The 288358-nt window shown below is 45.7% G+C and overlaps 2 protein-coding genes across 6 annotated transcripts; one reads left to right on the forward strand and one right to left on the reverse strand.

Moving 5' to 3' along the window:
• Positions 1-5356: 5356 nt before the first annotated feature.
• DRC11 (dynein regulatory complex subunit 11) lies at positions 5357-174110 on the reverse strand. Of its 2 annotated transcripts, XM_081241824.1 has the most exons (19): positions 174069-174110; positions 165212-165533; positions 161483-161602; positions 157489-157680; positions 154972-155043; positions 136138-136343; positions 109078-109162; positions 99958-100080; positions 87853-87928; positions 80445-80551; positions 80179-80280; positions 62139-62206; positions 58618-58700; positions 50751-50858; positions 46646-46845; positions 32696-32782; positions 22428-22605; positions 14852-15090; positions 5357-5593 (listed from the first exon to the last, which is right to left on the reverse strand). In XM_081241824.1, exons 1-19 carry the CDS (start codon positions 174077-174079, stop codon positions 5459-5461), a joined length of 2514 nt encoding a protein of 837 aa, XP_081097950.1. In that variant the 5' UTR covers positions 174080-174110; the 3' UTR covers positions 5357-5458. The 2 variants fall into 2 exon arrangements, with proteins under 2 accessions (XP_081097950.1, XP_081097951.1); XM_081241825.1 differs by lacking the exons at positions 157489-157680; positions 174069-174110 and having other exon boundaries at positions 165212-165335.
• Positions 174111-231250: 57140 nt separating this feature from the next.
• Positions 231251-243740, forward strand: ACKR3 (atypical chemokine receptor 3). 4 transcript variants are annotated; one of them, XM_081242240.1, is made up of 3 exons: positions 231251-231342; positions 232448-232543; positions 241609-243740. In XM_081242240.1, exon 3 carries the CDS (start codon positions 241635-241637, stop codon positions 242721-242723), a length of 1089 nt encoding a protein of 362 aa, XP_081098366.1. In that variant the 5' UTR covers positions 231251-231342; positions 232448-232543; positions 241609-241634; the 3' UTR covers positions 242724-243740. The 4 variants fall into 4 exon arrangements, with proteins under 4 accessions (XP_081098366.1, XP_081098365.1, XP_081098364.1 ...); XM_081242239.1 differs by having other exon boundaries at positions 232448-232490; XM_081242238.1 differs by lacking the exon at positions 232448-232543.
• The last annotated feature ends 44618 nt before the right edge of the window (positions 243741-288358 follow it).

Here is a 288358-nt window from a genome sequence, read left to right on the forward strand (position 1 = left end):
GGATGCAGGGCCAGGAAGGGCGAGAGCTGGGCAGCCTGAGCTTGGGTCAGTCAAGGCCTTTGCTCTAAACCACCAGAACTGACTGCAGAGACCAAATTGCTAAGATGCTTAATCCCTAGGCCAAAAGGAAGAGCGAGGCACTGTGTCTGTCTGCCACGTGGAGGAACTGGGTGAGCTGGGGAGAAGAGAGAGTCATCCCAGTACAGTCCAGTGCGTGGGGTAGGGGAGCGGGGGCTAGAGGCCAAAACTCCTGGAGGCCGACTCCTGGGCTCCCGTTTGCCTCCCAAAGCCCCATATGAAAAGTGCACTGCAGAATGTCTATGAGGCAATAAACCCATACTGAGTACATCCCATGTGCCGGGGGCCCGAAATACACCGTCTTAGGTAGTTATATGGGTGCTAAGTGTGGCCGTTTTGAAGAGGAAAGGAATCAGACCTGCCAGGTACTCGTGGAGTCTCAGCTTCTCCATCCGGAAAACGTTCCTGCAGGGATGAGGCCAGGCGGCCGCAAGCCGGATCCCTTAGACAAGGTCCTAGGTCGGGTGCCCAGTGCCCACACCCCTTGTGCAGATCTGGACACACACATTCATTGCACAACCATTTCATTGATGTCCCTTCCCCCACTAGACTGCAAAGCAGCTCCCCTGGGCATCTCAGTGTCTGGCACGTAGAAGGCGCTCAATAAAAGACTTGGAGAGTGAACCCCACACCACTGCGATGCTGCAACCGTGACTTCTAGTGACCTGGGATGGTTAAGGGGACCATGCATTGGCGAATGAGTGATTCTAATGGTGGGGATCTTAGGTGCTTGGAGACACATATTTTGGGTCAAGCTCCCTTTGATTTTCCAAACCTCACTGTTGAGGTAGCTGCCAGCTTGGTTTCAAGCCCACTGGTCTTTCCTGGTTCCTCTGCTTTCGTTAGCATCATCCATGCCTCTCTTAAATTAAAATCTTCAGACCTGCGAGGACATCACAAGCCACTTCTCTCAGTTGTTTGGGTCCCACAATGTCTTTAGTGGCTGAAAATAGTTTCGCTCTTTGAAACAGCCCTGTGACACCGACCACGACGACTGTCCTCGTATCACACATGGATGGAGGGTTAGGAAGAGCCTCAAAAGTAGCTTCCTCAGGGCTTCCCTGGTGGCGCAGTGGTTGAGAGTCTGCCTGCTGATGCAGGGGACAAGGGTTCGTGCCCCGGTCCAGGCAGATCCCACATGCCGTGGAGCAGCTGGGCCCGTGAGCCATGGCCGCTGAGCCTGCGCGTCCAGAACCTGTGCTCCGCAACGGGAGAGGCCACAACAGGGAGAGGCCCACGTACCACAAAAAAAAAAAAAAAAAAAAAGTAGCTTCCTCAGCGTTAGGGGTCTTAAACTTGCTAGTTCTGGATGGAGGTGTTTGTTTAAGCCCGGATGGTCTCAAGAACATCTTTGAAGGAATGCCGTGTTAGCCCGCAGTGGTTCTGGACGCGGAACCTGCTGGTTCCTCAGGGCAAGCAGAGGGCAGAGCCACCGAGAGCTTTAATTCCACTTTAATCAGATTGCATTCCATAGATGCTCCCTTAATGAGGGCTAATGACATTAATTACTGTCCCCTTCATTTCAGAACACACTCCAGAGGAGCTAATTGTCACATAATGACCCCGGAACAGCTCAGGCCCCAGCAGAACTCCCAGGAAGGGTCTGTTTCCCTTTCTTTCTCCCAGTCCCTCTGCCCTTCCACCCCACACACTCTCTTATTTGCTTTCCTCCCGTCAGGGCTGTCATGTCTCCTGTCTCTGCGTCAGATAAGAATGGGAGTTGTAGCACATGGCTGCATCGCTTTCCCAGGGGGACCTTGGATTTTAAACATGGATTGCTGACAGGCTCATAGTTTGATGAGCTGCCCAGTGGATGATGACGTCATGAGCATCCTCCTGCAGGACGGGTGGGTGAGCGCCTGGTATCCTGGCAAGAGTGACCCAAATTAAAAATGCACGGCTAGGGACTTCCCTGGTGGCGCAGTGGATAAGACTCCGCGCTCCCAATGCAGGGGGCTCAGGTTCCATCCCTGGTCAGGGAACTAGATCACACATGCATGCCGCAACTAAGAGTTCACATGCCACAACTAAGGAGCCCATGAGCAGCAACTAAGGAGCCCGGCTGCCACAACTAAGACCCAGCACAACCAAATAAATAAATAAATAAATATTAAATAAAATAAATAAAGGGACTTGTCCCAACAGGATTAAAATCTTAAAAAAACTAAAAAATAAAAGTGCATGGCCAATCTAACCCAATAACTTCTTCTATTTTTATTGAAGTATAGTTGATTTACAATGTTGTGTTAATTTTTGCTGTACAGCAAAGTGATTTATCACAGGATATTGAGTATAGTTCCCTGTGCTATACAGTAGGACCTTGTTGTCTATCCATCCTATATATAATAGTTTGCATCTGCTAACCCCAGCCTCCCACCCCATCCCTCTCCCCTCCTCCCCCTTGGCAACCACAAGTCTGTTCTCTATGTCTGTGAGTCTGTTTCTGTTTCATAGATAAGTTCATTTGAGTCATATTTTAGATTCCACATGTAAGTGATAACGTGATATTTGTCTTTCTGACTTACTTCACTTAGTATGATAATCTGTAGTTAATAATCCATGTTGCTGTAAATGGCATTATTTCATCCTTTTTAATGACTGCATAGCATTCCGTTGCCATAACTTCTTTTTTAGGGATTTATCCTGCAGATCTTTCTCCTGTACATGTCCACACAGAAGAATGTATAAAGGTATTCATTGTAGCACTGATGGAATAGCAAAGGGTGGACACAATCTAAATGTCTGACCAAGAGTGGACTGGTCAGATGAATTATGCTATATCCACCAAGTGGGTATTACATAGCTAATATAAAATGAGGCCAATCTGTGTGTGCTGATATGAAACAATACCCAAGGTATATTATTAAGTGTAAAGAGCAAGGGGGTGGAACAATATATATGCTATGTTACCGCTTGTATAAAAAAAGTGAAATATATTTTTGTGAGTATATGTGCAGGAATCTACCCATCTCCTGGCACACACACAGAGCAGGAGGCCATGGTACAACTACCGTAAAGTGCTGGGCTATAGCTTGTCAGGCTCCTGTGCAGTTTGCAGTGACCTACAAGGGGGCCCACTCTGTGCAGAGTTGAGGGCACCTGTGAGCTGGGCAAAGCCGGCTGGGGTGGGAGGACATAGTGGTTCTTGGTAACCAGGTGGGGCTGGCTGATGGGAGCCACGTGGAACAGAGTGAAAACCTAGCACTGGAAAGGGCAGGGAGTCACAGTTTGGGAGAAAACAGAGGGGCCAGTGGAGATCACGTCTCAGTGTGAATGTGCCATGAGAGAGTGAGCCCATAGGGACGATATTTAGATGATCTTTACCAATTTTTAAGACTCAAAATTACTCCAAACTGCACTGTTCAGTATGCTAGGCACTCTAGCCACATGTGGCCATTTAAATTCTTTTATTTTTTAATTTTCTATTGAAGTATACTTGATTTACAATGTTGTGTTAGTTTCAGGTGAACCGTGAAGTGATTCAGATATATATATATATATATATATATATATATATATATATATTCTTTTTCATATTCTTTTCCATTATGGGTCATTACAAGATGTTGAATACAGTTAGTTCCCTGTGCTACAGATACAGTAGTGTGTATCTGTTAATCCCAAACTCCTAACATCCTCCCACCTCCCCCTTTGGTAACCATAAGTTTGTTTTCTATGTTTGTGGGTCTGTTTCATTTTTTATAAATTAATTAGTAATTGTTTAGTAAGCTTTACCTACACAGGTTTGTATGATTTCTGAAAAGTGTGCTTGTTCCCACAGTCAGACCAAGTTAAAAGGTGTTGTCCACCATTAACATTTTCATAACGCTTATTCCTTTACAATCATGATTTTCATTGCTTTACAATCCAGATCCTATTATTTCGCAATGAACACCAAACCCTAGAGCCTTGGAGCTCTCATCTTGGGTCAAAACCAAGAGTCTGCTCCCATGACATGTGAAAGAAAGGGTCTCCGTGGACCACCCTGGAGAGACGAACATTTCACTGCTCTCTGAGCTTAGGATGGGGAGTCTGCCCACCTCTCAGGCCACTTTGAGCCTTGGCCAGACACAGTCTGGGGTGAGTAAGGGGAGGGCAGGCAGACAGTCTGCAGAAATTGGGGTTCCTTTGGTATGAGAAGCAAATCTACGGCGGGGCACCGGGAAGCTGGAGTTTGTTCAAGAGGACAGACTCTGAGGGATGGCTTTCCAGTTTGTACAGAGCACATGCAGAGCGCGGGAGCCTGGGCTGTCTCTTTCTGTCTAATTTGTGTTTATGTCCTGTACAGACACAGGCTGAGGGGGATGTGCTGGTGGCCAGAAGACAGCTGGGAACCCCTGGTAGTTTTGGGCATTAAAGATCTAACCCACTGAAAATCCCAGGAAAGCCAGGAGATCTAGCTTGGTCTACGGAGTAGGAGATTGTAGAACTTTCTGTGGTGTAACCAAAAACTGCACAATAGTTAATCTGAATTAAATTCCAGTAAATTTATTGCACCTCAGTTTGTCTCCTTCCTTTGATTGTGTTCTCACCACAATTTAGAAGCGGGTTACTTACAATATGCCACCAAGTAACCTTTCATATTCCTACAAAATTGAAATTTATCTTTTGACCCTCACCTTTCTATTCTTTAATCTTTTTCTTTCTTAGAATTTCTTACTTCTTTATTTAGAGTTTCTCTTCTCCTCTTTTTACCCCATTTTTGGGTGGTAGTTTTCATCTAGCCATTGGCCTGCCAGTGCTCCAGTGCTTCTCAAGAGCAGGAACCCAGGAATTAAGAGGCAATGACTTAGTCCCAATGTTCAAATATTAGCTGTGTGACCCTGGGCCTTAGTTTCCCCATCTTCAAAGTCAGAAGATTGAAAGCGTTAATTTAAGAGATCTTTTTTAGCTCCAGCAACCAAATTATTGAGTCAGTCCAAGAAAAAGTTTTTATTCCATTATATAGAAGATATGAATAGAGCAAATAATTAATTTATTAAAATATGTGCAAGATAATATACAGATTATTAATAAAAAGTTAGTAGTACCGATGACTGACTGAATTTACTAGTTGTCAGATTAGAGTATTTTCTAACTATCAAAATTTAAATTTAGCAACTAGTACCGATGAGATGACGTGTCCAACTGGGATAGATTGTGGAGTGTGTGAAGAGTGAGTTTTGCTTATATACAAACTTTATATAGATTAAGAAATAATTACAAGCTCTAGAAATGCTTTTTATGCACAACTAACTTGGTAGTCAGCTTACAAAGATCTAACTGAGCGAGGGCAGGGCTGGTGGACGTAGGGCATCAGTGTGGGTCTTCAGACAGGCAATGGTCAATCTCCTCCCTGGAGAGTCGGGCCCACCTCCATCCCTGGCTCCTCAGAGAGGCATTACTTTTTCTTTTTCTTTTTCTCCTTTATCCCTTTCTTCTCCTTCTCTTTTCCTTTGTTCTTTTCATTTTCTTTGTTATCTCCTGTTAATGCCAAGGCTCGCTTTTTACCCATAGGGGTCTTGGCGTACCAGTCCTGAAATCAAACAGACATTCAGGAAAATATCAAAATGTTGTGAATTCACTAGTATGCCCTTAAAAATAAAGAAAAGCTCACTGAATGGAAGGGGGCAGGCAGCCATTAAACGCTGGGCATTTAATGTATGTTCAATACAAATTCTTTCTACGTGGGTTTACCAACCTGTATTTCTATACAATTTGAAACTTCTATCTCAAGGAGTTAACAGTTAAGGAGGATCACTGGCCAGATCTAACCAACGACCCTTCCCAACTAAGTCACCTGACTTCCTGGGAAGCTTGCTCTATCCCGAAGGTGTGGGTTTTCTTGGTAATATGAATGGCTCCCTATGGTTCAGACAAGGCCACCAGCAGCTGGACTGAGGGATACTGTTAAAAACATGGCAGAAATACTGGAGCCAAAATACCCCAAAGCACTTAAGGATTGCAACTGGCCCTGTGATGACATTTTTCTCAACTTTCACATTTATTTGAAATCTGAGAAACACTTTGGTTTATAAGCTCTGTGGTTATATTATTTCATTAAATGACTATGCTACAACTTATTTATCAATTCTCCCATTAACGGACATATAGGTCATTTCCAATATTTTGTTATTATGAACAATGTTGAAATTCACAACTTTTATATCTCCTTATACACAAATGAGAAAACTTCTCTGGGGCATATACACAGAAATAGAATTCCTGGTTGTAGGTCATGAGCATCTTCAATTTTATTTGATATTTCCAAACTGCACTCTGAAGTGTGTGAGTAGGACACTATCTCAGTCTTTGTGTGTCTTAAAGTATCTTTATTTTTTCCAATCTCTTGGATGTTAGTTTAGCTGGATACAAATTTTAGGTAGACAGTTATTTTTCCTCAGCACTTTGCAGATATACTCTCACTTTCTTCTGGTGTCTATTTTTGCCAAGCAGATGTCTGATCTCCCAATTGCTTCTTTGCAGGTAATCTGGTATCTTAAGACTGGCTTGTTGCCTTGTTCTTAGGTTCACAATAATGCATGTAGCTGTAGATTTGCTTCATGTGTTCTGCTGGTCATGTGGAGTTTGTTTTTAACCTAAGAAGTCACATCTTTAATTAAGGAAAATTCTCAGCAAGTATTTCTTCAAATAATTGTTGCTCTGACATTTCTTCTCTTCTTCTAGGACTGCTATTAGCTGGGTGTCAGTGTCTTCAAAGGTTCTTACTTTCAGTTTATAGGTTTTATGTTTTTATTTTTCTATGTTGCCTTCTGGGGGGAGCTGTGAAAGAGTTGTGAAAAGAGTTCACACCTCTTTTATTTTTTGGCTTTTTATGTTAGTTACCTTATTTTTCGTTTCAAAGCTTTCTTTTTGTGATTTTTTTTCATTATCTGTTTTTATTCCATTTCTGCCTGTCTTTGTTTCAAAACTTCGTGTGCATCCCTAATGGAAGTTATGCCTTCATTTATTTTCTTGAACATCTTAATCATATTAATCTAAATGTTTTTGTTTAAACTACTATCTTTTAATCATTTTTGTTTGAAGATTGCATGTAACACTAGATTTCCTAAAATGTTTTGGAATTTTGATTTTCAGATTTGTTTTGGTCTCTCTCTCTCTCTCATTATACCTACCTCCCTAGCAGTACTGCACTTGCTTCCACGTGGTTCTCTAAACCCATATCCAGAACCAGGACTTATAGGGAGTTTAGAAGCTAATGTTCCTTGGTGATATTGGGATATCAAAGATCCAGTCATAGAAGCAGCAGATTTGTCATTTTATCTGCTACAACTCCTAATCTTTGTTTTCTATCATTTATTTCTCTCTATGCTACATGTCAGGCATCTGGTTGTCCCTGTGTTTGAGATTTATCTTTGTTTCTGGCACTTGGGGATTTTCTCATTACTCTTTTAGCATTGACTCACCTTTCAACGTAAGGTGAGGTGGCCAAGTACTTAAGGTGATGGAATCCTAATTTACTGTGGCACAGTATGGAATATGGTCAATAAAATTGGCTTTGGAGTGAGATTTGAATCTTAGTTCTACTCCTTTTAAGCTGTGTGACCTGGAACAAGTCTTTTTGCCTCTTGTGGTTTTTGTTTGTTTGTTTGTTTTGTTTTGGCTGCTGCAGCAAATTACCACATGGCTTAAAAAAACACTTATTATCTTATAGTTCTGTAGATCAGAAGTCCAAAATGGGTCTCATGGGGCTAAAATTAAGGTATCTGCAGGCTGTGTTCCTTTCTGGAGCTCCAGGGGAGAATCTGTCCCCTTGTCTTTTGTAGTTTCCAGAGGCCAGCAGCTATCCTGGCTTGTGGCCCCATCTCTAGCTTCAAGCTAGCAGTCTTGTGCTACCTGGAGTCTCAATGATTCCTCACACTGCCATCGCTCTGGTTTCTCTTCTTGTGCCCTCTTCTAACTTTTATGATTACACTGGACTCACAAGGATAATTCAGGGTAATCTGTTTTAAGGTTAGCTCATTAGCAAACTTATTCCATCTGAAACCTTAATTCCCCATTGCCATGTAACCTAACATAGGCCCAGGTTCCAGGGACCCAGATGTAGACCTCTTTGGGGAGCCAATATTCTGCCTACTACACCTCATTATAACTCAGTTTCCCCACCTGCAAAATAGGGTAAATGGTGTGGTCTAACTGAGTTAATAGGGTGTCTGGCACATAAGTAGTCATAAATATTAGCTAACACTATTAAAACTATTACATCATTATCATTCAATATTTTCTCCATCATGTCCATTGTGCAGGTACATGTGTTTGGAGAATCCGCAAGACCCTAGTCTGACATGTTGTCAGAAACACAGTTGGGTGAAATTTCTCAGGGTGAAAATGATAGACCTGATTACCAGCAACTACAGCCATGGAATCACATTACTCAGCAGAGTGACAGTTTCATTCCTTCTATCCATCTGCTCAATCCATTTGCTGCTAAACAAGTTAACTGAACATCTAGGTGGGACCAGGCACTGTGCCAAGTCCTGGAGATATGACAGGAAGCAGAAATGGATGTGGGGTCAGCAGAAATTCTGCAAGCCAGAAGGGAGTGGCAGGACATATTTAAAGTGATGAAAGGGAAAATCCTACAACCAAGATTACTCTACCCAGCAAGGATCTCATTCAGATTCGATGGAGAAATTAAAACATTTACAGACAAGCAAAAGCTAAGAGAATTCAGCACCACAAAATTCAGCTGTACAACAAATGCTAAAGGAACTTCTCTTGGCAGGAAACACAAGAGAAGAAGATCTACAATAACAAACCAAAAACAATTAAGAAAATGGTAATAGGAATATACATATTGCTAACTACCTTAAATGTAAATGGATTAAATGCTCCAACCAAAAGACACAGACTGGCTGAATGGATACAGAAACAAGACCCATACACATGTTGTCAACAAGAGACCCACTTCAGACCTAGGGACACATACAGACTGAAAGTGAGGGGATGGAAAATGATACTCCATGCAAATGGAAATCAAAAGAAAGCTGGAGTGGCAATTCTCATATCAGACAAAATAGACATTCAAATAAAGACTATTACAAGAGACAAAGAAGGACACTACATAATGATCAGGGGATCTATCAAGAAGAATATATAACAATTGTAAATATTTATGCACCCAACATAGGAGCACCTCAATACATAAGGCAAATGCTAACAGACATAAAAGGGGAAATGAACAGTAACACAATCATATTAGGGGACTTTAACACCCCACTTTCACCAATGGACAGATCATCCAAAATGAAAATAAATAAGGAAACACAAGCTTTAAATGATACATTAAACAAGATGGACTTAATTGATATTTATAGGTCATTCCATCCAAAAACAACAGGATACACTTTCTTCTCAAGCGCTCATGGAACATTATCCAGGACAGATCATATCTTGGGTCACAAATCAAGCCTTGGTAAATTTAAGAAAATTGAAATCATATCAAGTATCTTTTCTGACCACAATGCTATGAGGCTAGACATCAATTACAGGAAGAATACTGTAAAAAGTACAAACACATGGAGGCTAAACAATACACTACTAAGTAAGCAAGAGATCACTGAAGAAATCAAAGAGGAAATCAAAAAACACCTAGAAACAAATGACAGTGAAAACACGACGACCCAAAACCTATGGGATGCAGCAAAAGCAGTTCTAAGAGGGAAGTTTATAGCAATACAATCCTACCTCAAGAAACAAAAAACATCTCAAATAAACATCCGAACCTTACACCTAAAGTAATTAGAGAAAGAAGAACAAAAAACCTGCAAAGTTAGCAGAAGGAAAGAAATCATAAAGATCAGATCAGAAATAAATGAAAAAGAAATGAAGGAAACAATAGCAAAGATCAATAAAACTAAAAGCTGGTTCTTTGAAAAGATAAACAGAATTGATAAACCATTAGCCAGACTCATCAAGAAAAAAAGGGAGAAGACTCAAATTAGTAGAATTAGAGATGAAGAAGGAGAAGCAACAACAGACACTGCAGAAATACACAGGATCATGAGAGATTACTACAAGCAACTCTATGCCAATAAAATGGACAACCTGGAAGAAATGGACAAATTCTTAGAAAAGCACAACCTTCCGAGCCTGAACCAGAAAGAAATAGAAAATATAAAAAGACCAATCACAAGCACTGAAATTGAGACTGTGATAAATAATCTTCCAACAAACAAAAAGCCCAGGACCACATGGCTTCACAGGTGAATTCTATCAAACATTTAGAGAAGAGCTAACACCTACCCTTCTCAAACTCTTCCAAAATGTAGCAGGGGGAGGAACACTCCCAAACTTATTCTATGAGGCCACCATCTCCCTGATACCAAAACCAGACAAAGATGTCACAAACAAAGAAAACTACAGGCCAATATCACTGAAGAACATAGAGGCAAAAATCCTCAACAAAATACTAGCAAACAGAATCCAACAGCACATTAAAAGGATCATACACCATGATCAAGTGGAGTTTAACCCAGAAATGCAAGGATTCTTCAATATATGCAAATCAATCCATGTGATACACCATATTAAGAGACTGAAGGAGGAAAACCATATGATCATCTCAATAGATGCAGAAAAAGCTTTCGACAAAATTCAACACCCATTTATAATAAAAACCCTCCAGAAAGTAGGCATAGAGGGAACTTACCTCAACATAATAAAGGCCATATATGACAAACCCACAGCCAACATCGTTCTCAATGGTGAAAAATTGAAACCATTTCCTTGAAGATCAGGAACAAGACAAGGTTGTCCACTCTCACCACTCTTATTCAACATAGTTTTGGAAGTTTTTAGCCACAGCAATCAGAGAAGAAAAAGAAATAAAAGGAATCCAAATCATAAAAGAAGAAGTAAAGCTGTCACTGTTTGCAGATGACATGATACTATACATAGAGAATCCTAAAGATGCTACCAGAAAACTACTAGAGCTAATCATGAATTTGTTAGAGTAGCAGGAAACAAAATTAATCCACAGAAATCTCTTGCATTCCTATAAACTAATGATGAAAAATCTGAAAGAGAAATTAAGGAAACACTCCCATTTACCACTTCAAGATAAAGAATAAAATACCTAGGGATAAATCTACCTAGAATAAATAAATCTAAGGAGACAAAAGACCTGTATGCAGAAAACTATAAGACACTGATGAAAGAAATTAAAGCTTATACAAACACATGCAGAGATATAATATGTTCTTGGATTGGAAGAATCAACACTGTGAAAATGACTATACTACCCAAAGGAATTTACCGATTCAATGCATCCCTATCAAAATAAACCATTAGCCAGACTCATCAAGACAAAAAGGGAGAAGACTCAAATTAGTAGAATTAGAAATGAAGAAGGAGAAGCCTTCTTCTAGTTCTGTGAAAATACCAATTTTCACAGAACTAGAACAAAAAATTTCACAATTTGTATGGAAACACAAAAGACCCTGAATAGCCAAAGCTATCTTGAGAAAGAAAAACAGAGCTGGAGGAATCAGGCTCCCTGACTTCAGACTATACTACAAAGCTACAGTAATCAAGACAGTATGGTACTGGCACAAAAACAGAAATATAGATCACTGGAACAGGATAGAAAGCCCAGAGATAAACCCATGCACATATGGTTACCTTATTTTTGATAAAGGAGGCAAGAATATACAATGGAGAAAAGACACCCCTTCAATAAGTGGTTCTGAGAAAAATGGACAATTATATGTAAAAGAATGAAATTAGAACACTCCCTAACACCATACACAAAAATAAACTCAAAGTGGATTAAAAACCTAAATGTAAGGCCAGACACTATAAAACCCTTAGAGGAAAACATAGGCAGAACACTCTATGACATAAATCACAGCAAGATCCTTTCTGACCCACCTCCTAGAGAAATGGAAATAAAGACAAAAACAAACACATGGGACCTAATGAAACTTAAAAGCTTTTGCATAGCAAAGGAAACCATAAGCAAGACGAAAAGACAACCTGCAGAATGGGAGAAAATATTTGCAAATGAGGCAACTGACAAAGGATTAATCTCCAAAATTTACAAGCAGCTCATGTATCTCAATATCAAAAAAACAAACAACCCAATCCAAAAATGGGCAGAAGACCTAAATGGACATTTCTCCAAAGAAGATATACAGATTGCCAACAAACACATGAAATGATGCTCAACATCACTAATCATTAGAGAATTGCAAATCAAAACTACAATGAGGTATCATCTCACACCAGTCAGAATGGCCATCATCAAAAAATCTACAAACAATAAATGCTGGAGAGGGTGTGGAGAAAAGGGAACCCTCTTGCACTGTTGGTGGGAATGTAAATTGATACAGCTACTATGGAGAACAGTATGGAGGTCCCTTAAAAAACTAAAAATAGAAGTACTAAAGGACCCAGCAATCTGACTACTGGGCATATACCCTGAGAAAACCATAATTCAAAAAGAGTTATGTACCACAATGTTCATTGCAGCTCTATCTACAATAACCAGGATGTGGAAGCAACCTAAGTGTCCATCGACAGATGAATGGATAAAGAAGACGTGGCACATACATACAATGGAATATTACTCAGCCATAAAAAGAAACAAAATTGAGTTATTTGTAGTGAGGTGGGTGGACCTAGAGTCTGTCATACAGAGTGAAGTAAGTCAGAAAGAGAAAAACAAATACCGTACGCTAACACATATATATGGAATCTAAAAAAATAAAATGGTTCTGAAGAACCTAGGGGCAGGACAGGAATAAAGACGCAGATATAGAGAATGGACTTGAGGACACGGGGAGGGGGGACAGTAAGCTGGGACGAAGTGAGAGAGTGGCATGGACATATATATACTACCAAATGTAAAATAGATAGCTAGTGGGAAATAGCCACATAGCACAGGGAGGTCAGCTCGGTGCTTTGTGACCACATAGAGGTGTGGGACAGAGAGGGTGGGAGGGAGACACAAGAGGGAGGAGATATGGGGATATATGTATATGTATAGCTGATTCACTTTGCTATAAAGCAGAAACTAACATACCGTTATAAAGCAATTATACTCCAATGAAGATGTTAAAAAAAAAAAAAGAAATGGATGGGGGGGATGGAGTTAGTGGTGATGGTGGTAAAATGATTTCATTTCCCTGAAAAATGAAAAAAGTGATCAAATGTGCCAAGAATGGATGTGAGAAGCATATGCTTTCTCATCTCAGGTTATAAAATGGTAGCATTTCCTTCTTTTGATTAGTATGATCAGTTCCAGTTATTGGACCTCAAGCACTTGTAACATAGAAAAACTTCTAGAGATCATTTCGGAAAGTTAAAAACCCAGCTAAGAGAAAGCATAGATTTTAACACCTAAGCTTACCTCCTCAAAGTAAGGAGAAACATTATTTTAGAAAGAAGAAACAACCTAGGGATTTCTGAAAAGGATATATTGCTTGAAGAGGATGAATATTTGCAACTAATACTAACAAGGTTTAAATAGTTAACAAGTATATCAGACACTTGGCAAAAGCTCCAGCTTGGAGCTGGAAATATTTCTTTTGAGTTTTTCTAGAGCAGGGGTCAGGAAACTATGGCTGATGGGCCAAATCTGGTCTGCTGCTTGTTTTTGCAAATAAAGTTTTATTGGAAGTCAGTCATACTTAGTCATTTATATTCTCTGGATGCTTTTGTGCCATGATGCAGAGTTTACTAGTTGTGACAGAGATTGCATAGCTCTCAAAGCCTAAGATAATTGTTATCTGGCCCTTTTTGGAAAAAGTTTATCAACCCTTGTGCAGATCATTATTTGGGGGATCAGTATGGAGACTGTTTTCAACCTTCATTGAAGCATCAGCAGCCAAGCAGAGGGGAAACAGTTTCTAGAGTTGGTGGAAAAGTGACACGTCGTAGAGGGAATTCTCCTAATCCCAAGCAGGCTTTCAGAGACAAGAGGCTTGAACGGGAATTCCAGCTCTCTTTCTGGTGACTGCATGGCCAAGATGGTGGTGGATATAATTGCATGGATACAGTTTTCCTCCCTTTTTTTCCAGTTGGCCAAGAAAACTACCTTTAGGTTCAGAAAGAGAACACAACTGTACTCATTCTTATTAAAAGGATTTGGAGGGGTTGCCTGCTGGCCTGGGCCTTGGGGACGAAGGCTCTAAAACTGATTGTGCCTGGAAAAGGCACATCACTCTTGGCTAGTTCTTTTCCTCCCATATCGAGGGATATGGAAGAGTTAATTCTCAAAGTTTCCTCCAGATCTAAAAAGTTCTGTGAATATATCAGAGTGTGTTCAAAAATATGAAAACTAAACATTGGCGAATTTTCTTGTGATTTCCTATCGCAAGTGTACTGGAAGATGAAGTGTACCAGGGCAAATATGGAGCAAAAGCAGTATTGGCTGGAAGTATACTATTTAGGGAATGTTTTTTCCATGCAAAACTTGTTCCATTATGTGAATTATGAAGTAAGAACCAGTGAGAACAAAGGGAAGGGGTGTGTGTGTGTGTGTGTGTGTGTGTGTGTATGTGTGCAAATCCAATGGTTTTGAAGCTGCTACTCAATTCTGTAATTTGGCTGTTCATTTATTTATAAGGTCATGGATCACAATTTTCCTAAAATTTTGAAGACATGTGCTTTACTGCTAAGGCCAGAAAAATATGTGGTCCCAAAATTTCGAGTTTCTAAATTTTACTGGCTATGGTAGAGTCCAAATGCATGAAACCCAGGAGACTGGAGGGAGGAGGTGATGTGACAAGTGTTTGCTGCTAGGACCTGGCGAGATAGGCGTTGCGTTTACCTTAAAGCTCTCTTCTTCCTCTTGGTAGACGGGACTCATGCTGGAGAGGGACGCGATGAACTCGAGGGCGGTGAGCGGCTTTTGAGGTTGCTGCTGGATTCTCCGCTCTGTGAGCACCTCCTTCACCACTTGGACGATGGTACCCTGGGTGAAGCCGTCGGTGATCTTTGCCAGGCAACTGACGCTCAAGGCACCAGTGATGACTCCGCCGTTGCGCTGAATGATCTCTTTCCACAAAACTGTTGTATCCAAAATGATGGAAAAGACAGAGAACAGGAGTCACCACAGAGAAAGCAGCATTAACCCAGTTCCCAGGACAAAGCTGTGGCTCACCAAGAAAGGAGAGCACAGGAGGTCTGCTCCAATTTGTAATTCAAATGAGCAGGAAGCCACATAACCAAATGCTCTTCCCCGAGTGATTTTCAACCATAAGGGATGCACATCAATGGCCCCGAGGTCTACAGACTACGAGCCCCTTGAATTGACAAGGGAAAATTAAACTAGGGTCAGTGTAGTTTTAGGGTGTTACCTTCAAAGATGTTCAAAATCTTCTAAAATTGGAAATTTCCGTGGGTGTCTATGGCATTTGGCTAAGTAGGAGTCTGACTTGTTTGAGCTACAAAGTTCACTTCTTACATGATTTTTATGTGTGGAATTGGAATGCAGAGTCCAATTTCTATCAGCCACGGCAGGGCTCGTTTCCCGTTGGGTGTAAGACACTGTCCCACACGTCCCATTAGACAGAGCAACTGGACCCTCTATTCTCTGCCCCCGACAATGGAGAAACATGCACAGATGAACAGATCTACCAGATGGGTGTCCTGTTGGTGTGTGGGTCAGCGGGACCTGGGGTAACCGGGAGATTTCACTTAGAACACAGGGATGCTGTGGAGATGCATTATGAAATTATCCCTGATGTTTACTTAACCTTAGAGAGAGGATGGTCTCCCATACAACAGTCGAGACGAGATTACACTTTGAGAACTATGTCTAGTCTGTCAAGAGAGGCTCCAGGGAAATAAATGAGACTTGCTGTGGTGTGTTTAGTTCTATCCAGACAGTGAGGAAGGATGCAGGCAGGGTAAGGCCTTCCATATCAGAATGAGCCGCGGTACTGAGAAGATTTGGCCAGATGTCTCTAGAGCATTCTGACCTTCTTTGAGGAATATTTGAAACAGTTTTTAAGAAACTGAAGATCACTGCATGATCTGAGCAGTGTCAGGTGTGTGACATGGCTGCATCATCCAAATACATTGATCCAAACACACCTGATGGACTGAAAAGGTCCAGTGACTGTCAAGGGATAGAAGGACTCGGAACGTAACTAGGACCCACATCAGAGCCTAGCTTCTGGGGCCACGAGTTATTCCAACAATGCGCCTCCACTGTCCTCCTTGGCGGGGGATCCTTGGCCCCAAGGTGAGCTGAGTTGCTGGGAAGGGGTGCATGTTATTGTGGGGCCTGTGGTGTCTTCCAATGGTGGAAGGTTAGCTATCAAGGGATGAAAGCTGCAGTGAGACCAGCAAGGGCCACGGGGGCACCCAAATTTGCCTAAAGCAACATCTTCCTCCTGCGTCTACACTGCTACTTCCTTGGTGGGTTTATTTGAACCTGAACCCATCTAAGGTAAAAGTGGGAGTAGAAAGATTTACTTCTCAAGCTGCTATGAGAAATAAGGACAAGAATGTGTACAAATCACTTGGAAGAAACTGTTCTGGCCTATGGTGGACACTCTCTCTTCTGTAGCTTTGTTACTGTTATTTCTGCAATTTTATTAGTATCAAGTCATTCCACTTTGTACCAAAGTTTCCTAACGCTCAGTAAAACACCAATTATAAAAGCTAACACAAAATAAACTACAGAGTATTTCTAAGCATATCTGTGTAAAAGACAGATTGGAGCAGGGGAGGATTACCCTTATCTAAATACAACTGTTGTAGAGTTAGACATCAGGAGACACGACCCATGGTAAAAACACAGAGCAACAACCACCACCAGATGACACCATCCCTTGGGATCTCATCTGTCTCCTGTCTTCATTCATTACATCTAGAAGCCGTGCAAATAGGTCTGAGTGGTGACTCTGGGTGCTGAGAAGGCAACATGTTTTATGGGACAGTCACTGGTGAGAACCCTCAAACCTGAGGACCTGGTAGATACCCCAGGCTGGGAACCCAGAGCAGCTTCAGACTTGGGCACCCGTGGGTGAAATTCCTACCTGCAGCGTGGAGGGGACAAAGAGTGAGGGCCAAGGGCTTCCCAGCGACAAATATCAGCTCTCCCGTGCCTCCCTGTTAAGCTATGAAAGTCACAGCCTCCCTGTATTTTAACACAAAAATCCCTGCAAGTAAAGATTCAGTAATAGTGATGCAGATGTTGGGATTAACAGATACACACTACTATATATAAAGCAGATAACCAACAAGGACTTACTGTATAGCACAGGGACCCCTACTCAGTATTTTGTAATAACATATAAGGGAAAAGAATCTGGAAAAGAATATACATATATATATACAACTGAATCACTGTGCTGTATACCTGAAACGAACACGATATTGTAGATCAACTATACTCCAATAAAAAAATAGTGATGCAAAAAACGACAATTACTCTGGTCTAGTGTGGACATGTAAACACCCTATTGACAATGAACATGTATGATATTCGTGTAAAGTCTTGGTCAAGCTTCGTCAAAATACCTAAAACATTGATGACTTCCCCAAGCTCATCATTTTTTAATGGTGGTGCAGTCACAGTTGTGGTACGACTTGCCCACTTGCCCCCAGCCATCTCCAGATCCATAGAAGGGGAGAGAGAATCAGGCTTGACTTCCTTCTCATGTTTGATGAACTAGACTTACTAGCCTTTAAAAGAACACCTTCTACTGCTTTTACAAAGTCACTGGATCATGGGTTCTTGGCCCTTAAATAGCTGCTCTGGGGCAAAGAGGGGATTCAGGCATGGAGGGAGCTCTAGCCTGGTGGCTCATTGCAGTGGGAGCCCCACAGCCTGTACTGGAGCCACGAGCAGGCTGCCAAGCCTTTGGTCCAGCGGGGGAGCAGGGGTGGTGGTGGGCACAAAAGCACAACAGGCTTGGGGACTGGCAGTGGGTGTGGCCGTGAGGACCAGAGGCCAGGGCTACAGAACAGTTCAAGGCAGCTGAGGGCTCTCTGGACCTGCTGCCGTGTTTAACCTTCCTTTCTCGGATGTGGAGGGCTCTTCAGTTCTTCAGACTAATCTACATCCCCTTCCCCTTCTTTAGGCTGAAAGGAATCTGGTCTTTGGGGCCCCTTCTCTGCTTTTGGCATCCCCAATTGATTCTATCCTGGCTAGTGCTTGAGATGACATAGTCTCTTAAAATTCATTTTTATTTGGGATTTTGCAAAAGCACAAGAGGGTGAATAATGTGATTTGGATGAGCTTCTGGCTTCCGCCGTCTAGAATTCCAGAAAAATTGGAAGACATGGGCTGATAAAAAGAAACGAAATTGAGTTATTTGTAGTGAGGTGGATGGACCTAGAGTCTGTCATACAGAGTGAAGTAAGTCAGAAAGAGAAGAACAAATACCATATGCCAACACATATATATGGAATCTAAAAAAAAAAAAAAGATTCTGAAGAACCTAGGGGCAGGACAGGAATAAAGCCGCAGATGTAGAGAATGGACTTGAGGACACAGGGACGGGGGAAGGTTAAGCTGGGACGAAGTGAGAGAGTGGCATGGACATATATACACTACCAAATGTAAAATACATAGCTAGTGGGAAGCAGCTGCATAGCACAGGGAGAACAGCTGGGTGCATTGTGACCACCTAAAGGGGTGGGATAGGGAGGGTGGGAGGGAGATGCAAGAGGGAGGAGATATGGGGATATATGTATATGCACAGCTGATTCACCTTGTTATACAGCAGAAACTAACACAGCATTGTAAAGCAGTTATACCCCAATGAAGATGTTAAAAAAAAAAAAAGAAAGACATGGGCTGGACCCCTCCGAGCAGACACAGGGTCTAAGGTGGGGGGCCTGTGATGAATCGGGTTATTAGCGGAACAGACCCCGGGGAAGAGAGACGGGAGGAGCCATGAGGAACGTGGAGAGAAGGAAGCCCAAAGGGATTTCTGGGGACTAGACATGGCATTAATCAACCTGGGGGTGGATTTTCTTTGCAGAGACATTTTGAAGGAAACCGCTTGATTTGGGGAAAGGAGGTAGATATTGAATTATATTTGGTAAACCTTAAGGACCGTGTTTCCTCTGGCTGATCTACCCTTCTCTTCTCAGCCCTGTCACTCCCCCGCACCGCCTGGAGAATCTGAGAAGTTGGATCTTGAGTGTTCCATGCACCTTTGGCCCTCTGCTGCCAGCAGATAGATGGACAAGCAAGGGCCCAAGTTATGGATTTGCAGCCCAGGCTTTACAGGATGCAAGAGACCGTTTTTGATCATTGCAAAGACAGGAATAGTCTTTCTTTAAGATAGATGTCCCAGCCACTGTGGCTATGGTAACTTCAAGGTCACTGGAGGAAATGCTGGGCAGCATTTATGATGTTGGCGAGAATGGCAGGCTGAACAAATCACCCACCGAGAAAGAAATATGTGAGACACATGTGGTTGAGTGGACAGGGCCCTGGGCCCAAGATGACCACTGCTGCAGGTTTATCATCCGCCCACAGGTGAAGGGATGCTTCCTCCTTCCTCTCCCACGATGCTGCCGTGAGCGGATTCAAGTTGGAATCTGTCTTGTGATCTGAGTCCCTAGAGAGGCCTGGCACTTTATCAAAAGAACACAACTGTCCTTGTTATACATCAATAGCTTCATTTCGAAAGGGCCTATGGTTTTGTCAAACAATCAAAACTGTTCAAAGTCAAGAATAATGTTCTAGCCCCTGAAAATTAATAATACTCTACCTTATTCCATTAAGATAGCTTAAAATATATATACAATACAGAGAGAGAGAGAGAGACAGAGAGACACAGAGAATCTAACCAAGGGGCACGAGAGTGGGGAAGCTCTGATGAAGCCAGGAGCGTGGACTCCTCTGTAGTGGGCAGAGAACGCTGGTGCTCACCCATCTCTGTGTTGACTCCTTCCTTGGCTAAACTACACATCCCTGCCCCCTTGAACCTTGGTGGGGCCTCGTGAGTCATTCTGGCCAATGTGGCTAGAAGAACTGTTGGCCCCTCCTCAGTCTGGTCCCTAAATCTCCTGAGAGATCATTTATACTATTTTTCTTTCTTTTCCTTTGATCCTGGCTGGTTGCAAAGGATCCAGTGGAGGGCTTGTAGGCCCCAGAAGATGGAGAAGTCCCTGGATGGGTGGAGAAATAACTGGGCCCAAAGTCTTCCTGTGCTTTGCATATAACACTGTGATTATGATCACACTTTATCAAGACAGAAATGAATGCATATTGCAAACGGAGTGGCTAATAAGCTAAGAGTTTATAATGTATGGGGAGTAAAGGGTTGTTCTAGCAAATCACACTGACCAGGAACTTAAGATCAACCAGAAAGGACCATATATCCTCTCTGTGTTGGTGGTGCTATTGTGACTAATGAAGGATTAATAGAAACCAAGTCTGACCTAATAGTTTTTATTATTATCAGCAATGCACCATGGCTACCATATCATCACTACCGCCATCTCCTCTACCATGACCGCCACCATGACCACCATCATCTCCATCACCAACAGGCTGTGGTCATGAGCACCATCATCTCCATCACCACCAGGCTGTAGTCATGACCACCATCATCTCCATCACCACCATGCTGTAGTCATGACCACCATCATCTCCATCACCACCAGGCTGTAGTCATGACCACCATCATCTCCATCACCCCCAGGCTGCGGTCATGACCACCATCATCTCCATCACCACCAGGCTGTAGTCATGACCACCATCATCTCCATCACCACCATGCTGTAGTCATGACCACCATCATCTCCATCACCAGTATGCTGTGGTCATGACCACCGCCATCTCCATCACCACCAGGCTGCCGTCATGACCACCGCCATCTCCATCACCAGCAGGCTGCGGTCATGACCACCATCATCTCCATCACTTCCAGGCTGCGGTCACCATCACTGCCATTTCCAACAGCACCATCATCATCTCTAAACCAAAGCTACCACCACCACCACTACCATGGGCGGCCAAGACGACCTCTCAATGAGTCGCACCTTTGGTATTCACACACTGTGTAGTCCACTGTCCTTGAACTTGGGCTGGCCCTGTGACTTTCTCTTGACCAGTAGAGTGTGGTGAAAGTGACTCTGTGTGACTTCTGCAGCTGGGTCACAAGGATCCTTTCAGCTTTCGCCTGAACCTCTTGAAACGTTTCCCCTTAGGATGATCCCCCTGGGGACCTAGCTGCCGTGCTGTGGAAGGCCACGGGGAGGGGCCAGGCATAGGAGGTCTGATCACCAGCCCTAGCTGAGCTCCCGGCTGACAGCCAGCAACAACACAGTCATGGAGGGAATGGTCTTGGACGTCCAGCCCTGTCCAGTCTTCAGATGACTGGAGTCCCAGCCGCCATTTACTGCACCATCATGAAACACCTTGGGGAGAACTCCCCCGCTGAGCCCAGTGGCCCCTCAGAATCATGAGAGGCGTACTTTGTTTTTTCAAGCCACTGGGGAGGTCTGTCACACAGCAATCGATAATGGAAACCACCACCAGCACCACTGCCGGCTCCCTGGGCCATTTACCAACCTGCCATTTAAATATTCCTCCTCCACACCCACCATCACCGCCTTCTCCCCCTCCACCCGTGCTCTCCGGGAGCTGAGACGGTGCTGGGCATTCTAGCCATCTCAGATAAGGGTCACCACAGCCCTGTGAACTGAACAGTTCTCCTTCTTTAGAGTTGAGAAAATGGAGGCTCAGAATGTCAGCCTACTTCTCAAGGTCATCAGCTATTCCGGGGGAGAGACAGGATCAGAACCAGGGCTCGTCAGAACCCACGTGCCACGGCTCTTCCCAATTTCATTGCACTGCCTCCCAGGGTCACTTTTTTGTATTGTTCCCATTTAAAAATAGGTTTCAAAAGAAGTGATTTTGAATCTGTCTATCCAAGGGAAAAAAACGGAGAAAAAGTAAGCTCTGGTTGTATTTAGTGTTTAAGTAAATCAACATTCTCTTGGACTAGTATTTTGAGCCTGGAAAAAAAAATTGACCAGGTGAAAAGAAATGCTGTTGCACGGGAAAGACATCACCACCACGGGGACAAGCTGAGTGACCCTAATCTACCTGTCAAAAGAAAAATTCTCACCCACAGGGGCTTTTGTCTCCTTCAGGGCTCAAAATAATAATCCCTGTCCAGTTTCCTTTTGTCTTGGGTAAAAAGAATTACGTTAACAACAGAACAGAGATCTGTTGCTCTTGGGACCTGGTGTTTATGTATATGGCTTGAAGTTCGGCTGATGTCCTGGGGCACTGAGACTTACATCACCTTCTGATGGTCACTGGGTGACGAAGGCCACCCTCCTGGCTCAAGCCCACATGCCTGCAAACACACACCGGACGGCCCAGCCTCGGTTACTGCATACTGGAAGGGGTGAGGGGTACTTGCCATATCTGGAAGCATAGTCTGGTCTGGGAACCAAAATAATTTTTTGATAAACTTTGCAAAAAGGTTGAAGTTCAGCATCAAAAGGTCGCTGTGTTGTCCCCACAATCAGAATCCTGTCATTTGGTTTCAGGAGCTTCAGGATTTTGGGAAGCTGTTTTTTCAGGCGCTTAGGTTCCATCTGGGAGGAAGAGAGAGGGGAAAACAATGAGCCCACACATAGAAAAAATTAAGAACAGAAGAACATAGAGCCTTGGATGCACTGTGGCGTACATTTCTTAAAACGTGATGCCCAAACACACTTCCTTCGAGTTTGTTCTGGGTCGGGTCTCAGGACATGGTTCCTGGTTTGCGTGGTCTGAATTGCCGGCACTTCCTCTCCTTAAACCTGGTATTCAGATTGGGAAAGGGGGAAGGAAGGAAGCACCTGACCGAACGTTCTAGCATCTTAACCCTAAGAATGGGAAACAGGGCGGATTTCCAAGTGGAAGGAAACTGGCTGGGATTGAGAATTGGTTTCCAGTGTGTTCCTCTGAGCTGTTTTGAAGGTGAACTCAAGATTTCCTTTGCTGACGGCTGTGACAATGAGGACCAAGGCCTTGGATCTCAGATCTGAAAACAGCTGGTTACATAAGAGTGTGAAACTTCTCTCTGAAGCAGTTTGGGTGTAGTTTGAACCTGTATCATTTCAGTATAATCTCAGCACTAATGAGGGACAGGAGCAAGACTTGAGGTACCTGAGGGAGGATAACTTCCGGCCTCTGGGCGGGGTGGGGGGGCATGTCAGATTTGGCCACGTTGCCATGGCAACGCATGGGCTTTAAATCAACCACAACTCGTGCAGCAAGAGAAGAGGAGGCGGCTAGGGGTGATGGGGGGACCTCCACAGAGACACCCAAGAACAATCTGGGCCTTTTTTGCTCCCATTTGGCTCAGGGGCAATTGAGCCAGAGAGTTAAAGATCCCACCTATCTTGGGGCTTTCCTGGAACCGCTCCAGCACATGTGAGCTACTCTATAGAGATGAGGTCGCCTGTTGCTTGGCCCTGTGTGTCCTGCACACCTGGCAGGAAGACAGCCCCGCACGTCTGCCTGCAGGAAGGGGTTGGAAACATCTAGGGAAGGGAGTGGGCGTGGGATAAAGTCCACGCTCGAGAATAAAAGCGAATGGCAGGAAACTGGAGACACGGGGGTGACAGCTGTGCACGGCTGCAGGGCCTTTGGGACAAGGACACTCGTGTGCTGGGGAGTCTGTTCCCTGCGAGGCCCTGTGGCTGCCCCGTGGAATTGGGAGTCAGACCTGGGACGGCAGCCTGCTGGGCAGAGGGAGGGAGGGTGGTGTTAGGAGTGTGGTCCGCAGGGCGGGTGTGAGCTGGGTGGGTGATGCCGGGGAGGGAAGTGGGAGGGAATGGGCTGTGGCCATGCAGGGGGCCCAGTGGTGTGCCCCTTTCTCCTTCCGTTTGACCGACAGAAAGGCCCAGTTCCATGTCTGGACTGACAGGGTGCAGGGAAAATACTGGATGAGAAAGAGCAAGACCCCGGGCCAAGGGGCCGTTCGGAGGAAAGCCCAGTGGGAAGTTGCAGAAAGTTTTGGCTCCAATGAGGCAAGAGGTTGGGGGCTTGCCTTGACCTTCCAGGACAGGGCAGTTTCTTACTTCCCGGCCCGTCAGCCTTGCTCATTACTTCTTACGCCCAGGCTGCTTCCACAGTACTGGTCGCACCTACCGCGTGCTTCCTGTGCTCCAGGGGTCTCGTTCAGCGCCTGACAGGAACCTTCTCACCTTATCCTCGCAGCCACCCTGGGAGAGGGACCCGTTCTCACCCTCACTCCAGAGATGCTGGCCCGAGGTACAAGGAGACCAAGGGACGTCCGAGACCCAGAGTCCATGAGCCGGTCCCCAGCTGCCAGCACAGAGTTAGTGACCCCACAACCTTGCTCCTCCCCCTGCTCTGGGGACCCCGCCTTTCAGAGGGGATGTGCAGGGGGCCTTGCTTGCCCCACCCCCAATTCCCTTCCTGTTTAGGGGCCTATAGCTATTGAGGGCTGCAAAGGACACTTAAAATATCTATTATTATTATATTATCTATTATTATGTTTATATCATTATTATGGTATAGATCAGCTTTATTGAGATGTAATTCACATACCATATAATTCACCTATTTAAAACGTATGATTCACCCATAAAATTAAAATATTAAAAAAAGGAAATGTATGATTCAGTGGTTTTTAGTATATTCACAGAGTTGTGCAACCATCACCACAATTAATTTTAGAACGCTTTCATGTTCGTTGCCCCCAAAAGACCCCACCCATTAGCAGTCACTGCCCATTTTCCCCCAACCTCCTTCTGCAATCCTAGGCAATCACTTATCTACTTTCTGTCTCTACAGATTTGTATATTCTGGATATTTCATAAATAGACTCATTTAATATGTGTCTGTATGTGTGTGTGTGGCTTCTTTCATTTAGGATAACATTTTTGAGGTTCACCCATGTTGTGGCGTGTTTTAGTACTTCACTTTAATTGCCAAATGGTATCCATTGTATGGTTATGCCACATTTTATTTATCTACTCATCAGTCGATGGACATTTGTTTTTCTTACGCTTTTTGGCTGTTGTGAATAACGCTGCTATGAACATTTGTGTATAAGATTTGTATGGACTAATGTTTTCATATCTCTTGGGTATGTACAGGGGAATTGAATTGCTAGGTCTTACGGTTACTCTAAGTTTAAGCTTTTAAAGAAATGCCAGAATGTTTTCTAAAGTGTCTGCACCATTTTACAATCCTAGCAGAGAGAAGATTTAAGTTTCTCTGGACCCTTACCAACAGTTGTTACTGTTTTTCTTATTTTTTCCTTTTATTTAGCCAACCTAGTGGGTGTGAAGTGGTATCGGATTGTGGTTTTGACTTTTACTTCCCTGGAGGCTAAAGATGTTAGCATCTTTTCACGTGCTTAATGGCCATATGTATACCTTCTTTGGAAAGATGTGTATTCAGATCCTTTGCCCATTTTTTAAGTTGGGTTACTTGTCTTTTTAATATTGAGTTGTAAGAGTCATTTATATGTTCTAGATACAGGTCCCTTGTCAGATTAACGACTTGCAAATATTTTCTCCCATTCTGAGTTGTCTTTTCACTTTCTTGTTGATGTCTTTTACAGCAAAAAGTTTTCAGTTTTGATGAGTTCAGTTTAAGTCTTCTTCTGTTGCTTGTGCTCCTGATATTGTAGCCAAGACACCATTGCTTAATCCAAGGTCACAGAGATTTATGTCTCTATTTTCTTCTAAGGGTTTTATAGTTTTAGCTCTTGCTTTTAGGTCTGTGGTTTATTGTTGGTTAACTGTGTGAGGTAGGGGTCCAACTTCATTCTTTTGCAGATGGCAATCCAATTGTCCTAGGAGCATTTGTTGAAAAGACTATTCTTTCTCCATTGAATTGTCTTGGCACTTCTGTCAAAAAAGTCAATTTTTTTGTAAATGTGAGGGTGTATTTCTGGACCAGTTCTATTCCATTGGCCCATATGTCTCCCCTTAGGCCAGTATCACACTGTCCTGATTGCTGCAGCTTTATGGTAAGTTTTGAAACTGGGAAGTGTGAGTTCTCCAACTCCGTTCTTTTTCAAGATTGTTTTGGCTATTCTGGGTCCTTTGAATTTCCATATGGATTTTAGGATCAGCTTGTCAATTTCTGCAACTAAGGTCGCTGGAATTTTGATGGGGATTGTGTTGAATCTGTAGATCAATTTGGGGATTCTTGCCATCTTAACAATAAGTTTTTCAATCCATGAATATGATGTATCTTTCTATTTATCGAGGTCTTCATTAACTTCTTTCAACAATGTTTTTGTAGTCTTCAGAGTAGAAGTCTTGCACTTCTTTTGTTAAGTTTATTCCTATTTTTTGGATGTTATTATAAATGGAATTGTTTTCTTAATTCTAATTTTAATTTTTTCATTGCCAGTGTATAGAAATGTTGCTTTTTGTATATTGATCTTGTATCCTATCCTGCAACCTTGCTGAACTAGTTTATTAGTTCTAATACTGCTTTAGTGAATTCCTTAGGATTTTCTGTATACAAGATCATGTCATCTGCAAATATAGTTTTATTTCTTCCTTTTCAATATGGATGCCTTACTTAATTTTCTTCCCTGATTGCCCCGGTGAGAACCTCCAGTATAATGTTGGATAGAAGAGGTGCTCTTAAGGGGAAAACATCCAGTCTTTTACCATTAAGCATGATGTCAGCCGTGGATTTTTTTGTAGCTGCCTTTTATTAGGCTTAGGAAGTTTCCTTTTCTTTCTGTTTTTTTAATCATGAAGAGGTGTTGTATTTTGTCAAATGCTTTTTCTGCATCTGTTGAGAGGATGGTGTGGTTTCTGTCCTTTATTTTTAATGATACAGTATATTACATTAATTGATTTTTGGATGTTAAGCCTGGGATAAATCCCAGTTGGTCATGGTGTATAATCCTTTTTGTGTTGTTGGATTCAGTTTAAAGGGACGTTTTGTAATGTAACTCACAGCAGAGAAAGAGATGGGATTTGTACAGCAAAATAAATCTCACAGGCTGGGCCTGAAGCCAGATCACCGGGCAGCTTCCGATCATTTCCTCCTGCCCTCACAGAAGTCCAGAGGCTGCTTGGCTCCATCAGGAGGGAACAGTGGCCCTGCAGGACTCCACCCAGGAAGCATGAATGGGGGTTGGGGACAACAGAGGAGCTTAAAAGAGGGCAAAGCACAGGAGAGGGATGACCCGGAATGAGACTCCCTGAAATCCCGGAAATGGGCATGAGGATGGAAACCTGCTCTCGAAGGGGTGGCTCCCCAACCCCTACCCCAGGTCTTTGCAGAAACCTGCCTTTGCTCAGACCCATGCCTCTGGGCTGCCTAGGATAGGGAGGCATGTTTGGTGGGCCTTGACTTTGCTACTGAACTTCCCTCAGGGGTCGGGCTCTGTGCAAAAATGAAAAGCTCAAGGAAAAAACTCCATAATAACAGGCAGATGACGTAGCAAATGGTTCAGTGCACAGGCTTTGGGTCAGACAGATTTGATCCCAGTCTTGGCTCTGCTCTTAACAGCTGTGTGACCTTGGGCAGGTTACTCAACTTCTCTGAGCCTTAGTCCCTGCATCTGAGAAATGGGAATAATCATAGGTCCTAACCTGGAGGGATGCCATGAGGAGTATACGGCATAATGTGTCTGTCTGACAAGTGCTTGAAATATAAGTGCTGGTAGGAAATCAGCGCTTGGTCTGCTCTATTGAGGAGAAAGGTTTCTAAAGCGGAGAGTCAGAAAAACTGGGGGCTTTATGATTTGAAGGGAACTAGCAATATTGCCAACGGAGCTGAAAATGACGGTGTAAAAATCTCCCACAGTTTCCACTGCACTGGACGATAAGATGTCAATTGCTCATCTCTGAGGAGCTGCCTCCTAGGCCTCATGCCACTGAGGAAAGACCTCTGCTGAGATTCTGGAAGCATATTCCTTATAGGAATATCTACACCTGTGCCAGGAAAAAATCCACTGCATTTAGACAAGGCTTGGAGAGTTTGGAGATATTCAGAATTCATTTTAACAGAGTGGATCCAAAGCTCTCTTATGAAAAGTTGTTATACGAAAAACGTAACCCTTTGAAAAGGCAGGAGGAGGGGCAGGGTCATGTGGTAGGTGATGACGGAGGAGGAGTTTGGACAGGCCCTGCCTGAGTCGGCAGCATTGTGGGGGAGGTATCCCATGGGTGATTCTGGGTGATGCTGGGTGATTGCACCCAAGCCTCGGGGGAGAGCTGCAGGCTGGGGATGGAGTGGGAGCACTCGTTGGCTTAGGGGTGATTTGTTAAGCTGGTGCCCAAGGAGGGCGAGGAGAGCAGAAAGGTCTGTGGGCCTGAGATGGAATCTCAGTGAGCCCCAGTGTATTTAAGGGGTGGGTAGAAGTGCATGGAGGAGACACAGAAGAAAATGTTGGCGGGGTGTGAGGAGACCAGGAGAAGGCTATGGGGGCTAAGGAGGACAGAGTTTTACAAGCTGGGGCCCACTGGCGAAATGGATTTCAAAGAAATTTGTGAGAGCAGTTTCCATGGAGCTGCAGAGCATCGAGTGGACAGTGGTGGGTTGAAGAGTGAGCGGGGATGGTGAGCATAGTCTTTTAAGAAGCTTGATGGAGAATAATGCAAGGTGGTAGGGGCGACGGGGGCCTGTGTGGGGTGCACATGGAGCTGCCCAAGACCGGTGGAAGAAGGACTGACCCCTACCTCACACAGTTAACCTGGTGAGACTGGAGACTACTACTCTGTGGGGGCAGACACATGCTTGCAAGGTCTGAGCCCATCCCCAGCAGCCTGGTTGCCATGGTGACAGTGGTGCAGTCCTGCCTGTTCTGAGGCAGGAGATGATATTGCTGTCTCCTGACAATGGCAGGGATGACTGAACTTAATTAGCCTGTTTGGATAACAAATGTTGATCCTGGGCTGCATCCAGAGTGACATCTTCACTGATGGCGAGTCCCATTAGCAGGGGATGGAAATGAAAGGTGAGTACATTCAGCCAACACTCTTCTGCACTTGGGCCACTCCTGTTCTGGTTCAGAGCCGCGTCCATTATGCATGAGACTGGTGTGCTCATCCATCATGTCAGCCAACCTCCCCACCATCCCCTGGCAACCTTCTCAGCCGCCCCTACCGCTGGACCTGCCAGCCCCACACCAACTTATTATTGTGGGCAATTTCGCATTAGTGTCTAACACCCATGCAGCAGTTTCCATTTGCTTTTCTGCAGCCAGCTCCACTAAACCACGGCAGCAGCCAGCTCCAACCCAGCCAGCGCTTCCCTCGTGGAGGCCCTACTGTCCTGTGGGTAGGGCTCCTGCTAGATGGAGTCCTGAGGGGAACGGAGCAGAAACTGCAGCAGCAGCCTGTCTTGCCTCATTCCTTCCTGCGTTCGCCTCCTACACCAACAGCTGACCAAGGCTCCAGCCTTAGATGGTGGAAAGGAGGGCCCTCCTCCTGGGAGGGGAGGGAGAGGGCGCTGTCCAGGCACCTGCCAGGTCCCCGGGGGCTGGGTGTTGAGGCCAACGTGGGGTGGTCAGGGTCCAGGGGACTCCGGAGCCTGACACATTTGCCTCTAAGACCTGAGGGCTCCACGGGCAGTCTTCAGGATGTGGTTTACAGTAGCCGGGGGTTGAAGAGGGGAAGAGGGGGGATGCAGGTGTAGTATAAGCGTGGAGGGTCAGACGGGAAGCCAGCGCTGACACTGGAGCTGCATCCAGGCAGGGACAGGGGTCCTGCCCCTGAGTCCAAGCACTGCACTCGACCAGCTGTGCGCCCTCTCGGGCCTTTGTCCTCTCCTGCAAAACAGGAGAAGGCTGCCTCCTTCCCAGGGTGCTAGGAGCTTCCTGACCTACGCGTTGTGCCCCCTAGGCATCCTCTGCCTGTTGCAGCAGCCCTAGGGGTCCCTGCGCCCAGCTCTGCACCCAGGAGCCATTGCTGCCACCTGGCCTTCTCCGTTGCCTCCCTCCTTATGACTGCACGAGCCTCCACACTGTACCTCCTGAAGGGCCTGAGCCCAGAGGTGGAGGCCTCGAGGGTGGAGCTAGTCACTGTGGGGGAGAGTTTTTTCTGAAGAGCGTTCCTGGAATCCCTCCAATGCCCTGGGTGGACGCCGGGAGTGCTCGGTGTTGTGGCTGTAGGTGGTGGTTCCTCTGCAGGTGGACGTTCTTCAGCACCTTGGGGATCGGGGCAGCCTTTGGGACGGAGGCTGGGCTGGGTGGTCGTAAGGATGCCGGGTGTTCCTGGATGGCCAGGTGATGCAACGTGGAGCCGGTCGTGCTACCTCCTGGGGCCTCTCGTTGGCGGATGCAGCTGCAGCCCTTGGAATTTGGTGGTCACCTCCAGAGCATGGATGTCCGATGCCCATGACAGTTCCAGGCCCTGGAGGCTGAGGGACTTGGGTAAGGACAGGAGTCAGAGGCTGGAGGTGGGGTGGGAAGGAGAGGAGAGCTGGCCCAGCACTGGCCCCAGAGGCAGGAAGGCAGCAGGAACCCTGCAGCCCTGCTCTCCAAGGGGCAGGCCCAGGACGTCGAGCTGGAGGATGCACAGGCAGTGGTTCTCTGCCCTGGCCGGGGCACTGGAGCTGGGGCCCCTGCACCGCTGCAGGGGTGTGCATGCCCCTTGCGGCTCTGTCTGTGCCTGGGCTGGCTCAGGCCCCCAGCCGGCCTCTGGACATTTGGGGACCCCGGGACCCTTCTGCTTGTACTCATCAGGCATCCTGGGATTTTCCCAGGTTGTGATTCAGCCCTCAGTGCAGTTAATTCCCCGGACGGACGACAGACTCTCCTAATGCAGAGGTGGACAGAATAAGTGTCCGATTTGTCTACAACAAAGACTGTGCCACCAAAGGCCTTCACTTTCTGCAGGAATAAGACTAGTCAGTGACTATATTTGTGGGAATCAGAGATTGTGCTGGAGAGAACATCTCAGGGTCAGCAAGGAAGGGCCTGTTCAGGGGAGGGTTCTGGAGACTCTCCTTTGCCGGCTCCCTGCTCTTTCACAGTGACTCCCCTTAGCGGGGGCGTCTACTGAACTCACATTTCATTCCCTGCCAGCCCTTCCCCCAGGGCCCCTCTGGCTCTCTCAAACGGGTGTGTGCATCCCTCTTACTCTCGACCCACTGAGGGGTACAGACGAGCAGACGTAATTCTTGGCGACAAACCGACAGCTCGAGGGGGTCACGGGAGAGAATTCGAGAGGGGCTTCACAAACTCAGAGGCTGTTCTCTCTGGAGCCCTTTAATTAGATACTTAAGGAAGTGGAGGCTCAGAGAGGTTAAATTACTTGCTCAGGGACACACAGCCAACTAAGGTGAAGGGCAAAGCAGGCCTGGAACATACGTCTCCTGAGTTCTCACTCTCCAGGCTGATGTCTCCCAGTGGGAGAGCCCTCGCCCATTCATGAGACAAAGCTTCTGGTGACGTGAAGTGTGTGACACCTTGCATTAAAGGCTGCCTTGCATCTCTCTTTAGATTTATTGTAGTAACTGCTGCCTTCAAGTTCGCATGTATGTGGCCTTTTAAAGGATTTATTTTATTTTATTATTATTATTTTTTTGCGGTGCCCGGGCCTCTCACCGTTGTGGCCTCTCCCGTTGCGGAGCACAGGCTCCAGACGCGCAGGCTCAGCGGCCATGGCTCACGGGCCCAGCCGCTCCACGGCATGTGGGATCTTCCCGGACCGGGGCACGAACCCGTGTCCCCTGCATCGTCAGGCGGACTCTCAACCACTGCGCCACCAAGGAAGTGCTGCATCTCTCTTTAGATTTATCGTAGTAACTGCTGCCTTCAAGTTCGCATGTATTTGGCCTTTTAAAGGGTTTATTTTATTTTGTTATTTTTTTAAAATTAATTTTCATTGGAGTATAGTTGCTTTACTGTATGTGGACTTTTTTTAGCGAAGCAACGTCGCCAGCAGAGGGAGCTACCTACCAGATTCCCAGATTAAATAATAAATGAGTCCTCTTAAGAGTTTCTAAAATGACAGGGCAATCAAGGCTCATTTGGGGAAGAAAAGATTCAGCTTTCATTCTTTATCCAAATCATCTCTACCTGCTAAAAATGATGTATAATACATAAGGAGCAAAAGTGATTAAAATCCTTATGAATTTAATCAGAAATTCACAGTTAACCACTATTTGCTTTGGTGCAAATTGATGTGGAATAACAATCATGTGTATCTGCAAATTTTTTTTAACTTGTGGGAAATTTGCTGGTGATTTGCGGGGGGAAGTGCGGGGGAGGGGAGCCATTGAAAGGAGAGAAAAGGAGGAAGGAAGCAATTGACAGAAGACTCCCCGGGGACACCCAATGTGGGGCGCTTGGCAGTTCTATGGACGGTCTTTGTTCATAAATTGCAGGCCTTTTGCTATTTATTATGATGAACAATAGGAAATCCTAATAATAACTCCTATGTGTGCCATTTGCTGTAACTGAGCAGAGTTCTCTCAATTGTTTCTTACCCCTGAATCGGTAGGTTTGGGTTTAACGCTCCCCTCCCCCCTTTTCCATACTTTTTTTCATTTCTTCTAAATTATGCCTCGTAAAATCAGACACTGGATCCTTTCAAATGCAGACAAGTGCTTAGGGCAGAGACGGCTGCCCCTCCGTTTCCTTCCTCCCTTGAAAAAGCAAGACCGTCTTGAAAAATCGAGGTAGTCCCTGGTACGGGGCCCCTTTGGAGAGGGGAAGGACCACATTAAGAAATGAGAAGCCCTCACCTTCCTTTCGGCGTTGGGGACTTTTTTGTAGAAGGTTTTCTCGGTGTCTCTAATCCACACCACGGAGGGCTGGAGCTGGCGGGCCACCTGCAAGGAGAAATGGTGGGCTGTAAATGCATCTCCCTCTGGGGTGCACACTTGACCCCCGGCAACAGCAGGACTCGGCGGCCCGCTGTGCGGGCTCGGGGACGGCGGGTTGGGGGGGCACTCGCGGGACTGCACTGCGCATGCGGCCTGTAGCCTCCTTCACCGCGGGATGGGGGCGCTGCCCGGCCCTCTCCCACCTGTGGTCAGCATGGCTGGGGGCCTGTGCATTCTCCTCCAGGACCCCGAGCTTCGACTCAGTTTGGCTTGAAATAAGCCAATAGTGTTCTGCTGCAAACGGAGAGAATTGGGCCAGGAGTTTTAATTACAGCCTACGCCCCGCTCCCAGGTTGATTCAAGTTTGCTCATTTCGAGAAAAGCTGTTTTAGCCCCAGGGCCCCCGTGATGCCATTTGTTCGTCTCCGTGTGGCTGCGCCTTTGCGGCCGTGGTTTCGTCTGGAAGGTGGCTCTGAGCCCCTCCAGGGCGAGCGGGGCTTCGTGACAGCGCTGGGACTTACCGTGGGCCCGTGAATAATTGCCACACACCTAACAATCTCTTCAAAGTGCCCCCATGAGAGCAGAGTTCGGGTATTTTTGCAACAATTTGTGCTTTGTGCAAAATGGTGACAGATAAAAGCGGTCTCCAGCCACAGCGAATACAGTGTTACATACTCCTATTTTTATATTTCTTTAAACATCATTAAGGCAGCACATATGATTCTTAAACCAAGGCAGACATTTAATAAATGATGGAAAAATCACCGGGAACACTGGCTGAGTCTGTTTCTGCCAGCACTACGTACCAAGGGAAGCAGATTATGCACGTTCAAAGAGAAAACTGGATTCAGCTTGATCCCCGTGCCAGTCCGACCCCCGGGCTGGCTGTGTTCCAGTCCCACACACGCCAGGATGCCAGGACATTCAGAGAGGAAACGGTACCAGAAAACCACTCTTTGGTCAGCGATATTCTTTAGGCCCTGAGCCACAGAGTTTAAGAATTCAGAATCACAAGTTTCAATCCCAGTACCCGAGGCAGCTTGGCGTGGAGCAATCAAAATAGTGACCGAGGCAGACCCGGGCCACACGCATTGTACAGGGCATCACACGCAAGATTGCGGCCAGCACAGACCAGCACTTCCTCTGCTTGGAGGATGTCACCTGTGCTAACTCATCTGAGCTCACTACAGCCCTTATGTAGTAGGTAGCATTATTATCATCCCTGTTTACAGATGGAGAAACCGAGGCTCAAAGACACTACGTGACCTGTCCAAGGTCACACAGCTAGAAAGTGGCAGAAGCAGGCTGCGAGGCCAGGCTGATCGATGGCTGCCGGGTCTGTGCTGGAGGCATGGCCATGTCCTCGGGTCCTCTCACTTCCTCCAGCCAGATGCTTGAGCATCCTCCCTTGCCCCACCTCCCATATCTAACCATCCTCAAGTCTATCCATCCCCCCCTCCTAATCTCTTTCAACCACATCAGTGCATCCATTCTCTCAGCTCCTGACTTTAATCCCCAACTTCTTTCCAGCTGTCTTGCCCACTGCAGTCAGAGGGACCCACTCAAGTGTCAGAGGGGCAGGCCCCAGGGAACCACTGTGCCCCTAAAAGCTATTCTGGGTTTATGTCAAAAGCTTCCCTACTTCCAGCCCCCAAAGAAAATAAGAAAATGAGATACTTTACATAAAAGCTTTTCAGCTTCTCTGAACAAAGATACGTTATAATAACAAAGGCAAAAATCTTATTCTTTTCAATCCCTCTTGAAAATCCTAGCTTTAGAACTGAAACCAATGGAAACACAGTTTTCACATAAACAGCTGTGTCCTGTCTCAGGCGAACTCGTGCGCTCCCCAAGGCAGCAGACCGGCCTCTCCTGTGTCCATCTGGCAAACACCGGATCTTCCATGGCTCTTATTTGTGCGCCTCTTTTCTCTAGATCCAGCTGTTCTTAATGGAGACTGCAGATGTGAGTACCAAGTATTCCAGCATCCCTTTTCTCTTTCCGCTTTTAACAAGGTAAGCTACATAGATGGACTTGAAACACAGGCATCTTATTAGTTTGGGACAACTCTGAAAGCAGCAGCCTTATTTCTCGTACCTTATTTAAGGTTTTTCTGAAAACCTGGCCACGCCATTCCATTGAATGGGAGCGCTATGGATTGTTCCCTGAACTTGAGGGCTCTCTGTGGGCCGTGGGGGAATTCCGCACTTCCTGTGTTTCTAACATGCACCTGTGAAGGAATTCCTTCCTCAGGACGGTCACCTGCTCTGGGGTTCCCAGGGCTGTGCAGAGGTCCTGGGTGGCCACATGGTTTGGAAGGGCTCAGTGATTATCAAGTGAGCAGAAAACATTTCCCAAGCTGAGTTCTTTGACGGTAACAATACAAAGAATGGTCATTTGCAAACTGCCTTGAGATCTAGGACACCACTGCTACTCCCCTTCCATGTACCTCATGCGGAGGCAAGCGCGCCCCACCCGACTCCCCTTTACACAGAAGGTGCCGAGGCAGAGAAAGAAGTCAGTAAAATCCCCTCCTCCCCCGGCACAGAGAAATGTGGAGCCCAGAGTAAGCCCTGGGTCAGCCCGACACCCCCAGGCCAGCATTGTCATCCAGGCAGCAGGCTCCCACGTTGCCATGGAGAGAGGATGCCTATTCCAAAGCATCTCCTTACCCTTGGCCCGTGTTCTCCTCTATCACCTTTCATTCCAATAGGAAGAAAGGCTCTAATGCCATCATTGTCTTGTCCTCCAGAGCATGAATTTCTATTTCCCTGGCCTTCCTTGGTGGCGTGCCTGGTCAGGGGATGTCTGGTGACCTTGGTCAGTTCTGGGCAGAGAAGAGGGGTACAGAAAGCTGGGCCTTCCCAGGCCGAACACCTCTCCCACCAGGAAGAATGGAAGGACCTGAGGCTCTTTTCCTTGGGGCAAAGAAGACTCAAGGGGGCAAGTGAGCTGATTTCAAATAGCTGAAAGCCTGTCATGCAGAAGAAAGTCTGGTTTTATTATTTTGGGTCCAGCATGTAGAATGAAAGCCATTCTCTCATTTTCCATTCACAACATTGGTAGAGGGGCTTTGATGTGCCGGGCACTGGGGTAGGTGCTGGGGTCCCTGACTTCAAGGAGCCCACCGATAGAAGGGGAGGGCAGATGTGTAGCTGGGAGGGGGGCACAAGGAAAATGGGGTGTCAGCAAGGACCACCGATGACAGAAAGAGGGAGACGTAGATGAGGAGGGTAAGTAGAAATGGAGACTACAGACGAGGGTTAAAGGAGACAGACCTGCCAATGGTTTCCAGAAGGTCCCAGAGCCTGGAGAAGGGGATGCATCTGCCACGCTCAGGACAGGAGCCAAGGTGCAGGGCTAGGTGTGCCCGAATGCGGCTGCTCGGGGTCATTCTGGAAGGTGTCACAAAGGCCTTGGCCGTGCTACAGAGTTTGCTTCTACCCTGGAAGCTGTGGAGAGTCTGTAAGCGTCTTGAATCGTGACCTTTGATGCTGGTTGTGTTAGAGAAAAAGCCCTCTGGTGGGGTGTGAAGCATGACTGTTCCCTGGAGACTGGGAAAGAGATGGGTGTGTGTGTGTGCAGATGGCATGGTGAGAGGTGAGGCTGGAGGCAAGGAGAGGGTTCAGAGGCTTTTGGAGGAAGAGGAGGTGAGACCTGGAGCAGAGTGGCGGGGAGGGCAGGAAACGGACGTGAGGGGCGTTTAGGATCTGCCAGACGTGCTGATGGCTGGGAGAGGGATAAGGAAGTAGGGGGTGTCCAACGCTGGGAGGCCTGGAGACTAGGAGGACGGTGGTCCAGGAATCCAAAAAGGGGACTAGATGAGGGATGAAAGGATGAAGTCAGGTTAGGCCAGGGGAGCCCGAGGGCAGCTGGACATCCAGGCAGGAGGACTGATGGGTCTGGGGGGCAGGAGGGAGGTGGGGGGCTGGAAAGGGCTCTGAGGATGGCAGCAGAGCCATGGGAATGGATGGAGGGGATTCCCAAGGAAAGGGGGAGAGGGGAGGAAGCCAGACCAGGGCTGCAGAGTGGGGACCAAGGGTGAAGACGCTGATGGAGGAGAGAAGGAAGAGAAGCCCCAGAGAGAACAAAGGGGCACAGAAGAGGGAGCCGTCCTGCAGCCCAGGGAAGGTGGAGGGCAGTGAGGGGGGGGGCGACGGCAGCCAGTGCTGGCCCAAGGACCTGGCAACCAGGAGGTCACTGGTGGCCCTGGCAGGGTGTGGAGGGGACAAAAGCCAGGTGACAGGGAGCTGAGGAGTGCATGGGACAGAGACAGGAAACGTTGGCAGAGTTTAGAGATGGCATTGGGTGGGGAGGTGAGGCGGGCGAGGATGACCTTCAGGGGAGACGCCTTCCCTGCTTCACAGCCACGGGGAGGGGAAGGATGCCTGTGGGCCAGGCAGGTGCGGGAGAGTCAAGGCACATCCACGGAGGCATCAGGCAGGCAAGGCTGAGCTTTGAAAACATGTGCCTCGGAAATTCAGTCCTTTCTTATTGTCATGCAAAAGCAGCATTGGTTAGTAAAAATTTCGGAATACATATTCAGACAGGCATAAACACTCTCTGCCCCCTCCACTGAGGACGGCTCATCAAACCTTTCCTGTCTTCACAGACCTTTCTCAATATCTAAACTTGAAAGCACGAGACTGTTCTTCACACACTGCTTTATATTCTTGTTCACTTCGTACGAGATTTATTTCTCCAACATCATTTTAGCAAGGGGTCTCATCATTTATTGATCTAACCCCTGTTTTTTTTAACATTTGGATGGCTTTCTGCCTTCTTGCTAAACCAAACAGCGCTTAGATGGGCGCTTTTGGGTCCACGAAGCTAGTCCGTCGGAGGGCCTGCCAGCTCTTCACGTTCTCACCCGTGTGGTCCACCTGCCCTCCCGGAGGCCCTCTGTTCACACTTTCTCCAGCCACAGATAAGTGGATCTGTTTTTCTACTCTCTTCTCAACAAGTATTAACCATAAAAAACTCTTTGCCAATTTGTTAATGAAACATGGTATCCTTTGCTATTTTGATTTTCACTTAGCAATGAAAAGGCTTTATCTAAATTACCCACAGATAGTTTGAGGTCATGGGCAATTAATTAAATGTAATTAATTCATAATGGAACTTTCCAGAAGTTACAGGGGATAGTTTATTTCAGCCGCCAGTAGAGGGCTCTGCAGTCCTACTGAATATCAATTCCGGAATAAAGATGCGTTTCAACCAAAATGTGCTTTTTCAAATTCTGGGAAGGTCTAGCAAACAGTTACTTCTCCATCCATGTGCGTTTTATGGATTTGATCTTTTGTGTTCTCCAAAGAAATGCTGTCAAACATCCGCCATCGGAATTAGATTCTCTTGGTTGGGATATAATGGCTCAACAATGAAAACCAGTTTGTGTTTGGCACGCTTGAATTACTAATTAGATCTGCCCAAATGACCCTTGGAAGCTTTGGAAGTTCTTTCTGAAAGGGTCCTATTTTGTTTGCCATAGAGAACCCCAGGAAAACCCAGCTCCGTTTTTCAGTGGTTGTGTCTTAGTTTACCAAACTGAAAAGGACCATCCATCTGCCTATCCATCCGTCCGTCCGCCCGCCCTTCCATCCATCCAACCCACACAGATTTTGCTGAGCATCTGTGGTGACAGGCAGGGATGTCTGGGAAACATGGTCCCTGCCTGCAGAGTGTGTGGCCTCCTGTGTCTGAATGGGAGCTGCTGGGCAGTCAGTCAGCCGTCAGCGAGGTGCTGCCATGCTGGGGAGGAGCTGGGGGGTGGTTACTGGTGGGGGGGCTTAGCTTTCTGAACTATAGTCACTCGGATTCTGTTTCCGTTTAATATGTGAAGACATTTTCTTCTCTATTTCCATTATTTACATGTGATATTTTCAAAGTTTCTATTTCCTTGCACTATCTTTTATGTGACTGTAGGAGTTACTTCAAGTCCTTGCTGGGTGTGAGTTGGGATAAACCGTGAGTGACAATCACAGGAAGAGCAGAGGTGGATTAAAGAGTCAGGAGCCCAGCTGGGCTGACCCTGTATGGAAAGGAAGGTAAACTGAGGCAGAGGAGAGGACCAGGAGGGAGGCACAGCTGATGGACTGGGACAGGTGACATGGGGGAACCAGGTCAGCGCTGGTGCCAGGAACCCACTGATACCATTGCTGAGTATCACGTGGAATTCGAGGGGATGGTGTCTGGATGGTGACAGGTGTCAGGCTTACAGATCATCCAGACTTTCCCCTGGGACCCCCTCTTCCCAGCCTACTCCCAGCTAATCCATTAGAACTAATGGATTCACACCGACCCGCCCTGACTCTGTGCCAACTTTGGGAAGCACAGGGGTTCACGCCTGTGTGCAAGGCCATGCTCACCTTCCCCAATGCTCTAAGCATTTCCAAACTGGTTAAAAACTCTTTAATGGGGCTTCCCTGGTGGCGCAGTGGTTGAGAGTCCGCCTGCCGATGCAGCGGACATGGGTTCGTGCCCCGGTCTGGGAAGATCCCACATGCCGCGGAGCGGCTGGGCCCGTGAGCCATGGCCGTTGAGCCTGCGCGTCCGGAGCCTGTGCTCCGCAATGGGGAGAGGCCACAACAGTGAGAGGCCCGCGTACCGAAAAAAAAAAAAATTCTTTAATGCCTGTGACATTGACCCCGTCCCCATTACCCACCACGGAACAAGAGCAGATACAGCCACGCTTACGTGCCTTACAGCCCACAGCGCGTTTCCACACACCTCACTGCAGATGGCGCCCGGGGCATCGGGGGGTTGGGACCCGCCCTTCCCCCCAACGCAGTCGCCCATCCTCTGTGGGGACGTGTGGACCCTCTGACTGCTGCTCAGTTTTGCTGTGAAACTAAAACCGCTGTAAAATGGAAAGTCTGTAGTAAAAAAAAAAAAGGTTTTGCTGCCTACGTGCGTTCCGTTCTTCAACCTGAAACTGTCTACACGACCCAGCGGGAGGGGACCCAGCTTTCTGATAGCAGCCCACCGAGGGCTCACGGGCAGCAGCCCCCAGTTCCTTTATTGCCACACTTGATGCTGCACGAAAGCGGCTAAATTCTGTTTCTCTGGTTCCCTCTCCTCTCCCCCTCCTCTCTTACCCCCTCTCTCATTTGAGCAGCTCTGTTTTGGGGGGCCAGGTGTAGGTCTTTGCTTTACCCTTACTGAATTTCACCTTGAAAAGGCGGGACTGACATATTTATTACAGTTATTGTACATCTGTGTGTTTTTTTTAAAAGATCATCCATGAATAGCCACGATGTCTTTGTCTGGGTTATTAACCAGGAGTATAAGTCTCCACGAGCTACAGAGATGTAATTGGCTGGCCTCCCCATCTGCCGATTCCTGGGCCAGCTGTTTACACCAGCACATCTGGGCAAAATCCCTTGGCCAGCTGCCATAGGCCGTTGGCTGTGAGCCCAGCACGGAGCCCTGGTGGGTGGTGCTGAGGCACGAGCAGCATCTCAGCTCCCTTTTGTCCGGATTCGCAGGCCACTACGGGCCACGTGGCCCAGACACCAGCTGGGCGGCCTCGTTAGCCCTGCTCTCTTAGGTCTCCCTCTGAGTCCTGCCCTCAGTGGCCAGACCTCTGACAAAGGAGGAAAGGGAGGAAGCCAGGACCCCAGGGAGGGAGGGACCATCTCCCCCAGGACCCAGAGCTCAGGATTAGGATGCTCTGCTCTGTCCTGCTCTCCGGGGTGCTGCTGGCCTCCCCTCTGCCTTCTCATGGGCGGTCTGGAGGGTCAGGGAAGGGGGAAATCAGGAGGGCGTGGGGTGCCGTGGAAGCTGCCAACGGGACGCTACAGCCTCCAGTTTCTTCACCTTCTCACGCTAAAATGTCTCACGCTGAAAAGGGTAAGCTGACACTCCGGCCCAGGAATGGCCTTGCACTCGGGCCACCACGAGGCCACAGCTTTCACAGGGCCGGGCACGACACAGCCTTCACTCTCTCAGAGGCCAGCTGGGGGCCAGGTGATGGCTTTGGAGTCAGATCTAGGCTTAAATCCAGATGCCAGCCCCTTAGTTCTCTTGTATTTTTGGTTGAATTAAGCACCCTGAGCCTCAGTTTTCTGGTCTGTAAAATGGAGACATTAATTCCTGCCTCATCAGGGATTGGGGCAATTAAAAGGGAAAGTGTGTATAAAACTTCTGGCCAGACAACGAGTCTTCCCTCCTTCTCCATCCCCTGCTTGACCATCATAAACACCTGAGGAGGCTGGCACCCTGCCTTGATAACTTCTTCTGTCTGTAAAACACCTATTAAATATTAATCATTTATCCCGTGTTTCTTAATTGTTAGATGTATTTCTAATATTTCCTAGCTAAATAGATGTATATTCCTTTCCACATATAGCTTTACTGGAAGAGAGAATTTTAAATAACATTTGTTAACTGGTACGGTAAAGGCATTTCTTAAAGGAACGCATTAGAGTTATCGTGTATAAAATAAAGGAACCCTCCCAAAATAATGAGAACAAAACAGATTTGAACTTGTGCTTGGGAAACAGATCAGAAACTCGTTTCGCCAGCGTGTTTTCACGTGCACAGGGTGTTGTGGGCGAAGCAGACGCCTCCAGCCAGAAGTGAAATTCTGATGCTTCCTAAGCGTTGCATTCTTTGCTCTGCCGAGATTAATTCAGTCAGAGGAATTCTTTATAAGAAGACGTGATGAGTAATCGGGCCCTTCTGTTATTTCACCTTCTCCAGCAAATGCCTCAGATCCATATATTGCTGCCCTCAAGCTGCTGCGGCCCCGGCCCACATAACAGGACCTCACTGGAGCTTCCTGCCACTGATTCACCAGCACAGCCATAAAATTCCCCTTTCCTTTGGTTAATCAAAGGCAAATACCTCTTTGCAATGCAGATAGCTGCTCCGTCAGTCCTGCCAGGACACAGAGGCTCACTGTACGTGATCTTTAATTGAATGACTTTCACTCCAGAGACCTACTGGTCTTTCATTAGTCAGCTATATACACAGTAAAGGTGAAGCTTAATGAGGTGTGTGTCAGGCCCTCCGACGTGGAGTGGCCTAGGTGGATGCATGTACTGTTCCGCATTTTGATAATCTGACATCCGGCATTTTGTGGTCCACATAATGTCAGTCTGCAGTGATTCTAATTAATGCAAAGATAGCTGGTCTGATATCAGGACAAACCTCTCAGTGGCAGGAGCAGATACTTTCTTGAGAGTGAGAACATCATGATCATGTCCTTGGCTCTGTCCTGGAGTCTGATCAATTGAGCCATTTGGTGGCTGGAGAAGAGTGGCTTAATTCAGAGGCTGAATAATGCAGCTGTTAGACCTGGAGCCTCTGCATCTAGACTGACCAGGCTCACATCACGGCATTGCAACCCAGGAAAATCACTTAAATGCTCTGTACCTCAGTTTTCTTATCAGCAAAATGGGAAGAATAATGCCCACCTCAAAAGGTTGTCGTGAGGAGTGAATGAGTTAAAACAGAGGGAAGTGTAAGGTCTGTGATATATAGATGCTCACGAAATGCCAATATTTTTAAACTCATGTGCTTCTGTTGGTTACCTGATGATGTCAACAAAATTCAGCATTTAGAATGAGTGCATTTAGGTGTTCTTTCGGGCAAGAGGATGGGTTTCTCTTACTTTTCCTCTGAAGAACTTAGTGCTTTGAGCTTGGTGGTTAAGTACACAGAGGCCACAAGTCAGGTTGCTGGGCTTCAAATTCCAGCTCATCTTCAAATTCTTGGGTAACCTTGCAAGTGTGCATGCATGGGGGAAGATTCCAAGAAGCTCAGTGGAAAGCAACAGCTGGAAAACTAAAATAATTGAGCACATACCTTAGCTTCTGCCGAGTTAAAAGAGCTTGGTAAACACCTAAAGCTGTCCTTTTAGACCTCAAAGTAAAGACAAGGTTCCAGGACTAAGGGCGAACTCAAAATAGACCCACACTAACAAAATAGAAAACAAAACCTTTGCAAGTTCAAGCTGATCAGCCAGCAACTTAACTGCCTGAGAGAACCAAGCCTAGCATGCTTCAGAGTGTCAGCAATGTATCATCCACAATGTCTAATGTACAATAAAAAATTATTAATCATATGAAGAAACAGAAACATGTGACACACAGTCAAGAAAAAACAAATAGAAACAAACCACAAGATGACACAGTATTGGAATTAGCAGATAAGGACTATAAGGCAACTACTGAGTTCAAGGACTTGAAAAGATAGCTACATTGAATGAACAGATGGAGAATTACAACAGAGAAATAGAGACCTATAAGAATAAGCAAATTTAAATAATAGAACTGAAAAGCAAAATATCAGAAACACAAAAAAATAATCCACAAGATAGGTTTAATAGCAGATTGGAGATAGCAGAAGAAAGGGTAAGTAAACTTGAATGTAGATTAATTAATAGAAATTATCCAATGTGGAAACTAGAGAGACAGAACCTCAGTGACTTGCGGACAATATGAAGCAGTCAAATGAATAGCCAAATGAATGAAAACAAAGATAAAGAGAAAATCTTATAACCATTCAGAGAATATTGACACATTACACACAAGAGATCAATAATTCGAATTTTTGACAACTTTTCATCAGAAATAATGGAGTTACAGAGACAATGTAATAACATTTTTAAAGTGCTGAAAGAAAAAAATGTGTCAACTCAGAATTCTATATCCATCAAAAATATCCTTCAAAAATGGAGGCAGGGCTTCCCTGGTGGCGCAGTGGTTGAGAGTCCGCCTGCCGATGCAGGGGACACGGGTTCGTGCCCCAATCCCGGAGGATCCCACATGCCGCGGAGCGGCTGGGCCCGCGAGCCATGGCCGCGGAGCCTGTGTGTCCGGAGCCTGTGCTCCGCAACGGGAGAGGCCGCAGCAGTGAGAGGCCCGCGTACTGCAAAAAAAAAAAAAAAAAAAAATGGAGGCAATGTAAAAACATTTAAAACTAAAATGAAAACTGAGAAAATTTGTTGCCAGCAGACCTGCACTAAAAGAAATGTAAAAGAAGTTGTGCAGCTGAAAGGGAAATGACACCAAATGGAAACCTGGATTGGCAGAAAGGAATGAAAAGCACTGAAAATGGTAAATGTGTGGGTAAGTATAAAATATTAAATTTTTCTGCTGAATTTCTTTAAAAGACAAATGACTATTTAATGCAAAAATAACAACACTCTATTGTATTGTTGACATTTCTAGATGTAAAATGTATGATAAAATCATAAAGGACAAGGGATAATAAATGGATTATATTGTAAGATTCTCACATTTTAAGGAAAATAGTACAATATTAATGCTATGTAGACTGTGTTAAGTTAAAAATGACTATTGTAATTTGTAGAGCAGTCAATGAAAAATAAGAGTCATTGCTAAAAAGACAATAGAGGAACTCAAATAAAATAATAAAAAGTACTGAGTTTACCCAAAAGAAGGAGAAACAGAAGAACAAAAAAGACATGGGACAAATGGAGAACACACAGCGAAACGGGAGACCTAACTCAACCATGTGAATAATTGTAAAGGAAGCAAATGCTCCAATTCAATGGTAGATATTGTCAGATTGGATAAGAAAGCAAGACTCGAGTGTATGCTATCCACAAAAAGGCATCTTAACTATAAAGACATTGAAAAGAAAAGAGTATAAAGAAAGCTGGTGTGGCACCATTAATATCAGACTGGGTAGACTTCAAGATAAGGAGTGTTACTAGGGTAGGGACAAAAAGGGACATTTCATAATGATAAAATAACCCATCAGGAAGACATAACATCCTAAGTGTGGATACATCTCATGCATACCAGAGCTTCAGCATATGTGAGGCAAAACCCAACAGAACTAAAAGGAGAAATAAAGAATTCCACAATCATAGTTGGAGGTTTTAATATCCCCTCTCAGTAAATGATAGGACAAGTAAACAACAAAAAAATTAGAAAACGAAAAAGCAAGTCAGAGAATGAGAGGAAACATTTGCAATATGTGTGTCCCACAAAGAACTTGTATCCAGAATATATAAAGAACTCTTCCAAATCTCAAGATCAGCAGTCCAGCGAAAAGTAGGCAAATGACCTGAACAGACATTTCAAAGAGGTTACACAAGGACCAAAAAGCACATGAAAATGGTGGTGACACAGTTGTATCCATTTCTTCAAAGCTCACACTTAATATGCATATTTCAGATCTGTGCATGTCACTGTATATAAATTTTACCTTAATAAAAATAGTTCAGGATGGTCAGGAAGAGAAGGGTCTAGGTTTGAACCCTGCTCAGCCACTTGATCTCGGTGGCCTTGGGCAAGTTACTTAACCTCTCAGAGCCCCAGTTTCTTCATCTGTAAAATGGGGATGAGAATGAACTCTTCACTGGGGTGCTGTGAAGATTAAATATAATGACACAAGACGTGGAGCACTTAGTGTGTATGAGGCGCTCTATTACATAGCTTAATGCTCGCTCTTTATTCCCCACCCTCCTTCTTCTCGCCTCCCAGCTCCCCAAACTTCTCTCTCCATGGATTCCTTCAGGACAAGCGAGGGACGAAAGTAGGGGAGGATGTCCTAACTTGCGCAGCGTGGGGTCCGTGTGGCTGGGAGAGGGAACCCTGCTGTCATCACTTCCTCCCTGGGGCTGTGTGGAGGAGACGGGAAAGGAACCGTTTCTATGAGCCAGTGCTCCTGTGTAACAATCTCCCCTGAAAGCAGATGCAGAGCTGGCATCTAGCCCCAAGTACCGGACAGTCCTTGCTCTGTGTACATTTTTTTTTTTTTTTTTGCCATAGACGGGCCTCTCACCATTGCGGCCTCTCCCTTTGTGGAGCACAGGCTCCGGACGCGCAGGCTCAGCGGCCATGGCTCAGGGGCCCAGCCGCTCCGCGGCATGTGGGGTCTTCCCGGACCGGGGCACGAACCCGTGTCCCCCGCATCGACAGGCGGACTCTCAACCACTGCGCCACCAGGGAAGCCCTCTGTGTACATTTTGATATAGTAAAAGCTGGCTTATCGGACATGCTAGCGAGGAAAAGTGAACTGAACAGCCTAAGGACAACCTTGAGAGACTCAAACAAATGAAATCCCGTGAAGTTTTAATATCACATATAGAGTATCAGAATGCTCTACAACTTGGGAATCCTCAAGTGTACATATGTATATTGTGTCTCTATCTATCTATCCATCTATCTATTATCTATCATCTATCCATCCATCCATCCATCCATCGATGTATCTTCATCATCATCCATCACCATCACCATCTATATCTAAACTATATCAGAGAATCATTGCTTTTAGGGCTGACAGTATCGTTTGGTTTGACTCCTTCATTTCAGTGACGATAAAACAGAGACCCAGGGAGGTGAAGAGCTTATCTAAGATCACAGTGCCGGGTTGTGTATGCACCTCCGAGGACATGGCATCCTCTGGCTCTGGTATGTAATTGAATATCTACACTACTGCGGTCAGCTTAGCTTCCTGTGGGTTCCCCCTTTATTTCCTGTGTGAGAAGCTGACTTCAATTTATGCCACGTGAGAAGAAATACCCCCCAATGCAAATATCTGATGCCATTATTGGAGGGAAGTGGGCTGAAAAAGGATTTAATTTTTAACGAGACCCGTGAGCACCGCAGGAAGGATTCCTGTGGCAGAAGGAGGCTGATCTGAATGGCACGGGAGGGCGTTTACGCAAAGAAAGAAGCTGTGTCTGGTTGTTGGACGCTCAGCCAGATGCAGTAATAAAGTAATTTACAGGAGGATGCAATGGGGAAGCTTAAGAGGGGTGTGCATGTCTGCCTAAGGAAATGATTTGTGAGGCTCTGTGCTCGTTGGCTTAGGGAAATTCACTGCAGCATTTGAAAATGCAATTTGAAAGGAGGAGGAGAGCTGGAGATGAAGAAATGTGATAAATACCTTGAGGACTATGCGAAGCATCATCTGAAGGCCATTTTTGCCTGGGTATTTCCCGGCAATGTTAGCTGCGGACAAGTCGAAGAGGTTGGCTCCCGTTTCGGTACAGATGGCATGGACCAGCAACTTCTTCCCCACCCCAGATGGACCAGCCAAGAGCAGGGATTTCACCAAAGGAGCTTTCTCATGCACTGCTTCAGAACCTAAAAAGTGCAGAGGGAGAGGCTTTAAGATCCCGCCAAGAAAGTACGTGGCTCTTAGACGGGGACTCCTCACGGCCACGACTCCATGGCGTGACACCAGTCTCGGCAGCAGTGATGGATGTGGGGAGGCGTTTCTCTCCAGGGGCGCGCCCCCTGCCTCAGCCAGCTCCGTGACACCTCTGATTTGTATGTCAAGGCGGGGCTGTCAGGTCTCCTCGGGTGTTCAGTACGTCGCTTCTCTCACCCCTCACCCCAGCATCCCCCCCACACTCATAATTTTAGAGAACATTCCTGCAGTAACTAACCGCTGGCATTTTGCGGGAAGGGGCTGGGGCTTTCTCCGCCTCTCAGCAGCACTACACCCTTTGAAGGCTCGGGAAGAAGAATGTGAGATGGACAGGAAGATGCAGGGGAAAACGGGGAAGAAACAAGATCCAGGCAGCAGTAGCCTGGCTTTTTGTTTTAATTTGTATTTTATGTTGGAGTATAGTTGATTACCCATGTTGTGTTGGTTTCAGGTATACAACAGAGTGATTCAGTTACACATATACATGTACCTATTCTCTTCCAAGTTCTTTTCTCGTACACGTTATTACGGAATATCGAGCAGAGTTCCCTGTGCTATGCAGTAGGTCCCTGTTGGTTTCGTCTGTCCTGGTTTCTAGTCTGTCGGTAGGGGCACAGTCCATCTGACCCTGGATAATAAAGGACGTGAATTATGAGGTCACTCAGAGGTCCCTGCCCTGTGCTCTCAACTGCATCGCCCATCTCCTTCGAGCCCACGTTGGAACTCGGGCTGGATTTCTTCCATCATCCTGAACACGAGCAGAGCAGACGTCGGCACTGAGTAATTAGAGAGTGAACAGAATGAAATCCTGTAGAAGGCTGTGATTGGAACATCAGCTATCACACTAGTTTGCTTTTGGTCAACTGCTGGGCTCTTCTGGATCAGCTGCAAACATATCAACATTCTAATGATTATTGTGTTTCTCTTTCTTTTTTCTTGTGTGATTGACAAGACTTAGGGAATTTATCTAATCATTAGAAACCGTTTTTATAGTTACCTACTACACTCCGCAAAAACTTGGAAAGTAGTTTTGAGCAAGTTCTCTTTAAAATGAAGCTAAACGGGCACGCTTCCATTGTGGTTAGCGTGGGAAACGGCAATGTGTTATGGTGAAGCAGACCTCGTTTTCCACGACAGCAGAGAGCTGCCGTTCTTCCCGTCTCCCGCTCAACAACTGGATACCGAGGGCTCAGTCTGTGGCCTCGGCTGGGGGCCGCTCATGCGGAAGAGACAGGATTTGCTGTAAAGAGTTTATGGCCGGGGGGAGCTAAACTTGAGAAGTAACTAGAAGGGGAGGAAAAGATCCGTGCTAAGATCCGTGAGAGAGACAGAGATTCAGGGAAGAAAGGACTTCCCATTTGGGGGATGAGGTGGGTGCATGGGCGTGAGTCAGGCCGGACTTCAGAGAGAGGGGCTGCGTCTGGGCTGGCCGGTGAAGAACGGGCAGAGTGGAAGGGGGCGTCTGAGAAGGATGCAAGTAGGGGGACGCAGTGACCACAGCCTGCAGCGGAAGGTCAGGCAGGTCCGGGGGGGGGGGCAGATGATTCTGGTTGGCGAGGTAGCTGGGGTCAGCAAGGGGGCGGGGCGGAGAGTGGTGCCAGCTGTCGGGGTCCCTGGAAGGTGATGAGGGTTAGAGTGGTGGCCGAAGCCAGGGGGCCAGGAGAGTTCCGGAACGGGTGGAGGGAGGGGAGAACAGCGCTGAGCACAGAGCTGGGGGAGGGGCAGCAGGAGGGGAGGGGCACAGGCGGGGGAGACCCGGACACGTCATCTACCCCAGGGACGTGACTCTCCAGAAGATCGGGGGTGGTCACCAGCGTCGTGCAGAGGTGGAGAGGGAGGTCCACAAGGGCCTCTGCACCGGGGCCTCGCTGGCCTCCGGACAGCTCATCAGACGGCAGGGCAGGGAGAGGCCGGGGAGTTGCTGGGGACAAACCTGCCACGGCGTCCATGGCTCTAGCTGCTCATCTCGCCTTTCAGGGGCAGTTTTAAAAATCGCCTAGAATTGCTAAGAGACAGAGGAAATTTCCAGGCTTTTGTGCATTCACTCTTCTCAACTTTCGGAGGATTAAAGAGTCACAAGGAAGCCAGTGGTCCGTGTCCCAAGCCCGTCTCTGCCCCTTCCAACCCCGGACTTGGAGAGAGTTCCTCAACATCTTGGAAAGGCTTACTCATCCGTGAGAGCTGTTCAACGTCCACCTCCGCTGGGAAATGAAACCGCACATAAAACGCAGCCTCTGCTCTGTGAGCGCCCTCCTCCCTCACTTCTCTCTCTCCCTCCACGGTCCGGGGACAGTGATATTTCCTGGGCGGGGGCAGTGAGCAGGTGAACGCTGACCAGATGCTTCCTGGGCATTCCCTTACTGCCCTTACTGCTTTGAAAGTTCACACCTCGTCCTGGGAGCCCTGGCTGAGGCTCCTAGAACCCTGGAGGCCGGTGCGAGCTCTGTTGCCTGGCAGGGTGGGAAGTGGCCTTGCGGTGTGACCTCAGTGCCCTCTTCCAAGGGGCCGCCTTGCCAAGTCCTGGCCGTGGTGACCTGAATAACCAGACCAGCAAACGCATCCCCTTTTGTGACCGGATACTAGTTTAGACGTATGAAATTCAGACGAAGCCCCGGCAGGCTGCCGTGTGAGCGAACTTCTCTGTCTGACTTGTTTGTACAGTGCAAACTCATGAACAGGTCATGAGAACAAACGCCCCGCTGACGCTGGGGCCTGGGGAGGTCAGCCACCAGGGAGACCTGAGGTTTCTCATTGACAAAGGGAGGGTCCGGGTGGGATGCCTCCCAGGCACGCTTCTTCCAGAACCCTCAAGTCAGCTTGGAGACGACACCCATCACCTTGTACGTGCCGGTGGAGGATGCAGACACACCACGCGCTCACTTGAGAGGAGTTCCCTTAGAATCTCGACACCTCTTGATGTTCTCAGCTCTACTGCCTTCCATCACTCTGTGATGAGGGTTGGGGGCTAATCTGTTTATCTACACGGACCCCATTAAATACTGTACATTGATTTTGTTGACCCCAAATCATGTTGATCCCCAAGTATTATATATTTGTGCTATATGTGTATTTTATTTATGTTGACCCCTATTCTATTGGCTGCTTCTGACATGAAGTTGAAAGAAGGATGAACTATTTCTTGCCAACAGGTTCAAGTTCTTAGTTAAGTCAAAGTGGAATAAGATGAGAAGTGTCCAAACGATTCCCATCTTACTTTAAAGCAAATTAAACAAACAAAATGCGACTTCTAGTTCAGAATGGTCATCAGAGCATGGCCTGGCTGGAGTTCCTGCCCCTGCCCCAGGTGACGCAGTCATGAAAACATAAATTAAAGTGAACGAGAGGAGCAGGTATCTGTTACGGAGAGCCCCGACTTTTCTGCAGACTCCGGTCCGTTTGTCTGAACAACCATGATTGAATCTCCGTGGAAATCGGCAGAGCCTTGATTCTTTAGATCCAAGAAATACACTTTCACTGACTCCCGAAGGGCTGGCTCTGTTAAGGACCCAGTGACAGAGCCTGTGTGTAACAGGCAAGCCTAACCTCAGCCTTTGTCTAATTTGGCCACCTTGAATCGCAGGTGCTTGCCTCGGTTACCATCTCTCCAGATGACAGCTTCCAGGACCTTCAGAATGCTAACCAGACGTTCAAAGGTGCTACAGATATGCTTCCCGGGAGGTACCTTTCTGTGCTCCAGGATGCTCTAGACCAGCAGAATGACCCTCACTCACAATTCTCAGTAGAAGAGGTAAGCTGCAATGCACACTGACAACCAGGAACACACGAGCAGACATGCCTTCTTCTAGAAAAGGCACGACAGGGCAAGTGGAGTCCTTACCTAGTGGCAGGATCCCGTACAGGGTGACGAGCTGTCGGATATCCAGGAGGGAAGGCATGGGTTCTATGGACACCTGGCGAAGAGTAGTCCCCAAGTAGCTGTACTCACCTGGGGAGAAAAAAAATAGAGGACAAATGAATGGGAAACTATGCTACTCTGAGTTGCATAATTTGGACACTTGCAAAATTAACACAGGATACAAATTTAACATTTCTGAGCAGATATAATTATACGATGGAGAGTCATTATAAAGAACTTCCCAGATAAAGGCTTGAAGAAAAACTGTCCAGCCACAAAAACATTCCCATACTCGCTACAATAACTGGGAATTATGTTGAGTATGATACTAACCTCCCAGTATTTTAAAAAATAACCTTTGAATGTTGAATATGTGAAGAGCAAAGTTCTAAAATGAAGAACATACAAAGTAAACTAAAATACGGCAGGTTTGGTTTAATTTCTATTCCAAGAGATTATGTCTAACATTTGCACAAACTTTAAAAATAACTTACTTAAGATGGATGTAAAATTTGTATTGAAGCCGTGTAAATCTGAACGTGAAATGCAATCATTTGAAAGGTAGGATCTGAGTCTAATTTAGGATAAATAGAAACATCTCCTATTGAGGGTGATATCCATTAACATTTTTATCGTTTTTAAAGGATTACCAAAGGAATAATATCGAAATAAATCTTTACAGGTTTAATTAGAAGGCATCAAAGAGCTTAATTGTAACTAGTCATAAATCTGAAGTGTTATTTTCTAACTAATTTAGATAAGGTCACCACGAAAATTAGTTTTGCTGCCTTCATTTGTCATGAGGATGGACTTTTACATGCTCATATGATTCTCTCTTGATTTGTACCTGAATCTGAAGGAAAAATATTCGATAAACGAATCACAATCTCTTGATGGTTTTTTTTTCCTGACTTTTTCTTTTCATAACATGTATGGATCTTGCAGAGCTTTCAATGTTATATATGTACAACAAATGCCTTTATGTGTGTAGGAAAACACTGAAGAAATACATGTAGGTGTCTCTGAAATCCTGAAGATATCGAGGGCTTTAAAGCATTTTCAAATGCTAAGAAAATGAGAGTTAAAATCCAGATAATGATGGCTGTTTTGTTGTGGGCCACAGCCTTTCAAAGCCTCCGCATGAAAAGAAGTCCTTGGCAAGGGCAATGGTCTTGGTGAGGGAAATGAGTGATAATGAAAGCATCTATTATGGCTTCCGATCTGCACGCTTTTTAATGAGCAGGTAATAAATAGAAGAGCGGTTCATTTCGCCTTCACTAGAGCAGGAAGGGATCCTGCAGCCACTGTTAAATCCAGCACTTATTGCTGTAAACATGACATTAGGGGGGGCATGAAAGTGACCCCATTTTCCTGCTTAAGTAAATCCAAGTTAATACCCAGATGTGCCATACTTTCTAGACCCTACTTAGACAAAGGAAGTTGAACTGGTGGGTGTTGGTTCTGATAGAAGGAACGACCCTTTGTCAAGTGAGGAAACTCATTCTGAAAGTGTGTTACTACGTTTTGCTATTGCCTAGCATGGAAGCCATAAGCTCTTCCCAGGGACTCATTCAGAATTTAGAGACTTCAGGATTCCCTGCACAGACACCAGGTCTTCCACGAGCGAGGGAAGAAGGAAACAGCAGATGAAGAGGTGTTGGAGATAGAAAGCATGAAAAAGGGCAAGGAAACCTAGGACAACAGCAGGAAAAGAAACAGCACTGTGTTGGGGTAGGACTGTGTCCCCTTAAAAATCCGTATGTCAGGGCTTCCCTGGTGGCACAGTGGTTGAGAGTCCACCTGCCGATGCAGGGGACGTGGGTTTGTGCCCCGGTCCGGGAAGATCCCACATGCCGCGGAGCGGCTGGGCCTGTGAGCCGTGGCCACTGAGCCTGCGCATCCGGAGCCTGTGCTCCGCAGCAGGAGAGGCCACAACAGTGAGAGGCCCGCGTACTGCAAAAAATAAAAAATCAAAAATAAAAAAATCCATATGTCAAAGCCTAACCTCCAGTATCTCAGAATGTGACATTTGGAAATGGGATCATTGCAGATGTAGTTAATTAAGCTGAGGTTATCAGGGTGGGTCCTAATCCAATATGACTGGTGTCCTTTATAAAAAGGGGAAGTTGGGCACAGACACATGCAGGGAGGAGGTCATGTGAGGGATGAAGGCGGAGATGGGGTGATACAGCAGAAGCCAAGGATCGCCAACGACTGCCAGCAAACCACCAGGGGACAAGACGAGGGATGAGAGGAAGAGGTCAGTTTAGGCCATGTGAGCCCCAGGGCAGCTCAGCATCCTGGCAGGGGAGGGCTGACAAGTCCAGGGAGCAGGACAGAGATGGGGGCTTGAAGGGGCTCTTAGGCCACAGGCAGCAGATTCCTTCTCAGAGCCTCCAGAAGGAACCAACCAACACTGCTGACACCGTGGCGTTGGACTTCTGGCCTCCAGAACTGGGAGAGTAATTTTCTGCTGTTTAAGCTGCCCTACTGTGGTACTCGTTAGAGCAGTCCTAGCAAATGAACACAGAAGGAGGGACTAATTGTAGAGAATAGGAACATACAAGCACACTTAAAAAATATTTGAGAAGTCAAGGTGAAATCAGCTTCTAACGTTTCCATTCTACCCCACACAGCATTGAAAAGAGAATAAAGAACAGACAGTTGATAAAAAATAATAGCCTCTTAAAAAAGTTACTCAAAGAAAAGGAGTGAGAGAACACAGGAGGCCTCAAGTCAGCAGACAATGCTCGTAGGACTTGGGCCCTCCCACCTGCACCAGGACATGCCGGCTCTGCCCCGGGCACTGCCAGGGCTGCACAGAGCATCTTCTGATGATGATGAGCACGGTGACACATGCTACGTGGTTACAATCCAGGTTCCTGAATTGTTTATACAATAAAAATTTATGTTGGATGCAGGCTACCAGCTTCCAGAATGAGGTCGACAGAGAGACTTCTCAGGTTCACTTTTTGTTGCAACAGCTCTGCCAAGATTATGCACCCTGGGGCCCAGGTATTCCGAAGCTTCAGATGTCTTTCACATGTAATGTCTAAGTCAAGTCTTCTAAGGTGGGATTTTGAGGAACCCTTTGAATCTTCTCGTTCTTAGGACAGGCCCTGGATGCCAAGGAGAAAGTGAGAAGCACCAGCCCTGGCCTGGGTGTCAATGTTCCCACCGGACGCAGCAGCTCCAGAACCATAGGCAGAGCCAGGTAATCTAGGGGAGTATTGGCTGTGTTTGTTCCTTCTGTATCTTCCCCTTGAGCAGTGGCTGACCCAGGTGCCTCGTGCTTCTGCGACGTGCACAGGGAGGGAGGGGCACGGAGGCACCGGGAAGTCACAAGCCCTCTTGCTGGCAAACCCTGAGTCTGCGGAAGCAGAGGTGAGATCACCGCCGCAGCAACACAGGGAGGCAGCTAGCTGGCCCTCGAGCGCTGCATTTCCTCACTCATTTAACTGTGACAGCAATTTAGTGAGGCGGCTGCTGTTATTATCCTCATAATTGTGGAAACTGAGGCACAGAAAGATTACAGAAAGGACCAGCAACCCAGAGGGTGGGAGCTTCAGAGGCAGGAGGGAGAAGACATTCCCAGCCTGGACGGGACAGCTGGTCAGTGGGTCTCTGGTCAGTGGGCATCAGCCCTGTGTCCTGGTGGCACGGAGGACGAGCGAGCAGGGGAGAGAGCCCCTCGCTGAGAGAGGGCCCAGGCAGGCATGAGTGGCCCCCGCAGGCACCAAGGGGTCGTGGAGGACGCCAGTGCCCAGGATCTCTCCCCAGCATCCAGGCACCATGTGGGAATCAGGGACCTTGATGGTACCTGGGGGCAGGGGTGGAGGCTTGTAAGAAGGATTGAATTTGAATAACCTTGGCAGTTTAGCCCTTGTGATGCTAAGTTATGGTGATTTAAAGGATAAGGAAATGTGCCATTTCTTGCATACCCAAGCTTGTGGCGGGAGCTTGTTCCTGGGCACAGGGTCAGCGCTCCGAGCTGGGCAGGTGCGCAGGGTCCGAGCAAGGAACTGGGGGTGGGGGGAGTTGGGGGCTGGGCCTTGGGGGAGCCAGACATTACGAACTTGAGTTTCCTGCCTTCCAAGTCTCTTTCAGCCCTAACTGCTGTGATTCTAGCGCGTATTTGGATTTGAGTGGTGTTTGGAAAAGAGTGGAAGCCCCCCAAACAACTCGTGTCCCGGCAGTGCTGAGCCGGGCTGGCTGTGAATCCAGGGCTCCTGGGCTGTGGGGAATGTCCAAACCTTGCGGCCACATTCTGAGTTAGAGGGTTTGTACTCCGTCCCCGCCTGCATGGGGAGTTGCTGAGGCACAGCCAACACCCACCCTGCCCTGCTTGTCCAGCTTTGGGCCGGCTGGAAAAGGAGAAGGGGTAATGCCCCAAGGTTTCTTTTTCGCCTTTACTTTAAGGTCTGGTACTTTTATTAGAATACATCTTGGTGTTGGTCAATTGGTGTTGATCTTCTCACGTACAAAATGTGATCATTCATTATGTGGTTTGCATTTCTGTTTTAGGAAATTTTTCATGAATAAAAATTCTTAGTATTTGTTCTGTTCCTTGGCTTTGGTTTTCTTCTTCAGGGATGTGTATTATCTTTGCCTGCCTATGCGAATTCTCTTTGTCTATCTTTAGTACTTGTTACTTTCCTCTGAAACCTTTTAATCTTGTTCTTCTAGTTTTATTAGAAAAAAAATTCTGTCTTGGGCTTCCCTGGTGGCGCAGTGGTTGCGAGTCCGCCTGCCGATGCAGGGGACACGGGTTCGTGCCCCGGTCTGGGAGGATCCCACGTGCCACGGAGCGGCTGGGCCCGTAAGCCATGGCTGCTGAGCCTGCACGTCCAGAGCCTGTGCTCCGCAACAGGAGAGGCCACAACAGTGAGAGGTCTGCGTACCGCAAAAAAAAAAAAAAAAAAAAAAAAAAAAATTATTTCACATTTCATTTCTCTAATTTTTTTCTCTAATTTTTCTAATTCCATTTTATGTATTCTTACATATCTTCTATAATTTTCTTAATGTATATTAGCTTGGTTTGAAAGAGTAGGTTCCAGTTATGTCTGCTTTGTGGACATGTCCTTTTGTGATGACACTTTGCTCCTTATTCTTTCTTTTTTAATAGACATCTGGCATGGGCTTTGACCTTGAAATTTTCCATTGTGTAAATTTATATGAGTTAATACTCCTATATGTTTAGAAGATAGTTTAGGTCAGGGTAGCTTTTTAAGTTTCATAGAGTCCCCTCTTCTGTTGTTTTCATATATGTTATTAGTATGGTGGCTTGCTTTTTGAGATGTCCTTGTTCTGTTCCCCTCCCCCAATTTATTCTGGACCTTTTCTCTCCCTCATCTCTGTTGTTCCTATTCAATTGTGATTCTACTCCCACGAGTTTCTTCTCAGTATAAGGCCGTGTCTTGGAAGGGTCCATTTCAAGAGTGTCCAGAGGTTGGACTGTTCTCGTCCGTTCATACTTTCTGATTCTATCCATTTTCACGCATCTGCTGTTGAAGTGGGCAAACCCCTCCCAATTCCAGCTGCAGTTACTACCCTGGTCTGCTGTGCCTTCCAGTGAGGGCTTGCTGGCTATTTTGGGGTTCTTTTGTTTTTTGTCCCCAGTGGCTTGCACTTTGGGCTTTGAGGGGAAACTTGGTTATTTCATTTTTGTGTTAATGTTGTCCACAGGTTTTTGCTTTTGCCATCTAGTTGCTTTGTCTGTTTTGATGTGGGGATCTGGGAAGACCCACTGCCATCTTTTCAAGCTAAGGATCTTAACCGGGAAAAAGAAGACAAACGTGGAAAAGACCAAACGGAGCCAATCCTTGTGGCCATTTGACTGATTTTGCTAGACTGGGTCACTTACATTTGAGGTCACTCTTAAGAGGTTGATTTCATTTGCTTTGACCTTAAGCATCTTCAAGATGCTGCCTGGAAACTGACAAAGAGATCAGTGAGCAAGTCCAAGATGGATAAGAAATTAGTAAGAAGACGAGAAATATGACCATTAATTCTCTGAGACTCTACCATGTGCTAGGCCCTGTACTAAAAACTAGGGATTCAGTGATAAGCAAAAAAGACATGATACGAAGAAAGAAACCAGACAAGGAGAGAGAGAGCACTGAGAGATCCCAATCGTAAGTAAAGAGGTAGGGTTCTGCTAAAAGTGTTATTTTTTCATATGAACAGAATTAACAGAACATAATCAAGGTAATCCAGGAGAAAACCCTGCAGTACTTGAATAAGAACCACATAAAATAAATAGAAACCCAACAGATATTCCAGTACATATTCTGGTAAAATCTTACACCATTAGGAAATATGAAGGCTCCTCCAAGCCTTTCCAAGAAGGAAATGTGGCTTTATTTCAAAGGGATTAAAGTGATCATTTTTTTGATCCAAGGGAAATGTCAGCCTTTTTGCTCCTGCAGGCCAAAACTGGGTCAGTGTAAACATTGGAATGAATAACTCGGAAATGGGTTGTAATACAATTTTAAAAAGAGAGAATCCATCTGTCTACTCTAATACCAAAATAATTTTAAAAGGAGGGTGGGAGGGAAAGCTCTCCAGAAGAATGGTACCTGCTAGAAGAGGAGGCAGAAATAGAATATTCCCACTTCACAACCACCATAGCAAAAACTGAGGCAGGCAGAAGTCATCGGCAGATGCCTAAACCTTTAAGATGGTTGGGAACAGAATCTCCAGAGCCTCAAACTATCCCCCACAGATTATTCATTGATTACAAAGTGGAAAGTGGAGCTTTACAATGGAGAAATCTGTGGAACAGCACCTTCACCAGTGATTAAACTTAACATCGCCAGTGATGGGACAAAGCATCATTTTTGTGCCCTCAGTGTGAAAGACTTGGAAGGACACACTGTGACCTGTAGTTTTCCTGTAAGAAATGTTTAACATGAAGCAAGTCAGGAGGAAACCATCAAACCATCAAACCAATTCAGTTGAAGGAGAGTCTGTAAAACAGCTCAGACTTTTTAAAAATGTCCATGCTGTGAAGGACTGGAAAAGCCTGTAAATTGGTGCTGATTAAAGGAATGAAAGTGGACGAAGGAGATAGGACCATCACATGCATGATCCCTGACTGCATTTGGGATTGAGAAAGACAAACAGTTACAAAGGACATTATTTATTAGGACTATCGGGAAAACTGATTATTAACTAGATATTACCTAGTGGTAACAGTATGACATTAATGTTAAATTTTCTGAGTGTGATTATCTTTTCGTGGTTATGTAGGCGAATGTCCTCAGCTGATCGTAGATGTACGAAAGTGAAAACGATATCTGCATTAGGGTGGTAGGAGGATGAAGAATTTTAAGCTTTAAATATGTTTTCAGATCCTCATGGTATTTTTTAAAAATTAAGAGAAAAACATTAGCTGAAGATGGTGATAGCAAATGTCCCCTCTTTTTCCTCCTAACTACTCCTGTGGTGGCCCCTAGATGGAATTCTGGAAGGAATTTCTCCTGTGAGGACTCTGTGTTGGAAGTACCAGGGGCTGCCCCCTAGGGCATTTTGATAACCAGAGAGCATGAACAATTCCTCATTTCCTCAAGTCAGCTTAAGCCACAAAGAATGCCTCCAGGAACCTTGCTAGTAGGTTTGGAAACCTGCTTCTACCACATTAGGGGAGAGAGCTGGACCCATTAGATCACAGCACAGGATGAACTCAAATCAATTCAATCCAACAAACATTTACTGCAAGCCACTAAGGGCCAGATTTTAGGCTGGACAAAAGCACAGATGAAACATACTTCTGGCTGTTGGGTCCTCAAAACCCAAGGGGTGACATGCATCTGTGACACATACATGCATTATTCTTTGTGTACCTTACCAATGTAATCAGAGAGGTTGACTTTCAGAGCCTGGATAAGTAAGCCTTCTTCCACTAGTTCCTTATACAGAGATTCGATGGTCCTGGGGATAAAGCAGACCATCTATTCTGTGAGCAAACACATCAAATCAGCAGTACTGATGTTAATCATCACATACTCAAGAGAACTTTAACCAGATCTCATTCAAAGTACATTTGTATGTATGCAAATAAATTGATTTTTGAAGCGTTACTACAATTTGGGGGTAAATTAGGCTTTTAAAAAACAATACTTGCACTCGTCCACGGGTATACCTGATGTTTCCCATTAATAAGAATTATATCTTTGGGCATCTGAGACCAGCTATGACTCCTGCAGTCTGCCCTTTCGTCAGCCTTCATGATGGCACAAATATGAATTAGAAATTACCCAATAATAGTAACGTAACGGGGCCATAATTATATATTCAGCTAGCATCTGCAAGCTGTAGTAAATCATCAATCCTTCGTGAAACTGACATTTCCTTTTAACTCCACAGCATAATAGTTTAAAAGAAATATCTATAAAAAACAAAGACTTATAATGGAAATCAATTTAATATGAAAGACAAAATATTATGATTTTTTAGGAGGATGGTATACTCTTCCATAGTGCTTACAGATGACAAAACCTCTTCTCTAAGGGGGCCTTGGGTATGTAGCCAGCATAGTGGTAATTTATACTACTTGAAGAAAAAATGGAGATAGTATCCCACTTAATGAATGAAACTCCCAATGAAATTAACTGGGGCTTGGCTTGCTGGAATTCAGATAGATCATGCTCAAATACGGTTCAGTAGAGTCCTTTGAGATGTTTTGTCTTTTCCCTTTTCATTTTTAGGGGCCTGATGCTTTGGTTCAACCCCAGTCTTTCTTTAGACTGAAGAATTGTAAATATAACTATTTTTAAACTGTTCTTTGATTGTTCAATGATCCAAATTAGTGTGATTAAAAGAGACTCAAGAACATCAGTGAGATTCAAGCCAAATACCATCGGGATATATGTTAATTCAATGACTCCAGTCTTTGGTTGACTGAAATTTTATTCTATCAAATATATTTAAAATAGTGTGCCCTCAGCTGAGAATTAAGAAAGTTTTAATTGTAATAGAATTTGGGATGACAGTATCTGACCTATACCAAGGCAGTATCAACTGTAGTGTTTTGACTTGAATATTCGTTTAACATAAACATATGCGTAAAATATTAACATAAAATTGAATAAGATTCTCTAAAATAATCCAAACCAAATATCTTAAGACTCGGGGAACACAAATCTATATTTGGATCTTTCCAGTGAAATAAACTCTTGCGACAGAATAAAAAATTTCAACTCTAAAACTACCTTGTATGGCTACCTTATATGGCTGAGCCAGTTTGAAAGCCTTAGGTCCCCCTTTTGTCTGGGCAGCCAACCTGCCAGCCTGGGGCTGCCTTGAGTGAACAGAAAAGCATCATGCCCAGGACTGGTCAGGGAGGAACCCCAAATTGTAACCTAATAATAGATCATACGAATCTTTAACCAGGAAGTGGCTGAGAAGAGATGGTCCCTTTCTGAGCACGGCCACATACAGTGACCAGGAAGAGATGAGGGACCTAAGAGTGACAAATCTATTTACATTGATTTTTCAGGAGGCCATTACAATACTCAACAATAACAATCCCTGTGAATGGCAGGGAGCATGAAATGTCCCTTGAACACCTTGACTGTGAGCACACTGCTGAGTAGTTTTGTGATGGGAAAAAAAAAATAAAATAAACTAAATAAAATAAAACCACCTTATAAACTATGATAAAAATACTGATTTAAGGTTCATACTAACTGGATGAGAGAAACATAAGTTGTCTTACAGCGTCTTGGCAGAGAACTAGCCCATTTACTGAATCCCACTTAATGAATACCATTGAGTCTTTAAAATTAAAATGAAAAGCCTTCCAGGAATAGGATGATCAGGTATTTCTGTACTTTTGGGTATAAAAGTGAATAAAATACTACTGGTCTTTCTTCATTTCACTAGAGAATTGCTGTAGCTCATTTATAATAGTTCAACTGTAAAGAAACATATGCAAAGAACACATTCATTGGCTAACAGACACAGTCCATGAGCCACCCGTGTGTGCTCTGTGCTGTTAAAGCAGAATTGTATTCAGTTAAGCGACTCTTTAAATGAAGAGAGTGTGAATAGGTAATTTTAACTTAGTGGTCAACTCATCTTGGCAGATTTGAGTGTAGCTCTGGGTGGTCATTCAGTAAGACACTTAGCAGAATCTTCTTCTCCTGAAAGACTGAGGTCAGGACAAAGGAGAAAAGTGGCACGTGAAAGTCACTGGAAGACAGCAGTGGCCCTGCGGGTAGGCAGGGGCTGGACCTTCCTCCAGGAAAGGGACTACAACACCCCCCTGAGGAGGTGTCAGTGTTGGTGCATCGGTAGCTGGGTTCTCCCCAGGAACTGGGCGCCTGAGTCTCAGAATGCTGACCAGGCCGCGGTCAGCCAAAGCTCTTGACCTTGAACTTTTCCCTAAACAATGGAACGTCATGTGAGGAAGCCTGCAGCTCCTCCCTCTAGCGATATCCTGTGGGAGGCTTTTCTCCCCAGAGCCGAAGCCCACACCAAGGCTGGGTGTCTCTCCAGAGGCTGCCTGCCAGGGCCCTGGGCGTGTGCACCAGCTCTGGGGTGCTCTGGCCCCCACTTCTCCTGTGGATGGTTCCAAGCTGGCTTCCTCTCTCGTGGGTCTTCTTTCAAGCAGAGTTTGGGACTGTATCAGCGCACCAAAAGGGGAACAAGGGAACACCCCAAACAGGGAGCAACACCTGTTACCCATTAACAAACCCATGGGAAAAAAGGTATACGTGCAAAATGATTTCTGACATTCACTTCCTAGGGATTTTAATTAAATTCCTTGAAAATGTTTGAAAATCTAGGCCCTATTTATTTCCAATATTAAAGCACTCAAGGCCATTTCAGCTTAAAAATGAGCATTTATAATTATTCATTAATATTCAAGTTCAGCCGATGAAGCTCAAGGAAATGGAAGTATCCGTTTACAAGGAGACAAATCCTCATCCTTTCCTTCAAGGAGCATTTACGAAGGGCCTCAGCGGGCCGGGCCCAGGGGCGGGCATGTAATATGAACTGTGTCTGCCCTCAAGGACTACAGTCTCAGTGTTCCCTCAAAAGCTGTAGCAGGATGCTATTTCTCAAAAAAATTTCTCGAGAACCCCATGAATTTTAAAACTTAAAAAAGTCACACGGCCTTAGAAGCGATGGGGCCTGAGTCTGCCTTCCAGGCCCCCCCTCTCCACTGCGTCTCCCCAGTCGAGGCTGCTGGCCTGCATGCAGGACTGCAGAGAGGTCTCCGTGCTTTCCCCCACCACACTCTTCCAGGATGAAGGGGTGTGCTGTACAGAGCGGTGGGGGGTTGCCTTTCCCAGACCAGGCCGAGGACTCAGGCCGTGTCCTGTGCTCTTTTCTGCGGTGCCCCCACCCGTGTGCACCCCTCACCTGTCAGCCGTTGGGTCTTTATCCTGCTTCCCCACTTTCCATGTTTTGTCTTTCTCCTTTTTATTTTTCTGGAAGAAAATGGAAAAAAAAACCCATTTAGTAAAAACAAACGTCGTGCAAACAAGAAAAATGAGCTCTAGAAGTTAGCTAAGGAAGCTGATTTTGGGTGGTGGCGTAGGGGAATGGGAGGTGGGAAGTCAATCGCGGTACATGGAGCTGCAACACTTACTTCACGAACATAGGGACTGCCAAGTGAGGTGGCCACCCGGAAACCTGCACAGACTGTGAGTCCCAACAGGCCCCGAGCGTTCTGGTTCTTCTTCTGGGCCCTGGGACGCTTGCTACAAAGGATGAGAGTGCCGAGCGCACAGGCAATCAAGCTGTGCTTTTCTTTGGTATCTGATCACCTCTCTGTGAGCATCAGGACCCAAACATGGAGCCCAAAGAGTGAGGCAAACATCCAACTTTGGTTCCCAAAGGGCTTTGCACTCAGGTCCTTGTGCCGGCTAGAGGGCAGTGCTCAGAATGTGGTCCGTTAAAGCAGTGCTTATGGCTGCACTATTCTGTCTAAAGTATCCACCAGTACCTCCCCATTGCCCACAGGATAAAGTTAAAATTCCGCAGCCTGGCCCCTATCTTCCTTTGTTGTCTCATCTTCTATCCCAGGCCTTCTCAGGTGACTCTTGCTCCCTATATTTCATTCAGGCTTTCATTTATTGTTTTTATTGCAGCGTAATGTACATAAAGTATACCCACGTCAGGTTGATTAATATTTTACATTTAATTTTTACAAATAACTACCACCCAGCTGAAAATACAGAACATATTTCACCATTCCTGAATTCTCGCTCACACTGCTCTCCGGTCTATAGGTAACCACCACTCTGACTTCTCTGGGGATTCGCATTGCCTGTTCTTGAACATGGAATCTTACAATATAAACTGCTTTTTAAAAAATTTAACATCTTTATTGGAGTATAATTGCTTTAAAGTGTTGTGTTAGTTTCTGCTGTATAACAAACTGAATCAGCTATATGCATATGTATATCCCTATATCCCCTCCTTCTTGCATCTCCCTCCCACCCTCCTTATCCCACCCCTCTAGGTGGTCGCAAAGCACAGAGCTGATCTCCCTGTGCTATGCAGCTGCTTCCCACTAGCTATCTATTTTACATTTGGTAGTGTATATATGTCCATGCCGCTCTCTCACTTCGTCCCAGCTTACCCTTCCCGCTCCCCGTGTCCTCAAGTCCATTCTGTGCATCTGTGTCTTTATTCCTGTCCTGCTCCTAGGTTCATCAGAACCATTTTTTTTTTAAGATTCCATATATGTTAGCATACAGTATTTGTTTTTCTCACTTACTTCACTCTGTATGACAGACTCTAGGTCCATCCACCTCACTGCAAATTACTCAATTTCATTTCTTTTTATGGCTGAGTAATATTCCATTGTAAATATGGGCCACATCTTCTTTATCCATTCATCTGTCGATGGACACTTAGGTTGCTTCCATGTCCTGGCTATTGTAAATAGAGCTGAAATGAACGTTGTGGTACATGACTCCTTTTGAATTACAGTTTTCTCAAGGTATATGCCCAGTAGCAGGACTGCTGGGTCATATGGTAGTTTTATTTGTAGTTTTTTAAGGAACCTCCATACTGTTCTCCATAGTGGCTGTATCAATTTACATTCCCACCAACAGTGCAAGAGGGTTCCCTTTTCTCCACACCCTCTCCAGCATTTATTGTTTGTAGATTTTTTGATGATGGCCATTCTGAGTGGTGTGAGGTGATACCTCATTGTAGTTTTGATTTGCATTTCTCTAATGATTAGTGATGTTGAGCATCCTTTCATGTGTTTGTTGGCAATCTGTATATCTTCTTTGGAGAAATGTCACTTTAGGTCCTCTGCCCATTTTTGGATTCGGTTGTTTGTTTTTTTGATATTGAGATGCATGAGCTGCTTGTATATTTTGGAGATTAATCCTTTGTCAGTTGCTTCATTTGCAAATATTTTCTCCCACTCTGAGAGTTGTCTTTTCATCTTGTTTATGGTGTCCTTTGCTGTGCAAAAGGTTTTAAGTTTCATTAAGTCCCACTTGTTTATTTTTGTTTTTATTTCCATTTCTCTAGGAGGTGGGTCAAAAAGGATCTTGCTGTGATTTATGTCATAGAGTGTTCTGTCTATGTTTCCTCTGAGTTTTATAGTGTCTGGCCTTATATTTAAGTCTTTAATCCATTTTGAGTTTAGTGTACGGTGTTAGGAAGTGTTCTAATTTCATTCTTTTATGTGTAACTATCCAGTTTTCCCAGCACCACTTATTATTATTTTTTAACATCTTTATTGGAGTATAACTGCTTTACAATGGTGTTAGTTTCTGCTTTATAACAAAGTGTATCAGCTATACATATACATATATCACCATATCTCTTCCCTCTTGTCTCCCTCCCTCCCACCCTCCCTATCCCACCCCTCTAGGTGGTCACAAAGCACCGACCAGCACCACTTATTGAAGAGGCTGTGTTTTCTCCATTGTATACTCTTGCCTCCATTATCAAAGATAAGGTGACCATATGTGTGTGGGTTTATCTCTGGGCTTTCTATCCTGTTCCATTGATCTATACTTCTGTTTTTGTGCCAGTACCATACTGTCTTGATTACTGGAGCTTTGTAGTATAGTCTGAAGTCAGGGAGTCTGATTCTTTCAGCTCCATTTTTCTTTCTCAAGATTGCTTTGGCTATTTGGGGTCTTTTGTGTCTCTATACAAATTGTGAAATTTTTGGTTCATACCAATGGAAAAATGCCAAAGGTATTTTGATAGGGATTGCATTGAATCTGTAGATTCCTTTGGGTAGTAGAGTCATTTTCACAATGTTGATTCTTCCAATCCAAGAATATGGTATATCTCTCCATCTGCTTGTAACAACTTTAAGTTCTTTCATCAGTGTCTTATAGTTTTCTGCATACAGGTCTTTTGTCTCCTTAGGTAGGTTTATTCCTAGGTATTTTATTCTTTTTGTTGCAGTGGTAAATGGGAGTGTTTCCTTAATTTCTCTTTCAGATTTTTCATCATTAGTGTATAGGAATGCAAGAGATTTCTGTGCATTAATTTTGTATCCTGCTACTCTACCAAATTCATTGATTAGATCTAGTAGTTTTCTGGTAGCATCTTTAGAATTCTCTATGTATGGTATCATGTCATCTGCAAACAGTGACAGTTTTACTTCTTCTTTTCCAATTTGGATTCCTTTTATTTCTGTTTCTTCTCTGATTGCCAGGGCTAGGACTTCCAAAACTATTTTGAATAACAGTGGTGGGAGTGGGCAACCATGTCTTGTTCTTGATCTTAGAGGAAATGGTTTCAGTTTTTCACCATTGAGAATGATGTTGGCTCTGGGTTTGTCATATATGGACTTTATTATGTTGAGGTAGGGTCCCTCTATGCCTACTTTATGGAGAGTTTTTATCATAAATGGGTGTTGAATTTTGTCGAAAGCCTTTTGTGCATCTATTGAGATGATCATATCGTTTTTATCCTTCAATTTGTTAATATGGTGTATCACATTGATTGATTTGAATATATTGAAAAATCCTTGCATTTCTGGGATAAGCCCCACTGGATCACAGTGTATGATCCTTTTAATGTGTTGCTGGATTCTGTTTGTTAGTATTTTGTTAAGGATTTTTGCATCTATGTTTTTGCATCAGAGATATTGGCCTGTAGTTTTCTTTCTTTGTGTCATCTTTGTCTGGTTTTGGTATCAGGGTGATGGTGGCCTCGTAGAATGATTTTGGGAGTGCTCCTCCCTCTGCTGTATTTTGAAAGAGTTTGAGAAAGATAGGTGTTAGCTCTTCTCTAAATGTTGGGTAGAATTTGCCTGTTAATCCATCTGGTCCTGGACTTTTGTTTGTTGGAAGATGTTTAATCACAGTTTCAATTTCAGTGCTTGTGATTTCCATTTGCATGGAATATCTTTTTCCATCCCCTCACTTTCAATCTGTATGTGTCCCTAGGTCTGAAGTGGGTCTCTTATAGACAGCATATGTATGGGTCTTGTTTTTGTATCCATTCAGCCAGTCTATGTCTTTTGGTTGGAGCTTTTAATCCATTTACATTTAAGGTAATTATCAATATGTATGTTCCTATTCCCATTTTTTAATTGTTTTGGGTTTGTTATTGTAGGTCTTTCCCTTCTCTTGTGTTTCCTACCTAGAGAAGTTCTTTTAGCATTTGTTGTAGAGCTGGTTTGGTGGTGCTTAATTCTCTTAACTTTTGCTTATCTGTAAAGGTTTTAATTTCTCCATCAAATCTGAATGAGATCCTTGCTGGGTAGAGTAATCTTGGTTTCAGGTTTTTCCTTTTCGTCACTTTAAATATGTCCTGCCACTCCCTTCTGGCTTGCAGAGTTTCTGCTGAAAGATCAGCTGTTAACCTTTTGAGGATTCCCTTATATATTATTTGTTGCTCTCCCCTTGCCTCTTTTAATATTTTTTCTTTGTATTTAATTTTTGATAGTTTGATTAATATGTGTCTTGGCATGTTTCTCTTTGGGTTTATCCTGTATGGTACGCTCTGTGCTTCCTGGACTTGACTATTTCCTTTCCCAGGTTAGGGAAGTTTTCAACTATAGTCTCTTCAAATATTTTCTCAGACCCTTTCTTTTTCTCTTCTTCTTCTGGGACCCCTATAATCTGAATGTTGGTGCGTTTAATGTTGTCCCAGAAGTCTCTGAGATTGTCCTCAATTCTTTTCATTCTTTTTTCTTTATTCTGCACCCTGGCAGTTACCTCCACCATTTTATCTTCCAGCTCACTTATCTGTTCTTCTTCCTCAGTTATTCTGTTATTGATTCCTTCTAGAGTATTTTTAATTTCAGTAATTATGTTGTTCACCACTGTTTGTTTTCTCTTTAGTTCTTCTAGATCCTTGTTGCATGTTTGTTGTATTTTCTCAATTCTGTTTCCGATATTTTGGATCACCTTTACTATCATTACTCTGAATTCTTTTTCAGGCAGGTTGCCTATTTCGTCTTCATTTATTTCGTCTTGTAGGTTTTTACCTTGTTCCTTCGTCTGTAACATTTTTTTTTTGTTGGTTCATTTTTTTTTGATGGGTGGTGCTGTATTCCTGTCTTACTGGTTGTTTGGCCTGAGATGTCCATCTCTGGAGTTTGCAGGCAGTTGGATAGAGCTGGGTCTTGGTGCTGAGATGAGGACCTCTGGGAGGCCTCACTCTGATTGATATTCCTTGGGGTCTGAAGTTCTCTGTTAGTCCAACGATTTGGACTTGGAGCTCCCATCACAGGAGCTCGAGCCCAACCTTGAGCCCGGAAACTTTGTGGCGTGGTTAAAAAAAGAAAAAAAAAAAAAAAGAAAGGAAGAAAGAAAAGAAAAAAAGGAGCAGTAGAATATCAAAGAATAAAAAACAAAAAGAAATTAGAAGGATAAAAAATACATTAGGAAAAATAAAACTACAGTTGAAACAACTGCAACAAGATAAAATAAACCACAACAGAAAAAAGAAAAAAAAAAAAAGGTTGTGTGGGCAAGAAGTCAAAAGGAGAGAACAATAACAAAGTATAAAGAATTGAAACAAAATTAGAAAAATAAAAGATTTATTAGGAAAAATAAAAATATAAAAGAATCAACAACAATGAATCAACAAGGTTAAACAGAACTCCAATTGAAAAGAGGAAAAAACCAAAAGACTTGGCTATGCGGGTGGAGTTTAGGTGCGGGGTGGAACTTAGGCAGCGGTGGGGTTTTCGGTGGGGTGGAGCCTAGGCAGGTGGAGAGTGACGTTCAAGCATGGGGCGGGGCCTCTGCTTAGGACCTGTGCAGAAGGGGAGAGGCAGCACATCAGAAGGAAGGTCTCTGGAATGTGGAGTTCCAGAGTTTGGAGGTAGGGTCCTGAGTGAGGGTGTGTGTGGGGGGTTTAGGCCCAGCTTGTTAGGGTGGGTTTCCGAGTGTAGAGGTGGGGCCCTGGGTGGGGGTGTAGGGGCGGCGCTTGGGCTCTGTGCCACAGGAGGGAGGCTCCGAGGGCAGAGGATTAGGCCCAGGAGCCCAACAGGCTCCCCTCTGCCTGAGTGGACAGGGAAAGCACTGGCCGCGGCCCCTTCCATTCCTTCATGCCCCTCCCCCACTGTCTCCCCAAGGGTGTTCTCCGTTGCTTCTGGACCCCTAACCATGGGTGGGTCCCGCTGGGTGTAGGAACTCCTCCTCTCCCCCAGCCACCCATCAGGGGTGCCGGTCCCAGAGGTCCAGCCTTTACTTTTGTTCCCCTTCCCTCCCTCCCACTCCCTCAGGACCTGTGGGGCTGGAGGGGTCCTCGGTGGCCAGAGGATCAGGCCCGGGATCTCAGCAGGCCCCCAGGGTCCCAAGTGGGGAGGGGAAACCTGGCCACGCTCCCCTTTGATCCTCCGCCCTCCCGATGGTCCCCCAATTTCCCCCTTCGGGCATGGGATCCCTTCCCCTCCCCCAGCTGCCCCTCAGGGACGCCAGTCCCATCCAGCTTCCACTTCTCCTCTCCCTTCACTCCCCCCACTCCACGTCCTACCCGGTCGCTGAGGATTCCTCCCGTCCCCTTAGGTGTCCGTGGTCCCCCAGCAGTGCCTGGTAGGTGCCCTAGTTGTGAGGAGATGTGAATTCCGTGTCCTCCTAGTCCGCCATCTTGACTCCGCACTCCATAAACTCTTTTAGGTCTGGCTTCTTCCAATCAGTATTACAATTCCAAGATTCACATAGGCGGTTGCACATAGCTATATTTCATGTTTTTCAGTATTTTAAAATATAAAGTTCTTATTTTGAGATAATGGAGGATTCACATGCAGCTGTAAGAACTGCTATGGAGAGATGTAACCTTTAGCAGGTTTCTCCTAAGGGTAACATCTGGCAGAACTTTCTCACAAGGTCACAACCATGATCTTGACTTGATACTGATACAGCTGAGATCCAGGATGTTTCGATCACCCCAAGGGTCCTTCCAGTTGCTCTTTCAGAGTAACCCTCGCTTCCCTCCCACAGCCAATCCAGCTTTACTAGAAACCTCTAATCTGTTCTGTTTCTACAGTTTTGTCCTTTCAGGAATGTTCTATCAGCAGAATCAAAGAGTATGTTACTTTCTTGCTTTTTATTCATCATAATTCTCAGGAAAATGTGTCCAGGTCATTGTATGCATGAATAGTTTGTTCTTTTTATTTTTTTATTGCTGTTTCTAGTTTTGGGCTATCATGAGTTGATTAAGGTGCAACAAATGTCTGTGTGTGTATGTGGAAGTTTTCATTTCTCTGGGATAAATGCTCATGAGTGCAATTGCTGGGTTCTATGGTAGTTGTATGTTTGTTTTTTTTAAGAAATGCCAGATTTTGTGCAGAGTGGTCATACCATTTTATACTCCTACCAATCATGTAAAAGTGATCTAGTTTGTCCCCCATTATCTTAGGCAATTTGTGTTGCCATTGCTTTTATTTTAGCCATCCTCATGGGTATGAACTGATTTCTCTGTGGTTTTAATTTGCATTTCTCTAATGGCTAACAATGTTGGACACCTTTTCTGTGCTCTTTTTCCCTCTGTACATCCACTTGGGTGAAATGTCTCCATATCTCTTGTCCATTTTATAATCGGATTGTTTTGTTTTCTAACTGTTGAGTTTTGAGAGTTCCTTCTATGTTCTACATACTAGCTCTTTGTCAGATACCTGCTTTACAAATGTTTTGTCCTAGTCTGTAGCTTGTCTTTGCACCCTCTTAACAGGGTCTTTCACAGAGCAAACAAACAGTTTTAATTCTGATGAAGTTCAAATTTTCCTCTAATGGATTTGCGCCTGCAGTGTTAATTTTAAGAACTCTTTGCTAGCCTTAAATCCCAAAGATTTTCTCCTATATTTTTTTTCTAAAACTTACAGCTTTACATTTTACATCTAAGTCCATGATCTGTTTTGAGTTATTTTTTGTACAATATGTGAGACTTAGCTCAAGGTTCTTTTTTTTTTTTTTTGTCTGTAGATATCCAGTTGCTCCAGCACCATTTACTGAAAAGGTTATCCTTCCTCCCTTGAACTGCATTTGCATCTTTGTCAAAAATCAGTCAGGCCTATTTGTGTGAGGCTATGTCTCAGTTGTCTGTTTTGTTTCATTGATCTACAGTTTAAACCTTTACCAATAGCAAACAGTCTTGATTACTGTAGCTGTATAATAAACCTTGAAATTAGGTAGATGGATTCTTTTTACTTTATTCCTCTTTTAAAAAATCGTTTTAGCAATTCTAGATTCATTGTCTTTCCATATAAATTTTAGGATAATCTTGTCTATGTTTATAAACTATCTATCTGGGATTTTGATAAGAATTGGATTAATCTTGTATATTGATGTGGAAAGAATTGACATCTTTACATTTTGTTTTCTAATCCATGTGCATAGTATGTTTATCTATTTAGATCTTCTTTGATTTCTTTCATCAGCATGGTGTAGTTTTAGCATACAAGTCCTACACACGTTTTGTTAGCTTTACACCTAAGTATTTCATTTTTGAGTGATTTTAAGAGATATTATATTTTTAATCTTGGTGTCCATCTGTTCATTGCTAGTAAACAGAAATATGCTTGATTTTTATATGTTCCCCTTGTACCCTACAACCTTGCTGAACGCACTTTTTTATTTCTAGGAGTTTCTCTGTAGATTCCTTGAGATTTTCTAAATAGACAATCACGTCATCTGCAAATAGGGACTGTTTATTTTTAAAATTTCCTTTGCTTGTCCTACCGCACTGGCTAAAACGTCTAGCACTGTGTTCAATAAAAGTGCAGTGAGTGGACACACTCGCCTTATTCCCAGTCTTAGGAGAAAAGCATTTAGTCTTTCACTGTTAAGTAGAAGGTTAGCTGTAGGTGTTTTTGTAGATTCTCTTTATCAAGTCATGGGAGTTCTCTAATTTTTCTGAGAGATTTATCATGGGTGAACGTTAAATTGTGTCAAATACTTTTTCTGCATCAATTGATATGATCATGTGATTTTTTTTCTCCTTTAGTCTGTTAACATAGTTGATTCCATTGTTGATTTTCAAATATTGAACAAGGCTTGCATTCCTGGAATAAACCCCACTTGGTCATGGTTTATAATTCTCTTTATTTTTGCATTCTATTTGAAAATATTTTAAGAATTTTTGTATCTATATTCACGAGGGATATTGGCCTATATTTTTCTCTTCTTTTTGTACTGCTTTTGTCTGGTTTTCACTTAAGGGTAACACTAGCTTGTTATAAAATGGGTTGGGAAGTGTTTCTTCTATTCTGGAAATGACTGTGTAGAATTGGTATTAATTTACCTTTGAATATTTGGTAGAATTCTCCAGTGAAACCATCGGGCCCTGGAGATTCTACCTGGGGAATTGTTTTAATTACAATTTAACTTCCTTAATAGACGTAGGGCTAGTCAATTTATCTATTTCATATTAAATGAGTTGTAGTAGTTTGTATTTTTAGGAATAGTGTGTTCATTTCGTGTAAGTTGTCAAATTTTGTGTGTAGTTGTTTGTAGTATCCCTTTATCATTCTTTTGATATCTGCAGTCAGTAGTGATACCTCTTGTTTCATTCCTAATGTTGGTAATATGTGACTTCTTTTTTTCTTTGTCAGTCTTACTAGAGGTTTGTCAATTTTGTTGATAATTTTCAAAGAGGCAGCTCTGTTTCATTGACTTCCCTGTTGTTTTCCTGTTTTCAGTTTCACTGATTTCTGCTCTTATCTTTTTCTTCTTTCTGCTCACTTTGTGGGTTTTTTTTTCTTTTGCTCTTCTTTTTCTAGGTTCTGAAGTTCTGAAGGTGGGAGCTTAGATGATGGATTTGAACTTTTTCCTCTTTCTAGTGTATGTGTTCAGTGCTATAAATTTCCCTCTCAGGACTACTTTATTTGTGTTCCAGATATTTTTGATATCTTGTATTTTCATTATATGTTTTGAGTTCTCTTGTTTCTTCTTTGTCCTATGAATTAGAAGTGTGCTGTTTAGTTTCCATGTGTTTGGAGATTTTCTTATTATTTTTCTGTTATTGATTTCTAGTTTGATTCCATTGTGGTAGGGGAATGCACTCTTCATGATTTCATTTCTTTTCAATATGTTGAGATTTGTTTAATGGCACAAGATAAGGTCTGTCTTGGAATGCATTCTGTGGGCACTTGCAAAGAATATGTATTCTGTTTGTTTGGTGGAGTGTTCTATAAATTTCAATTAGACTCTGTTTGTAGCTGGTGTTGTTGAGTTCTTCAGTATCCTTGTTGATGATTTTCTGTCTAGTATTCTATCAGTTCTTGAGAATGAATGTGGATTTGTCTGTTTTTCCTTTCAGTTCTGTTGGTTTTTGCTTCCTATATTTTATAGTTCTGTTGTTTGGTGTATGCACATTTAGGATTAATATGTCTTCGATGGATTGGTTCTTTTATCATATGTAAGTTCTTCCCAGACTTTGATAATTTTCTTGGCTCTGAAATCTACTCTATGTGATACTAGAATAGCCACTCCTGCTTTCTTTTGATTGTTTGCATGATATATTTTTTCCATCCTTTAACTTACAAGCTGCTTATATCATTATATATCAAATGAGGTTCCTGCAGACAGCATATAGTTGGGTCATGTTTTTAAATCTACTTTGGTATTCTCTGTCTTTTAATTCATGTGTTTAGACTATTTATATTTAATGTAATTATTGATATATTAGGACTTGTCTAACATTTCATTTTTTTGTTATATTTTTTATTTCTTTATTTGCTTTTCCTGTCATCCTGTAGGTGACTTGACCATTTTTAGAATTTCATTTGATAGTGTTCTTTGAGTGTATCTCTTTGTATACTTTTCTGGTGGTTGCTCTGGGTGTTACATTATATATGCATAGTGAATCACAGTCTACTCATGTCACATTCTGAGTGAAGTAGAAACATCTTAATTCCCTTTACATGCCTTTACCCATCCCCTGTCATTTGTAATATTGTCTTAAATATTTCCTCTGCATCACTGAGAACCAAGCCAAACAGTGTCATAATTTTTGCTTCAATCAAATAACATAATTTAGAAAGGGAAGAAAAGCCTACTCTATTTACATACATATATATATATATATATATATATATATATAAATTTTTATTGGAGTATAGTTGACTTACAATGTTGTGTTAGGATTTCTGGCTTTTCTTGAAAAGTGGGAAGATCTGGCAGGACAGGGTATGCCTTCCTGCCTGGCAATCACTGGCCAGAGCTGAGTCACGTGTGCTGTTTAGTTCATCACAGTCCTCTGCCTGCTTCTCTCATTTATGGAACTTGACTGACACTGAAGGCATTTGAGTTTGAGACTCCCGAGGTAGATGATCCTTGGTTATATCACTGAGCAGCTGCCACCTCTAGTATTTCTGAAGTACCCAGGAGGTCCATGACATGGAGTGTTTTGTGATTTCACTGATACCCAGATTACCTATATTTTTGGTTACCAAGTTATTTCTTCCTTTCTGATGCTCCAGGTGTTTTTTTTTTTGAAACATTTTCTTTCCATTTAAAGAAGCTCCTTTAGAAATTCTCTCAGGGTGAATCTGCTGGTGAAAAATTCTCTTAGTTCTCCTTCATCTGAAAATATCTTGATTTCTTTTTCACAGCTGAAGAATATTTTTGCTGGGTATAGATTCTGGTTGGCAGTTATTTTATTTCAGCACTTGAAAAAGTATTGTGCCCTTTCTTTCCGTCTCAGTTTCTGGTGTGCAACCCACAGTCATTTAAGGTGTTTTTCTCCTATAGGTAAAGGGTCATTTTTTTCTCTGGCTGCTTTCCAGATTTTTTGTCTTCTGTAGTTAGAAGCTTAGTTATGATGTGTCTCAGATCAGATGTCTTTGGATTTTTCCTGTTGGGTATTCATTTAGCTTCTTGAATCTGCAGGTTTATATCTCCTGTCAAATTTGGGAAGATTTCAACTATCTTTCTTGAAATGCTTTTTCAGCCTCATCTTCTTTCTCTTCTCCTTCTAAGATTCTGATGGCATGAATATAAGATTTTTTTAATAGTCCCATAGTTCCTAATTCTCTGTTTAGCTTTTTTTTTTTTTCCAGTTGATTTTCTCTGTTGTTCAGATTGGGTAATTTCTATTGTTCTATCTTCCAATTCACTGATTCTTTCCTCTGTCTCCTCTATTCTGCTGCTGAGCTCATCCAGCATTTTGTATACTGTACTTTTAAGTTCTAAAATTTCCACTTGGTTCTTCCTTATATCTTCTACTTTTTTGCTGAGGCTTTCTGTTTTTATTTTTTTTTCATTTGTATCTAGCAGCTTTATAATTACTCACTGAAGCATTTTAATCATGGCTGCCTTAACATGTTCTGTCAGGTAATTCTAACATCTCTGACACTTCAGACTTGGCATCTGTTGTCTGTTTTCCTTCAGTCTGAGATCTTCCAGGTTTTTCTATGATGAGTGACTTTCAATAAAACCTAAACATTTTTGTATTATGTTATGAGGCTCTGAACTTAATTTAAATCTCTTGTTTTAACTCTGACACTGCTCTGGCCGGGGAATTGTGTGTGTGTGTGTGTGTGTGTGTGTGTGTGTGTGTGTGTTGTGCTGTTACTGCCAGGAAGGTAGAAGTCTAGGTTACCCAATCCATTGTGGGAGGGGCTCCTTATGTTTCTGGGTGGGGGTGGGAGTTCTGGCTCTCCATGTGGTCTCCACTCACACTGAGGTAAAGGTGGCCTTGTTACCACTGGGAACTGTTGAAGTCCTGACTCTCTACTAGGTCTCCTCTGATCCATCCCAGTAGGGAGGGAGGGGTGCCTTGTTATCACTGGTTGGGGGTGGAGTCCAGGTAGATGCCCCATGTGGTCTCCACTGACATAGTGGATGGGAATGCTTCACAACCAATGGGCAGGAATGAAAGTCTTTGTTCCTTATTTGATCTTCTCTGACCCCACTCCAGTGAGGGTGTTGGGTTGTCTCCTATGTCTTCATGAGGGAAGAAGTCTAGGCTCCCCATGCAGACTTTGCTGGTGTGCACAGGAGTGGGGCCACATTTTTTCTGTGGTGTTTGGATGGTGCAGGGTGGTTATTAACTAAAGCCTGTTTTGTCTGATACTGAGTTACACTAGCTATCTTTTGGCTAGTACTTTGATGGCTTATAGTTTACCATCTATAGTTTATAGTTTATTTTCAACATATCTATTTGTTATGTTTAAAGTGTGTTTCTTATAAATAGCATATAGTTGAGTTTTGTTTTTTTCCAGTCTGGCAATCATTGTCTTTTAAAATAGAACATTTAGTCCACTTACCTTTTAGGTAATTATGGATTAAATTAATTGGATTTAATTCTATCAAATTCATATTTGCTTTCTTTTTATTTATTAATTTTCTTTTCTTTTTATTCCTATTTTCCCTTTCCTGTATTCTTTTTGATTAATTATTTAAAATCTTTCTGCTTATCTTCACTATTACTTTTTTGCTATACATTTTAGTGTTATTTAAAAAATTATAAAATACATCATTAATTTATTACAATTTACCTTAAATTAGTTCTTTTTGGCTCCCTGAACAATGCAGCAATCTCACAAGTCTGTTTACTCCTACCCAACTTTTCTGTTGCTGCTGTTATATATTTTCTTTGTATGTATGGTACAGACCCTTATTCTTGCTTTAAAAACCAGAATATTTTAATATTCTGGTTTAATATAATAATAGTTAGCTTTTTATACTTGCCCAAAGTTTACATTTTGAAGAGCTGATTATTCCTTCTTACACTTTTGCTCTCTCATCTGGGATTATTTTCCTTCAGCGTGAAGAATATCCTTTTAGTATTTTCATATTATGGGTCTGCTGCTGCTAAGTCAAATCAGATTTTGTTTGTCTCTATTTTATTTTCATTTTTGAAGAATATTTTCACTGGGTATAGAGTTCTAGGTTGGCAGTTATTTCTTTCCAGTCTCTAAAGATGCTATTCACACTTCCTTCTGGCTTCTGTGATTACTGTTGAGAGATTTAGTAGTCTTTATTTTTTGTTATCCTGAAGGAAATGTGCCTTTAAAAAAAATCTAGTAAGAGTTTGCCTTTTATCTTTGACTTTCAGTATTTTGACTGTGATGTGTCTAGATGTGGCTTTCTTTGTAATCATCCTTCTTGGACCTCAGTAAGGTTCTTGAATTTGTGGCTGTGCATATTTCAGCTGATTTGGAAAATTCACAAACATTACTTTTTCATGTATTGCTTCTGTTCCATTCTCCTCTTTTGGGGCAAATTCTAATTACACATATGTTACAACTTTTGACCACGTCTCAAATCTCTCTTCTTCTCTGTTCTGCTTTTTATAGTATTTGTTTTTTCTGTACTTCAGTTTGGATTTCCTGTTGACTTGTTTTTGAGGTCAACCTGCCTTTTGCAATGTCTATGCTGTTGTTAAACCAGTTAGAAGACTTCTTATTTTTGGATACTATATTTTTCAACTGTAGAATGTTTATTTGTTTCTTTTAAATGTAGATTCTAAATTTCTATTTAAATATGGCATTTTTTTCATTTATATATGGTAGCACTCAGGAATGCAAAAAATAGAGCCAGTCAAGAATCTTATCCTCAAGGTGCTTCATGGCCACTTCAGGAACTCCTATGTCCTTAAAGTTTTTGTGATTAGAACAAGAGAGGAGCTCGAGGGAGAGAGATGGCCTCTGAGAGTCAGGACCTCACTCAGTTATGTCATAATGGGGGTGACAGCAAATTCAGGGTTGATTCACAGTCCTGCATATCTGCAAACTTGTTTTTGCAAGTACAGTCTCTTTATCTGTCTTGTTATCTTCTGTACCTCAAATGCCTTGAACTGTACCTGGCATATAGTGCTCAATAAATAATATTAAATGAAACAATCAGTAAAGATGATATGTCCCCCAAGATCTGATTTTGGATCTCTAAATCACAAGAGAAGGTGGAATAGACTGCAATGTAAGTAGATTAAATTATAATGTGAAATATAATTGCCAAGGGAAACAGACTCTGTAACCTTCCTTCTTGTAAGAAAATGAACATGAAACTACAATAACTCATCAAACAGTTGCTTGTTGAGTATGGAATAAGCAAAGGAGGTGGCTGGATGCTCTGAATTGCTACCTATGCCATACTGTGACATCTTGAGGCACTTATTTAGCCTATAGGGGTCAATCTGCATAGGATCTAGATTTGATTAATTAATTCATTCAATATTATGTGCTGAGGACTTGCTATGTGCCAGAAAAGGTTACAAAGGTGAGCAGAAAAGACAGTCACATAGTCACTGGACTCATGGCCCTTCAGTAGATTTGGGAAGGCAGAAACAAACAAAATGATCTCACCAGTAAATGTAACATTAAAACTGTGATAAAGCACCAGGAAGACATGGTACTCAGCGTCAAGTGTATGTGTAGCAACCAGACTTACTTTGGAGGTCCCAAAAGGCTTTCCTGAGGAAGAAGGGCTTGGACTGAGACCCCAGTGATGAGTAGGGGTTAACTACACTCGGGACTGAGGGTGTGGGGGTAAAGACAGTTCTTGAGAGGGAACAGCATGTGCAAAGGCCCTGTGGTGGGAGGGAGCACAGGGTGTTTGAGGCACAAAGAGGAAGATCAGGGTGCTGGAGTGCAGCCAGGGAGGAGAAGTGGGTGATGAGCCTGAAGAAGAGGGCACTGGCAAGGTTGGTCATGGCCTTGTAAGCCTGTCATCTTTATCCTTGGGGGAACTGGGGTGTCATTGAAGGGTTTCAGCATGGAGTGCTAAGGTCATATTTATATTTTGAAAGGAGCACTCAGGCCGCTGTATAATCTCTGATCAAGTCACTGTTTCTGGATAATGCTGAAATAATACTGCCGAATTCTATCCCTCTGAGTCCTCTTTCTCCTTTTCTATGTTCAAGGTTGCCCATTCCCCTTCTGCTAATGGTCTTCTTGAGGAGGGGATTTAGTATAGTTAATTAAGTTTCAGCTTATGAAATTAAATCATATTTATGTCTCCCAAGGTCATTTGGATTGGAATTTTGAGAACTGAAAACTCTACAGTTACACAATTACCATCAATCTATTGGGGTACCCTGAGTGCATCTATTGTGTGTTCAACCAGTTTAATTCCAAGAGAGAAATTCATAGCAATTTCTCACCTTGTGACATGTCATGAATTAGGATATGGGGAGGGCAGACACCAGGCTGCAAGGAGTGAGGGGCGCAGCAGTACAGAGGGTGCCCTTGGGCCAGACTGATAATCAGTTGCTGGGTAAGAGGAGGAAGCCTATTCTCAGCTGGAGGGGTACAGTCACCTCCTGGCTTCACTTCCCGTTTTGTGTGGCTTGATTTCCATGTTCAGTCATGAAAGTATCACTTTCTGAAGACGTGAAATTCATTAATAGGGTCAATGGGTGGCATATTTATTTCCTATTGATGAGGGAATAGCCTATAGAGAGCCCTCAGTGGGCTACAGAGATGGAGCCTCAGTAGAGGCCCATGAAGGACATTCAGAGTCAGAGTTAAACTGTAAACTGTAAAGTCGACACAAAAAGCATTAGGATAGAGCCACTGTAAAGACACCATACAGCCCCTGGGCTGGCGAAACTATCACTAATGTATCTGGGAGTGTGATAAACTCTGAGGGAGTGTGTGAGTCCCAGGAAGAGTTGATGGACCATGGAAATTTGAGAAAGCCTTCAAAGGGCAAAGGCTGCCCACAATCCTGCCAGCTCCTCTGCCTGGAGTATCCTGGTCCCAGAGGTAGGGCTGGCTCTGGATCAAAGTGGACCATGTACACAACACTTCTGATGCCAGATGTGTGGGGTTCTCCCCCACCAAGCAGTTTTCTGCAACACCAGCTGGGGGTCCTGCAATCTAACTCAATTCTGACACTGTCTACCTGGAGATAGATTCAGATCCCACAGGCTAAGGGTGATGTCCCACCAAACTGCTCCCCACCCCATTTCAGATGCCAATTGCCAAGTCCAGGTTGTCACCTATGTTTCTGACCAACTGGCTATAAACCCCTCCTCAGGTTTGATTAATTTGTGAGAGTGGCTCACAGAACTCAGGGAAACACTTACTTCCATCTACCAGTTTCATTAAAGGATATGATAAAGGATACAGAAGAACAACCAGATGAAGAGGTATGTAGGGCAAGGTCTGGGAGGGTCCTGAGTGCAGGAGCTTCTGCCCCTGTGAAATTGGGGTGTGTTACCCTCCCAGTATGTGGATGTGTTAACCCACCTGGAAACTCTCCAAATCCCATTATTATTGGGGTTTCATGGAAGCTTCCTCATGTGGGCTTGATCAATTATTAACTCCATTTCCATCTCCTGTCCCCTCTCTAGAGAATGGGGGTGGGTGGAGCTGAGAATTCCAGGCTTCGGATCATGGCTTGGTCTTCTCTCTAGCCAGCCCCCACTGGGAGCCATCTAGGAACCCACCCAGCATTGCCTCATTGTAACAAAAGACGCTTCTAGTGTGCTTATCACTTAGGAATTTACAAGGGTTCCAGGAGCTCCCTGCCAACAACCAGGGGCAGACACCAATATGTATATTTTCTAATATCTCACAGGACCCTAGTATGTGAACATGGAATATTGGAACCCAACTGGCTACTCTAAACCACTATGAGACAGATGGGTGGCAACTGAAAATTCAATTCATAGGATTTCCCGACTCACAAAGAACCTGCGCATTGCCACTGGCTTCCCCTACAGATCTTCCACAGGGAGAGACGGGTGGGCATTTGAGACACATGCCCCAGCTCCTCCGATAGGTCTCAACCCACTTGTGCGGCTTGGGTACCACGGATCTGCAGTGATGGGGGACTGGGAAAGTTACTCCCAGACTGTTGGATTTATCTCATTTATGAGCCCACAACCCTGAGGGCTACCTGGTGGACCGAGGTAAATTCACCAAAGGTAGGCACGTTTCCCAGAGAATCAGCCTGGGACAGCCAGGGTCCCCGGGCAGCACGCCTGGACGGGCCACCGCCCGCGGGGGCCAGGCTCCTGGTCACGGTTTGCATCTGCCTTCTGCTTCCCGTGCATAAGAACCACTTACCTTTTTACTTCCTTTTTCCCTTCCTGTTTTGCCCAATAATTCCTTCTCTCTGTTCACAGCTAGTTTTAAGTTTTTTAGTTCCTGTCTCATCAGCTCGTCAACCTAGGTGAATACAAAAGACCCTAGGTTTAGGTGACTTCGCATGACTTGTGTTTTCTTTGTGAAGTTAAAAATAGCTTAAATTCTGGGTAGGTTATTAACAGGAAATTGTAACAAAGCACTGCAGTGAATGACTTACTGGGACTACAGCATAAAAGCAGTCTTACCTGCAGCCTGATCTCCGACTCCAATTCTTTCCGTTTGTCCTCTTTGATCAGTTCGGGATCATAGCCCTGGGGGACATTCCACGATTCATCTTTATTCTTCCACAGGTCTGTACTCCAGAAGGATAAAGAAAAAGAAAAATGAAATTTTTTCAGCGTGAAGACTAATGTCGACTTAAAAAAAATGTACAACATGAGAGTTGTGAGTCAAGTTTTATTTGGGGCAAAATGAGGACTATAGCCCGGGAGACAGCGTCTCAGATAGCTCTGAGAAACTGCTCTAAAGAGGTAGGGGGTAAGGTTAGCATATATGTGATTTTGGTGAAGGGGGAGTACATGCAATTGAGCACATATTTTTTTGCAGAAGGTTTCTGCTAGTCTCAAGGAGCAGTCGTCACCATGAAGGATTTTAGTGCTTTTCTAGATAGGAGGAGATACAAGAATTGGGCTCATAAAATTGGCTCCTGAAAATATCTAACTATTCTGAAGACCTGCTCTGCCAGTTTTTCCCAGAGCACAGAGGGCCTCATGTATGGTCTCCACCTTGAACTCCTTTCAGGGGTGTTGAAAGTCAGCAGCCGCAGCGGCTCATGATTTAATCCTTGTAGAGGTAGATGGCAAGTGCCCATTCCTTTGTGGTTGACACTAAGGAATGCAGTTTTGTGATATATAACACAAACTCAGTTTTCTGCTCTACATCCTTCTCCACTTCCCAAACAGAAGGATTGTGCCTGTATAGTATCTAAAAAATAAAGAAGGAAACTACTAATGTGAAAAGATCCAATAAAAAAGTATGAAACAAACAGTATTCTTCCATACGATTAAAACCATGCAAAAAATAATGTTAATTGTGGGATTATACAGTTATAGGTGACTGTTTCTGTAATATGTTTTACATTATTTTTATTATTCAAATGATTCACTAAAATAGGAGAGATTTTGTTGCTAGTTCAACTCACCAGTAATTTACCCTGGCTCCTAGTAAAAGCCAACACTGAACACACAAGTACCCACTACTCGCTCCTAATTCAACGGCTCTATTTTTGTATCACTTTTTGGATGTTTTTGAAATCATACACATTTTACATTTCCCTTTTGCCTGGCAGTTAGGAGGATGGTTAGAGAAATGTGACCCTAGAGGAAATAAGGGTAATTTTGTATCACTGGAATAAATGGAAATAAACCTTATTCTCAGAAGGGGAATTCCAAATTGCACAGAGGTACAGACCACTGGATCCTGGCTGTGGGATTGGGGGACCTCCCAGGGGAAAAAGACTTACCAGTTTGGGAAATGAGATCTCTTCCTTGAACTTGTGTTCAGAATGTGATGGAAAATTTCTGGAACCAAACCTGCAACCACCACTCCGCTGGGCCACTTTGCTGGGAATGCATCCCTGAAGCACGGATGCCATGCAACTCGGGAAGGCAACCGAGGGCCACGGGGCCCCAGGCAGGGGTTCCCCCACCTCCGTCTGACAATGGCTATGGCTTGGGAAGAAAGGGGGTCGTGCGGGGCCTGGATGGCAGGTGGTGAACGATGGGATGGAAGTTTCTCAAGCACAGCTTCTCCTACGAGCACCGCACGGGATCCTGAGACTAGCCAGGACTGTGTCACCCGACACAGCTCACCAAGAAGGGTGGCATTAGAGGACAAGCCATAGAGGACAGTCACAGTCACAGGCAGAAACATACGTCTGGGCGCACAGGCGGACTGTGAAGGCAGACAGCAGAGAAGATTCTCGGAGAGTCAAGTGGGCAAACAGATGAGAGAGGAGGGTGGAATCTCCACATAAATCATGGAGGCTGGGGATGAGCAGAAGCAGCGAGAAAGGAAAGGAGAAGGGATGGCACGTGGTGTGAGCCAGGAATGGCTGCAGATCCTGGGGAGGTGGAGCAAAAGGGCGACGAGATGCAGATGCACAAGAACGGGCGACTGGGCGAGGGCATCGCCCAGAGGGCTCCAGCCAGGCGGCAGCCCCGGCAGGTGGGCCCCCCATGCTACCGCTTTCCAGCTGCTGGTCTCACGGTCTTCCCTTTCCTTGTCAACAATCTCCACCTCTCGAGGGGCGAGGAACCAGGCAGGACAGCGGCTACTCTAAAATCACTTGTGCCCAGAGAGCCAGTGGAAGTGAGGACGCTGAGGACCACTGGGCATGTCCTCTTAGAGGGGTCCGAGTCAGGACCACACAGGACGCAAGGGGAGCAAGACGGGATGTGGGTGTGCAGCTCCAGTTTTCCAAAAGTGTGGGTCGGGTTCACAAGCCACAGGCTGGAGACCCTGACGCTGCTCCCAGAGGCTGGCATGGAGATTTCTGGAAGCGAGAAGGGGCACCACAAGGTGATGGCCACACACAGGTCAGGCCTGGCTCACTTCCTGGACAGTTAGCTGGGCAGAGGGGTCGGCCTGTCTGGATTCCAGGCCCGGTGAGGGCTCTTAGGCTCACCGGCCTCCCACTAGCAAACCAAGGGCAGTGCGGCCTGGATGGGGCCAGTCCTTGGCTGGTCACAGTCTGTGCCAGGAAGATAGCAAGGAGAAACCTATGGGTGATGCAAAGTTTCAGGGGCAGATTTTTGAAAATGAGGATGATGAAAGTACCCAAAGCTTTTCTAGGGTGGCTAGTGTGGATTTATAAGAAATCGACAAGAAACACATCACAGAAGGGGTAAAATTTTCATAGAATTGATTCACCCACATGTCCTTCCCAAGCAGGGTGGCCATGTGAGAGGTGGCCCAGCCGCTAGGGCTCAGACGATGGGACGGGATGATACGGCAGGAGAGGTTTGGGGGTGTGCCTCCTGTATGCCTGTCTGAGGGTGGCCTCAGTTTCTGCTCTGGCCTGAATGCCTGTCCCCGCCCCACCCACCCCCCCAGAAGGGGGATTAGTGAGCTTGTAAGGTGTGAGTACACAAAGGCGAAGCTGGCTCACGGGCTTGAAGGCCACTGCTCCTTCTCTGTACGTTTTCTGAAATTTACATAAGCTTAGACTGTGGAAAACTTTGAAATGCAGGAATAATATAATGCTTCTTTTTTATGGGTTTAAAATTGTAAGTTTTCGCCCTTGAAAATACTATAACTGTGTTAAAACGTGCTATTCACTAATAACAATTCTTTTCTAGCAGATTTCCCCCTTGTATGATGACTAAATCTCCTCCCACAGCAAAACCCACCTGTTTCATTAAGATCTTTTAGAGCAAAACTGCTTTGTTATTTAAAGGAAGCTACACTGCTTTTTCACGGGATAGATTTACTAAGACTGGGAAGCAATGTGTTTCATAATGAAAGAAACACAGAATATTCAACAGAAAGGAAAGCACCATGTGATTATTTCTGTAAAAGCAGTGGCACCTTGTGACATTCCCATTTCTGGAGCTGTAACTATATTTTACAGATAAAGCAGTTTGTAGCAGCCTTTCCCGGTTTCACCTCTAGTTCATGTAAATGGACCTAGTTTTCCACTGCAACTTTTTCTCATGACACTTTTGTACAAGGCACTTCTCAATCCCTTCAAGAGTTTCATGGACATTTCTAAATGCAGGAAGCTGTTCATGGCTCTCAAAGGAAAACAACTGCCCACTCTTTCCTACAGCAGAGAATGAGCTTTTATCCCAGAATTGGGAAAGCGGGAGCTGCGGCAGTTTTTGCACGTTGAGGGGTGACTGAGGAGGGGGCTTAATCTCAGTGATTAAAATGCTAATGTTTCGTCTGAGAAAGAAAACCTTTGATTTTTATGAAAAGAATTCTCAGATGAAAACATTTAATTTCTGTAAGCTACTGAAGACCTGACAAGTAACTCATCAAATGCCCCAACAGCCAACTAGGAAAATCATGCTTCATGTTTCCTGCTCCCGAGTGGCTTGTGTTTTCTTAGTCTTGATGGAAACAGATATTACATACCAGGTGTGGGTCGTTTCAAAAGCTTTGCTGGGTGGGTCTGCAGGCTTCCCATGGGAACATTAGATGTCCCCCAAATTAATTACTGTTTTTATCAAAATAATGCATGCACCTTATTTTAAAGTCAGAGTACTGAAAAGATTATAATAAAAAACCTCTGCCTTCCAATTACACTGTCCAGTGGCATTTATTCCCACATTCATTCATTCAAAAATGCATTGACTAGATTCAGATTTATTCATAAATCTGATCTATTTGTAAATTATGAAATTCATGCCCTGCCCTCATGGACCTGGCGCCCCCCTCACACCCCCTGCGGGGAGACAGCAAACACACACACGGAAGTCAGAGGGAGGTGAGTAAAGTGGGGTCAGGGGCGGGCACAGGTGAGGCAGGAGAAGGCCTGAAGGGAAAAGCATTCCAGGCGAGGGGAACAGAAAGCACGACAGCCCTGAGGTGGGCGTGTGAGCAGCCTGTGGGAGGAAGAGCACAGGGCCCAGGGGAGGGGGGCGTGAAGTGGTCTAGCTTCACGTGGGCTCTTTTGGTTGTCTGTTCCTCTCCCAATGTCTAGATAATACGCGTATACTGCTGCTTCTTGATGCATCAATTTTAGACAGGGGCTCCTGACTCCTTGTTAAGGTAGGTGAGAATTTTTCTCTTCCCCACTTTTCTTTCTTTCTCCATATGCAGTTACATCAGAGGCCAAGGGAGCCAGGCCTTCCAAATCCCGAGTGTGAGTGCATTGAGATGTACCTGGCACCTAAGACTCCCCACCGGCAGCCCCTCTCTGGACACCCAGTAGGACAGGCTCCACCAAAATGAGGGATTAACAGGAAAATGAAGGGGTGACAGTCAGGGAAGGCAAAGGAAGCCCCAAGGAGGACAGCTGGCAGGGCTCCAGAAGGGAGGTGTTCAGAAGAAGATGAGCTGGTCAATTACCTAACGCGTTCGAAGGCCTGGAAAATTATCTCGAAGGATGGTGATAGATATGCAGAATACGAAACAAAAGACAGTGCGTACAGACCAATACATGAAGTCATGTGAAGTGGTGTCTTCACAAATGGCAGCTATTGTCTGGGACCCAGCCCTGAGCTCCGGGGGCACCACAGCCAGGCCTGTGACTTACTGCGATTCCTAGCTGGGTCTCTCGGAGGCGGCTGAGGCCAGCCTAACAAGCCATCCAACTTGTGCCACTGTCCCCACCCATCTACCGCCACAGCACCTGGTGTGTTGTGAGCCTGCTGATGGCATGTGCCAGCTTTGTAGCTCCAGGCTAGCATTGCACCTGCACACTGGAGTCAATCAATGTTTGTTGAGTGAATATGTAAGTGAATGGATGCTTTGATAGTGATTGCTTGGCACCATTGTTTGTTAAAGAGTTGGTGTTATCTTGGTGGGAATGTAAGTTGGTGCAGCCACTATGGAGAACAGCATGGAGGTTCCTCAGAAAACTAAAAAACAGAGTTGCCATATGATCCTGCAATCCCACTCCTGGGCATATATCTGGACAAAACTGTAATTTGAAAAGATACTTGCACCCCAGTGTTCATTGCAGCACTATTTACAATAGCCAAGACATGGAAACAAATTAAATATCCCTCGACAGAGCAACGGATAAAGAAGATGTGGTACATATATACAATGGAATACTACTCAGCCATAAAAAAGAATGCAATGATGCCATTTGCAGCTACATGGATGGACCTAGAGATTATCATACTGAGTGAAGTAAGTCAGAAAGAGAAAGACAAATACCATATGATATCACTTATGTGTGGAATCTAAAATATGACACAAATGAACTAATCTTCGAAAGAGAAACAGACTCACAGACATAGAGAACAGACTTGCAGCTGCCAAGGGGGTGGCGGGGATGGGGGAGGGTTGGAGTGGGAGTTTGGGGTCAGCAGATGCAAACTATATAGAATGGATACACAACAAGGTCCTACTGTATATAGCACAGGGAACTATATTCAATATCCTGTAATAAACCATAATGGAAAAGAAAAAGTTGATGTTCTCAGACGTGACTGATGGCAGGGCTTCTATCAGTAGACCTGAGAGAAGGTCAGACCTGCTGATCGTGGGTAAGTGATGTTTACCGCTCCTGGTTATTATAAAGGTAAGTAAGATGGGAACGAAAACACAAAGCCTTCTGCGTCTCGGGCACCTAATCAATGTTAATTTACCCTTTGACCTCCTTCCTCCCCAATTAAAGCAGTTGCTAAATCCTGCTGGGGTCATCTTATCCCTGTGCTTCTGCCTTCGTTCAGCATCTCAGGTAGAGTGGGACCCTTGCCACTAGTGGTACGTGGAAGAATTTCAGGAGGTACACGGACATTCTTTTTTTTTTTTTTTTTTTTTTTTTGTCACACTGCACAGCCTGCGGGATGTTAGTTCCCTGACCAGGGACTGAACCCGCTCCCCTTGCAGTGGAAGCATGGAGTCTTAACCACTGGATGGCTGGGGGCAAGTCCACGGACATTCTTTTTTTTTTTTTTTTTTTTTTGCGGTATGCGGGCCTCTCACTGTTGTGGCCTCTCCCGTTGCGGAGCACAGGCTCCGGATGCGCAGGCTCAGCGGCCATGGCTCACGGGCCCAGCCGCTCCGCGGCATATGGGATCCTCCTGGACCGGGGCACGAACCCGTATCCCCTGCATCGGCAGGCGGACTCTCAACCACTGCGCCACCAGGGAGGCCCGGACATTCTTATTTTATAGAACCGGCATATCAAACCCGCAACGACTTTTGATACAGTTGCTGAGGATGAGGCTCAATGAATTGGGGTAAAAACCGTGCATCAATTAAAAAAAGATATTAAGTAAATAATAGTAGCGGTGCTGTCCACCCAAGACCAGAATTAGGAAGGAGGCACGCATGTGACTGGAGTTGGGAAATATTCTACTTCACGCCCTTATTGCATTTTTCAGGAATTTCCAAATAACGCTGATGGCCAGGGTCACCTTGGCAGGTCATCCTGTGCTGGGATTTGTCATGAGGGTGGAGTGGAACCACAGGAATCGGATAACCGCTCCAGTAAAGTATAATGAGAGTATCTCAAAGACCAACTCATACACTTGCCGAATGAGCCAGATTATACTCTGCTAAGTATGCTGAACATGGGAGAAAAGATTTAGGTGTCAGTGTTCAGGCACGAGTCTTAGTCTAATAAGATTAAAACATTTTACTGTACATACGGCATTGATTTTCTTAATTTAAACAATCCAGGGAAAATCTTTCTTCCCTTTCATTCCTAGCAAAAGAATGTTCAGCTGAAGTCTCAAGGGTTTAAAACAGAACAGAGGTTTAGATTATGCTCTCATCTTGCTCTTTTACCAGTTATATGCCTTGAAGCCACCCAAAGAAATTTTAAAAGAGAGACGGACAGAAGGTCTTGGCTGTGAAATTGCATGTCTGCAGCCTCTCATGACTGGGCACCAAATTCTGCCCAACAGAGGCTGAGGCCACACTGGGTGGACAGGGGCACCTCAGTCAGCACGCCTGTTCTGCTAAACTGACCTTTGTATACGTTATTTCCTTCTTCCATCATAGGAAGGAAAACACTCGGTGACATTTTCCAGGCCTCACCTTCTTCCTGTGAAAGCAGAACAGTACACTTGTTAATTACAGGCGGAGTTTACCTGTCGCGATCAGACAGTAAAAGGCACGTACATCGTGGTTGCTGTGACTATAGAAAAGCACGCAGACTCTTTTCTGGTTTGTGGGGCGAAGGGCCAGCCCCTCGTCTGCCCACCTGGGCAGTTTCCCTGCTGACCAGTCTGAGCAGGGAGTGCTGTGCCCACCGACCAGGGCGGGCATGGTCTGGAGACGTGGCTCTGCCTTCAGGCCCCCTGGGGTCCCCCCACCCCGAGGCTGGTCCCGTCCTCTGATGTTCTGCTCCTTTCTTGCTCTGGAAGCCGACGCCCACCCAAGTCCCGCCACCTCCTTCGCCACGTTCCCGTGACCCAGGTTTGCTGCCGCTCTCCATCTGCGTTCTGCTCCGCCACTTGTCAGGTGGTGGTTTGTAGGAGCACCCGGGCTGCTCCTTTCTTGGTTTGCCTGTCCCCTCCCTGGGCCAGGAAGCCAGTCCTGAGCCCCCAGCCTGAGCTGGAGGTCCTGCCAGCCTCCCTGCCCCGGGCCCCCCCGCTGCAGAGAGAGCCCGGCCACGCCACCCTTGGTCCCGGCTGCTTCTGTGCAGCCAGATCGGAGCTACAGGGACACTGGACACTGCAGCTGGAGGGTCTGCCCCGACCCCCAGCAGAAGTCCCCTTCGCCCTATACCACCAGGGCTGTTCCGCGTCGTGAACAACCATACCTCGCAAAGCCCCATCTGACGTTTCTGGGCAATAATGTCTGTACTGTATTAAGAGTCAGGTGCCCGATGACCAAAATCCTGGTTATGGTCACCCCACAAAGGGCAAAAGGAAGGATGCTGGTCTACACGATGTGTCCATGAGGAGTTTCCCAAAGCAATCAAAGCGCTCTCTGTGCAGCTTGAAGGAGGAGTGGCAATTAGATGGTGAGCATCTCTGGTGACTCTGGGCTCAGGACGTGCCCTTGTTTCTGGGACCCCATGCGCCACGGTCCGTGGTTCAGCAGCGCCCGTGTACCGGATCCCCGCCTACCTCTCCTCCCCTACTCCACATGGCAGTCGGGAAGACACGTGAAACGAGCTCACGAGAGCGATGGGAGCCCCCAGCAGGAAGTCAGGGTGGCGGGAGGACTCTGAGTCCTGCGGGGTTGGGGTGACATGGGAGACCTGCCTGAACCACAGCTCAGGAAACACGCAGGGGCGAACACAGCCTCCTCGAGAGGCCACCCGCCTTGCAGAACCGGGGGGAGAACCTGGACCCAGAACTCCTGGGGGCTCCACACCTATGGAGCAACTGACCCACCTTCCAGCACCCACAGGAAATCAAAGCTCACGGGGGAAGGAGCCCCACTCACTCCCACAGCCCACGACACCCAGTTATTCGAGAAGAATCAGCCCGAGAAGCATGGAGAAGACCAGTGTTGGAAAAAGGCATGTCCTTGGATGAAACAGATGATTCATGGACAGAAAGGGGCATCTAAAATAGCTAATTAATACTCTCAGAGATATTACTTATCTCTCTCCCCGCCTCTCTCTCTCCAGGTATCACTAAGCGTTCACGGATCTTTTGTATTTTTTAGTCAGTGCGTTGCTGACGGACGTGCTGTTGCTCTTTTGGTTTTGGATACTCAGATCGTCCTGTATTTGGCCTCTGGGAGCCCCTATAGGTGGTGAGTGTGTGCCTTCATGGGTAGAGGTGGAGGAGGTGGGGAGGGGAAAGCGAGGGGAGGAGTGCTGCTCCAGAGAGGGAGCACCGTGGAAGCGCTTTCAGCAGAGGGACCAGTTCGTGGGAGACTGAGCTGGAAGGCCGCATTGCCTTTGGTAAATGGAAGTTAGTAGGGCAGGGGCGTACGGAACAGGGCCAGCAGACAGACAGAGAGATAGAGACAGAGACACAGAGAGGGGACGGACTTTGGAAGGCCCATGAGCCGTGTTCCTCAGAGAGTGTGAACTTGGTCTGAGAGCAGGGCAGCCGCCTGGGGGTCCCCGCAGGAGCCTGGCATGAATGGATCTGCTTGTCGGGTCATGATTCTGGCTGGAGCATGGGCACAGGCCGGAGGGCGTCAGGGTGCCCACCTGTCTCTGACCAGAATTCATTGTCCCATCTTCTTCTGTGGAAAATTCTTCTTAGGTCTGAGGCAAATATCCCCTCCTCTGTGAAGCCATCCTGGGTTCTCCCCGGTCAAAAAGACTCTCCCCTCGCTCAGTAGGATCTGCTTATCCTTCCTGGAGCCTGTTTCTCTGTGCATATTATTGGCTATTTGTGTGCCTGTCTTAGCTGCTCTCTTGGGCTGTGGGCCCCCATGGAGGAGGATTCCGTCTTGCTGATGTTTTGTACCCTATATGGAACCAGCATCAGGCCTGTTCTCTAGGCGTTTAACGCATGTAAGTAAAAATAAGATTTATAGGTCTATTTGTACAGCTTTATTTCTATAATAAATATCAAGTTCTCAAGGGGAGTAAAACACTGTAAGACCAGTTTTGGGAACATCTGATCCTGATTGCACAGAATGACAGTGGACGTTAGTGGTTCCCATGACATTCCACGTGGTAATGACATAACTGGCTGTCACAGGAGACACCTTTTAACCAGAGAGAAAGCACGATGGAACACGTCTGCTTTCCTTTTTAGAGATATTTCTTCCTTTCGTCAACAGTTTATTGGATATATCCTTTCCTTTGGTTGCTGCTTTAAACACTTAATATCTTGCTCATCTTGACAATTATTGGGGGAGAGAAATTCCATGAGGAGGTTTTACCCTCTCAACTCCAAAGTCACTTTTTTTTTCTCTGAATCTTTCACTGCGAAGGGGTCATACAAGTACAGTTGCACCTGTCAATGGTGCCTGCCTTGACCAACATCCCTTTCTCATGGAAGCTTCTTGGGCACAACTCCCAGCTCAGCTGAGTGGCTGGAGAGTGTTCTAACCAGAGAGACGCGCTCTCCTGGAGCAGCCTGACCCGGAGGAGCTGGACTGGGCAGCCACATTGGCTCCCCCTGCACTGGTGGGGGAACACACAGGTGGACCAGCCAGCTGGCAGCAAGGTAAGAACTTGCTGCCAGAAGGCAGATGACAGGCAGGCAGGGGACTCTGCCTGCAGGTGGTCCCAGCCACCATACGGCCTTCTTTAGAGAAGGGGGTGGACAGAGGAGCTGGTCCCGGTGGACCTGGGTCCTGCGACTCCCAGCTCCAGCCCACGCCTGCCAGGTCCTGAGCCCTCCACGCGCCCTGGCTCCATCTCACTGTCTGCCGACCTGAGTGCGCTGGTGGTGCCACCAGTAGGCCCAGTGAGTCCCAATAAGAGACAGCGTCTTAGACATGTCCAGCCTTTCCATTCATTCAGAAATGTTATAAATACCACTGAGGGTCTGCTGTGTGCAGATGCCAGCCAGGGACGTCCAGAGGGGGGCTGGCCCACCCCAGCTCCTCCTGTGAGCTAATGCACAGCTACGCTGCACGCTTTGCAAAAATGCTTATTAATTGTAGAAAAGACACCATTGCAACAATGCGATAAAGATTTTAAAAATCCAAGGAAATAATCAGCTGCATCACTGTCACCTTTATCCAATGAACCTTTCATTTTTCTTTTTTTTTTTTCTTTTTTTTTGCGGTACGCGGGCCTCTCACTGTTGTGGCCTCTCCCGTTGCGGAGCACAGGCTCCGGACGCGCAGGCTCAGCGGCCATGGCTCACGGGCCCAGCCGCTCCGTGGCATGTGGGATCTTCCCGGACCGGGGCACGAACCTGTGTCCCCTGCATCGGCAGGCGGACTCTCAACCACTGTGCCACCAGGGAAGCCCCTTGTTCCGTTTTTTAAATGGGGGTATGTGTTTCAGCATATACCTATTAACATACAAGTCCAAATGTCAGACTGATCACTTGTGGCTTTCAGATTATCTGATGGTTCCCTTAGGGTCTCTGTCCTGGGGTAGAAGTGAGGCTGCTGTGACTGGGAAGAGGCTGATTACTTCCCACTGAGCTGAGAGTGAAATTATAATCTGCTTTTAGATCCAGAAGTGAAAAAATCAGCCCAGAAGCTATCATCGTTCAAAACTGCCTTTTAAAATAAACATGTATGAAAATAATGCGATATCTCATGAAATTTGACTTGTAAAAATACCTCATTCTCTCATGACTGTTTTCAAGCTTGCATTTAGAATGTCATTTGCCTTTTCTGCTCTCACATTCCTTTGAGACTGGAGAATCAGTTACTCAACCTTTTTGGCCTTCCCACATGAAAGATGTATGGCAGATCTGACAAAACCTACAATTTGAAGTCTAAAAATGTATAGCTGTGTCCTCAATACATCTGTCCCAATTTTCTCTGCGGATATCTAGGTTTAATTTTTGTCAGAAGGAGCTTCCTGGCTATTACTGTGGAATATACTACTTTCTCCCTCGGGCCATCCAGACCGCCAGCTTGTCTCCTTCCCCAGCCCACTCACCACCATCCAGGCTCTGCACCCACCTCTGTAGTCCTCACAGGCCCCCTCTGCTGGGGGAGCCACTCTGATTTCTGTCCACCTGGCTGACCTCCTTGTCCTTTAAGAAGACTTAGCTCAAGCTAACACTCAGCCTTCTCACAGCTTAACTGACATGCTCCTGCTTAGAACCCTTACCTTTATCCTGACTTCACATCTCCACAGGACGTGACAATTAACAGTTACTAGAAATAATGTATCTTAAGAAACTATATATATATATATATATATATATATGCATAAAGAAATTTCTGGAAGGGTATATACACCAACACGTTAATGACCATTAACTTTGGGTCATGGGTGCAAAAGGGCAACTTCTATTTATTTTTCTCTTCCTGCTAATCAATGATTCTTTTCCCCTCTCCATTGAACACGTACTGCTTGAGTGACGTTATATATTGCTTGATATGCTAATTAGATGAGCCTTTGCAGGGTAGGGCCAGGCCAGCAAAGGAACCTCGGGATCCTCCAGTCTTTAGTGCTTACTTCTCCTGGAAGGAAATCTCTATGACCTTTCCAGAAAGTCACAGTTTGGGAAATCAGGGTCCAGAGAACACAGTCCACCTGAATCAGTGTGGTTCTGGTCTGGGCTACACCCAGCTGGTGGGGTGGGACAGCGGTAGCAACTGAAGCCCTAGACGGTCCCCGTGTGAGTGGGTTCTCCCCCTGCCTGTCGTCTTTGCATGTACCTCGCTGTGTCCTTCTTAGCTGAGCAGTGTCACACCAGTTTCAAACTTGCTTCCTGTTATACTGAGAAAACAGAGGCCATTTGAATACAATGGTCTCCCCTTCTCCACACTTTTCTCACTTCTTCAAATGACTGTGCTTCTCCTGGCTTCTCCTTGGCTGCTCTTTGCGGCAGAGAAACCTTGTCTGACTCTATTCGGCATCACCTCCTGACAATTTTAAGCTCTCCCAGGCCACGGGCTCTTTTCCCTTTGTCCCAGTACATTTACAGTTCTTCCCCATCTTTTTTTTTTTTTTGCGGTACGCGGGCCTCTCACTGTCTGGCCTCTCCCGTTGTGGAGCACAGGCTCCGGACGCGCAGGCTCAGCGGCCGTGGCTCATGGGCCCAGCCGCTCCGCGGCATGTGGGATCTTCCCGGACCGGGGCACAAACCCGCGTCCCCTGCATTGGCAGGCGGACTCTCAACCACTGCGCCACCAGGGAAGCCCCATCTTAAAGTCCTCTCTTGACTTAAGTCATCATTTTGCAACTTCTTGAAGGAGGTACGTCCACCAGCTGCCCACATGTCTCAGCCAGAGTCCCCTGCCTGCCTGTGTCACCTGCCTTCTGCACCTCCTGCCCCTGCTCCGCTTTCCTGAAACAGTCCCAGTGATGTGCTCGTCACCACACTTTCTGTCTCAAGCGTCCTCCTTGACTTTTCTGCGGCGCTTGACACCAGGGGTCCCTTCTCTTTGAAGAACCTCCTGACTCTGCCTCCAGCGTATTCTTAGTTTTCACTTCTCATGGTGAACGGACTGAGGGGAACAGAAGGAAAACGTTCCTTTCCTCCTTCTAGAAATTCACCCAGGTGGAAAATTAAATAGGAGTGTCATTGTGCTGAATTTTCCCTGCCACCAGGCTGTTTCCATCGTCCTGGTTGGTTTCACCTCTTCCCCCTGCCCTCATAGATGGATGTAATCCAGATGCTCCAACAAACACACACACTGATTTTCCTAAAACCCATCCATCCTCCCGCCTTCACAGGGCTTCCTGCACAGGGGCAACTCCTGCATCTACATCATGTCTTGACCCCACCTGAGTTCATGCTGAACCTCCAGCTGATTGTCGGACATCTACCTGGATGTCCCACCATCAAGGTTCTGAAGCCAGTTCCTGTTGCTCAAGACGCTTGGAAGCCACCTCAACTCCTGGCCTCCTTCTCCTCCGCCAACACCCAGTCCACCAGGCTGGTCATCCTTTGCGATATCTCCTGCATCTTTTCCATGTTTTTCCATCCACCACTTCCACCCTAGGGTCCTCACCCGAGTACTTCCTCATTCCTTCAGAAATAAATACTGCACAGCTCCTGAGTTTCAAGCGTTGTTAGGAGTGCTGATCAGAGTTACATTGGAGTCCGGTCACTCTGGCTGCTGCGGGAAGAAGAGATTGAACGTGCAGGACAGGAGGTGGGGCATCGGCCAGGAGATTTTGTTCCCCTGAGATGAGGAGACGTGCGTAGACTCCTGGAGCTCTCCTGAGATGCCACCCCCTCCAGGAAGCTTCCACCTTTTCCAATGCTTATAGAGCCTCACTCTCTTCTGAGTCTGCAGTGCTTCTCTTGGCCCTTCCCTTATACAACCCAATATGTCCTTTCCGTATGCAGTGGTTTTTGAGCTTTTTAGAGGGAAGAATCCTTTGAAAACACAAAGAAAACCCATACACCTTCTTCCCAGGAGAATGCATCTCACGTAATTCCGTACAATTTCAGGGTGTGTATCCATAGGGTCCTTGTTCCCTGGGTTAAGAGCTCCTGCCTCTACAGCCCAGAAGCCTCACGTCCTTATATCCCCTCTCTTACTGCACTTCAGTGGACACAGAAGATGCTCCATATTTATATTTCCATAATGAAATCCTTATTCCTGATAGCAGCCTCTGGAAACCCACGACACTCACTTTTCCATCTGTGTGAAGTAGTGCAACATTTGGTTTGAAATACTCTAAAATTATGTAAGAACGTGGTTGGCTCCATGGTTCAATGTGGAGCACCTCCTTGGGCCAAGGGGCACTGTGGTCAGAACGGCTGGGTGGCACTGCAGACAAACAATAGCTTTTCAAGCTAATCGTGCTGCACACGGATAGGTCCAAGGATCTTTCCAGAAGAAGTGAGCACCAAGTCAAGTCATTTTATGGCTGGAGGAAACTTACAGAAGACTCCTTAGTATTCGCGTGAGCACGTGTCATGGGCAGGACAAAACCACTGAAGGTAGTTCCAAATGGTTGAACATACAGAACATTGAAAAACAAGAAAGAGGAAAGAACTGTAGGGATGGATTACAGAGTGCTCTTTTGCTGTATTTTTGTTTCTAAAGCCAACACGAGGCCCAGAGTGAGGCAAATAAAATTATGTTGGTGTTGAAAGCATATTTGCAGAGATTGCTGTTGGTCGGCAGAAAATGTCCTTCTGGCACCAGCATCTCCGCTATCAAAGCCCTCGTTTAAGGGGATCTCCTTATCTGCAATCCTCAGTACTTTCAGAGAGGGATTTAAAACAAAAGATTTAAAAGAAAGACATTTTTTTTTCTTACTGTTGAATTCTGAGAATTCTTTATATATTCTAGATACAAATTATTTGTCAGATATATAATTTGAAAATACTTGCTCCTAGTCTATAGCTTGTCTTTTCAGCCTCTTTACAGGGTCTTCTCTCTGTCCATCTTCTCTCTGAAGAAGTCTCTGCCAGGCCCCCCAAGGGATCACTCATTGCCTGCTGCAGCCTTTCCAGGTTCCACACACTGCATACCTATCCTGGCCTCCTGTCATCCATGCTCTGAAGTTGTCCTCTGGGTCTGTGGCTTGGAGATTGTCTGGAATACTGCCCCCACCCAGCCTTCTGATCCACTCACCCTCCAGGCCCCTCCCAACAGCTACTCCCTGGATATTTATGCTCCTTTGCAAATGCATCCCAGTTCAGCTCCCCCTCTACCCAGTTCAGCTCCCCCCTCTGTCCAGTGCCACTTCTCTCCCTCCCTCCCTTGCACGTGATGCTCCCAAAAAACCACCTGCACGTTCTCCATCTCAGTGTTTCCAGGGAACCCACAGACCACTATTGCCCTACTCATCTGCCTGCACCCCTAAAATTCTAACTTGTTCCAGAAAAAAAAACCAAACCCAAAAGACAGCTCACTTGATACAGTTAATTTTTAAAATCCTCCTCCACCTGGCAAGATAATTTTGAAGCAGTGCCTAAGAAAAGGGACAACTGGAAGAATTTCAATTTTATTCTAAGCATCTCTTCCTCTAAATATGCATGAGTGAGTTTGACACTTGCAAATTAAAATTCACTGTTAGTGAAGCTTGTTCCATAAAAATCTGAAACTATCTGCTACACAATCTGGTCTTTGTTGAGTGATAGTGTTTTATTAACTAGCTATTAAATAGTCACTTAATGATGAATGGTTTTGGACAAAAAAGCAAAGTTTGAGTACATCAGCATTTATGAAGTAGTTGCAAATGATGGGGAAAATCCTTCAGAATCACTTAGGAGTGAATTTATATGAAAAGTACAGGTCTACACAGTGACAATGTGATTATTAAAATGTGAAATGTTAATCTCTATGAAAACTTGATACAATTAAATGATGTTGGTATGTTTCTTATAGATCAGATTACCTTTTCCATTGACTTTTAAAGTCTTATTCTAAAATCATTCCTAAAGAATCAGGAAGCATTCCTGAGACCAGCTATTCAAATCCTTGGGTGGAAATTAGTATTTTGACCTGTAGAAAAAGACTTCTATTATTCATCCTGGTTAGAGGGTAAGGCAGGAAACAGAGGAAACGAGTTTTGTTTAACTTGCAGATACTGACTCACCCCTAACTCTAACCCCTAACCACAACAGCAGAGCTGTATGGTTATTCTTTGAGTATCTTTATAACACTTGGTCATCTCTCAATTGCCAGCCCCATATATATAGTCAGAAAACTTGGGAAAGACCTCATATACAAACATCTGAATATGTCAATTAATCTCCATAAAGGGAAAATAGACCCTTTTTAAAATATCACAAAGGTAACAAGGTTGAAAGCTTTGTAAGTCCATGAGACAAAGCAAATAGCTGGTCCCGTGGGTGGGTTCCCTGGAGACACTGAGGTGGAGAACGTGCAGGTGGTTTGGTGGGAACATCACCCGTAAGGGAGGGAGGGAGAGGAGTGGCACTGGACAGAGGGGGAGCTGAACTGGGCAGAGGGGGAGCTGAGCTGGACAGAGGGGGAGCTGAGCTGGACAGAGGGGGAGCTGAACTGGGTAGAGGGGGAGCTGAACTGGACAGAGGGGGAGCTGAGCTGGACAGAGGGGGGAGCTGAGCTGGACAGAGGGGGAGCTGAACTGGGTAGAGGGGGAGCTGAACTGGACAGAGGGGGAGCTGAACTGGGTAGAGGGGGAGCTGAGCTGGACAGAGGGGGAGCTGAGCTGGACAGAGGGGGGAGCTGAACTGGACAGAGGGGGAGCTGAACTGGACAGAGGGGGAGCTGAGCTGGACAGAGGGGGAGCTGAGCTGGACAGAGCGGGGAGCTGAACTGGGCAGAGGGGGAGCTGAGCTGGACAGAGGGGGAGCTGAACTGGGTAGAGGGGGAGCTGAACTGGGCAGAGGGGGAGCTGAACTGGACAGAGGGGGAGCTGAGCTGGACAGAGGGGGAGCTGAACTGGGATGCAATGGCAAGAGAGTGGTAGCTGATCCCACATGGAGCCCAGGAGCTAGGAGAACCCTTCAGAGTTGTCCTGGGAGGTGTGGGGCCGGGTCTTTGTACCCTGACGTGACTATCTTTTTTTTCTTCCTAAGATGATGCTATTTCTTCATTTCATTTCATTTCATTTATTTGTTTGTTTATTTATTTATTCATTTATTTTTGTCTGCACCGTGCAGGCCTGTGGGATCTCAGTTCCCTGACCAGGGATTGAACCCATGCCCCCTGCAGTAGAAGCGCAGACTCTTAACCACTGGACCACCAGGGAAGGCCCTAATGCGACTGTCCTTGAAGGCCCGTGCCCCGTGGCGGCGGCTCACTTCACTTGAAGCACCCCCCTAGACCCTGAACAGTTCCTGGGGAGGGACTAAGTGTGAGGGGTCAGCACCGCATCCTGGGTAGCTGGGGATTGAGCCCCTTCGTCCTGAAGGGGGCATCAGAGGGGCCCCGTTCAGCATCCACTACAGTGGAGTGGGCTGTTCTCAAAATGAGTGGGGAGGGGTCTCTCTTCTTTTGTCCGCACAGCAAAACAATGGAACACAGTTAGAGAGGGCAGGACAGCAGGGGCAGGTGCTTGATTTCCGCATATCACTGTGCAGGCGTGACCGCTGGAGAGGGACCCTCGCCTGCAATGTCGGCCTCAATCAAGCCAAAGGATTTTAAACAAGAGGCTGTCTTTTATCACTTGCATTTTTGTGGACTTTGGGTATGGACATTTTATATTCACCATCACCCCCTCTCCCTTGCTCACAACTTCTGCCTCCTTGGTCCAGTCACTCCTTGACTACATAGCCTGTCCAATTTCTCTCTCACTGTGATGCATCCAAAAGTCCCAGATGCATCTACCAGACCCCAGTAAGTTGCTTCTCCCACAGAGAAATGTGCGAGTCTGAGCGTCAGTGGGAATCCTCAGAACATGAGGATCATGGCCACGGCTACCCGAGCTAGAGCTGGGCCTCTGCTTCTGGACAGTCACAGAGGGACACAACCTTTCAGGATCCACTCTGATTCAGATCAGGGTTTTGGTCAGCTGTGAAGCAGTATCTGTCTGGGCCAGCCGCTACAGTGAACATATTCACGTTTTCAGATGATGCTAGCTTTCAGCCTGAATTCCATTTCACAAAGAAGGAGTTTATGCGGAGAGAACCACCACCCTGGCAGTGGTCTCTCCGCATGTTTGAGGGTGAAAACCCCTCCGATCGCACCCAGGACAGCAACACCCCCCTGCCCGCCCACCACCCAGCAACCCCATTGCACAGGGCATGCCCGGCCCGCAGTGACTCTGGACTCTGCTTTCCTTTGGGTAGTAAGAAACAAGTCCTGTTAAAACAGGTCCAACATGTCGACGTGAAGTGATAAATTGAAATGAACACACTTTGGTGAAAGCAGACGCAATTATTTTGACTTTGTAGTGGGACTTAGTTTGCCAAGAACTGTTCCTTATCTCTACCCTTGAGAAAAGATGAGTGGAATCATTTATCTTGAAGAATGAAAATTCAAAGCTATCCCATTTGTGAATAATGTAAAGTATCTGAGTTGTTGAAACCACTCCTTATCCTAATAGGTATTTATAAGTCATAGAAAAGATGGCAACTGTTGACCAACATGAAAAAAAAAATGAAGATGTGGTACATATATACAATGGAATATTACTCAGCCATAAAAAGGAACAAAATTGGGTCATTTGTAGAGACGTGGATGGACCTAGAGGCTGTCATACAGAGTGAAGTAAGTCAGAAAGAGAAAAACAAGTATCATATATTAACGCACAAATGTGGGATCTAGAAAAACGGTACAGATGAACCGGTTTGCAGGGCAGAAATAGAGACGCAGATGCAGAGGACAAATGTATGGACACCAAGGGGGGAAAGTGGCGGGGGGTGGTGGTGGTAGGATGAATTGGGAGACTGGGATTGACATAAATACACGAATATGTATAAAATAAATAACAAATAAGAAAAAAGTGTCAGCTTTCATAAAAAAAAAAAAGAAGAAGAAAAAAAAAAGAAAAACAGCTGGTACATAGCATGGTTCCCAAGGAAACGAGTGACTACAGTATCAACAAATTTGAGATTATTCCACGGATTCAAAGCAGAAAAGCAAAAAAATCCCCAATTTCTAAAATTCCAAATACCTTACCTTATTTTTTCCCTTTGTTTCTTTCTTTTCCTTTCCTTTTTTGCCTTTTTTGGGTTTCTCTTCCTTTTTCTTCTTTTTGTTTTTTTCCTCCTCTTCTTGGCTTGCAATAATATCCTCAATAACCTGGTAAAAAACAAAATCATTGTGGCATTTGCATAGAGTTGGATGGAGATGAGGACTATTTTTCCTGTCTGGAAGGAACTATCTGTGCCAGTGTCCCTCCTCTGCCCTGCTGTGGGCCCACAGACCAAGCCCTCCTAGCACCACTGGTCTCCCTCCTGCCATCTACCTTTCGTTGGATTCATCAGTGCAGGCAGCAGTGGGATCTTGGAGGGCAGATAGAGAGGGAGGGTGGGCATTTCTGAACCAATTCCCTGCGGGTTCAGAGCTGCTCTGGCTCCCAGGGGATCCAGGAGAGGTCTCGGCTCCGTCAGCATCTCAGCCGCAGCCCAAGCGCCAGGCCCACGCACACCTCTTCCCCAAATCCCAGCCAAAAACTCCTGCTGTTTCCTGCTTGGACTCCATATATGATCATGCATCCCTCCTCAGAGTTGGTGTCTTTTACCTGTGATTTAATTTGTATTTCCTACAAAAATCCACTTGTCCTCCTAAAATTTAAAATATTGGTTAAAAAATAGCTGGTTCACATAGGATTAGCGTCACTGGAGAATTAGTGGAAGTCTGTAAAAACTATATAATTCCATTCAATACAGTAGGTATTTACTGAGCTCTCTCCCACTGTGAATTCTGGGAGGTAGGATGGTGACCGTGATGGGACACATAGCCTGTTTGACCCTCGGGCTCTGCTCATCACTGGTCATGTGACTGAGACAAGCAGCATAACCTCTCTGAGCCTCAGTTTGCTCAGCTTTAGAATGAAGTCAACACTTCCATCCACAGCACTAATGATCGCCAGGCACGGCTCTAAGACGAGCTCAGTTACTGCCGAGCACAGCCCACGGGTGGAAGCGGTTATCGACCTGTTTTATCGATGAGGGAAATGGGGCACAAAGCGTTCAGTCACACGGTCCACATGCACAGCTAGTAAGTAGCTTGAGCCGGGATTCAAACAGGTGCTAACCAGGATGACCTGCATCATGTAGAAAGTAAAGAGGCAAAAAAGATGCTGAACGACATCTCTAAATTTATCCTTCATTGTGAAACGCATCTAGTGAAACAAAAAAATGATACTTGATGGTTACGGTTTCAGGATACATACATACATAGTCAAAGTGTAAGAAATGTAAGGGAATGATAAACACCAAATTCAGTACAGTGGTTACTTCTGGAGAGCAAGGTATGCACTTAAAAAAAAGGGCTAACATCATTTCACCCCTAGTGTGTTGTACTAAACCATCCTCCTGGGATCAAGCCTACTTTGATTATGCCTTACTGTGATTTACTAAAATGCTTAAGTTTATTTTCTAGTATTGTATTTTTGAATTTATAGCTAGGTTGTTTTTAGCAGCTTACTTCATACCTTTAAAAGTGTTCAAAACAGCTTTATCATGAACAAAGCAGACTATTCAGGCACCATCTGGACTTAAAAAAAAACAAACTATAGTCATGTGTCTAACTCTACACCATCCTGAGGCTCACCCATACCCTAGGCTCTAATGAAGATTCTTCAGTGGCGGGGGGTGCTCAGCGAGGGGGTACTGGGGAGTTGAGGTGACGTATATGTTGTGCACATATCTGGTAATAAAAAGGGTGTCTTTAGATAGGATTAAAAGTCCCTTGTTATCAGAAGAGTAATGTTTTCCTTGGGGATCAGGCTCACCTCCACTCATAGAACCAAACTGTGGCTGCCAGGACTTTTATGCTCTGGTGCACTTAGGGAAAATGGACATGTTTTGGTTCTCGGAAGTTTGGAAACTTTCAGAAACTTGAATATATATATATACATATGCATCTGAAAAGAGGATAAAATCCTTATTTGTGAAGCATAAAATTCAGTGTATCGATTGCATCAACAGCATTGTTTGTCTCCTCTAGATCTTTACCCAGTTTATTTACTATTTTGAATAGATAAAACGTTTACAACATCCACACTTCAGAAGTTATGAAAGAGCAGGTAGTGAAATGTTTCCTCCCCGTTCGTAACTTATCTGACCATTCTCCTACCAATGGAAATTAAGGTTATTTCCAATCTTTTGCTATTACCCACAAAGCTGCCATGAATCAACGCATGCAAATGTCATTTTGCAAGTGTGCGAGCATATGTGCAGGATAATTCCCACGAGGAGAAATGCTGGATCACATGCACATACATGTATAATACCATCAAACGGCCTCTACCGGGTTCTGCTGATTTACACTTCTTCCAGCGATGCGGGCAACTACACACTTCCCCACATGCTCACCGACACGGCACTTATGTTTGCCAGTTGAACGGGTGAAAAATGGCATGTTGTTGTATTCGTTTTGGGGTTTTTTTTTTTTTTTAGGTGTCAATATGCAACTTATTTTGCTTGTGCTCTTCAACTATAGCAAAACCTCCCAAAATTAGAGGTGCACTTTAGTGCCTATTAAGTCAGCCATCACGTTTTTGGTAAACTAAGGGGACTGAAGGTCAAATCTGGCCTGCTACCTGTTTTATTTTTCTTTTTGAAAATACGTGTATAACTTTATTGAAGCATATTTTACATTTTTTACGTTTACCCATTTCAAGTGTATAATTCAATCATTTTTTAGTAAATTTATCAAGTTGTGCAACCATCACCATAAATCAGTTTTAGCACATTTCCATCACCCCACTAAGATCCCCTCATGTCCATTAATTGTTAATCTGTCTTCCCTCTCCTGCCCTTCTCCCCAGGCTCTAATCAACTTTCTGCTTCCATAGATTTACTCTTTTTGGACATTTCATATAAACGGAATTGTATACTATGTGGTCTCTCACGTCTGGCTTCTTTCACTGTGCATGATGCTTTTGAGGTTCACCCAAGTTATACCATGTATAAATTGTCTGTTCCTTTTTTTATTGCTGAATAATATTCCATTGCATGGATATGCCACATTTCACCTACCCATTCACCAACTGATGGATATTTAGGTTGTTTCAAAATTTTGGCTATTATGAGTAATGCTCCTACAAATATTCACATACAATTTTTTTTTGCATGGGCATATGTTTTCATTTCTCTTGGATAAAGTCCTAAGAGTGGAAGTGCTGAGTCATTTGGTAAATTTATATTTAACTTTAAAAAAATTGACAAACTGGTTTTCCAAAGTGGCTGCACCACTGTACATCCCCACTGGCCATGTAGGGGGATTGCCTCTTCTCTACATCCTCAACATTTGTTATTGTCTTTTTTTTTTTTTTAATTACAGCCATCCTAGTGGTTGTGAAATGGTACCTTATTATAGTTTTAATTTTCATCTTCCTAATGACTAATGGTGTTGAGCATCCTTCCATGTGCCTATTAGCTATTCATATATATTCCTTTGTGAATTGTCTATTTGAGTCTTTTGCTCATTTTTTGATTGGATTGTTTGTCTTATCATTGAGATGTAAGAGTTCTTTGTGCACTCTGGATACAAATCCTTTATCAAGTATAAGTTTTCAAATATCTTCTTCCAGTCTGTTCTTGTATTTGCATTTTCTTAATGGCATCTTTTGAAGCCCCAAAGTTTTGAATTTTGATGAGGTTTAATTTATCAATTTTGTCTGTCAGTGTAGCTTTAATCTGCATTTCTCTTATACATGTGAGGTTGATTATCTTTTCATATGTTGAACATCTTTTATTATGTTTCAAATCCATTTAGATTTTCATTTCTGAGAACTGCTCATATCCTTTGGCTTTAAAAATATTGCGTTATTGAGTTTTTTCTTATAGAGCTGTAGGAGCTCTTTATATATTAGAAAAATGATCTCTTATCTGTGATACTCATTACAAACAATTCTTGCAGTGTGTCGTCTGTCATTTGACTTTACTTGGGGTCAGTTTTGCCAGGAAGGTTAAAAAAATTTTTTAATGTAGTTTAATTTATGTCTTTTTCTTCTATGACTCCGGGGTTGTGCAACAGAGGTAAAAAGGTCTTTCCCACTCTGAGGTTATGACATATTTCTTTGTTGGCTGCTTCTAGTCCTTTTGTGTTTTTGTTTTGTTTGACATTTAAATCTTTGATCCATTTGGAATCATTCTGGGCTAAAGAATCAAGAGATAGAGATTAATTTTCTTCTTTTCCAGTTGACAACCTGGTTACTATAATACCATTCATTAAATGGTCTTTTTCTTTTCCTTCTACAAGAAAGATGAGATGCTTCTTTATTATATACTAGAGTTCCATGTGTATTTGGATATATTTCTTGATTTTCTATTCTTTTTCATTTAGTCATTTGCCTGTATCAATGGGCTCTTTAAAACATGTTTTAATACCTGGCAGGGTTGGTTCCTCCTCATTACCCTTTGTTCTCAGAAGTTTACTAGTTATTCCTGGTTATTTACTTTCTACCTAAAGTTTAGAATCAAATTAGTCACCCTCTGCATGCCCTGACTCCCTACTCCAACAAAATGCTATTGGTATTTTTATTTGGATCGTACTACATGTATAGATGATGTTTGGGAGTGTTGAAGTATTTATAACATTGAGTATTCCTACCTAAGAACACAATATGCTTTTCCATCTGCTCATTTTCATTCTTCAGAATTTTTTTTTTTTTTTCTGTACGCGGGCCTCTCACTGTTGTGGCCTCTCCCGTTGTGGAGCACAGGCTCCGGACATGCAGGCTCAGCGGCCATGGCTCACGGGCCCAGCCGCTCCGCAGCATGTGGGATCCTCCCGGACCGGGGCACGAACACGTGTCCCCTGCATCGGCAGGCGGACTCCCAACCACTGCGCCACCAGGGAAGCCCCTTCAGAATGTTTTAAGCTTTTCTTCCCATAGAACACACATTTATTATTAAATTTATTCCTGGATATTTTATCTTTGTGTCATTGTTGCCATTGTAAATGGACTCTTTTATTATATTTTCTATGTAGCTGCTGTTTGAACACAGAAAAGCTTTCTCTTTATGCATATTAATTTTGTAACTCCCCGTCTTACTTCTCATATTGTTTAAGGTGTTTTTCAGTTTATCTCTTTGCTTTTCTAAGTACAGAACATATCTGCAAAAAGTGACCATTTCCCCTCTTCCATTCTAATTCTCTATCTCTACATTCTTTCTCTTGTGTAATAGTGTTCAACAGATCCTGTGGGTCAGTGGTGATAATGACCATCCTTGTATTTTTCATGACACCAGTGGAAATGTTTCCTGTGAATTTCATTAAGCATGATATTAACTTTTGAACTAAGAAATATTTTGTCATGTTGAAGAAGTATCCATATATTCCATTTTTTGTTTTGTTTTTTAATATCAAGAAAGGGAGCTGAATTTGTAAAATGCCCTTTCAGCATCCACAGTGATGAGCTTGTGGTTCTCCCTTTTGGATCTCTTTATATGATGCAATGTATTCACAGAACATCCAAAACACAACAGTGCTTGCGTTCGGGAATAAACACCACTTGATTGTAGTGTTTCGCTAATATTTCACTTTGAATTTTTGCATTTATACTCATAAGGAAGATTGATCTGAGGTTCTATTTGTATTCCATCTTTTGGGGGGCTTGGCATCAATGTGATTATGCTCACTTCAGAAAAAGTATTTGCACTGTTTTGTCTTTACAAATATAAATTTGACTGTTTACGTGTATGTTATAATGATTATGTTTGGTCTATCTCTTCTGCCTCCTCCCCTCCCCTTCCTCCTTCTCCTCTTCCTTTCTTCCTCTCCCTCCTCCTCCCTCTCCTCCCATTAGTAACAACTGCTAAGACTTTCTGAATGATTTCAGGGTGCCAAGCTCTGTTCTGAGTACATTACATGTATCATCTCATCTAATTATTGCATCGGCCCAGGGAGGCAGGTGTTTTTAGCATCTCCATCTGCAGACAAGAAAACTGAGATGCAGAGGGGAAGTCGCTTGCCTAAGGCTGCAGACCTAGTGGAACTCGGATTCTTCACCACAATGCTGTCCTGACTCTTCAGTCATCTGCCTTTTAAAGTCATGCTGCTTTGTGGCTCCCTTTGTTTGATTCTAGTGTACGTATTAACCAGACGTCTTCAGTTTTCTTTTGCTTTCAGTTTGACTGGACGTTAACTCTACTTTTGAGGGTTTCTGATGGACAATTTAGACATTCCACCAACATTCTTAATTCTATAATTGTTACCTTTAAAAACTAACATGAAACATGTCTGGCTGCTTGTCATGGGCTTTCAAGACACAACTTGTGCCGGATGATTTAGCTGGAGGGACAAGACCTAAACATGTAAAAAAGTGAAATAACATCACATCAAAATGACAGTCACTCAAGGGAGGGCTCGAACTGCCAACAAGAGGGTGGTTATTAAGTGGTCACACAGTTCAGGGGAGAAGGACAGGAGGATGGAGAGAAGGCTTTGGGAGCTAATGTTGGCTTTGGACAGGGAGTGGGAGAAGAGCTCCTCCCCTTGATCCTGAGGGCTCAGGCGGGGAAGCAGAGGAATCCAGGGATGCCGACTGTGGGGTCAGTAGTGCTGACAAAACCTCATCTACAGCATGGTTTTTACTGCTGCTTAGTTAGTGTTTCACGTTACTTAACTAATTCCCTAGTAACAAACATTAACCTGTTTCTTCTCTGTCAATGCTGTGAACAGTGCAGACAAGAACAGCTGTTTCAATCACCTATGGCAAGTATCAGCAAACCACATCACATGGGCCAAATCTGGCCTGCCGCCCATGTTTGTAAATAAAGCTTTATTGGAACACGTCCATGCCCATTCATTTACATATTGTCTGTGCTTTCATGTTATAATAGCAGAGTTGAGTAGTTGCAGCAGAGACTGTATGTTCAACAAATATTTACTATTTTGCTGCTAATGGAAAAAGTCTGTTGTTGCCCATCTATGGCAACTTGTTTTTATTTTTTCCTTAGTATAAATTCCTTGAAGAGCATTTATGGGTTAAAGGGTATACACAGTAAATATTTTGATATTTACTTGGCCCATGGTCCTCAAAAAATGTCATGCTAATTTATGTATCCAGCCACAATGTGCGAGAGTGACTTTTTTTCCACACGCTCACCAACTCCAATTATTATCACAAGTTAAAAATTTTAGCAATCCTATAGGTGAAAAGAGATACAGTAACATTATATTTAAATTTCTTTCCTACTGAGTTAAAATTTTTTTTAATTACTTTAATATTTTTTGCCTTTTCTACTGAGGTGTTCAGATTTTTCTTATTACTTTCTAAGAACTCTACATACGAAAGATACCTAACGTCAGCTACGTTGCTAATACTTTCTCCATTTTATCATATGATTTTAATTTATGATATTTTTTGCTATTTAAGTTTCATTTAGCCAGAGATACCAGCTTATTCTCTTTATGATTTCTGCCTATATTTTATACTTATAAAATTACTCCCCATTATTATTAAATATCAAACAATTTCTACTGGTAATTTGTGGTTTAATATTTTACATGTAAATACTTAATGCATCTGAAATTTATTTTGTATATTAAGGGAGGTAAAGATCAACTAATTTTCTCAAATGGAGAGCCAGTTGTCCCAATATTATTTATTGCATAGTTCATCCTTCTCCACTTAGGTCATGATTATATTTCTGAATTCCAACTAGTACCTGAATCAATTTCTGAGCACACTATCCTGAAGTCAGATTATCTGGGTTTGAATCTCATCTCCCCAACTTATTAACTGTGAATCTGGCCAAACGGCTTGATCTTTGTGGGTTGGGAAGATTGAATGAGTTAATTTACATAATGTTCTTTGCATAGGACCCGGCACAGAATATTTGCCCAATAAATGCTGCACATGACATACTATTTTTGTTATTGCTATTATCTGTCTATTCCTTTCCCAGTACGGTGATGGCTCAATTACTTTATAATTTGATTTGTACCAAGTAGGGCAAGTTCCCTTGCTTACAGTTCTTTTTCATAAACTTTTTGGATATTGTCACGCATTCATTCTTCTCTATAAACTTGAGAAATAATTTTGTAAATAAAAAATTGTTTTGATTTTATTGGAATTGCACTAACTACATAAACAATGGAAAGATAATGTGTATTTGTATTTTACTGAATCTTTCTATCCATAGAAACAAACCATCAGTCCATTTATTCATGTCTTCTTTCATTTTCTTCAGTGAATTTTGTCTGTATAATTCTGTACAATTCTGCATAATATGTCAATAAAATTTTTTGATAAGTTTGTGTTTTCTAGGAATATAATCACATAATCTGAAAATAATAAAATCGTCACTTTTTAAATATCTGTAACTTCTTTTCTTTTTCTTATGTTATTGTATTTGTTAGAACTTCCAGAGAGTATTAACTAAGAGTGCTGATAGCAATTATTCTTTTCTTGAGTTTCATTTTTAATGGTCATGCTTCTAAACGTTTCACTGTTGAGTAATGCAAATCTTCTCTTGGTTTCTATGATAAATACTCTGAGGTTAAGAAGAGTTTTCCTATTTCTGGTTTATTAAGGCATTTCTAAAAGCAGCTTTGGATGTCAATCATCAAATGCCACTAGAGTATCTACAGAGATGGTCCAAGGGTGTTTCTCTTGAAGAACATTAATATGGCAAAGAGCTGAGTCTTGACAGACAAGCAGGAGCTAAGCAGAGGAAGATGGGCAGAAGGCGTCCTGGAGTGAGGGGAGAGCATGAGATGCAGGAAGGCACTCAAGGTGCAGCAGCATGAGCGGCAAGGAGGACGGGCAAGTGGACCGCTGGAGTTGATGGTGTGAAGATGGGGTGAGGGGGACAGGAAATGATACGGGGAGGCAAGCAGGGACCAGAACATAAAGGGTTCCTGAAATCGAGCTGCTCATCACTGACTAAGAAGATGAGGCTCACGTGTCTTCACATCGCATTCAAAGACAGGAGGAAGCATGAATTCATCTAAAAAATGTTGAAAGTACATTAACTGATAAACAACAAAAGTACTTCCAGGTAAACATCTGTCGGGAAATACCCAAGACCTAATAACACTGCAAAAGTCATTATCTCTAAAGTTTAAAGAAATGCGATTATGACATATGTACATTTTATTTCTCACGCATACTTGTACCTGTTGTCGTGTCTTGCTGGAAAAAATAATAGCTGAACCTCCTTCTTCTTCTGTAGGGTAGTCGGGAAATGTGCCCGTTAAGTTCCTGAGGAGGAAAAAAGGCAGAATGAACATCCATGAGCACAGCCCTCTCTGCTGCATTCCCCACTAGCTGGCTCTGGTCCAGTTCACTGAAATGAGTGATAGTTATTAGGAGAGGGGCTCCCTGCCAGTTGCTGGCCGGACTTCCGGTCTCTAAGAAGCAGAAGGACCTGGTGACATTCAGGAACAGGTTTCCTTCCTCAAGGCAGTTATGACTGTGAGACAGACACACCTCTCTTTGAAGCAGATTGTAATTTTCTGCCTTTTTTTTTCTTTTTTTAATTACTGAGATACTCTGTGCTTGCATTAAAAATGAAAAGACAGGGGGCTTCCCTGGTGGCGCAGTGGTTGAGAGTCCGCCTGCTGATGCAGGGGACACGGGTTCGTGCCCCGGTCCGGGAAGATCCCACATGCCGCGGCCCGTGAGCCATGGCCGCTGAGCCTGGGCATCCGGAGCCTGCGCTTCGCAATGGGAGAGGCCACAACAGTGAGAGGCCCGCGTACCGCAAAAAAAAAAAAAAAAAAAAAAAAAGACAGAAGCACAAACTATTTCTTCCTGTTTGAAATTGAGGATAAACACAGGATTTTAACATAAAACAGAAGCATGGCATTGTTCGAATTACAGATTTAGGACCAGTGCATGAAATACGCATGCATGCTTTAGATTTTAGCGAGTCTAAGGCTCCATATGTTGAGTTCCGAATAGTAATTTTTTTTTTGTAACCATATAGTTTCTATGTTTTAAAATGCAGACTTTGAAATTTAATGTCGAGGGATTTCAGAAGGGAAATGAAGTTAATTTTTCCAAGAGAAACTGACTTGGATACGAGCGTTATATTTATTCCATAGACAGAAAGAAAAAACGACCAAGTTAGTTCCATTAATCCACAGAAGAACAGAATCTGAGTATTAGAGGAGACGCCCATGCTCCAGATGACTCTGTAACAGCGATTCTCAAACTTCTGGCCTTAGTTGCTCTTGACACCCTTGATAATTTTTGATGATCCCCAAAAGCTTTTGTTTATGTGAGTTCTAGCTATTGACATTTACTGTATTAAATATTAAACCTGACACATTTCTAAAATATGCATTTTTCATTAAAAAATAACAATAATAAGCCCGTTATGTGTTCGCATAAACATCATTTTTAATGAAGAATGTATTTCCCAGAACAACAAAAAAATGAGTGAGAACAGTGTTACTGTTCTGGCTTAATGGAAGTTAGCAGGATGCTTATATCTGTTTCTGTATTCAATCTGTTACAGCATGTTGTTTTGGTTGAAGTATAGAAAGAAAATCTGGCCTCACACGGCTGTGTAATTGGAAAAGAGAGGAGAGTTTTAATAGCCTTTTAGACAGCTGTGAATATTCTGCTTTGATTCTACACCACAACTCGACAAGGGGTGGCTCCCTAAAGGCTGCTGGGGATGTAGAGGCTGAGAGCATATCAAGAACTTTCCCTTCCCTGTCATATCAGAATCCATGTGCCTTGTGCACTGCACGGATCTTTCACCCCACAATGACTTTGTAACATGACTTTGTAACATCTTGGTCGTGTCAAAACTAATGATTCATGGACTTATGTGGATCTTCCCAATGCTTACACATTTCACCGTACCAAAAATCATGTTCATTCATTAATAACGCCACCAATCTCATACCCCAAAGCTAAGTAATGAGAAGCTCTCAGACTCACAGAGGTGACTAGAAGATTTCCAAAATTGTAATTTTCACTAGAAAGCTTGAATTTTATTATTAGCAACAAATGCCCTCACTTGTTTTCCTTCAGGCTCACTTGGTTCATTTTTGAGAAAATGTTGCCCCAAACATGAGTCTGAATAGCCAGAGCGTCAGTCATTTTCTCAAGGAAAAATGAGGTTCCAGAAAAAGTGTCTGGCTCAGTCTGAAGCTGGACAGGTGGCAGGTGCCCATTCTGAGCGGCCCTCATACTTTGGGGTGCAGCAGAAGGCAGCCACCTCACCTCCAGGTTCCTCACATACAATTTTGAAAAGCATCAATCGTCAGAGTAAGATTTGACAATTTTATATTTTTCATAGTACTTTTTGCAAATACACTATCAAATATATTTATTTCTAATAGATAAATGAACATATTTAGTTTTTTAGTGACAGTTTAAATATTTAATCATAAGTTAAAATTGAATGTCTTATCCTTAAAGAATGTAAGAACTGTTGTCGGGCGCACATTTAAAAGATATCTTTTAAAATTTGTATGTAGAAAATGAAAGCCTAATCTGACAGCTCTTTATCTCACACACACACTTTCTCTGTTCTCACGACACCCCACGCCCCGCTCTGTGGCAAGGGGACCTCTGTTCCCACAGCTGCTGCACCCCTGCTTTGTGATGTCCAAGGCTGCCCGGGGTTTGCACTGAGACTCCGTCCCTTAGAGCACGCTGGGAGAACACAGTTTTCGAATTCTGTTTCACGTTTCCTTGACTGCCGGCTTTTCACCACCACGTTCTCAGTTGTGCTCTGGGGCAGAGATGGCACACGGCCTTCCCTCTCCCGAATAACGATGCTCAGAACCCAGACACAGTCAGCTCCTCTCTTGCTCAGCATAAGGAAGCTGCAAGGTGACGAGCGTGTTAGCGCCTGGAACTCAGCACAGTGTGAAGCTGGAGAGCTCCGGGCACAGATGACTTATACTTGGAAACAAGTGACCAGAAATACTATTTTGGCTCCCACGGTGTTTCAGGCGCAAATAGCCGGGGGGCTGACCGCATCGACCGCAGGTGACAGCCCGTGTGGGGACCTCTCGGGGAGCAGCCGAAGACCCCTAACGACATGGTGTCAGGAAAGATTCAAAGTGGAAACAGTGTCCGGTTTATGTTTGCTGGGACACCCTGGGTGTCTGTTCAGGCCCATCAAACCCGCCATGGAGCTCAGGGCTGACACATCGTGTGAACATGGATGTTATTCAAACAACTGGAATTGCAGAGTGATGGGGTCTCGGCCCAGAGGGGATCTTTCCCCTTCCCCCCCACGCCCCCCAACCAGGGCTCTGCCCAAATGCAACGGGGTGGAGGAGAGGGATGCCATCAGACAGGGACGATGGTCCAGCCCAGACCCTCCGGCTCTCCCACCCTCATTAGTGGAAGGGATGCTGCTCTCATGACCCAAGCCAGCCTGGTGGTGCGTCTCAAGGCCCCCTACCATCTCACTCCTCTCATTTCCCCCGGGCCCTTTCTCTCTCTTGACTGGATGCTTCCCTGTGAATCTGAAACAAGCTCAGGCCTCTCTCATTTAGAAAACTATCATCCTCCTTTGTGTTTTATTAAAACTTTTGAAATCAATTTTTAAACATTACACTCCATTTACAGTTATTACAAAATACTGGCTCTATTCCCCGTGTTGTACAGTATACCCTTGAGCCCATCTTACACCCAGTAGTTTGTACCTCCCACTCGCCGCCCCTCTATTCCCCCCCACCACCACTGGTAACCACCAGTTTGTGGTCTACGTCTGTGAACACTCATCCCCCAGCTTCTCATGCATCTCCCTGCTCACCTCCACACTCCAGCTTTTCAAGTCCTTCACATTCACTGGCTCCATTAAAACAGTTCCCACAAGGTGTTACGGACCAAACTGTGTCCCTCCCAAATCCACAGGTTGAAGTCCCACCCCCCGGGACCTCAGAATGTGACCGCCTGTGGCAATAGGGTCCTTGCGGATGGAATTAGTTAAGATGAGGTGATGCCCTAATCCAATATGACTGGTGTCCTTATAAACAAGGGAGATTAGGGCACAGACACAGACACACCAAGAGGGCAGATGATGTGAAGAGACTCAGGGAGAAGGGGGCACCTGCAGCTTCCCCCTTCATCCTCGGAAGGAACCGACCCTGCTGACCCCGTGATCTTGGGCTTCCATCTCCCCCACAAACTAAGTAAACAAGTTTACCAGTGAGTATGATGTGCTGGCTTCCCAGGGTGTTTTACCACATCCCTCTCTCTTGATCCATCAGATGACAAAGTCCTTTTTCCTGGAAGGTTCTCTTCCTCAGCTTCCAGCTCGGGATCCTCCTGGCTTCCTTCCATCTCTCACCTCCTCCTCTTCTGTCTATTTGGCACCCCCTTCTCTGCCTTACAGAGAAGGGACTCACAGGACGTGGCCTGGAAGCAGTGTGAGTTCTGGGCCCTCCCTTCCTCCTGAAATGATCTGTGACTGGCTTCCCTCTGAGTTCTCCTCCCCCCACCGACCACCTGCTCAGCCTTCTCTGCCAGAACCTTGCCTTCCCACCTGTAAATGCTGGGGGACCTTGGGCTCGGCCCTTGGGTTCTTCTCTTCCATGCTCACCCCTTAGGATCTCATGTAGCTTCTTGGCTTTGAACACCCCCTGCAGGCTTCACTGCCCCATCACCACGTCTCCTGCCTTCGTCCCTGCCCTGGACCACACACTCATACACTCGCCTGCCTGCCCAGTGTCTCCCTTCAGAAGCGCAGTGAGTATCTCAGACTTAAATGCCCCAACCTCCACCCTTGTGCTCACCTCCTCTCCCAAACTTCCTCCTCCTCTTGTCTTTCCCCATTTCAGAACATGGAAACTCATCTTCCAGTTGCTGCAAGGGCAAAAATCTAAAATCCTGGGCTCGTCTCCCACATTCACACCTAAGTTCAATCCATCAGCAAACCCTGCTGGTTCTACCTTCCAATTCTATGCCTAGAATCCAACCACTTTTCTTACCCGCACTGATCCGAGCCATCCTTATCCTGTACTCGTGTTACTGGGATTAACTAGTCTCCCTGCTGTCCCTCCACGTAGCAGCCAGAGTGATGCTTTTAAAACATAAGTCACGTCGTGCCGTTTCTCTGCTCTAAGTTTGCCGAAACTCTCCCTCCAAATGAAACCAACGCCCACATAATTAGGTTAACCTGTGGCCCACTTTCCTGGGGACAGGCCCAGTTATGTGTAATTAACAACAGCACCCCCGTTCATTCTTACAAGTCTCCTGGTTTGGATGGCGATGGACCCGGTTCCTGCACTTACTACGGCTTCCCCGGTACTGCCCTGCCACCTTCCTGCCTTCCCCCACCTTCTCAGCATTCCAGCTGCTCTCCATCCACCCCGATGCTCCCCTCCTCAGAGTGATGTTCACGTGCAGAGAGAAAACACCCCCCCCCCACTCGCTTTAAGGTTTTGTTCAAATGTCAACATGTCACAGAGGCCTTCCCTGATTACCCTGCATAAAGTACATGTTTGACCAAATAAAATAGGTTCCCTCTTATCTCACAACCAAAGGTCTTGCTGAGGGATGTGCATTTGGGATGGAGAAGAGAGGGGATGTTAAGTTGTTTCTGGATGATTACCCCGGTTTCTCTCTGTAGTCTGGAAAGTACTTGCATGGACGCGGGAATTCTTTTCTACTTAAAGGAAATGTTAACACAAAATCCTCTGCAAAATCATTACATGGTAAAAGATCCTGACGTGGTACATGGTGATTATTTCAGTCACAGCTTTCCCTCAATTATAGCTTGAATCTGAATTCCACAGGCATTTGATTACCTTTGACCTTTCATCGTCTGGCTGATTTTCAGAGTTAACGTGCAGGCGTGTGCTAGTATCTTCCCCCCTGTGCCGCGCCCTCCCCCCACCCGCCACCAACTAATTTCCATTTGCCCTCCAATTGCTGCAATAGGCAAGGCCAAAGCAGGTTCTTCAAATGGGCATCCAAACCATCGGATGGACCAAGTGATGCAGAAAATGGATCTCATCACATGGCTGCATGAAAAATCACCTGAACTCTATACATTTCACCCACATCTACAGAACAGGAGAAACGAGAAAGGTGAAAACCACCCAAGAACACAAGGTTTGAGAAAGGGATCTGGAACTTGGCAAGACAGGACTTACCAGATATTTCTGCACCCCTACTCCCCATTTAGTCTCCATTAAGCACATGCTGGCACGTCTCATGGGGATTACATTTTCCTCTAAAAGCAAGAATTCAACTTTTTGGAACAATATTTACTTAGTATTAAGTATAATTTCCAAAAGATAAACTTCCAGGTATTCATTAAATCCATTCCCTAAAAAGTACTTAGGAAGAGCAGTTCTCCTGGGTTCCCTTACCTTGCTGCTCTCCACCCGGGCACCCCTTCCCATTAAAGTCTTTTGCTTTGTCAGTTAAAAAATAAAATAAAGTAAAATAAAAAGTATTTAGGAAAATTTGAATAGGAATGCTGAATATGAAATATATTATTTATCAAACTTTAGATTTATCAACAAACTAGAGATTGTTGAATATTTTTCAAAAACAAGTGACACCTCCCTACCACTAAATTCGGATCTCCCCTGGAAACTTACAAAGGAAAGAAGCTGAGAAGCCACCAAGCCCCCCTCCCCACCAGAGAATTAGCCCTCTAAGTGATGGCACGTGGCAGTTGCTCCAGGGTTGGAAAGCTCTAGTAATCCGACATTTCTTCCAGCTTCTTCTCTCTCTCTCTCTCTTTTTTTTTTTTGTGGTACGCAGGCCTCTCACTGCTGTGGCCTCTCCCGTTGCGGAGCACAGGCTCCGGACGCGCAGGCTCAGCGGCCATGGCTCACGGGCCCAGCCGCTCCACGGCATGTGGGATCCTCCTGGACCGGGGCACGAACCCGCGTCCCCTGCGTCGGCAGGCAGACTCTCAACCACTGCGCCACCAGGAAAGCCCCCAGCTTCTTCTCTTGATACCAGTCTTAGTTACTGACTCAGAAAGCATCCCATCCACATTTTATGATCAAAGTTATCTAGGATAACGGCCTCCAAGTCTTCGGCTCTTAAGTGGGACCTGCACTGTCTCTCCCCTAAAGGAGCTTCCAGGCAGGGTTCACGTGTATAAAGCAATGACTCTGAACTCCCAGCCATCCCATCGTCTAATCCCAAACTGTCCCCACCTAATTTCCTCCCCAAACCCCTATCCAAACCCTTGGTCCAAACCTCCAGCCAAACCCTTGGTCCATGACTGGGCTTTCAATCTGTCTTTGGCCCTGCAGATATGATATGCGTCCTGCACATCTTGTAGCCTAAGTGAAGAACTCCTGCCTGAGGCACTGTGGAAGCCTGTCTCCACTCTGTCCGGGGCCAGGGGCAAACAGACCTGCCCCCTCCCTAATCTCACACAGGGAGGTGGGAAGTAGCCCACATTTTATCTTGTACAAGTAGCGTTTGTCCGGCATCTGCGTGACTCAGGCAACGCTGTTGCCATTTCCTTTTCGTGCCTGAGAAATGGCTTCACGGTCTGGAGGCAGGTGCCTGGGCTCTGCGGCGGAGCACTCGAGACACCGAGGTGCCAGCCTGGCCCGTCCAAGCGTCAAAACTCACATCAATTCAGGTGACCTTAGTTCACACCTCATAGGCATCTCCTAACAGCAGCAACCTGTTCTTGAAAGTCAGGACGCTCTGGGCAGGATGCTGATGGCTCATTATTTTAAACGGGAAGAATTAAAATTCGGTATAACTACAACCCCCTGTCCCAGCCAATTATTCTGGGGCCGGGGGTGGGGAGGGGGCGCCCATGATGGAAGCACACAGAGAAAAGCCCTGGTCGCTTCCTGGAAAGAACAGAACTCAAACACAAACCCACCAGGCAGCTCTGAGTGCCCCCTGCAGTCTGTTTCACCTATCACACCAACACATTGGCTTTCCTCTTCCTCAGATGTCTTTACGGGTTTTGGGAATGGAAGCCCAATTTGAATTTGCATTTCTTTAGCTGCTACTGAGGTTGGCACTTTGCTACCTGCTATGTGCATGTGCATTTGTGTAACTGTCTCCTTACCTCTTGGACCCACTTATTTAGCAGAAATGATCGGCGACTGTGTGTTTGTTGCGTGCAGGTTTACAAAGTGTTTTCACACACGCCTTTCACAAATTGTTTCTCATTTCATCCTTACAGAAATTCTGTGAGATAAGCACTTTTGTCTATTTTGCAAAGGAAGAAGTTGGAAAATCCGAGAGTTTAAGTGACTTTTCCAAAGGCAAATTGTTCCTTACAGAAGTGCCTCAACTCTAACCTTGGGATTCTGCCTAGAAGCCCACGATGGGGCTTCCCTGGTGGCGCAGTGGTTGAGAGTCCGCCTGCCGATGCAGGGGACACAGGTTTGTGTCCCGGTCCGGGAGGATCCCACATGCCGCGGAGCGGCTGGGCCCGTGAGCCGTGGCCGCTGAGCCTGCGCGTCCGGAGCCTGTGCTCCGCAACGGGAGAGGCCGCAACGGTGAAAGGCCCGCGTACCGCAAAAAAAAAAGCAGCCCAGGATGTCTCTACTAATCAAAGTCACTTACTGGCTTTGCATAAACCCTTAGACAATGGATTCCTTAATTCTTTAGCTATCAAGTTTGTGTTATATACCTTTCACACGTACACAACTTTTAACCCAACAATTCCACCATTGGGAATCCTTACTGAAGTAAAAGCAGATATTTTGTGATGCACAATGTGTACTAGCAAAAGCTGTAAAAAATAAAAACTGTAATAAGAAACTGCAAATAATCACCCAATGGGGAATGCTTATGTCATTATGGTAAAGCCCCACTGTGGAATCCAGCATCAGGACTAGACTTCACCTGTTCCTCTTTACCTTTTCACCACCAGCACTTAATAAATACTTAGGTGGATGAATAAATTCAATTCTCATAAAGACTAGTCTGCTCTATGTGGACAGAGGGGATGTTAAAGATAGAATATTAAGGGGATAGACTGGGCTGGGGAGTGGCCTGGGTTATCAAGAGAAAAGGGGACAGGAGAGCCTTGTGTGCCTGTGTTTATGTTCGCAGGTGCAGGAGGAACGCGTGCACTGTGCACCTGGATTAGCTCCGAGATGGGGCCTGGAGGGAGGAGACCATTCATTTTTTTCTGTACATATTTCAGTATTGCTTTCCTTGCTATGACAGATAGAAATCATGTTTGTAATTAAATAAAGTGGTAAGGTAAAATAATGTCCAATAGAAAATAACTTTTATTTTTGTTGGACTCCTTTTTTGTCTTATTTTAGGGTTGATTATTATAAAGACCTTGTAAGTTTTATAGCCAGCAGAAAACATTTTCGTTTCCATAGTTAGAAAATTGTGACCTTTCTCTAGGGAAGTTAAGTTCTCCATTCAGCTTTCGACTGCTTGTTGGCTTTAGCAATTAAGGCAATCTAGTTATTGCAAGTATATTTTTTCCATTCTTATTACTTTTTAAACTTAATTTATCATATGCTATTTATTTCCATTTATGTTTGTCAGTTCCTGGGCTCTCTACTTTGTTTCACTGATTTATGCTTGTGCTTTTATATTAGTGTAATGCATTTATATCAATACCTTATTTTTCTTTATAATATTCTTGAAAATAAAGTGTCATTTGTTCTTCCTTATGGTTCTTATTTTCTTATTATAATCCTAATGACTTTAATAATTATGTTTTCAAGTTCAATAAATCATCCTGTTGGGACTTTAATTGAAATTGTGTCCTCTCTATAAATTACCCAGAGCAATCATGTCATCTTTCTGTTTAACCAGAAACATGGCACGTCTCACCATTTATTCAAGTCCTTTAAAATTTCTTCCTTTTAACATTTATAGACTTTTTTTTTTTTTTTTGCTGTACGCGGGCCTCTCACTGCTGTGGCCTCTCCCGTTGAGGAGCACAGGCTCCGGACGCACAGGCTCAGCGGCCATGCCTCACGGGCCCAGCCACTCCACAGCATGTGGGATCTTCCCGGACCGGGGCACGAACCCGTGTCCCCTGCATCAGCAGGCGGACCCTCAACCACTGCACCACCAGGGAAGCCCAACATTTATAGACCTCTTAAACTTTCACATACTTCTCTTTCATACTTAGTCTGTGGTTGATTTTTAAAACATACATTTTGCTACATTTAAAAAAATATTGTTTCCTTTTCATGTCATTATATTGATAATAATTTATATTATGGTACTAATTATTAGGGGACAAAGTCATCTATATTTTCCTTTCCTTTTGTGGGACGACCTATAGTGTTTCCTCATTAAGTGTACAGCTCTCTTTTGTTTTAAAGAATACTTGATGTTTCATTCATTCATTCACTCATTTAGAACTACGTGCCAGACACCATACTAGGCACAGGGAAAAAGCAGTAAATAGAAGATTTAAAAAATCCTTGTTTTTATTCAGCTTACATTTTATTATGCTAAGAATTAACCCTTGTCTTTGTTTTTAAATTTTTACAATAAGAAGTGGGCGTTCCATTTCATCAAATAATTTTTTTTGCATGACCTGAAATGATAATATTGTTTTCCCTGATGTACATACTATTGCATTCTCCTACCACTGAACTATTTATATTCCTAGGAATAAACATTTGTGTCTAATTTTGAATGACTTGGAAACCTAGAAGTCCTATCTGAAAGAACAAGTGAGTCAGAAAAATCAAAACACAAACAAGTTGGAAATGAATCGAGAAAAATAATCGTGACACATAATTTTCTATCCTGCAGAATGGGGATTCAGTAACGTAAGTGGAAGCCTCTAATTTCCCTTCTCCCAGATTTCATTAGAGGAAACAACAAAACATGCACTGGGGACAGTTTTGGGAGCAGAAACTGTGGAAGCATATCTCCCAGGCACTAGAATCCCTGTGGAGGAGGCTCCTGGGGCCTGGTCACGGCGATGCTCCAAGAAGGAGGTGCCCCTGGGCTGCCCCAAGAAAAGCCAGGACTGTCAGTGGCCACAGGACACCGAGCCCGAACTTGCCTTTCTGGAGAGGAAAGGGAGCCACTTTTTAAGGCAGGGTCAAGACCTGCCTTAGGTTTTTGAAGGATGATTCTTCCTCTCTGTGTCCACAGACTCTGAGGCAGCCCCTGAGTTCTCTGTGTCTTGGTGTCCACACCTTTGTGTCTCTCCTTCCTTTTGAGTGGGGCTGGGACCCAGGACTGGCTTGTAGCCAATAGAACACAGCAAGCATGAGGACAGGATGTCACTTCCCCGATGGTTCTCCACGGCTGTAATTCCCACCTCTCTCCCAGACTCTCTCTCTTGCTGGCTTCAGTGAAGCAAGCTGCCATGGTGAGAGGCCCACCTGGCAAGGAGCCGGGGGCGGCCTCCAGCCAACAGCAAAGAACCGAGGCCCACAGGGGCCGACCCCCCCTGCCCACAGCCAGGAGAGCGTGGAAGCAGATGAGACCTTGACCGCAGCCTTGTGAGACCCTGAGCAGAGGATACAGCTAAGCCCAGACTCCTGACCCACAGACACTGTGGGAGCTGCAGTGGGTGTGGTTTTTAAGTCACTAAGTTTGTAAGTCTTAGTGATGACTGTTACGTGCGCAGCAATAGGTGGTGAATACACTGTCCTCATCCTGAAAACAGATTTTGGGGAGCCTGGGTGGTTGCGGGGAGGTGGGTTCATCAGGCTGGGGCTGATGCAGCTCAGACCTCAGGTGGTGGTAAAGTCAGAGGCCTGAGAGGTCGGTGGGCCTGGGGCATGTATGGAAGGTAGAGCCAATGGGATTTTCTGGCTGACTGCAGGCTGGGCTGAGAGAACATGAAGAGTCGGGGTGACGGTAAGAGACTGGACGGGTGGTTTCACATCTGCTGCGGTGGGAGGCTGTGTGGGGCAAGTTTGGGAGGTTAAGATGCCAGTGCACTTCTGGATGTGTGGAGCCTGAGATGCCGCCCCGCCAAGTGCATCTCTGTGGGGATACTGAGTAGGCAGTGGGATCCCCACGTCTGGAGTTTAGGAGAGCGAGCGCTCCGGGCTGGGGATTTGCATCTGGGAGTCAACCAAACAGGGATGGAGTGGAACAGTGTGAGACTGGATGAGGTTACCATGGACACCGGGAAGGGCGGGGAACAGAGGGAGGCAGGGTCTAGGCCCTGGGCCTCCGGCTGTTAAGAGGAGGGGCCAGCAACGCATTTGGGTATATTTTGTGTCCGAGGATTTTTCTCCTCTCTTTTCAGATTACTGGACTGTCATTTATATCACGTAACCAAAATCAGCCTCAAGACAGGGGATTTGTTGGACAAAGCTGATGATTTCGTGAGCAGCAGCAGCTCCTTCGAGTCAAATGGCCTGTCCAGCTAGAAAGGGCGAGGTCCTAGGGCCCCACTGGGCAGATTCCGTTCTATATTGGCTGCTGGTTCTCTCCTATAAACTGAATGGCTTAAATGAGATGACCTTGGATCTTTATTTTTAAAATGCAATGTTATTTCTGGATAACCTGATCTAGTGACCACACTGAAATGATTTGCAAAGAATCTTCCATGGTAATATATTCCTTTTTAAGCACTATGCGCTCAGAACTTAATATCATGGTCTCCTTTAATCCTCCCAACAGCCCTGTGAGGTGGGTGCTATTTTTGCCATCAACATTTTTCAGGTGAGAAAACTGAAGCTTAGCAAGTTTCACCGGCTGCCCCAGCAGAACCAAGCTTGGAGCAACTAGAGAACCTGCAGGCTCCACTCCCCTGCCTGGCACTTTACACAGGCAGAGACCCGACGGCCAAGGAAGGCACACGGGTGGTTTAGGTTCCAATAATAAAGCTCTAGGAACTTCCCTGGTGGTCCCGTGGTTAAGTCTTTGCCTTCCAATGCAGGGGGTGTGGCTTTGATCCCTGGTCGAGAGCTAGGATCCCACATGCCTCGCGGCCAAAAAGAAAAAAAACAACACAAAAACCCCCAAAAACATGAAAGAGAAGCAATACTGTAACAAATTCAATAAAGACTTTAAAAATGGTCCGCATCAAAAAAATTAAAAAAATAAAAATAAAAAAGCGGGCTGCTCCCACTAACCAGAGGTGTGATTTGAGCAAATCGCTCCATCACTGTGGGAGGCTGGTAGGTTTCCCTCTCCTCCAAATGATGCTGTTGAACTAGGTTTATTCATTCGTTATTAAAAAGTAAGTAATGTGTGTCTATCAGACAATTTCTAAAGTTCCATTCAGCTCTAGAAGCTATAATTCATATATGACAATGTTAATGGGGGAAGGGCAATGTTAATTTCTTACAGAATATTCAATGATTAATGTTACTTTCTTATAAAAATCACCTCCAACAGACCTACCTGCCTTTATATTCTTTTATTTGAGGGAGCCTGAAGAGAAAAACACCCATGCCTTCTATGTTTCAGTTAGCAAATGTGAGGCACAGAACATCTGGTAAAGTTAGAGCTGATTAAAAATTTATGCATATTGTCAAAAATTCTTTCACAAATGTGAAAAGGACCAGCTCTAGAGTCTGCAGTGATTTAGAAAGCAGAACCACTAAAATGATAAATTTTTCCCCTGAGCTCTGACACTGAGCTTCAGCGGTCCCACCGTTTCAGACGTCCAGGGCAGAGATTTATCTGTGTTTCACCAAGTATGAAAAATATATGGATGGAGGGGTTTCCGGCCGGTCCCCCCCAAGTCATCCAACTACCTCCCTTCATGTCAGCAGGCTCATAAATTTCTCCTGCGTTCTACAGAAAGCAGCTTGTGCCACCGCACAGAAGCCTCCAAAAGTGTCACTTGCTGCCTATAAATTCACTTACACTCAATAAAGGCAATTGGCTACACATGGACTTAATTACCATGGCCCTCGTTGGGAAACTGAGGGGTTTGCCATCTCTCAAAGGAGAGGTGGAAAAAGTCGTGTGCAAAGCAAGGCGATTTCTCAGTGGCACATTACGAAATCTGATTTATTCATTGATGATTCTACTTATTAGCGGACTATGATTAGCAGTTACTACTCCAGAAGGAAGCTTCCTTCTTTTTTTTTTTTTTCTTTTTTTTTGTGGTACGCGGGCCTCTCACTGTTGTGGCCTCTCCCGTTGCGGAGCACAGGCTCCGGATGCGCAGGGCTCAGTGGCCATGGCTCACGGGCCCAGCCGCTCTGCGGCATGTGGGATCTTCCCGGACCGGGACACGAACCCGTGTCCCGTGCATCGGCAGGCGAACTCTCAACCACTGCGCCACCAGGGAAGCCCGGAAGCTTCCTTGTTGATTGCAAAGTATTATCGTTGCTCATGCTTGAATCCTACAGGAACCTCCCTGCTCTGCGCTCACTTTTTTTTTTATTAAAAGGAACAATATACTAAAGATGATGTAACTGATTATTTACACTTTGGTTACTCTTTTGTTGAGAAAATGATACATATGCTTTATTTTCACCTTTTGTCTGAAATATTTATCTGTATAGAAAAATTCATACCCAAGCAAGAACAAATCACTTGAGGAAGGAATGGAGAGAATTTTCCATTTAAGTAGACGGCCGTCCATTTCTGTTCATGCACCTGTAGTTCTAAACCCCAGACATCATTCATCCATAGACTCTTCCTCATTTAAAGGAGTGAGTCACTGTCCTTCCTAACTCAAGAGTCCAGAAAGTTTAGGAGATGAAGCTTTACAAATGTTTACATTTTAAACTCATTTCCTATGCATTACTTTCAAAATTAACCTTTCATAAACAGCAACAGAGTGAATTACAGAAAAGGGAAGCTTTAGAGTATACAGGTTAATTCTGAAGATCCTCTGACCTTAATTCTATCACGTGACAAGCACCTATTTATGAAACATACAGGCATGATAATTTGTCTGACGCAACACGTGTGTTGACATATGTCACCATACGACACAAAAATTAAGAGCCTGCTGAAACAAACCCAAAGGCTCCATATCCAAAGAGCAGTTTGTCTTGCCTTGCAGCGTATCGAGTACCTATGACGGAGGCGGCTGCCAGTGGCTTCAGCAGAGAGTCAGTAGATCTGGAGGCTTTCTCATCCCCAGGATAATACTGGTTTTAATTTTTCAGTGGTTTTCTGACGCTCCTTAAGGTGATTTCCTACACCTTCCCACCTCCCTGGAAGGCGTGCAGAGGGTGGCAGTGCCTCTAGCCCAAGGCTACTCAAAGTATAATCCCAGGACCAGGACTCTTAGCATCTCCCAGGAGCGTGTTAGAAATTCGATACCAAAAACACAGGCAACCAAAGCAAAAACAGACAGGTGGAAGCACACCAAACTAAAAACTTGTGTGCAGCAAAGGAAACCATCAACAAAACGAAAAGGCAGCCTACAGAATGGGAGAAAGGATTCACAAAGCATACAGGTGATAAGGGACTAATATCCAAAATATATAAAGATCTCCTCCAACTTGATAGCAGAAGACCCCCAAATAACCTGGCTTAAAAATGGGCAAAGGAAGTGAATAAATATTTCTCAAAGAAGACATACAAATGGCCAACAGGTACATGAAAAGATGCTCAACATCACTAATCATCAGGGAAATGTACATTGAAATAACAATGAAATGTCACCTCACACCTGTTCGGATGGCTGTTATCAGAAGAGGAAAGATAAGTGTTGAGGAGAATGTGGAGAAAAGGGAACCCTTGAACACTGTCGGTGAGAATGTAAACTGGTTCAGTCATTATGGAAAACAGTATGAGAGGTTCCTTAAAAAATTAAAAATAGAGTTACCATGTGATCGAGCAATCCCACTTCTGGGTATATATCCAAAGGACATGAAACTGGGATCTCAAAGAGTGACACGTCCACTGTGAAATAACAGAAGAGGTATCGATGGGTCTCTGCCTCTGGCTGCTGGCACAGAGCTCCTACATCCCTTGGGACTTCCGTGACAGGAGAGAGTTCTGTTTTAATGAGGTGATGCTGGGTGGGTTCCTGGGGCGGGGACAAGCCATGATTAGAAGCTGAGACATTTAGCCCCACCCTCTACTGTCCAGGAAGGGCGGAGGAATGCAAATTGAGTTTATGATCGATCACGCCTACGTGATGAAGCCTCCATAAAAGTTCCCGAAGTATGGGGTTCAGAGACCTTCTGGGTAGGTGAACACGTGGCGGAGCTGGGAGGGTGGTGCCTGGAGCATGGAAGCTCCATGCCCCTCCCCCCAACACCTTGCCCTGTGCATCTCTTCTATCTGGATGTTCATCTGTATCCTTTACCATTTCCCTTTATAATCAGTAAGTAAATGTAAGTAAGTGTTTCCCTGAGTTCCATAAGCTATTTTAGCAAATTATGGGATCCAAGCGGGGAGTCGTGGGAACCCCGATTTATAGCCAATTGGTCAGCTGCACAGGGGACAACCTGGGATTTGACACTGACATCTGATGTTGGGGGAAGCAGTTTTGTGGGACTGAGCCCTTAACTTGGGGGGTCTGAGGCTCTCTCCAGGGAGTGTCAGAACTCCACTGAACTGTGGGACACCCAGCTGGTGTTGCAGAGAGTTGCTTGATGTGTGGACAACCCACACACACGTGGTGTCAGAAGACAGCGTGGATGTAGTGGGTGAGTAAAGGACACACACACAGGAGGAAATGTTTTTCTCTTTACACACATCCTTGTTCGCTGCGGCATTATTCATGAGAGCCAAGATATGGAGTCAAATCAAAAATTCGTGGACACATATATGGATAAGGAAAATGTGGTACATACATGTGATGGAGTATTATCCAGCCACAAAAAGAAGGAGATCCTGCCATAGATGACAACATGGATGAATCTTGAGGACACTGTGCTAAGTGAAGTGAGTCACACACAGAAGGACAAATATTACATGACGTCGCTTATATGAGAAATCTAAAGTAGTCCAATTCAGAGAAGCAGAGAGTAGAACAGTGGTTGCCAGGGGCTGGGGGGAGGGGGAACCAGGAAGGTATTAGTCAAATGGTGCAACCTTTCTGTTATACAAGAGGGGTAAGTTCTAGAGATCTAGTGTATAGCATAGAGCCTATAGTTAACAATACTGCACTGCACACTTAAACGTTTGCTAGGAGGGTAGATCTTATGTTAAGTGTTCTTATCACACGCACAATAATAAATCCGTAAAAGAATGGGAAGTAATTACACAGAAAGAGAAATGCAGACTCTTAGTTCCCACCCAAGGCCTACTGAATCAGAACTTCGGGGGTGGGGGGCCAAACCCGTTTTGACAGGCTGTCCAGCTGCTTTTGAAGCATGCACCAGCCTGAGAGGCACTGCAGTCTGGCCCAGCGTTAATTACAGTATCTCGCTGGACCTTCAGCTCTTCTCTGCCCGTGACCTCAGCTCAGCTCAGCACACGTATTACATCTTCTGAATCTCAGGCACTCTGCTGGGTTTGAAGAAAACCAAAGAAGACATCGCTGCCCTGTCCCCGCAAAGGCTTGCAATCTAGAGGGAAAGACAGAGGCTCAGTGGGGGTGGGGGGACCTTGGGAGCCAGGGATATGACCATGGACCATAGAGAGAGAGTCTGGCCACTGCATTTGCAAAAGAGCCTCAGGGCCTGTCTTTCGTCGTGACGTGGTGCCTGGATAAGCCCAGAGGGCCTGTAGCTGCTGGGTGTTCTTAGTTTGATTTACTGTGACGACGGACAGCAAAATACGTGATTTCACGCAGGTGTGCACCTGTCCCCAAGGCCTCTGTGAATAACCTTGATTTCTCACCCGCCTCTCCTTATGTCCTCCATTCAACCTAATATATTTTCCACCAAAGCAAATGGCAGAAAGAAAAAAGCTATTCACCTTCTCATAGGAGTAATCCACATGTGTTCACACCTCCTCCACAGACCACAGCTGCTTTTGAGAATTCACTGAAAATATAATTACGCAAGGAATTCAAAATAACGACCCCTAATCACCTCCCCTGGCCATCCCTTTCCCACTGTCCTCCTGAAGTTTCTTTTTTCTTTCTGAAAGTAACTCATGCTCAATGTAGAAAATTTGGAATACGAAGGAAAAGAACAAACAGAACCGTGGTCCCAGTCCCGGGAAGATATCTACCGTGAACATTCTAGTGGTTTCTTTCCGATGTCCTTAAAAGCCCTCGGAACAATTCTGAACCTTCCCCTGAGAACCAATCTCGTTTTACACAATGATCAGCCTTCAGAAAGCCTCTGCCCACCCTGGGTTTAGTTCTGCCCGTAGCGACCCAAGTTTTTAGCCAAGTTACCTGACCCCTCTGAGTCCCTTTTGTCACCTGTAAAATAATTGGAGTCAGCCAGTTTTCTCAAATCCCACGATTCCTCTTTGTCTTTCTCCCCCTTTTTTTTTTTTTTTTGCGTTACACAGGCCTCTCACTGCTGTGGTCTCTCCCGTTGCGGAGCACAGGCTCCGGAAGCGCAGGCTCAGCGGCCATGGCTCACGGGCCCAGCTGCTCCGCGGCATGTGGGATCCTCCCGGACCGGGGCACGAACCCGCGTCCCCTGCATCGGCAGGCGGACTCTCAACCACTGCGCCACCAGGGAAGCCCTGTCCTTCTCCCTTTTACCCACACAGACCATCACCTCACTCTGCAGGAAGAGGCTCTGAAGCAGGGAGAGAGAAGGAGTCAGGAACAAGAGAAGCTCCTGGTTTCCAGGTGGTACCTAGTGAGCAACTCGGCCTTGGGCAACTGCCATCTTTTCCTATGAAATGACCACGGAGTCCAAGACACACAGGACAAGCCTTCTGTTGCTGGAATGCTCAGAACAAGGAGACACATTTGCCATTGTGGGAGCATCATGGCTTTTGGAATCAAGAGACTGGAGTATGAATGGCCTCTCATGGGCCATGAACCCCGAGTAAGGCACTCAGCCTTTCTAAGCCTCAGGATCCCAGAAGAGCATCCATGGAAGCACCTGGCGAGGTCCCTCTTGGAGGAGCAGTAGACAGGTACCAAGTTCAGAAGGAGTGAACAGTGATGGAAGCTGGTGCAGGCCCGGGAGGTCCTGGCAGGGGGACAGCATTGGAGGCTGGATGGGAGAGATCCGGAAGTCTTTTCCAAAAGAGACATACACTTTTCCAGGCTGATAGGAAACTCTGTCGTTCCGCCTCGCTCCAAGCACATCCCCATCCTCAGCAAATTTCTGCACGTGTCTGGGAGCTCTCCTGGGTGGTGAGTGCACCATTCTCTCCACTTGCGGATAATACTTGAGCCCCCTCCAGTGTAAACTCCTGGAGCCCTAAATTGGCATAAACTGTGCGGGTGAGAGACAAATCTGTAGGTCTCTCCAGGTCCACATACCTTAAAATGACAAAGCTTAACCTGCAGAACTGTACACAGAAGGGTGAACTTTACCGCATTTAAATTATATCTTAATTTTTAAAATCAAAAACATTAACAAAGCATTCCAAGGCCTCTTCCAAGAAGGATGTACGTCCGCTGGTGATCTGTAGACGTGTCACGTCCTGACTCCCCCGCCGTGGGGACTAAGAGCACATTCCACCCTGTCTAATTTTTGTCTGCCTACCCTGTTATTATCCCTCAGTTTTATCCCCACCCCCAGCCCTGGCAGCCCTTCCTCCCCCGCCTCCATCCCCAGCCAGTCTCTCCTGCAGATCAGGATGCAGCACTTGAAAAGATGCTTACGGCTGTGAATATAAAGGCTCCAGACCCAGGAGTGAAAACGCAGGGCAATATGGCTATGCCAACTCTTCCAAACTGCAAACTGTGTGTCTGAGAATGTGCCGGCCTTCCTATATGTTAAAAATAATTATTGAGGCTGTATCATATGCCACACATTGCTCTAAGGGCTTTATATGTATTATTCTATGTTATCCTATCTATGAGGTCGATACTGTGAATATCCTCATTTTAAGTTGAGGAAATGGAGGCCCAGAGAGGTTAAGCAACTGGTTCAAGGACACACAGTCTGTGAGAGCTGGGACTTGAACCCAGGCAGCCTGGCCCTCAGACCACTCCTCCTGTGTATGGGTGTGATTTGTAATGTATTTGTTTGTTCTAGAGAGCATGATAGATGCCATCACACCTTAAGATTAAAAGGCACTGGCATTTTATTTTGCAGTCAGGCTCACCCTGCTGAGGACGAAGATCATCCCAAGCCCCCAGAGCTCTTCCTCTTAGCCATCACCTCTGACTGACTGTGTGTTGGCTTAAAAAATGGAATAAGGCTATGTAATTTACTATGACTTCCAGATTCCTCAAGATTACATGGATTAAAAGGAATCTGCTAAAATCCCAGGAGAACTGCCACAGGGCCAATCCTAGAGCTGTCACCCCATGTGAGGGTCTTACTTCTCTCTAGATTGAAGGTTTCCGGGCACAGTTTCAAGAAACTCAGTTAAAAAATGCAGGTGGGGAGAAATGGTCCACACAGGGCCAATTGCAAAGACACAAAGGCCTGGATTTGGCCCGGTTTTCAGAGCTGACAGCTACTCAGGTGGCTCTGATGCTCGCGAGGGAAATGGGGGAAGAGGCTGTTTGGACAGTGCTGATCGAGAGTACTACAAACTTCTCCTTTTGTCCTTCATTAGGATGCTGCCAACGAATGAAAGAAAGAAGAGTACTTATCTCATGGGGTTGTTAAGGATTGTGGTAGGCTGAATAACAGCCACCAAAGATATTGGGTCCTAATCCCTGGAGTCTCTGAATGTTTATAAGAAAAAAGATATCTATATTTGAGATGCGATTAAGAATCTTGGGGGCTTCCCTGGTGGCGCAGTGGTTGAGAGTCCGCCTGCCGATGCAGGGGACGCGGGTTCGTGCCCCGGTCCGGGAAGATCCCACATGCCGCAGAGCGGCTGGGCCTGTGAGCCATGGCCGCTGAGCCTGCGCGTCTGGAGCCTGTGCTCCGCGACGGGAGAGGCCACAGCGGTGAGAGGCCCGTGTACCGCAAAAAAAAAAAAAAAAAAAAAGAATCTTGGGATAAGATTATCCTGGTGGGCCCTAAATGAAATCCTAAGTGTCTTAGAAGAACAGAGAGAGATTGGACACACAGAAGAGAAGGAGGCAAGTGACCATATGCAGAGATTGGAGTGATGCAGTCACGAGCCAAGGAGTGTCGGTGGCCTCCAGAAGCGGAAGATGTGAAGAACCGACTCTCCCCTAGAGCTTTCAGAGGGAGCACAGTCCTGCTGAGTCCGTGATTTCAGACTCCTGACTTCCAGAACCGGAAGAAAATAAATTTCTATTGGTTTAAGCCACCAAGTTTGTGGTCATGCATTACAGCAGTAATCACAAATTAGTGCAAGGGTTAAGCTACTTTATATATATACTACGTTTTAGAGGTCACTTAAGAAAAAAGACATCACAAAGGGAAGCATATAAATGACAGGGCAGTTCACAGAAGAAATGCTATTGACAAAAAGTCCAAAAGATTTTTCAACCCCTCCAAATAATAAAATAAATGCAAATTAAGGGACAGCACTGTTCTCTTATCAATTTGACAAAATATTAAAAAGATAATCATTGATTCATTAGGTAGTCCATCCATCCAACAGAACGTTAAGCAATCATGAAAGACATCTTTTGGCAAAATATTTTACGGACATAGGGAAACCCAGTGTTAAATTTTTAAAAATTAGAAAAAGGATTCATAAAACTGTAATTAAAATATATACATGAGGGCTTCCCTGGTGGCGCAGTGGTTGAGAGTCCGCCTGCCGATGCAGGGGACGCAGGTTCGTGCCCCGGTCCGGGAAGATCCCACATGCCGCGGAGCGGCTGGGCCCGTGAGCCATGGCCGCTGAGCCTGCGCGTCCGGAGCCTGTGCTCCACAACAGGAGAGGCCACAACAGTGAGAGGCCCACGTGACGCAAAAAAAAATATATATATATATATATATATATGAGAGAAAAATACTGGAAAGCAATTTACCCCAAATTTTTACAGTAGCTATCTCTGTCTACTAAAATTATAGACAATTTAAATTTTCTTCTTGAAACTCTGTCTTGTAAGTTTTCTACAATGAGCATGTATTAGTTTTAACAGTGGAAAAAAAAAGACTTCCTTTAAAATAATTTAAAAATCAACTTGAACCACAAATCCTAATATTTGATAAAATACCGGGCAACTTTTGTCAACTACAAGTCTTGATTAAATCAGCTAAGAATTAGTATTCAAAACTGTGGGAGTTTATATTTGTAACCTCTAGTCATTTTTTACTTGTCACTGTATGTCCTGTTGGAATTTATCCTGAAGACTGATCATGTTTCATGTTTCAAAAGACAATATTTGCTTTTTATTTGTCTTTGGTTTAAAAAAGCAAGGAAAGGGATTTTATCAAAGTCAATCAGATAAATGTAAGCCAATTATGAAAATAAATCCGCCCTCAACCTTACATTACTTCAAAAGGAGGTATCTTTACGTCTCTGTGAATTACACACAGCATATACCCATGGGAGCTGCCCTAACTCAGCCTCCAATCAGTCAGTAATAGCAGGATGGAATGTTCTCAAGGGGACTGGCCAGGAGGGCTGCGACTTCAAAGAAAGCCCAGAGCCAATGGGAGGGGCTGCTCCCAGGAGGCCATCAGGAGTCTCCCATGACCCTCCCAGCACCTCAGACGGGGGAGTAACCCACAGTTACTGCCAGCCTCAAGGCACCCTATTCTTTCATCAGAAGAATTTCCAGGAGTGTTCTGCAGGTATTGCATCAATATACTTCTAAAAAAATTAGGGTGTTTTAACATTTCAAATGTTTACTTTGGATTATCCCAAATTAAGTTCTTGCCTTTCTTTTTCTTCTAATATATTTTTAACTAGGCTTTTTCATTATAAAAATAATACTTATTGAAAGAAAGACTTCTAAGCGTACAGGAGAATATGAGATAAAAGTAACATCACGACTCTTGTCCCCAGAGGTGGCCATGCTAACAAAGTTTCTAGTGTATCCTTCCAGAAATTTTCCATCCATCTGCAAACATATATTTAATAAATTAAATGCATGTGTGAATATACCTTTGTATATGTGTATATGTGTGTATACGTATATTTTATACATTTTAGCTTATTTGGAGTTATAATTGTACATAGTGCTTTCAACTTGGTTATATCACCTAACAATAAATTGGATTATAAAAGTCTATCTAAAAGTAAAGAAGTATTTCATTTGTAGAAAACATGGTTGTGGGCCTCTGTTCTCTGATGTCCTGAGAAAAGGGAGGAAAGTTGCTGATAAGGAAAATTCATGAACACAGGGCATATCATCTTCATTAACTATGAAAATGAAGGTTTCAATTATAAATGAAGGTGATTTAATCAGAAGACAGTTCTTTTGAAACAATGCCTTTCTACTTAAAGTTCCATGATTGCACAAAATCATCCTGAGTATATTTCCTCCAGGCACAATTATGTAATTAGATAAGAAAGGAAAAGGGCAGTCCTGCTGGCTTGCACTACCCACTGCTTGGATGGGGACTGTATCCACCACTCTCTCCTCAGCACCAGGCACTGTCCTCACGGGGCTTGCCATTTATCTGGGGGAGGGGCATATGAATGAGCAGATGTGTACAATATGGCAGGAATAATAATGGTCTGCATACTGGGGTCGAAGTCTCCCATATCTTAACAACCCCACAAAATAGGTTTGAGTCTTGTTCTCCTATCACAGATGAGGAGACTGACAGCACAGAGAGGTTAAGCGACTTGCCCAAGGCGGCACAGCTATTTCTCAGGAAGCAAGGCTCCAGTTTCTGTGATTATGCAGATCGCCTGGAGAGGGAAGGGGAAGACGCGGGCAGAGCTCAAGGAGGAGATGGAGAGGAACTGCAGGGAAGCACTCAGGGAGCGTTTCATACGGAGGATGGATTTGAACAAGAAGTTGGTGAGGCAGGGTGGTGGGGGAAGGGAGGAGAAGGTGGACAAGTGGGGATACCATCTGTGTCTTGGGCCCCATCCTCCAGCGGTCTCAGCCAAGGAGGGGATGAGTGTTGAGATCCCAGCAGAGACCATGGAGTGGCTGAAGAGCATCAGGGACCATCTGGGCAGTGCTTGTCTTCCTGGGTGTGCAGCATGTGATGGGGTTGGACGGAGCCAGGAGGAAGGGACCTGCTGGTGGAGGGTGTGAGAGATCCTGCCCGTCCCCCATGGCCTGAGAAGGGCACCCTGTACGCTCCTGGGGAATGTGGGTCCTGAAGGAACCGGCATCCCAGCGGGATGAGGGCTGTTCAGGAGGTGAGAGGCCTGAATTGCAGCTGCCCAGTGAGTGAGGGCACGTGGCAGAAACCACAGACCACAGGAGGAGGTCCCCAAAGACCAGGTGGACTGGTCTCTCCTCGTGGACCAGATGGCTACACCACCCGCCTGCAGAAACCAGCCAGGGCGCTGACATAGCCCAAGCCCAGATGCTGCTCACTCTCCTGGCCCCCAGCCGACGCTGTGAAGGTTGGTAATTTCCCTTTGCAGTCAGATGCCACAGAGGGAAGAAAAACAGGGACATTCATGATAGGGAGGCATCTGAAGTGACTGCAAATTTACTCCAAATAGACAGTCAACCTTAAAGAGACTATTTAAGCTGGAAGAGATTGTTACCTGTAATTGTTACTGATTAAGTTTTTCTTATACTGTGAGTGGGAGGTTGGCGGCGGTGGGGGGGAGCGGGGTAGTCTGAGAACAAGGCTAGTGATTGGAATACTGGGTTTTGGTGTTTGAATAACAAAAAACCAAGCTACTTTAAAAAACTCAAACACTAACATCTCTGCTGATATAATATCTTTGATCTATTTCTAACAGCTTTATGGATGTGTCATATATAATAAACTTTTCATATTCAAGTGTACAATTTGGTAAGTTTGAGATATCTATCTATCTGCCTGTATGTGTATATATATATACATATATATACACACACACACACATGTATATGTCTATCTTATGTCTCCATGAAGCCATCACCAGAATTAAAAGGAGGAAGCTGATAAAGTGAAGAGGGGATATATGCATATATAAATACCTCCCTCCCTATTAGCATCTTTTCTCTATCTCTTTATTATTATCAGTTTCAGTATAGAATTAATACAATGTCCAATTTCTCATTTTAAAATATTCCTTTCATTTAAAATATCCCGTTTGGCAATAAAATATCCCTGATAAATACGATATAAAGAGAAAAGTTCACAAAATTAATTTTGAAGTTTAAAAAATCGTAACTATTTAAAAGCCCTATTTATATAATAAAGGACAGAACTCTCCAATCAAAAGCAAGTAACTGTTATATCAAACATTCCTGAAGAAACTTTATTATAAAATTTATGTGTTATCGAGGAGATAGCGTGTTAGAATCCCACATGGAATTAACACAAGAGAAGCTTATGACTGTTCAAGTTTTTCTGAATCATTGTAAACTAACTGATGTATGTTAGACATCTGTTGCTGCACGCTAAGTCCCCCCCACACTTAGTGACCGAAACAACACGTTTATTGTGTCACTGTTTCTGTGGGTAGGGAACTAGATGTGGCTCAGGTGGGTATCTCTGCCTCGGGGTCTCCCACGAGGCTGCACACAGTGTTGGCTGGGGCTGCGGCCGCATCTGAAGGCTCCCCTTGGGGAGAATGCCCTTCCAGTTCACGCATGTGGCTGTGGACAAGATTCAGCTCTTCTCAGGCTGGAAGGAGGCCCAAGTTGCTTGCTGGCTGTCACCAGAAACCTCCCTCCGTTCCTTCCATGGGGTCCCTCTGCTGGGCAGCAGCTGACCCCTCTCAGAGTCAGGGGTGAAAGCAAGTGAGGGGGCGAGAGGCAAGCAAGATGGCAGTGCCACCCCACTGCCTTTGCCGTATTTGTTTTCTTAAGATTTAATTATTTTTATTATTTATTTATTTATTTTTGGCTCTGTCGGGTCTCGGTTGCGGCACGCGAGATCTTCATTGAAGCACGTGGGATCTTTCATTGCAGTGCTTGGGCTTCTCTCTAGTTGTGGTGTGCAGGTTTTCTCTTCTCTAGTTGTGGCGCGAGGGCTCCAGGGAGCAAGGGCTCTGTAGTTGAGGCGCGTGAGCTCATTAGTTGTGGCGTGGGCTTAGTTGCCCCGCGGCATGTGGCATCTTAGTTCCCTGCCCAGGTATCGAACTCACATCCCCTGCATTGTAAGGTGGATTCTTTACCACTGGACTACCAGGGAAGTCCCCTGCCATATTCTTTTTATTCTTTTTTTCTTTTTTTGGTTGTGCTGCGCAGCATGTGGGACCTTAGTTCCCCGACCAGGGATTGAACCTGTGCCCCTTGCAGTGGAAGTGCAGAGTCTTAACCACGGGTCCACCAGGGAAGTTCCCCATATATTTTTCTTTAGAAGTGAAGTTCTAGGTCTACATCACACTCAAAGGGAGGACATTACCAGAGGAAGAGGTGGGGTCAGCGGAGGCCATTTGAGAGGCTGCCTACCACAGATATAAACATCTTTTAATGTAATGTTTTGAGAAGGAGTTTGGTTTTCTATTGCCAACAAATTAAATTCCCTGGTCCTGACGAGCTCATCAAAGTTGGAATCTGAGTGTCTCTGAACCTAATGTGTACAGCACAATACCCACCAAAGAAAACAGGTGGCGAGTCTGCTTCCATGGCCCTGGGACTGATCAACAATCTGCTCTATTTCCTTCCCCTCTTGAAATAGATTTTAAAGCTGCTCCAACTGGGTTGCCTACAAAGCGTTTGTTCTACTGTGTGGAAACTTGTACTGTGTTCTGTACGTGTTTGTTCTACTGTACTTCTCTAATAAAGGAGCACATCTTTTGTAAACAAAAACCATCTTTTGAAAACAAGCTTTAAATTGCTTCACATTTCACTTAAGAGCATTAAAGAAGACCCTTAATAAATACAGGAAGGCCTTAATCTACATAATGCCTTGTCCCCAGAACTGCTGCCTTCCCATCATTTCATGGGAGGCCTGGGGGCCAGGCATCAGGTCCTAGAGTCAGCAGCTGCTTCAAGGGATTATGACAGAGAAGGAGCATAACTGAGACTGTGGAGCCTCATACAATTAGGGTCAAATCCCAGAAGGAAGAGCAGCATGAATTGCTTGTGGCCGGACCCCTCGGATTTCAGACAGACCTGGCCTGTGAAAGCCTACCATCTTGGGGCTGTGTCATCCACCCAGGATGTTCAATTTCATGTGGCTACAGAGGTATTATATAGACTGTATTTAAAAAAAAAATCAGGAACAAAAGCAATTTCATTAAAATAAGAATTAGTTCCTAAACTCTTAGACTTCACATTCTACTTTTCTAAAATGAAGCCAGAAAACCACATGAATCTATATCAACATGTTTCTGTGCTTAAAAACACACAAGAATATCAACTACCACAGAAGAGACTGTCAGGATAGATGTCCTACACTCACCTGCATTCGATGAACCAACGCCGGATCTCATCTTGGAGGTTCTCCTTGATGTTGGGACCTTCTATTAGTTTCAAGTCATCCTTGATTGTAACCAAGGCATCTCTGTATTCCTCCTCATGCTTTACCTGCACCTTATCACGCAGGTGGGTCACCCTGTCAGCCTGGATTAATGCAGCACTGACTTCATTAAACAAAGGAGGTGGGTTCTGAAAATATAAGCCAAAACGTTTGAGATCATAAAGGTTACAGAGCAGTGAAAAATATTAGACAATAATGAAATATGTCAGTATCTTCAATGGTGTCCTACCAAAGACCCATAAGAAATACAAACAGAACAACAGAATCAGATCTTGCAGGAGAGCTTGAAGGAGTAATTCACAACCATGGGGAGGAAGTATGGGATCACTCTGTACTATTTCCCAGAAACTGGTAATTAGCTTAAAAAAATGCTTATTCGGTAAATCATTCAAAAAATCATTCAAGGGGCTTCCCTGGTGGCGCAGTCGTTGAGAGTCTGCCTGCCGATGCAGGGGACACGGGTTCGTGCCCCGGTCCGGGAAGACCCCACATGCCGCGGAGCGGCTGGGCCCGTGAGCCATGGCCGCTGAGCCTGTGCGTCCGGAGCCTGTGCTCTGCAACGGGAGAGGCCACAGCAGTGAGACGCCCGCGTACCGCCAAAAAAAAAAAAAAAAAAAATTATTCAAGTTGCAGAAGGTAAAGTTTTCCAAACCTTCTTGGTTAGTGGGAGAGAAAAGAATATAGCATTAGAAAGTAAATGAAGCAAGAATTGATGAAAAGAGTTTGGGTGTTCTGATTTCAAGAAAAATGACACCAAAATCAACTCTGAAAACATCCCCTCTATTGTTAAAGACCTCCAGAGCAGGAAATTCTCAGCTGACTCCAGACATTCACGCTATTACATCTTATTGTGAGAATGTTCTCTCTCCACATCTGCTGATCAGAAAGGCAACAACGTCTGGCTATGGAACGCCAACCAAATGCTCAGCACTGGTCCAGCAACATGTGGAGGGTTGTGGTAACCGAAAATACAAAGTCACTTTGAGACATAATTCCTGTTCTTTGGAACCGCTAAAGAAATGAGGTTGGCGGGATAAGAGTAATGTCCGTTAGAGTAGGGAACCATATCAAATAATCTATAAAAAAGTGCTACCTTGTGGGTTTGGTTGGAAAGAACTAAAAGGGACTTGGAGAAGAAGAACACACATGGGAATCACAGGTATGAGCTAAAGATCCTGAGCTCTAAGGAGTTCAGAGATTCAGCGCAGGTAAGTTAGCAAATTAAGGACAAATTCAGTGGTGTGCTGGAGCCAGCCTGTAATGACTCACGAGATCCAGTTGATAGATTTTCAGAAATTTTGCAAGCCTGCTGTTAGGCACAGTTATTTTTAAATGCTAAATTATATAAATTTAGGATTAAATTATGTTAACAACGCAAATTACCAATACCAAAAACTCATTGCTTCATAATTATTTTTACTGGATTTTATTGTCACCTATGCTCTTGATGTCATTATGTCTGTTGTATCTCTAAGGTGAAAATACTTTAATAATGCTGTCACTTTTGTGCGTATCTTCCTGTGTTCATTCAGGTTAGCAGCTTGCGGTTGGCTATAGGAATACTTACACCATCGAAATTAGCAAATGCTACAAATGAGGGTTTGATTTACTATTGTGATTTGATTGTATAGACTTAAGAAAGTGGTAGAGAAAATAATAATGCAGATAAACATAAAAGTGTGTCATGTCTGTGTCACTTACATTGTGAATAGCACACAAAACTGAGGAAATATTCTTCCAGAATCCAAAAACTATAATCTGATTCAGCAAAGGATGGCTAGTATCAAGTAGAGAAAAGATGACAAGTGTTGGGCATGGATGTGGAGATACTGAAACCCTTGTACACTGTTGGAGGGAATGCAAACTGGTGCAGGCACTATAGAAAACACTATGGAGGCTCCTCAAAAAATTAAAAATAGAACTACCATATGATCCAGCAATCCCACTTCTGGGTATATATCCAAAGGAAATGAAATCAAGATCTTAAAAAGATATCTGCACCCCCCTGTTCACTGCAGCATTATTCACAATAGCCAAGGTATGGATACAAGCTAACTAAAGCCAGGGACCATTTTAAATCTGAAAATCCATATCCTTTTCTTACAAGGATTTTTTTGGTTACCGTTCCTTTACAATTTCCTTCCTCTGTTTTCTTAGTTCTTTTCTTCTCAGAACTCCTGCAATGTTCTTTACATGTATCCCTCATCCATCTCCTTGTCATTTGGCTATTTTCTAGGAGATTTTCTTAATTTTTTCTTTCAACTTTATTTTTTGAAGTTACCATTATTATATTTTAACTCTTCAACAGCACTTCAACTGTTCTTTGATTCTCCTTTCTTGGGGCATTTTGTTCTAATTTCTGGATTCGATAATCCTCTTTTATTTCCATAAGGTTATTACTTTTAGAATTTTGTTTTTTATGTTTTATTTTACCCCTCTTTTTTTTCTTCCAATTTCTTTTTGGTTGGGTCTCTGTCTTTCCTAAGTGACTGGTGACCCTTTGTGGTTCACGCTTATTTAGCAGGGAGGCTCCCAGAGCTGTTTGGAACCTGTGTAGGGGAGTTGCTGACTGGTGAGGTCAGAGCTGCTTTATTGGAGGTATCTGTGTATCAGTATCCAAATGTCTTTCTTTTGAGCTGGTTTCTGCAGACAGAAATCCTCCCTTCTGCTCCTGAAGAGGTGTAAGTGTGGCTGCAAGAGCCAAGCAGAGGGAGGGAGCTATTGGTCTCCCTGTTCTTTTTTTTTACATCTTTACTGGAGTATAATTGTTTTACAATGGTTGTGTTAGTTTCTGCTTTATAACAAAGTGAATCAGTTATACATATACATCTGTTCCCAAATCGCTTCCCTCTTGCGTCTCACTCCCTCCCACCCTCCCTATCCCACCCCTCTAGGTGGTCACAAAGCACCGAGTTGGTCTCCCTGTGCTATGTGGCTGCTTCCCACGAGCTATCTATTTTACATTTGGTAGTGTATATATGTCCATGCCACTCTCTCACTTCATCCCAGTTTACCCTTCCCCTGCCCCATGTCCTCAAGTCCATTCTCTACATCTGCGTCTTTATTCCTGCCCTGCCACTAGGTTCATCAGTACCGTTTTTTTAGATTCCATATATATGCGTTAGCATATAGTATTTGTTTTTTCTCTTTCTGACTTACTTCAATCTGTATGACAGTTTCTAGGTCCATCCACATCTCTGCAAATGACACAATTTCGTTCCTTTTCTGGCTGAGTAATATTCCATTGTATATATGTGGCACATCTTCTTTAACCATTCATCTGTCGATGGACACTTAGGTTGTGAAGCATGTCCTTGAGTGTAACTTTCAGACTGGATATGGTCAGCCATAAATATTCTAAGTACTTAAACTTCTAAAATGTCCTCATTTGGCCCTTCCCACTTTAATGGCAGTTTAGTAGCTACCCTGGAGGATACTTCTTCTAATGGGCAGAGCTGCCAGCGACTAGCTTGTTGGAAATTTGATGATTATTCCTTTGTAGGTAAGCTATTCTGCTCTTATGATGCTTTACACTTAGTCTTTTCAAAGTTTATCAAAATGAATCTAGGTGTGAGCATTTCTTCATTCATCACATTCTTCATTTAGTGGGTCCTTTCAATATAAATAATTATGTCTTCTCCTCTGTAAATTTTCCTTCTATTATTTCTTTTTCTCCATTTTTCTCCCTGCCACAAATATTACATAAATGGCAGGGCACCAGATTGATCTGACCTTTTCTCTTATATTTTCCATCTCTCCTTTACTTGCATGCACTATGTTACAGAAGATTTCTCTATCTTTACCTTTCACAATTAATTTGGCTTTCAGTTATGTCCATTTATTATTTGGATTTATTTAGAATTTTATTTAAACAATTTTATTGTTTTGCTTTTTTGAGCATGCTCTTATCTTCCCAAAATTCCTTCTTATTTTATATTTGCTCCTTTCTTGATTTTAGTAGTCACTTTGTTCAGGGAAATTATTTTAGATGCAACACATCTTCAAATATACCAGTGAGTTATTTTTTCCAAGTTCACGTTTTTCCTCAAAATTCTGAAAAGCAGTAAAAAAAATATGGATTCTCAGTTCCATCCTGGGCGTGAGGAAGAAGCAAGAAACTAGTAGTTTGGGAAAGTCTTCAAGTGATTCTGATAATATCCAGGTTTGAGGAAAAACTAACTGCTCTAGAAAAAGGTCTGGTAACCTATAGCACATGAGTCAAACTTGGCCCAATGCTTATTTTTGTAAATAAAGTTTTATTGGAATGCAGCCATGCCCACTCATTTACATGCTGTCTATGGTGGCTTACACACTACAACGGCCACACTGAATAGTTGGGACAAGAACCAAATGGCCTGCAAAGCCTAAAATGATGATGATAAAGAAAAAGAAGAGGGACTGTTTCCTTAATTTCTCTTTCTGATCTTTCATTGTTAGTGTATAGGAATGCAAGAGATTTCTGTGCATTAATTTTGTATCCTGCAACTTTAACAAATTCATTGATTAGCTCTAGTAGTTTCCTGGTGGCATCTTTAGGATTATCTTTGTATAGTATCATGTCATCTGCAAACAGTGACAGTTTTACTTCTTCTTTTCCAAGTATTCCTTTTATTTCTTCTTCTTCTCTGATTGCCATGGCTAGGACTTCCAAAACTATGTTAAATAATAGTGATGAGAGTGGACATCCTTGTCTTATTCCTGACCTTAGAGGAAATGCTTTCAGATTTTCACCATTGAGAATGATGTTTGCTGTGAGTCTGTCATATATGGCCTTTATTATGTTGACGTAGGTTCCCTCTATGCCCACTTTCTGGAGAGTTTTTTATCATAAATGGGTGCTGAATTTTGTCAAAAGCTTTTTCTGCATCTGTTGAGATGATCATATGGTTTTTATTCTTCAATTTATTAATATGGTGTATCACATTGATTGATGTGCATATATTGAAGAATCCTTGCATCCCTGGGATAAATCCCACTTGATCATGGTGTATGATCCTTTTAATGTGTTGTTGGATTCTGTTTGCTAGTATTTTGTTGAGGAATTTTGCATCTATATTCATCAGTGATATTGGTCTGTAATTTTCTTTTTTTGTAGTATCTTTGTCTGGTTTTGGTATCAGGGTGATGGTGGCCTTGTAGAATGAGTTTGGCACTGTTCCTTCCTCTGCAATTTTTTGGAAGAGTTTGAGAAGGATGGGTGTTAGCTCTTCTCTAAATGTTTGATAGAATTCACCTGTGAAGCCATCTGGTCCTGGGCTTTTGTTTGCTGGAAGATTTTTAATCACAGTCTCAATTTCAGTGCTTGTGATTGGTCTGTTTATATTTCTATTTCTTCCTAGTTCAGTCTCAGAAGGTTATGCTTTTCTAAGAATTTGTCCATTTCTTCCAGGTTGCCCATTTTATTGGCATATAGTTGCTTGTAGTAATCTCTCATGATCCTTTGTATTTCTGCAGTGTCAGTTGTTACTTCTTTTTCATTTCTAATTCTACTGATTTGAGTCTTCTCCCTTTTTTTTCTTTCTTTGTTTCTATTTATTTCTGCTCTGATCTTTATGATTTCTTTTCTTCTACTAACTTTGGGTTTTGTTTGTTCTTCTTTCTCTAGTTCCTGTAGGTGTAAGGTTAGATTGTTTATTTGAGATTTTTCCTGTTTCTTGAAGTAGGATTGTATTGCTATAAACTTCCCTCTTAGAACTGCTTTTGCTGCATCCCATAGGTTTTGTATTGTCGTGTTTTTGTTGTCATTTGTCTCTAGGTATTTTTGATTTCCTCTTTGATTTCTTCAGTGATCTCTTGGTTATTTAGTAATGTATTGTTTAGCCTCCATGTGTTTGTGTTTTTTACATTTTTTCCCCTGTAATTTATTTCTACTCTCATAGTATTGTGTTGGAAAAGATGCTAGATACAATTTCAATTTCCTAAGGCTTGATTTATGACCTATGGTCACTAATCTATGACAAAGGAGGCAAGGATATACAATGGAGAAAACACAGTCTCTTCAACAAGTGGTGCTGGGAAAATTGGACAGCTGCATGTAAAAGAATGAAATTAGAACACTCCCTACACCATAAACTGGACAGCTACATGTAAAAGAATGAAATTGGACCACTTCCAAACAGCATACACAAAAATACACTCAAAACGGATTAAAGACCTAAATGTAAGATGAGACACTATAAAACTCTTAGAGGAAAACATAGGAAGAACACTCTTTGACATGATTCACAGCAAGATCTTTTTTGACCCACCTCCTAAAGTAATGGAAATAAAAACAAAAATATACAAATGGGACCTAATGAAACGTAAAAGCTTTTGCACAGCAAAGGAAACTATAAACAAGACAAAAAGACAACCCTCAGAATGGGAGAAAATATTTGCAAACGAATCAATGGCCAAAGGATTAATCTCCAAAATATATAAACAGCTCATGCAGCTCAATATTAAAAAAACAAACAACCCACCCAATCAAAAAATGGGTAGAAGACCTAAATAGACTTTTCTCCAAAGAAGACACACAGATGGCCAACAGGCACATGAAAAGCTGCTCAACATCACTAATTATTAGAGAAATGCAAATCAAAACTGCAATGAGGTAACACGTCACACCGATTAGAATGGGCATCATCAGAAAATCTACAAACAACAAATGCTGGAGAGGGTGTAAAGAAAAGGGAACCCTCTTGCACTGTTGGTGGGAATGTGACCATTGTTTTGGTTTGTGACTTCTCTACTTGAATCCACAATTGAGATGCTGTCAGAATACAGCATCCACTTAATGACATAAAGCCAGGTGAAAAAAAATGAAAAGAAAATCACACATATAATACTTGATAAAAATATGTATTAGAATGTGTAACAAACTAAGCAAATTGTCTAAGTTTAGTATAATGAGAACGTGAGACTGTACAACTCTGGATATGGAAAAACCCCTAAAACGACTTTGAAAGTGGATCTAGAATGAGAATTACAGAATCATTTTAAAGAACAATGTTAAGAGCCAGTGATCTAAATTGACTCAAGATGTAAGTGCTCAAAGCCATGACTTTATATTATCTACTTTGTGTCAAAATAAAGAGATAAGAATTCCCTTTATTTAATCATTTAAAGAAGTATCCAATTCTCATATTTTTCACATTCCTAGTGTTATGAAATAGAAGTTTATAATTCACACAGAGATTTTTATCTGATCTCTCCAATGACTACCCTGAAGTCCACTGTTTTCGTGAAGATGTTCAAATGCATCTCTGCTACAAATGACCCAAATTTCTTTGTCTCTGATGAGCGTGTAAAATTGTCTTGAAGTCTCGCTTTAATGTTATGATTTTTTTATCAGTGAATCATATGAAATCCCCCCCACTACATTGTTCTTATAGTAAATCATAACATATTTTTTTCATAGATTCACATATACAAACTATATTTTAGCTGGGCCTTTTCCCCTTTGAATCCCTAAAAGTGAATTAATGAGTAGGCAACTCTGGTGTCCTGGCAAAGCTCTACACACAGTGTGCAGCCAACTTCATAACACGTCCATGGTCTACGAGTGAAACAGACGTCCCCCAGCGCTCATCAGATCTTTTGTAATTGGCACGGCACTGTCCCACACCTTCTTTCTCTACATTTCTTTCTGATGTTACATCCATCTTTTGAGACAGAAATAAGGACCTGATTATCCCATTGAACAGATGGGGACTGAGGTCCATCACTTAATGACTCTCCCAAGCCATCCTATGAGAATGAAGAAGCTGGCAATAAGGTTTCTGGATTCCTCCGGGTCTGTGTTTCTCCTATTACACCACGCTGGGCTGTTAATATGTGTGTATTCATGCGTGTTGCTTGAGATAGACTTTCTCTGACAAAAATACATTTGGGGTCATTTGTAGCTTCTTTCGCTAGTTGCTTTTGAATTTAAAGGTTATAATATATTTAGATTCTTATGTTAATGAGTAGCTTTTCCTTTGGGCTACAATATCTTTTTCCTGTTTAGCAACTTTGGTCATATGGCATTCAAATTTGTTAACTCACCGCATAAACAGCAACTCATTGAAAAATAAATTACGAATATTAAAGGGAAATAGAGAACACAATAATATACTATATATGGAAATACATCAGCTGTAGAATAATGCATCTTAATGAAGGCTTCCCATGTGAATAAACCATTATATTTACAAGCTTTCCACAGTTAATGACCCAGAACTGGTTAACGAAACCTAAGTTTATAGCAAGGTCCTCCGTCAGCAAAAATATACATATTAATAATTGATGTTGCTGTAAAAATAGGACATAAGATGATGACTCCTGGGTTTGTGGAGAAATAGGACTCTATGGTCCATTAACTTAAAATGCTTATCTAATGTTTGATGGGCTTTGCCTTTAAAAATCCTTGGTCAAATTAGTAAGATAAAATGGACATTTGTCCAAATGACAATCTGTTCAATTTATCAGTCACAAATCCCCTTGCAAATAAGTGATTTAATGCTGGCAACTTCCTGGAGGAGCTCATGGTCTTGGGGGTACTGTAGTCACTTAAGGTGAGGATGGAGCAGTGAGGGGAAGGGAGAGGGTCTATTCCAACAAATGACCACTGTGGTCAGCGCAGAGATTAATCAGCTCCACGCAGCCCCCGGTCGGTCATCATTAGGGAGCACTCAGAGCTGCCCCATCAGCCCATGGGCTTGCACCGTGTGCTTCCTGCGCTAGTTTTACACGTGGAATGCCTCATGCTGTGGAGTAAACTGCTCTTCGGTTGGTCCATTTTAAGATCGTGTGCGTGCATGTGCGTGGACGTTCCCTAGTTTATAAAAATAAGCTCTTTTGTTTCACCATTTCATTTCACAGTAATATATCTATACTTGTACATCTGTGTTTATATAAACACATCTACTCAGAAAGAAGAACCCAGCAAGAAGAAGTGGAAAAAAAGTTGTGGGGAGAGTCAGGGCCGATGTTTTTCTTTTCTTTTTTTTTTTTTAATTTTTAACAATTTATTTATTTATTTACTTAATTTTTGGCTGCATTGGGTCTTCATTGCTGCAGGCGGGCTTCCTCTAGTTGCGGTGAGCGGGGGCTATTCTTCATTGAGGTGCGTGGGCTTCTCATTGCGGTGGCTTCTCTTGTTGTGGGGCATGGGCTCTAGGCATGTGGGCTTCAGTAGTTGCATCATGTGGGCTCAGTAGTTGTGGCTCGCCGGCTCTAGAGTGCAGGCTCAGTAGTTGTGGTGCACGGGCTTAGTTGTTCCATGGCATGTGGGATCTTCCCGGACCAGGGCTCGAACCCGTGTCCCCTGCATTGGCAGGAGGATTCTTAACCTCTGCACCACCAGGGAAGCCCGCTGATGGTTTCCTTTTGCCCTCTGCTCATACTACAGTTATGGTAAATCTTTATTTTAGGATGCCACAACTTCAAGTGGGTGCAAAACAATTAAAAATAGAGCAATTTCTAGCCCGTTAAATCTACTTTCTGGAAACTTGTAGTAGTTTTAAGATTTGCTTAATTAAGAGCTGGAATAGAACCGTATAGTTGAGCCTGTAATTGATTAGTGGTTGGAGCTAAATTTGCTACTTTTGTGTCCTACATTCTTTAAAAATGTTTTAAAATAAACACTTCCATGGCACTTAAAGTTTGCGAGACACTATTTTAACTGGTTTACAAATATTAACTAATTTATTCCTCATAATAACTAGCCTAATGTATGAGTACCATTACTATCTTCATTTTATATATGCAGAAACTGAGGCACAGAGAGGTCAAAGAACTTGTCCAGGGTCACACAGCCAGGAAGTGGCAGACTGGAGCTTTGACCCGAAGCATGTACCTCCAAAATCTCTGCTCTTACCCTGTATGCTTTCTTGTATCTCTGCACTGATAGTTTTCTTCTGGCTTAAAATCGTTTGTCTGAAAATGGTTTTTTATGGGTACTATAGATCATACTTTTCAAGGATATACATTTGTAATTTTAATGGATATTGCTGAGCTGCCTTGCAAAGAGGATGCAGGATTGCTTTACTCTTCCCCCCAACAGTGTATGACAGAGCCTTTTTCCCCACACCTTGCCAACATTGTGACCTTAACCATTTTGACCTTGGCCAACTTAAATAGATTAAAAATGACAATTTAATAAGCATTTTTAAATCATGAGTGATGTGAGCATTTAAACCCACGATTATAAGCCATTTCAAAAAATAACAGTGAACACTTACCTAGTGCTCACAGGGTGCAGTGTGTCAGACACTATTTTAAGTGCTTTACAGATACCAATTTCTTTAATACTTAACACACATCTTTGCCTAGGAGCTAGCACTATCTCCATTTTGCATATGTGGAAATCGAGGCACCAGGAAGCCAAGACACCACCCCAGTTCACCCAGCGAGTAAATAGTGGAACCAGAATCTGAACCCAGGCAGTCTGGCTCCAGAGTTCCCGGCCTTAACCATTCTACTACGCTGCAGTAAAGGACTTTGTAATGGGCCCTAATCTGAGATAAATAAGGGCAAATATCCTGCCCTAGAGTAGGGATAAAAGAATCCTGGGATCAGGTGACTAAAGGAAGAGAATTGTTTTGCTCATTGAGTTTCTGACCACCTGGGAACCCAGGGCAAGAATAAAGCAGAATAAGAATAACAATAAACACTTCCCAGAAATAAACCCACACACACATGGTCAGTTAATCTACGACAAAGGAGGCACAAACATACAATGGAGAAAAGACAGTCTCTTCAACAAATGGTGGTGGGAAAACTGGACAGCTACATGCAAAAAAGTGAAACTGGACCCCATCTCACACCACATACAAGAATAAATTAGGGACTTCCCTGGTGGCGCAGTGGTTAAGAATCTGCCTGCCAGTGCAGGGGACGTGGGTTCGATCCCTGGTCCAGGAAGATCCCACATGCCGCAGAGCAACTAAACCCGTGTGCCACAACTACTGAAGCCTGTGCACCTAGAGCCCATACTCCACGACAAGAGAAGCCACCGCAGTGAGAAGCCCACGCACTGCAATGAAGAGTAGCCCCCGCTCGCCGCAACTAGGGAAAGCCCACATGCAGCAACAAAGAACCAACACAGCCAAAAAGATAAAAAAATTTAAAAAAAACAGTTTAAAAAAAGAGAATAAATTAAAAATGTATTAAAGACTTTAATGTAAGGCCTGAAACCATAAAACTCCTAGAAGAAAACATAAGGCAGTAAACTCTTTGACATCAATCTGAATATTATTTTGGACTTCTCTCTGCAGGCAAGGGCAACAAAAGCAAAAATAAACAAATGGGACTACTGCTTTTGCACAGCAAAGGAAACTATCAACAGAACTAAAAGGCCACCTATTGAAGGGGAGAAAATACTTGCAAATTATGTATCTGATAAAGGGTTAATATTCAAAATATATAAAGAACTTACACAACTTAATGTCAAAAAACAAGCAGCCCAATTAAAAAATGAGCAGATGACATAAACAGGCCTTTTTCCAAAGAAGACATACAGACAGCCAACAGAGACACATGAAAAGATACTCAACATCACTAATCGTCAGGGAAATGAAAATCAAAACCACAATGAGATGTCACCTCACACTTGTCAGACTGGCGATTATCAAAAAGCCAAAAAAAATAACAAGTGTTGGTGAGGATATGGAGAAAAGGGAACCCTTTTACGCTGCTGGAATGTAAATTGGTGCAGCCACTATAGAAAACAGTGTGTAGATTCCTCAAAAAATTAAAATAGAACTACCATACAATCCAGCAATCCCACTTCTGGGTATTTATCTGAAGAAAACAAAAACTCTCGAAAAGATACATGTTCACTGAAGCATTATTTATGATAGCTGACATATGGAAGCAACCTAAGTGTCCATCCATAGATGAATGAATAAAGAAGATGACTAAATGAATATATATATATATATATAACACACACACACACACACAGAGGAATATTATTCAGCCATAAAAAAGAATGAAATCTTGCCATTTGTGGCAACATGGATGGGCCTGGAGGGTATTATGCTAAGTGAAATAAGTCAGACGGAGAAACACAAACACCATCTGATTTCACTTATATGTGGAATCTAAAAATCAATACACATGGACATCAAACCGAAACCGAAACAGACTCATTGTTACAGAGAACAAAGTGGTTGCCAGAGGGGAGAGGGGGACTGGGCAGGGTGGGGGGAGGGATGCCAGGAGAAGTAGGTGAAAGGGATTAAGAGAAACAAACTTCCAGTTATAAAATAAATAAGTCACAGGAGTGAAACGCACAGCATAGGGGAACTAGTCAATAATATTGTAATAACTTTGTGGGGTGACCATTTCAAAATGTACATAAACGTCAAATCACTATGATATATACCTGAAACTAATATGATCCTGCATGACAATTATACCTCAATAAAAAATACTTACAATCAAACTAAAGGTTCCCAGTGAACTAGACTGTAAGATCTCATCTAACAGAAAAGAAAATGGTGAGTTTTCTTTTTTTCCCAAAGCATCTTGAGGTGGACTTTTGAATCACAAAAATTATTCAGGGTGTCCTCCCCGGGCTCTGATTCCCTTGCTCAACCTAAGAGCCTTCCATGCATGCCTGTATCAGGATCACTGCTTCTCCTGGTTTGCAAACATTTTCCTGGTGCAACACACACAGTGTACGTGGTGGGCAGTACCCGCTGCCCTGGGGATCTCCGAATTCTCCCTCTGCAGCTGGGTAAGCCTCGGACCCTGCTGGGCTGTTCCAATGGCACTGCTTTTCCAGATCGTACTTTTAATAGACTAATTTCAGTTCATAAATCTGAGTGAGACAGGCTGGGACCTGGGACCCTTTGCTGCAGTGCTTGCACTTGGACAAATGTCTCCTCCAGCAACAAAAAGCAAAGAAACTATAAGGGACTAAAAATAACTGCGTGCATGCACAGTTGGGGCGAATCATGAACAACCAGATACATAAAGACCAAAAACCCAACTGCCACTTCTGAGGAGCCGGGAGCAAAAGCAGGGTGTCGGGAGCAAAAGCAGGGTACTGCACATGCCCCCAGCACACCACCACCAAAGGGGTTGGCAAAACACCTAAGCTACACCTCCAGCCCAACCCCTGGACACACCCCTACCCTCACCTCCTACAAGGAACCAGCTCGCCTGCACTCAGGGAGTGAACAAGGGCTGCAGCAGGGGCCCCAATAACGCCTAGCCTGAATTTCTTTGGGCCTCTTATCAATTTCTATTGATTAAGGAGGCTAAGAATCCTGGTCGGTAACACGAGCGGCAAATAACAAGGGCCAAGTTACTTTATATTTTGAAACCAGTGGCATGCATGTGTTAGGCAACAACGTATTTTGAAATATTTTGTTTTGTTACATAGAAAGGTTATGATGTATCGTGATAGTTTTCCTTTGTACAAAATCATTCAGTTATCGGGACAATGTAATGTAATTTTCCAAGACGATGAACATCAGCCACCATTCCTTGAAGGCAACCCGCCGAAGCTCTAGGCCGGGTCCGGAAGCCCTTCTAACAGCTCTGTGAAATAGGTAGCACTATCCTGCTCTTACAGAAGGAGAAACTGAGGCTCAGGGGGAGGGTGAGTGAGTGGCTCAACGTGTCCCCACCCCCGACCCACGTGGTAGAGGGGCCACCCCAGACACCTGCCTCTCCATCCACCTGGCAGGCCAACCCTTCAAAGGCCGAGGGGAGACGCACACTCATTTCTAAGAGGCTGCCGTCCCCAGACACTTAGGGAAACAGCTTTTTTTTTTGTTGTATTTAAAAAGTAAAATACAACTAAAAGAAAGCAAAACAAAACCCCATAAATCATGGCAAATCTGTTTTTCAATACATTTATTTCTAGAAACAACCAAAGGTCATTTGGAGCCAAATATAATGAATAATGCACAGGACCAAGCTGGATGCCATGGTTTGGGGCTGAAATCAAAGTGTGATCGTAAAGACCGTTTCATTTTGATCCTTCGCTCATTTTGGCTTTGACAGCAGTTCCCAAAGGGAAGCCCCTGAGGGCCCCGGACCAAGGGGAGCCTCAGGAGGGAGCCACCTTTCGGGAGCATTCATTGGGTGCCCGAGCTCCTACCTGGGGTTATTTGTTCATAAGAAATGAGTCTAATTTATTGATCGAAAAATAATCTATAAAGTAGCTTGTTTCATGTTAGAATTTGAAAGTGAGCAGGGTGTTATGGTGTTTTGAGGATTTAGCGGATGCATTTCAAAGTGACAGTTCTTCGTGTTTAATAAGTGTCCCCTAGTGTTCTTTATTATAATGCAAACATTGATAGCTTCAGGGTAACATAAAATACACCATGGTCATAGCTGTAGGACACGTTATTTCAAAGGGACCCACGGAATGAAATGTATTACATTCATTAAGTGTCCTCCTTCATCCACTCCATTGGCTCTGCCAATTAAAATAACTGCACATGAAGTTTTAGAGTGCTATTTATTTTCCTCTGTAGATTTTAGAATATAAATATTTAAAATGGCAATATCAAAAAATAATTTATATGACAATGGTAAAGGCAACATTTAGTCAGGAACTGAGAACATAGCTATGTCGTTTGCTCTAATTCTCATTTCAGTTACTAAATACTCACCCCTGGAAATAGGCCAAGCCTCCCACAAAGATACAAATACTGTTTTGATCAGAGAAGTCAATGGTTTATACACTGATATGAGGTAACAAAGTAAAATAATGGAAAAATGAAATTTTAAAATGAGTAGACACTATCTCAATTAGTGATATAGTGGAAAATGTATTTAATTGAAAACATTCCCAGGATTTGGGGTAATGGATTTTTATGGTTATCAGCCAGCAAACAGAAGATACCATTCTTTTAAAAACTGAATGCATATATTTCACAATGGTGTAAAATTTCATAGAACACGTAATACCAAGAGGAGACATGCTTGGAAAAAAAGCAAACTGGAGAAAGTTGCATTTAATACAAAACAGACAAGCTGTCCTCTTTACTATCCAAACTCTGTACTGCTGAAAAATTAAAGCAGACTTCCTTTATTTGAGCTGAGCATATACAAATGACAAAGTAAAACAGAAAAATTACAGTAAAAAACATGTTCCTCTATCTTTATGTGGTATCAATGTAAGCCATTAAAACTTTAGGTTAAAAAAATAGCATTGGGCCATTCCCTAAGTTTCTGGCCTGTTATGCATCATATTCAGTAAATGTCAGCTGAATTAAATTAAATGGAAGTGGTTGAGTCAAACTGCTGCTTACATAAAATGTCATGTTAAACTTAGATGATCTTAGATTGAATCTTCTGACCGCAAGTTTAATTTTTAAAGTAGAAAATTGGAGATAACCATTGTTTTTATCATTTCACCTCATATTTCTGTGTCTCTAATGGGTAGAACAGAGAAACAATTTTGTATCATAAACTGTCCACCTATGTATATACACCAAACAATCTGGAGATCTGAATAGAAAAAACTGATAATATTCTATGGCTGTTTGCTTTTATTTTTAAATGTGTGCCTTTTTTTTTCCAGTTAATGCAGTAAAATTTAAACAATTTGGAAAATACAACTAAAACAAAAAACTTCCAAAGTTCCGACATGAAAAAAGGAACACGATATAAACTTTCTTTCCTTTGTATGTGCATGTATGTGTGTATATATTTAGTTGAAATCCTATTATATGTACAATTCTAAATCCTGTATTTTCACTCTGAGAGTTTTCACATCAAAAATGAGTCATAAACATAATTTTTAATGGTGGTCTATCACTACTTTAAGGTAGGTCCACCATAAATCATTTAACTCCATCCCTACTCTAGAACACTAGGATTGTGTATTTCCAATTTTTCATTATTAAAAACAACACTATAGGAAATGTCTATGCACATAAACCTTTATTTCTGATGATTTCCTTAAGCTAGAACTAGACCTTGGGGGGAAGGATATATTTTAATGATTGTGTTGCCTCTTTCAGAAAAGCTGAATCAATTTAACTCACCGTGTATGAGAATAAGCATCTCATCACACTCTTGTCAATAATTATAACTTGATCTTACATTTAGGTCTTTAATCCATTTTGAGTTTATGTTTGTGTATGGTGTTAGGGAGTGTTCTAATTTCATGCTTTTTCATGTAGCTGCCCAGTTTTCCCAGCACCACTTATTGAAGAGACTGTCTTTTCTCCATTGTATATTCTTGCCTCCTTTGTCATAGATTAATTGAACCAAGGTGTGTGGGTTTATTTCTGGGCTTTCTATACTGTTCCATTGATCTATGTGTCTGTTTTTGTGTGAGGACCATATTGTTTTGATTACTGTAGCTTTGTAGTATAGTCTGAAGTCAGGGGGTCTGATTCCTCCAGCTCCGTTTCTCTTTCTCAAGATTGCTTTGGCTCTTCGAGGTCTTTTGTGTTTCCATATAAATTCAAAAAATTTTTGTTCTAGTTCTGTGAAAAATGCCATTGGTAATTTGATAGAGATTACACTGAATCCATAGATTGCCTTGGGTAGTGTGGTTATTTTAACAATATTGATTTTTCCAATATAACTTGTAAAAACTTTTTCCCCCCAGTAAGACAGATACAAATCACCTTCTATCGTCAGTTCTAACATACGTATTTTTCATGGTTTAACATATCTGAAATGTTAAATATACAGGGATGGCTGTATATTACAATCAGGGATGTGTTTTGGTTTATTTGCCCATTTTCTTTCATTTTCAATCATGATGTATCTTATAATGAATAACATCTTAGATTCAACGAAATACAGTATCTCATTTAATTTTTAACTTGTATTTTTTGGCCATTAGTGAATAGTGATGATTCCTATAGAACCATTTCGATATACATTTCCATGGTCAGTGAACTAAAAACAATTTTTAAATTGTGGTGAAAACCACATAACATAAAATTTATCATCTTAGCCATTTGTAAGTATACCATTCAGTAGTGTTGAGTATATTCACATTGTTGTACAACAGATCTGGAGACCTTTTTTTTTTTTTGCAAACTGAAACTTGATACCCATTGAACTACTCTTCATTGCCCATCCCCGAGCTCCTGGCAACCTTCTACTTCCTGTCTCTATGAGTTTGACAACTTTAGATGCCTCATAAAGATGGAATCATACAGCATGTGTCTTTTTTGTGACTGGCTTGTCTCACTTAGCATAATGTCCTCAAAGTTCATCCATGCTGTAGCATGTGTCAAGATTTCCCTCTTTTTATGGCTGAATAATATTGCACCCAGCACAGTTTTGAAATCATACAGATCCATAACAACCGACAGGGGCTCACCCACTTGATTCTCATGGCACCTCAACAACCAAGAAATAAAAGATGGGCTGGGATCCTAGGGGTTTTCAATTCCAAAAATTAATGTTGACTCATTTTTGAAACTCAAAGGTCAAAAAGAAATCAAGAATGCAGGTGGTGAAATCAGGGTATTTCTTGAATCATATATGCCACTCTGATAGGAGTCACAATGTTTTTTAAGATGATAAAACCTGGATGTCACAACTGAGGTTCCACACACAGGTGCAGTGAGCATACGCCCCTTCACCAGGGAAAGATGCTCTTCCAGGTGTCTGCACCACGGAGGTGAATCCCTTCCTCAAACAAAATAATTCCTGTTTTCCATTCTGTGCTGACAACAGAGGTGATGCACAGAGGCTGAAGTGCATGTGGAGCAGTCAGGATGTGGGGCCGGGAGAGAATATATGCTATTCTAAAACCACGTCATCTGTCGCTTAGAACCGGCCATTATAAAAGTGATGCAAGAGCAAAGAGTGAGTTCTGGGATCAACCAAAAACGTGACTATTTAAATTTTCTTTTCTGAGGTCTTAGGATTTAAAGTAAATTAGAAGATCTTATCAGTGATATTACTGTAAATAGAAAATATAGCATTTGGTCCCACATTCAGGGTATTGCTCTATAACCTTCAACACTTTTGTCTTAAAAAACATGGGGTGGACCCTATGACCTGCTGATAACCAAAAGAATAGGACAAAGGTGACGCATACCACTTCTATAATCATTTGCGTGGGATTGTAAGCAGCCCCCCAGCTCTGATGAAGCAAGTTGCCACATGGAAAGCCCACTTGGCAAGGGGCTGGGGGCTACCTCCAGCTAACAACTGGCAAAAAAACTGAGGCGTTCAGTCTGGCAGCCCATCAGGAACTGAACCCGGCCCACAACCACACAACCGTGGAAGCAGATCCTTCCCCAGTTGAGCCTCAGGATGAGACCCCATCCTCAGCCGACACCTTGACTGCAGCCTGTGAGCCTCTGGGCAGAAGACTCAGTCAAGCCCAGACTCCTGACCCACAGAAACCGAAGTCACAAACGTGTGTTGTTGCAGCTGCTAAGTTTGTGGCAGTAACTAAGTAATATACCCTTTCAACTCTGATTCAGTAATCACCATGGAGATCACCCAAAAGAAGGCAGCTGTATCAGGGCAAACCCATTCTCAGGACCACGAATACTAACATATATTAACAAAGTGTAGGGCACGGCTGATACTGGTGGGCAGCTCACAGCTTGTCCCACCTTTGGAGCAGCCCACGTATTCCAGCAGATGTGTAAACAGACAAGACCCTGCTGTCTCTGGATCACCTGGGCAGGCTTCTAGATAACACAGGCGATTCCATTCTCTTAAGTCGCCGGTCATGTAGTTTGCTTTCCTTTCTTCTCCCAAAGACTCTCTAAGGAAGACACAAGTCTTACAGATTCTACTGTCTTTAAGAAAACCAGATGCTTATTTGTCTATAAGAAAACTTACCATGCCCAGGAATATCATCTCCTCTTCTCTCTCTCTTTCTGTTCTCTTGCGCTGATGGAAACCTCGCCAAACCTAAAAATAAATAAATGGTTACTTGTTTAATACATAAAAAAATAAAGAAAACATGGTCATACTGTTTCTCCCATGTAACCTGCACATCCCAAATGATGTAATGATTATGTGGTCAAGGTTGTGCACCTGTGTGTGTTGATGGAGTATTTTCTCTTTTGTGATCACAAGCAAAATTTTTAAAGAAAGTATGAATCACAGAAGTGGCCTATACCATTGTCTACTCTCCCAGGACCCAACTGTGGACCCTGATGAGGACCTTTGTCCAGGGCCTCCCTATTGAACAAGGGGTACTAGAGGCAGTTCTGTCTACCCAGGGACAAGACAGGACCCACCCTTGTCCCTGGGAGCAACTGGAGGGTCCACTGCTGACCTAGCAACAGCCTCACACCTGTTAGGATGGCTGTTATCAAAAAGACAAGAGATAACAAGTGTCAGCGAGGATGTGGAGAAAAGGGAACCTTCCCGTACTGTTGGTGGGAATGTAACTGGGTGCACCCACTATGGAAAACAGTATGCAGGTTCCTCAAAAAATTAAAAATAGAACTACCATATGATCCATAAATGCCACTCCTGGGTGTTTATTTGAAGAAAAGGAAAACACTAATTTGAAAAGATACATGTACCCTCATGTACCTCACTGCAGTATTATTCACAATAGCCAAGATATGGAAACAACCTAAGTGTCTGTGGATGGATGAATGTATATAGAAAATGTGATGCATACATACAGTGAAGTACTATTCAGCTACAAAAAGAAGGAAATTCTGTCATTTGCGACAACGTGTATGAATTTTGTGGGCATTATGCTAAGAGAAATAAGTCACAGAGAGAAAGACAAATACTTTATGCTTTCACTTACATATGGAATCTAAAAATACCAAATGTATAGAAATAGAGAGTAGCTTCGGTGGCTGCCAGGGGCTGAGTGGATGAGGGAAATGGGTGAAGGTGGTCAAAGGACACAAACGTCCAGTTATAAAATGAATAAATTCTGGGGGTATAATGTACAGCATGGTGACTATAGTTGACAATACTGTATTTTATACTTGCAAATTGCTAAGAGAGTTGACCTCAAATGCTCTCACTACAAGAAAAAATGGCAATTATGTGAGGTGATGGATGTGTTAAGTAACCTTACTGTGGCAATCATTTTGATATACACATTTATATCAAATCACGATGTTGTACTCTTAAAGTTATACAACGTTATATGTCAAATATATCTCAATAAAGCTGGGGAGCAAAAAGAAATGGCCTATAGTTTTTGTTAGTGAGGTTCCTCTACCTGTATTTCTTCAAGAGAAACGTCTAGATTGCAGAAGTGTGGGGCTAAATCTAAGGGTGGCACTTCAGAGTTTTAACAGAAAAATTTCCACTGTAACATGGAGAAATATAACACAGTAACACCCAAGAACTGTACAACTCAAGCTTTGAACTCAGATGCTCATTTAAAACTTTATATCCCATAGAGAACAGACTACTGGTTGCCATGGGTTGGGGTGGGGAGGGATGGTTTGGGGATGAGCAGATGCAAACTATTATGTATAGAATGGATAAACAGCAAGGTCCTACTGTAGAACACAGGAAACTATATGCAATATCCTGAGATAAACCATAATGGAAAAGAATATGAAAAAGAATATATATACATGTATAACTGAATCACTTTGCTGTACAGCAGAAATTAACACATTGTAAATCAACTGTACTTCAATAAAATAAATATTAAAAAACCTTATATCCCCACAGAAACTTGAAAGAAAATAGTCTATCTGTCTCTCCCCAGCATCCCCTCCGCTCCCATTCAAACACAATTAGGGACAAGATTCCTGATCTTCTGGCTCTGCTTTATGTCCTTATACTTACTTTCTCCCCAACCTAATTCTAACTTGTGTCACGTTGCCACCTTCTGCATTTCCCCATGAGCAACCTGAGTCACAATTTGAAAAAAGATGGGGTAGAACTCGAGGGTGGTCATCTGACAAAGGGAAGGAAACTTCAAGGGCCCCTTCTGAAAGGACCACCTGTGTTCTGGTTATTAGTGGTGGTCACTGGAGCTTCTGCAAACGGCACACGCTTCTGCAAGCTCCCAGGTGTTAACCCGCTCCCCTTCTATAATTACGTCTGCGTGTAAACGTATTTTTAAAAATTCAGTGAGGACTTATATAGCAACATTCTTTCCAACAGTTATTGGTGATCTTTAAAAATATTTCAATAAAATGCCTGAGTTTCATACCTATTTATAACAAAATTTAAAAAAATATAACGAAGCTTGCTTAACAGTTTCCCCAGGGTAAGATCATCAGTCCTTCTGGAATTTAGGCCAGTCCTACTAAAGGTAGGATGTGGGAATTTTGAGTTTCAGAGCTCCCCCCGGTCCCTGGTCTGCATCTCCAGCTGTGTCAAGACACCTTGCCCCCAAGTCCAAAAGCGTCCCATTCACACCTTCTGGATACACAGTGCAGCAGTCTCCACGTCTGCTACTCTCTCACCCAGTAACCTGGCTTGCTTTGCTCTGTATTCTTGAAGATAGATTTGCTTCATGAACATGGCTCTTAGGCGCCCTTGCCGTGCCCTCTCGGCAACCTGGATTAATTTAACAGCCTCTTCTAGGGGGATAGGCTTTACAGGGTATTTCTGCAAAAACATTTAAGATAAATCAATGTTTAAACATGTTCATGACGTCAGCTGATTCCAGAAACATCACATGCTAACTTCTAACACTACCCTGCTGAGAGTCTCCAAACTGCTGATAGAGAGTATGATAGCCATTCGATATGAATCATTTTTTCCTGTGAATACGTATGTTTTGATACTATGCCACATTCGCACCATGGGCCCATACTTAAGGACCCCTTAAGCTCTCCTCTACCGTTTTGAACAAAATACTAATTAGCTCCACAAGGTTTTAGGTTGGCAGCAAATTATACGAGGAATGCCAATAAAAATGGATTGAAATAAACTTGAAATTGTTGTCACTGTTTCATTAACTTAATAGTAGAAGTGTACAAATTCAAAACATATCTACTATGAGAATTTGAAATGTGAAATATAGATGAAGTCAAATGTTGATTTTAATATCAATTACAGGATGATCTAGTGAATATGACTAATATTGGAATCACTTTAGGAGTATTTCACTTTATCGTATATTAACACATATATGTGGAATCTAGAAAAATGGTATAGATGACCTTATTGGCAAAGCAGAAATAGAGACACAGACACAGAACAAATGTATGGATACCAAGGAGGAAAAGGGGGGGTGGGAGGAATTGGGAGATTGGGATTGTCATATATACACTATTGATACTATATATAAAATAGATAACTAATGAGAACATACTGCATAGCACAGGGAACTCTACTTAATGCACTGTGGTGACCTAAATGGGAGGGAAATCCAAAAGGGAGGGGATGGATGTACATGCATGGCTGATTCATTTTGCTGTACAGTAGAGGCTAACACAACATTGTAAAGCAACTATACTCCAATAAAAATTAATTAATAAAAAACCTTTATATGGGAAATGTGTGCCAGTACCTGCACACCTGCACTTTAAAACATCTGGATGGGATGGTTACTATCAAGACTGAGCAATCAGGCTCATGCAATAGGATATTGTCTTTGGAGATCTCAAGTGGGGTGTGTTTAGGCAAGGTCCGGCGAGGCGCGGTGCTGTTTTCTGAGGAGAGGGACAACAGCAAGGCTGCTGGGGGTGTCCTGGGTCCTGCATGAGCTCAGGCGTTGTTCCCGGAAGGAGGGATAAGCTGTGGACCTGGCCTGGCTTCACCCAAGCCTCCTGCGTGGATAGAGGCAGGGAGAAGCCTTTTGAATTCAAAAAACACTCAATCATGGGCGGAGTCTTCTTCCAGGCCTCAGAGGACAGCGATGGCCACCCCATCAGGGTCCAGGGCAAGACACTGTGGGACCAGGTAGAGGTGCTCCAATTCATCCCCTGGACCAAAGTTTCCCGGGACCGTCATTTCTCTGCGCAACAGGGGGCGGTGCAGAGAAAGGGGCAAATAGGGGAGAAATGGGACATTGACTGAGGACCTACAGATGCCAGATGCTTTTCACATGCATTCTCATCCAGTTCACAGAGCAAATGCCAAGACAGGTATTACTGTGACCACTTAAGAAGACCGACGGTGGAAAAAGTAAAATAATTTATGCACGTTCCCACGGTTAGTCAGGGGTGGAGCCCACTGGAACCGAGCCGGACCACCCTCTTTCCATGAAAGCACCCACTGCCCCTCAGCATGGGGACACCTAGAGCCTTACAGGAGGAAGCTCTTTCACACAACAATTGCTCAGGGTTTGGTTTTCAGAGGGATCTTGCTGCTTCAAATTTGCAGTGAGCACTCCTCTTCAATAATGCGTTTTGCACGTGAGGGTAAAATGAATATTATGCTGGTATTAAAGCAGCTGATGTATGTAAAAACCCTTAAGCCCAGAGCAGGTGCCCAGCAAACATTAGTTATTATTGTCTGTTTCCTTTAGATTCCATACTGTCATTCTAAAAATAATTTCAGCTTTTATGGGATACTTGTGAGGGATTTGGTGTCATCTACTCAGTCCGACAAAGATTTTTTGAACAGCAGTGAAATATTCAGCATGACCACTATAGGAGTGGGCAGTAATTTTCCCTTATCAACATTCTTCTTGGGGTATACATTGCATATATCTGCAAGAAATAAGCGGCTTAAGGTGAGAGCGGGGGTCCAGTGAGACACTGAAGGGCATGGGAAAGTCACACAGATGCCTGGGTGTTGCTCAGAAGCCCCGTGTTCTGCGGGGCATTAGGCACCCCTGAAACAGGGCCTGGAGCAGAGATGAACGGCTCGACCTAACAAGGAGAAAGGAGCCACCAGGGCTGGATGTGGAGCGAGGGAGGAGAGAAACCTTCCTGCTGCTGACCCCGCACAAACCGAGAGGGTCAGTGGGGAGGAGAAACGGCAGAGAGGACATCTTTGGGTTTGACTGCAGCGTGTGCCATGTAACCTCCCTTCTCTGTCTTCCCTAGGGGATCTTCCGTGGATTCTGCACTGCTTGTCAACACTTCGGGCCAGGGCCTCTTTGGGGTGGATTCCTGGGGAGGGAGGGCTCCGTTCTGCTGCTGATGCGGTGACAGAAGGCACAGACCCAGGAGCCTGTGGTGAAGGAACGGCTGGACAACCCCCAGGCCCGATTCCCAGGAATCCACTTCAAGGAATGTAGAAGGGGGGCTGGTCATTTGGAGAAGGGTCACAGGAAGGAGGGGTGGTCGTGAGTGAGGTGGGTCAAGAAAGGTTTCTCCAGGGATGCTGTGCCACGTTGGGCTCTGAAGAATTAGCATCACATTGACAGGGATACAGCGAAGAGACCAAACCCTCTGTGCAGCAAGACGCTGCCTGTGCAGAAGGACAGACAGCTCGGGGCGTGGTGCGTGTGCTGATCCGGTGCATGCACTTCAGGTGAGTCCCTTGGCAGGCAGACAGGGCACACGCTTCTCCCTCCCCCCTGCCATCCTGGGTGCACCTGGAATCTTCCTTCACACCATGGCCCAGGCTGGCAGTACCCCACGGGGCCTACCTGCCCGAAGACCACAGGTGTCTGTTTGCCCTGTGCGCCCAGGCTGCACGCACAGTCTCAGCATAGCTACTAACAGTGCCCCTGTCACTCTGAACTGTCCCTGTGTGGATGCTCACCTGCCGCCTTAATACTTGGGCCATGAAGACCAGCCAGAGGCGGGAGGCACTGTTTTGCCGGCAGTGAGGGGTTGATCAGGTTGATCTGGCAGTGCCCTGCGGAAAGGGCTGCCCACCAGAACGCTGAACGGAGATGACCACAGAATCCACGAGAACGCAGTGAAGGTCAGCGCGAAGACAGCTGCGGAAACAGGGAAGGGTGCAGCCGCGCACATTCTGGGGATATAGGAGGAATGGGGCCAGAACACCCGCTGGGTTCTGCCCTTGACTTTCCAGGGGAGTCTCTAAGGGTTTCCCCCGCTTTCCCCAGAGAGAGTCCATTCGAGGTGATCTAAGTGCCACTCAGCTTGAAGTTACAAGAGGTCAATCGGCATTTTCAGAGAGTGTTGTAATTTTAACTCCTAGTTATCTCAGCACTTAATTATTTTATATGAACAACATTCTGCTTCTGACTGTAGGCTGGGTGACTTTGAGATGAACCAGTAAACTGAGTCAATAATCTACTCAGGCTTAGAGATGCTGATTTAACCAATGAAGTACTATGTTTTGATCTTAAAAAAGAATGGTTATGACTGGTCAAAAACATACCCAAAGGTTATGCAACTGCTTAGTGACTGAATAACACGGGAGAAAGGGTGCCACATTCCTCGCCTTGAAAACAGTCTTCTTGTTTCTCGCACAATTAGGAACAGCAGAAAAGGAGGTTTTACAGATTATGGAATAATGTTTGTTAAAATGATATACAAACCTTTTCAGTTATGCCTAATCCACTGTCGGCTAATAGTTGAGCAAGGATTTCCTCTCTTCCTTTTATTACTTCCAACTTCTCCTTCAGAAAATACCTCGGTATAGGGATATCTAACTGTTGCTAGAGAAGAGAAAGAAGAGGCAAAAGAGCATTTTGGTCATGATTCCAGGACTCAAATCCATTTAAAATATACAGTTAGGACAGGGGCATCAGAGACTCGCTTTACTTCCCATCCTCACTTAAGAGGTGATGAAGCCAGTGGTGTGAAGACAGTTCCTTCCCGCTAAGGAGACATAAATGAAGTCAAAAGGAGAAAGTGTAACCATATCCCATTTTGATCATTAGTGTAAAATTCCAGTAATTCGTACCGATTAGGCCTCAATTAATGAATGATAGCTTAACAAATTTTCTTTAAAGAAATATAATATTATCTGAGCTTACCTAAAATAATAATGCAAATTAGGATAGCATAGAATTGAGCTATAGAGATCTTTGAATTAAACCTACTAATTTATCATTAGCACCACTGACCATGTGTACGTGAACAGTCACAATTAAAAAAAATAATTTGGTTTTATTTTGACCTAAATTACCCCATTACAAAAATCATTTACAAAATTAATTTGCTTTATTAGGAAACTTGTTTTTATACGCTAATATAAACTTCTGTTCTTCATTTGTGTACAGATATTTCAAATTAGTGGAGGTCAGATGAATGTTTGCCATTCCAAGGTCAATAATCAAGATTGTAGAAGTGTTATTCAAGAATATGGGTGGGCCTTTGGCCCTAGTATCTAGAAACACTGTCCTAGATACTCTATGAGAACACTCATGGCTGCCTTCTGGTAGACCAGTTGACTGGGGGGAAGCTAAGTTCTGGTCCTTGGGATCAGCTCTGCCTTTTCCCATTCTGGTGTGACTCCCCACATCTCCCCAGTCCAGAGGATTCTGAATAGGCCTTCCCTTGAAAAAGCATTTTAGCATACAGGAATGTCCCTTTAGGACTTGGTGGGATAGCGTCCCCAGGACTTTCTTCCAGGGAGTGGTAGCAGTGTTTGAAAACCAAAACCCTCCTGGGCTGATGGAGTGTGTGGGGTGAACTAAGACCGAGCTCCTAGGGTCCAGTGGGCGAGTGTGGACAGTCAGTGGAGAACGACGACACTTTTATCTAGTGTTGTGATTTCTGTTTATTAATAAGCATGTTCAAGTGTTGTGCTTTTCTAAATTTTAAGATGACACTTTACTGACGTGGCTCTGTCTGGTCCACATGGACCAATGAAGTTACAGTGAGGATTTTGAAGGTGAGCAACCAGAGCACTTGAGAATGCAAGAGAGGGGAATATGTAGGTATCCCTTGCTTCAGGCTTGCTGCTGCATCCCATCTGTGATTTTTTGTTTTTGCGGTATGCGGGCCTCTCACTGTTGTGGCCTCTCCCATTGCGGAGCACAGGCTCCGGACGCGCAGGCTCAGCGGCCATGGCTCACGGGCCTAGCCGCTCAGCGGCATGTGGGATCCTCCCGGACTGGGGCACGAACTCGTGTCCCCTGCATCGGCAGGCGGACTCTCAACCACTGCGCCACCAGGGAAGCCCCCATCCGTGATATATTTTATGCCCATCGCAGATGCCTTGGGGTTTCCATTCTCCATGGGGTGGAATCAAAGTAAATTTGTTGGAACAGAGAATCTCTCTCTCTCCTCTACATGTTTCTCTATGTTATGGGGACCTAAAGAAACAGTCTTCTGGCTAGTTTAGCCAAAGGGAACACTGATGGAAGGATTTGGGACCTCTTGGAACAAGGGCAGGAACAAAGCTGGGTGTGTGTCAGCAACAGGGATGTGTCCAGGGGAGACGATGCCTTCAGGAACCTGCCATTTCCTTCTACTCCTCTTGGTGATCCTGCTTTGTTCTCCTCTCTATTTCTCTCGCTCTTTCTCTCTGAAGCTTCTTTCTTTGGAGCATCTGGTGAACAAAGGCTCCAACTACTTACAAGTTTGGGAGACTACAGTTCAGCATTGGAGACAGAAAGTAGTCTCTCTCTGTCCCAGTTTCAGAATCTCTCAAGGAAGGACTGGCTGGTGCAGCCACCAAGGTCTCCATCCCTGAGCCAATAAGCTATGGTCAGGGGTGGTCATGCTGTATGAATATCTGCGTGCTGGCCCAACAAAACGCAGAGGAGCTGTGGGTGATAGCCACAGAGGCCCAGCCACAGAGGATGCTGGTTGGTCAAGATTTCACCCTGAAGTGCAGAACTGGGCCACACAGGTATCCCCAGAGGCTGGTCCATGTGTGTCTCCCTGGCAAGGGCACTGTTCCTGGAGCCCGTGCTGAGGCTGTGTGATGCACCCCTTAACCACCTGGAGCTCAGTGTCATCGAGCTCAACACCTTCCAGGGCTGGCATAACACATAGCTCATTGTCTCCTATCAGGAAGGCTGCCTGGATGATGTCACTCAGTCATCATCCTTCTCAATGGTCATGGCCTTCAAGAAGATGAACCAGCCAGTGCAGAGGTGCTGAGGCAGGATGAAAAGCAGGGAAAAAACTGAAGGAGCCCACCATTTAAATTTCATAAACTGCTTATTCCTTAAATTTAGGAGTATTACTTAATATTCTTGGAATTCAATTAATAAATTGAATATTACCTCATTAATTAAATTTATTATTACGACCTAATGACTATTTATTTCATGTTTGTCCTGAGTTGTTCTTGATATTTTCACACTGGGGGTGGGTAAAGTACTCCTGACCTAAAAAATCTAGTGCTTTAACCCCTGCTCTTATACATGAATGCAAGAAACATGAACATTTTGAGACAATCTTCAACATCTTCACTCATTCCAGGTATTCTCTTTAGTCCATTCTGATTAAATACAGGAATAATGCTAGGAAAGTTTATCCCGGAGAGGGACATCCTTTTATAGAAGCCTGAATATTTTCAAAAGGAAGAAATATTAAACCTCGTGTAGAAAACTAAACACTTTCTCTTCCCAATTTTATTTTAGGGAAATGATCTTTTCAAAATGAAGACTGAACTCATATGACTCCTGACACTGATGCAAGGTGTCCACCAGCCCCTACAGACCCAGCCAGAAGAGATCCCGGGCCTCAGGCAGTGGTCGTAAGGGCAGCTGCAGGACAGAATGCTCACAGGAAGGCACTGTGGTTACAGGTGCCAGCAGGGAGTGCTCAGGGCATCAGAGAGAAGGGGAGGGAGCCCTTCTTTGGTGTCGGAGGCTCAAAGGCCCATTGTCATACATCTCCTGAGTCACCACTGACCCAAAGCAAAGGAGGAGGTGCATCCTCCTGGGAATTAGGAACCAGCAACCAACAGGCTGCTCATCTAGAAGACGATGGGAAACAAAGGCCAGAGAGAGATTTCCTTTGGAAACAGAAGTAGGGGCGTGGCTATTGGAAACTGGGAGATATTTGGGAAAGGCTCGTCCTACTACATTCCAACCTACCTGGCAGACACCATGGTGACAGGTAAGACCACAACAGCAGTGTCCAGCAGACCCCAGGACCATTCAAAGATCTGTCTGCGCCAAAAACTGAGCAAACCCAATCCTTGTCCATGGCAGTATAGTTTCATTGAAGGGCTATGCTTTGACTTTCAATACAACATGTAACTAGTAAATATGACCAGGAAGTCTGCAGAGTATTGGTTACAGGCCTATATATCTTATTTATAAGAAGAAGAAACCAATATGAAAAAAACCCTGAGTACTTACAGGAACCAACTTTAGATCCTGTAAGATATCATCAAAGTAATGAAACTCGGTTAATTCCAATTCAACCATCTCATTCTTCAGCTCCAGGATGCGACCCATCACCCCATCCAGGATTTTTCGGATCAGTATGCGTTTCTGTGGATGGACTATCTGGTCATAGACGTTCTCCAGGTTTCTAAAGATCTGCACATATTTTATGTAGAAGGTGGCTAACATCTGGAAGATGAAAACTTGATTTCTTTGTGGTTTCATCATCTCAGATTCTTTATCAAGCAAAGAATTGAGGGCTTCTTGGGTCTGATGCCACATCTTATTATACATTCTGAGGGAGGACAGGGTCAACAATACAAGAAGAAAAAATTACTTTGCAAGGCATACACATTGGGCATCTGGTATAACAAAATGTAACACACTGTAACTGTGAGCTAAGAACACTGAGCATAGTTGCAAGGCTCTTTAGACCACTTATGTCCTGTTTTGTTATGCATGTGATTTTTGGATATGACCACGGCTATTATCATCAAATAAATAGTTAAAAAAGCCTTTTGCCTAAATGGTATAAAGTGATTCCTCACTATACCGGTAAAGCCAGTATTATTATACCCATTTAAAAGATGAGGAAGTTGATAACCAGAATAGTTACCTGATTTGTCCATATACACAGCTGGTGGAGTACGAACTGGAACACATACTTTGGAAAATACCTTGTAAAGTTGAACATGGGCATAACTACAAATGAACAATTATACCCTGGAGAGACTCTTGTAAATCTGCATTAAGAATGATCACAGGGGCTTCCCTGGTGGCGCAGTGGTTAAGAATCTGCCTGCCAATGCAGGGGACACGGGTTCGAGCCCTGGTCTGGGAGGATCCCACATGCCGCGGAGCAACTAAGCCCGTGAGCCACAACTACTGAGCCTGCGCATCTGGAGCCTGTGCTCCGCAACAGGAGAGGCCGCGACAGTGAGAGGCCCGCGCACCGCGATGAAGAGTGGGCCCTGCTCGCCGCAACTGGAGAAAGCCCTCGCACAGAAATGAAGACCCAACACAGCCAATAAAAAAAAAAAAAAAAAAAAAAAGAATGATCACAGTATCATTTCTTGATAAAAGCAAAGACCTGGAGATATCCCAAATGTCCATCAATAAGAGAATGGATAAATAAATTGTAGTATAGTCACCAACAGACTAATACACAGCAGTGAGAAATGAACGACTTACAGCTCTAAGCAACACCTACGAACCTCGGAACCATAACACTGACTGTAGGAAGTAAGGTGCAGACTGTGGCTGGGGAGGCCGGCTCCGCGCTCTTGTTTGAGCCGCTCAGTGGAGGGTGCAGCCGGAAGCCCAGGGAGTGGGAGAGTGAGATGGGGATGTGTCCTCTCTCGCGGCCCCCCAGTGAGTCAACAAACGATCCTCCTTCTAGCAAAGCCTTAGGGTGGTGACAGCCCTGCCACCCCCAGGACACCACCCCATCCCTTGTTGGTTTCCCAAGATTCAGCTCACACCTTTGTCACCGGTCCCTTTATTAGCCACCCTGCTGAGTATGCCCTCTTTTTCCTGCTGGGACTCTGACCAATACACTCATGGCAGAGACTTTTATTTTCTTTCAAAATTTGGCTGATTTTGGGCTCCTATTTTATATCCAAGACCCAGCTCTGAAAAGCTAACCAGAAGTTCATTGTGTCTGGGAAGGCACTTCTTAACCAGTGGGCTTAACCGGGGATGATGGGGTGGGTAGGATCCTGGCCATCTCCCTGGGATGAGGGTGAAACCCGCCAACGCCCGTCTCTGTCTGTAGGGTCTTCCCAGGATGCACTGGCGAGGGCGGCTCCAACCTCCAGCCTGAGAAGCAAGTGGGTCCAGGGGGCTGCGGGCTCTCACTGCCTTTCTGCTGTCAGCCCGGCCTCCCGTTCCCATGCCCACCTGTGTCCTGCATCCTGGGTCCAGGCTGCTGCACCGGCCTCTTCCACCAGGATGGGAGCAGCTTAGCACCTGCTCTCTGCTGATCTCCTACCAGTTCCCCCCACCTCTGAAAGACCTTCCCAGGGTTCTGCTGGCCTGCAGGCCATGCTCTCTACCCCACCTCTCCCCTCTCATCCAAGTCTGCTGTCCCTCCTCCTACATTTTCCTGATGTCTCTTGTCAAATGCTCAAATGTTCTCTTGGCCCTCGTGTGTTTACAGCCTTTTAAATCCCTTACTGTCATTTCGGAGGCCATTGGGAGATAAATATGCTGGTCAATCCCCTTGTTTCACTGGGGATCCCCCAGCCCCTTCCCGAGGTCATTCCCAGGCATTCCCTCTGGCCCTCTGATCCACTCTCTGCCCTTCCTCAAGCATGCGCCCCACTTTCCCGTGGGTAAGAAAAGTGTGAACATCTCGCGCTGAAACTGACCACCTGCGTGTCATCCTCGAAGCATCCCTGGGGAAGCCTCCCACTGCTCCACTGGGGTGGGAGGGAGATGATGCCCCTCAGAGGCGGGGTCAGCGTCTAAACCCGGGTCTACACGATTCTGAGCTGAAACCACGATCCAAACCACACTGCCACCTCCACCTCTCCCCAAAATAAAAGAGCCCCTGCCACCTCCCTGAGACACACAGCCAGAATGTGTGCCACGATGACAAGTAAGAAATAAGACTTCTGTGTCCATTTTCCCGGTTGCTACCGAGACAGTATCTTTCCACGTGCAACTGGTCACCTGCAATTTCTCTTCCTTAAATTGTTCATCCATTTGTTTTACCTGTTTTTACGTGGGATTGTTTTTCTACTAAATTGTGGAGCTTCTTTATGTATTCTGAGTTTATGTGTTCCACAGCTTGCCTTCTGGCTGAAAAGCTGGTTTCCCACTATGACCCAGAATGGGCTGTGGCCCTTTCCTCTGCCTCTGACCCAGCTGGGAAGGGCGGTCCTGCCCTGGATTCCATGGGAGTCCAGCTCCAGTCCTCCTGGAGGGTCTGATCCCAGGCCTTTCAGGAGCTGAAATCCCAGAGTACACTGTCCACCCCTGTGCCAGAACTGACTAGGCCTCCTGGTTTGGCCTGCTCACTGCCCTGGGTTTCCACTCTGTTCCTGGTGCAGAGATTTTCAACTTGGATTAAAAAAAAAAAAAGTTTTTTATTTTCAATTTTAAATATTTTAGTTTTATTTTATAATTTAATATTATACCATTAAATATATACTAATATATATATAAAATATATATTAAATATATATAATAAAAATAAAAAATATAAATATATATATATAAACTAATATTAGTATATTATAAATTTAAAATATAAATAAAAATATTAAAAATAAAAGTTTTAGATAAAAATGAAAATAATCCTTAAAAATATTTTTCTATCTTTTTTTATAATTTGATTTTTGTTTTATTGATCAAAATTCCAAATTAAAAATATTAACATTTACTAAGTAGATGTCATACACTAGGTTATTTAAATATGGAAAGCCACTCAGCTATACTCTGAACATTTTTCAAAATTAAGTACTGTGTTGTCACTTGATTTTTTGTGCTAGACTCTACTGAGCTACCTCTGCTCTCTAAATAAATCACCTCAAATTCAAAAGAAACACTTTCTTTGTTAATTCTGAGTATTTGGAATAATTTAAAAACAAAGCAACATCCTTAATTTTAGAGAAAGATAAATATGGAAACCATAGTATTAACAAAACCTCAGTTCGTTGGACTTCTGTTTAATTTCTAAACCTACTGACATGTTAGTGCTCATAAAACAAGAAAGGAACTTAAATCTGTTACTGTTTCTATACTAACTTCTATACTTTAAAAAATTATTTTATTCAAGTATAGTTGATATACAACGTTGTATTAATTTCTGCTGTTTCTATCATTTTTATGTGCTTAGAGCAGAGATGGGAGATTTTTATCTTCCTGGCCAAAAGTGAAAAGCTTCTCTTGATGTGAAAAGTCTTTAGGGTTTTGGTGATGATGACGGGTAATAGCTCATATTTACATCGTATCAGTCACTGTTCTAAGTACTTTACATATATTAACTCATGCAATTCTCAAAACCCTATGAGGTGGGTATTATTATTACTCCAGTTTACCGATGAGGAAACCAAGGCACAGAGAAGTTACTGCCTGAAGTTGTGTGACTTGAACACAGGATTTGCACCCAGGCAGCCAGGCTCCAGAGTACAGGCTCTGAACCTTTATTGCCTCCAGTTTGTCAGGACAAATCCCGGGGCAGAGGTGCTGGACACCACAAGGAAACCAAGATTTATAGCTAAAAACGAAACTCATCCTCCCTCCCAGCACCCCACGGAGGCTGGATGCTAAATATTGCCCCTGGCACTCCATTCCTCAGGTTCAAGTACCAGATTTCTCCAAACCTGGCAATATTTTAAAAACACTGCTAGTGAAAGAGCACTGTGATAGGCAACTTCATTATAACAGAAAAGTGACCATCAAAAGTTAGAATTCCAGGGCTTCCCTGATGGCGCAGTGCTTGAGAGTCCGCCTGCCGATGCAGGGGATGCGGGTTTGTGCCCCGGTCCGGGAAGATCCCACATGCCGCGGAGCGGCTGGGCCCGTGAGCCATGGCCGCTGAGCCTGCGCGTCCGGAACCTGTGCTCCGCAACGGGAGAGGCCACAGCAGTGAGAGGCCCGCGTACCGCAAAAAAAAAAAAAAAAAAAAAAAAAAAGAATAAATATGGCTAGAGCCACACAAGACGTAGCTGAAGAAAATTCTGGAATGATAGCTGCAGAGGACTGGAACAGGCAGAAGGCAGTCTCTGTTCCTGCCTGGAGAGACCAGATAAAAAGAAAGCAGATTCTTGAGACTGACAGGCAGATTTAATATTACCAAGAATTTGGTAATAATATCCAGGAGACTCTGTAAATAAATCTAGTCATAATTTCTATATGTAGGGGTGGAGTTGATGATAAAAGATAAAGGGTATTTATCAGACTTCAAAGCATTTAACGCACCAGCAAGCATTAAGGTGTGTTATGCCACCCATGGAGGCTGCTTCCATAGGGTGCAGGGGCCTGACTTGAATCCCATAAAGACCCACACCAATCATTAGCAAGAGATCTTGGGTGAAGGAGGCTTCCACCAGGGGAAACAAAAGCCAAATTAATGGATGGGACACACCTAGAATTTAAGACTTTGCTTTGGGGCAGATCCAGCCTGGGGAAGCCTTGTTGCCCTAGCTCAGTGCACTCCCGGGCTTCTACCCAGGGTCAGAGGCAGGAATGCCTCCAGAGCCAGGACTCCTAACTGGAACTTTGGGCCAAAGACCATCCTGGTGGCTTGACCCTTCCAAGTCCTGACATGTGGGCCGCAGCCTCTTTCTTCCTCACCTGCTGTCTTTCGGGGGACCCTTGTTGGAGAGACCAGGCAAGGTGGTTGGTTGATGGGGAGATATTAAGTAGCTGTGTGAGCATGCAATCCTGCATTTGCTACCCTTTCCCCTAGAGACTGGCTTCAGCTTTCCAGTTTCCCTGCTGCGTTGCTGCCCCTCCACGTGTGTCCACTGGTTACAACCTTATCACTCCCTGGACCCCCAGCCAGTGCAGCCTCCACGTCCCTCGAAGCCTCAGTCCAGCCTGAGCCCCACCTTGCCTCAAAGCCAAGGTCTCAGCATCCTTCTGCTGAGCCAGTGCCCAGGAGGATGATCTGAGACACGGAATGTGGCAAGATGATGTTTTAATAGGACCATTATGGAGATGTAACTCACATACCATAAACTCACCCTCTTAAAGTGCACAGTTCAGTGGGTTTATTTTTTTTTTAGCATATTCACAGAGTTGTGCAACCTTCACCTTTCTCTGATTTCAGTACCTTTTCATCACTCTAAAGAGAAACCCTACACCCGCTAGCAGTCACTCCCTATTTGCCCTTATCCGCCTTCCTCCCAGCCCCTGGCAACCACTCATCTAATTTGTCTCTATTTATTTGCCTATTCTGGACATTTCACATAAGTGGAATCATATAACAGGTGGCCCTTTGTGACTGGATCCTTTCACTCAGTGTAACTTTTCCAAAGCCCACTGTGTTGTGGTGTGTATCACTATCTCATTTCTTTTTATTGTCTAATAATGTTCCATTGCATGTATATACCACATTTTGTTTATCTGCTCATCAGTGAATGGACATATGGGGTGTTTCTGCCTTTTGGCTCTTGTAAATGATGCTGCTATGAGCATTCCAATACACGTCTTTGTGTGGACCTATGTTTTTCTTTCTCTGGGGTATGGCAAGGTGGTTTTTAAAGCTATAAGTGCTCCAAGCTTAAAATCAGAACCCGTCTCTGGAGGTAGTCAGTCTCAGGAGGGTCACTTAACCTTGTGCCTTCACTTCCTCAAGTGGCAAATCTGGATAATGACACCTACCGTGGACACCCCACAGGATTACTGAGGAATGGGATAACACATGTGAAAGTGTTCTTGAAATTTTAAATGTGCCTTGTAAAGAGAAGGTAGTATTTTATCCATGAGACCACTTAGAATGTTTTTAAAGTACATGATTGGTTTCAGGCTTCAGCATATGACCTAGAAGTGTTACAGATATTGAAGTTAGGAGGACTGTGGGTGCAGAAGACTGAATATGACAGTTGAAAAAGACCAGATTGTTATTTCTACAGCTTGGCAGTTTTCCTATAACTGGGGGATGGAGGGATGATGCATAGGTGGGTGGAGGGGGAAAAAAGACTTAAATATTCAGACATAAACATGTACTTCGATACAAAACCTTGCAAAATGGGAATTCTCCTCAAGTTATTTTACATATGATAAACCTTCAAATTCTTCCAATACTATCTAGGTGTTTGTAGTGTTTCTGGAATATTCCTTGGCATTCTTGCTCTAAGGGAGGCTTGGCTCTCCCCACAGAACACAGCCTCTCCTTCAGCCCTCCCTCCGTCCCAGAGCCCTCAAACCACAGCACGGAGCAGGGCCAGATCCTGGCTCCTGACCCCACCTCCAGACCATTCTCCCTCCCACCCCCGACACCCCCTGGTTTGGAACCTCATTTCATCAGAGGGTATCGCCCTCGGCCCCTCAGCATCACCACCATCTACCATCTACATCATCTTTCCAGGCCCCACCAGGACATCTACCCACCGAACAGCATCTTTATCAAACAGCCTCGGGCTTCCCTGGTGGCGCAGTGGTTGAGAGTCGGCCTGCTGATGCAGGGGACATGGGTTCGTGCCCCGGTCCGGGAAGATCCCACATGCTGCGGAGCGGCTGGGCCCATGAGCCATGGCCGCTGAGCCTGCGCGTCTGGAGCCTGTGCTCCACAACGGGAGAGGCCACAGGAGTGAGAGGCCCACGTACCGCAAAACAAAACAAAACAAAACAGCCTCTACCCTGTCTCATCTTCCCGCCATAAACCACCTGAGCTCCTCTGTCTGTCTGCTGGGGCCCGTGCCCCCACTAGCAAGGATGTCACCCCACTTCTCCTTCCTCCTCCCATGTCATCCTGCTTCCTTTATACTGGCCATTCCCTTCAGCAAACAAATAGGCTATTGTTTCCTATCTTAAAAAAATCTGTCTCTGGACCCCATTTCCCTTGCCACCAGCTACAGCGAAATGCCTTTAAAGAGCCAGTGCTGCACTGTCTATGATTTCTCTCCTCTTCCTCTCTCCTACATTCATTCTAGTCCATCTTTCCACTCTATCACCCCCCTGAAGGTCAAGGTCACCGCTGGACTGCACACTGCTAAATCCATGGTCAATTCTCAGCTCTCCTCTGGCTTGTCTTGCAGCATTTGACAGAGTCTGTTACTCCCTCCTCCAAGAAACTCTACTTTTTCTCCTGGCTTCCAAGGCACCACAATCTTGTTTCCTTCTCAATGACCACACCTTTGGTTCCTTTGCTGGTCTCTCCTCCTCCATCTCTTGCCATTGGATGACCGAGTCTTAGTCTTTGGACCTGTTCTCTCCTCTGTCTACACTCATCCCATGTCTCATAAAGACCGTGTATGCCAACAGCTGTCGAATTTATATTTCACACAGTCCTCTCAGCTGAATTCAAGTCAATTGTCTACTTGTGTCCACGTGATGTCCAACAGGCACTTCAAACTCAACACGTCCAAAACTGAGCTCCTGATCTCCCCCACCCGCAAAGCCTGGCAAGCCCTTAGCCTCGGGGTTCTTATTTCCTGGCCTGGAAAACAGGGTTACTGAGAGCTGGAATGCAGGCTGGAGCTGCAGTGCCTGGTTGACACTGTGTCCTTGCTGTGTATGAACTATTCAGCTTCTTTGTGCCTAAGTCCTCATCTGTAAAATGGAAATAATATTAACGGCTCTTACATTACAGGGGAGTCATGCGTTATTATATTCAAGCACTCAGAACAGTGCCTGCAGAGTCAGCACTCTAATAGATGTTTGAGACGACCATTATGAAATAACTGCTGGGCTGGTGCTGGGTAAATGGCACAGTGCTGGGTGAATACTCTCTGGTGCCACTGCCACCTGACTGGCGTTTCTTGGTGAAAAGCAACGTGGTACAATAAAGCTTCCTCAAGATCTTTCTTAACTTAAATATCGGGACCTGGGTGTTTTCACAAAGCACTGTATAGTACCGGGTTAGAGTAACAAAAAAGCAGGCAATGAACTGAACATAGACACTGCTTCCTCAAAAATACATCCACAAGGGCTTAGCATAGAGCTCATCTCTATGCGGGGCAGGGATAGCACCAGGGGAGTTGGCAGGTCTAAGTGTATGGCATTCCCTGTCCACAGAAGCTGATGCTCTCTGCTGAGGTGTATCTTTATTTGCTAAAACTGCAAAAAGAAGAGGTGGGGGAGAAAAGAAGCACAGCAGGCTATCTTTTTGTCTGGAGAAGCCCACCCCATGGCTATGGCCGGGCAGCCCATCACTTACGCGTTCGACATGCTGGCTACTTTCCCTCTTTCCCTCGCCCGCTGGGAAGCTCTTCTGTTGTCCTCTGAAGGGCGGCTGGCTGCAGGGGTCGGGACACAGCCAGAGGGCGTTGGGGTAAGTTCCTTCTGGAGGGAGGGACTGGGGTTGGGGATATCTTTTCACTTTTCACTTCGGGAAGGGAAAGGCGATAGGCAGGGATGCGCGCAGCCGCCGAGAGAGGGATTTGAGCCTTCTCGTCTAGACCCCGAGGCTCCGGAACCTTACCGTGGCCCGGCAGTGAGAAGGCGCGAGGCGAAACCTAGCTACGGACGCTACGCCTGAGCAGCGCAGATCCGCGCCGCCGGCGCGCTCCCGCCCCCTTCGCGCTAGGCGCCTGCGCCGCCTCCTGCTGTTTCCCTGGCAACCGCGCCGAATGCGAAGGCCGGCGTTCCTGGCAGGAACCATGCATAGTACCCGCCTCCCGGAGGACCCGCCCCGCGTTCCTGGGGATCGGCCGCAGGTCCTGTCACCTCGCATGTTGTCCTCCACGCCGTTGTTCCGCTTTCCCGTTTGCCCATTTTCATGCACCTTCAGATATGGAGCCTTGGGCGAGGTCCTTAATGATGGTAGCCCCAGTCTTCCCATCTGTAAAGTGGGGTAACAGTCATTCGTTCCTTCGGAACCTTACTGGGTATCTACTCTGGGCTAGCGCAGACTTAGGTTCTGGGGGTGCAGGGCAGATGCAGACGCCCTATACGGCGACAGTGCGTTGTAAACGTAAGATACCGTGTGGATGTTAGTTATTAGCAAGTCACTGTGTTTGTGTGCATTGTTCTTCTTTCATCATCTTTGGTAACTGTTGAGGTTTATTTGCAAATTTTATAATCTGCAATTACTAGTGGAACATTTTCAGAACTAATGCACTTGAAAGAGTATATAGAGGGCAAACACGTAAAAAGGACAGAATCAATCTGGATCACACAACCCTTCTCCCACAATTACTAATGAAATGAACAAAAGAATAGTAAAAAATAATAATAATAAAGAAAAAAAAGGAAAAGAAAAGGAGAGCCAAACAAAAAATTAAGTACAACTTCATGCCATAAACTTCAAAAGCTACTCAATGAAATATGAACCTGCAGTGGAGAATGGCATCTAATCTCATCCCCACTCCCCCCCAAAATCCCTACTAGGGAGAGAAAGTACCAAGTAGGCAAAGTACCAAGAATTCTCACTAATACTTTTCAGTACAAGGAAGACAGGAATCTGAGAATTGAGATGAAAGGTGAATAGGGTAAGTGAGCCACCTGGGGAAATCCAGGTGAGATAAAACTATCACTAGTCAAAACAACCACTACCACCCACAGGGCCCTTCCGGAACTAGAAAAAAATCACTAGGGCTTGCCACTTTTTAGGACTTTACACTGAATTGAGGCAAAGATTCAAAGTCAAAGGACATTTTGTCACAGGAATAGGATATACTCCCAAGAAGGGTGAGGGATGGTGGTAAAAGAGTTTACCAAAATCTCAGAAGAGAAAGCAGAGCCCAGACCTTGCAAAGATTCAGTGGATCAGTCCTTATCCTTACCATGCATCCAGGCTATAGAAAGGTGGATAAAAATACAATTTTCCAGCTCTCAAACTCAGTCAGATACAGTGAGAAAGCAGTCAAGGAGAATTTGCTCACATTATATTTGAGGAACTGGAAGATATACAAAGAGCAATCCATATTAAATATGAATAAGAAGCAGCATATCCACTATCCAAATCCAAGACTTCAATAAAAGGGGAAGGAAAAAAAGGATTACAGCATGGGTGAGAACAGGTGAAGAACCTAGCCTGGAAAAAAGGTAACCAAACAGGAGAAAATTCTTTACATGTGTTTTATACTATAGAATAAGTTAATAAGAATAGAAGTTTAATAGAATAAGTGCTGGGAGAGAATATAAAACAACAGAATTAGAAGGAAAAGAAGATTGTATAGCTAACGAAACAAATGAAAATCAAAAATAGTCCAATATAGGAACTAAATTAGAAAAACCAAGGAATGGACTGGGCACAATTCATCTGAATTACTGACTTAGAGGAAAAGCTTAAATCAATTGCAGTGAAGGTAAAAGGAAAAGACAGATGTTTAAGCAATTAGAAAGGTTTACTTGATATTCCTGAAAAAGAAAGCTCCAATTAATTTTTTCAAAGATCTAAAGAAACATTTCTGAAATAAAAGAATGAAACTTACAGATCAAAAGTTCTCATCGTGTTCCAGGAAAACTGACATAGAACAACCAACACCTAAGATATCCTGGATATGTTATTGAACTTCAAGGAGAAGTGGTACAGAGAAACTGGTTGGCCTCGAATTTCTCCGCAGTAGCTTTCAATGTCAGATGAAAAGCTAGAGGTATTTACAAAGTTCTTGGGGGAAAATGTGAACCAGGATATTTCTACTCATTGCAGTTAATATTCCAAAATATGAGAGCTCTCAGGTAATACAGCACTCACGTAAATTGGCATGTTTTCAAGTGCAAGTAATAGAAAACCCAGTGTCCAATGGCTTAAACAATAAGAGGATTTATAGGGCTTCCCTGGTGGCGCAGTGGTTGAGAGTCCGCCTGCTGATGCAGGGGACATGGGTTCGTGCCCCGGTCCGGGAAGATCCCTCATGCCGCGGAGCGGCGGGGCCTTTGAGCCATGGCCGCTGAGCCTGCGCGTCCGGAGCCTGTGCTCCGCAGTGGGAGGGGCCACAACAGTGAGAGGCCCGCGTACCGCAAAAAAAAAAAAAAAAAAAGGATTTATAATCTTCCTTAACAAGAATAGAGGTGAGGCTATTTTGGAGCCAATTATTTCAGTGGCTCAGTGACATCATCAATCTTTGATGGTCTTTCTGTCTTTTGGAGCTGTCATCCCTGGGATGTCAGATGGCTTCCCTCTACAGTGGCTCTAGATGTTACAGCCTCACTCTGTAACATCTCAAGATAGAAAAAGGACCAGCTGGGAAATGTGACCACCATTATTGTCATAATCAGCATTTACCTGCATTAAGGGAGAGAGAGGTAGATGAAAGCACCGCATCAGGCAGTGTGGGCTGTTGGGTAGGCAACATTCCATGTGAGCCAAATCCCATGAGCTCTTCTGGAAAATAAAACACTTGATGATGAAATCCAGTGATCGAAAGATACAAGTCATGTGAAAAGGAGGAGCAGGTACTCAGTATAAGACAGTGAAACAACAAGGTCTCCAACTCTGCATACCAGGAGAACAAACATAGTTGTTCTCTGATTATAACCCTTGAGCTCTGCCAGTAGCTACACTTATTGACCACTTTTTCTATGCCAGGGACAGTTTAGGACCTGATATATATTCATTCATTAAATCGTCCCACTAACTTTATGAGTTGTGTAATATTTTCATGCCCATTTTACACACGTGGAAACTGAGACTCAGAGAGGTTAAGTAACTGTGTATCCAAGGCCATCCTCCAGTTGATGGTGGAGTTGGTATTCGGACCACCTGCTAGTCTCCCTTTAAAGACCACACCCCTAATCATTATCTCTGTGTTGGTAGCCACACCTACCTTAACTGATATTTGTTTAAAAATTTGGTTTCCTGTGAGACAAATGTTACTAAGAAGAGTGTTCCCCAAACTACTTTTCCTTTACGAAAAAAACATTGCTACTTAATTATGTAGATCCAGTAGAAAAGATGACTTTGTCCTCAGTATTTAATAATTTATGCAGCTTACTAATCAGACTGCCAGGTCTCTGGGCAAATTCATCTCCTCGGTCCTCTGGATATATGTGAAGTCATTTGGGCAAATATTAAATGATGCCTGTTATATGCAAAGCACAATGGCTCCCACTCATCTTTTCATCAGGAAAAGATGAGTCTGGCATGAGCGGGTCTTGCCTTCCAGTAGAGGAGGTAAGCATCCAGGAGAATGATGATCTCAGGCTTCAGTATCCCGTTCCTGGAGGAATGACAGGCCTGGAAGAGCCAGCAGAGGTTGTCTGATTTACTTCTGTCGCAGATGCTTCAAGCCCCCAGGACATTCCTGTTTCTTGAGCGTCCCTTCTTGCCCACACTCTGGCAGCAGGAGGGACCACTGGCCGCTTTGCGAAGTCCATCTGGTTTTGGACAACTCTCACCATTAGTCTCGGCTTTTCCATCAAAGCTCCAGGGCAAGACAGAACAACCCTCTTCTCCAGGAGCAGACTCTTAAACATTTAAACCCATGTATCCCCTCCCCGCCCATCTTCTTAATTACAGAGTAAGCCCGACCACGTTCTTCAGCACCAGATTTCAAGTTCCCCTGCCATCAGTCCCTCTCTATCTCTGTCCACTGTCAGTGTCCTTTAGACACAGACCCATGAAACAGAACCTTCCAGGTGGGGGCTGGTAGGCACTCCATCAGGGGCCATACCTCGGTTCCCACCCCTTCCATCTATTGTTGGGCGGCCACAGTCAACCACAGTCAACCTGCTGAGCCCTCTGTCATTCCGTGTGCTCACCTTTCCATCCAATTCCATGTCATCCCTCAAATCTGGTCCAGGCCATCAGTGAAAACATTCTCTATGAGAAGGCTGAGCAGACTGAGAGAACAGCACGAGACATGTGTCCAAGTGAGCATCAGTCGACAAGTTACCAACCTCCCCAGCCACCCTGTCTCCTCTTTGTCCTCAACAAGTTCATGAGATAAGGGTGCTGTCAAGTTTGTCGCTAATATACAGCCCTCTTACATCTGCAGCGTTGTCCTTTGCTACCAGGCTAGTCACTATGGAAATTGAAACTTAGGGTCATCTGGTGTGCCCTGTTTTAGAGAACCCACTTGTCTCTGCTTCCTTTTCTAAGAACCCACAAATCGTTTTAATGATCTGTTCTGGATCCGCATGAAGTTCACTAGACCAGAACCTGACCTTCTTTTTTTTATTTTTCGGTACGTGGGCCTCTCACTGTTGTGGCCTCTCCCGTTGCGGAGCACAGGCTCCGGATGCGCAGGCTCAGCAGCCATGGCTCACGGGCCCAGCCGCTCCGCAGCATGTGGGATCCTCCTGGACCGGGGCACAAACCCGTGTCCCCTGCATCAGCAGGCGGACTCTCAACCACTGCGCCACCAGGGAAGCCCTGACCTTCTTTTCTTTTCTGAGTCACCAGTCACTGAGAACCTCTCCACCGGACCCTGCTTTCCTGTGAAGTGTGGTAATTCAGCCAGCCCCAGGGACCTGGGTCCTCACTCACACCTGAGTCTCCGGAAGGGCCTGCACCAGAGTTAAAACACCCCAGAGCCGCTCATCTGTCCAAACCTCAGTCCAGGACAACTCTAGCTGCCAGCAGAAGCAGGACCTTTTCATACCACCAGGTGGTGCACAAGCCACTAACCAATCAGAATGGGGCACTGCTTCCCACTTCCCAGGGCCACCTTCTCACTCAAGGACCCAGCCTCCTTGCCCTCCTCCTTTGCCAGCAGACCCCCTTCTGCTCTTCCCACTAACAGCAAGACTAGAACATAAGGCAGGAAGGCACTCTACCCTATGATCAGACTCTACAGCTGGACCGAGCACCCTGTCCAGGAAAGGCTCCAATTCTCAGCCAGGCAGTGCGGCTGGGGGACTGACCAGATGCAGCAACATGGCCCTGGGGGTTAGTCCCCTGAAGGACCCAGAGCGGCCCTGGGCTTCCTGGGAGACCCTTGCTCCGCTCCGCCCTCCCTGACCTCTCTCCGTCCTGTCGAGTCTCTCCCAGAGTCCCTTCCTGCCATGCCCAGGTGTGTTAGATTCTCTCTCTTCTGGCAGGAAAATACCAAGTTCATTTTGTTTAGTGACCATGCTCTATGCTTCCCTGGACATCTGAGGCCCGAATCATTATTCTGACTCACCTTTCTGTAATTTCCTCTAAATTGATCAGTATCTTTTCCACAGTGACTATGCTTTGTCCTAATAATTGGTGTTTTGTTTCATTTAAAATGTTCATATCTTTTTACACAGCCTCATAATCCAACTGCCAGCTCTCTGGGGAAACTCATCATCCTCTTGATATGTGTGACCTCAACTGGGCAGAGGTTGATTGATGTCCCTTCTCTACAGAGCCCAGTACTCAACACTGGGCAGTAAAAAAAGATGACCCTGGTGAATCCTGCCTTCAAAGAGGAGAGGAGAAGAGAGATAGGTCCAAGGTGACTAAATGCCACGGTGCCAAGTCCCCTGGGAGTTTAGAAGAGCGAGAGGGGTCACCGTGCCCTTGGGAAAGTAGAAGGGGTTATGCAGCAGGTGGGATTTGAACTGGTTTTGACCTGAGGAGACAAAAGGAGAACATTCCAGGCAGGGGAAACAACATGGGCAAAGGCTTAAAAGCAGAAGTGTGGGGAGCTATTCATCTGATGGTGGACATTTCGATCTAATCTGGGTATAGGTTTGGCATCCTAGCCCTCGGCCAGATGGTGTGTGCGCTCAGGGAGAGCCCGAGGAGTTGGACTGAGCTCTATAGACCGTGGAGGTCCACTTGAGCAGAGGACTCACATGATCGTGGGGCAGGGAGACCAATTAAAAGTCAAGAAGCACAGGTGAGTGGATAGACGCAATGAGGTGTAAATACAGTGGGATAGCATTCAGCCATAAAAAGAATAACGTTCTGATATGTGTCTCAACATGGATGAACCTTGACATAGGCCAGATACAAAAGGACAAATATCATATGATTTTGTTTAATATGAAATATCTAGAATAGGCAAAGTTATAGAGACAGAAAAGAGATTAGCGGTTCCCAGGGGCTGGGGCAGGGGAGGAGGGAGTGGAGAGTTATTGCTTAACGATTACAGAATTCCTGTCTGGGGTGACGAACAATTTTGGAAATAGTGCTGATGTTTGTGGAACACTGTCAGCGTAGTTAATGCCACCGAATTATATACTTAAAATTGGTTAAAATGGCAAATGTTGTGCCATATATACAATGGAATTTGACCTTTGAAGGGTGAGTGGAGTCAGTAGCACAATGCAGTTTGGGTAAGTCTCTGTGGGTTTTCTGTAACCCCCAGCACCCCAGATGTACCCAGAAAACAGCACATCCATCTCTAGGGAGCAGCACATGTGTGTTCCTCTCGGCGGGGACCTGCCCAGTGTCACGTTGCGTCTCTTCCATCCTTTGCCCAGTTACAGATTTCCTGAAACACCACCAGTGTGAGGATCATGCTCATTAGTCTGTAGAGCACAGGATGTCGCTTATTCTCCTTTAATACTTTAATTGCTCCACTGATGCTCAAAAACAGGTTACAGTGTAATCAGGCAAATTGTAAGCCCATAGTTCATTTGAAACTAAAAACTGGGGGCTTTATTACTATGAATGGAATAGCGGACAATCGGAACCGTCAGACACCTCGTCCCAGTCCTTCCATTTTCTAACAGGGTGACTTGAAGCAGCTTGCGTACCATTTCTGAGCCTCAGTGAGACCAAACCCCGCATCACTCAAAGCCCGTGGTGAGCCTCCTCCTCCAGTGGTCTTTGAATTGCCCTGTGCTGGAATACTGGATGTTACGACTCTGTGTACTTAGGATTCTGGAGGTTTAGTTCATGATGTTTTTCTGAAAACTCGGTGCTTGAGCATTGTTGGCAGTTTTCCCCACTTCCCTCACTGAGCGCCTGGGACAGGAATCATCTTTCAGAGGCGAGTTCCCTCCGCCTGGGAGGAGGCTGGCATGCAGGTGTCCACGGAGTTTGGGGAGTGATGGCTGTGGTCCCTCCCTGGCCTGATGAGCCTTGAAGGCACCTTGAGAAGGAAGCAGAGTGGACCTTGGTTCAGTTCCAACGTGTTCCTCAGGTGGGCCTGCAGGGCTGCAGGCAGAGGAAGTAGGGTGGATAAACGTGTAAAGGTCTCAAGTTCAAATCGAATTTGAAGGACTTCTCCTCTCAACTTAGCTGTAAGAAGCATTTTCTACGTTTCTAAGTATAAAATGTCATTCTACAGAAGAGGCATAATTTAAAATGTCAGATATTAAACTCTGCTGTAACATGCCAGCTTTTGTGTCTGACGTTATGTCTGTACCAAAGCAAATCGATAAAATGCTAACTTGTTATGTTTGCATACACAACTGGAGATGAATCAAGAATGGATTTCATTAATTCATAATTATTAAAGTAAGCATTGGTAGACTTCTGTTGTTGAAATATTTCCTGTCTTGACTCTTCCTGACCAACCCCCAATGTCCATGAATGTCATAATTTGTAAGAGGGACAGTTCCACTTACCTCCAAGGATTATGAAAAGGACTAGGTGAATAATGTAGGTAAAGCACTTGGCACTAATTAGAACCACATGCTGTTGTGTGGCAGCTTGTTCCTTAAGCTCCTGGGAGAGCCTAGGTGTCTGCTCAAAGTCCCCAACTCAGCTAGCAGTATTCCTAATTTAGGGGTTCACAGAAATCTTGGGTGTCAAAGACCTTCTCCATAGGTGGGGTTCACCACAGTGATAGATGCAAACTCCTCCAGCAGATGAAATCGACATTCCCAAACAGCAAGAAGTTTTGATTGTGAATCTTGGCTTCTCTCTAGTCCATTATAATCACATATCAAAGGATGTTTTGGACTGGAAATAAGTCTTATTTGGTAGAGTTTGTTGAGAATATGCTAGTAAACTGATTTAAAAGGGATATGAGCAATCTGAACATTACATTCTGGATGGGATTCCAAAGATAACAGAGTCTACAAACACCAAAGCTCTTTTACGTCACATAAACATCACTTCCACTGGGAAATGAGTGTAAGAGTGTGTGTGTGTATGTGTGTGCGTGTGTGATTCTTATAAGCTGCCTTTATTATCTATAAATAAAACTGTCCAGTGTGAGAAAAAAATAAAAAGGAACTAGCCGGAGGCAGGATGTTTTTCAAATTATTATTATCCTGTTTTTTCACACACACTGGGGCAGCTTTTGTAACCCAGGTGCAAAGGAGGTCACTTCTCATTGTTTTAACACCTGCTGTCTTTTAAAATGAATACGATTTCCACAGGCCATTGATAAATTCAACCTTAAACCTTCCTCAAAAATGACAGTCTCCTATATTTTGATACTATTTCTGAATAACCAGCATGTGTCTGTCCAATTTCTGTTTTGTTTTGTTTTGTTTCCATTTGACTCTCATACGTGCTCCCTCCTCTTTTGCTATTTTATTCTCACAATGCTTATAATGAAACAATAGTTCTTGGGTACCCAGGGTAGAGAGCCAATTACAAATAGCAGCTGTATTGTTCATAAAACAAAAGTGGTACATTAATGAGGCTTATTTAGGGACTTGCATTGCCAATGGCCCTGACTACAGCAGTAAGATGAAGTTTAACAGCAGAGAAAACACCTACTTAATCAATTAATTTACACTGCCAGACTTAATAGAAATATAATCTTGCTCTTAAAAAATCAAGCAGGAGGCTAGTAAGAATTTTTATATGCACATTTCTTCCACCATCCGTCTTCCAGACTCAGAGATGTAGAGAACAAACTAGTGGTTACCAGTGGGGAGAGGGAAGCAGGGAGGGGAGTAAGAGGTACAAACTATTATGTATCAAATAAGCTACAAGGATATATTGTACAACACAGGGAACATAGACCAATATTTTACAACAACTATAAATGGAGTATAGATTTAAAAATTGTGAATCTCTGTATTGTTCACCTGCAACTTATATAATATTGAATAGCAACTGTACTTCAATAAAAAAAAATGAGGCAGAAGCCTAGTAAGAATTTTTATATGCATTTCTTCATCTGTCTTCCAGTTGTCTCTCTGCTTGCCCGTCTCGGTTTGTCCTTTCTCCCTAGAAGTGCGGTCCTCCTGAGATGTGGGATTGCCCTGTACCAGGGCTGGGACATGAGAGGCCCCGCAGCATTCAGGATGGGGTCCTCTTCCTTGAGGCATCTTACTGGTTCAGATAACCAGCCCAGCCTTAGATGAGCTTAAGGCTTAAATATTAATGTCATCTTGGGCATGTGCCTGCCTGAGATATTCCCAGGGAGTTGTTTCCGTATGCTTTTTATGCTAAGAAAAATATTTCGTACTTTTCTTTTGTCTTAACAGGTGAAATGCAGATAAAAAAAATAATAGTTACTATCTGAAAAATACTTTAAAGTATAATAAGTGCTGAAAACTGTGAAACTCTTAAGCATCCAGCTCAATGAAACTTCTCAGCTTGCAAACACTTGTATAGATCGAGACACAATTCCAGAGCTTCCCTGAGCCTTTCCTAATGTCTTCCTGGCTCTGCTTCCCAAAGGCAAACACTGCCGAACACCGAAGATTAATTTTTCCCTTAAAAAGGAAGACTACATCTTATAAGATGGAATGATACGATGATGTGCATTATTTTGAACGCAGCTTTGACCTACTTATGAGTGTGGGGTTCATCCACGTTGTTGCACGGAGATGCAATTTGTTTCCACTGCTGTGCAGTCTTCCCTCGTATGAACAGACTGCCGTTTGGTTATCCATTCTACCGTGAGGGACAGTTGGGACGCTCCCAGGCTGAGGTTATTATGAACAATGCTGCTGTGCTCAATCTCCTGCATATCTCTTACTGCACATCCTGTGCTGGATCATAGAGTATGCGTAAGTCTAACCTCAGCAGACACTGCCAAAAAGTTTTCCAAAGTCGTTGTAGCATTTTCTTCAATTTTACCAGTAAGAATTTTGATCACTTTACACGTTTACCAGTACTTGCTATTTTCTGTCTTTTTCTTTTTCTTTGAAATTGTGGTATTATTATTTTATTGTGGTTTTAATTTGCATTTCCCTGGTAAATAAAGGTCCCAAGAACCCTTTCATAAGCCTCTTTGGCCATTTGGGCATTTGCCCATGGAAATCTTTGACTGATTTTTATTGAATTTTCTGTCTTTTTCTTATTAATTTGTAGATGATGTTGATGTATTCTGACACGTCTATGTTGAATATATTTATTGAAAATAAATAATATATTTATTGAATATATTTATTGAAAATATATTTATTGAAAATTAATCAAAATACAAATCTGAGGGCTTGGCTGGGGCAGAGTCGGCTTAGCTTAGTCACATGGTTGTCGGCAGGATCAGGTTCCTCTTGGGCTTTTGGACGGAGAGATTCAGTTCCGTGTTGGCTCTTGGGTTTTCCATATGGGCCTCTCCGTAGGGCGGCTCACAGAAGGGGACTGGACTCCATGGGAGCGAGTGAGCCAGAGGGTGAGTAAGACATTTTTTAACCTAATCTTGGAGGTGATTCCCACCACCCTTGCTTTTCTCTTCTCTCAGATTCTTCACTACCTACTGTCTGAAAAACAGTTTACCCCCAACTTTTATCCAGTTGTATGGTTGTTTATGGCAGGAGGGCTGGTCCAGTACCAATGAATTCAACAGGGCTGGACGGAATTATTATGTTTATTTTAACAAATAATTGTGTTTAGCTTCCTCTTCCCAGCGAGCTGAGAGACTGCTTCTTTGCCAAATATTTTTCCTTTATAGTTTCTGCTTCAGAACTATTTTCTTAACATCTGTTCTTTTTATGCTTTAGCTACATCTAGATTTAATGGCAGAGACAGTAACTATAACAGGAAGTTAAGAAGAAACGGTAGCACCTCCGTTTGCAGTGCTGATAACCTTCCTATGACTGTAACTGATTGAATTTAAAATCATTTCAGAAACGTGGTGGATCACATGATATTACACTATGAAATCATAATAATCTAGAATTGAAATGAATGATATGCAGTCAAAATTATTTTCAGTTATTTCCTTGAACTTTTAAAATGTTTCATCCATGTATTATTGTCACTGTTCACGAATACTCCTTCCAATCTTGCGTTTCAAATGCAGAAGTTATTTGAAATGTGTGTCCATCTCTCGTTTCCTTGTGCAGAAGGTTTGGCATTAGAATATTCAGACTTTTAACCTTTGGCCCCTCCCAGAAAGGGCTTCCTTTCCCAAGCCTCTTGAGTTTGGAGCCATCATCCATGTTCCTCTAAAAAGGCATTAGGATGAACAAGAAAAAATCAAAGTGCCCCAGAGGCCTGAATTTATGGCTCATAGGATAAAAGGGTGAGGTGGCCTGGGTGAGGCCAGGTCTGTTGTTATTATTTTCGTGATTCAACAGACCCGCATCTCCCTGGCTGGCAGTGGGATGTTGAAGGTCTGCAGACTCTGAAAGAGGTTCTGGTTTCCTCAGAGTCAGGGCTGAGCACAGAGGCCTTGCCCTGTCCTTCTACACCAGACAGTGCCTGCATCTTGACAATTGCTTAAGTTCATCTGCAGAGAGATGCAGAGATCTCTGGTGAGGATAAAATTCTGTTTTCTACACAACCAGAAGTCATCGAGGGATTGTCTTTATTTCTGCTTGTTTCAAGGCCTGGATGAATTAGAAAAGGAGCTGGACTAGGGTCACCTTTCCTTTTTTGTGTGATTTGGAGGCTGTATTACTATTAAACAATACAATGGGTGTAGAATTCAGGGAGAAGCAAATGGAGAAAAGAAATAACCAGATGGGAAGAAAAGGCAAAAAGAAAAAGAAGTGGATACAAATCACAGAAGATGTGCTCTCCATGCACTTTCTATTGTTGTGTAATGACGATCACACACCGGGGGGCTTTGAACAGCATCCATTGTGTATCTCACCGTTTCTATTGGTCAGAGGTCCCGCACGGCTTAGCTGGGGTCTCTGCTCAGGGTCACGCAAGGCTGAAGGTGAGTGTTCGCTGGGCTGCGTTCCCTGCTGGAGCTCTGGGTCCCCCTGCAAGCTCATTCAGCTTGTTACAGAATTCACTTCTCTGCCGTGTGGACTGAGGCCCCAGGACTCAGCTCCTGGAAGGCACCTTCAGGTCCCAGCCCCAGGGCCCGCTTACAGCACAGACAGCTCACTTCTCCAAAGCCAGCCAGAGACGTTCTCTCTTGTGGGAGCCACAAGGGAGTCTTACAGTTTCTAACCTGATCAAGGGGGCGGCTCTCCCATCCCAGGCACCAGCCTGCCCCCTCTCAGGGAGGGGCTTATAAGGGGGCGTGACTATTGAAGTCCTTAGAATTCTACCTGCCACAGGCTATGACATCAGGTGATTTTTTAAAAACCATTCTGACAACAAGGACCTACTATATAGCACGGGGAACTATATTCAATACCTTATAATAACCTATAATGGAAAAAAATCTGAAAAAGAATAGACAGATATACACATATATGTATACATACATATATATATATGTATGTATATATATCTGAATCATTTGCTGTACATCTGAAACTAATACAACATTGTAAATCAACTCTACTTCAATTACAAAAAAACAACCCACCACTTTGGCTAATAAAGAAAACAATTAGTAGACATTATTAGGAGTTAGGTCTTTTAATTGCAACCTCTGTAAAATGCAGATGCTACTTCAAACCTTGGTCCTACGTGCAGCTGTTACAAGACTGACTGGACTCCTGCACGTGCAAAGCTTCCACAAGTAGAAGAGAATTGGGACTCGTGTGTGCCTTCACGTGTGCGCCTGCGTCTACGTCACCTGCCTCCTAGTGTCCCCATCCAGAAGTCCACCCATCACCTTTTCAGCCTCTTATAGGAAGTTAACACATGCCACCTTCTCTTGTCATTTCTTTTGTACTTTATATCTGTTCCTTACCAGTTTGGAACCTTTCCAACTGTAGAGTTTGCACCTTAATCATTTTTGCATCCACTTTAGTGCCACCAAAAAATAAAGGGACAATAATCCACCATAAAAGCAGCATGTTGTGAGGCTGAGTGCAGGCATCATGCAGCGGGGAGGGGCTGCCGCGGTCCTGGCGGGTCCTCCTCAGCCACTGGCTCCCTTTACGGAGCACTTACTGAGTGCCCTCAGTCAGCAGGAAAAATGTCACCAAAGGCAGTGACTCTTCAGGGTCTCTGCCTTCTTAGAGACGCTTCTGTGTTAAAACAAAACAAAACAATATACTCTAAGCAGGAGTAAGTGAGGCTTTCATCATGGCACGAAATACCATTTTGAACTACTTTTGACTTACTGTAAGAAAAAAAAGAAACTGAACACAGACATACTTTAAAAGTTCACAGTAGTAACCAGTGGCCTCTAGGGTGAGCTGCACTAGCCTGGAGCTGCCAACCTCCCAGGTGGAGGTGAATCTGGTTTACAGGGAAATCTGGCAGTGTGGTGGGCTTTTGACAGTCATGTGGTGTAAGGCACAGATACCATCAGCATCCTCATGGCTGCTGAAATCAGCTCACTGAGGGTTGGCAACAAGGCTATTGCTCGTGGCATAAAATAAATACCGGTGGTGGAGCCACGTACTCTGCAGAATGAAGGAATTATGAGTGACATGTTGACCTGGTTTGAACTTGTAGCAAGTTAGGAGGCATTATTGAAAGACTTTCTCCTTTTCCAGGCTCAGAGAAAGTTACCTTTCTCTTAAATATAGGCACACAAGGCATGCTTTCCATAACAGTCATCGACCACATCTCAGCTTAGACTAGGAGTTCCCGCTTGGGTAGAGTTTTGGTTTTTTGGTTTTTTTTTTTTTTTGACATTTTATTATAACATATCTTATGCAACTAAAAAGGTGTAAAGAATTACATAATGAGCACATAGATTCCCACTCCAGAGATTTAAAATATCTTTGCTAATTCAGTTGAAGACCCCAATGTATCCTCCCCAATCATCTTCTTTTCCTTCCTTTCCCCCAAGGTAACTATGAACCTATTCTTTCTATTCTTTTCCTTTTCTTTACAGTATCGACAAACTTTAGTTTCTCATGATTTTAGATTTTTCTGAAATGATATCATAATGTAAGTATTCTTCTGTGACTTCCCTTTATCACTCAGCATTATACTGTGAGCTTCATCCAATATTCATAGCTCTAGTTCATTCATTTTTACTGCTATACAGTTACTGTAAAAATATATCTGGCCATTCTTTCTTTGTGGGACATCTAGATCGTTTCCAAGTTTTTCTAATACAGGCAATGCTGCTACCAACATTGTGGCCCATGATCCATTGTGTATGTGTACAAGAATGCTTTTCTGATTGAATGAATATATCCTAGTGGAGCGGAGTGGAATTGAAGGATGTATCTCTCTTCAAATTAAGAGAGAATGCTCAGTCGCTCTACAGAGTAGCTGCACTGGGTGGGGTTTTTATGCTGTGCTTAAGACTAAGCTTATCCCATGAATTCTCACAATGTTGAGTATTTGGAATCTCAAGCTGTTTATCAGACGAGGGCTGCTTCTCATCTCCTCAGTGAAAGATTAACCAAACCTTCCACCAGAACATCCACGTTTGTTTTCTTAATATTGAAGCCTTCTGAAGAACAAAATTTTAATTCTCTTTCTTCTCCACCACGTTGAGACTTTTTACTGAATGACGCCTTCCTGGCCACCATCACAAATGACCTCACCCTCCCCTTTCTTCACGTAACCTCATTCTTCCGTGACCTTCAAAGACCAGATGAATCCCACCAGCAGTTGCCACAAGCCTTTTCTATCAGCCCAGCCACAGCAATCTCTCCTTCATCTAAACTCCACGAGGCTGTTGTTTATTTTTTTAGGTTGTAAATGGCAGAGAAACCAACTCCACTGGGCTTAGCGACAAGCACTGTTTATTGGCTGCAAACCTGAAAAGCCTTGGGGTTAACGCAGCCTTCACACAAAGCTGAAATTGGGGTTTGCTTTCCTTTTTTTTTATTATTATTATTTTTTTAATTAAATCAGTTATACATATACATATATTCCCATATCCCCTCCCTTTTGCGTCTCCCTCCCACCCTCCCTATCCCACCCCTCCAGGCGGTCACAAAGCACTGAGCTGATCTCCCTGTGCTATGCGGCTGCTTCCCACTAGCTATCTACCTTACGTTTGGTAGTGTATATATGTCCATGCCGCTCTTTCACTTTGTCACAGCTTACCCTTCCCCCTCCCCATATCCTCAAGTCCATTCTTTAGTAGGTCTGTGTCTTTATTCCTGTCTTACCCCTATGTTCTTCATGACATTTTTTTTCTTAAATTCCATATATATGTGTCAGCATACAGTATTTGTCTTTCTCTTTCTGACTGACTTCACTCTGTATGACAGACTCTAGGTCCATCCACCTCATTACAAATAGCTCAATTTCATTTCTTTTTATGGCTGAGTAATATTCCATTGTATATATGTGCCACATCTTCTTTACCCATTCATCCGATGATGGACACTTAGGTTGTTTCCATCTCCGGGCTACTGTAAATAGGGCTGCTATGAACATTTTGGTACATGTCTCTTTTTGAATTATGGTTTTCTCAGGGTATGTGCCTAGTAGTGGGATTGCTGGGTCATATGGTAGTTCTATTTGTAGTTTTTTAAGGAACCTCCATACCGTTCTCCATAGTGGCTGTACCAATTCACATTCCCACCAGCAGTGCAAGAGTGTTCCCTTTTTTCCACACCCTCTCCAGCATTTATTGTTTCTAGATTTTTTGATGATGGCCATTCTGACTGGGGTGAGATGATATCTCATTGTAGTTTTGATTTGCATTTCTCTAATGAGTAAAGATGTTGAGCATCCTTTCATGTGTTTGTTGGCAGTCTGTATATCTTCTGTGGAGAAATGTCTATTTAGGTCTTCTGCCCATTTTTGGATTGGGTTGTTTGTTTTTTTGTTATTGAGCTGAATGAGCTGCTTATAAATTTTGGAGATTAATCCTTTGTCAGTTGCTTCATTTGCAAATACTTTCTCCCATTCTGAGGGTTGTCTTTTGGTCTTGTTTATGGTTTCCTTTGCTGTGCAAAAGCTTTTAAGTTTCATTAGGTCCCATGTGTTTGTTTTTGTCTTTATTTCCATTTCTCTAGGAGGTGGGTCAAAAAGGATCTTGCTGTGATTTATGTCATAGAGTGTTCTGCCTATGGTTTCCTCTAAGAGTTTGATAGTGTCTGGCCTTACATTTAGGTCTTTAATCCATTTTGAGCTTATTTTTGTGTATGGTGTTAGGGAGTGATCTAATCTCATACTTTTACATGTCCCTGTCCAGTTTTCCCAGCACCACTTATTGAAGAGACTGTCCTTTCTCCACTGTACATTCCTGCCTCCTTTATCAAAGATAAGGTGACCATATGTCCGTGGGTTTATCTCTGGGCTTTCTATCCTGTTCCATTGATCTATCTTTCTGTTTTTGTGCCAGTACCACACTGTCTTGATTACTGTAGCTTTGTCGTATAGTCTGAAGTCAGGGAGCCTGATTCCTCCAGCTCCATTTTTCATTCTCAAGATTGCTTTGGCTATTCGGGGTCTTTTGTGTTTCCATACAAATTGTGAATTTTTTTGCTCTAGTTCTGTGAAAAATGCCAGTGGTAGTTTGATAGGGATTGCATTGAATCTGTAGATTGCTTTGGGTAGTAGAGTCATTTTCACAATGTTGATTCTTCCAATCCAAGAACATGGTACATCTCTCCATCTATTTGTATCATCTTTAATTTCTTTCATCAGTGTCTTATAATTTTCTGCATACAGGTCTTTTGTCTCCTTAGGTAGGTTTATTCCTAGATATTTTATTCTTTTTGTTGCAATGGTAAATGGGAGTGTTTCCTTGATTTCACTTTCAGATTTTTCATCATTAGTATATAGGAATGCCAGAGATTTCTGTGCATTAATTTTGTATCCTGCAACTTTACCAAATTCATTGATTAGCTCTAGTAGTTTTCTGGTAGCATCTTTAGGATTCTCTATGTATAGTATCATGTCATCTGCAAACAGTGACAGCTTTACTTCTTCTTTTCCGATTTGGATTCCTTTTATTTCCTTTTCTTCTCTGATTGCTGTGGCTAAAACTTCCAAAACTGTGTTGAATAAGAGTGGTGATAGTGGGCAACCTTGTCTTGTTCCTGATCTTAGTGGAAATGGTTTCAGTTTTTCACCATTGAGGACGATGCTGGCTGTGGGTTTGTCATATATGGCCTCTATTATGTTGAGGAAAGTTCCCTCTATGCCTACTTTCTGCAGAGTTTTTATCATAAATGGGTGTTGAATTTTGTCGAAAGCTTTCTCTGCATCTATTGAGATGATCATATGGTTTTTCTCCTTCAACTTGTTAATATGGTGTATCACGTTGATTGATTTGCGTATATTGAAGAATCCTTGCATTCCTGGAATAAACCCCACTTGATCATGGTGTATGATCCTTTTAATGTGCTGTTGGATTCTGTTTGCTAGTATTTTGTTGAGGATTTTTGCATGTATGTTCATCAGTGATATTGGCCTGTAGTTTTCTTTCTTTGTGACATCCTTGTCTGGTTTTGGTATCAAGGTGATGGTGGCCTCGTAGAATGAGTTTGGGAGTGTTCCTCCCTCTGCTATATTTTGGAAGAGTTTGAGAAGGATAGGTGTTAGCTCTTCTCTAAATGCTTGATAGAATTCACCTGTGAAGCCATCTGGTCCTGGGCTTTTGTTTGTTGGAAGATTTTGTATCACAGTTTCATTTTCAGTGCTTGTGATTGGTCTGTTCATATTTTCTATTTCTTCCTGATTCAGTCTTGGCAGGTTGTGCATTTCTAAGAATTGGTCCATTTCTTCCAGGTTGTCCATTTTATTGGCATAGAGTTGCTTGTAGTAATCTCTCATGATCTTTTGTATTTCTGCAGTGTCAGTTGTTACTTCTCCTTTTTCATTTCTAATTCTATTGATTTGAGTCTTCTCCCTTTTTTTCTTGATGAGTCTGGCTAATGGTTTATCAATTTTGTTTATCTTCTCAAAGAACCAGCTTTTAGTTTTATTGATCTTTGCTATCGTTTCCTTCATTTCTTTTTCATTTATTTCTGATCTGATTTTTATGATTTCTTTCCTTCTGCTAACTTTGGGATGTTTTTGTTCTTCTTTCTCTAATTGCTTTAGGTGCAAGGTTAGGTTGTTTATTCGAGATGTTTCCTGTTTCTTAAGGTGGGATTGTATTGCTATAAACTTCCCTCTTAGAACTGCTTTTGCTGCATCCCATAGGTTTTGGGTCGTCGTGTCCCCATTGTCATTTGTTTCTAGGTATTTTTTAATTTCCTCTTTGATTTCTTCAGTGATCACTTCGTTATTAAGTAGTGTATTGTTTAGCCTCCATGTGTTTGTATTTTTTACAGCTCTTTTCCTGTAATTGATATCTAGTCTCATAGCATTGTGGTCAGAAAAGATACTTGATACAATTTCAATTTTCTTAAATTTACCAAGGCTTGATTTGTGACCCAAGATATGATCTATCCTGGAGAATGTTCCATGAGCACTTGAGAAAAATGTGTATTCTGTTGTTTTTGGATGGAATGTCCTATAAATATCAATTAAGTCCATCTTGTTTAATGTATCATTTAAAGCTTGTGTTTCCTTATTTATTTTCATTTTGGATGATCTGTCCATTGGTGAAAGTGGGGTGTTAAAGTCCCCTACTATGATTGTGTTACTGTCGATTTCTCCTTTTATGGCTGTTAGTATTTGCCTTATGTATTGAGGTGCTCCTATGTTGGGTGCATAAATATTTACAATTGTTATATCTTCTTCTTGGATCGATCCCTTGATCATTATGTAGTGTCCTTCTTTGTCTCTTCTAATAGTCTTTATTTTAAAGTCTATTTTGTCTGATATGAGAATTGCTACTCCAGCTTTCTTTTGGTTTCCATTTGCATGGAATATCTTTTTCCATCCCCTTACTTTCAGTCTGTATGTGTTTCTAGGTCTGAAGTGGGTCTCTTGTAGACAGCATATATATGGGTCTTGTTTTTGTATCCATTCAGCCAATCTGTGTCTTTTGGTGGGAGCATTTAGTCCATTTACATTTAAGGTAATTATCGATATGTATGTTCCTATTCCCATTTTCTTAATTGTTTTGGGTTCGTTATTGTAGGTCTTTTCCTTCTGTTGTGTTTCTTGCCTAGAGAAGTTCCTTTAGCATTTGTTGTAAAGCTGGTTTGGTGGTGCTGAACTCTCTCAGCTTTTGCTTGTCTGTAAACGTTTTAATTTCTCCATCAAATCTGAATGAGATCCTTGCTGGGTAGAGTCATCTTGGTTGCAGGTTTTTCTCTTTCATCACTTTAATTATGTCCTGCCACTCCCTTCTGGCTTGTAGAGTTTCTGCTGAGAGATCAGCTGTTATCCTGATGGGGATTCCCTTGTGTGTTATTTGTTGTTTTTGCCTTGCTGCTTTTAATATGATTTCTTTGTGTTTAATTTTTGACAGTTTGATTAATATGTGTCTTGGCGTATTTCTCCTTGGATTTATTCTGTATGGGACTCTCTGTGCCTCCTGGACTTGATTAACTATTTCCTTTCCCATATTAGGGAAGTTTTCAACTATAATCTCTTCCAATATTTTCTCAGTCCCTTTCTTTTTCTCTTCTTCTTCTGGAACCCCTATAATTCGAATGTTGGTGCGTTTAATGTTGTCCCAGAGGTCTCTGAGACTGTCCTCTGTTCTTTTCATTCTTTTTTCTTTATTTTGCTCTGCAGCAGTTATTTCCACTATTTTATCTTCCACCTCACTTATCCGTTCTTCTGCCTCAGTTATTCTGCTATTGATCCCATCTAGAGTATTTTTTATTTCATGTATTGTGTTTTTAATCGATGCTTGATTCATCTTTAGTTCTTCTAGGTCCTTGTTAACTGTTTCTTGCATTTTGTCTATTCTATTTCCAAGATTTTGGATCTGGGAAATAGAATCTTGGATCATCTTTACCATCATTATTCTGAATTCTTTTTCAGGTAGACTGCCTATTACCTCTTCATTTGTTAGGTCTGGTGGGTTTTTATCTTGCTCCTTCTCCTGCTGTGTGTTTTTCTGTCTTCTCATTTTGCTTATGTTACTGTGTTTGGGGTCTCCTTTTTGCAGGCTGCAGGTTCGTAGTTCCCCTTGTTTTTGGTGTCTGTCCCCAGTGGCTAAGGTTGGTTTAGTGGGTTGTGTAGGCTTCCTGGTGGAGGGGACTAGTGCCTGTGTTCTGGTGGATGAGGCTGGATCTTGTCTTTCTGGTGGGCAGGTCCACGTCTGGTGGTGTGTTTTGGGGTGTCTGCGGACTTTTTATGATTTTAGGCCACCTCTCTGCTAATGGGTGGCGTTGTGTTCCTGTCTTGCTAGTTGTTTGGCATAGGGTGTCCAGCACTGTAGCTTGCTGGTCGTTGAGTGAAGCTGGGTGCTGGTGTTGAGATGGAGATCTCTGGAAGATTTTCGCCGTTTGATATTATGTGGAGCTGGGAGGTCTCTTGTGGACCAGTGTCCTGAAGTTGGCTCTCCCACCTCAGAGGCACAGCACTGACTCCTGGTTCCTCAATTTGGGATGATTTGTTGTCTATTCATGTATTCCACAGATGCAGGGTACATCAAGTTGATTGTGGAGCTTTAATCCGCTGCTTCTGAGGCTGCTGTGAGAGGTTTCCCTTTCTCTTCTTTGTTCTCACAGCTCCTGGGTCTCAGCTTTGGATTTGGCCCCGCCTCTGCGTGTAGGTCGCCGGAGGGCGTCTGTTCTTCGCTCAGACAGGACAGGGCTAAAGGAGCAGCCTCTTCGGGGACTCTGGCTCACTCAGGCCGGGCGGGAGGGAGGGGCACGGAGTGCGGGGCGAGCCTGCAGCGGCAGAGGTCGGCGTGACGTTGCACCAGCCCGAGGCGCGCCGTGCGTTCTCCCAGGGAAGCCGCCCCTGGATCCCGGGACCCCGGCAGTGGCGGGCTGCACAGGCTCCCGGAAGGGCGGTGTGGACAGTGACCTGCGCTCGCACACAGGCCTCCCGGCGGCGGCAGCAGCAGCCCCAGCGTCCCACGCCCGTCACTGGGCTCCGCGCTTTCAGTCGTGACTCGCGCCCGTCTGTGGAGCCCCTTTAAGCAGCGCTCTTAATCCCCCCTCCTCGCGCACCAGGAAACCAAGAGGGAAGAAAAAGTCTCTTGCCTCTTCGGCAGCTCCAGAGTTTTCCCGGACTCCCTGCCGGCTAGCTGTGGCACACCAGCCCCCTTCAGGCTGAGTTCTCGCTGCCAGCCCCAGTCCTCTCCCTGCGCTCCGACCGAAGCCCGAGCCTCAGCTTCCAGCGCCGCCTGCCCCGGCGGGCGAGCAGACAAGCCTCTCGGGCTGGTGAGTGCCGCTCGGCACCGATCCTCTGTGCGGGAATCTCTCCGCTTTGCCCTACCCAGGTATGTGGGGAGTTTCTTGCCTTTTGGGAGGTCTGGGGTCTTCTGCCAGCGTTCAGTAGGTGTTCTGTAGGAGTTGTTCCACGTGTAGCTGTATTTCTGGTGTATCCGTGGGGAGGAAGGTGATCTCCGCGTCTTACTCTTCCGCCATCTTACCCGGAAGTCCCTGCTTTCCTTTTTGCAAACACGAGCATCTCTTCATCTCCGACTGAATTCTTAGTCCCTGCCCGGTGGCCTGGGATGGATCACTTCTCTAGCTGATCCCGAGTCGGCTGTGCTTCCGCCCCCATCCATTCATTTAAAGAGTTATGGGGCCTCTAATATTTCCCTCTGGATCACTTCTTCATTTCTTTCCTTTTGTTCGTGTATGAATGAACAGATCTCGCCCCACGTGTGATTAGAAGGTCCGACTACTGGAGTATCTTTTCTGTTTTTCTGGGCCCTGGGAAGTGCAGTAATGGTTCATGTTGTTAATGATGGAAAGTAATATTAATTGATAGACAAGGAGAACTTTTTTCTTTGACAACTTATGGCAAATGAAAATGTTTTACTTTAAAATTATTGTTGCATTTCTTTGAGGAGGGGCTAATCTTTACTGAATTGACTTATTAGCACAAGAATATGCTTCCTGCTTCTTACCTTGGAATCATCCTGAAGCAGCGTCACCTATTCACACGTGCCTAGTGTTCTTAACAAATATTAGCATGATGACGGCACAGCAACAGACTGGGGAAAAGCTGCAACAGTCTAAAAGACACAAAATCTGTGCCTGAATTTTAAAGTCTTTCGTGTCAGTGTCATTCAAAACCTAAGACACGTGTGATATTTTCATATACTATTCGCATTGCAGTCTCTGATCTGTGGTGATGATTGCCTGTCTTTTTCCAGTTTACAAGAAGGAAATAATCCATTTTGCTAAATGTTTATAAATACTGTTTGAAGAAATGAGTTCAAAGCATTTGCCAAAATAATGTTTTTTCGTGCCACCAGAAAAATAGAACTGACAGTGGCAATTTGAATAACTAAAATCATCATTTTTTACTCAAGTCAAAAATATGTCTTTAACTTTATCAAATAAACTTGGTTTGAGTGGCAAAGGACAGGATGGTGGGTGTTCTGTGTTCCCTTGGAGGCTAAAAAATCCGAGGCTGTGTCAGCCCTTCCCATCCTCCCTCCTTGAGATGGGGCCTCTTTCCTGGGGCAACTCCATCATGGAGCCTGTTCTGCTTTTGGCCTTTGGACCTCTCCAAGATGAGAGGAAAAAGGAAGAAAAAGTAAATAAAGAACAAGATGGCAGACTCAACCCAACCATGTCAATAATTGCACTGAATGCCAATAGTCTAAATACCCTGGCTGGGGACTCAGCAAAGGATTCCTGGAAATGCCTTGGCTCTCTGCCTGGAAGGGTCTGATGAGGGAGTCTGTTGCCATGTCTAAAACCTATTGTTTATATTTGTATTTTCTCCAGAAAGAAAAGCTCCAAATCACTGCAGACATACTCATTTTCTGCCTTACCTCCCCAGGTCCTCACCGCTGTGGACCTGTAGAAATAGCCTGGACCAGGGCCCAGCCTGGGGTTCAGCCCTGATTCTGTGCCCAAGCTTTAGTGGACCAAGCTCTGGGCTGGGCCTCCTGTTCCACATCACACGAGTCCTCACCCAGAAAGCAGCTGTGATGGTATTTTCCTTACAAAACACTCAGGATTGTTTTGAGGACAAAATAATATCAAAGGGTTATGTAGCCTTTTATAGCTTATGAGCACTCTTCATATATATCTCAGTCGTCATACCAGTGAGGCAAGCTTATTATTATTATTGTATAAATATGGAAAAGAAAGTCATGTGACTTTCTCAAGGTCACACAGCTAGCGAGGAGTGGAGTTACCCTAAGACTTTCATACTTCAGAGCCTCCTACGATAAGAAATGGCATTTGACAATGCCTTGGAAAGTACATTCCTATTGGAACCGCATGGTAAAAGGAAAAGAATCCCGCACAAACTAAGTTACACAAAAAGAGGGGCTTGTTAAAAAGGTTCAGTGGTGGCCCATTTGAAGAAGACTGATCATGAACTAACAGTGCCATAAAAATTACAGTCTAGGGTTTCCCTGGTGGCGCAGTGGTTGAGAGTCCGCCTGCCGATGCAGGGGACACGGGTTCGTGTCCCAGTCCGGGAAGATCTCACATGCCGTGGAGCAGCTGGGCCCGTGAGCCATGGCCGCTGAGCCTGCGCGTCTGGAGCCTGTGCTCCCCAATGGGAGAGGCCACAACAGTGAGAGGCCCGCGTGCCGCAAAAAAAAAAAAAAAAAAAAAAAATTACAGTCTAAAGTTACCTATGTACATGCCACCACAAGTTATTTCGGACTGTCCATCTAGGTTTTAAAATAAGAGACTTGGCTCTTTTTCCCTTAAACATTTTTCTATTTGTGTGACACAGAGTCTGGCAGAGACTAGGCCCTTCATGTTGGTTTGGATTTGTATTTGATAGTTTGCTGAATATGCTCACAGAGTTTTAAGGACTGTGAGTGCTGGGAGTTAGAGAGAGACAAGAATAAACAACTGTTCCTGGAAAAAAAAGAAGATTCAAGGACATAACCAGAATCCAAGACGACTTGGACCTGACGAGGGCCAGAGTTCCAGAAAAACTGCCAGAGTAAGGTCGGCTGCCTCCCCACCTGCTCCGTCCCTGGGGAGCTGCTTCCCTCTGCTCATCTGTTCTGTGTTTCACTCTCTTCTCTTCTGTCAGATTTCAGAGTGTAAACTCAGCCTCCCAGTCCATCGCTTTTCACAAGTAGAAAGCACAGGTTTGATAAAATATAGTATACATTCTAATAGATTCTTTGCTCAAGAACAAGAAAGGCCACTATTATATATTAAGTTTAAATTGCAAGTCATTTTAAACAAGGTGAAATTGTTCTTCACAAAGTACGTCAGATGAATTTCATGTATACGTTGCCATCTGTATTAAACATTTTGGGCTCGTTCATTTTTCTAATAGAATCTTCTCAATATAGGATTTTTAGTACAGAGAATTATTACTGATCCTCAACACTGAATATAAAGTTTAACCCACACATTAAAAATGGGTAGATCGGGCTTCCCTGGTGGCGCAGTGGTTGAGAGTCCGCCTGCTGATGCAGGGGACACGGGTTCGTGCCCCGGTCCGGGAGGATCCCACATGCCATGGAGCGGCTGGGCCCTTGAGCCATGGCCGCTGGGCCTGTGCGTCCGGAGCCTGTGCTCTGCAATGGGAGGGGCCACAACAGTGAGAGGCCCGCGTACCGCAAAAAAAAGGGTAGATCATGGGTTTTTTTATATAAGAGAAAACATAATTAGTACATAAAAATGAGGCTATAAAACAGTAGTGATGTTGTTTAGAAAGTTTCACGCTGGGCATCTGAGGAGATGGTGGAACAGACCTCAGTACCAGGAGGGTCTGTCTCCCAGCTGTCTCCGTCGAATGGATAAGAACATCGGAACTGAGTCAGGAAAGGACGAACTTGACTCGCTTCAGGCCTTCACGGGATGCTCTTACGCAATGCTCACCACAGAGATGGATCCAGAAATAGCTCCCAAACTGGAAGGTCAACGCAGGTCTACAACCATAACTTACACGAGGGAAAGGATTGCATGAAAACTAACAGTAAATATCCATATTACGTTGACATCCACACAAATTGATAAGAGTCGCATCAAGTAGTTGGTGAACAAATGCACAGGATTATGAGTATTATTCACAAGAATAAATACAATTAGTGAATAAGATGGAAAAATGTTCCCTCCCACGAGTAAGCAAAGGACATAATTACATCCCCCATCCCCCAAGGGAAGTGATTTTGTGTGTGTGTGTGTGGTACGCGGGCCTCTCACTGTTGTGGCCTCTCCCGTTGTGGAGCACAGGCTCCGGACGCACAGGCTCAGTGGCCATGGTTCACGGGCCCAGCCGCTCCGCGGTATGTGGGATCTTCCCAGATCAGGGCATGAACCCGTGTCCCCTACATCGGCAGGCGGACTCTCAACCACTGCGCCACCAGGGAAGCCCGGGAAGTTGATTTTGAACAGAGGCACAACTGTAAGAAAATCCACGGAGAAGTGTGAAGGGTATGGAATTCTCTGTGAGAGAAGACAGAGCTTAGTGAGCGGCTTGTTGAGTTTCAGAATGAATTGAGCACCAGTTAGCATAAACAGTAGCAAACTTACCCACAGCACTTGGAAGGTTGAGCTGAGTCCCATCCCAACCGTGGGCAGAGCAGAGACAAGGAACATACCAGCCTGAAGGCAGGGGCCACCTTTGCCCTGCCTGCTGTGCTTCCTGGCATGTCCTCCCCCATGATTAGGGGTCTTCTTGAAGGGGATAGAAAGAGAGTCTAAACCTCAGCAGGGAGTTGGGTTGGTGTCTAGAACAGGGGGATTGGGAGTGATGCAGGATTTTTGAAGCTGTGCCAGGGAAAACCATGGTTTTGGTTCATCATGCTGCTAACATTTCATGCGCAGAGCTTGGCAGTGTGTGTGAAGTATACAGGGCAGATATGGGCCTGGCATTGGAGCAGCCAGCCAGGATGAGCAGGCCTTGGTGTGGGAGGTTATGTGGGGCTGTGTGTGGAAGCCACCGAAAGCCAAGGGTCTCCCAGAAGAAGGCTCTGTCTCCGAGGACTCAGCCATCCCGACCTGATTCCAGTCCAGGGTGGGGACCAGGGTCCTGGCTAACGCGTCAGGCAGCCCACCGGTGATCAGAGCAGGGAAAGGCGGGCTTAGTGGAACCTCACACAGGCCACTGCCTTCGCCGGCATCTCCTCTGGGTTGGGGGCTTAGGAACAGTGCTTTTGCCCCCCAGAGTTAGTTGGCCATGACCGAGGAGAGCCCAGGCCTCAGCTGGGGCCTCCTTAGGCAACGGGAGAGCTGAGAGTGCCGTCTCAGGCGGTCAGGTGTGGAATCTTGACATTGGAACCCAGTCGTCTTCTAAGTCCTGAGTTGCAGTGGCTTTTTCGAAGGTAGGTTTTCTTACTGGCCTGTGGGCTCCATCAGCAGGGGCAGCTGAGGGAAGTGGGCACAGAAGGAGGGTGGGCATTTGGGGGAGATGGAGGCTGAGAGTGGGCTCCTGTCTCAGCCTGGATTCCCCTCCAGAAAGCAGAGCTGGATGGAGTTTATTTGGGTAGGTCATCTCAGGGGGCAGCTGTGGGCCCTGGAGAGAGGGAAGCTTGGGAGGGCAGGGCCCTACTAGGGGCTTCCTGACACTGGCCACCACTGAGGGTGTCGGGTCCCATCCCCTAGGACCCTCTGAGAGGCACGTGGAGCCTGCCTCGCAGAATGCTCTACCTGAGGAGGGAGAGGGAGCAGTTCCCTGGGGCTCCTGCGCCCCGCGTCGGGAACCTCACTACAGGGCGTCCCTCCCCGGTACTTCTAGGCTATGGGTGTACCAGGCAGGTGTCATGGACACAGGGCAGCCCGGGGGCCACAGCTGGAGGTGCCGACAGGTAGCACCGGCAGGAACCTGGCTGCAGGAGAAGGTGGGAGGAGAGGATGTGGGGTGGGGCTCAAGGAGGGACTGGAATGCAGCTCCAGGGCCCTTTGGTGGGTCTGAGCATCAGGACTGAGTCGTCCCTGGGTTGTCATGAACTTCACTGGTAGCTTGTGGGTGACCTGTGTCTTTTTATCTGGAGGAGGGAACATTGGGTTTCCACCCGGTGGTCTGGTTCTGGAGGAACCAACTCACTTAACCTGAGACTTAACTTTCTCACCTGTAAAATGGGAGCATTAATCTCGAGTTTTCCTATCCCCTGGGTGTTGTGAGTATTATCAGTAATGAATTTCCAATGGAGATGCTTTGCCATTTGTTAATCACTGTCCAAGGGTGAAGCAACACTGACAGTTAAAGGCAGACATCAAAATCTAAACTATGTGACAGCTGGAATAGATGGCCCCTTAACCCTTCTGGAGCACCTGCTGCATGTCAGGAACTTTTATATACATAATGTCATGTCATCCTCACTGCAGCCCCTAAGGTGGTCACCATCATCGTCCCCATCTACAGATAGGGAAACAGAAACTCAAAGAGACAAGGGACTGGCCCCGGGTCACGCGGGGAGTGGCACAGGGGCACTTCCACTGCCTCTGCTCTCTCTGTCTTGGAAAAAACATGGTGGGCGTCACCTGGCCGTGTAACACCGAGGCCAGCATCCTGGAATTTGTAATCGCGTTCTGGGAACGCTGGTGCCCGGAAACTGAAACTGGCAGCTGCTGAAAGGGAGACGGAGGGGGCAAGATCAGCCCCGCGGGCAGCCTCCCTCGGCTCTAAGTGCAAGAGGTCGCGTGCGGATCAGCCATCAGGAAGCAGGGAATGGTGAACACGTGGGTTTTGCTCAGCACAGGGACTCTTGGCCAGGGCTCCATGAATAAATTCAGGGGCAGTGTCTGAACCTCTTGAAACGGTCCGTAAAGCTGTGTGCACATGGGTGTATGTGCACTTTTCCAGGAAGCAGGTTCATAATTTTTATCAGCGTCTTAATGACCCATGACCCCAAGTTTTGTTTTTGTTTTTGTTTTTGTTTTTGTTTTTGTTTTTACGGTACGCGGGCCTCTCACTGTTGTGGCCTCTCCCGTTGTGGAGCACAGGCTCCGGACACGCAGGCCCAGCAGCCATGGCTCACGGGCCCAGCCGCTCCGCGGCATGTGGGATCCTCCCCGGACCAGGGCACGAACCTGTGTCCCCTGCATCGGCAGGCGGACTCTCAACCACTGCACCACCGGGGAAGCCCCATGACCCCAAGCTTTAAAGCCACTTTAGTCGGGTCACCCTGACATAAATACAAAAGGTGCAGGCCCCCTGGAACACCTCTGGACACAATGAGAGCATTACAACCCGTCCGTCCTTCGGAATGGCTTTAGATTCCATGAGTTTCACTTTTTTGAAATGGCCTGCTTTTAATTTCACATTTTCATCTTTTTACTACTGTTATTTATGAGCCAGGGTTAGTGATGTTCTACAGAGGGAAAAGTGCATAATGATTTTATGATCAAAGTGTTCCCGTCTACTACTTTCTTATTATTTTTTGCACTTTCCCCAAAAGGTATAATTTCCTCAACAAATTTAGTTTCTTTCTTTCACTGACACGTATTCATGCTCTTTCAAGCAAGTGAATGTGCCTCTTTTAGGGAGTCAACTCTTGCAAATTATACCTCTTTTAGTTGCAGGCTAGGAAAACAAAAATAACCTATTAAGAAAGTGTTTATGTTCCAAGTAGGTAGTCTTTTAAAAAATGGTTCTTTTAAATATAATTCCCTGAGCCACTCTTAACAGATTTTGACTCAAAGGCCTCTTTTGTCCCTACTATGAAAAGCAACATGAATAGAACAGACCCCCCTTTCCTTGTGTGGTGCAGTTAATATCCGGGCACATCACACCTGGTGTCTGACTTCTTGGAAACAGGCTAAAAATCTCGTGCACTGTAATCCCCAACTTGATGAACTGTGATGGAGTGTGTCCTGCAAAGTTGCAGGAGCTTTAGATGTCCCCTGAAAAGAAAGACAGAGAAGGCAAGAATGAGCAAAATGAAACAGAAACATGGTAACAATGCCTTTTCACAATGTGAAATGATGAAAATGTGGTCAGAAGGAACCATTCAAGCCAGAGACTGGGCTCCATCTGTGGTCACAGGGGAAGCCACGTGCCTTCCCTGGGTGGGGTTCCCCCCACAACCCCCCAGCCCTTGGAGGGAGGGCAAGCCTTGAACCCCTCCACCCTTTGAGAAACCAAATGCAGAACTGGCACTGAGCATGGTTGGGGCCTGCAAACTGGGAGGACCAGGCAGGCTTGTTTCTCTCTTCTCTGAGGAGGGCCTGAGGGAGAGGACCCAGCCTTGGGGGGCCTCTCGGTCAGTAGATGGCTTGCCTTTAGAGAAGCCACAGGAAACCACAGTGCAGAGATGCCAGATAAGACGCAGGATGCCTAGTTACATTTGAATTTCAGATGAAAAATGAATCATTTTTTAGTAAAGTATGTTGCATGCACGTACGTGCCACCCATGTCCCACATAATTGCATGGGACATACTTATACTAACAAAAATTATTTGTGGCTTATCTGAAGCTGAAACTTAACTGAGTGTCCTGAAATTTTATTTGCTGAACCTGGCAACCCCAGCTCAGGGCAAAGGAGGCCCCAACAGGCTGTGCTGGTGAGACTTTCTTAACAGGCCTGTAGGAATCTTATCGGACTCTCAGCTTCTAGAGCTTCACAGAGATCAAAGCATGCAGTGTTCTTGTTTGTGTCTTACTTCTCTCACTCAGTATGATTTTGAGTTTCTTCCCAGTTGCTGCCTCTATCAGTAGTTTGCTGGGTTTTTTTTGTTATTACTGAGTAGTTTTCTATTGAATGAAAGTACCACAGTTTGTTTATCTATTTACTGCTTGATGGACCTTCGGGTTATTTTCCGTTCTCAACTGTTATGAATAAAGCTGCTTTGTGTTTCAATGTACAAATTATTTTGTGGACATACATTTTCATTCCTTTTGGGTGAAACCCTAAGAGTTAAGCTGCTAATGGTAAAGTTTAGCTTTATAAGAAACTGCCAAACAATCTTCCAAAATGGTTGTACCATTGTACACTCTTACTAGCTGCCTTAGTCCATTCAAGGGGCTATAACAAGCTATCACAGGCTGGGTAGCTTATAAACAACAGAAATTCATTTTTTTGCCGTTCTGGAGGCTGGGAAGCATGGTAGAAAGTAAGGGTGGAGCTTCATTTTCCGCCCACATAATTGTCCAGTTTTTCCAGTACCGTTTACTGAAAAGACTGCTTTCCCGTGGAATTACATTGGTGTCTTTGTTGACAATTAATTGAGTACGCCTATGTGCACCTATTTCTGGGCACATTCTGCTTCTTTGACCGTTACATCTGTCTTTATAGCAATACTGAGACAGGCTGGGACCTGGGACCCTTTGCTGCAGTGCTTGCACCTGGACAAACGTCTCCTCTCCTCAAGCAAAAAATACAAAGAAATTATGAAGGACTAAAAATAACTGCATGTATGCGCCGTTGGGGCAAATTATGGACAAGAAGATGCAAAAAGATAAAAAAAAACCCAACTGTCATTTCTGAGGTGTCGGGAGCAAAAACAGGGTCCTGAGCATGATTCCTGCACCCAGCACCACCAAGGGGGTGGGCAGGTCATCCAAGTCACCCCTCCAGTCAGACCCTCCATCACCCCTACTCTCACCCCATTTAAGGGACCAGCTCCCTGCCCCCTCAGAAAGCCATCAAGGGTACCTGTTACTTGTTTGCACTCCTTTGTGCTGGAGCACAAGTCCCATTAAAGCCTTGCCTGAATTTCTCGTCTGGCCTCTTATCAATTTCTATTGATTAAGGAAGGCCAAGAACCCTGATCGGTAACAACTGTGCCGTAGCTGGGATTCCACCCCATTGTCTCCTGCTCAGAAATGTGCAACTAAAGGAAGATAACTGAGTCACCTTAGTATAGGGAAGAAGTTCTATTTATTTTTCAATGGTCAATACTTGTAAACCTTGGTACCTTCTTGTGGGAAGGTCTGCTTGTGCCCCAGCACCCAGGGCAGCTCCCGCTGCTTTGTGTTTTGGGCAACTCAGCACGGCACCGTGACCCTGAGAGGGCTTAATGCTTGTGGGGTAGATGCACAAATAAGCAATTGGCTAATCCTGGGTACCTCTCAGGGGTGAAAATGTAGGGTCCAACCAGCTTGTGCTTCTCTTCCCAGCTCCACATTCAGTGACGGATGCCATGTTGCTAGTTTGCCATCAGCCATGATGGGAGCATTTACACTATGGAAATGGGCAAGAGCTTCAAATTAGGACTCTTTTCCCCAAGGAACAGGTTGTTAAACATTTACCAGTACATCACGGGGCAACTTTGCTGCTGGCGGGGAGATAGGGCAGTGGTGGAGATTGCACGTGTGCTGTAAATGTGCAGTGAGGAAGAGCTCATGATGTCAGGACACTGGGAACAGACATCTCACCACTTCGGCCAGATTTATTCAAGTATATTGTTAATGTAAATGATCATGCCGAGCATTATGATGGAATCTGGCCCCAGAACAACCTTACAGCTAATCTCCAGAAAGGGCTCCTCTGCAGATGGCATCTAATTGGTGGGTGAGACCAGTGGGAGGATGCTCTGGGGCCATGCATCCCAGTCCATGTCAGCCTGCCAGCCACTCATTCACCCCAGCAATTGCAAAAGGTAAGGATCCCATTTTCAAAAGTGCTACACCTACTTACTCAGAGGCACACAGCCTCAGAAAGCGTTGGAAACTTTCCCAACCAGCTGTAGTTCTATCATTATCCTATAGCATTTGGACTATCTCTTGGGTCTTTCATGCCATCAGAGTAAATTGGCAGCAAGAAACTTATAATCCTCCTTACATGTGTTTTGGGTTAGGAAGGAGTCGTACAGATTTCATTCTGAGCAGCATTGTGGTATTTCAAGAGAAGTTGCATTTCAGTTTGAATTAAGTTTACATGTAAGTGAAAAAGTATATGACACATCTTACACACAGTATAAACCTTAAGGGAAAGCAGTAGTGATCTGGGACACCACTCACGTAGGAGAATCCAACCTGGAATTTCTTCCCCTGCGTTTTGAGAGTGTCTTGTAAAAATCTCAGAGCACACCATGACGCTTTAGTACTTTCAGTCATAGTTTGTGTTCCCTCTGGTGGGTCTTTCAGTTAAGTTATCTATGGAAAACTATTTGGCTAAGACCTACTACACACAGGCCCTGTGCTAAACAGTTTGCAAAGAGTATGGTTACAAAGAGTATGGTTCTTACCTTCCAGGAGTAGAAATCTATCATGAGAGACCAAGAAGTAAAACGATTCCAGGGTAGTGTGACAAATGCTTTCCTGAACCTAAAGGGAGATCAGGGAGTCCTTCTGGACGAGATGCTATTTGGGGTATAAAATGATGAGCAGGACACATCTTAGAGGATAGGAAAAGGAGGTTGCTTCTGGCAGATGGAAGAGAAAGTGCACAGGAAGAGCCTCGAGCTTTGGGGCCCAGAGCATGGTGCAGTGGCGGACACCAAGGATGGGGTTCATGTGTTGTCGGCCTCAGAAATTGTGTGCAGCAGGGTGTTGAAATGGAACCACTTTGTTTCTGTTTCAGCTGAGACTCCAAGAAGTGGACGCCATGTTCTAAAGTGGAGTCTGAGGCCCCGTGCTGGAGGTGGTGAAGACAAAAGCTGTTTTTACATAAACAACAAGGTCCTACTGTATACTGAACTATATTCAATACCTTGTAATAACCTATAACCTATAATGGAAAAAGTCTGAAAAGAATATACATATATATGTAAAACTGAATCACTTTGCTGTATATCTGAAACTAACACAACATTTTTAATCAATTATACTTCAATTAAAAAAAAGAAAAATAAAAGTAACAAATCCATTACATATAACCATAAAGGACATATTTTTAATGAAGACTATATTTTCAAAAAAATACTGAGAATATTGGCATTATTTTCCATTTTCGCAAATCTCTTTAATGCCTTCCTTAAAAGGCAACTGGATTCTCATACTTGCTTATACGTTTAATCTTTTGTAATATGTTGTTTTGATCGAAATATACAAAGAAAAATCTGGCTGCACACAAACTTGTAGCTGGAGAAAGGATTTGATGGGCACCTGAAAGAGCCTCAGGGACCCAGCTGTTTTTGGACCACATTTTGGAAGGACTAATATAGACGTAAGTGCTAAAACCACCTTGTTCCCATAAAAAGTAGATGAGAAGGGAGAGAATGGTTATAATAGTTATGCACCTAAATAATTTCTTGTATGTGTTCCCATTATCAAGTATTATTTTTAATTTTCTATCATCTGACGGCTAAATCAAGTCCTCCCTCAATTGTGTTGAAAATAAATGATTTGAAATCACACAAACAATAAAGACAAAAGCTGTTTTATTACTTTTAATTCTTCGTACACACTGAGGTTACAGAAAAGCCAGCCTAGAGGCGAAGGGAAGCTTTCGGGGGGTCGTTGATGTGTTGTGTGTTTCCCAATCCTATCCCCAAGGGGTGATGGGCAAATATGCATTTTGGGGGGAGGAGAGATGAAGGCCCCACCCTTCCAAGCAGGTGCCTGGCCTGTAGTAGGCATGCGCTGGCCAGGAGGAGAACTCTTAAATGAAATTACATATTTTGATTATGTCACTACACGGGACATTGTCATTCCTGACTGGTATGGGCACTTTTATTGGTTGAAAGTGACCGGAACAGTGATGGGACATGACACAAATTCCATCTCGGGGCAGGGGAAGAATCAGCTTACCAGAGTAATTTGAAGGCACAGTGGAACTCCCAATAAAATGAACAGATTATTGTATCCATGAATTATGCTTCTTCAACACAGTGGTTACAGACCTCTCTAACTTTTTTTTTCCCTGAAAAGGGTCATAGCTTTATATGGACACCAAGAGGCCTAGGATTCAGAGAGGTTCTAACTGCTGCTGCAGACAGTGGGAGGCCGTTGTGTTGTGGGTCATGATAGGAGCAGCTTTGTCACCTCCATGGCTGCCTCTGGTGGCAGGGTGGCCCGTCGGATGGGATGGCCCCAAGTCTAGAAACAGGGAGGCGAGTGCGGGGGCCACTGCAGGAGCACAGGGCTTGTATCTGGGACCATAGAGTTGCCAGCAGATTCCAGAGCGATCCAGAGACTGGATCAGTGGTGACAGAGGCGGCACAGAGGAGGAGGGATGACTCCCCCCAGAGTTCCGGGTGGACCAGCTTGATGGGTCCTCGTCTTATGCCTGAGCCAGGGGAATACAAGGAGGAACAGTTTTTAGGGGGACGATGATTGGCTCAATCCAGGAATTTGAGGTGCATCAAGGAAGGAGTCAGTATTGGTTTGATGCTTGGAAAAGAGATCTGGGCTAGATTTGGAAGAAAGTAGAGGTACAAAGTGTAGGCTATTATTTGAAGAAACCTAGAAAGCATGGCAGAAATCTAGAAGCCACAATATGGGTTTTATTTTATTTTTAACTGAAGACACTTGGACATCTTTACATCTTTTTAACTCCAAAGGAGAGAAATCTGGTCTGCAGATGGTGGTGGGCAACCAGAGCAGAGGTGGAAGAGACATGTGACCCCCCAGCAACCTTGCATCTCAGGGGGCTGGTGTTTCCTGTTTACTGAAATCCCTCAGGATGCCACTCCTGCTTCCTTTGGGTTCTCTGGATCGTCCTGCACCCATTCTATACATCCTTCATTGATGGAAGCTTAAGTGAGGTTGAGAGGGCTTCTGTTTCTAGCAACTGAAGGATGTGAGACAGACACCTTGACCTTCAGGGGCTCTGTCACTCAAACACATTTGGGAATTTGCGCCCATGGTATCATCCCCAGCTCTGAAGTGCCCCCCCTGCTGAGTGTCCACAGCCCCTCCTTCTGTCACCCAGCCTAGGAACACAACGTTCATGCTTCCCTCTTTATTCACCATCTCAAAGCCATAGCAATTCTCAGTGCTTCTACTTGGGTATTTCTTTTGCGGTTGTGCACACGTCTGTAGGTCCTTGGAACCCTCTGTAAGTGCTGTATTTAAAAAGGGAAGAGGCCTAAGTGTCCATCATCGGATGAATGGATAAAGAAGATGTGGCACATATATACAATAGAATATTACTCAGCCATAAAAGAAACAAAATTGAGTTATTTGTAGTGAGGTGGATGGACCTAGAGTCTGTCATACAGAGTGAAGTCAGTCAGAAAGAGAAAGACAAATACCGTATGCTAACGCATATATATGGAATTTAAGAAAAAAATGTCATGAAGAACCTCGGGGTAAGACAGGAATAAAGACACAGACCTACTAGAGAATGGACTTGAGGATATGGGGAGGGGGAAGGGTAAGCTGTGACAAAGCGAAAGAGAGGCATGGACATATATACACTACCAAACGTAAGGTAGATAGCTAGTGGGAAGCAGCCGCATAGCACAGGGAGATCAGCTCGGTGCTTTGTGTCCACCTAGAGGGGTGGGATAGGGAGGATGGGAGGGAGGGAGACGCAAGAGGGAAGAGATATGGGAACATATGTATATGTATAACTGATTCACTTTGTGATAAAGCAGAAACTAACACACCATTGTAAAGCAATTATACTCCAATAAAGATGTAAAAAAAAATAAATAAAAAATAAAAAGGGAAGAGGCTAATGAAAATGTTTTACCCCCCATGATAATGGACCCAGGGAGCCACAGGCATATTTCCATGATGATGTTCAAGACATGGTAGTAAAGACACGCACAATATTAGGATTCCAGAGGGGACTTAGTGCAGGCAAGCAAGTGGACACAATTGATTTCTTTTTTGAGTGTAGTTCAAACCAATAAAAGGTCAGGACGTCCAGCTGGGCTTGATATTCTACTTCTCCTTCCTTCACAGACACTTTTGTCTTCAACAGTGAGCAGGGAGTGAGGGGTGCCATATGGATTTAGTCTCAGTACAGCAACAGTTTAATGCTTTTTGCATCTTGGTTATAAAACAGGAAGATTTCATGGTATGTAAGATGGGATCGCTTCTCTCTGGGGATGTAAAATAAAACCTCTGGGAATTTATTTTATAGCCGTTATGGGGAGAGTGTATTGTGTTTTCAATAAATACTTTTGCATTACTAGAAAGAGAAGTCATGATTATTTGTGAAATTATTTGCGTGATTTAGCCTGTTGTGGTTGAAGTTCACATGCCTCAAACACACAGTATGGTGAGAAATGAAAAGCCCCAAGTCTACAGCATGTGGGAAAGGAAGTGAAGTTACGGAGCAGCTGTTCTCTGCCTCCTTTTTCAGCCTGACTGCAGAGGAGGGAGCCACCTTATGACCACAAGGGTTTTGCTTCCTTTTCAGAGATTCATCACATGTGTGACTGACTGCAGAAAATACACAGCAGTGCTTTGTGAATTGCAAAGCACCAAACAACAGAATTTTCTTTCTGACTCTCCACGGTCCTGTGAGAAACTAGATAACTGGCTAAATGTGTTGAATTTGTGATATGAAGATTGTTTCTCAGTTGTAGGTAAAATGGGGACTTTGATGACTGGCATGCTCTTGAGGGGTCCCAGCCTCCTTCAGGGCTCGTTCTGGAAGGATGTCTTCTCAGCACCGACCCACAGAGGACTCTTGGCTTCAGGGGCCAGTGAAGACTCTGCTCTGTGTCTCTCCATCAGTCTCCCGCAGCACAAGGGCAGGGCCTATTCCATCTGGTTATTTTAATACACAGCTACTTTTCCACTACAACTGTAATAAAGCATGTGCTCAGTTCTTGGTGGTTACGGTGAGAAATTACATTTAAGGTAGTAAAAGCGTCCTGCGAGGTTTATGTATTTTTATAAGATATAAAGATGGGTGGATGTCCATTCACCCTGGAGCGGGCACTCCGGCCGCCAGCTTGGCCACACTCCTGAGATCTCCGCAAGGATGATTTTAGAAAATACGGAAAACATATTAGAGTATAAAGAAGGAAATAAAAATCACCCAGAGCCTCTCAGCACAGATAATGACTATTCACAAATAGCATCCTTCTTTTTTGTTTTTAACTTATTTCAAATCATACACCATAAAGGTCTAAGCACTATCACTGAAGTTCAGGTCCCAATTAAGAGATGCCCTGAAGAGAAGCAATTTGTCCTTAGGCTTATCTGCAAAAGCATGCATCTTCCTGGTCCAGAAAGAATAAGCTCCAAAAATATATGATCAGAATTTTTTTAGGTTTACCCACAAGTTTATTATTTTCTTTGCTCTTTTTTTTTCTTTTTTTAAAAAACTTTTAATTTTATATTGGAGTCTAGTTGATTAACAATGCTGTGTTAGTGTCAGGTGTACAGCAAAGTGATTTAGTTATACATATACATGTATCTATTCTTTTTCAAATTCTTTCCCCAATTACATCATTACAGAATATTGAGCAGAGTTCCCTGTGCTATACAGTAGGTCCTTCTTGTTGGTTATCCATTTTAAATATAGACCTGTGTACATGATATTCCCAAAGCCCCTAACTATCCCTCCCCCAACCCTTCCCCTCTAGTAACCATAAGTTCGTTCTCTAAGTCTGTGAGTCTGTTTCTGTTTTGTAAATAAGTTTATTTGTATTATTTTGCTCATCCTTTCTTCTTGAGTACCAGATTGTTTTTTGCCTAAGATCATTTTATATATTCAAGAAGTAGAACCTTTAAAGAAGTTCCTTTAAGGAAGGTTTGCTGGTGAAAAACTCAATTTTTGATAGTACAAAAGATTAATTTTTGACAGTATATATATATGTGTGTGTGTGTGTGTGGTTGATATTTTATTGTCAAATGCTTTTTGGGAAATGAATACTTGAAACTAATTTTTATTTTTTAAAATAAAAAATTTTAATTCTATAGTGGTTTATAATTTTCAAAAGTTTCACACATATGATTTCATATAACCCCATAGTAATCCTTTTTTAATCCCTTAGCCCTATATTGCCCCTCCCTCCTTTTATTACCCCACTGGTAACAACTAGTTTGTCCTCTGTATCTGTAAGTCTGATTCTTTTTTGTTATATTCACTAGTTTGTTGTATTTTTTAGATTCCACCTATAAGTGATATCATACAGTATTTGTCTTTCTCTGTCTGACTTGTTTCACTTAGCATAATGCCCTCCAAGTCCATCCATGCTGCTGTAAATGGCAAAATTTCATTCTTTTTATGGCTGAGTAGAGACTAAATTTAAAATTAAGTGTATCTCTTGGGGTGATGAAAATGTTCTGAAATTGGATTTTGGTGGTGGTTGTACAACTATAAGTATACTAGAAAGCACTTAAAAAGTTGAACTTTATAGTGTGTGGCTACAAAAGGTTTTTTATTTTGCACTCATTCTTAACAGATAATTATCCTGGGCTGACAATTCTAAATCGAGAGTTCTAGATTGATCATGGTAAAGAAATTATCCCACTGACTTCTAACTTCCATTATTATGGCTGAGAAGTCAGATTTCAGTCTAATTGCCATTATTTTGTGGTACTCTGTCTTTTTTTGAGTGTTGCTTCTGAGAGCTCTTTCGTGTTTAGTGCTCTGAAATTTTAAAATAATGTATCTGGGTGTTGAGCTCTTTCTGCATATTCTGCTTGAGAATTGTTGTGTTTCCTGAATCTGAGGATTTGTGTCTTCCATCATTTCTGGAAAATTCGGAACTATTTTTCCTGATTATTGTGTCATCCCCATTCTCTTCTGTCTCTCCTTCTGGAATTTCCATAAGACATCTTAGACATTCCTGTTAGCCCTTCATATCTTTTCATTTCTCATTCCCATTTCCATGTCTTCATTTTCCTACATTCTTATTTTCTTGTCTCTCCCCCCAAATTATAATACCTGTGTCTGCAAGTTTGGATTTGCTGTTTGTTTTTTCTGCTCATTCAGCATTCCTGGTCCCTTCTCTGCTCATGTATTCTGTGATTTTTCTGAGTTTCTTTTGGTTGTGAGCTCATGATCAGTGGTCTTCATCTCAGGGAACTCTTTGAGGCCTGGCTTGAGAGCACTGTCTTCCAGAGAGATTTGTATTTACTTCAGTCTGGCTCCTGCGTGAAGTTCTACTTCAAACTAACTTCTCAGCCAAGGTGTTTTTGGACCACAAAAGTGGGATGAAGTCAGCCCCCAAACTCACATAAGTCTGGCCTGTTATTATGAATTCCAGAGAGTATTTTCTCTCCCTCTAAGCAGGACCAAGACCAAGAGGATAAGATTCTTCACCATCTCCCTAACTGACCTCCCCACGGAGGGTGTGGTGCTGTGTGTGGAGGTCCCTGACCTGACCCTTTGGCTACTGTCCCATGTTTTTGAGCAAACCAATCCAGCAAGAGGAAGCAGAGAGGACCCTGCATACCTCTGGATGGAGCCATCGTTCCACTTGGGAAAGGAGCTCCATGTGACACATGCATGGAGAGGCTGGAGAGTATTATCTGAGGAGACTTGCAGATGTTGGCTTTTTTCTGACATAACGGCCAATAAAAATTCACATCGGCACAGTTCAGTATTTTTTTAATTGTGATTTATACTTACTGGATGAGTCTCTTGCCAATTAGTTTATTTACATGTATCTAAAGAGGCCGTATTACCATTTTGGAGTATATGGCCTCAAGGCAGACAGCAGGGGCACACATAGGCTCTTCTTAAAACTCTAACTTGTCCAGCTTTTGGTCATCAATTAGAGTTGTTTAATTCAATAGAGAACCTTAATTATCTTAGTTCAACTTTGGAAGGAAATACGAGACAGCTTTAGTGAGTTACTAAGAACCCATGACAAATTTTGATAAACTCTGTTTATCTGAAATAAGTTCTTCTCTTTTGCAATAAGATTGAGTTGAGATGCTTCTGAAAGGCTTGCAATAAGATTAAGTTGAGATGCTTTTGAAAGGCTGAGGTGTTTCTGCCCCTGCTCTCTCTGTCTGTGGGAGGTTGGTCTGAGCCCATGACTTCCGTGGAGCAACTCTCTCCTTCTGTTCTAGCTCTGCCTGCTGCAGGCTTCATTCTTACCCCTGACCCCACCCTTCAGGCCTGAAGGGCTGCAGAGAGGGAGTGCTTCCACCTTTGCTGGCCCCCATATGCTTCACAATCCCTGGTTGGTGTCTGTAAACCTGTCCATCATCTTTTTTGGGTCCTTGTCATTCACCACTTCTTGGTGTGCCATCTGTCCCTTGCTCTTGCCTGGAGGGATTTCAGGTACCCTGTGTCCCTCCTTAACGGGCAGAAGGCTCCCATCCTCGGGGTCCCCACCCACAGCACACTGGAGGGTCTATCCCGCCCAAGGGCTCTTCTCCGTGAGGTGTCTCTACCAAAACTTGGGTCTGGATCCCATGAGAGGCATGTTGCCTGTAGGTTTCCAAGTGATTTAGTTTTTAACTAAATCATAATGGAGTGAAGATGCTCATCAAGGCAGCATCCTCCTCCCTTGGCTTCAGTTCTGGGCATGAGAACAGGAGCAAGCTCACAGCTGGTGCTGGGAGATTGGTGTATGGTGCATGCCCAGCCTATGCCGCAGCTGGGGGGCAGCGAGCCAACACCTGAGTGCCTGCAGAGCTGTGTCAGGTACATGTTATCGTGGTGTGTGCCCGGTGCATCCCTGGAGAGTGCATTTTGAATGTGGACATTATGTCTTGTGTTCAGTAGAAGACAATTGGATGCGAACCATGAATCAATCCACTTATTTCCAGAGAGCCAGAGCACCGATGGGTAAATAGTGTTTGAAAATCATCAATTTCTCTAATGTGACTGATGACGTTTCCACCTGACTCGCGTCCCTGATCTAATCTTGTGTGCTGTGACTGTGATGGTGAGGACAGATAGAGCATTGTCCACCAGGGATGTTCATTAGGCTTTTGACAAGTGCACCCTGAAAGTGGATAATCACGGGCTCTAGCTCTGCAGCAGGCAGCCAAGCCACAGCAGTGTGGATTCTCGCTTCGTACCGTGTCCTTTCCCATCCCCACGGTCACCAGAGGGCCTGGATTTCCTCAGGCAGGCTGTGCAGTGTGGGAGGTGCCAGGGAGAAATCGATAACATCCTTCCTCATGTCTATAGCTGGGGTGGAAGGGGCTGGAACGCTGGAGCGGGAACACTGCTTTGCCAGATGAGGTCCCAGTGGGAGATGTGGGGGTGGGTGGGCATCCTGGGGCCCACACGTCTGCCAGCCCAGTGCGCTGACCTGCTGAGCCTGGTTAAAGACAACGTCTCAGTTTCCAGTGGTGCAGCTGCACCTGGTGAGTCAACGTTCTTCATGTCATCGGGCAGTAAAATATACGTTGATTGATGGCATTACCTTTCGAGGAAATCCATGCCTGGGGGACTACTTAGTTTTGTTTCAGGCCAGTGCCACACTCGAAGGGTGAGACGCAGCCCTACACCAGCTCCAGGCAAGGCAGGGTTCACTTAGAGCAAGTGAGTCAGTCTCCCTAACCCAGGCCAGAGACTGAATAGCTGGGCAAGGCTTTGGGCAAAGCACAGTGCCTCTCTGAGTATTAATATACCCATCTGTATAATGGGTATATTAATACTTTTTGTGGGGCTGTTACCGGGGTTCAGAGATAAATAAAAGGTGTCTGTCAGAGAGTTGATGCTCATTAAAGATTTACTTATTATTGCCATCATACTTTTATTGTTAAAATAAAGCCATTCCACGTCATGTCCATCCGTATCTGGTGCTCCTGGCCTCTTATTACTAAGCCTCTACCTGTTTTGGAGGCAGAGTCTTCTTCCCCATGGGTGTTCCCACCTTGGTTTTCCTGGTCCTTCAGCACTGGAGATGCACCTGCCCTCGGTGCCTTCTTTTACAGGGCACCGTCCACCTCTGCATCTCACATCCCACCTGAGGGCTGACCTCAGCGAGGCCTGGGTGACATGATGAGGGGCTGCCTGACTGCCCACTTCTCCTTCATCCTCAGAGCATCAGGGCTCCTCACCCGGGCCCGGCCAGGAGGCTGACTTTTCATGCCCCAGAGCCCTTGTGCCCCTCCCCCCCGGCCAGGGGAAGCCCCTTGACCAGGTGTCTAGGAACCCCACTGTGACTTTGAGCTGAAGGTGGCTGCCCGCAAGGCAAGCCGTGTGGCCACAGGAAGGAAAATGTGCTTCTGGCTCCCCACGGGGAACTCAGAAAGCTTTTGCCCGTGGAAGTCTGAGGCCTCAGACCTGGATGTGCCGTCGTGCCTGACAGGAGGGGGCCATGCTGCCATCTCCCTCCCCAGGTGCACCGTCTCTGGAAGAACGGGATCAGGCTCCCCCTTTCCTACACTAACAAACCCCAAAGTCAAAACGGGTTGTATGGGGACTATCCGCCTGTTCCCTGCCCCTGCCACCTTAATCCACAGAATGATGGCTTCTGAAAGGCAGAATGGAATACTTCCAAACAACAAAATATATTTTAGGCTGTTTGAAATCATGTACAGCACTTCTCATTTTCAGTGTCAGCCAGCAGAGATTTATATTTTAGCCCAGACCTCCGAGACCTCCATCTGCTTGAATGCCTGGGGCCCTGGTTCTCTGATTCCTGCAGCTGGAACCTTGAGGGAGGCTGGGCCCCATCCCGCCTCTGAGCCGGCCGGCCCTGTCCAGGGGATCAGGGAGACCACGGCCGTGGCTCAGAGGCCCAGCGCCTGGTCTGGCTGCTGGTCTCATCCTGCAGTGGGACTCAGGTACCCGTGTTTTGACTCTGGCTTTACTCCTTATCCTCAGACTCCCTTCTTCCCCATTTTAGTAACTGAAACATGGTCTCCTCCCCCTGTGGAACTTTCTGCAGGGTTTCCCGTCCAGTACCTTGACTCAGAGTATTTACAGATTTGTGGGGAAGACTCAAGGTTTCACTGAGCAAACTGGGGATGATCTTTTAAGATGTAAACGGGCTTTGTGAAACCCTGAGTGAGTTGCAGAGGAGACGTCCCTGGTAGGGGCCTCTGGCTGAAGACTCGCGTCCACGTGGGTGTGTGTGGGGGCAGCGGGAGGGGACAAAGGCTGGGGAGAGAGGAAGGACCGTTTCCACCTGCCTGTCATTGATCTATAGTTCATTTAACTCATTTCTGTTTTACGTGGTGAACAACAGAAAATTAGTAAAATCAGAACTAAGGGAATATATTAACATGGGCCCCAGCACCGAAAGAAAGCCCCCTGTAGAGTTTCGGTGTATTTCCTTCCAGTCTTTTCCTCCTCTGTTTTATTCTGTGCATCGTACTGATCGCCATGGGCTGTGGTGACCCCAGAACAACTTCTCCTTTGGAGAGGATTTTTATTTGGAAAAAATGTAAATGTCTGCTATTGTTGAAAAATTAGAAAAGATAAACTGTGATGACACCATGAGGTGTGTTTGTCTACAAAGGGTCTATGTACCAAGATGTGGGTAACAGAGCCGCAGCACTAAGGGTCCCGGAGCTGGAAGCAGAGGGGCCACGGCAATGTCCACAGGACTTCATGTCGGCCACTTGCACAGGATCCTCCCTTCCCAGGCCCCCGATGAGGCTCATGGTATCAAATTGTTTGGGACATTTGTAGAAGGAGCACAATTTTAACCGCCAGCAGGTAATGCATGTCTCTTCCCATTCTGATTTCAAGTGTCCCTTTGGCACTTTGCCGGTGCTTGGGGGTCTGGAGGGGCATAGGTGTGTTTAGTCATAATTCTCTTTTAAAGAGAGCTCTGCCCGAGGTGGAAAGACCAAGACATGGAGAAGCCAATGACAAAGAGTCAGAACAGCAAGAAAACAGATTCCTGAGGGTCTCAGTCAAGGAGAAGCTGGAAAATGACCCAGCTGCTCAGAGCAGAACCCCAAGTTCAATAAATTAAGGCATGGATAGTGAAGCACCTGGTTAAAATCTGAGGTAGGGAGGAAACCCCTCATCCTTGGTTGTGTTTGAGAGTATTTAGATGGCCCAGTCCATGAAATATGGCTGGTCAGAGGCCTGCAGAACTGGCTCTGCAGGTGGGGATGGGAGCCCCGCCCCGTGCCTCCCCCCACCCACCCTGGCTTGTGTTCAGATGCTGGGCTTGTGGAGAGAGGCAGTTTGGTTGGGCATCTGATACAGTGAAGGGAGGAGGAAGTGTCTCAGAAAATACAGACTTCAGAAGAAGAAAGTGTTTTCTTTGGTGATATGTTAATTATTTCATCTCAACTTGTTCTAGCCATTTTGGGGAATTTGTCCTGTGTTGTTATTCCATTAGTGTGGGTCTTTGCTTAGAAAATTCTTTCACATCTAGTCTCTGTATCATTGTTAGTTAGGGTCCAAGACAGAGACTCACGGAGTATTTTTGTTTCTGGGGGCAGGACACAGTGTCCTGAGGAGCAGTGTTGAGTCATGGCTGGGAGTCCATGGTGGATTTAAGCTTCAGTGGAACTTAACCTCAAGGAGGAAAGTGTGGTTTGAAAAAGCTCCCAGGTGGTTGTGATACCTGCTCCTTTCCCCTTCCTCCATTCTGGGAAAAAAGGTGATTAAGACACATTCCTTTACCCTTGAGGGGTTATTAACCCTTTGGTTTTTTTGTTTTTGTTTTTGTAACTTTATTGGAGTATAATTGCTTCACAATGGTGTATTAGTTTCTGCTTTATAACAAAGTGAATCAGTTATACATATACATATGTTCCCATATCCCCTCCCTCTTGCGTCTCCCTCCCCCCCACCCTCCCTATCCCACCCCTCCAGGCGGTCACAAAACACCGAGCTGATCTCCCTGTGCTATGCGGCTGCTTCCCACTAGCTACCTACCTTACGTTTGGTAGTGTATATATGTCCATGCCTCTCTCTCGCTTTGTCACATCTTACCCTTCCCCCTCCCCATATCCTCAAGTCCATTCTCTAGTAGGTCTGTGTCTTTATTCCTGTTTTACCCCTAGGCTCTTCATGACATTTTTTTCCCTTAAATTCCATATATATGTGTTAGCATACGGTATTTGTCTTTCTCTTTCTGACTTACTTCACTCTGTATGACAGACTCTAGGTCTATCCACCTCACTACAAATAACTCAACTTCATTTTTTTTATGGCTGAGTAATATTCCATTGTATGTATGTGCCACATCTTCTTTACCCATTCATCGGATGATGGACACTTAGGTTGTTTCCATCTCTGGGCTATTGTAAATAGAGCTGCAGTGAACCCTTTGTGCATTTTACCTAAATAAATTGAAGTATGATTGAGGCCTGTGCCCACAGATCTAGGTAAAAGGTCTCTGGATCCTCGAGGGAATGATGAATTCTTAAGGGAGGGATCAGGGGAGTCATCACGGGGAACAAGGTGGGGCTACTGATCAGGGTCCAGACGGGAGAGAGAAGCCACAGGCAACTTGAACAGGGGACGTCTAATGTAAAGAATTATTAACTATAACAGAGGATCGAGTAAGGAGAGATGAATAGTAAGAAGGAAAGAGAACTCTAAAGAAGGTACGATTGGCAGATGTAAAGAGCAGCCATGAACCCCAGGACTGGGACCCGGACCTCACTGAAGAGGGCACAGCCGGGGCTCCGTGGTGGCAGAAATGTTGCTATGGTGATGCCCCATCAGGACTTACTAGAACCCTGTGCTCTAGGGTTCTGGAGAAAGCTGTTCATGAGGAAATATCTCATCAGAGGTTACTCAGGTTTTGTACCAAAAAACCACCAGGTTTCTGCTAAAAAACCACCCAGGGTTGCTGGGGGAAGCTGCCGGTTGCACCCAAACTAGGAAGCAAGACACTTCCTCCTGCCTCCTTCGGGCTCCCTCATGCCCCTTCTGCCCACAAAGCTGAACATCAGGCTAACGGGCAAAGAAAAAATATTAAAAGGGGTCATATACATTTTCACAGGACAAGCAAAAAGGCTGAATCTATAGCTGGGAGGCAATAAAAAAATGAGCATTACAGTAGGGTCTCCCTGAGAGTCACATTTGGAAGAGACTTTAAAAGTCCTATTGGGGCTTCCCTGGTGGCGCAGTGGTTGAGAGTCCACCTGCCGATGCAGGGGACACGGGTTCGTGCCCCGGTCCGGGAAGATCCCACATGCCGTGGAGCGGCTGGGCCCGTGAGCCATGGCCGCTGAGCCTGCGTGTCCGGAGCCTGTGCTCTGCAGCGGGAGACGCCAAGGCAGTGAGAGGCCTGCGTACTGCAAAAAAAAAAAAAAAAAAAAAAAAAGTTCTATTGAATCCAAATGCTCACATCCCCAGTGTGGCGTTGCCAAGCTTATGAGTCATCATGGCAAGGCAGCTTACTTACATCTGAGATGGTCAGACAGTCCCTTCACATACTGAGCCAGCATCCATCACTGGTTCTGGTTCTGGAGATAATTATCTTCTGTCTTCCACCTGACAGCTCTTCAAATACATGAACCTGATCCTTCTGCTTTGCTCCTTCTCCAAGTCTTCTGCCTCTTGTAAACTACACATCCTTATGACCTCCCTGACGTTCACAATCTTCTCACTCTACCAGGTATGAGACTGGGTAATTTCTCCACACAAGTGTCTGTTCCAAATGTGCTCTGCTCGTGCAAGAAGGAGCAGGACCATTTCATTCATAGATGAGCCCGTCTCCTTGGCCAACGTGGTTGACCTAAGGGGTAATTCCTGACCTACATCAGAAATGGGACTTTTCAAGCTGGTGTTAGAAAAGAGAAGTCTCTCTTCACACCTGGTGATGAAGCTAAGAAGTTATTAACTGGAAAAGCTGCCTTCCACCCTGATTGCAGCCTGGGAGAAAGCATCCAAGATGAGAGAGAAGCAGAGACGGGAAACCGAAGTGTCCTGATGTCATTGGAGCCCCTGGTTCCTGCCATCTCTGAGCCCAGTTCTGGCCCCTCTTTGCCTTGGTTTGGTTACATGAACCAATAAATTTCTCTTTTTTGCTTAAACTAGTTCAAGTTGGGTTCCTGGCAATTACCAACAAAGAATAACAACTGCAGCCCTCCTGAGTTTTAAAGAAAAAACGATGTAGGGGGGCCATTGGTTCACTTCTTTGATAAGGTTTCTGTAGAAGTGAACATAACTTTAAATAGAAACTCTAGGAATTAGTTGTTAATGATTTGTAAGGAAAGTGTATTAGAAAGTAGGCTCTGGCTCTGACCCTTTTCTTCCTTTTCCTTCCTGACAGTACAGTCCTAAACTGATTAGGTGGGGCCCACATGGAAGCCATGGAGGCTCAGACTAGGGGGAGGAGGAAGACATTCTCACAGGGCAGCCCTGCAGGAGGTCTCGGGGCTCAGACATGGTGAAGAGGACATCCAACCCCAGAGGAAGAAGGAGCGACAAGGTCCCCAAAGATGTCCACGTCCCCCACACCCGTGAATGTTACCTGTGCACCAGGGACTGGGTAGATGCGATTAATTAAGGATCTTGTGAAGGGGAGGTGATCCTGGATTCCCCAGGTGGGCCCAGTGTCACCACAAGATCCTTGTAAGAGAGAGGCAGGAGGTTGGAGTCAGGAGTAGGAGATGGGGGGATGGAAGCAGAGGTTGGAGTGATGTGAGAAAGGGGCCTGAGCCAAGGCGTGCAGGAACCCTCTGGAGCATGTCGCTCCTGAAGCTCCCAGAAGGAAAGAAGCCCCCAGGGCACGTTGATTGTAGACTTACAATGTCCAGAATTGTAAAAAAATAATTTTTGGTTTTTTTAAGCACTAAGTTTATGGAAAATTGTTACAGCAGCAATAAGAGACTAGTATAAAGGGAATGATGACGAAATAACTATAATAAGGAGAATCTCCCCGCTATGGAGATGGGAGTTCTGAATATGGAAAGGGAGAGTACTTGAATAAAACCTGTCTATTGGATTGGAATTAGAAGTGTTGGTGTTAGAACCAATTATTTTATATATTTATATATATGTATATAAATATTTTGATGTGCATGTATGTCTGTATAGGTGTGCGTGTGTGTGTGTATGCATACATATATGTGTCTTGACTGACAACTGATTGAGCCAGGGAGTTGAAATACCACGATAAGCACATTTTGCACCTAGATTTTGGTTTCTAAATACCATTTTCCACTAAGGCTTCTTGGAAAGCCAAATCCAGGCTGGGTTAGAGAAAGTCCAAGATGAGCCTGGACCATCTTTTTGTGCCTGAAAACAAGAAGTTTTCATAGAATGACAGGGATATGTAAAAAGAACATGGAAGCCAGTTCCCACTGGTTAAATCAGGGACAATTAGCTGCAAAATAAATACTGAGAGCAATGGACTATGACTCACAGAGAGAAAACAAAAAATTCATATAGGTATAAATAAATCAATGAATAAAGCAGAAGTTTGAGGAAGAATGAGATATCTGCATAGATTCAAAGTCTGTCCCCTCAAAATTATGTAGGAGAAAAGAGTGAGACAGTGGACATGTCGGACAGACATTTCCTGGATCAAGGGATCAAAGTGAACACTGTCAGTACTGTAATGGAACCAATGAACATTGTTCACCACCTGATGGGCTGCAGTGAGAACACATCCTCATTTCTGTACGATTCCTGCCAAAAATGCATAACCTGAATGTAATCACAAGGAACCATCAGACAAACCCAAATGTAAGGACAGTCTACAAGGCTGACAAGGAAAGAGATATAATGACTTAGGGTAACTCACGATTCAGAGGCTCCTTCCTCTACCCAAGACGCTATTGGGAAAATTGGCAAAACTCGAATGGGCTCTGGAGACTTAGAGGCAGGACTGTCTTGATGTTACTTTTCTGAATTTGGTGGCTGCCATGGGTTAAAGAAGGAGAGTATCCCTGTTTGTGAGAAATGCACATTAAGTATTTAGGGGGTGATAGGGCATGATGTCAGCAGCTCAGTCTCAAATGGTTCAGGGAAAGAAGAGTCTTTGTTCTCTACTTGAAATTTTTCTGTAAGTTTATAATTATTTAAAAATAAAAAGGAAAGAGGAAGGAAGGGGAGAAGGAAAGAAGAAGGGAGAAAGGAAGGAAGGGTCTCCCATTCTGATTTGACCTCATATGGTGTTTTAAGATCTGTAGAGGCATTTTCAAACATACGTGGAAATGAAAATATATAACCCTATTAGCATATATAAAATTTGTAATCTTAAAACTCATATCAGCTGAAATAATTTTATTAGCTATACTCAGATATTTCTTCTTTGATTGTCTTCAGGTTTAGATATTTTTGAGCTGAAATCGTTTTTAGGCTTTGAAGCTAAAATCTTTATATTGAAGTTTGTGGAATGTGAAATCACAATACTTTAGAATGTTGCCAAAGTTTCAGAAAAACGAGACTTAGGTTTGACCTGATGTGCTTGGTATCTCATTAGGCCTTTCATGCTTTGATATACTCTCCTGGCAGAAGTTTCCTGGTCTCACTCAGAGATAAGAAAACATTCTTTTCTGTGTCAAGCTTTACAGTGAAGTAAAAGTAGAGAAAGCAATGCTTCACTCAGAATTTTCTATTCAAGTTTTTTTTCTTTTCTTCAACTTTAAAAGCTAAGAATGAAAATTTTCAAATATGGAGAACAACAAGTAATATAAAGTATTCCAATGTGTCCACCAATAAGATCTAACAAGTGAGAGTATTTTGCCTAAAGAAATAAAAACATTATAGAGACAGTGTACGTGCTCCTGCTTCCCACTCCGTCCTATTTCTCCTTTTCTCCTCAGAGATAACCATTGTCTTCAGGTTGGTGTATATCCTTTCTTCCATCTAAGTAGGCTTTTACTATAGTTCCCCAAACAATATATACTTTTCTTTGAGTGCTTTAAAATTTTATATAAATAATATCACTTTACATACATTCCACAGTTTGCATTTTTTATTGAGGTAAAATTTAATGAAAATCACAGATCTTAAGCATACAGTTTGATGATATTTGATAAATATTTACACTCATGTAACCACTAGCCCAATCAAGATATAGAACATGGCCATTCACCCCAGAAAATTCCCTTCCAGTCAATCCCCACCCCAATAGACAAATATTTGATTTCTACCATGATACAGTAAATATCATTGTTCTTAAACTTTGCTAATTGCTATGGGACCTTTGCTGAATATCAGTTGATTGTACATGTGTGTCTAGTTTTGGACTGTTTAGTTCCCTTGATCTATTTGTCTATCATGCCAATACCACACTAGATTGATCACCATAGCTTTATATTAAGTCATGAAATCACAAAATATGAGTCCTCCAACATTCTTTCATTTCAAGATAGTTTTAGATATGGTTAGGTCTTTTCAATTTCCATAAAAATGTAAAAATCAACCTGCCAATTTCTACCAAAGAATTATCTGGGATTTTGGTTAGGACTACATTGAATCTACACACCAATTTGGGAAGAATTCATATATTAATAGTATTGAGTCTCCCAATCCATGAACATGGTATACCTCTCATTTTTCTCTCACTGCTGCTTTTGTTGTTTTCAGTGTAGAGGTCTCACAAATCTTTTGTTAAATTTGTTCCTATGTAGTAAATGTTTTTTGATGCTACTGTAAAGAAAATTTTCAATTTTATTTTCTAATTGTTTGCTGCTGATGTATAGAAATATGATTGACTTTTCTATATCAACTTTGTATTCCGTGGCCTTTCTAAATTCACTGATTAGTTCTTGAATTTGTTTTGTAGATTAATCAAGATTTTCTATGTAAATAATCACGTCAACTGCCAATAAAAGAAGTTTTACATCTTGTTTTCCAATCCATTGTCTTTATTTCTTTTATTTTTTTTCCTTATTGGCACTAGCTAGGACCATCAGTACGATGTTGAAAGGAGATAGTAAAAGTAGATATCTTTGCCTTGTTCTCAATTTTAGATGTAAAGTGTTCAATTTTTCACCATTAAGTATGATGTTAACTCTTAAGTATTCACACATGCCCTATATCGAGTTTATACATGTCCTATATCAAACTGAGGAATTAAATCAAATCAAAATCATTTTATTTTCAGATTTCTGAAAGTTGCTATCACAAATTGATTTTGAATGTTTTCAAATGCTTTATTTTATTAATTTCGTAAATTAAATTATATTGATTTTCAAATGTTAAACCAGCCTTGCATTTCAAGGATAAACCCCACTTAGTCATGATAACTATATTGTTGTATTTGATTTGAGTTTTAAAAGATTTCATGTCTATGTTCATGAGGGATATTGGTCTGTAATATCCTTTTCTGCTAATGTCAGGTTAGTTCTAATTTGGGGTTCTTATAAATAGTCCTGTTATAAGCATTCTGGCATATTTTTTTTGCTGCAATATTGCACCTTTAAGTTGGGTATATACCTTACAGTGTACTTTCTGAGTCAGAGGGTATGTGTATGTTTAATTTTAGTAAATCCTGCCTAATTGGTTGTGGCAATTTGCACCTCCACCATCAGGGCACAGTGTGTCACTGGAAGTGTGGGCTGTGAGCTATTTGCTCCTAGTCTGCAAAGAGGTAGGTCCAGAAACTGAGAGTGAGCATTTAGACACTTTTATAGAAATGTGCCATTGCTGTGGCATACAAATCCACAGTCAGCAGCCTTGTGTGACAGTGAAGACCGACACTGCAGATGTCACACTTGCATGATGAGGCCCAGGTAGCAGGAGCTCCATACTAGTCCTTCCCAGTGGCACAATATTTTGGTCTGAAATGCACTGGAAATTGAAAAAAAAGAAAGAATGCTGGTCCTTCACCACATACAGTTTAAGAAGCATTGGTGTGTGAGAATTCTGGTGGTTCCACACCTTTGCTAACATTCAGTCATTTTCATTTTATTCTTTCCTGTGGGTGTCCAGTTGTCTGGCCCTGTGATTTTAATTTGTATTTTTCCAATGACTAAGGAAGTCGTACACTTTTCATATGTGTATTGGTCATCTGTAGATCCTTTTGTGTGAAGTACCTATTCAAGTCTTCTGCCCACTTCCAAGGTTTATGGGTTTTTTTATTGACGTATAGTTGATTTACAATATCATGTTAGTTTCAGGTGTATAGCACAGCAATTCATAAGTGTATGTGTATATATATATAGATAGATAGATACACACATACATATTCTTTTTCAGATTCTTTTCCCGTATAGGTTATTAAAAGATCTTGAGTATAGTTCCCTGTGCTATACAGTGGTCCATGCTGGTTACCTATTTTATATATAGTAGTGTGTATATGTTAATCTCAACCTCCTAGTTCAAGGTTTATGTTTTAAGTTTCCCCAAAGCACTTAGCCTGGGCTCTTTCCTAAATACCACCCTCTCCCCCCCCACCCCCCGCCCCCCCCCATTTCTACGAGGCAGAAAGTGAGCAAAATATGGGACGGGTGAAAACCTGATTTAAAAGTGAGATTTTTCCGAGTTTATGCAGGTAATATTTACGAGCACCTACCATGGGCCAAGCACTGAGTGTGACCACAGGAATACTGTATTGAAACAAAACAGCCACATTCTTGTCCTGCAGCAATTTACACTCTAGTGGGGAGAAGACAAACAAGAAACTGATGACTTTGGATGGTGATTAACTGTTATGAAGAAAACAGGATAATGACAGAGTAACTGGGATGGGAGGATTCTTTGGCTAGAGTGGTGAAAGTTTCTCTAAAGCAATTTTATTCAAGCCTGAAACAGGATAGTGAGAAGAAGGCAGCCATATAACCATTATTGGAAAGAGCATTCCAAGAACAGAAAATGTCAGGTGCGAGGGGCCTGGCGTAGAGACGAGTTGGTCCGAGTCTTGATTAGAGAGTACTCTCTTATTTGGGTCAAACTTGATACAAGAGACGCCACACACGCCCAGTGCGGTGGACACTGGTGGTGCTGCTCTCCGTTCCCCCTTTCTAGTTTTGTGCACCCCTCCCCAGCCCTGGATGTGGGGTTCCTGCCCAGGCTTGAGACTGGGTGAGTCTCTGAGAGACTGACCTTGGGTTACTGGCATAGCTTTGCCCACACAGGTTGAGAACGGGGAGTATCTGGGGGTTACATTACCCCACTCATCACCCAGCAGCCCTAATCCACTGGTTGAAGGATATAGGAGCACAAAAGCCAGCTCCCTTGCCTGGAGTTGGGACAAATTAGGGTGTAATTGAGGCTTCAGAGAGACATGAGGGGTCAGGCTGCAGCTGAGACTTAGCTAGAAATTGCACCTCTGGTTGTCTTTTCCCCTATCCTTGCCAGGTTCTTCTGGGAGCACGTCCTTAATACAACAGTTGCCATGCATTCTTATCCGAGAGTCTGTTCTTAGGGAACCAACTTAACACACCCTGATACATGTTTTACAATGGTTTTTCTGTTTTGAGAGTATGTCTTTCTGCGGTACCAGGTAAGAGCATGTGCTGTGAAGCTGGGCAAACCCAGGTTTGAACCCCACTTCTATTCACTGACAGTTATCCAGAGCAGTTTGCCCACTCTCTCTGGGCCTTAGTTTCCTCAGTTAGAAAAGTGGCACAAAACTAGAGACATTTTAGGTTAATGGCTGCTGCTGTGAAGATTAACTGAAAGAACGCAGCACTTAGCACAGAGCCCGGCAAAAGTTCCACACTCAGGGCTATTATTGTGCAAACTTTATGAAAGAGCTCATAAAATGTGGCAAGACTTGGGTTGTATATCTTCAAAAATGCTCTGTGTCACCAGAATTTGGCCGGGGCCGGGGGCGGGGGAGGAGGAGGGAGAGAACTAGCCTTTCTGGCACCTGCGAGGTGCCTCTAAACTTTTCATTTAATCCTCCTGAGAGGCACCTGCCGAGAACAGAACGTTCTATTATAATTATTATAAAGAACCGAACCTAAGATTCCAAAGAGGTTGGTTGCCTAGGGAGATACGATGTATAAGTCAGGTTCCAAATCAGGCCTGTTTGGATGGAGCCCAGGCTGGGACCCCCATCCCCTTGTGGGCAGGGCTCTGTCTTTCCTTCCAGGTCCTTCCCCACAGAAGGCGTTGGTATCTGTTATTCGGGGGGGGATGTCCAGTCCTGGCTGAGATGACTCCCGCCAGGCCAAGATGTCTACTGGCTGGCTCTAGGAATCCGTAACACCTTGTGTGATGCTCTGAGGATGCACGGAACTCCCGCCCTTGGGCAGAGCCAGTCTTCAGCCCTTGGGCCGATGATGCAGGTGAGCTGGGACCACATTTGCAGTTGTCAGAGTCCACGCTCTCTCTCTTACTGTGCGCCCCTGGAGCCCTCAGCCCGCCAGCCGCAACTCTGGCCCTCCAGGATCCCTCTGAAAGTGAGATGGGGTTTCAAGGCAGGAGGATGATGGTGCCACATCTGCAGGCAAATCAGAGCCCAGAGGCGACAGCCTGCTCTGCGGAGTCTGAAACCCCAGGTGCAGATTATAGACAGGGAAGGATGGTGGGCGGGGGCTTGGCTGAAAACCCCTTCACCGCCCCCGCTGCACTATGTAGTCAGGGCGAGCAAAACAGGTCCAGGAACTATGAATTCTGGGTCAGCTGGGACAGCTCTAGGGACAGTGACCCATTCCTGCCTTCTCAGTTTCCCATTGGGGGGGATCCAAAGTCATTCCTCTGAGACTAACCCTCCCTTCCAAATGCAATCCTTCCACCAGCTGGGGCAGACTTCCAAATGTTCCAAGAGACATTTTAGGTCCTGGGGTGATGGAATCTTGCTCCCTTACAGAACATTGGCTTACTTACCCTCTCAATTCCCCCAGGACTGGGTTCTCCGTCAGGGGTGGGGAGACCCAGGCAGAACTCAGACGCGGGAGGGCTGCAGGTCTCGTCCCAGGGGGCACCCATGCGCACAGCTCTGCACCCAGCCGGTGCCCGCGCGGCTCCGGCGCCCCTCGCCGTCCTCCTGGGGCTGCGACGGGCGCCCCAGCTCTGCCACCGGGGAGCGCGGGCCCTACAGCGTCTGCACTGAAGCGTGTTCTTCTTTTTACACCTACTGTGCGTTTTCCTTCCTCCACTTCAGCAACTGCATCCTGTCGCGGGTTTCTCGGCAAAGCTTGCTTTCTTTTCAACGTAGCCCACTTAATTGAGAGCAGATTCAAACCCATCCTGCGTTTCAGTCTTGCCCCCAAACCTGCCGAAGGAGAATCGCGTTAAGGAACAGGTCACGTTCATAGAAATAGAAAGTCAGCCTGGGTGTCAGTGTCACGGAGGAGATCTCTGCTCTGGCCGCCACAGGTACATTTCCATCAGGCTCAGACACAGGGTCACCTGCTGGCAGAAAACAGGACCGAGAGAGTCACGTGGGTTTTCGTACAGTCTCCCCGAATCCTGCGTGCGTGCAGACCCAGCTGCCTGCGGTTTTGCTTTACAGCAGCTTTCACTGTGGGAGCTTGGAGATGGGGCTTTGGGTGCCCAGGCAACAGGACAGGAAGAAGATCCGTGCCAGTTCTTAAGGACAGCGACCAGATGGGCAGGGACAGGGTGGGCAGACCCCTGTGAGAGCCCTCGGAGCAGGTGTGCTCTTAGCTCCCATTTTGGAGTGACTTCCACTGTGCTCTGTGAAGTTTCATCTAAACAAAATTTTTTTTTTTGTTAAGGGCTTTCTGCATACCCAGGCCTTCTGGCTGCGTGAGAGTTTGACCTCCCAATCCTCCAGACTGAGCATTTGGCCGTCTGCTGGTATTTTTAGTAGAAGTATAAAAAGAACCTCAAAAAGTTTCAGCTGGGGTGAGAGTGGGAGCACCCGGGTGCCAGCGCACAGGGAGTTGAGCCACAGAACCAACGCCATGAGAAGCAGAAAGCAAAACAAAAGCCACAACCCTGCACATTACTGGGGGGAAAAGCTCAGCACGGTTTTAAAAGTGAAAGTTTAAGTCATTGTCTTATGCCTGATTTATGTAAATAGGGCAGTAGGTGATTATTATATGGAACACATTTTTAGGTCCACCCCCATGGATGGAACTCCAGCTACCCACTTCTAGATAAGAAAGTAGATTTCAATAATAAAAATAAAGAACTATTTGCTAAATTCACCTCCGTAAAGGACATTACCAAAAGACATGTATGATGCCTCTAATGTGTGCCTGGCACTGGGTGCGCTTCAGAACATCATTTTCATTAGATTTTCAAGGTTTTTGGACCTAAAGTCCTTTACAAGTAAAAGTATTTAAATAAACTCTACTAAAATCTATTACAAGGCTCTTTCCCTCACTCTGATAGTATACTCTGTGGTACAGATTCATTGCTCCCATACCAAAATTGTTACTTCTGTTTTGGAGGAATTAACAAAGACAACCCAGGCTTAGTAAATCAACACCGAAGTTCAGAAGTTCAGAGCAATTTGTCTTGGGAACAAAGTCTTCCCTAGAGCTATGAGGCATTCAAAGGAATTCTTGGTGTTAATGGGATTATTAAAGATATACCTGAGACCGGATAAATATTTGATGATTTTGCAAAGCACTAGGGTTTCTTTGCCGTTTTTTTTTTAATTCTGCTGACACATCTACCCCCGGGGTCTGGACCTCGTAGCTTCATTAAACTTTGCAAATGAAGGCAGGCTGGGGTTTCCCAAGAGTGTGCTTGTGTGGGAGAGCTTGGCCGGAAATGACAGATCGGGGTTTACAAGAGGGGTGTGTGTGCGCGGGTGCAAGTGTGTGCGTGCATGCAAGCATGTGTGTGTGTATGTGTGTGTGTGTGCGCGCGCGCGCGCGCGCGCGCGCAGAGAGGGGGTGGCTGGGGGAGGGAGGGAGGAGATGCGGGTTACAAAGCTGCCATCTAGAGGCCGCCTCCCTGCAGTGTATATAACGCAAGTCTGCAGCCCGAGAGCTCACACTTCCTGCAAAGTGCTCAGCCCTAAGGCAGTGAGCGCAGGAGCTGGGAAGGCGAGCCCTGAGCCCTAAGCCGGAGCGGAGCCCAGCCGGGAGGTAAGGAAACTGTGCTGGGTCAGCAGCCTTGCTTAGAAAGGAAGGGAGGTTGGCGGGCAGGGGCTCTGCTCTTAAGCTAATGGTCTTTTTCAGAGCTCTTCTTTTTTATAAGCTGTGATGGGTGTTGGAGAGTCTGCAGGTCTGGTTTCTGAAAGCACAGGCTGCGTGTTGCAGGGCTGCATCGCAGAGTGCGGTTGTTAACTTGGGGCTTCACCTTGGCTGCAGAAAGTAAAAAGGGCAGTTTTCTGAAGTGGAAGGCACTCTGTGTGTGTGTGTGTGTGTGTGTGTGTGTGTGTGTGTGTTGGATTGAGGAATCTGGGGTTTATTTGCAAGCAGAGAACTTCACAAGAAGGCAGACTGTCCATTCAGCTTGCTCAAAGTTGGCATTGGGATCAGTTTGGCACCGCTGCCTACCTGTTTTGCTTCTGGTATATCCACTGGGAAATAGAATTGGCAGTGAATGTGTAATTCCAGAAAGATGTACCATGTATGAAGAGGCATCCTTGAGCGAAGAAGAAAACTGGGCTGAGAATCTCTTTGGGTTCAGAGTGGGTTTGAATTCACTGCTTTGGAGGATTACCAGAGCCTGTAAGTCCGGAAGCTGTAAGGGTGAATGTTAAATACAGCTCGGTGGTCTTGTCTCTTGACTGCATCCCTCCTGATCTAATTTGAGTATCTATTGTTCGCTCAGAAGGTGTTAAATCCAACTTCAGCTGGAAAAAAAAGGCACACACACAAGTCTAGGATTTTGCAATTTAATTATACTCTTGAAGTAAAACATGAATTTTGTTAGCCCGCATAAAGGTTTGAGGGGTGACGGAAAGTAAAAACTTTGCAGTGAGGTCAGGGTTGGGTGGTTAGCCAAGACTTGTAAGTTCCAGGGAGAATGAGAAGTTGTAAAAGTCAGACTGGCTGTCTCCTTTTTTCTTTCTTTCTTTCTTTCTTTTTCTTTCTTTCTTTCCTTTTTCTTTTTCTTTCTTCCTTCCTTTCTTCCTTTCTCTCTCTCTCTTCCTTCCTTCCTTCCGTCTGTCCTTCCTTCTTTCTTCTTTCCTTCCTTCTTTTCTCTCAATTCATTTGCTCACACCAGGATAATTACGTTTTCCAGATGTAGAAGAGGCCTCCCTGAAATGGTTTACAGACCTTTGAAGGTATTTGATGCCCTGACATCCCCTGAAACTTCATTCTGCAAAATCTCAATGTGGTAACTTTTTTTTTCTTTTTAAATGTGCCGATGCTGCCTTTGTGTCCCTTTATTTATTCCAGGAAAATGCAGAGATCAAATAGGCTTGCCTAGAAAGGAAAGTGGAGGCTGCTGGTGTCTGTGCTTAACTTCCCATAGATTTTAAATGGATAAACTGCTTGCCCTTCTTTCATCAGCCCTTGAGCTTACCCAGATGCAGAGCCTTTTTCTGAAGCAGAGTTGCACATGGGAGCTCTAGCTTGGAAACAATTTGTTCTTTTTTCCCCAGTCTCTGCCATAAACACTCCAGTGTGCACACAACTGCGGAGCCTGATGCCACAACCTCCTGGAAACCGGGGTGGGGGAGGAGGGCTGCACAGGATTAGAGTGGAAGAGCAAAAGAAAATTGAGAAATGCCTGTGTTTTGCCACCCATCTGATTTTTTTTAAAGGGGTGTGCATTGCAGTCGTAGTTTTAAAAAAGTTCCAGAAAGTACAGCGCAGGCAGCATGACGATGCTTAACTGAGTCAGGACTTCGGAGGTGAGGTTATCCCATATTAACAGCAAGTCTTGAGAGACTGGAGAAGGTATTATGGTTTCTAATCAGGTCCAGAACAGGCAAAGTATAGGCTTTCTGGATGAAAAAAAAAAAAAAAAAAAAAAAAAAACCAAACAAAAAAACCTACTTAATCAGGAACAGTGGCTTTTTGTGTGATCACTCCAGGCAGAGAGGCTCCCGTTTTCCAGGAGACACGAGGGAAGTTGGTCACTCAAACCTGAGACTGAAAGAGAGTCATTCTGTGAGCCCCAAGAGAACTCAGGGCTTGAGATGGTTCTCAGTGATTTTGCAGAACACAGATGGAATTTGGGGCTAGAAAGTATTTGTACTTTTCATACAGGCAACCAAGGAGCTTGGTTTTACTCAGGAGCAAAAACAGTATTAGAAGGGCTTCCAATCGAATTGCATGTGTGTAGGTGGAACTTTGTGTGTCATGTCAAGTGTTTTTAAATTCCAGGAAATTGTAGCTCTGGGACACATATGTTTTATTAAAGTAAAAGCAAGCAAGCAGAAAAAAAGAAAGGAAGGAAAAAAGGGGGAGTCCTCTGACTTTGAATACTTAATGGTTTTCTGCAGGGAATCTTTGATACTTTGGTTACATAAGAATCAACTAGCCTAGAATTGGAAAAAAACAAACGTTGCTTGGTTCTTAAAGTGATGAGAGAATTACATATTTTTATAGTGAAAATTTTGCTGAGCCCCAAGTAGGTTTGGAAGCTGACCCCTTTTTTTTGTTCCAAGCATTTAAAGGTGGAGGGGGGCTGAGACCACCTCAGGTGGCCTTGGACCGCTCTTGGTCAAGGGACAGATAAAGGTGCAGGGTGCCGCATGGGGAACACATGGTGAGGGCCCTACCAGCCAGGTGGCTAGCATCTTCCACTTCTCTTATTGTAACAGAAAACTTCGTCGGGTCTTCCCTTAATTTTGTCTAAGATTGCGTCCTGTTCTCCTGGGGACCCCGTTGTGTGTAGCCAGAGGTGAGTGGCTGTCCTGGGCTGGCTGACCTCCCACTACCTCATCCTGATATTAAGCTGGGTGGGAATTAGGGCTCTGGTTACACACATCAACCCAGACGGCAGCTTTTGTGCCGTGGGAATCTCTGGATCTGCCCTTCTGGGTCCAGCACTGCTTCCCTGTTGGGCTGCTAAGCACAATAGAACAGATCAAGTTTCTGGATGTGGGGTTCGTTTTATCTCCCCAAATACTTACAGTGGACAAGGCTGCCCTGTGTGTCAATGTGTAGTGTGTCTGAGGACTCTGGAAATAGGTAGCCCATATCTGAATTAGGGTTTGGATTTTTCTTTCTCTCTCTCTCTCTCTCTCTATTATTTTTTTAAGTTCTCAAGGGATTCAGAGCAATTCTTTACTTGTGTAAAATAAGCAGTCAGGACAGCATTGTTCTCTCTGGGCCACACGGGGTGGGGACACACCGCCCCCTTTCTGCTCTCAGCCCCAGCAGGTGGCCTCCCAAGCTTGGGCTGAAGCTTTCCTGGACATTCCCGTAGAGGTAATGCAGTATTGGTAAGAAGTGCAACAAACCCCAGTGACGTGCAGTTTCCTAATGACCTTTACAGATGATGCGGGCCCTCTTTACGCAGATTGCACTGGGCTGAGTAGTGGAAAGGGCAGGGCTTTCACAGGAGACCAGAGGCTGAGTGCCACTGGAGAGCCCCTGGGGAGTGGGGAGAGTGAAGAGAGCTGGTATGAGCCACACCACTGAGATTGCAGGTCCTGCTGCCCGTCTGACCTCAGTTTCCAGGTGCCCAGCAGTGAGATTAGCTGAGCTGGGTGATCTTGTTAGGACAACACTGAGTTGCTCCGTGAAATTCCATCCTGGGAGGACACAAGTCCCAATTGCAGAAGACCAGTAAAGAAGGCCACCTGCAGGCAGAGGTCCTGGGGGGCCCAGAGGGCCCCTTGGCATCCGAGCTGGTGCCCCGGGCGGCCTGGCCCGTGTTGGCCTCTCTGCACGGCATCCTGGTGCTTGCCTCCAGTCCGACCTGCACCCAGCCTCCAGCGCAAGCCTTCTCCGTGGTTTGTGTCACCTCTTTCCTCCTTTTCTGCCCCAAAGCCAGTCCCTTGCTCAAGGCCTTGGTGGCTCCTGCGTGGACAGGCCCCGCCTGACTGTTTCAGCCAGATTCGGTGAACCTCGTCATGGCATATCCCTGAGCATCCCACCACCCCCTTTCTCCTTGGGGGTCCCCATCAGCCACCAGGGTGGAAATCCCTCACCACTGTGCTCACGGGCTATCCAGCACCGCCCTCCTGCCTTCCTGAGCCTCTCGGTTACTTGGCGAGTTCCTGGGGGCAGGCGGGTGGGATGATTCCAATTGGTTATGCCCCAGAGCAGTGCCCCTCACAGAAGGGGCTCCACGAACATCTGGGGACCTAGAAACCAGCGATGTTTATCTTAGCTCCGTAAGGATTTCAGAGAAGTCCCTTCTGGGCCTCCGTTTCCATTGATAACCTCAGATTTCTGGTCTTGGGGGGGCTTCATTCACTGTTGATTCATCGACTATGAATTCATTGAACACCTACTTTGTCCAGGTGCCATTGCTGGCTGCTCTGTACACAGAGAGTAAGACGTTGCGGGGTGGGAGCTTGAGGAGGAGGGGGGACACGCCAGTAGCCCAGCGACACAGACCGGAGGTGCGCGGCCGGGCTGGGAGAAGGCGGGAGAAACAGAGGGGATATTTGGGATGGAATTTATTGGGGGCGGGAGGGGCTCAGGGGTTGGTCGGGAAGGGTCTTCCGGGACTGTGATGGGACATTGCAAACATACTGAAGGCAGTTTTGGGGAACACCGGCCAGACACCTGAACACGTGGCAGTCTGTGTCCTGGAGGGAATGACTTTTGGCCAGTGAAAGGACATATTCCTTGCAGGCCACACTGCCACCCCATGGGGACCCTGAACTTGGAGATTCTCATTCTGGCTTTGCCCCCAGCTGGCCTGGTGAGCGCAGGGCAACCCTTCGGAGGCAGCTGAATGTGTCAGGCTGCTTGAAGTGGTTGCCAAGGATACTTGACTGATGAATAATAAGCCTGAGAAATGAGTGGTGCATCTCCCTCCCACCATTTGGGGATGCGAGTGGCAGATGAGTTACAGACCCCAGGCCGGTGGGGGAGGCGGGATGGACGGACGCTGGTCCTCCATCCTCAGGCTGTAGGAAAATCCACTTCCTGTCCTGGCGGAAGTGTGATGCTCTCCAGAAGCAGGTGTTGGGCATGGAATCTATGGGAAGTGATCCCTGGAGGGAGGTTTGGTGAGATAAAGCAGTACGTGTTGGGGAAAAGGGAATGAAAAGTGATGATTACTGCTTTGTTCTCAGTGGGATCTCCCTGGTCTAGAAAAAAATGGACCGTGAATCTTTATTGTTCTGGGGAACATTCCTCCCTCTATTCACATTTACAGAATTCTTGATGGCAAGTTTCAAATCATACAGAAGTGTATAGAGTAGAAACTACAGTTCCCCTTTGTCCCCTCATCCCACACTCCCAGCCCAAAGTTATACTTACTACAGATCTTTTTCCCATTCCTTTACACGCATATATTTATCTATAAAAATACACATAATTTTGGGGTTTTTTTTAACATACATGAGATTATGGTATATGTATAAGTGTAACTTTCCACATTCGTAAAAGTAGGTTTCCTATTTCTTTGTACAGCTGTATTATATTCCAGACAGTGGTTTGTTGTCCTCCATGGGTAGACAGGTATGATGTCCCTAGTTTTTTGCTGGTTTATAAATAGTGCTTCAGTAAGCATTTTTGCATGTACATGTGGGGACCTGGGAATATATATTTTGAGAGGAGAACGTGTGAACTTGTAAAATTAAACAATGGTAAAAATCTTTTATTCCAAGCCCCGATTTTTTCCTTCCATCAGGAATCTTTATGCAGATGTTATGACCTGTGTCAGAAGTGGTCTCTCATTCTCCTGTCCACCCCGGTGGGGGGCCTGGCCCACAGGGAGGCAGGCAGTGGGCAGGTGGGACTAACACCCAGAAGTCCCTCCTCAGCTCTGGCCCAAGCTGATGGGAACGGAACTGCTGGTTTATTCCAGCAGAGGGGGTCAGGTCCCAGTGGATGAGGGCGTCTGCTCCAGGCCCTGGGGTCCGCAGCCCGCCACACGGCTGGGAGGTGTCACTGTGTGTACGAGGAGTGTCAGGCCTGCAGGTCTTTCCCGGTTGGCACAGGCAGTGGGGCCTCCATAGTGGATGGGGTGATCCCCACTCTCGCTTTTCCTGGAGATGAGACTCTGGTGCAGGATCTCAGGGGGTTTGAGTGGCCCCAGGGGGTCGGTGGGAAGCCTCCCTCACCCCCTCCTCCCTCAGGTTTGGCCAGGTCTTGGGGAACTAGGGGCCTGGGTCGATATTTCGTAGTTGCTGTGTCACCTCTTTGTTCGGGTCAGGAGCTCTGAGAGCATCACTTGTTAAAACCTAAGCCAGTGACTTAGGAAGATTTTTGTCTTCAGTGGGGCGGCGAGGGGCGCACACCGTTAGCCCCAGACCTCCGGGACACACGCTCAGATGGCCACGGACCACATTGGACGTAACATGGCAAACTGTCTTTATATCATAATATTCTCTTTTCTGGAAAGAGCCCTTGTTTGTTTCCAAAACAGAATGCATGTAAAATAACAAATGACCGAAGTTACACTACTGTCTGGCGTTCTTTCTTTTTTTTTCCCTCTTTAGCTTCCCATTTAAATCTGGGAAAGATTGGATTACTGCACTACTTGTTTAATCTCCTCTCTTGGTGCTTCTCTTCCTTCTCTGGACCACTGGAGCCTCTGCCCTGGGGTCGGGGTGGGTGGGTTCCCCAGCAGAAGGCTGGTGGTCAAGGTGGGGACCTCTGGTTTCATCTCCTGGGCTGATGGGTGATCAGTGATGGATGATCGGTGATTGATGATCGGTGATTGATGATTGATCAGTGGGGCCAATTGGCTTTCTTTTTTTTTTTTTTTTTTCCTTGCGGTATGCAGGCCTTTCACTGTTGTGGCCTCTCCCGTTGCGGAGCACAGGCTCCAGACGCGCAGGCTCAGCGGCCATGGCTCACGGGCTTAGTTACTCTGTGGCATGTGGGATCTTCCCGGACCGGGGCACGAACCCATGTCCCCTGCAGGGGATAGCAGGTGGACTCTCAACCACTGGGCCACCAGGGAAGCCCGGCCAATTGGCTTTCAAGCTCCAGCGAGGAGCCCCCCAGCCTCTGCTCTCCCCTCAGCCCTTTCTGGAAGATTCCCTCATGCTGTCCAGGAGCGAGGGGAAAGGACGGCTGCAGGGAGTGATGTGCCCGGTTCACAAATAACATTTTGGTCTCAGAGGACCAGTGATCACTAAATCAGGTTTTCATCACCCAGAGGGCAGAAACCAAAGGACCGATTCAGGGTCCCTGAGCCCTTTCCCACCTCGGCTTGGGCTCAGGGAACACCGAGGGCTGGCCCAGCCCCAGTGGTGTGAGTGCGGACGGTCTGTTGTGTGGGAGAAGGGGGGTCCTAGAGGGGCACAGACACCTGGCATTTCCCCGAGGTCCCCTGTGTGCATGCGTCCCTCTGTCCACACTGAGCAGTGCCCCACCACCTGGACCCTGCAGGGCACAAGAGTGTCCCAGCAAGCGGAATGACTCCTTGGGTTGAAGACAGAGGTTGAGGACACGGCATCCAAGTCAGGCCAACAAAGGCTGGGGATCCTTCCTTTTCCTCCAGCCCCCGTGAACGACCCAAACTACAGGGTTTCTGGTTGTGTCCGCCGAGGCCTACTAGGGCTGTGCCAGCGCAGGCAGACGAAGGAGCCCCAGCTAGGGGCCAGCCCACTTTTGCCCACCTCTGTGGGGCTGTGGCTCGTCCTCTAGCTGAGCTTCTCTGCTCTGCAGGGACTCAGGTCAGATGAGGTCACGGGGTGAAAGCGCTTTATAAAACTAAGCCATGCTGCAAATGTGTTTCATTTTAAGGAAATGGGGGAAAAGTGTCACCACGCTAGAGCCAGGCAGGAGAGGAAAGCGCAAATCCTCTGTTGTCCTCCTCTGGGGTCAGGGGTGCAGCGGGCACAGCCAGCTGCAGGCAGGTGAGCAGCCCGGGCAGCGGGAGGGGCAGTGGTACCTTGAAGGCTTGGTCTGGGGGTGGCTGCCCGCCCTGAGGCCCATCCAGTGGGTCGGGGGCCTGGCTTCTCAGAGGCGTCCTGTGTGTGTCCATGTCCCCTTGGGGTCCTGGAGCTGCATCTTAGGACAGGGCATTCCAAAGTCTCTTAACGCGAGGAGTTTATTTGTCCTAACTTGACCTGGCTGACTCTGCGTGGGCGCGCTACGGGTCAGGTCTTGGGACAAGTTGGTGGTCCCAGGGCCCGAGGGTCCTCCTGGTGGGGTGACTGAGGACCACCAGGCTTCCCGGTTGCAGGGCCCACGGTTCCAACCACCTCCTGGGAGGTCCAGCCGTCTCCAGCAGCAGCAGGGGACACTGAGGCGTGGTCAGGTCACCAGGAGGGGAACCAGCGGCCACTTACAACCCACAGAGGAGAAGGGAGAGGAGCCTGAGGGCTGTGTCCCTAAATGGAATTCAAGAGCAGGTCCTGTGCCGTGAGTTTGGAGGCAGCCCTGGGACGCAGCAGACGGTCTTACTTCTTGGGATTCTGTTCATGAAGCCTGGGGGTGAGAGCATCAAACTGCGCTCTCTGCATGGCTCCTGCATCTCCTCCAGGGCAGGACGTTTCCCGTCAGCTGGGAAGAGTCAGTTTTGAACGTGGAGCAAAAGCTAAGTGAGCCTGTGCTTTCTAATAGATAAAGAGAGGGGGAGGGGCGGGGATGAAGTTTTGAGCTTCCGTTAGGTTCTGTCTTAGGCCCGTGAATTCTTAGGTAGCTCCGTGAGATGCGTGCTGGTGTCCTGAGAAGGCAGCGGCAAATGACAGGTTAGCTAGTCTCAAATTAAACACTAATGAGTGAGGAACCTGAATCCCAATCCAGGAAGGTCTGATCGCCAGTTGGGTGCTTTCCCAGCTGGGTCTCTGCAGACCCTTAGCCCGGTCACCTGGGCACTGACCCAGGGACCATAGTCCTCATCCTCTGGGAGCTCTTATATGTGGCCTGGAGCCCACCTTATTTTTTTTTAAAATAATTAATTAATTTATTTTTGGCTGCGTTGGGTCTTCGTTGCTGTGCACAGGCTTTCTCTAGTTGTGGCGAGCGGGGTCTACTCTTCGCTGCCGTGCGTGGACTGCTTATTGCGGTGGCTTCTCTTGTTGCAGAGCACGGGCTCTAGGCGCATGGGCTTCAGTAGTTGTGGAGCATGGGCTTAGTTGCTCCACGGCATGTGGGATCTTCCCAGACCAGGGCTCGAACCCGTGTCCCCTGCGTTGGCAGATGGATTCTTAACCCACTGTGCCACCAGGGAAGTCCTGGAGTCCACTTTAAATGAACTTGGAAAATAAGCTTGACTCGTGGTCAGTCATTACCCGCAACAGGTGAAAAGGAAGCACATACTCCTTACTCTAGGTGCTACCTCCCATCAGGGCACCCTCAGGTTGAATAGTTTCATTTTACATCTTCCTTCCCATAGTCATGCAGTGAGGCTGCCATCCCATGGCAGGTGGTGGAGGTATTTCAGGGCCCTTGGGTGGACCAGTCAGCAGAAGACAGCCCTGGGCAGCTCTCGAAGCTGGTGTTTGTGGGGGAATCATTTCCAGGCATAGTGGAGCCTCGGGCCTGAGTTCTCCATGGGTGTTAAAATGGTGACAGTTGAGAGTGTTGACCTCATGCTGGGTCAGCAGGGAAGACGAGAAAAGTCAGCCCCTCAAGAGGTGCAGCAGGTGGTGGTTTTTGTGCTTTGGGTCTTGGCACCAGTTACTCTTGAAGCAGTTGGACAAAGAGAAGATGGAAAACTAGGCAATGGCCCACACTTTGAGACAGGTGGTTGGTTGCCCTGAGTTGTGAACCACATGGCAAAGTCAGAGGCTGCAGGTTTGGGGTGCAGGAAAACTGCAGGGCGTACCACACGCTGCCCGCATCTTCAGGGGCCTCCGGACTGCAAACCGCAGTGGACCTGAGACAGGCGCGCAGGACACTTGTAATACACCAGTGCCAAGAACAGATCCACCCCACCACTCTTGGGGACATAGGTGAGATGGCTCTGCCATCCCCACCAGAGAATGAGCTGGCCCTCAGCACTACTGGGCCTGAGGCTCGGTGCCTGATGTTCCCCTGGCCTCTGGACTGTGTCGGTTTCACACCCTGGGCACAGCCAGGCTGGCGATGTCTTGAGAACACAGCCCTGCAAAGACAGAGAAAGCAAACATTGTTTCTCTCTTTGAGAGAGATGAATTGAGATTCACAGGGATTTAGAATCTGGGTGTGTTTTCTTTTGCAGATTCTGTTGTGCTTGGTTTCTTTCCTCCTTTCTTTGCAAAGATACTAGGGAACTACCGGGAAACCGCCGAGCGCACAGGGGGCACTGGGAAAGTGTTTTACAGATCTGGAGTGTTTGCTAATGGAGCCATTCTGGTCTTCCATCCTTTCATTTGCTTTTGCACGTAGGCCGTTTGATCGCTGCCCGTGACACCATGGATCTGCACGTCTTCGACTACTCGGAACCGGGGAACTTCTCCGACATCAGCTGGCCGTGCAACAGCAGTGACTGCATCGTCGTGGACACTGTGCAGTGCGCCAACATGCCCAACAAGAACGTCCTGCTGTACACGCTCTCCTTCATTTACATCTTCATCTTTGTGATCGGCATGATCGCCAACTCCGTGGTGGTCTGGGTGAACATCCAGGCCAAGACCACGGGCTACGACACGCACTGCTACATCTTGAACCTGGCCATCGCCGACCTGTGGGTGGTGGTCACCATCCCGGTCTGGGTGGTCAGCCTCGTGCAGCATAACCAGTGGCCCATGGGCGAGCTCACGTGCAAGGTCACTCACCTCATCTTCTCCATCAACCTCTTCGGCAGCATCTTCTTCCTCACGTGCATGAGCGTGGACCGCTACCTCTCTGTCGCCTACTTCACCAACACCTCCAGCCGCAAGAAGAAGATGGTGCGCCGCGCCGTGTGTGTCCTGGCGTGGCTCCTGGCCTTCTGCGTGTCCCTGCCCGACACCTACTACCTGAAGACTGTCACGTCCGCTTCGAACAATGAGACCTACTGCCGGTCCTTTTACCCCGAGCACAGCGTCAAGGAGTGGCTGATCAGCATGGAGCTGATCTCCGTGGTCCTGGGCTTTGCCCTCCCTTTCTCCGTCATTGCCATCTTCTACTTCCTGCTGGCCCGAGCCATCTCCTCCTCCAGCGACCAGGAAAAGCACAGCAGCCGGAAGATCATCTTTTCCTACGTGGTGGTCTTCCTCGTGTGCTGGCTCCCCTACCACGTCGTGGTGCTACTGGACATCTTCTCCATCCTCCACTACATCCCCTTCACCTGCCAGCTGGAGAACTTCCTCTTCACGGCTCTGCACGTCACGCAGTGCCTGTCCCTGGTGCATTGCTGCGTCAACCCCGTGCTCTATAGCTTCATCAACCGCAACTACAGGTACGAGCTGATGAAGGCCTTCATCTTCAAGTACTCGGCCAAAACGGGTCTCACCAAGCTCATCGATGCCTCCCGAGTGTCGGAGACCGAGTACTCGGCTTTGGAGCAAAACACCAAGTGATGCGATCTGCACGGCCTCCGGGACGTGTCTGCTGGCTCCCAGCAGGGCACTGGGCTGCGTCATTTTCCACAGTAAAGCAAAGTGGCTTCAGGCTTGATGCTGCAGTTGCGTGAAAAGGGGAACGTGTGTCCCTGTGGCTCCTTTCTCTCTCTCTCTCGTGCCAATGTGGCTGTCTGTCGTGTGGCCGTGTGTCCCGACGGAGTGGCACCCACCATGCGGGGATGTGCTGAGCAGTCCCCACTGCTTGTCACACCAGCTGCGGGACGGGCTTACCTGCACTTCTGTAAAATAGGACTTTTCTGTGCTCCCTGAAGGTTTTATATGGTGGTTTGTATTTAAATCTTAAGACTTTATTTTTCTCACTCTTGATGTACCTTCTAAATGTATTTGAAAGTTTAAATATATTTTAAATATTGTATGGGAGGTATAATGCTGACATATATTCAGTGTTGTAGTTTTGAGATTAGTTTGACTTCTGTTTTGACTAAGGATGACATTAATTGTTAGCTGTTTTGAAAGTGTATATATATATATATATATATATATATATACACAAATACACATACATATAAATATATATATATAAAAATATATGCCAGTCTTGGCTGAAATGTTTTATTTACGATAGTTTTATATCTGTGTGGTATTTTGGCCCGGTCTGGGATATGGAACGAAAACTGCTCTGTAATGCAGTTTGTGACATTAATATTATTGTAAAGTTACGTTGAAAATAAAGAAAGCAACACGATTCCAGTCTGTAACATGGCACACAAAACAAACCTTGTATTTCAGAGAATTCTTTCCATTTGTAAGTTATTTTTTTTAATAAAGATTTTTTTTCCTAAAAAGGCATTCGGGTCTAAGTTTTAAGAGCATGTTTGGCATTAGGTGGCATGTTTGACAATAATACAAATATTTACAGCATAGATGATCAACCTAATAAATGTGTTTAAAGAAAAAAGTACTACCATAAAGGCAAAGCCTAAGAGATTAACTTGGATGAAATGATATAAAAGGAGAAAAATTTGAGTGTGAGTGTTTTATTTATTTATTTATTTTTAATTCATGCCCTGTGTTTGAGGGAAGGGAGATGATTGGTAGGTGCCCCTGTCAACACAGAGTTGGTACAGAAATGTCCCCACCTGCTGTCTGCCCAAAGGGTTTGGGTCCCAGAACTGATCCTCGTATATGCCCCGTGTTCCCCCAGGCCACACGACATGGGCCTTGAACCACCCCTGCCAAGGTTCTGTGGTTTAAGTTCTTTCTCTTTCTCTGGTCAAAACAGACTCTTCACTTAACAGTTAACCCATCCATGACCCTCTTCTTCCAGCCTTGCAGTGAGTAAATTCCTGGCCTGTGCATCACCAAGTAAACCCACATTACTAGTAGTTTGAAAGAGCGCTCTCAGAATGGCCGCTTCTGTTGTGCCCTCACCAACTCTACCTGGGCCACAAGAGCAGCGGGGGCTTCAGCAGCTGGGCCTGGGTAGGAGCTCAGAGAAGGATCTGGTGCCCCAATGCTGCCTTGACCAGCTCCACCTCTGATGGGACCGATGAGCATAGAGAGCTATTTGCCAACATAAAGGTCGATCCGGACCAGGATCCAAACCTCACCTGTGAATTTGGGGGCTGCTATCCTATAGGAAAGCACCTCATGCATTTCAGCTCCCCTGTCAGCCCACAGCGGATAGCCCCCTGCAGCCCCCAGGCCTTAGATCCAACCTCCTGCAGGAAGGTTCCCCCTTCTCAGAGGGCTTTATGCCTGAGAGTTTTGAAACCTGGGTTATAAATTACTTTGAATATCTACTTGATACACACATATGTTCTCAGGTCCATATGTGCCTTGCCTTGTTCCAAATAGGATTCAGGTCAGATAATAATGTGGATAGTGGGATAACGGTATAACCATAGGTGAGACCCCAAGATCAAGGAGAAATAAGAGCAGAATGGCAAAGTGAAATCAGAGAAAATTATGACCCAAATACAGGCTCCTGAGAATAGAAAAGGATTGCAAGTTTGCTCTGTGCTTTCTAGTGGCCTAAATTCAGACAGAAACATACTTAGCCTGTAGTCAGTGTGAAGTGGGCGCTGGTTGCACCCCAAGCTCAGCTCTACAATAGGCGTAACAGAAGTAATTCAACTGAATTTCTATTTTGAGGCCCCATCTTGGGTCAGTTCAGAGATGCCCACCTCCCCCATCCCTGCCGGCATCTGCTGAGATGTCCTCTTGCCTGCCTGGTCCTCATGCCGGGCTCCTTCTGACAGCCCTGTTCAAGGGTCTCTTTCTGCCGTTCCATACCTCTCGGGACCACGGCATACTCGGGTACTCGGGGGGCTGCCCCTGGCTCTTTTCTGCATTTTTGCCTTCTCTGAAGCCCAGGAGAATCACCAGCTGCTTCCTCCTGCACTGAGGTGCAGAGGGAGGGAGGCTGAACTGAATCTAGATGCATCATGTAGATTTTTCGTCTCCCCACGGGGCTCAGCACGCAGTGTCGCAGACCCCTACGGGTCTCCGGGATGCAGGCTCCATCTGTGGGATGCTCCAGTGACTAAGGTCTCTCCGGTCCTTCCAGAAATCCCCTTCTTTGCCCTGCCTGGGGCTTGAAGACTTGCTTATCCAGACTCCAAAGGCTTCCCTTTGATCTCTGGCTATAACATCCTTCTCGGGAGCAGTGGTACTGGATGATGTCACTGCAGATGTGATGATAGAGGCCCAGGTCAAGGGTACAGAATATCCATGGGGCATCATCAGTTAACATTTTAAACGATTTCTGTCCACCTCGCAGATGTGGACGTGGAGTGGGCAGAGGCCATGTGCCAGGTTTGGGGTATGAGGTGGGCGCTGGTGGGGAAGAAAGGCTGGGCAGAAGACCCTGGCCCTCCTCCAACACAGAGGCCCGAGTCTGAATTCTGCCATTGGAGGCCCATCCTTTTGGCATCCTTCGTGTTGGAAAGATCTTTGAAAATGCCAGCCCCTCGTGAGGTAGTAATAACACTGCTAGTCATTTAGCAAGTGATGGCATTTGGACCCCATGTGGCTGTCGGGGGCTCCAGCGTAGGGTGGGGTCTGGGCTGGGGAGGAAAGCAGCCATCAGCTCCACGACGGCCCTGCCTGGAGCCCGAGATGGGGAAGCTTCTCTGCTCCCCTCCCTCCCGCCTGGCACTCTGCTGCAAATGGCAGCGGCCAGCGGGACCACCGCAAGCCACCCTGATGGCAGTCTGTTGTCAGTCAGGAATAAATGCTTTCCATTTGGTTCAACGTATGAGCAATTTACTGGGTTCCCAGAAAGTGAAGAAGAAAAATAATGCCACTGAAAACGCCAGATGGAAAATCCTTTGGGCATAAAACTCTTTGCTGGCCGACTGACTTTAGTCCTCGCAGGAGCCTGGCAGCAAACTGGGATGAGACCCCGTGGACGTTTGTGTTCAGATCTCTGACGGGGCAGCGAGGAATTTTAACTCACTCGCAGCTGGCCTTTTCTCAGGGTCTCCCCAGGAGACAACGGCTCAGGGATGTGACCCAACATTTTAGGAATGTGGAAATTCTGCCTTTGCTGGGCTCCTCCTGTGAGGGCACTGACCCCCAACCAGGGGTCCAGGAGACATTCCATCTAAGATAAGCCCAGTATCACAGAATTTGGGGACACACGTGAATCTGCCCTGAATGGGGTGAGTGGGATGGCTGATTAGTGCAGGAAGGTCCCTAGAGCTCCTTTCTGGAAGGACCAGGCTTCAGTCTTAAGCTCCAGGGTGCCTCTGTGTGGATACAAGCCCCTGAGATTTCATCTCTCCAGAGCAATGGTTTTCGGTGAGCTAAATGTTTGAAAAGGTCCACTCGGCATTAAAAAACACTTTACTCCTCTTTGCCTGTGGTCTTGGACCCTCCAAGGAAAGCTCCTTTATACCCTTGATGGTACACGTACAAGCAGTGCCTGCCAGGATCCTAAAATATCCAGAGACATTTAATATGGAATGATGCTAGTTTAGGTAAGGGCTCATAGGAAATTAAATTACTTATTGTAGGCAGTTTGTATTTGCAGCAATTTTTTTTTTTCTCTCTGAGTGACGGATGGTGGCCTGACTTTTCTGTAAAATACTAAGAGTTTTCTCCCCTAGAGCCGGCTCTCATGCACTCACACACACGCACACACGTGGGTTCGTTACCATACGGGGTCACTAACACACGCATCACGGACACGGCTTCAACGGTCACGTCTAGGGTGGTCTAGCTGTTGTCTGGGCCACAGCACTGAGGTCTGCCTTCTGGAAGTGAGGGCCTGTGCTAGAGTGGGGACAGCTGAGCGTGAGGCCCAAAGAGCCCTCAATACTAATGTCCAGGGGAATCTTTGGGAGTCCTCAGTTTCCTTATTCATAAAGTCGGATGATAATCGTACCTGCTTCACAAGGTTCCTGGGATGATCCAGTTCCACAGCCTCTGCAAGGTGCTCGCCAGCAGCCCGGGGCACACAGAGCACGTGCTCAGGTCCAGAGCTACTCTGTCCACAGCCTCGGGGCACAGTCTGCATTTTCTTTGCAAGAAACAATGCACTCCAGAGAAATACTGGGAGAGAATATCTACCTGTGGGCAGTGACTGAAAGAGTGAGGCACATCTGCCACAACCGGGCCATTATGTCCCTGGGGGATATCGGGCAGTCTGGAGACATCTTTGGTTGTCTCCCCTGGGGGTGGGGATGCTCCCGGCATCTGGTGGGTGGAGGCCAGGGAAGCTGCAGAGCAGCCTACAATGAACTGACGGCCCCCAGCAAAGAATTACTGGCCCCAGATGTCACTAGAGCTGAGACTGAGGGACCCTGGTCTCGGATTAGCCAGCCACTAGACACATGCATTCTGGCTGCTGTGCATTGACTTCCTACGATCCGCTCGGAGCAGGGCCCTTTGACAATCCCGGGGCTGGGGGTATATCCTAGGGGCCCTCAGAGCCCTCAGCTTCCCTTTTCTTGCCCCTCAACTCTGCAGAAGGTTGCGAGCTGACAGGCAAGGGCAAGACATACCTCAATCCTTGTGCAGGGTTCAGACCAAGAGGCTCATGGTGCCTGAAGAGATTTTACTTCCACAAAATCTGGTTAAGAGCTAAAGACATGCTTGTGAAAAAGGCACACGCAAATTAAACTTTAGTCAACATTTGAAGTGCCCTTGGGAGGTTTTACCTTTCAATTTAATATTTACACCATTTAGTTTTAAAGGCCCCAGAAAGAACACAGTTAGTGACAGGGCTGCTCGAGGACACCAGGGTGACAGATTCAATTCTGCCTCTCGATAGCTCTGTGATGCTGGCAACAGTTCTTCCACGAACCTCAGTTTTCTCACCCTTAAAATGACTTCTCCAGGACGTCCCCGGCGGTCCAGTGGTCAACACTCTGTGCTTCCAGTACAGGGGGAGTGGGTTCGATCCCTGGTCGGGGAACTAAGATCCTGCAAGCTGCGTGGCGAGGCCACAAAAAAAAAAAAAAGACTTCTCCATCTCCATTAAAGGGTTCTTGCAAAGGTCACAGGAGCAATTATGCCAGTAAATACTGTTGAGTGACGGGATAAAGGGGTGAATGCTGCAAAATGCTGGGAAGCCACCCAAAGAATCCCCAAACATTTCCCAAGCTTTTTGCATGATTCATTTCATGCTGTCCCAGTGCTTAACTACGAAGCAGCCTGGTATGTCTTCAGTATCATACCTCGAGCGCACCCTGTACTTTCCAGGCTTGTTTTAAGTCTACAGATGAGTTTATGGTCACCCGTACATTGTACAGTTGGTCACTGTACACACGCCCTTGTCTAGATTTCTCAGGGTCGTGCTTCCCCAGGACTGAGATGGTGGGAGGGCTCTTCATGGGAGGGCCTGGTTATCTGTAGGATGTGTGAAGAGTGATGGGCGATTTTGGTGTTTTTCTTATTTTCCAAAGCTTCATTTCTGTTGCCTTTTCATATGCTTATTCACGCAGACCTTTCCATGTGGGATTCAGAAGCGCTGCCAATCAAGTCATTTCTCCCGATGGGCTGGGGACAAAGACAACGGGGCTGGGGGTGGCTTCATCAGCCATTTGTTAGAATATAATGTTCAGAAGCAGCAGAATGGAAAAATCTGAATTTCCATAGTTATTTCCGGAACTAAACTGATTAAAATCCTTTCCTAGGTAGGTCGGAATCTTCCCTTTAACCATGTTTAGAAGAAAAGGCCGAGAGAGTCATTGTGGCGAGGGCATTAAATCTGCTTGGGTGACTCAGAATGTGTGTTGGCACGGCGGCATGTCACGGGGCGAGTCATAAACCCGGCGAGTCGGTGGCCGCGGTGTGTCTGAAAGGGACCCGGGCCTCACGATACCACGCTGAATTTGCTTCCTTTTAGCCTTTCACAGCAAAGTGTTTGAAGCTAAGCTTTTCATTCCTTTTTGCGAGGCTGTGATCAATACGAAGAAGGCATTAAAGGTTCCCCCACCGTTGCCTTTCTCAGGGTCGTGGTTAAAAGTGAGGATTGTGTTTTAGGCTGTGTGCTAATGAGAATTTGAATTTCGTGCGGAGCTGGAGTGTCAATGAAAAATCGCCCGTTGCCCAGCTGTGCAGCCCGTGAATATCTTTCCCTGTGATTTATTCCACACTGGCTCCCATTAATTTATTCATCCATCTGTGCGTGTGTTCACTCAGTCATGGGTCAGATGAGCCTTACTGAGCGCCCTCTGTGTGCCAGGCACTGTGCTTGTCCTTAACATGTCAGACAGCTGTGGCTTTGGTTTTTCTTTTTCTGTTTTTAATTTTTAAAAATTAAAAAAAAAACTTTTTTTGGCCGCGCCACGTGGCATGTGGGATCTTAGTTCCTTGACCAGGGATCAAACTCACGCCCCCTGCATTGCAAGCGTGGAGTCTTAACCCCTGGACCGCCAGGGAAGTCCCAGTTTTTCTTTTTTTCTATGCTCCCAGGCTGGAAGGGGACATGGACAATGAGATGCAGAGAATCTGTTACGGGCAGGATGCTGAGAAAATTCCTGCTGGCCTCTTCTGGAGATGCTCAGAGCCAAGAGGGGGAAGTGATACTTCCCAGGAAGAATCAGGGAATGTTTACAAAGAGGGGTCCTCCCTTGCCAGCCTGAGGGTGGCCAGAACCCCAGGGGGCAGGCCCAGGGGACGGATGTGGGCTGGCAGTCCCCAGGACGGTTTCTGGAATGCCGTCACTGTTAAAAGTAAATGCTTTCAGGAAAAGTGAAGGCATCTGAGGTGTCCAGAAGTCAATCGACACTGATGTCATTAATCACTGTGTGATAGGAGCCTATTTCTAGGTGAAAAGCCAAGGTCATCATGGCCACCCACAGCCAGAGAACAGAAGAGGAGGCTTCAGGACAAGGACGTGGGCAGCGGACAGAGGCTTCGGGGAATGGGTGCTCAGCTCTCCCGGCTGTAGGATGGACCACTAGACCCGTGTTTCTGGAAGGAACGGGCGGTTCTCAGAGAGCCTGGGCTCCCGTCCTGCTCGGCGGCCCTGCTGCAGGCAGATCGCAGCTGGAGGGTCTCTGGTGGGTCATGGAGGAGGGCACGGAGGCCACTTCTAAAGCTGGGCTCTCAGGGTCTCACCTAGACAGCCTTTCCTAGGGTTTCTGTCACATTCGCTCCCCACCGCACACAGGATCTCATGCTGTTGCCCTTGGTCTCTGGGGTTCCTGGTCTGTAAGATGGCTGGGGATGCCCTGGAGGGCACGTGGCCACTGCCTGGGCGTGTGGGAGTATCGGGGCTTCAGGCAGGGAGGACTCCAGGTGCAAGTTACACTCCTAGGCAAAGACCCTTTCCCAATAAGGCCCCATTCACAGGCTCCTGTTGGCAGTGTCTTTTGCGGGGACACCGGTCAACCCACTGCAGGGACGCTCCTGCCCACGAATGGGATGGGGACATCATCAGCCCGTGTCCTGGTTCCCAGCCCAGCCCTGCACACATGGGACCTGGCACGGACTGGGCTCCAGCCAAGCCCTTCTCCCCCTGTTTGCCTGCTTGCTGCTTTTGGTTTCTGTCTTTCACATTAAGATTTTTCTCAAATAATTACTGATCTTTGGTGATCTAGTCACTGTTCACAGTGAGACGCTGAAAGTCTGACTGACTGTGCGTTGAGGGGCCCTGGCGGCCAGCGAACCCTGGGGAAGAACTAGCTGATGGGGCCGAGATGCTTCACCTGGGTGCCCTGAGGGTGAGTGACTGTGGGGCTTTCTTCTCAGGCTGGTCTTTTTCCAGATCTTCGTCCTTCGGTGAGGGAAGTGTAACCCTGATGCGTGGCATCCTGGAAAGGAAACAAGGGAAGGGGGTCAGCGAGTCTCACCATCTGGGGGGACAATTTTGCTTAACTGCCCTATTTTTAGTCCTTCCTCCTGTACCCACTGTCTGCTGTGGCCGAGTTCCCAAAGCCCAGACTCTGATTTCCCAGACTCCGATTCGGTTTCCCCATAGGACACACTCTTCCATCTGGATTGGGACGGGTGATCTCCTGAGTGTGAAGTAGGGGCGAGATATGGGGAGGGTCTAAGATCATATGTCTTTAGTTTCATCCAGTGGCATCTTGGTAAATGTTTCACAACTACCTTCTGGAAGAAAAAAACAGCCCTGATTTCTATTGTGTCTTGATTCCTGTGGTGGAAGTATTCCCATCATGGTCCATTTCAAGCTACCATGTGACGTCACTGAAGGCAGGTGCGGAAAGACATGCTTGTAGCACTTCTCACGTAGACACAAGTGACCGGGGTCCCCTCAAGAGCAGACGGCGGCAAAACGTGATAGAAGAATGAGGGAGTGATGCATCCTGAGAGTTGTATCTTTGTGTTTAATAAAACACTTTAAATTCTAAGTTTATATCATTTAAGTTTTGATGATGGCCATGTTTAAAAGCTGACTCACAGACATCTTGGAACTGTAGCAATTGGTTCTTGCAAACTGTATGCTGCACACCACACCCCTGGGCCCCATCACCCTCTCATTGGCACCTGGCAGCTCAGATTTCTAAGGCTTTCTGGAATTTGTGGCATAAATAGGTTTGTTTCTTACTGGCTTCTCCCTCTGCAAGCCTTCTGATTTCGTAGCAGTTTTAGAAGATGGAAAGTAAAAGGTGAGTGAGTAGTCAAGGTGAACACATTTATATATTGATATATATGTGTATCTCCATATACACACATGTGTATTTATATTTCTTTGTATTTTCTCTACTGCCCTTGTAGTGAGGTTTTGGGAAGGTGTGCCAGTGATTCCTTGTTACAGTTTGTAATTCTTTACATTAAACCTTCCCTGTTCAAATTTCTTCTCCTGATTGGGCCCTGACTGAGATGGGGTGGTGCCGGGTGAGTCAGTGCAGTCGACCTGCTGTGTCGCACGGGCAGTTCAAGTTCAAGCAAGCTAGCTGTCTTAGGGATTTGTCTTCCCTCAAGGTCTGCAGTCACCCTGTCATTCTCCCACCAGGGCCGTCACCTCAGTTTAAGCCCTTTCTTGTTTCATTGGTTGGTTTATCTCGGTCCCTCCAACGCACCCTTCACACATATGACAGAGTCGTCCTTCCAAATGTTCTGCACGGAAGGGGTGACTCCTACAAACTACACTTCGGGGGACCCCTGGTCCCCAGCTTCTGGCCACCCTGGGCCATGGGATGGGCCCAGAACGAGGGTGGGCACACGGGAGGAGCCAGGCCGTCCCTTCCTCCCTGTCTCTGCTTTGGTCAGTGTCTCTGGCAGTGGTTACATCATCTCTGTGATCCTAATTCCCACTTGTGGTGCCTGGCCACAGAGCCTCTCCTGCTGGGTGGCCTTGGCCTCTGCTCGGGTACCACCTCCGCTCCGTTCCCTGCCGGATGCTGATCTCCGGGTGGCCTCATGGTCTTTGAATGGCTCTTCAGCACGGTCAACACGGTCACACACCGTTTACCAAGGTCTCTATGCTACCTTCTCTCCACTCAACTCAAAGCCATGGGCTCCTTGTTCCTGACCCGACTCTGAATCAATGAATCCTGTCCTTGAACTTGACAAAGTCTCCCGCCCTTGGCAGGGAGAAGGTGGGGACATTCTTGATCCCCACCCATCACGCCCACTCCCTTGCAGTTGATATTTTTCTTTTCTGTTTTCTTTCTAGTAAATTCCAATCCTTGACACTAGCGTGGGTAAAACTCCACCTTATTTCTACTACTGCCCGTGTAGAATCCTGAAACCCAGAATATCTCCTCTCTAACACTCAGGGCTTAACCTCTTGCCTGATGGTGACCAAAGGCCCTGGTGCTGGCGGAAGGACCAGCTCTGCAGGGTGGCCACTAACAAGCGGGCTGGAGAAGGATACACAGCCCAGCAGCTGAGGAGGGCGAGTGACTCACAGGTGTGGAATTCCAAGGGTCAGGCCACGAGTGGTCAGTGAGTAATTAGGTGTGGTCACTGGTAGTCTGCCTGGAGGCTGACTTAATCAACTCATCATTTCTGGACCGCCCAGGATCAGCTTACTGTGGGGACCTTGTACATTTATCTTCCTGGTTTGAGTCGCCTTTGGGTGAAACAAATCATGAGGAGACCAGCCTCGCCATCACCCTCATTTGTGACCAAACCCCAAAGCCCCAGGCTCTTTGATGGCAAGTTACAAACTCTGCTTCTCGGATGCCAGACTCTGGGGTTCAGGCCAGCACTTGTCTTATAGAGAAGAAACAGACACAATGAGGGCAAGTGTCTTAGCTGAGGTTGGGGGATTGTCCCTGGGATAGTGGATTTCAGGTGAGTTACGCTCCAGGCAGCACTGACTGGCTGGAGGACACAAATACAACCGTGGGGATGAGGGATGAATGGATGCCCAGCACTCTGTGTCCTGGCAGCATTTCTCCAGGGGTGTCCAGCCCAACCGGAGTCCCGGTTCTCCTTGAGAAAGGAGCATCTTGGAAAGACGCTAAAAATAATTTACTGAAAAGAAAAATATCAACTGCAATTGGGTGTGATGGGTGGGAATCAAGAATGTCCCCACCTTCTCCCTGCCAAGGGCGGGAGACTTTGTCAAGTTCAAGGACAGGATTCATTGATTCAGAGTCCGGCCAGGAACAAGGAGCCCATGGCTTTGAGTTGAGTATCTTGGAAAACACTGTCTCAGGAGAGACCCCAATAGAGCAATCATGCCTTTCAAGGGCTGGAAAAGATGGCTGTAACTTTACAGATGGGAAAGTAACTTTACGTTAGTGGCTTGCAGTGAAATTGTGAGATTGCACTAAGATTGCACTACAATTGTGAGATTGTGCTGAGACAAAACTGCTAAATGAGTAGCTTTCCCTTTGGGAAGCCAGGGGAGGAGATGGTCTCCTCTGTGAATGTTTATTCACCCTTGGTTTACACAATATCCAGGCAAGTCTTCTAGTGCATTTCCACCCATCCTGGGAAATGTGTTCCACATTCGCTGGAAAAATCAAGTCGGAAGAGACATCTGAGAAGTGCATGGACCCATCACTTGAGGAAGAGCCTGAGCTTGTGGATTAGAACTGATCCACGTGCACCTCTAGTAACGGGAGAGGCAATTAGACCTGTTTCCACATCCCCTAAGGTGAGCGTGAGTGGCCAGGGGATGAGCGTGGGGCAGGTGGGCCTGGCTGCCTCGAATCTTGTGCTGAAACCATTGTGTAGGACAGAGGGACCCGCAAAAAACAGGGCTGTCCGACTCTCATGGAATCGGGTCCCACTGAGTTGTGATACAGTAGATCCAGAAGCAGCAGCACCCTGGGCTGGGTGGCCCCGTGGTGAGTGGGAGCCGGGCCAGACAAGGATCTACGGCTCTTATGAACCTCACGTGGTTAAGCCTGGCTGCACGAAAGAATCTGAAAATCAGTTGAACAATCATGTTTAATAAGTGACCATATCTCAGCCTCAAATTAAGTTCAGAGCTGTTTAAAATGCATCAAAATCTTGCTTAGCTCACCAAGTACTTCCCTGTGTAGAAAACTCGGGAATTTATTAATGATACTTTGCATCATGCATTATTTTACCTCCCTACCCCTACCATCAAGGTGCTTTGGGGGTTTTAAATGGCAGACGACCCAGAAAGGGGTGTGGGCGGCAACTCAGGTACAAGGGGAAACAATCAGCATGTGAAGGGATTGCCAAATGCTAGAGCTTTGGGGTCTAGCAGGTCTGGGTTTTACTCTCCATTACTCTCTGTGTGACTTTGGGAAAATTACACATCTCAGAGCTTTGGTTTTGATGACTATAACACGGGGATGCAGGTGGTATCCTTTTCACGGGCTTGTTTTGAGGATTAATTCAGAGAAAGTGTATTCACTGTACGGCATAATGTCTGATAAATGTATACACTCAAGACAGGGTTCGTGTGGTCACAGAAGTTATGGTCCCTCTGGGCTCCTGCATCACTTAGACCTGCCTTCCTTTGTGTTCCGTGGCCCCAGCTAGATGTGAGCGCCCTGAACCAGGAACCAGATCGTCTCTGCACACCCACCGCCCAGCACTGTGCTTGACTCTTTGCTAGTTGCTCAATGCAGAGCTGTTGAATAAACAGATGAATGAACAGAAGAAGGAGAGTCAGAGCTTTTACCACTAAGCCCCAAGCTCTCCACGCTACAATCTGCTGCCTTTAGAGAGATGCCATGACAACAAACAGTGAAAGCAGGAACATGATTGGTTTAAACCCATTAAACAATGGTGTCCTGTGCCATGGCCTCTAGATACATTCAGAAATGATAACCAAGGGGGCCTGGAGGCTACGACGCCCCGCCTTAGCAGGCATCCTTGGACTTGGTCTTCTACAGCAGTGGTCCTCAACCTTTTTGGCACCAGGGACCAGTTTCGTGGAAGACAATTTTTCCATGGACAGGGTGGGGGATGGTTTAGGGGGTAATGCAGGGGATGGGGAGCGGCAGATGAAGCTTTGCTCACTCACCTGACGCTCACCTCCTGCTGTGCGGCCCGATTCCTAACAGGCCTCAGACCAGTATCAGTCCGAGGCCCGGGGGTTGGGGACCCCTGTTTCTACAGCATCCAGTGGTTTTCTGTTCAGAGACCTGAAAACTAAGATACTAAACAGTGTATGAATTTTCTTTTTCTTTTTAAAATTTTTTATTTATTTATTTTTGGCTGCATTGGGTCTTCGCTGCTGCGTGAGGGCTTTCCCCAGTTGCGGTGAGTGGGGGCTACTCTTTGTCGCAGTGCGTGGGCTTCTCACTGTGGTGGCCTTTCCCGTTGCGGAGCACAGGCTCTAGGCATGGGGTCCTCAGTAGCTGTGGCACGTGGGCTCAGCACTTGTGGCACGTGGGCTCAGCAGTTGTGGCACACAGGCTCAGCTGCTCCGTGGCATGTGGGATCCTCCCGGACTAGGGCCCAAACCCATGTCCCCTGCATTGGCAGGCAGATTCCCAACCACTGCGCCACCAGGGAAGTCCCTGGTGAAATATCTCCATGTGCTTCAACTTTTAAAGGCCCACATGATTCACAAAAACATGGTTTATAATGGGAAAGAGTACAAAAAAGAATGTATATAGATGTATAACTGAATCACTTTACTGTACAGCAGAAACTAACCCAACATTGTAAACCAACTATAGTTTAATTTAAAAAAAAAAAAGAAAAAACAAAAACAACTCCTGTGTTCTTGGTGCACAAAACCAGGAGCTCCTGGCAGTTTTGTTCAAGCTTTGGGTGCTTTGGCAGCTCCAGCAATGGTGCCATGGGAGCAGCCCACTGAAGACGGTGGATTGGGTGGTGACAAGGTCCCGAGGAGTGCCCTGTGCAGTCTGAGGTTTGCGGGGGAACGAGAGGGAGGAAGCTCCCGTCTAGATGCTAAACGCTGGGCTGAGCCCATCCCAATGTCATCGTCTCATGGAATCCTGATGGAATGTGATTATCACCCCTGCTTCATGTATAAAGGAACCCACACAAGGCATATAAGGGGAGGAAGCCTGACTTTGAACCTAGGACTGGCTGGTTTTGAGGCCACTGCCTCCAGCAGCTGCCAGGAAAAGGAAATCAGTCCAGGCAGACCAGTACAGGGACCCGGGGGGCTTTCTGAGACGGTCAGCCCAGCTGCTTAGAGCAAACCCCAGCGCTGCCAGAAACCCAAACCCAATTTGCAAAAGAATTCTGTTTCCTCTTCCCTCTTTGCTGAGCTATGGGGTTAGGTGTAAGTCCTTGAGTCTTTGGTTTCAAGAGCAGATATACCTGATGATATACAGATTTACTGTACAGAATTTCCCAAAGTCAGAAGTTATCTGCAGGCCAAACAGGATTGCAGCCCAGGAGGACTACCTGAAAATAGGAAATCGGGCCTTTGGGGTTCCACTCAAAGGGAAGGAAGGATGAAGAGGTGGGTTTAAAACTAAGCAAAGGAAAGTGCACTGATTCTTACTTCGTGGTTTGTTTTCCCTGTCGTTCCTTTCTGAGAGCTGGGTCGGGTCTTCTAAGATCACTTGAAGGTTATTAAACTGACCATTCTTTTTCCTGGAAGTTCATAAAAATAATATCGATCTCATGTGGCTAGAAAGCTCGAACTTAGAAGCCTGACCCCTGCCATGTAGGGAGGGTGGGCTATGAAGGCTGGACACCCTAACCACATGGCTTGTTTTTGGTGAAAAGTCCTGAAGTGTCTGAAACGGGAGATTGTCTTAGAGGAGGCCAATCAGAGGCCCTGAGACTTTGTGAAGGTTTTGTATCGAGAGGCGGCCAAGTATCTCCTGCTTTCCAATCACGAATCAGAACTTCTTTCAACAGATGGCCGTTTCCATGGGGAGTTATTGGCTTCTGTGCAGGGCCTACTTTCGGTTACTTGACCTACAAAATGCCCATAGATTTGAAGGCTCAGTGGAGTGTGTGTTTGCTGTGCTTCTCACTCGATCATATTCCAAGGGAAGGACAGCTGGGGAGGCCCCTCCTGCCCTTTTGTACCTCCAGGGTCTCATGCCAAGCCTGGCAACACAGTAGGCCTAAGAGATGCTCATTGACTTAATAAGCAATTGCGTGAATACAGGAGATGACTGCTCTTTTGGCAACACTCCCCTCAGTGACGGAACATGCAGTCAGAGTGGACCCATTTGGATTTTAATCCAGCTCCAAGAAGCTGGCCAGGGCTGAGGAGCTAATGATCACTGGGGTCAGGTTTGGCTTTGGGCCAGATGAAGTGTGCTTCACCCCACCTTGGGTTGTGTTTCTCTGAATATCCCTGACTTCAGGATAGGCCAAATGCCACCAACAGACTAGTCTTCCTGGACCCCGCCAACTCCGATCTGTGAGCCAGGATCTCAGCCAGCCAGACTTGTATTCCGGATTTCCCTGGGAAGGACCACCAAGCTCACAGCCCAGCTCTGGAAGCAAGTACTGCCCATCCCCCAAGGCTGGCTTCCTCCAGCCAAACATTTGCTGCTTTCTTTCCAGTTCAAAGATGGCAACATCAGACCTACCTAAATTCAAACTCTGGCTCTGGACAAGTGACTCAGCCTTTCTGAGCCTTCATTCTCTCCTCTAGAATGTGGATTCCATACTAACGTCCATCTCAAAGTGTGTGGTGAGAATCAGTTAAGACAGTTCTATAATGACCCTTACTACACACATAATGGGGAAGAACAAATCTGACTCCATGCTGGATCTCTTTCTTTTACTTTAACCCTTGTGCTCTGTTGCCTGTGCTGAGTCGTGCTGTCTCTGCACCTTTTGTAAAATATGTCGCCTAGAGCCTGAAATATACAGGATAGGCTGTTCTCAAGGCTCTGACCTTTAAGGGTATAACACTTTTACATTCATATAGATATACAAAGTTGCAGAACAGAGAATACCATTTGTCTTGTTGGAGGTTTACAGGAACAACATCCTGACCTGACCTAGGTGGACTGCTGCAAGAACAAAGGACTCTGACACCAAGAAGTTTGAAACAACACACCACGCCCCTTCCTCGTCTTGCCTTTAAAAGTTCATACTACAAAAAAAAGGGCTTTGCTGAAACCTTTCAGGGAGTTCAGGCTTTTTCGGGCACGACCCACCCGTCTCCTTGCAGGGCCCTGCAGTAAATCTTTTCTGCTCCAAACTCTGCCCTTTTGGTTTGTTTGGCCTGAGTGTGCGTCAGGCGCACGAACTTGCATTTGGTAACACACAGCCTAGCACACTTGTCCCTTCAGGGATGGCTCCCCTTTCCCCTTGCCTGACAGCCTTCTCTTTCTAATTTCCTCCAATATTGGACATTATCGTGAAAGGACAGATGAGGATGGGTGAGCACACTTGTGATACACAGGCTTGGACAATGCTGGGAGTGCCCCACACTCATCTCAGAGGATTGTTATCAAATGAATCAGTCCATTAGTTCAATTTCACCATCGGCAAACTTGGCAGATTCTAACTTGATCCAGAAGCAGCCGATTGCATTGCAGCCTTCTTGGTCCTCTCAAGAAGAATTCCTTCCACATCATCCTTCTCTTTAAACAGATTTACCAGAAGTTGTTCGCTCTTACATTTCAAATGCAAAGTTCTTTTCCATTTTAACAGCCCTCTGCTATTAGTTTCTAGAACCGTGCCTTGTGGTTACGTGTATAATATTTGAGGAATCCATATATTTGAAAATTGGTAACAGTGGGGAAAATAAAAAACATTCTTGGCCCCAGCTATGATGACTCAATTCATGTAACCTTATGTCTTAGCCAGCGCCTGAGTAAGTCATGACCGGGCGCCATTCCCCAAAGTCAACTAACTCAGTTTGTTGGAAAAACACTGGGGCCAAGGGACGGGGCTCCAGCTTGCCTTACAGACTCCTGAGGGCTTCCTGGAGGAGGTGGAATTCCCCAAGGGGCCTTAATCAGAATGTACTCCACACGCCCCATCAGGGCAGCCATCCCCCCCATCTGTCCCTGAGCACCTGGCCCTCTTGATGCTCCATTGCTTGTTCTTCAATCTCAGGTGTGACAGAGAAGGAATGTGAACATTGGGAACCATGCCCACCTGTGGGCACCATGGCATATAAGAGAATAGGTCTGGGTTTTGTTTCACTTGTGTGTTCTCCAGCTTCTACTGTATTTTTCACCTAAAAGGAGTTGGGAGGAGGGCAGTGGAATGATTAAACAGGAGACTGTCCGCTCATCTCGGTGTCTTTGGGTCCTTCCAGTGTCTGGAACACAGGAGGATCCATCCATACTTGCTAAATTAAGGAATGAATGAACGAGACTCGTGCCCTTTGAGGGAACAAAGGGACTTCGCTTATTCAGATCCAGCTGATTGATTTATGTGCTTTCCTGAAATTCTCATAAATTTGGCCAAGACTTACCACATCTATCCTCAGGGCAGGCTGGGTTTTTGAAAGCAGCTATCTGCGGGTTCCTTAGTGAAATCCAAACAACATAAATCGTGCCAGGACTTACAAGCTACGGCCCCGGGAAGGCAGGCTTGTCTCTAATTACCTGCATTATTTCTGCGGGGAGCGGCGGCTGGCAGTGGGGGCTGAGTTTTGGACAGATACGTAAGTAATAGCGGTCATCATAACAGACCCCGAGTTGTCAATGCCCTGCCTTCTCCATGAGCATCACGTGATGGAGACGTTGCTCCAGACGGGCAAGGCAGCAGCCTCCAAACCAACCTCGGGCTGGTCTCCCCAATTCCACCTCCACCCCAGCACCTGGCATGTAACTTTCAGAAGAGGTAACCGTGAAATATTATTTTAAATGGTTTCTTTTTCCTACTGAGAACAAAACTCACAAGCCAGAGTTACTTACCTTTGGCTCCGCAGCTTATGAGAGACTTAGCTCTGCCACCAAACACTCGACATAGAATGAGTGCATTCATCATGAAACCCTGCTCCCCGGTCTGTTGCTGGAATTGATTTTTACCAGCAGGAGCCAAAGGCGAGCTTTGGATGTTGCTTTAGTAAGAGAAACCTCATGGGCTATTTGGTGAGAGAGAAATATTGCTGTTTTAGTCACCTGTGTGCGGGTTGACCAGCCCTTTCCCTTCCAAAAATATTGCCTGGGGATACTCATTTTACTGAGATAACACCCAGACTTCAAGAGGGCAGGCTAACTCCATAGATTTTGAAAAAATGTTGTTTTTCCAAATCCCCAAAGGACATCTTAATCATTACACTCTCACTTCTGAAATGACAGTATTTAATAAGGGTTCTTGGAATGACTGTTTTGCCAATTAGGTTTGAATAAATGGGGGGAAAAAACCCAGAGCTCTAAGAGTCTATGTATGAAAAATTCACATACCACGAAGGGATAATTTGCCCCATGCCACAGCTGCCTGGGCTGGGGTGGGGAGGGCACAGAACCCCGTGGTCCTGGGGCGGGCAGCACAGAGACCACATCCAGCTTAAACAAAGGGTTAGCATGCTTTTTTTTTTTTTTTTTTCCAATCAATCTAGGAAGCTAAATTGTCATTAATCCTTTGAATTTTATCATTTGGAAACACATGGCAGACCCCTGGCCTCTTTATACTCGGGGATTTATGAAGACCGGTTGTCAGCATCTGGGAAGCTGAGTATCCTACACGCGTTTATGAGCCGTGGTGGCCAGGCCCTGTGGCTGTGTTTCCGACTCTCATAAGAGGACCACTTATCAGTGATTCTAGCAGGTATCAGTGTGTGTATTTTTCCATTGCTGGCACGGCACAGACTTCCCAACATTTATTTTTCTTGTATCCTTAGAATTCTTTTGTGTGACTGTTTATAATTCTTTTATATTCCTTGCATCTGAGCATACACCCTGGTAGAAATTTGACAGAACTTTGAGAAGAGGGGTGAATTTAAAATATTTTTGCTTTGGTCTGGGTCAGCAGTGCTCAGGAGGTAACATTACGTGTGGAAGAGGACTGGAGGTCTGGCTTGCGCCCCTCTCTGCCTGGAGACCACATCCCAGCTTGCTTTCCTGTAATACACAGGGGAGCAGTGTCCTCCATGGAAGGATCTCAAGAGTTTATTGGGGGATGAACAAGGTCATGGGAGGAAATTGCCAAGTTTCCAAAAATGCATTTTGTCATCAAGAAAACCAGCGAGGAATTTAGTGGATAACGGAAAGGTTATTAAATATTTTTCTCCAGACACTGCAGTTCCTTCAGGGGCTTCTTTATGGAATCTCTGTGGCTTAATAAGCGCCAGGAGAGGGCAAATGGCTTGTACTGAGTTTAATTAATCAACAGGCATCTTATCCTCCTCAAGAGCTTTCTTTAAAATGTTGGGAGAAGGATCCAAGGATACGATAAAGCACCATGAAAATACCAGGTCTGTAATGTCTCTAGGACAAAGCTCTTCAGCACATCTGGGAAGTTTTAAGACATTTCAGAAAGCTGCTCACACATAATACAAGCATAAGGCACTTGCAGGGCATGGTGACCTTGGCCAACTAAGAAAAGATGTTAGAAAATGACTTTACTTTCCAGGGTTCACACCTCAACACAACTCTCACTCCTAAAATTTACCCACCAACTTCTAGGCCAGTGGCCAATTTCCCCTTGAGGAGTTAATTTAGTAAAGAGAGAATCTAATGATTTCAGGCTGTTCCTTTGTCTGGATGAGTCTCCAACCTGGCCTCGGGCTTTGTGGGTCCAGCTCCTTGGCTGAAACTGGCCTTTTCTTCACCCACCATGGCTCACCCATGCCAGATCCAGTATGGCAGCCAAGCGCCACCTGTGGTTTAAATTTGAATCAATGAAAGTAAAACAAATTCCATTTGTCAGTTGCACCAGCAACTTAAAGTGTTGAGTAGCCAGGCATGGCTTGTGGCCCTGCCTCTGGACAGTGAAGATTTAGAGAATATTTCCTTTACAGCAGAAAGTCCTATCAGGCAGCACTGCTTGGCAGTGTCCACACTGCAAGTCCCCACCGTGGACTGACACCAACAGCCCACATCTCGCCCCATACCAGGCTAGTAGCCACTGGAGAAAAATCACAAGACTGTGAAGACAGGTGCCAGACAAGGGGATGGACTTGAATCTAGGCGGGTCACCCAGGCACTTGGCCACTACGGCCTTCTTGAGAAACCTCCCTGTCCCTTCCCTGCCACATGTGCCTGGCTGTTCCCTGGCTCCCCCACTCCTACCCCAGCCACTACACCTAACTCATGGCTGAGGACCTTGCCTGTCACACCCTGGAGAAAGCAGGGGAAGGAAGGTCATGCCTTCAATTTCCTTCTCTGCACCCACACTGCCCCCTCCTCTTTCTGCCCAGGAAGCCTCACTTCCCGCCTTTTGTTCATGACCCTCCAGCCCAACCAGGAACTTTGCTCATCATTGTTTCCTAAATCTGCTTGTTAGCCTCTTTATCCCCGTGTGTTAGTTTCCCAGGGCTGCCCTCACAAAGTACCACAAACTGGTACTTTAAAACCACAGGAAAGTATTGTTTCAACGTTCTGGAGGCTGGAAGTTGAAACCAAAGTACCAGCAGGGCCTTGCTCCCCCCAGAGGCCCCAGGGGAGGATCTATCCCCTTCCTTTCTCTTCGCTCCAGTCTTTGGTGGCCATCCTTGGTGTTTCTGGGCTTTTAGATCCTCAATCTAATCCCCCGTCTTTACGCGGTGCTCTCCCTGTGTGTCCAGCTTCACACAGCTGTCTTTTTATATGAACACCAGTCGTGCTGGAGCCGGGCCCACCCTACCCCAGTGTGACCTCATCTTAACTCATTATATCTGCATTGGCCTTGTTTCTAAATCAGGTCACGTTTTGAGGTCCTCGCGGTTAGGGCTTCAATGTATCTTTTTTTTTTTTTTTTTTTTGGCGGTACGCGGGCCTCTCACTGTTGTGGCCTCTCCGGTCGCGGAGCACAGGCTCCAGACGCGCAGGCTCAGCGGCCATGGCTCACGGGCCCAGCCGCTCCGCGGCATGTGGGATCTTCCCACACCGGGGCGTGAACCCGCATCCCCTGCATCGGCAGGCGGACCCTCAACCACTGCGCCACCAGGGAAGCCCTTCAATGTATCTTTTTGGGGCAGACAAAATTCACCCAGAACACCCCCAAATCCATGATCAGCTCTGCCCTGTACCCGGGGGGCATGGCCTCTCTGGCCTCTTCGCTTGGCATTCTTGCCCTAGGTCCTTGGTTGGGTTTGTCTCTAGGAGCCTCCAGGAGCAGATGTGAGGTGAAAGAGACATCCAGCCCTGCTTCCTGACCCTCCTGTGACGATGCTGCAGTTCCAAAAGTGCCAGGTCCTCTGATGCACAACTTCGTTGGGCACCTTCCCCTATGCGGTCCTGCTAGACAAGCCTGGTGCGGGCACCGCCATTTCTTTCTCTCTTCTGTTCAGCTCTGCATGTTTCATGACCCTCCTTGAGTGTCTTAGCATCCCTGTTCGTTTCTATAATGCTGCCCACAGTTCCCCCGATAAATTCTCTGCACGATCCCAGCTGAGCGTTCTGCACGTCTTCGGTTGGATCTTGCAGAATGCGTCCTATGCCAGCCACGTGCTACTCCCCCTTGTCCACAAAAGCAGTCTTGAGTTTCTTGCATAATTCACATGCTCTTCACCAAGAACAAAAGAAAACAGAATTTTAAAATCTTCCCTGGGTGCTTGGTCCCCATCGCACTGCTGTCCCCACCGTTTCTGCCCTTTACCCCAAGCCTCTTGAAGGGCTGTTTACTCCTGCTACGTCCATGGTCTGCCCTCCTGCTGGCTCCGTCCAGCCATCCAGTCTGGCCTGGTCCCCACTGCTCCACAGAAACAGCTCTTGCTTTTCACTGGTGTATGGCCTCACCAGACACTGCCTCACCAGGAAGTGTCCACGGGACATGATGCTCCTCTGGTTCTCACGGTTCCATCCACAGTCATCTTGATCTGCACTTCCTTTCCTCTCCATCTCACTAGTATCCTGATTTCCTGCAGGATTCCTTGGTTGTCCTCTGCTTGGGTTGCCACAACCAAGTGCCACAGACTGGGCTTGAACAACAGAAATTTGTTTCCTCGCAGTCTGGAGGCTGGAAGTCCAAGATCAAGGTGTCGGCAGGGCTGGTTTGTGCAGAGACTTTTCTCTTCGACTTGCAGAAGACCCTCTTCTCGCTGCATCCACACACGGTCTTTCCTCTGTGCACGTGCATCCCTGGGGTCCCCCGTGTGTCTACAGTTCTATTTATAAGGACATCAGTCAGATTAGAGTAGGGCCCGCTCTAACGGCCTCATCTTAACTTATGCACCTCTTTAAATGCCCTCTTTCCAAATGTGGTTACGTTCTGAGGAACTAGAGGTTAGGCCTCTGACACATGAATTTGGATGAGGGCACAATTCACCTTAGCAGGTGATTTACCGAAATGCCATCTGTGGGTCAAGGGATTCTTGGCTCCATGCATCCAGTCTAGACCTCTCCTCTGAGACCCAGATCTGTGTCCCATCCACCCTGGACAACTTTATGGTGATGTCTCAGAAACTCAAGCAAGCTAGCCTCCTTGCCTCCACCGTCCCCACTTGCCCTCCTGTGTTCCCACCTTATTAATGACTGATCATGCCAGTTGTTCAAACCAGAAACCAGGGGGTCTGGAAGCATACCCCCATCCCCTGATGTGCACGTCTGGTCCATCACCAGCTCTTTCTCTGTCTCTGCCATCTCCACCTTGGTCCAGGGGCTCCCTGTCTGGACTATTGTACCACCTTCCCACCAGCCTCATCCCCTCCAGCCTTTCCCTTCTCCAAAATGCTACCTGAGTGACCTTTCTGAAATGCAGGTTTAGGCATTTCACACCTGCCTGAAAATCCCCAGGGATGCCTCTTCACTTAACAAGTTCAAACTTTTAGCAACTGCCTCAGCAGAGCCTCCATGGTCTCCACTGCTCTCTGCCAAGGTGCCCACGTCTCAGTTACACGGTTGGCTGGCAGCTCCCCGGGAGCCCTGGTTCCCCAGGAGATGCCACCCCGTGCTTGAGCCCATCCCCGTCGGGTCTCCAGTGGGCACTGTAGTCCTTGCCTGTAGTCAGGGCTCAGCAGACGTTTCATGAACACGTGAACCTGCTTTGCCTGGACAGAGAGAACCATCCAGGCTCACCCATGTCCTCTGGTCCTCAGCTTCCTCGTGACCCCTGGTGATGTCCCTGGGGCATTGTGATGCTCCTCCTGGCTCCCTCCTGGCACTGGCTGGAAGGGAGAGAGGAGGGCAGCTTTTCTGGGCCTCACTGTCCAGTCCAGGGAGGCCTTCAGGGCCCCACCTCTGCTGTTGACTCTGGGTCCCTTCTGGGATTGCCTCTGACCTGGCAGGCTGGCCAGGGTAAGTCCAGAGTCCCCGTGTAACCCCAAGCCTGCAGGTGTGGGGCCCATGGCCTCCTGCCATGGCTGGGCCGCCCGCCATGGCTGGGCCTCCCTTCAGTGGATTCACCCCCAGATCGGAGGCCCCATAGCAGTTACCTCCACAGAGTCCTGAGCACACAGACCGGCCCCGCTGGACCCTCAGCCTGGACCCCTCGTTTGCTCTTTCTCTTAGAAAGGGGCCCCCATGCTCTGACTTCCGGGATCTTTTCCCTTGGCCTCTCTAAGATCTTCTACCCACACCCCATAGCTTTGGGTGAGAGCGGCTGTCTTAGCCTGCTGAGGCCGCCACAACAAAGTCCGCACATGAGGGGGTTAAACAACACGCGTCTATTTTCTCACAGCTCTGGAAGCCAGAGGTCCAAGGTCAGGGTGCTGGTGAACTTGGTTTCTGGCGTGGGCCTGCTTCCTGGCTTGTAGACAGCTTCCCTCTGTGTCCTCACTTGGCCTTTCTTTTGTGCGTGTGGGGAGAAGGGAGAGAGAAAGAGAGCATCTCTGGGGTCTCTTCTTCTGGTAAGGCCACAGTCTCAATTAGGGCGCCACCCTTACGACCTCATTTAACTTGAGACCTAATCTCCAAATATGGTCCCATGGGGGGTTAGGGCTTCAACATATAGATTTGGGGGTGCACAATTCAGTCCACCGCAGAGACTTTCGGTGGCTCAGGCATGTGGAGGGGGGGTACCCAGGATGGGGCACTGGGCCAGGAGCCGCAGGGTGGCATTCCGGATGCGCCTTTGCCACTTCTCGGCTGGGTGACCTCAGCCAAGTTCACAACTTCTCCGACCAGCCAAAAGGAGTCCTATTTACCCCACAGGGCTGAGGTAATGACCAAGGAGACAGGGATTATGGGGAGGTCAAGTGACCTGACCAGTGAAGAACTGCTACATATTCCAACCATGTGCAAACAGGGTGGAATCGCCAGGAAGACAGACTGGTTGCTGCTCCATTTCTTTCAAGAAAACTTTGTCCCTGGCTGTAGGGCCAGGTTGCTGACATTCAAATGCCTTCCATTTCCAATAAATACGGTGTTTTGTTTTTTTTTTTCTATTTGACTAGAAGCTTAATAATATTACCACCTAATGGATTCCAGATGAGAGATCTGAAATACTAGGTCTGCGAGCCTGTCCCAGACACTCCTCAGACTTGCTAGTCTCATGTGGTATGTGTCCTGACGTTTCTCCAAGCTGAACAGGAGGTAAAAACCTAGGGTTTAACCATTAAAAAGAGCCTATAGTCTTCAGTAATAGATGTCACTGGCATTTTCAGTTCTTGACATTATTTAGCAAACCTTCCAGCAGAACAAAAGGCCTTTGAGGATCTAACATACCCCGAGGGCTATGCCGTATCCTCAGGCTAGTTTGTTTTGCATTTTGCTTTCTGGAATAATCTCAAACAATGTCATAACTCCATTTTTCATCAAGTCCTATGAGAAAAATATCAGGTCTGCCTGCATTGTGTGATTCTGCCCTGTTATACATAATTTTATATTTGGTTATAATAAAACCATCCAATCACCCAGAGGTATGATCAGGATGAACCTAGGCGGCTCTGACTGATAGCGATACAGAAATGCAGGCAAGTTCAGACTTGTGGCTGCTGACTGTTGATTTAGCAAAGATCCCAGGTGAGGATGAAAGTCTGGGTCTTGGGCCAGGCTCGGTTTCCTTATCTGTAAACAAGGCAATCGCATTAGCTCAAGGCTGCTGTAACAGTTTTCAGATGCGTAACTTTTTCAGGTAATATAAAACACAAACAAATACAGAAAAATCCAAGCTGCTCTGGTTAAGGGGGACGTCAGGAAGTCGAGGCTTCCCTCTTCCTCACCCCTACGAGAGAATCTGGCACTGCTATGGAACATGGTGCAAAAGTCATTGATTCCACTTGTGTCTAAGACCCAGAGCTGTCAGCAACTACGCTTATGCTTTTTAATGTTCGCTGATCAAGAAGGCTACCTTCTGGGGCTTCCCTGGTGGCACAGTGGTTGAGAGTCTGCCTGCCAATGCAGGGGACATGGGTTCGAGCCCTGGTCTGGGAAGATGCCACATGCCGCGGAGCAACTGGGCCCGTGAGCCACAGCTACTGAGCCTGCGCGTCTGGAGCCTGTGCTCCGCAACAAGAGAGGCCGCGATAGTGAGAGGCCCGCGTGCCGCGATGAAGAGTGGCCCCCGCTTGCCACAACTAGAGAAAGCCCTCGCACAGAAACGAAGACCCAACACAGCCAAAAATAAAAATAAATAAATTAAAAAAAGAAGGCTACCTTCTGCTTACGTTTCATCATGAAAAATCACCCAATGACTCCTTATTAATTTTATTTTGATGAAAGATAAATGATGACATCTCCACATCAGTTAGCTGAACTAGTTCATTAACTGAAACGATAACACAGGCTATGGTGAAATAGTCAATGGGGCCATGGCATTTTGTATTTTTCAAAGATATTTGAAGCAACGTATTCTGACCCATGTTCTTTCACAGCGTGACTTTGTCACTCCTCCAATACAGGTGGGGTCTGTGTCCCACCAGCCACGTACCTACGGAAAGTTCTGGTTATTTATCACCTATGGTGACACCAGCATCACTTTCCAGCTCAGTCACAGAATTCCTCTGTTATTTTGAAAGTGAATTCAGTGAGAATGTTTAAGATGAGGGGGAGCGAAGTCCATGAACTCAAACTGCCGTCTTTAAATGCAAGACTCGGAGCTCATCCCAGACACTTTCTTAGCTCACCTGACGGATTATATACTTTTGCTTGACATTTTTAAAGAAATGAAGTTATTATGTATATTATAATCTCCTTGGGATTTGTTGTAGAAAAAAATGGGGAAATAAATGAATAACTAAATGATGATTGATGATGAATAACTAAATGATGAATAAGTCAATCAGCATCGTCCCCCCTTTGTTTATGTAGGGCTAGATTTTCAAAATAAACCAAGTTTTTAGATGATAGCTCCTTAATGAGATAACACTTAACAAGGGACAAACTCTGAATACGGATGGGAGAGACCAGTGTTCCCGGGCCACGGAGCTAGAATTTTAATAAACAGGAGAAGGTACTGCTCCTTTGTGCCAGCGGGTCCCCCATGACAACAGCCCTAGCTCTTTGGGTTCCTGCGGTGTGACCAGGGCTTCTCAGCCAGCGTCTCTCTTACTTTCAAGGCCACCTTGTAAGACTGTATCCTTGGGATCGCTCAGCCATCAGCCTGGAGTGCTATTGCTACCCTTGGTGCCTGGGTCTGCTTCATTCTAAGGCCTTCTTCTGTCGATGGCACCGTGGGCTGTGTTTTCTTTTTGATGTGAGCTGGGATGAATTAGAAAGTGATGGCTTGTGACTGGCTGATGGAGGTCAAGACGTACAGAACACGTGTTCAGAGTCAGGTGCCCTTCTACAGGTTTCATATACGAATACGTGCAACACCACAAAAGAATGGGAAGCCAACTCCTACACCATGATGGCACCCCGAACACCCATGTGGCTTAATTTAGAAAAGGGGAGAGTGACAGGGGTCCAGAGCTGTTCAGGAATTTGAGCGTTACCTGTCTGCTGTAGACACTCATGTTAGAAATTAGTGTCAGGAGGCAGATTTCACGTCCTTGCAAACAAAACATACCCAAAAGGGTACACAAGTAGAATCTGCTGACAACCTGTGGTCTTAAAGGGGCAGATTTAGGAAGACGAGGTCAAGGGGCTTTCTTCAGGTCACCACGACAAAGGCCACAGGCCGATGCAACAGCGAATGGAACAAAGCCCCATGTATGACCGTCTTGAGAGAAAGGAGACAACGAAGAAAGCCATGCTTTGGGCAGAGAATGACAGGGATAGCTGCAACGAGAACGTCTCACTGGGACGAGGACTGGGGAAACTAGCCAGTGCAAAATGTACCACCCAGGAGCAGGTGCCTCAGTCCTGGGGTGGGCATCGGGGTTTTCAATAAAGAAACCCTCGTGTGTTGTGGCTCCACAAACGTTTTATTAAAACAATATAAATCGATAGTGAGCCTTTGGCACTGGACTTGGTTCAGAGGCAAGTGGAGAGAACGTGAAAGCGTAATCACACCTCTGAGCCCCGTGAAAGGCATCCATGCTAACGCTTCAGTCTCGTGATGAAAGCTCAGTGGAATTATAGTTCAACTGCTCAGAGTTATACAGCCAATTCCCTTCAGCTTCAGTAACAATGATTGATCAGCCCAAACCTTCTAGCCTGCTCCTTGGCGGTGGATGGTTGGAGTGAACAAATTAGGTCCAAATTTATTTTGCTAACAATCTCCCATGAGCTGTGCCCAGAGCCAGGCAGGTCTCTTGCTGCTTACTCCGAGCCAGTGGTGAGCTGGGAGGGGTGGAGCCTGCACTGGGAAGCTGTGACGGTCAGTTGTGATACCGAGTTACAGGAGCTCTGATGGAGTTGGATCAAGCTGGGGAAACCGACCTGTTGCGCAGAAATACTTGCAGGTCAGCAGTGTAGCAGCACGAGCACCTTGGGGTCAGTGGCAGGCATGGCTTATCCATCCTGCTTCTCTTCCCTGCCGGCCCCACCGCTAGCAGGCCTGGCTCAACATCCTTTCAGAGCAATGATCGCAGGAGCCATTGCCAATCAGCTGGGCTTGACCCTGAAAGGGCAGCTCATTGGGCACCTTGGTGTTAGGGGACCAGCACTAAGGAAGCCTGAGGTTGGCGGGGGGCTGTCCCATTGGGTCAAACATGGGGTGGGAGCTGGGGACGTGACAACGTGGCCGTTGCCTGCTGCGCGTGGTCAAGTCTGGCCTTGGAAGCCATGGGGTTGGAGCTCATTGACCGTTAACCGTGTGTCTGACCACGATGACCTCACGGTCCTCCGTCTGTCCTAGACCTCAAGGTCCCAGGGGCAGGGGTTGTACCTCACTCACCTCTCCATTGGCTGCGGCACCTGCGTGTGGCACAGGGTTCTCAAGACGTGAGCGTTGAGGGACCTGGAACAGGTGCCCAGAAGGGACGAGGCGAACAGTTAACTCTGTGGAAAGCGACAAATGATTGACTCAAGCTCAAGTCTCCTTTTACATCCCTAAGAAAGATAGTTTGGGGGTAACTGTGGCTTTCTGCTATGAAAGGTCTCACCCACGGGAGCTAAGGGACTGCTCACCTGCCACCTTACTGCAATTGCCTCCCTGTAAGGGGTGAGTCCAAGTTTGCGTGAGTCCTGGAAACTTCTGGATCTCTTAAAGCAGCCCCAGAGGCTCCCAGGCTCTCAGATCAGTTACACAGTTTGAAAAAAGCCCTAGTTGCTGGGTCTCTGCGTCTCCACTTCCCGCTAAGTGAGGGTTAGTGTTGGGCCCACGTTCTGGGTTCCCACAGGAGTTCTAGGGTGGCCTGAGTCCTGTGCCCTGTGTCCTTACCCTGGGGCTCCTACTTGACCTGCAGGCAGGCCCTATTCAGCGTGATGTAAGAAGGCCACTGGCCCATCCTTGCCCTCCTCCCTGCTCTCTGCTCCCAGCACCTGGGTCAGAAGACGAGGGCCTCATGATCCAGGCTGCTCCGCGAGCTACAGAACAACAGTGCCCAGTTCCAGGCTCTCCCTCCTGCTGTGTTGCAGAGCTGGAAGCTGTCTGTTTAGCCTGATGAACCGCTGTTCTGTGTCTCCGAAGGGCACGTTCTTCCTGGCGTTGCAGTCCTCGCGGGAAGGCCACAGGACACTGAACCTGGGGCTGCTTGTCCACACTGGCCAAGCACTGGTCATCCTCACCTGGTTGGGAAGTAGACCCACCAACCCTGGCTCACTGGTGCCCGTTTTGCGGCTCCAGTGTGTGAGTTCTCTCTGGGCCATCTTTGCCAGCACCCACAGAACAGTGGGATTTAAGGAAAACCAGCAGGACCCATCGTCATGTTTTCCAATCAGTCAAGGTCCCTCATTATTCTTTGCTTGAGTTCAGACTACAAAGACCCAGGAGGGCAGCAGCTCCTCCCTCCAGGGACCATAGATTCCTGTGAAAGAGTCAGGCCACTCTGGGCTCAGCCGTTCCCTCGATCGGCTTTTTATTGTCACGTTGCCTTCTCCCAAGGGACCAGAACTGCGTGTGCACCGTGCAGGTGGGCACGCAAGGGTGCAGGAGGGAAGTGGCATCTCAGAGGATGTGTTTCCAGCCCTGGGCTGGGTACCCGCTGGTATTTGTTCATTGAGCCCTTCTCACATCATCCTCCCGTCTACAGTTGGGGGCACTGGGCTTGCCAGAGGTGGGCGCACCCCTGGTCCGTGCTGGGCTGGGAGGGAGCCTGATGGTCTCCTGCAGGTGCTGCCTTGGCCCTGCCTGCTAGAGCTGGTCGTTCAGCCCCGAGCTCTGTGCTCCAGCCGGGGACCCTAGACATGCTGGGTGGCCTCTCCTCCGTGCTTGACTGGGTGAGTTGGGTCTATCGCACGAGCTGCCGGGTTTGCTTCTTCTGTAGGAGTCTCTCCAAGGTCAGTGTTTGCCAAGGCCACCAAATGAGCGTCTTCCTGCCAAGGGCACGTTTTATGTAGCCCAAAATCAATTCTGTTAGTAACAGACTTTTATCTCAACTAAGACAAAAACACCACCCTTTTAAAGAAGAGAATGTTCTTTTGACTACTTTAACTGCTTATTTTACTTAAAATAGGTGTTTTGGGGTTTCCCTGGTGGCGCAGTGGGTAAGAACCCGCCTGCCAGTGCAGGGGACATGGGTTTGAGCCCTGGTCCGGGAAGATCCCACATGCTGCGGAGCAACTAGGCCCGTGCGCCACAACTACTGAGCCTGTGCTCTAGAGCCTGTGAGCCACAACTACTGAAGCCCGTGCTCTGAAACAAGAGAAACCACTGCAATGAGAAGCCCGCGCACCACAATGAAGAGTAGCCCCTGCTCGCTGCAACTAGAGAAAGCCCGTGCACAGCAACAAAGACCCAGTGCAGCCAAAAATAAATAAATACATTTATTTTTTAAAAATAGGTATTTTGTGTGTGGGGGTAGTGTGCACAGGTGTCTGTTTTGGAGGAGTGGGGAGCAGGGCATCCTCTAGGATGTCGGCTCTCAGCACAGACCCTGCCATCCAACACGCACACACCAGCTGCTAGTGTGTGTCTGCATCTCCTCCCCACTGACAACATGGAGCATCCGGGGCCAGGGGGAAAGTGGTGACTACCCGCTAGTCCTTCCAGAGCCCACCAGGTCCTTAGGGATTAGGGTGTCCACACTGGGTCTGCGGGAAAGCGACCTCCGCCCTTTGTACTCGTTGCCTCTTCCCCTCCCCCACAGTCACCTTGACATGATGCCCTCAGGTTTCATAAGAAGCATAATTATATGAAAAGGCCAGATTTGGAGCATCTGCATGTTTTTTGTAAACCTGCCATCCCCCAATTCTTTTTTTTTTTTTTTTTTTGCAGTACGCGGGCCTCTCACTGTTGTGGCCTCTCCCTTTGCGGAGCACAGGCTCTGGATGCGCAGGCTCAGCGGCCATGGCTCACGGGCCCAGCTGCTCCGTGGCACGTGGGATCCTCCCGGACCGGGGCATGAACCCGCGTCCCCTGCATCGGCAGGCAGACTCCCAACCACTGAGCCACCAGGGAAGCCCATCCCCCAATTCTTGAATTTGTCATGTTCTTCTGCGTCCGTCCCACGGGTCCCAGGCAGCACACTGTTTCCGCAGCAGGGCCGCGCGGATCCCACGCCCTCCCTTGGTGGCAGTTTGTGCTGCAGTGGAGGTCATTTATCCCAGCTTAGGTTTTCTGGGAAGAATATTTGCCTCCCCCACCTTATTCTTTTCTTCTCGTCTTTTAATTCTTGTTTCAGTGGTTTTTGGATTTATTGCATCTTTTTTTAGTGTAAATTGCCCCAAACCTTGTCTGGAAATAGGCCACTTTCTCCACCTGTGGTGTGGGCCAGCTGGTGGCTGAGACTTGACTGTCAGAGGGGGCTGAATGCTTAGGGAATGATGATGCCAGAGTCCAGAAAGAACCTTCTGAAGTAACCCTTACTCTGCCCTGTGAGCCTTAGTCTTCTCATCTGGGAAAAAGGAACAATCACACCATGTGGCTTTCCAGGGCCTGGTGGAGATAAGGTTTGTAAATTGCTCAGCCTGAGCACATCATAGACTCAATAAATGTTGTGTCCTCTTCTGAGTGGCCTTGGTTTGGTCTAATCAGGGCTGGTCTCCTGCGTGTGTGACCAGCCAGTCATAGGGCCTGAGCTTGCAGGGCCCTGCCCTTGGGGTGTAATGCTCTGCAGTCGCCATCTTGAAATCCTTCCTAGTTTTATCTTTGAACTTGTGTTTTTTATGGGGGTTTGATGGGACAATGGGGGGTGCACCCCCTGCTGCCTCCCTGCCCCTCTTCCCCCACCCACCCCTGCTCAGGGTCTGGGAGGGCACGGGAGTGGGGAGCCAGGGTAGGTGTGCTGAGTTGTGGGACCAGACACTTGTGAAGGTCTGAAGTCACCCTGCAAACATCCCTGTGCCCAAGCCAGAGGGACATAAACAGCAAACAAACGTTAACATGATGGGTCAAGAGAGAGACCACAGAAGAAAAGACTTTTGACCGGAGAGCCTGCATGTTCATTTTGTGCTGGGCTTTGCAAGTCATGTAGCTGCCTCTGCGTATGGCTGCCCCTCCTGAGGATAGCAGGGCTGTGTGTGATCAGTCTAACGGGAGGGGGATTTTGTGTCATCGGGTTCCCTGACTCGCCTGGCTGAGGAGGAAAGGGTGGAAGGAAGGATGGCAGGATGGTGTCCTAGGGCAGCTGGAACAAAGTGCCACGAACCTGATGGCTTATACAGCGAAATGTACTGTCTCACAGTCCTGGAGGCTGGAAGTCTGAAATCAAGGTTCCCCAGGGCCATGCACCCTCTGAAACCTGTAGGGGAGAAGGCTTCCTGGCTTCTTCCAGCTTCTGGGGGTTGCTGGCCATCCTCAGGGTTCCTTGGCTTGATGCTGCAGCATGTCAATCTCTGACTCCGTCATCACACGGCTTCTCTCCTGTGTGTCTCTTCTCTATATATAAGGACACTGATTGTCTTTGTGCACGTGGCTGTAACAAAGTACCAAAGACTGGATGGCTTATGAACAGCAGATTTACCTCAGTTGTGGGGGCTGGAATCCTGAAATCAGGCTGCCAGCACAGTTGGGTTCTGGGGAGCACCCACGTCCGGCTTACAGACGGCCAGCTTCTCATTGTATCCTCGTGTGGCAGGAAGAGAGCCACCTAGTTTCCCACCTCTTCTTATAAGGGCACTAATCCCATTCATGGGGGCTCCACCCTCATGACTTCTTTCCCTCCCAAAGCCCCCACTTCTGAATACCATCACCTTGGGATCAGGATTTCAACATATGAATTTTGGGGGGACAAATCATTCAGTCCATAACACCAGCCATATCGGATTGGAGGCCCACCCTAATCCAACATGACCTCAACTTAACCTGATTACATCTGCAAAGACTCTTATTTACAAATAAGGCCACATTCACAGGTTCTGGGTGGACATGAATTTTTGAGGGACACTGTTCAGCCCAGTACAGCTGGACCTGGCCATCCAGGACCTTTGGTCACTCCTGGGTGGGACTGGGTGAGATGATGCCTAGAGAGCTCTGCCTGGCACGTGAGGAGTTCAGTAAACTCCCTCTGATTCCTGCAGCACCACCAAGAGCTTCACCTGGAAGAACATAGACATTCATTGGTTAAATGGCCATGGCATTGAGGGGTGGCCGATAATGACAAAGGAAACACAAACATGTAGACCCCAAAGAGGTCTACCACAAGGAGATGAGCATTGTCTGTGGGTGGGTGTGAACCCAGTGAATTCATTCTTACATCCACTCAACAATCCTTACTGAATGCCTGCTGTATTCCAGGCACGGTGCCAGGGGCTGGGATGCAAAATGAGGGTGTTACAGTGAGAAGTGTCCTACAAATGGGGAGCAGCGCGTTCTGCCTGGGCAGACCCGTGGCGGTCTCGGCAGAGGTCTCCAGGGAGCCGAGAGTGCAGGAAGGGGAGGCAGGCCAGGTGGATGACCAAGAGGCCGGGCAGAGACCATCCGTCCAGGTCACTGTGTGGACCACGGCGACGGGGGGCCCTCAGTGTGTTCAGTGTGTTCAGGCTGTGGCACATGGTTTCCTGTGCTGCTCGTGGATGAGCGATGGGAGGAGGCTCAGGGCCCGGATCTGGGACACCAGCCCCAACAGAGGATGACGGAGGTGGCAGGTTGACAAAGACGTCAGGGACAGAAAATCGCTGGAAGCAGCCCAAACGTTCAACATGGAAGGAACGGTGAGGCAAACTCAGATGTGTCCCTACAGCGGAGTGCTTGGCTGCCGTGAAGAAGAGTGAGTGAATTTATACGTGCAGACACGACAGGAAACCCAACCCATACTGTTGCCTGGAAACAGTGAGTGGCAAAACAGTGCATAACCCGTGGGTTGTATGTATGCAGAGAAGAAGCAAACAAACCGCATGTATATTTCAAAGACACTAGCATGTGTCCAGCATAGTTTTCGGTGTGTCTACGCTCAGAGCTGGAAAGATCTGCAAAGATAAAACACAAAATAAAGATAACACACAAAGATAAAACAAAACATGAAGCACTAAAGGTATTAGTGCTTCTTTCTGGGCAGTGGAAGGATTGTGGCTGGCATGGCTTTGGGAACTTACTCTATTTTTCACATAGAGGCTGCCTTCATCTCTTTATTCCTATGCTATGACCAGCGTGTGAGCAAAGTACAGCACGAACCCAAGGCTCGAGAATATGCTTTGCTGAGGGGTTGGCAAGGATGCACAGAGGCTGTCACCCCCCAATTACATTTTGATCGTGCCCTTTCAGTCCTCCCAAACTCAGCTTTCTGGTGATACTCTTCTTTGTCTCTAGTAAATGGCATGCCCTTAATTACCGGTGTCTGTTTTCTGCTGGCAGGGCTGGTGAGCGTGCTGGGCGGACGGCTGCAGCTCCCAGGACTGATAAGGCAGGCTTCACTGATCTTTTTTGGAAGCCAGCCCCCTGATTAGCATGCTCTTTGCCTCCATGCATCTTCCATGGAATCCGCCTGGGAGGGTTTTGCCTGGTACCCTAATGCTCATGGAATGTGCATGCCAGAGGGCTGATGTCTGGGTCTCCAGATAGAGGAAGGCAAGGAGATGCATTAACCACTTCTTGCTTGGCAAGAAGCTGGCGCTGCCTTGGGAGGACAGACAAGGAGGGTGGTAGGCATCCGATTGCAGGACGTTTGAATGTATGTCTTTGTAGGGCATTCCTGGAAGACGGGAGACCTGGGCTTGGAATGATCTGCATGGGGATCTTGTTGAAGTTTCTACTCCCCACCACACACAAAATAGAAAAAATACTTTTCCGATGACAGATAGCTAAGGAGTCTGTGAATGTGCTGGATGTATAGTCAGGGAGGAATACTGGAGCATATCTAAAAAGATGGAATTTCATAGGCACAATTAACTTGGCTTCAAGAAAACCAGTCGCATAGGTACAAAGAAGATGTGTCCGAAGGAGGGCAGGTGTGTAAGAGGCTGGGGATTTGGGAGGATGATGTTATGAAGTCAAGGGTTGAGCGATTCAGCTTCAGGCTGCAATCACACACCTGTAGATCGTGGAATAAGGACACAGAACAAGCCCCTGGGACAGTACATTCATCTCCGGGCAGCAGCCTTTCTCCAAACTGGTTGGAAGAAATATTATAATTTCCAAGGAGTCCTTAAAACTTTCTAAGAGTGAGCTGTCCAAGGATAAATGGTCTTCCTTGGGTCAGAGTGAGGTCCCTGTGGCTGGACATGTGCAAGGTGCCTCATGGCCGGAGCTCCACAAGGCCAGGGAGTAGGGCTGTCCTTGTCACCTCCATTCCCTGCATCAGCACCATGCCCCACTGAGATATGCTGTGTAACATTTGCCCAATTAGTGAATTAATGAATATTAGAAATCTGGTGACATATTAGATAGCCCACGTTGTGCCTTCCAGGCCTGGATACTCTGGCTCCCTGAAATCCACACTGGAGGGAAAAGGTATGTATTAGTTTCCTATGGCTGCTGTAACACACTCCACAAACTTAGTGAGTTAAAACAACACACACTTATTTGCTTACAGTTTGAGAAGTCAGAAGCCCGAAATCGATTTCACTGGGCTAAAGTCAGGGTACTGGTAGGACTGGTTCCTTCTGGAGGCTTTTAGGGGAGGATCTGTTTCCTGACCTTTTCCATTTCTAGAGCCGCCTGTATTTCCTGGCTCGTGGTCCCTTCTGCCACCTTCAAAGTACGTGCAGCCTCTGCTTCAGTCATCACACTGCCTTCTCTCTCCTGTGGTGAGATCTCCCTCTGTCTCCTTCTCTTTTTTTTTGAAATATGTTTAGCTTATTGGGTGTATGTTGAAGAAAATCATGTGCATAAATGCAATTTGCTTTTTCTCCTTTTAAGCTTGTATTAAAATAACATCTCTTGTTTCTTCCTTTGAGCCTTTGTTGACATACTTCATGCTCTAGATAGCCAATAAATAGCAAAGAAAACGTGGTCTTTCCTCCTAGGATTATAGAATACTCCGTTCTCAGGTAGGACTTGTGGATAGATTTTGGGTTTTTTTTTTTTTTTTTTTTTAGGTTTTATTGTGAGGTTGGAGTCATCAGAGAATTTTAAAACAGACTTCTTATAAGAATATTTGTGATTACGTTTAGGGCCCAACCCAGATAATCCAGGAGAATCTCTCCATCTCAGGAGACATCTCTCCATCTTACTCACATCCACAAGGTCCCTTCTGCTACATAAGGAAACAGCAACAGCTTATAGGGATTTGGACATGGGCATCTTTCTTGACTTTTTCATTGTAGTATCCTCAGCGCCTAGAACCCTGCCTGGCATAGAGTAGGTGCCCAATAAGGGTTTGTTGAATGAATGCATAAATGAGGACATTGCCAGTGACTGGGCAGGAGCTGTGTGGGTAGTCTTGGGTCAACATCTCCCCGAGGCTGGGCTCTGTAAATCCCTGTGGGAAGCTGAGATGCAGGCTTGCTGTGACCTGTGCCAGGAATGAGAACGGGGCCCAAAGAGCCAGCTGCTCCACCTGCTGTGTTTCAGGGGCTCGGGGCTGCCGTCAGAGTGTGAGCTTTGTGTAAGGTGGCATTGAACCCAGAGAAAAGGTGCAGGCACGTGGGCTAGAATACTGATTGGGATTCGGCCTGTGCAGAACTGAGAGCTCAGCAAAGTTCAAGGCTTTGGGTTTTGTCCCACTTTCTGAAGGAGACTACGTGATACTTAGAAAGCAGCATGCATTCGTTTCTAGAAGCCAAGGAGTAGATTTCACGCCAACAAACAAGCTCTTCACTATTCAGAACATTTCCCCTTTTCCCCAAACTTTCCGGCTTCTGAGACAGAACCAAAATGTTCCAGCTTTCCAGCTGTAACCCAAGACTTGCAGCCGATGAAAGGCACGACCTGTCCTGCTTGCTGCCTCCAGCAGACGGAGGCCGGCTTTCCTTGCTGTTTACTCCCTGGAGCTGCTGGAACACTTCACATGTAATTATGCGCACCTGCAAAATCAGCGTGGAGTGAAGCGGTTGGCATTCCCTTAAGTGGACGCCGCGGCAGGCAGGATGAATGTCTTCCCTGAAGAACATTCCCGGGCTTTGAGGCTCCCGCAGACCAGAGGATGCTGCGAAGCCCAGACCTCCTTAAATTCCTCTGCTGGTTCTGTAACGTGCACGTGTCAGATTCCTGTTAGGGGCTTTGATATTGGATTTCTTAGAATTCAGAGACAGTGATTCATTTTTCAGAGACTGCAAGTTAGGGCAAAATAAGCTCTCTGCAAGGCTCTGTGTTTACTCTGAGGGGAGGAGCCCCCAGGCTGTAGGTTCAGTCACTGAATTAATCATTCGTTGGTTTATCCAGGACCTAGGGGCGTCTGCCCTGTGCCAGGCACAGTGAATACAGAGATGGAAAGGGCTTGTTCTCTGTCGGCTGGAGTGGGTGACAGAGAGGCAAACAGCCTCCCTCGGGCTCCGCGCAGGAGACAGGTCTGTATAAAGCACTCGGGTGCACAGAGGATGCCGTGACCATCAACTGGGGGTGAGGGCAGGATGCCCCCTTGGTGGGGTCTTGGAGGAGGAAGAGGACTGGTTTGGTTTTCCAGGTAAAGAAGTAAGGGACAAGAGGAGCACTGGGTCCAGGGAGAGGGAAATGGCAGCTCTGACCCCTGCCTGAGAGTTTGTTCATGTGTCAATTCAGGGCGCCAGATGGGCAGAGCAGAAGGTAGGGAAGAGAAACAGCTGGGACAGAGGGTGAGGAGACATACATCTTTTTCTCCTGCAAGTAACAGGGTTACAACAGTGATGTTTAAACACAAGAGCAGCATGGCACTGGGGGCGGGGTAGCAGGTGGATTAGGGAGCTTAGGGCTGGGGGCTGGGAGGTGGGGGGTGGGAATTTGTTCCCGCTGCCCTGCAAGGGCCATTGCTGAGCAGAGGGGATGGAGGGAGAGAACGGTTTTGTGAGGTACTCAGTTAGGGGCTATGTTCTGGGCTGAACCGTGCCCCCCATAATTTGTATGTTGAAGTCCTAACCCCAATAGCTCAGACTGTATGTGGAGACAATCCTTAAAGAGGCAATTAAGTTACAATGAGGTCTTTATGGTGGGTCCTGATCCAATCTGACTGGTGTCCTTATAAGAAGAGGAGATTTGAACACAGACATCCAGAGGGAAGAATGCGAGGACACAGGGAGAAGGTGGCTGTCTGTGGGCCAAGGAGGGAGGCCCCGGAGGAATTAAGCCCTGTGGACACTTTGACCTTGACCTCCTGGAGTCCAGGACTGTGAGAAAATACATTTCTGTTTAAGCTGCCTGGGCTGTGGCGCTTTGCTACAGCAGCCTGAGCAGGCAGGGACGGGGTCGGGGGATAGAAGTGAGTTCTGCCTGGAGACCCTGGGCTGGCTCTGTGATTTCATTCAGATGGCGAAGGGCTTTGTCATTATCTCAGGGATGCAGGGGGAAGAGTAGGGTTTAGGGGGGGTTCGGGGAGTCGGTGAAAGACCGGAGAAATGGACCAAGGAGGACAAATCTAAGAGGTTAGGAGAGAATCCAGAAGAGGAGGAGTTACAGAGGAGATGGGAATTCATGGAGGCAGGTGGAGGGGCGCCCGTAGTGTCAGAGGCTGTGGGTCTCGCTGCTTGAGGACTGGCAACAGTTGTGAATTGTCAGGGACACGGAGTGACCGGCTGAGGACGGCAGCTCCGGGAGCAGAGGGGAGATGGCCGAGTGTGGTCAGGGGAGCATCGTCCTCTTTTAAAAGCAGAGAAAGGGTGGTGAGAGTGGGCACCCCTGTCTTGTTCCTGATCTTAGTGGAAATGGTTTCAATTTTTCACCATTGAGGACAATGTTGGCTGTGGGTTTGTCATATATGGCCTTTATGATGTGGAGGAAAGTTCCCTCTATGCCTACTTTCTGGAGGGTTGTTATCATAAATGGGTGTTGAATTTTGTCAAAAGCTTTCTCTGCATCTATTGAGATGGATGGACCTAGAGTCTGCCATACAGAGTGAAGTAAGTCAGAAAGAGAAAGACAAATACCATATGCTAACACATGTATATGGAATCTAAAAAAAAAAATGTCATGAGGAACCTAGGGGTAAGATGGGAATAAAGACAAAGACCTACTAGAGAATGGACTTGAGGATATGGGGAGGGTAAGGGTAAGGTGTGACAAAGTGAGAGAGTGGCATGGACATATATACAGTACCAAACGTAAAATAGATAGCTAGTGGGAAGCAGCCACATAGCACAGGGAGATCAGCTCGGTGCTTTGTGACCACTGAGAGGGGTGGGATAGGGAGGGTGGGAGGGAGGGAGATGCAAGAGGGAAGAGATATGGGAACATATGTGTATGTATAGCTGATTAACTTTGTTATAAAGCAGAAACTCACACACCATTGTAAAGCAATTATACTCCAATAAAGATGTTTAAAAAAAAGAAAGGAAGAGAAAGGGGAGGAGCAACAGCTTTGAAGGCCACTGGGTTGGGGGAGAGTCAGGCTGAGATGTGTGTCTCCGCCCATTTGCGGCTGGTGCCTCTACTTTGTCCGCAGGGTTGCAGGGATGCTCAGCTCGGGGCCCTCCCACCCGCAGCCAGTGCACGTGCTGTTCCCTCTCACTCCACCATCACCCCGTCCTCTCTTCTATGCAGCACATGGGGCCAAGTAGAGTCGACGTGAATCTTGAATCCCTTCTCTGTCTGGACGCAGAATCGACCCAAAGAGAACGGAATCGCACCTCTGGCTGGGAAGAGGGATACGGGGCATGCATTTTCCCAGGCATCGGTCTGATGTCTGTCTTGGTTCCCCTATGACACCGGCAGTCACCCAGTGCAGGTCACACTCCCAGGGATGCAGCTGCTCCTCTCCTGGACGCCGCCTGTTTTATATTCCTGACCATAATGACCCACATCTCCTCTCATGTCCGACACAGGATAGGCCTTGTGGCAGGAAGTTCCCGAGCGGGACCTCACTCTGTAGAATGACCATGGATGGATGGCAACGCCAGCCCCATTCAACACACGTGCCGGGTGGGTGGGCGGTGTGGCCCCAGAGCACATGGCGGTGGGGGGAATGGAGAGCTGCTGTGGAAACCCACACCCCAAGTCCTGCTCCGTCCACTGAGTCACGCAGCCTCATGAGATTCTGATATTTAGCACCTAGTGGGTGCTCACAACACATGGACAAGACTGGCGGATGGATTTGGAGATGGGACAGATCCTGGCTGTGCGAGCCACGGGCATCCGACAGGCTCACGAGGTGCGCCTGGTGTCCGCAAGCTCACAGGCAGAGACCAGGGTTAGGTCGGTTCCTTCTCAGAGACCGGGTGGCTCAGGGTCAAGGGAGGGGGCAGCACCTCTGCCCCAGCAGAACCCGGTGCTCCCTTTGGACAAAGTCCTTGTTGGCCTGAAAGGGATTTCATCTCATAGGGATTCACCACTGAAGATGCTGGGAGCTTTGTCCTGGGAGGTGGGAGTCCTGGGGGTGGCAGTGGGGATGGCAGGGCCATCCAGGGGCTCCTGGAAGAAGAGCTGAGGGTACAGACCCTCCTCTCCTGGCTTCCTCCTGACCTTGTCTTTAAACTAAGTATGAAAACAATAAGTAGAAAATAGTATGCAGAAAAACAAAAGGGAAAAATAAACTAAAAAGGAAAACCATGGTTGAGGCTGAGTGAAAGCTAGGAAGAAAGGATGAACTTCAATCATCTAAGACGATCTAAGGGCAACACTAAGCTTCTGGGGCCCCGAGGCCTCAGCCTGGGGTTGGGGGCTTACAGCTGGGTCTCCAGGCCCTCGGGATGTGCAGCCAGCCCCAGAGCTGTGCACTCAGCCTCGGCTCCTTTCCAGTCGTGGAACAGGCACCCGGGCCTCAGCCACAGCTCTTGGCCCCTCAGGAGCCCTCCTCCTCCCTGGTGGCTGGTCGGCCTGACCGCTCTGGCTGGGATACAAAGCCAGCGTCCTCTGGCCAAAGTGCCCCAGTGCAGGGCCTTCTGACCCTGCCCTCTTCCTAGCTGCTCAACCAGTGATCAGGGACATTGAGGCAAATTTGGATGACCTGTTGATTAAAGTTTCAAATGACAGGAGGCTGTGTGTTACCTTAAGTTTGCTGGAAACAAACTCCGGATCCAAAAAGACACCATGGGCTGGATTCTGCAGTGAACAGAGCTGAGGGTGCTGGGATGTGGTCCTGACCGGCCTGCCTCTGCATCCCAGTGTGAGTGCCAGACGGGTTAGACCCCTTCACGTGCTTTGGGGGTCCAAGGTGAGGAGCTGGTGGCTGGCTCAGTATAAAGATCCCCCAGGTCATTAGCACCTACTGTGAATTAGTAGTGATGAGACTCCAGTCAACAGAGGCATCCAAGAGGAGGCATTCGGGCGCTTCCCTGGGACTGTGTGGAGGAGTTTTATGCATGAATTGGGGTTGAGCTTCCAACCCTGAGAGTCCATCACTTCGCCTCCCGCTGATGGACTGACGTGGGAGACGTGGGCAGGTGAACCCAGCTACGCAGACACTCCCGGGGTGATAGGACCTTCCCAGTGTCTGAGTGCAGCCTCGTTCTTCATTTTGCAGAATCAACATTTTGCCCTGCAGCCTGCTGGTCATCTGCTCTGTGCAGGTTAGGGGGTAGATTCTCGGGGTGAAATGGGATGTTGAGGACTTGGAAATCTTTCTGTGGAAACCTTGGGGAGGAGGAGACAGGCAGAGAAAGGGATGGGGGCCTGGAGGGCTCCTTGTTTCTGGAATTGAGTGTTTCTCTGCTGCAGCACCCTTGCCTGCTAGTAGTACAAGCCTTGGGCGGGTTCTCAGCTTTGTCCTAAAGGTCTTCTGGATGGTTTTGGTCTTAGAATCAATTTTTTTGGCATTTTTGGTGACTTTGCTTTATTGGCGACTGTATTGAGGGCGTGTGGTTTACTTACGGATGCTGATTTCAGGACTGGGACATGAAGCTTGGGGAGAGTCCCAGGATGTCACTGGGTGACATTCAGTGATTCGGCCTCGGACACTGGTGGAGCTCCTGGGGGCAAGGCTGAGGCAGCCACAGCCCCTCGTCCTCAGGGGAGATTGAAATGGAGTGTGGTGAGGGGTCCACATGGGAGTGATAGGGGGCTGGGGATGGAGGTCAAAGAGGAGCCAGGCTGAGCCCCCATCATGCATCCAGAGCGGGAGGTATTGGGTTGCAAAGATGAGGGCATAGTGCACAGGCAAATGCATACCCAGGTGACCTGAGATGTCACATGGGGGGCACGATGTGGGAGTTGTGTCACACAGAGATCTCAGCGGTCGGGGATCGGGGTGCTCAGCACGAGGTGTGATGGGACAAAACTTAGGGCAGTGAGCCTGCATGGGCGAAGGTGCCAAGGAGAAGGGGCGACACCTGTGCCCATCAGGTGGGAGGCCAGGCCATCCAGGCCGCTGGGGCCTGGGCACAAGCGTCCACTCTGCTGGCAGCAGGACAGAATGCTGCTCCTTAGTTTTGTCGTTTCCTAGCTCGGGGCCCTCGTGGCATCCTGCCCATTTGTTAACAATCGGGAAAACAATCACCAGCGGGACCAGGCTTCCCGACCTTGATTTCCCTGTAATAATTTCCAGCTTTTTAATCCAATTCACCAGCCACTCTAGAGTGAGCACTTAATGCAGCCCAGCAAAAGAGCTGGCAGGAATAATAAAAGTGAGAGGAAGGAAACAGGAGGGGAGACAGAGAGAAGCCAGCGCAAGGGTTTAGAGAATTCAAGCAAACCAGGAATGAACAGAAGCGGTGGGGAGGGCCTGGGGATGGGGGCGGGGAGAATAGTGAACTTGGGGCGCTTCCCCCCAGCTCCCACCCTCATTTCAGCATCCCCTCCACGTTCAACCTCCAGCTTAAACACAGTCAAAGGCTTCTCTTAACTCCCCAGGGAACCTGCCGTCCACGGCTCAGAAACCAACCGCCTACCTCGCTGGTGCCTTGGCTGGATCCATCTCCGCTGCGGAAGGAGTGTGGGTCTGTGAATAAAGGCCTGTGGGAGGCGGCCCCCTGTTCTCAGGACCCACTAATGTGGCATGGCCTGGGTGCCCACCGTTACAGACATCTGAGCCTTTTAGACAAGAGGGCCATTTGTCACTGTCATCGATTTCTAGGAAAGCACCCTCGAGGCGGGGGCCCCCTTCTCCATGGGGGTGCCAGGCTCTCAGCGCCTCTGTCTCAATAAGGAAGCACCCAGAGTGGGCAGGACAGCGGGGGGCAGCCCCTGGGTGTCACTTAGGGAATCTGGCCGGCTCCCGAAAGAGGGGCCTGCCTGGTGGAGGGTCTTGGTACTGCCAGCCTCCCAGCTGAAGTCAGGGCCGCGAGGCCCGCGGAGTAAAACGAGATCCCAGCCGTTGGACTGAATTTCCCGCTGGGGCCCACAGACCCCGATGTTTCCCAGACAGGCCTCAGGGGCCGGGGGAGGGCTGGGCTGGGGTACAGGGTCCCACCCCACCCAGAGGGAGCCCCTTGGGTCAGCTTTACTCGTTGCAATTCTATGTAAGACTTTGGGGGGGATCAGGGAAAGGCTTTCTTTTGCTTAAGAAACATTGTGACCATCCATGTAGCAGACAGGCATTGAAGGTCCGTCCTGGATGTGCCCTGCTTTGGGCTTCTTTACCGAGGACCAATGGGCATCTGTGTGTTTATTCAGGGCCCGTCCCTCCACTGGACTCAAGCTTCCAAGGGCAGGAGCTTCTGTGCATTTGCTCATTGCCTTACCCCACCCCTAAGCTGTGCTGGCTCGTGTCAGCCCTTGATAAATGTTTGTTAAATGAATGCATGAGCACAGGGGCAGGAATCAGGAGACCCAGGCGCAGAGCTGACCCTGCCACGTGACCCGGGTAAAATGGTTGGTCTTTGAGCCTCAGCTTTCTTATTTGTAAAATGGGTGCAACAGGAGAGCTAACGACCTTCACATGGGAACAGTATGTCCCCAGTGCCCTGGATCCCCAAACACTCAGGTGTGATTCTCTCCCTCAAGTTCAGTTCGGTGTCACGGAAAAAGAACCACGTAACTAAGTAATCAACGTAGGAGAGATATCATGGGCAGGGCCAGTAAGTTCCTCCTGTCCCTTTGTTTCCCAGGAGCGTCCTTAGGAGCCAAGCCCGTCCCTGTCCCTGTAGGGTCACAGCCTGCCCAGTGAACTGGGAGGGAACTGAGCTGTGAGGGGTGCATGGGGGTAAAGTGAAGCTTAGAATGTGGTCGTGCTCTTTGGGGGAGGCGAAATTGGGGTGTGCCGTGGGAGTTGGGGTGAGCTGTCCTGGGGATCAGCTTGCGATGCTAGGATTGGAGGGGAGGGATGATTCGGATCTGCCTGACCTCTGCTCCCATGAGTGTGGCTTTCACACCCTCTTCCTGCATGGCCACACCCCTCCACCTCGAGGTCAGTCCTCCCCTCCCTGCAGGGAGGCAGAGTCACATAGCATCAGTGGTCAGTGTTGGGTTCGGGGCAGGAAGAGCTTTTGCACTACAGTGACATCAGTGGGACCAAAAGGCGTCAGATCAGCAGCTCTGCCCCGAGGCTTTCCCTGTGCTGACGGGCAGCTGCTGGGTCTCAAGGCGCCAACTGTCAATTAGAAGATGATACGGTGACCAGGTGAGACCCCAGAAAGCAAAGATCTCCAGATTAGTGTTGAGGAAATATTTGCTGACTTTCTCACCAGATGAGAAAGTCCTCCTGATGCTGCTCATTCTGGGCTGTGGGTTCCTGGGGAGATGGGAGAAGGTGACCCCAGGAAGGGTTTGTATGATGTGGGTGGGGGGTGTGACCCAGGTCAGTTGACTCACCTAGGACTCTGGGATCAGGGCAGACTTTCTACCAGACTCAGGGGCCCGGCAGGGCTGGAGGGGAGCATAAACACCTTGTCCTGATCCGCTGTGACAGTGGTAGCTTAGCACTGGGAGTCCTGCGTCCTGGGAGGCCCCGCGATCCTGGGCAGACCGGCAGGTTGGTCCTACCTGGAGGAGGATGGTGGCTGCTGAACACCCAGCTTCGGGATCCAGCGGAGGGACCTGGGCAAGGGGCTGAGAGGGAGTCTCCTACCTGGAGGGAAGTACTTAGGGAAAGAGGCCCCATCCACACCGGCTGGCACTGTTGAAGCTGGCCTTGCGGGCAGCCGGGGCAGTGGGCCGTGCTAGAGGTTGGGCGGTGGAAGGGATTGATGAAGATGTGGCCGTGGGACGTGAAAGTTCCAGGAGGAAGTCAGCCAGATGCAGAGGGGCCCAAGGGAGTGACAGCAAGACGTCGGCAGCGGCTCCAGTGCCCTGGGGTTCCCCGGGGCCTCCTGGGGAGGGTCTGTGAGCCCAGAGCGTGGGAGCAGGGCAGGTGATGCACGTGGACGGAGTGTCTGGTGTGTGTAGGACCCACGCTGTCCCCGAGGCCTTACAGATCGTGACCGCCTTTACTTTTTTTTTTTTTAATTGAAGTATAGTTGATTTACAATGGTGTGTTAGTTTCAGGTCACAGCAAAGTGATTCAGTTTTATATATGTATATATAGATTTTTCTTTTTCAGATTCATCTCCCATATAGGTTATTACAAAATATTGAATATAGTTCCCCATACAGTACAATAGGTCCCTGTGGTTTATCTATTTTAAATATAGTAATGTGCATCAGTTAATCCCAAATTCCTAATTTATCCCTCCCCTCCACCTTTCCCCTTTGGTAACCATAGGTTTGTTTTCTATGTCTGGGGGTCTGTTTCTGTTTTGTAAATAAGTTCATTTGTATCATTTTTTTAGATTCCACGTGTAAGTGATACCACATGATATTAGTCTTTCTCTGTCTGACTTGCTTCACATAGTATGAGAATCTCTAGGTCCATCCATGTGGCTGCAAATGGCATTATTTCATTCTTCGTTATGGCTGAGTCATATTCCGTTGTATATATGTGCCACACCTTCTTTCCGCATTTGTCCACTGATGGACACTTAGGCTGCTTCCACGTCTTGGCTATGGTG

This window comes from Mesoplodon bidens (genome assembly GCF_964165515.1).
Source record: "Mesoplodon bidens genome assembly, chromosome: 8".
NCBI lineage: Eukaryota > Metazoa > Chordata > Mammalia > Artiodactyla > Ziphiidae > Mesoplodon > Mesoplodon bidens.

Bases quoted from the DNA above. Each gene is read 5' to 3' on its own strand.
- DRC11 (XM_081241824.1), bottom strand. The intron at 87,929-99,957 runs GTAAGGTATTTG...CTGCTTTCACAG, and splicing joins AAACAAAGGGAAAAAATAAG to GAAGAAGGTGAGGCCTGGAA. The intron at 46,846-50,750 runs GTAAGGACTCCA...TGCACTTTTTAG, and splicing joins GTACGGGATCCTGCCACTAG to GTTCTGAAGCAGTGCATGAG.
- ACKR3 (XM_081242240.1), top strand. From the start codon at position 241,635: ATGGATCTGCACGTCTTCGACTACTCGGAACCGGGGAACTTCTCCGAC.